Genomic DNA, 288,358 nt, shown 5'->3' on the forward strand with positions numbered 1-288,358 from the left:
CCCATTGCAGGGATTCAAACCGATCAGCAAGCCCTAGGTTCTGTGGTTTAGACCTCAGTGCCACCAGCATCCCAAAGGTAAAGGAACCCTGACAGTTAAGTCCAGTCACAGATGACTCTGGAATTGCAGTGCTCATCTCGCTTTATAGGCCAAGGGAGCAGGCGTTTGTCCGCAGTCCGTTTTTCTGGGTCATGTGGCCAGCATCACTAACCCGCTTTTGATGCAACGGAACACAGAAACCAGAGCAGCACATGGAAATGCCATTTGCCTTCCCGCTGGAGCGGAACCTATTTATCTACTTGCACTTTTTTTGGCGTGCTTTCAAACTGCTAGGTTGGCAGGAACTGGGATTTGAACCACCAGACTTCTGATTGGCAAGCCCAAGAGGCTCAGTGGTTTAGACAACAGCGCCATCTCCCCTATAGGGCAACTTGCCCCTTGTGGTTGTCCACATTACTCCTGTGGGTGAGTCCATCTCTCCTCTTTGTGCAGGGGAGGAGGGTGTGGCAAATGTGTCCCTTCCCTGTCTTCCTTATACAGGGAAGGAACTGAATTCTTCTGCTACGTTTGCCATTTCAATGAAGCTACCTAAGCCACATGATGAAATATGATCCAAAAGAACTTTGATTGCATTTCACTGAATGAAAACACAACTGAGATAATAACACTTATTAATTGCAGATGTTTAATAAAGTAGATTAAAAACAACAGCTTGGATATTACTGGAAAACAGAGATGAAAAATAAATTAATCATTCTTATTAGTTTTATTAAACACAGAAAGGCCTGTTCAAGCATTTAATTGACTTTTTAAGGAGACATCTTTAAGCAAATTCATTAGGTGACAGTTAATTACGATGCACACTAATTAGCACTTAGCTATAATGACTCCATTTATTTATCAGGAGTATTTTGGACATAGTTTATTGCAAGCATACATTCAAGGATGTCTTATAAATAAGTCTTATATGTCGGTAGATGGAGGCAGAAAGCTGAGTCCATATACTGTATGTGGGATAGTCATGTATGTTTATTGGGTTTTCTGCAGAGACCCAAAAGAAATCATGGTTAAGATAACAAGCTATTTTTGAAAATGAAAGAAGGAATACAAAGGAGTTGACAATTCAATTTGAGCAATGTTGAGAGTGTGGCTGTATCAAAAATTATTATGGAAAAAAAGGCTTTCCTTGTGAATACAGCCCTATTCAACTCTGTTGCTTGGGACAGCTGTGGAACTGCAGCTATAAGTTGAAATTCTCAACATCTTATGTTCCTGAATAATGAAAATTATAGGTGTGCTATGGTTTCATGATTGCAATTTATTATCATCATTACAAACCACCAAATATAATTAAACCTAAGGAGAAACATCAAAACGGACTTCAGCATGTCAGAGGACAGTATCACACATCCATTTTATTGTATTGCACAAAACTCACTTTCAATCAAGTCATTTTCATAGAGAAAACTCACATCAGCCCAAGGCAACATGGCCATGGTCAGGGGTAAGGCTATGTGGTTATAGTCCAGTAATGTCTAGGGGGCCACAGATTCTCTAGCCCTTATTTATATGAAGATTTGTCTTTTATCTTTATTCCAAATTATGAGATCCAATTCAAACTAGCAATCAAGTCATTGAGATCAAAGTATTGTGGAGTGATTATTGAATTTTTTGAATGCTTATAGCTCTTTGGCTTCCTGCCACAATAATACCACTGAGATGTGCAATAATCACACAGGAACTGCCATGTCCTTCATATTTTATTGGTTTAAAATCTCTTGTTGCTATTACTTGGTCCCAATTAACCATGGCAGGTGGATGGCTAATAATTTTTTTTTAATGTTTAATCATAACTATTCAGTTTTTAACATTTTGGGGGAAAATAGTCTCTGCAGAAATGATTGTCTGAATTGATACTGGAGAGCAATACTTGTCATTGATTTCAGGGGACTGGAATAAGATGGAAAATAAATCTGGAGCAGACAACATAAGACATGAAAGCAGAGAAATGGTAGAAGAGCACTTTTGGATGATGATTTACATCAGAAATTGCTTTGTTATTCTTTGGGCTATAGCTGGTCCTCTTGCCCAGTGATCTTTGCATTATCATATATGCAGTTGTCCAATGGTTGCTGGTGCCCATTGGGAATGGTAAGGTGGAAGACAAGGGGATCAAAAGTGGGTGGGTCTAGCACCAATGATTAGTAGAGGCAACTCAGTCTCATTTTGTCCCTATCCTCCTCCTCTGCTAAGTTCTACAAGGGCATCACTGAGTCTAAATAATAGGAAGCTGCCACAGGCAGTGACACACCCTGAATTGATTGAAAGGCAGACAAGTGGGGACTGGCTGAAGGCTGAGACTTCCTGGTGGAGGGTTGTTGCACACTCACCCACTTCCCATAATATCTCCCCTCCCCTCTCTAGTGAGGTAGCATAGAACCCCAAGAGACTTTTAGCCTTCCAGAGCTCAAATCTTATTATAGGATTAGAGGCCAATTACTGTATTTGGGAAACCATATAAAATGGGGGATTTTTGAGACAATGGCCTTCAAGTAGCTGGTGGGCTTCCACACAGACGGTAAAGCAGATATGTTCTCATTTGCTGCAAAGAAGCAGGACTAGAACTAAGGGGTAGAAATTCCAGGGAAGCAATTTTTAGGCTAAGCATTAAAAGAAACTCCCTAACAGTAAAAGCTGCTCAGCAATATTCTTTTAGACTGCCTTGAGACTCCCTTTTATCGAGAAGTCTTAAGGAGTGGTTGCGAAGGATGCATTGCTGATTCTTCGCTGATCAGTCCATAAGAAGAGTGCCTTCAATATTCACTTTTAGGTGCCAGGCGAAATTGTTCCTCTTCAACCTGGCCTTTGGCTGATTAACATCCTATACTCTTTTAAATGTGTTTGGGGGAGGGGGGTTATTGATTTTTATTTGTTCTTGTTTTGATTATATTGTTTGTATTTTTATCTTGTGAACCGCTCTGTTATCTGTGGATGAAGTGTGGTATACAAATTTAATAAATAGTAGTAGTAGTAATATAATAACAAAGAGTTTGCTGGTTTAGACCAGTGACCCATCTAGTCCAGAATCCTGTCTTTGCAGTGGTCACCTTGGGAAGGACTTGTAACTGAGTGGTAGAACATATGCTTTGCGTGCCAAAGGTTCCTTGAATCTCCTGGTAGAACTGGAAGAGATGCCTGTCATAGAGAGCTACTGAAGTCAATGAAGACAAAAAGGAACTAAATGGACCAATGATCTGGCTTGGCATAAGGCAGCTTCCTATCTCTATAGCCTTGGAGAAGCCCAAGAGCAGTCCCTGTGTGCTACAGCACTCTCCCTTCCTGTGATTTTCAGCAACCCATCTTCTAACTGTGGAGGTAGATGACTAGATGAGGTTGGACTAGATCAGTGTTTCCCAACCTTGTGCCTCCAGCTGTTTTTGGACTACAATTCCCATCATCCCTTGCCACTGGTCTTGCTAGTCAGGGATGATGGGAGTTGTAGTTCAAAAACAGCTGGAGGCACAAGGTTGGGAAACACTGGACTAGATGACTTCTAAGGTCCCTTCAAACTAGGATTTCTTTGAGTAGGTTTAGAGAAAGAGCCGCTGGGGAAATTATTAAGCAGCCCTTCACCTAATGCTCCGGTTGAAATCCCTCCTCTAGCTGCTCTTTTTTATCATTAGAAAATGGCACTGGGCTCCATTGTATATGCATATGAATAGCATGTAGTTAGATCCCCTTTCTCTGATACGTGGCCTGCCTACATATTTTATAGCAGTTCTAATCCTTCACTGTCAATATTAACTCTAGGCTACAGTCCACCTGCAGAGAACCATGTGGCTAAATCCACACGCCTAGAGGGGCTTTTGACAAGCTTTTCCAAGCAGCAGCAGCATCTCCCTATGAAAAATGCCTTTGAACCTCAGCGGAGTTACAAAAAATCCCTCTCATTTACAAGGAAGTATGAGACTGTCGTTCAAAGCAAGGTGGAAATGCCAATATTCTCACTGGGCATGTCCAATCCTTGGAGTGTGCCTAAAGAAACTTCTGGGTTGTAGTCAACATGACTTAGCATGCTATAGGGGAAACAGTGGAAATTAAAAAGAAGGTATTAAGCATATGTTCAGCACTATCTGTTACAGGCATACTTAGAGAGTTAACACAGATTAGCATGGGATGAAAAGGAAAAAGATGTTTCAAAGAACAGATGGCTGATGAAACAGCTGCAGGTAACAAAAGAAATAGGCACAAAAACAAAAACAAAGATGTTTCCCAAAAAGGCAAAAGCACTACTCCATTTACAAACATTATGCATATCTGTTGCATGTATTGTGGTCTTCTGGGAGCAGATAAAAGGGTGTGACAACTCAAATGTGGATTTTAAAGGTCTGAAATATGCATATGTAACCTGGAAACAATGAAAAGTACAAATTTGCTTGCTTTAAAGTCTTCTCAGTTTCTGAAAAGCAATTAAGAAAATCACACCAGTTTCAGTGCTCTCGTTTTATCATTTTTCTGCAATCTGTTGACTGAAGTGCATACAATAGCCCTGTTTGTGTAGCCAGATTGTAATGTATGGAGGGGGGGTAGTTTGTGGTAGCAAACTTCTGCCCTCACAACCCTAGTCCAGAGCTGCCATCTACACTCAACTGTATAAGAACATCCAAACGTGCAGAAGTTGTCTGTGCATCTTTGTTTTTTTTGGAACAGGGGCTCTTGACCAGGCATGATTTTAATATTTCTGACCTTTTCACCAGGCCATATTCATTTAAAGGGAGCATGGCTGCAAGTGATTAACAAGCAATTTACAAAGTACACTAAAAAGGAAAAAAACCCCTGCAAGGATTAGAATCTGTTGCTGTGTTACTATAATGAAAATTATCATGATTATGTTTTCATCTTAAAAGATAGCCTCATTTTGGGATCTTTCGAGTCTCATACTTAGTTATAGTTAAATATTGTCTTTGCAGTGGTGCAGTTCTAAGCATATTTCTGTGGAAAGAAGTCTTCCTATGGTAAACAGGACTTATATACAACTGAACACAGCCACCACTAACCCATAATATTCAGAGCTAGAGTGTTTATTTCCCTAAGCTACTTGCCAGGCCTGTGTATTCTGTCAAAAGTAAGTATTTTTAGTGGTGTCATTATTATTTCTATACCATTTCTGATTGTATACATCTGCCAGACTGTATATAGGCATTGTCAGATCACTTGACCAGTTCAAATGGCTGACTGAAGGATAAAAACATGGGAGAGGATTTTCCAGTAAAGAGGATCTTCCATAGCTTCAGAATTGCGTGTCCTTGATTTTTCAGTAACAGATTGAGAGAAAGCATTTTGGGGACTCTTGTGCTTTTCATGGCCTCACATTGGCTTCATATTGAAAACACAGAGAAACATTCTTCAATGCAAAGTTCTTCCCTCTGAATCCTTCTGGAGGCATTGTTTTGACGAATGAAAGGCAAAACAGAGAACAGAGCATGGATAGGGATATAAGAAGCTCCATAGCCATGTTTTTATAAGGTTAGTGTGGGAGGTAATATGAATATTGTAAAACTCTTTGCTCATTGTAAACTGCTACAGAAATGTGTATTATGAATGTGTAAGAAGGTAACAAACTTTTGTTTGTTTTTAATTTATAATAATAATAATAATAATAATAATAATAATAATAATAATAATAATAATATATAATAAAAAAAATCCGGAGTGTTGCTTTATATAAACTCAATGCATTTGTTCTCACAGTGCAACTGAAGTTCAAACTTTCTGTCAAGCAAGAAAAAGGAGAAGTCATAGTAAATACTGAGCCTTCAAACCTACAAGCTCGGGTAGCATGATACCGAAATGTCACTGACAGCAGGATATATGGGAACAAGAGGTAGTTCTCAGTGGGATTTACCACTTCTTATCAAGAGAAGAAAGGAGAACTGAAACTATCCATGTTGTGACACAACAGATGGAGGATTCATGGAATGCCTTATTCGCTCTAGGAGCAATTTTAACTGTCCAGCATTGACAGTCTCTTGAATTTCAATTCCTTTAAAGGGAAATAGCATTATTTCTACTATACTGCTTATGAACCTAAAAAGGCTAATTCGTGAGAAAGATTGGTTTAATGTCAATGGATTTCTTTTTCTATTTTACTCACATAAACTTGGCAGAGCGATGATTATTTCCCTGTGTCTTTAAGTGCATTGAATTATACTATGTACATTCTGCTCGAGTTTTAAAACAAGAACAGCGCACACCCCAGAAACTGCTGCTGATATTGAGACTATTTATTCTTTTAGGTTCAACATGGTGTAATTTATCTTCTTCCTTTCTGACACTTAGCAATGTCACAAAGTATTTAATTCCACTTCCCTGGCATGTCTTAGCTTAGAGTGCTATTGTCGGTGAAAACACATCCTCATTTACATGCATTACCTCCTATATAAGAGTATACATACAAGCCTACAATAAATAATTTTCCCAATATGCTTCAATCAACAAAGTGACATATGCAATTTGACATGACACGAGTAAAATGAAAACTGCTGCCTTATTGACATGTACACAGAACAGAACTGGGGAAATGGCACGCTGCAGTTTTATATTATCCTGAATAAAACCAACTAAGGGGCTTCTAGCTTTGGGGATGCTTTTCATAAATTTATGAACTCATTTCTCACAATTGTCAGCATGGGCATGTCACAGTGTATATCTTTAATGGCTTTCTATTTACATACCTCTAGTGGGGATATCTTGCTTACCTTGTGACAGATATCATGCAGCTGAAACACTTTTCTGCCCTTTAAAGAATATTTAAAGTAGTTTTATGGAAGATCATTGAAAGAAGTTAGAATTGGATGGGATGCTATTAACTCAAGTGCATATCTTATTCAGTCTTATTGAAAAAGAGGGAAACAAAAAGATCACCTAAAACCCCAGGGTACCAAATTTGGAGTTGGAATGGCATAAGCTTTGAGTAAGTATGCATTAGGCACCACTTCTGGAAGGTGAACACTTGTTGTGTTTGTCCTGAGCTACCAGCCCCACCCTTTCTTCTGACTTTCATCTATACTGAACCTTCCTCTATAATTTAAATTTAGTTTGCTCTTTTCCCTGCTTGTCCTTCTGTGTATAGCTCTTAACAATTGCTGATTTTGGCAGCCGTTCAAGACAATTTATGTAGCTTATTTCCTATAAATATACTAGAATTTATTTACAGATGACACTGTTTGCTTATGTTAATCCTGCTAAAGGCAACTCAAATGAACAGCATCATGCTGTTAACACATTCATTTGTACATTAGCATTCCCCAAAAACTTGCTAGGCAAAAATAAATTAATTTCCAGTATGTTTTAAACCTTAAGGGGCCCTCAGAGTCCCATGCCATATTCTATGTACCTTGACCTAATCAGGAGTTCCTTGCTACTAAGCATCACAAATCCCATGGAAACATCTTGGAGGGTTTGGTCAGATCAGGACAAAGGGTGAGAGGAGCTTGAGGAGTTGGAGACTGATGATTCCAGGGAGAGACACAGAGAGCTGGGCCCTGCAAGTCTTCAGAGTTGTTAGGAGAGGACACAGTGGGAGTGAGCTGGATCATGGGGAGGGGACCAGTCAGCTGTCACTTACACAATATTCATCAAGTCAGCCTGAAGCCCCCACTTTGCTTCCCATGCTGCCAGATCTTCTCCTCCTGCCAGCTGCTGCTGGCGAGTCTCTGCCGACAGAGCAAGTATCAGATGCTAGATTTGATCCTGATGCTGCCTCATCCTGCATCGTTTGGGAAATGGAGATGCCCATGCAGATAGCTTAGGTTAAATTCTCTAAAAGGAGTTCCTGTTTGCTTCTCTAGTCCAAAAATGCACCCAGCTTGCTGTGCTAAAGCCATACCCTCCTCACTCCTTTATAATAGTAATCCAGGAGGCTTATTGATTGTTGAATCAATGTCGTAGCTTGCCTAGCCATGCCTTACACCTGCCTTGCCTTTGATCTCTCCCTTGCTTATGTACCATAAAGTAGAAATTGCGACCAAAGTTTGAGTTCTTCAGCTAGCAGGAGCCAGGACATTCACCTAAGTTATCCCATTGGCAATTTTCCTTGCAGAAAGTAAAATGGTGTCAGTTTTTGCTAGTGCATATCTTTTTGGAGAGATCTTCTGAGCATTGGTCCCAAAGGGATCCAAAGTGTTGAGCCATTCAAAAGCAAGGGCAGTGCTGAGACAGGAAACATTGTATTCACTGTTGTTTGGGTTACTCTGCTGTCAGTGACATTGTTACATAGTACAGTCATACCTCCGGTTGCGAACGTGATCCGTGCGGGAGGCACATTCGCCAGCCGTAGCGTTTGTAGCCTGAAGCGCCCGCCTGTGCATGTGCGTAACGCAATTCGGCACTTCTGCACATGCGTGTGATATCATTTTTTGATTTGGCGCATGCGCAAGCACCAAAACCCGGAAGTAACCCATGCCGGTACTTCTGGGTTCGGCGCGGTCTGCAACCCAAAAACGCGCAACCCGAGGTATGACTGTAAACTCATGTTACCAGTATGGAGTCAGGGCATCAGTCACGACAGGAACTCTGGCTAGAATCAGCCATGTGTCGGGAATAACGACACCTAAACGATAGCTTATACATTTCCCAGATGGGCGGCAGTTGTGGCCCCTCGCATTCGTCCACCATCCCTAGCAGCCTGAGCATGTGAGTTTGTCAGACTGTTAGGAATTTCCCCAGCAGGGTGGGAATGCCTGCCAAAAAAGTTATTTTAAAATGGGCCAATCAGAGATAGTTAAGGCATTGGGTGGAATCCTAGTCTTCCAGTTTTTGGATAAGTGGTGCATCACCTCGTCCTGAATACCTGTGGCATATTCAGGGTACCCCATTAGAGGGGTCTTGGTGTAAGTCTCTGCCAGAAGCAAGTTTGGAGCTGACAGGCCATTGAGCTTCCAGTGGCAGCCTTAGGATGGCCACCTAAGTTGATCGGCATCTTTGGGAAGACATAATCCTTAGCATGGCCCTGAAACAGTTTCAGCCCTCTGGCAGATATACACCCAATGCCTGAGCCAAAATACCACTTACATCTGTAATCAATAAAATTGTGACCATTTTTAATCCAGATCATCATCTGCTTGAGTTTGTTACTCCTTACTTTAGTCACAGCCTAGGGGAGTGGGGAGCTGTGACTGGGAACACAATGCAGATAGGCAACAATCTATGGAATTGCCCTGTCTTTTCTGAACATTGTAACTGAGACCAGGATATACCAACACTTGAAGTGGCAGAAACTTCCATCTCATCAGTAGAAGAGTGAGAGAGCTTTGCATTCCTCCATCCTTCAAAACAACTTCACAAAGCCATCTCTCATTGGCTTTTTACTGCCCTGGGGATGGTGCCCTGCAACCTCTGTTACCAGGCTTTGCTGAAATATTGTATTATAATAAATCAATTTGTTTTACACATCAAAGAAAAGCCAAAGCTTATTTGTGTCTCCTCAGACAATATATATCCTCTTACTTAAGAGAACATGAATTAATGCAACACATCAGGTTCACAACAATGTAGAAACTTTCCTAACTGTGTGAATCTTCACAGAGAAAAACTGCCTGGATAAGTGACAAAAAGGAACATTCTTTACATGTCAGTTCAGGAAAAAGAAAGAGGCAAGTTCCAGCATATGAGGCAGATGTCACAAACATTTAAACAGCTGTCAGAACCAGTTCAGTCTGTCATTAGCTTTGACCTTAAATCCAGTTTAGCTTTTAAATGTTAGAAGGGGAGAAGAAATGAAAAAAGCAATGCAGTGAAGTTACACAGCTGCCGAAAATATTAAATGAAAGGGATAAACATCTGTTATCTTGCTCTTCAAACTTTAATGGTTTGGAGAGATATTCTGTTGTCTTAGATCTTTAAGAGCATCTGAGACCCATACAGCTTCAGCACCTGTGAAGATTCTCTCTCCAAACATGGATGCACTTCAAAGCTTGCTGTTCTGTTCTTTGCCAACCATATGTCACTGAGGAACACAACAAATTATTGATCATATTTAGAAGGTCTTAGACTTTGGTTTGGTAAATGTTCTGAGGGATAACCAAAGCAGTGTTCAAGCCTTGGCAAATCTGGAATTCAATTCGTTCACTTCAAAGAAAGATAAATTAATTAAAGTAGGCCAATAAAAGGGGAAGGTTATTTTTATTCTGAAGTTTTAGAGAAACTCTCAGTCTGCTACAAAATATATTATCCACATACATTTTTTTCATGCCAGTTATCAAGATTAGGTGCAAGTGAAGTGAAACAGGAATCAACAGGATTAGTGGAATATATTTCTGTTTTCATTTCCAATGGGTTTCTGCCAAAGTCATTCATTACAGCTTGCAGGGTTTCCAATTCCCCTTATATTTCTAAACTGAGCATCCTGTGAGAGATCAGCAAGTAGAAATTTCTTACCTGCCTCCTAATAGTAAAAGGTGCAGCTATTAAGATCCTAAAATAACATGCTAAAACACTTGCCCTTGAAAGGCATTGGCTTTCTTGTGACACACTGGAAACATCTCATCAAAAAGGACACATGCATATTTTCAATACAATACCTAAGCTGAAATCCTATATACCCTTACCTGAGAGTGTTTGAACTCAGTGGGGCTTACATCTGAGGTAAAGGTAAGGGACCCCTGGATGGTTAAGTCCAGTCAAAGGTGACTATGGGGTGTGGCACTCCGCTTCACTTTCAGGCTGAGGGAGCCAGAGTTCGTCTGCAGACAGCTTTCTGGATCATGTGGCCAGCATAACTAAATTGCTTCTGGTGCAACGGGACACCGTGTCAAATTCCAGAGTGCACGGAAGAGCCATTTACCTTCCCACCACAGTGGTACCTATTTATCTACTCACACTGGTATGCTTTTGAACTGCTAGGTTGGCAGGAGCTGGGAAAGAGAAACGGAATCTCACTTCATCGTGCGGATTCAAACTACCAAACTTCTGCTCGACAAGCCCAAGAGGCTTGGTGGTTTAGACCACAGAGCCACCAGCGTACATCTGAGTAGAAATGCATAGAATTATGCTGTCAGGCTACAATCCTATACCCCACAGTAATTAATGCCATACCCTTCAGATGTCACTGGACTAGAGTGCCTATCATCTTTGATCACTGCCCATACTGTCTGGGGCTGATGACGAACTGTTCCATATTTAAGTCATAATGCTAATTGAATAAAAAAGCATGCATGGTCCCTGCAAAAATAAAAAAGAAAGAAAAAAGTTGCAGTGGGAAGTGATTCTACTCAGACTTTTAACTCCCCATCACCATTTCCCCTCTCATACTGAATCAACATTCTGTTCCCACTGACCAATCTTAGTCATCATTGAACTGTGTTGAGGTTTGATTGTGCTCTGAGTTTCGTCTCCTTCCTATTTTGGGTTTGGACACACCTTCAGATACCCTAGAATCTTGGTTTCTCTATTGATGACTGGGCAGCTCTGTCTCGCAGGGACATTTTAAAATAATTTCTCAGTATAAACCAGAAATGGGCTGTCCAGACAATGAGATAGCTCATTTTACTTTTTTATATCTATACCTCAGTTCCCTGCTCCACTTGTTCAAGGAGTTGGATTCCACCATCAATCCCTCGCCTAGTTAACCATATCTCCCCAACTCAAGCTTCATTCATGTTTCTTTCTCCCCCTGTGCAAACACAGAGGGAGCCTCCTCTACTCCTCTACTCATGTAGAATCAGGATGTAAAATTGTGTAGGGAGCTTCCATAAGAAGAGGAAGCTTCCCACTTCAGACTATCAGCATTATACTCTTTTATAACTCTAAACTATATACAGATTACATGATGGCAGTTTCCTCTGCTTTCTCTCATTTTTTTCCCCTGCGTGTGTGTCTGCAAGGAGATTGAAGTCTGAATAGGGATTCTGCCGCTCAATATTCTTTTCCAATGTGTAATTATGCGCTGGATTTTTTAAAGGGCTTTTCTAAATCATTTTTGGTATTACTCCAAGTCTACCAAATGCCTCTCTTGCTCATGGTTGATGTGGTTTTGGCTACATAAGCACACACAAAACTCAAAATGGCCTGGGCATGTATTGAAGAGAATAATGTATCATAAGCTAATACAAAATCAGAGCCAAGACTTCATAATGTCAAATATTGACACTAAGGTGGGTTAAATTTTAAATATGTGAAATATATATGCTGTGCTCCTGGATGTACACAAAGCCTGAGGTTGCAGGCTACACACTTTGATTATAAGCACAAGCTTTGCAGTGACCATTTATTGAGCTGTGTAGTTTAAAATGGCATTCCACTTTTAACAGCTCTGATGGAAGACCTGCATGATATTCATTCCAGAACCGACACCCTCAAGTCATATTTCTTCCCCTGTCACAAAGTATTTATTTTTATCAGCAGCTTGTCATTCAACTGTATTAAAAATGGAGAAATGGACAGTTTGGAGATCTCAATGTCGCCTGTGAACATAATGGCCATCAATTTAGTGCTGCTATTTGGTTATTAGACATTCATAAATAATCAAATCTCAATCCACAAAACTTCAGGAATCAAAACACAGAGGGGGGATTGATATAATAGGTGGTTTTGAATTTTCACTTGTGAAATAAACCATCTTGTTAATAACCTGGCTCTCATTCCTAGTCAGACATAACATTCTAAAGCAGCCTACTCTATTACCGTGAAAATCAGCTATGCTGTATGCAGTAATGGGGGGAGAAAAGCTAAGTGGACAAACTTGAAAAGGTGAGCATTTTTTGGCTACAACAGTACAAAGACAAGCAGTACCCTGCAAATTAAAAAGGTATCCTATATATTGGAATTAAAAGAGCAATACATTTGAAAAAGCTTAATTTTTGCTCATGTGATTTTTGATTAAAGACCTTCAGATCTTTCTGAAGATCTAACCTGTGGAATTCCTTCACTACAGAGTGTGTCTTTGCCAGGAGCTGGTTGGCAATAAATCACAGTGTCAGTGAATTCTTTATTCAAGGGAATACTGTTGACTGTAGGCCATGCGTAGTGTGCACAGCAACTCATCCCGGTAGATCTTGCTCCTAGGAGGTAGTTGTGGGGACTGAAGGTCCCTGTCTTCCACCTTCCCACAGTTGCCTAAGTCTCTTCCCCTCCCCCGCCTGGGGGGGGAGGGGAGCTGGTTGCAGGAGGTTGGGGAGATCCCCTGACTTCTTCACCAGCCTGATTCACCTCTGCCCCCCTCCTCTCCAGCCTCTGCTTCTGCCTCTGATTCAGGAGTGCTCTCTGCCACAGACTCTTCCTGTCTACTAAAACCTATTATCCCTTCAGCTCCCGACATCTCCTTCTCCCAGTCTTCTCCCTCTAATCACTTATCATCATCCCACCACCAATTCCTGGTGTCTTCTTCCCTTGGTGGGGGGAGGAGTGTCCCCAAGGGGTGTCTCCCACCACTCATCGGCATCTCGCCAGTCCATGACAGTCTGGCACCTTCATTGTACAACTTTCAGCATATGCTGAAGACATACCTCTTTGTATTGAGAAGTATTTTAGGACCCAAGCTATTCTTTTGATTATAAATTGCTTCCAATTATTTTAATATTGAATTTTTAAACTGTTATTAGCCACCCTGGGACATTATAATGAGGGTCAAGTAAGAAAAATACAACAATTGTAGCAGCAGTAGTAACTATTTCCTACCTGGCTTGCAAGAATTAGAAACCCAGAATCCAGTTCAGGTGGCCTGATTTAGTTTGGGATCTAGGATTTGGCCGGAACAGGTGCATAGTTCAAATAAAAATACAATCAAACACAGCATAAATGGCCTAAAAGAAAAAGAAAATTGTATGGGGCTGAGAAGTTAATCTTGTAGACACCAGACAAGACTCTGACAGTGTTCCAGAGAGAGGCACCCCAATCAATCATGCCCATTCCCTGATTGCCACATAGCCCACGTCAGGTGGCGGAAGCACTTGGAGGGCATCTGTTAGCAATGGCAACAACCCACTGGCAGGTTGGCAGAAGTACAGGTAGTGCTTTGAGTATTTTATAGTGTTACACGCCACCACAGTCTTCCAGTAGTGCAAAATGCCAGATGTTCCAGGTGCTTACACAGGGTTTGTGTAAATGGTTTATTTACGCATATATACAACCTGTCTATTATAGAGGGATTCACAGCATTAACACCCCAAAAGAGTCTTGTTTCTCCCATAGCCTCAGAAACACATTCAAACAGAAATCAACCACCATTCTCTGACCCTCACTCCAGCTTCTTGCCTTTACCAGCCTGCAACCTTTTTCTTCTAGGTCAAAACACAGCCAACTCTGCCCTAAACTATGGCTTTTGTTCTGTTAACGATCTAAGAGCTCAAGGAGGGTCCCCACCCATCTGCCATCTGACACAGAGTCCGCTCTCATTTTGCTTTCTTAATGGCTCATCACCTTTTCACTTTGTTCTCTCTTAATGGCTCCTCTCCCATGTGATTACCAAATCCACACCGTGATCAACTCCCACCCAGAAACCAATGTCTCCACTGTGGAAGGACACGTGGATCCAGAATTGGCCTCCACAGTCACTTACAGATTCATTGTTAAAACCATGTTTATGGAAGACAATCTTACTCAGCTACACGTGATCGCCAAAGAAGAAGACCACATGAGGAAGCTAGTCTGTCTTATATTTTAACCCTTGCTGGACCCAGGAATTCAGGATGCTTGATTAAATTGTAACACTTACTAGGGAATTTAGGGGAGTTTGGCTCCTCCAAACTCATAACAATATGTTGATTGGCTGCTGTTGTTTTGAGGTTTAAATGGTTTGGAGTAAGTGGCTGGGGAATAGTAGATAACTATATTCAGTTCTCAATTCCTGCTAATGATCACCTGGATTCCTTTCGTTTCCAACATTAGCACTGACCTGGTGCCACAAACACCCACTTTCCCTCACACAATGTAGCAGCAATGAGGAGAGAGCGAGGGAGAGGGAATGAGAATGAGAATGCTAAGAACCTCAGCCCTCTACATCAGCAATATCCAAATACTGAAATGATGTGTGTATATATGTATGTGTTGTATGTACAAATATTGAAATGCTGTCTTGTTATATGTGGTGTGCATGTGTGCGTGTAGTAATACATGTGTATAGCAAATCTTTCCCATTGAAGGACAGAGGGGGGAAATAGGAATGTGTGTGTTTCCCAATGCATGAGTGCAGATGTGCGTGCATACACGCACACACACCACTAACAAAGAGTTTATGCAGCACTGTTAAATAGTGCTGGAGCCCTTGGGGAGCCTTCAACATTCATTACAGAGAGGAGTAAAGGCTTCATTAAATGCAAATCCTGCAGGTGTATCTATGCTATCTGATTGGCCTCCGGAGTTCCCCCAGGCTAAGTTCTATAGGTTTCTTTCATCTGACATTTTGCTTTGTCTTGAAGTGATTATCATTTTTATCATTGACAATATGTAAAAGCATTCCTATGTGCATTTCATGTTCATTATCCCTCGTTCTCTGAGGATGACACACTGAGGGATCTTTTTTTAAGTATTGTAATTGTGTATTTTAAATTCCTGCCTCCCAGCGTTCTCTCTGCATTTCTGAATGTGAAGTCAAATTATATTGTGTTTCTTTACAAAGGAAACTTCTTGGCCTCTTGTCTTCTAATGGAAATTTATGAAAGGAGTGGAGAACTGGCTCTGCCATATCATTCTTATGGCTCTTTCTTTAACAGTGATTTCAATGGTGAGAACCCATGTTTCAAAGCAGATGTGCTTCTAACAAAATGAATGCAGGTCTTCCTGCATGTTACTGGCAATTGTATTATGTTAGAAATGTTGGTTGAAAATTACTGGTCTTTTGTGGTATGAGGAAGTACCTTTAGCCCTGATGTATACCAGACTAGAGTGCTCTAGATAACAGTCCTTGTTTCATCTCCCTCTGGGTACCATACCCAGACTGAAAACCACACAGACAAGTGATCTAGAATCCCAACAGTCTTCAGTTATTTTTGGAGTATTTGAGTATTTGAGAATGTAAGATGAGCCTGCTGTATCAGGCCAATGGCCCACCTAGTCTGGTTTTCACAGTGACTGACTAGATACCTGTGGGAAGTCTGCAAGGGGGACATGAGGTCAATAGCATTCTTCTCCCTTGTGAGTCCCATCAACTGGTATTCAGTGAAGGTAGAATGTAGTCATTGTGGGTAGTAGCCACTGAGAGCCTTGTTCTCCATGAATTTTTCTAATTCTCTTTTAAAGCCATCAAAGTTGGTGGCAATCACTGCCTCCTGTTCCCTAGTTTTAACTATGCTCTGCATGAAGTACTTTCTCACCTATCTTGCTTACCAAATGAAGATGGAGATATGATTATACTTGATGGGTAAAATCTGTATTCAGATTATATTTCTTCGGTCATATCTAAACTAAGACCCACCTCTGGGGAAGGCTCTTCGATCTGGCGTGCCTTAAGTTTCAGGTATCACATTATGCTTGAATTCTCCTCCCCTACTCCCAAGCAATTTGCTGACCCCCAGAAATCCATTTATAAATATATCATGTCACACGGGAGGCTGCAATGGAAGGGGATTGTCAAAAAGTGCTTTCTACCTGTGCAACTTTGAAGGCAAGCTATTAGTTTGAGCCATCTCAAATTTTGATATTACATAGTGGATATGATGTATTGGGCCTTTTCTCCAAATGCCTAGGCAACATTTCATTTACCCTAACTGATATCTTATTTGTCGTACTAGCTTCTTTTATTGTGATGACCTTTGATTATATTTAATAAATGAAACTGAGCAGAGTTGCTCATTGAAGCTTCTCAGCATTTTCATTGTGAATATAAGATCAGTCAACATAACAAACCAACACATTGAAGATTGCATTATCCGCAAATCTATAGCAAAATGCAAGTAATGTTACCGAAAAATGCTGTCACTGTGAAAGTACGTTTTTGATTGCTTGATTCCATCACTTTAATGGGACAAACCACAATCACCCAGGAAATGCAATTATTGTAAAAGGGTAAAAGGCATAACAAATCTGAAAGTAATAGGTGCAGACATTTAGTACAACAGCTGAGACCAAACATGCAGAGAAACAGTGATTTATGAACAATGCAACTGTTACTCTGTTTGAAATACTCACAAGGGGCAACTGGTGACAGGAAAAGAATTGCTTGTCTTCTTGCATGCATTTTAAAAGGGGGCACAACAATTTTTATATGTTGATGCAATTCAGAAGTGATGAGATATATGTGTGTTTTGTACTTGAGTAGCTAAACCCCACATCTAAAGCCATGTTGGGAGCACTTTGGAGATCATTAAGGAGCAGGTAGGCTATTAGATTTGCTTGATCCAAACCAATATGGTGGACATTATCAAGGTATCATTTAGAGAAGACTGATGTGGGGATGAATTCACTGAGCTACACCAAGTTTCAGGATGTATATGTCATTGTTTTTCAGTAGCGCAGCCACCTATGTATCTGGTTATTCTAGGCTGCTACTAATAAAGTAACTGCAATAAATGCCTTTTTAAAATTCTATCTTTATTTATGCCCAGAATATTGATTGATTGATTGAGAGAGAGGGAGGGAGGAATCTTACCCAACCTCAATGAAATATCCTTTTTTCGTTCCATGTGAACACTAAAATAAGGAAACTAGTAGTGATGAAGGAAATTTTCATTTGGTTCACATTTTCAAGTAAATTGACTCAACTCACTTGTCTCAGAATAATACATGGGTCAGAAAATAATTCTGATTTCTCAGATCAAATCGTTCTCAGATCAGAAAATATATACAAAAGTGCAAAAAAAGATATGTATTTTAGGATAAAGTACACTTAGACATGTATTGCAGTAAAACTGTATTTTAATATATTTTTGTCTTGAATATTTCTATGTGTATTTATTTTCTCTATGTAATATACAATCATATGGACTTTTTAAAGATCCCAAAGCAATATGGCAATGATTTATGAATGAATGCATCTAAAATTGGCATGGATCTGAAATAGCCTAATCTGCCTATCCCTACAAACTAGCAGATTATTTGTGCTTAGAAGATAACAGGCATGACTATAGAACAGAAGAACTTTAAGAAGAGCCTGGCCCATTTGGAGCACCAAAGATTTTTTTTATCAATAGTCTTCTCTGTGGAAGACCTTTTATTTTGGCTGGCTTTCTGCTCCAAACAGTTACTTCAAGGAAGAGGCACAGACATTCTCTCCGTTTGGCTTCTAAGCATTACTGACATTTAGAACTCTACATCTCTTATGAACGTCATAAAACTCTTTGGAGAGAAGTGCATTAGCTAATATAAGAAACATTAATTCACTTTAATCCCTTTTTCCATTGCTTGATAGACTCTTTTGTGAGACAGCCAGAAAACAATCCAAAGCTTTTAAAAACCAGTGGGAATTTGACTATTGACTGCAGTGAGTTATGAACTGCACCCATCTAGTCCAGTCAACAAGCCTGTTAAATGGAAGTACTTGGAATCAAGCCAGTTGAACCCCAATGACATTAGTTAATCAAATAGATCTGTACAGCTATGATGATATATAGGGAGCTTCATGCAAATGTTGCTGCAGGAGCATCCTGGGGGACGAAAGTCAGTTGCAATCCTATTTAAACTACCTAGGACAATAATATTTCATAGCTGTTATTACATAGCTGGTTGTTGGCTTTGCTAGAAGCAGGAAGTTCCTTAGAACGAGAAAGTAGTTTCATACCCTGTTCAAAATATGCAGATATTGTGTTTTTAAAAAATCCTTCGGGGGCTTCATCAGGCATCAGAGCCTCTTTTCTAGACAGACTGGAAAGAAATAAGGAGAGACTGAAATGTGTTATGTACAAGATCACAAGCACACATGCATGCACATTTCTAATGCAACCCAATTTGTGCAAAGGCCATATTGGGGGGAAAGTTGCAATAGCTCAAGAAACTGCTGTAACTATATTAGCAGAAGTCACTATGCATTATCACAGCTACACAAATATATTGGAATACTGTTCCACTCTATCACCCAGCCTTACATTACAGACAATACACCTTCAATTTCCTATATATCTTTTGAAGCATATAGCATTGCCTTTTGAACTATTCTTTTCTTTCGATGGTGACTACTGCTCCACTCAGTAAAGGAAATATATTCTGTAGAGTAATATATATTTATGAACAAGTACATTTAAACTGAATCTATTGGAACATATATATTTATGAGCATATATGTTTACATAGACAATAAGCATACACAACATTCAGTAACAGTGGATGTAAGTCTGTAGGGGTATGTTTTGAAAATCCCCACCCCACCCAATCTCTTGGATACTGCCTGTTGGATCTTTTTGTCTTTGAAGTCCCCATAATAAGATCAATACTAGGATAGAGTCTGTTTAAAAGAATATCATTACAGTATTGTCTGATGAAGGGGAGGGAAACACAACCAAGACTTTTGAAAAGGGTATCATTAATATGTAAATTTCAGGTATCACTTGTAAAATTGCCTACATTTCGATCTGTAGCCCTGAGAATGACTTTCTCTGATGCGTTTATTATTAAAAACTCAATTTTCACTTGTCAATGCATATTCCTGTTACTATGCTCTGTTATCCCATCTACATTTAATTGGTTATGGGGAAATTGTCGCCTTGTTGTCAATGCAGCTTGTTCAAACAAAAGGAGAGAAAATGTGGTGGTGAACAACGTAACAGAATTTATGGATACAGGAGGTGAGAGTGGCTGAATATGTTCTCTAGAACAGAATGGAAACAATATCTCCATCATAGCTACTACATTTGATATTTAAGGCATTATATCTCAGCCCATATTTTTTTTACGTATTCACAGAGAATGAGGTCACACAATTACATTTTCAAATGGTGACAGTAATTATCACAACAAACCCTAATCACTTGAAATGTGTCTCACATGGTGATTTTCACTTTCTACAGAAAACCTCTATTTCCCCATTACATCTTAAACAAGGTGTGGCAGAGAATGCACTGAACCAGTAGGTGACTATGGTAAAGGACTGGATGAGAGCAAATAAATTGAATCCCAATACAGATAAGATAGTGACTAGTTAGTGGAAAGTGGATAGTTCCTTAGACTGGATGGATAGAATGAAACCTGTTCTTGATTGAGTTGCTCTTCCATTGAAGGAGCAGATATACAGTTTAGAGGTATACTGGATCTATCGTTGTCACTGGAAGCACAAATGTCTTCTGTGAGATGGAGTGCCTTTTATCACTTTCAGCTGGGGGCCCGGCTGTGATTTGAACTGGATGACCTACTCTTGGAGGTTATCTTTTCATTGTTCAGAGAATGATATTTTCCTTGTTACTGATTGTTTGTGAATGAATGCATCAAGCACTATGCATGGTTTTACTGTTTAGGCCCTTTTGCTGTACAGTGGTACCTTGGTTCTCAAACACCTTGGTACTCAAATAACTTGGAACCCAAACACTGCAAACCTGGAAGTAAGTGTTCCAGTTTGCGTACTTTTTTCAGGAGCTGAACGTGCTCTGTTTTGAGTGTTACACTTCTGATTTGAGTGTGACACTGAGGTCTGTCTCTTTTTGCTATTTATTTTGCGTTTTTATTTTTGTGGCTCCTTTTGTTTTGTTTTTGTGACTGTATGGAACCCAGTTCAGCTACTGATTGATTGATTCTGTGACTGCAGTACATTGTTTATTGCTTTCATTTTATGGATCAGTGGTCTCATTAGACAGTAAAATCCGTGTTAAATTGTTGTTTTCGGGGTTGTTTTTAAAAGTCTGGAATGGATTAATCCATTTTGCATTACTTTCTATGGGAAAGCGCACCTTGGTTTTGAAATGCTTTGGTTTTGGAATGGACTTCTGCAATGGATCAATTTTAAGAACCAAGGTACCACTGCATTATTTATTTTCACTAAGTCACTTTGGGCCTATTTTTGTTTTAAAAGGGGGGGGGGATGATATATGTAAATAACATGAAAGCCCTAGGTTTTTTTTGCCTATAATAACATTATCACCAAGGGAATGGTGCATTGATTGTACATTTGAAGCTATCAACCCCTCAGCATGATAAGTTATCATTGCCAATGGAATCAAATGGCTACATAACTTTAGTTTGCTAGATAAATGCTCTAGGCCTAAGTACACTCCTCTCTCCAGCACAAACACCCTTTTAAGGGAAACTTTTTTTGCCAACCCTTATAAAAATATTTTGGTCCCCTTGAAATTTCTCAGTTGCTTTGCCAAGGAAGGAACCATCAACTTCATTTTCATGACTTCTCTGCGCTTGGCAAAAATAGTCTCTTCAACATATTAGTATTGAAGGCACAGCTGACATGTACTTCTTTGCAACCTGGTAATTAGTTACTGGAAATTAAATTTAACCACAGAAGACGTTTTTGAGGCAGCACTTGGAAAAGTATTATGCAGTAGCTCAGCACATATTCTTTAGTTTTGACAACAACAGCTTGGGGAAGACACAGAATAAATAAACTGACACGTTGTAAACTAAATCGCACAACAACTGGAAAAACAGTAACAAATGGCATGAAAGTGACAGGAAAAATATTGGATGCAATAGGTCAAAATCAACAAGAAAAGAAAGACATGCAAGAATTGTGTAGAATTTCTGAGTCAAGGTCTGGGCGGTTCTCATGCTATCCTTTGCACCAAATTGGCTTTCTCAGTTGTATTCAACAAAATTGTAAAACCATTATCTTGTCATTGTCTTGATCACACCACCGAGTCAGAGAAGATGGCCAGGGTGGACAAGAAACTAGAAAAAAAAATATAATCCCACTCTACTCAGAGAATAGTATCTGAGCAAATAGTATCTCACATTAGCTGAGGCCAGATCTTACAGATGTCAAGGAGACAAAAGCAAAGTACAGATGAGTGAATCTTCAGTGGATAATCCTAAACCGCAGCAGAAGCACAGTTATACCAAGGATGCAAAAGAGAGAGCTTGAATCTTGTTGGGAAAATGTAAAATTACATAGGTAAAATCTTTTGGAGTGTATCACGTACGTATCTCAAATGGAAGTACAGTCATACCTCATGTTGTGTCCGCTTCAGGTTGCATTTTTTCGGGTTGTGGACTGCTGAAACCCGGAAGTACCGGAATGGGTTACTTCCGGGTTTCAGCAGTCGCACATGCGCAGAAGCACTAAATCGCGCTTTCTGCATGCGCAAAAGCGCCGAATCGCAACCCACGGGTCCACTGTATGGGATAACCCTGTTGCATGATGAATTGAAAGACCCATCTAGTCCTCCATTCTATTCTTACAGTGGCCAACCAGATGCCTATGAGAAGCACAGAGCTCACTTGTGCTCACAAATAGTTATTAGAGGTATTGTTACTGATATTATCTTTATTAGTCACTTTACACAAGTGTCTTAGAGAACCAATAATAATATAATAAGATGACATATGAAAAATAAAATAATTTAAAGCAAAGGGAAATATAAAGTAATCAAGCAACTCATATTCAGATGCATATTGCACATAGTAGTTAGTATTCAGTCATATTGCCTCTGATACTGACGTTATTTTTGATAAGAATTATCTTCAGATAATTGTTTTGATCTTCTTTTAAAGCCATCCAAGTTGGTGGCCATCACTACATCTTGTGGCAGCGAATCCCACAGTTTAACTATGTTCTCTGCAAAAAAAGATTTCTTTTTGCTCTTTCTGAATTTTAAAACAGCTGGGATATATTAAGGAAGATGGAATGCTTTTATGTGAACAGTTATTGATTTATAATGAATAAATTTACAACATAATAACATTGCTTCCAGGCAGTTGCTTTGTGAGAAGTCAGCAATTCAGACTTTTTTTTTAAATTTAGAAAATATGAGGTGGTGGGGAGAGAGAGTAACTTTGTAAATTCAGAACTTACTTATCTAGCTTAAAATAAACTCCTTCATGGAAGCTCCTTCATGACTGACAGCACTAGCTTGTAATCAAAAGAAGTAATTTTACCAGTGTCCTCCAATCACAGTGCTTTTTTTGGATGCGGGGAGCAGCTTTTCAAGCGCAAAACACAAAATAGTTTAAAGAAGATACAGGATGGGAAGGAGGCAGCAGCAGGAAATCTCTGTTGTGACTCACAGGTAAAAGCTTGTATGTGCCTGTCACAAAAGTTCATGGACCTATTTGTCTGCAACTTTGTTTCTTACCCAGGGAAACCTCTCTCATACCTGCCATTTTCTAACTGATTGCCTTGAAAACACCAATGAAGGTTGAATTGTCCCTATTATATCCACTCCTAAACTGGTTACAGATCAGGAGGAGAAACCTTAAATCACGGGTGTCAGACACAAGGCCCGCGGGCCAAATCCGGCCCGCGAGACCTCGTCATGTGGCCCGTGTAGTCTGGTCTATATATATCTGAGAGGGAAGCTTGGGCTGTGGCGCACGCGCAGGGCACCTCGGGTCCCTTCTGCGCAGGCGCAGGCCTCCCCCTCCTCCAGCTACCTAGCCGAGACTTATTTGACACGGCGAGGGCGGGGTTGGATATGGGAGGCTGCCGCCGCTGCTCTCAACTTCTTTTCGGGCTCGCCGGGGTGAAATAAGTCCCGGCGGGAGCGCAGCGCGCCTGCGCGAGGTGGAACACGGAGAAGGGCAGAGCCGGCTTCGCGCGCGTTGGAGAGAGGGAGACTGAGAGCGCGCTTGTGTTTCAGGAGCGCACCCTGTGAATACTCGGGGCAGCGTGCTTTTGCTTTGCTTTTCTTTATTTATTTCTTTAGGCGCGTTTCCACGCTGCCCAATGAACAGCATCCTCTGCCTCTGGGGATTCGCGATTCAAAAGCAAATTCGATACGTAAATAATGTCAGGCGCGGCTTCCGCAGGGTGCGTGTTGCAAAAATTTATATATGGAAAAAAAGCTGATAATGAATTGGTTTATATTGGTTTATATATGGGGGAAAAGCTGATAAGGAATTGGTTTATTTCATGCAATTTTTTCCTCAATGTTATTACTGGGTCCGGCCATCAGTTCCCGCCCTCCTCAAAGGTTTAGGGTAGGTAGCAAAGGGGAAAAAATCCAAACAAATGCTCGATTAAAATTTGGGGAATGAGAAAAATTAAAACCTGCACATCTTGTGTAACTTAAACACCAAGCCAAACAGGAAACAATTTTTATATTCATATATGTATTCAAATGAAATCAAGGTGTAGTGTTCCATGAGCCAGAAGCTCTGCATTACTTAATCCAGCTGTTAAAGGTGTCATGGGCTTTGAAGACACTCGAACTCGAACCGGCCCTTTGAGGGTGACCAAACTGCTGATGCGGCCCCCGATGAATTTGAATTTGACACCCCTGCCTTAAATGCAATCCCAGATTCAAATGAGACTTCGAGACAAACCTTGCTTTAGCTGCCATCCCACACTGACCTTAAAAACCTGGGAAGAGCAAAGTGGTTGTGAGCAGCTTGCTGGGAACTCGTATGTTCCTGTGATCACAGTAAGCCACACTCTGGTTTGACATGAAATGTGAACCAGACCAGTGAATAATTACTGAAGGTGATAGGTTTATTTTAGAACAGGTGTGGGTTTTTTTTTTTTTTTTTTGTCATTTAGCAATCACCAGTTTTCACTGATTGCTGCATAGTTTAACTTATGGTCCCTTGGGTGCCACTGGCTTATTATACGCAAGGCAATGCATATGAGAATGTGCATATATATAAGCAAAACACAGTATGTCATGGCAAAATAAATTGGCAATTGGTTGAGACATGGTGCAGCCCATAAAAGCAGGCCAGTATTATGAGCTGATGATAACTTTTCTATTGTGAGACTGATTCTCTTTCATTACATTTCTGGTTGAGTGCAGGTGTGCAGAATAATTGCCGATGGCAGTGAAAAGGAAGATGAAACTCAATAAAAAAAATTCTGGGGATGAAAAAGAAAATTCATTTATACTTTGTGTGGGTTTGTCGCTGCTGTGAACACAATGCCACACTTTTGTCATGGGAAAATAAAAGAAAGTTGGCTTTTAATGATTGTTTGTTTTAACTCTCTGTTTCAGCTATGAAGGGAAAGCTTTGATGTTGTGTGTGTGTCTGTTATATATCCAACTAAGATACTTGATCTATTGAAATCAACAGGTTTAAGTTAGTGAGGGCTACTGATGTACGAAAGCCTCGTTCTCTATTCTGCTCTGTATTCATCAGGGGCAGCATTGTCTTCTTTCCAGTACAGTAAGTCTTCTGCCCAAACCTATGTTGTGTAATTTCTCCACAATGAACAGAAAAACATAACTGTTTTAATTAGGTAACTAATTATGTATATCACATAAATTGCTTAAATTACTCTATTACCAGATGACTATTACTATATTACTAAATAACTATATTTATTAAAATACTGTAAATTATTTGAATTACTTTGTCATTTTGCTGTGCAACATTATGTGGGTGCAACATTATGTTGTTGCACCCAAAAGAAAGGCAGTGTAAGTGGGGAGAATGTGGTCAATTATTTATTGGTTGCTAACTGAATCAACAACAACAGTGAATACTGATCATATACACTGGATTGATTTCCATTCCAGAGATGGGATGACTAATCAAGCACCAGCCATTTCTGCTCCTATTTCCATTTCCACTGGAATATTCTGACATGCCTGATATTGACTACCTTATCTATTGATTTCAATAGGCCTCATGGGTACATTGGGGCAGCCATCTTTTTCTCCATAGGGAAAGGGACTGCAGATCATGATTACAGTTGCAAACTAATAGCATTTTAAAATAGCTGTTTTACAGTACAGACCCAAGTGCAAATTGGTTCATTGATTATTCAGCTTAACCCACAGATCTACATTCTGATGCATGAAAGTGTGTGAGAAGCTTCCCTCAAAATTCAGTGAATAGGATTTTCTCTGTCTCTAATGTCCACTCAGGATGAAAATCTGTGCTTTAAACCTAAACAAAGGTCTTTTGGTTGCTGTGACATAGTTTGCAAGGGTTGGTAGCATGTTGTTGTATTAAATATTGGCTGAAAGATTCTCTCTTCCTTTCATCATTTGATCTGCATTTTGAACTTTGTCAAAGAGGTTTTAAAAAGAATGATGTTTAAATATGTCAACAAATTGTTATTAATATTTACTTAAATAATTTTTATTTATACCTTTCATTTCAAGAAGAAATATCAATGCAGTTCACAAACAAATAAAAAACAAACAGCAATATAAGAAGAATGAAACCAATTATAAAATACAGCTATTCATAATTAAAACGCACAGTAAAACAACTATATGAAAGCAGATGTCATTAATATTTAAATATAGGCTTGGATTCAACTAACTTTACTCAGAGTAGATCTATTGAAATGGACTTCAGATAGCCATGCCCATTAATTTCAATATATCTACGCAGCGGAATACAACCATTAGAATTGTATGCAACTAAGTGCTATTTGGAGTAGAAACATTAAAATTAAGAAGCCTAAATCAGTCCCATTAATTGACCTGCACTGGATACAACCCAATAAAAACCAGCTCATTAAAACTGCATAACAATCAAACCAGCAAACAAAGCAGGAGATTCAAGCCAGGCACTGAAGAAAATGCTTGGCTAAAGAGGCATGTCTACAAGAGCCAGTGGAATGCCAGTCCTGATGAAGCCTCCATTTTTCAGTGGGGAGAGCTTTCCACAACACTGCTGCCACCACTGAAAAAAAGCCTGTCTCCATGTTGCCATAAGCTGATAATCATCAGGCCACAGTGAAATGAACCAGGTTCCATTTGCTAATTTTAATTCACTTACTGGCCAGTGGATGCAAAGATGGTATTTCAAGTAACCTAGTCCTGATTTGCTTGAGCCTTTGTAGATATTCCATTTGTAGCTGTTGTCTCTGATGATTCTGAAGAAGAAAATATAACGATAAAGAAATATTAGATGTAATATTCCTGATTTCAAAGTCATCACTATCTGTTTAAACCTCACCAGACTGAAAACTTCTGAGATTATCCATCTGCTTTCTAATGAATTAGTCAGACATAATCTAATAAGATTATGGTGATTACTGCAAATAAAATTAATATTCATTTTTGTTATATCAACAGAAACTGATGGGGCCTATCCATAAGTGTTAATTAATTCAGATTGCATCTTCCTGTGATAAGTTTTTATCTCATGTTAAGGGAGACAAGATTCAAACGAACAATTCAAGTACTGAAGATGTGGCAATCAGCCATTAACACCCTCCAGCTCATCTGAATTTTTATGGCTGGCTTTTAAGTTTCTGTATACAAAGAAATTCTGCAGATAAAGATTTCAGACACTGGGAGGAATTTTAGATTCAGAGATCAAATTTCCATTGTTGAAGTGCAACTCTCATATCTGCTCTCTTTCAACCTTAAATCCCATGCAAATTCATTCTTCATTTCCATTACATCAGCTCCATTGATATGAAACAGGCTGCAGGATTAAGAAATTCATTTCATCCAGCTCTTCAAACTGGAACTGAGACTTCACTCTTATGTGAGCTTCAAAGATTATGCACAGTAATGAAGTAGCTTTGCCCAATAACTTGAGAAGATATCACCAAATATTCCTCAGTTCCATCCACCTGGAAATAACTTTCCATAAAACATTCCAAATGGAAAATTCAATGAAAGATGATGCTACTATTTGCAGTTTATAAAGCACTTCTGTCTCTAAAGGGCCCTTGTTACCTAAACCATTTGTTCCTACAGCAGACACTCAGATTTCATGTCTCTGTGTGCCACTGCAACCTCCCGCAACCTGCTGAGATGCCCCATGATGTTAATTTTTGGCTGCTACTTGTAACATAGCTATATACAAGGGTTAGTTTCTACAGTACACTGAATTCATTCTTATCTGGCTAGCAGCTGGGGCAGGAAATTAGACTCGACAAAGCCTAAGAATATAGCACACAACCTAAAGGTAAAGGTAAAGGGACCATTAGGTCCAGTCGTGGCCGACTCTGGGGTTGCGGCGCTCATCTTGCTTTATTGGCCGAGGGAGCCGGCGTACAGCTTCCAGGTCATGTGACCAGCATGACTAAGCCACTTCTGGTGAACCAGAGCAGCACACGGAAACGCCGTTTACCTTCCCCCCGGAGCGGTACCTATTTATCTACTTGTACTTTGATGTGCTTTCAAACTGCTTGGTTGGCTGGAGCATGGACCGAGCAACGGGAGCTCACCCCATCGTGGGGATTCGAACCACTGACCTTCTGATCAGCAAGTCTTAGGCTCTGTGGTTTAATCCACAGTGCCACCCGTGTCCCAGCACACAACCTAGCCGGTGTTAAATACTTTACAGCTTCAGTTGAAAAACAGGAGAGATTTGAACACATAAAAACATAAGAAAGCCAAAGGCCCTGCCCTATTCTCACAGTAGTCATGTTTCAGGCACTTAGATTTGAACTGTGTCTTTCTCTAAACAGAAGCCAGAGACATGGGGAATTGGGGTGGGCGGGCTGCTCAATACATGGCCCAAATACTTAATGCAATTTCACCTATTTTTCCAAATTACATCAACACCCCTTCTCTTGTGCTATTGTCTTGTGTTGTTCTTCTTTGGAACTCTTATATGTATCTTCTGGCGCAAAATCAGTTCAAATGTCATGATATGGGTTGATGAACTGATCTAGTGTTAATACCCAACAGCATCAGCAAAGTACAGGACACAAACCATTCTTTGGTAATACACAAAATTAAAGGCATTATGGTAACATCTGAGATCAGGAACACAATCCCATTGAAGTTGTTGTTGTTAGAGAGAAGGTTATATGTGCAATACTTATCTCCAGAAGGTATTCTTCATGTGAGGGGATGTGTTTGCAAAAGAAAAGCCCTGTTAGGCCTTACAAATAATCTAGAAATTATCTTGGTAAATGGAATCAACTCAGTTCAAGTATACATTACTTGAAGCATTTGGTGCTTTGTTCTTTCTGAACAAAGTTTTCTTGCTCAAGGACCTGAAAGCCATAACAAATGAGTTGCATGCCTATTATTCATACATATTAACTCTCAAAATTGTGATATCTCTGTTCAAGAAGATAGCATAGAACAAATAGTTACGCCATGATTACCAAACAATAATGTTGGCTAAGCAAGAAATAAACGAATCAATACAATTATGAAGGCACCCTCTGTATGCCTGATGTTAAATGGCTTCTTCCCTTTCATGAAATCTGATGCCATTGTACAGCAGAGGACAAAGGGATTCAGCTTGTGCTGTCCTCACATGCTTCTCAAAAAATGCATGGCAAAACCGAAACAAAAATGAAAACTTGGGCAGGTGTTTTTACTATTCTGTGATAATAAGCTCAGATGTGTGCAGAGCTGAATCAAAATATTCAGAGAATTTTATTGACCCCGATTGCGCCTAAAAAAAGATAAAGGAAATTCAAAATTGAGTCATTTTTCAATCAAAGTTAGCATTGTGGGGGAAAGAGGCTGCATGAGAAATTAAGGCCTCTACAAACCAAGGAGTAATGGCAACCTGTCCTTACCTGTCCTTGAAATCTCAAATTATAGTGTTTTGAGCTGATCTGTGCATGGCCTGCTTGGCTACAAATGAAAAATCTAAGAGACACTAATCTACATCAGGGATATGGCTTCCAAAAAGGAAAAGCAGAAAGGCTTTTTCCCTAGAGGGATGGAGAAAAAGAGGGTTGATTTTACAACTTTTCAGTGTAGCAAGGGATGCAGTCCTATGAGCAGAAGCAAGCCTCATTGAACACAGCCAGACTCTTGCCCTGAGTAAACCTGGATAGGATTAGAAATGTACCACCCAAGGTGACATCTGTTAGTGTTGTTCTAGCATATGAAAGTAGAATTGCAACACTGTGATATTTCCCCTAACAAAGCCATGTCCCTAGTCTGTCGCTAAGCTGCTTTAGCAATTAACACTTTGGATTTTGCTCTGCAGGATTCCAGTGCTTTGTAATGTTTAGGCCACTCCAAACTAACCTGGGTGATTGTTCATCTAAGTGGAATGCATTCTTTAAGATTGGAATATCTGTTGTTGTGTGGTGTTTTAGAATAGGTATAGACAATCATAAGAAAACAAAGAATGAACTTTCTTCTATCTCATAGTCGTAAACCTCTAGAATTTGTACTTTTGTACTCAAGACACCAAACCTTATATTCAGTTATATACCAGTTAAAAGCAGATTAAAACAGTAGCTCATTGACTGATACAAATAATTTGCTTGACACAGGATCCAAATTTTAAATCACAAAAAGGGGATTTCAACTGAGTTACTCTTCATGTTTAAAAAGTAACAGGGTCTGGGAAATGAATTGTATCACCTTAGACAATGAAATCTCAAATCATCTCCCAATCTATTACTCTATAATGATCCAAAACAAATTTTAGAGAACAAAGGATATAGGTGCTGACAAACTCCCAATTACTATTTCATTGGATTTTCTTTTGGAGGGGAGTGTATGTGCAGACTCCTAGAAGGCTTTGAGTCTACTGTTCTCCTCTCAGCCCAAGGCAAGTCAACCCTGCCATCCCACTTGTCAAGGACTGGGCAGAGGAGGAATGGTGGAGACCACACGACTAAACGACTAAACAACAACATTTGTATTTGTGGGGTGGAGGATTCTTAGGGGCTTTTGTTGAGTTTGTATATATTAGTACTGTTAATTCTTTTAATTCTTTTAATTATTTATTTTGTCCTTTTATATTGTAATTTTGTGTTGTGAACCACGCTGAGACCCATGGCTATAGGGTGGTATTAACAGCAACACAATTGGGCATGCCCTAAGAATAGAGGACTCTGAGCCAGTGGAATAACCCACAATTAACCAAGTTTTCCAAATGGGTATTGAATGTGTCGGAGATGAAATAACATTGTTAAGCTTTCAGGAGCTCACTTTGGTTCAGAGACAATCCAAAAATAACTTTCCTTTTTCCTAATTCTGAGAACTCCCCCCCCCCTTTTACATACATAATGATGCCCATCATAAACCACCATGAGGTAAATGGCATATACTACAATAATTCTCCCAATGATTTAAATAAACAATCATTTATTTATTTTTGCCTACAAAAATCCTTATTATTATACATTATCATACCTTTAGTATTAACTAGATATAATTGAATATAACTCTTTTGTTAATTTTCATGGGCATTCACCTGTCACAAAGAGATTCTGCCACATATTTTCAAAGTCTGTGAAATGTTTGAGTCTTTTCCCCTCATAAATAAATGCAAGGACCAAATATTTTCTCTAGTGTCCAAGTCTCAGCACCTTTGTTGGGAGTAGAGATTTTAATATATTACAGCAACAGTTTGCTAAGCCACCTGTGAGTTCACATAAGCTTTTTATCTGATATTTTCAGTAAGTGAAAGTCATAGTTAGGGCACCATAAAAATCTCATTTATGCAAGCTTAATAAGTCTCATTGCAAGTTATATCCCAGATTGTCATGGTCTGTCTACTTTAAAATGCATGTAGGAAAGAGGAGAAATGCAGTAACTTTTCAAGCACGGCAACGAACAAAAACTAATCAGCCATTTCCTTTGCAGTGAAGGCAGTGGCGTGTTACATTTTGCTGATGGAAGTCTACATGAGGAAGAACAACCTTACTCTCTCTCAAGACATACTCTCATATGCATATGCAATTTTGCCTAAAGCTAAACTTCAGGACACATTAAGGGACTTTAGGTTATTTTTAAAAGTTAACAAAAATATGGGGTTTAAGTGTCCATAGTTCCAATGGATATCCTCAAGCCTGTGGGTATCCCTAAAATGGCTTTGTTTGGAACCCAGTCTATAATTTATAAACAAATACAATTTTCAAGGTCTTGATATAAATAATCATACCAGCAACAAAGATTTTCAGAAACCTTCCGTTCAATCACACAAGGGAAACAGAGCTCAGGGAATGTAAGTTTTATTTATATATTTAATTTTTCCATATAGAATTCCATTGTTATTAAGAACATTAAGAAAAAATGTGTGGTGCTTCTGCTTTTGCCCAGGTCCTGGTGCTGATATTGTTAGGAAACACTTTTCAATGTTCTGTTTCTGTTTTCATGTCACTTTTCAATAATTTATATTGTAGGGTAAAGGTAAAGGACCCCTGGACAGTTAAGTCCAGTCAAAGGAGACTACAGTGGTACCTCTGGTTACGAACTTAATTTGTTCCTGAGGTCCGTTCTTAACCTGAAACCATTCTTAACCTGAGGTACCACTTTAGCTAATGGGGCCTCCCGCTGCCACCATGCGATTTTTGTTGTCATCCTGAGGTAAAGTTCTTAACCTGAGGTACTACTTCCCTGTTAGCTGAATCTGTAACCCGAAGCGTTTGTAACCCGAGGTACCACTGTATGGGGTTGCAGTGCACATCTTGCTTCCAGGCTGAGGGAGCCAGCATTTGTCTGCAGACAGCTTTCTGGGTCATGTGGCCAGCATGACAAAACCACTTCTGGTGCAACAAAACATTGTGATGGAAACCAGAGCTCACGTAAACCGTTGTAGTGGTACCTATTTATCTACTTGCACTGGCATGCTTTCAAACTGCTAGGTTGGCAGGAGCTGGGACAGAGAAACAGGAGCTCATCCCGTCACGGGGATTTGAGCCACCAACCTTCCAATCGACAAGCCCAAGAGGCTCAGTGGTTTAGACCACAAAACGGGAAGGTGCTGCGCACACTGCTCTCACCATCACGGCTTTGCTTATCGGGGTTGTATAGTGGCTTAAAGGAAGTTCTCAGAAATTCAATTACTGTGTTGAATTTCTTACATTAATTATTTGGTTTTGTAAAATAAGGCATTACTTACTGACTATTTGTGATATTGAAATTTCTGTTACAGAAATGACTTAAGAAGTAGAATTAATACACTGAAGCAAGTGGCTGAACAATGATCCTGCGCAAGTGTAACTCTGAGGCGTCAAGGGTGTTTAACATGGTGCACAGAAGAGCATGTGCTATGATATGTGGTATGTTTGATCACAAATGAAAGAATGCAAATCAGAATCTGTGTTGCTTCCATGCTTTCTGTATTGTTAATTAGTTCCGTATCAACTTCAGACTATTTTTTTCAGAAAACTAATTCAATCTTATTGAGCTCATATAGCTAGAATGTGTCGTGATAATTTTTCGTGGCCTGTAGTTTGCAGCCAGTCATTTATTCATTCATTCATTTAAAAGGTCTCCCATGTGTATATTAGGCAATTTTCATTTAAATATTTTGAAAACTTTTGCCATACATTTCTTGATATCAAAACATGATTTTATTTCATGCTACATTAATTCCTATTACACATTTTGTACTATATTATTACTAACACACATTCATTATCTCAATGAATAAAATTAAAGGTAGTGCTTGCTGTTTAGTTCATGCTTCAGTAATCCCAACCACTGACCTTAGAACAATAAAATAAATGACTGCAACATTCCATATTTTAATAATATTTATTGATTCAGGGGTATAGAAATCCTTGGGGTTTACGTAGTTTTGTTCAACAGTAAGGTATGTCCATGAATGGTAATATTCATCATGCAATAACAGAATCTGCAGCTGTCCAAAAAGTGAGTTTATTACACAAATTAGCTAAATTACAAATGCCAAATACATCACATTCCCCATTTGATAAAAGAACTTGCTTGCCAATAAGTCTTTTTATCATTAACTGTTCTCAAGAGTTGTACAGTTGGTAATAGCAGAAGTCACTTCAAACAAGATCACAAAATGCAGTTGAAAATTAGACTGTGACCCATGTTTTGTGGCTCTAGTTCAAATACGCTCAAAATCTTCCTATGTTATTCTACTTAGCAAGGAATTTAATAATCATTTATGCTAAATGGTTATATGGAAATACTATTCTACAATGCATTGCAGTGGACAACATATTTAAATTAACTACAGAGTCACAAAGTCAGCTCTGTAATTATAGTGTGCTGGAAAGATGGCAGTTCTGGAGATGGGGGGGGGGGGAACGGACCCTAATCATCACCCAAGTACTTCCCATCATTTCCTGTCAAAGATGGAAACATTTAGTCAAGGCATGTTACACACTGTTGAAAAACAAATACCCACTTATAAAAGCAAGACATATGTTATCAATAATAATAATAATAATGATGATGATGATGATAATAATAATAATAATAATAATAATAATAATAATAATAATAATTTTTATTTCTACCCCGCCCTCCCCAGCCAAGGCCGGGATCAGGGCGGCTAACAAGCAATAATAAAAACAAGTTATGAAGTTTTACTTTAGCAATTCCATATACAGTGGTATCTTGGGTTAAGAACTTAATTCATTCTGGAGGTCCGTTCTTAACCTGAAACTGTTCATAACCTGAGGTACCACTTTAGCTAATGGGGCCTCCCGCTGCAGCCGCATGATTTCTGTTCTCATCCTGAAGCAAATTTCTTAACCCGAGGTACTATGTCTGGGTTAGCGGAGTCTGTAACCTGAAGCGTCTGTAACCTGAGGTACCACTGTACACAGCTTTCCAAATTTAGAAGAAATGTGAAGAAAGATTGGGGGAGGTGGCACCTGTTGTTTTCTCTGCAGCTGCTGGCCTCAGTCCAATTTGAAAGAACAAGTCATTCTTAGGAATGGACCATGGTGGGGAAGGAGTTGTGACAACAAAAAATTCCCTGGCAATTTTGATATACTCCCTTGGTGCACCTTTGAGCTACAATGGTGGCAATATTAACTATATGGAGCTGTGGTTCCACTGGTTTCAGTCTAATGCATTCCAAAAGTCAGTTGGAAAGCCAGGCTATTGCTATGGAAAGGCTGCAAGAGTCTGGCATCATGTAAAGGATCCCATGAAATTTGGATAACCCGAATGACTAGTGCATACCATAGGTTTAATGTGTTCCAGTGGATTTAACCATTTGGGTTTGCTTCCTAAGGTCACAGTGTAAACAAGTATGTTGATTTGAATATAGTTGCTGTAATCATCCAAAAATACTCCCAGTGTTGTTTCTTGTGGCATTGCAATGACCGCTTTGTTTTTAATACATCCCGACGATGACTGGCTTAAACCAACTTTAGGTGTTATAAATCTGGTTTTCTAATTGCTACGGTAACCACCAATGTTTTGTTTATTTGTTCTAGACTGAAAAAAGTCTAGGCTACTACAGCAGGGGGGAAATGAGATGGCAACCATTTTTTATTATCCATTAGCCATGCAGTTTCTACAGTAAATATGTTCCGTCTCTATATAGTATTTATTCTATGAATCCAGACTTTAAGGCCCACTCCTCTTTCTCTGGAGGTTGAAGGAAACATTGAAGCTGTCGTTGATGCTATACCTATTTTTAATATGTATGTGGGCACATAATGAATTAATGATGCTTAGAATATGTATTGGTTTTATAATTTTATGGCCACTAAATTGCTTCTACGTATTTCAATATGCATCCACAGTATGAATGCATTCTGACTTTCAGTGAAGGAAACACACACATTATTTTCCTTCTGCTTTTCATAAAATGTTCATTAGTTCATTTATATGTAGACAGACATTTTAAATTTATCTAAACTATGTAAAACAGAATAAATGTAAGCCCATATTATCTTCTAATCTCATAAGGAATGTCTGGCAAAACCTGTGTTTGATGAAACCATGCACAAATGTTTAAATTATGTCCATCAAATAGTATTGAAATTGTTTGTTTGAAATAATCATCCTGGAATTTCTAACTTCTTATGCCTAATAACATTGATTGAAACTGTGAAATGTGCATAAAACAACTGACTTCAAAGTTATTTTTCAAATTATTCCCTAATGCTATTATGGTTGAGAAGTTTGACTGCCTGGTATGACTTCTGTCATTGTCGTCTAGTCACTTTCTCTCAATTGGTTCATTTGGAGAATAAAGGGAATGATTTTTTCATATAGGTAAAGGAGTTATTGTTCATAATCCACCTTTTCTCCACATCATTCACCCGCAACTGCAAGCATCAGTGAAGCTTCCATGAAGCTCATGGACATGTGTTCTTCACTTTCCTCATGATGCATGTTCATTATGAGTCTCTTTGGTATATCTTGAAACCTGACCCACTATATCTTGTCAGTAGTAAATGTCAGCCCAAATATTTCTCCCACCTACCTCATATCTGAAGGGGATTGTTCAAAAGGTTGGGGTGAAGAGGGAAAGATACTAATTTGGTGGAAAGCAAGTATCTCTTCATCTCCCAATTTTTACCCCAGAAGTTACCTTCACTGTTTAAAATTGAGGCCCTCCTTAAGGGAACTGATAACCAGATCTTGCCAACACACACAAGAAGACTTGAGACATGAAAGATGGGTAACGGGTCATATTTATTAAAATATAACAACCATAGAATCTGCAATCAGAATAATTCCACCAGGTTATCCAAAATCAATGAGGTCCAGGCAATGAAGTGGATTGATGGGAGGATTTCAACTCTCCTGCCATGAAGCAAGGCCTGAGGACATGCTTCCCCCCTCACTGTGTGCTCCTTGGGTATATGAGCCTGACATGTCACCCTGATGTGCCTGACAGGCCCAAACACCACTCTGGCTCCAACAGTACTCGGATATTTTTCAAAATCCACTCAGCCACCAAATGCCAATTAGACAATTCTAACAAAACACAACTCAAGTCACGCAGACAACACCAAAGAGTGTGAAGTAGGCAAAAAAGATGAGACCTGGGCCAATTAGTGTCAACCCAAAAATCCTACTCAGTCCCCTTAAAGAAGGCAACTTGCCGAGCCAACAATGGGAAAAGGGTGGAAGGGTTGGTGTGTCAATGAGAAGAGGAGAATGTGGTGTGGAGTGGGCTTAAATCTGATCTCTACTTCTCCGCTATAGGGCAAATCTCCCCATGTGGTTGCTCAGATTACTCCTGAGGGAGAGTCTCTCTCTCATTTTTTTGAAGAGGATGAGAGTGTGGCAATTGTGTCCGCCCCCACCTTATGAGGAAGGAACAGAATTATTGTCAAATATTGAGATTAAGGGTTTGAGCTTTTCTGCTGTTGTCAGGAGTTGGAATTCAGTTGCTCTCATATGTCGTGAACAGGATATAAGCTGCACTATGGTCATAGGTCATGCTTATATTAAAATACACCAGGTTGTGTTGATGCCCTGTTCCATATAAATGAATCAGGTAAAAAAAGTCCAAAGTAGCACCCCTTCTTACAATAGGAATAAGACCAAGCTGATATGATGAGTGCCAATGAAGTATCCTTATTTTTTAATCCAATCTTTGTTTCCCAATGTTAATATCTCTAAGCTTTGCTTGAAACAACAGTAGACTCACTGCAATTACAAAATATTCACAATAGAGTAAATGCTGAATCATTAGAGAAAAAGGATTTAATTTAGATTTTAATTTAGATAATATTGTGTGTGCGTTTTTAACACACTGAGTCATTGTTATCATTTGGGAACAAAATTCTTGAACCATTGAAAATTCTATTAAACAAACTGTGCAAAAATCCAGAATACTTTAAACACTTTTCTTGAGCCAACTACTGAATGAATTTGGCACTAAAAGGGACTTTCATTGGGGCTGAAATTTCCACAGAGTCTCACCACCTCCCAAAGCATCAGCTTTTTCAGACCTGCTAATTGGTGTTTGATACCCTAATTAAATGTAGTTTTTATTGTTGTTTCAAGTTGCCCTTCTCAACATTGAAGTTGTCACCTAGACAACCCAGTTTGACTATGTGACAGCTTCAGTGAAGGAAAATGCTAAATAAATTGTTTTTCCCAAAATGTCTCCTTGGTCAATCATAATACAAAATAGTTCATAATAGGTATAGTCTCAATCTGAACAAAAGAAGAACCTCCTGGATCATGCCAATGGCCCATTTAGTCCAGCATCCTGTTCTTACAGTGACCAACCAGATTCAGTCTACAAATACAGTGGTACCTCGGGTTAAGTACTTAATTCATTCCGGAGGTCTGTTCTTAACCTGAAACTGTTCTTAACCTGAAGCACCATTTTAGCTAATGGGGCCTCATGCTGCTGCTGCACCGCCGCTGCCCAATTTCTGTTCTCATCCTGAAGCAAAGTTCTTAAACTGAGGTAATATTTCTGGGTCTGTAACCTGAAGCGTATGTAACCTGAAGCATATGTAACCCGAGGTACCACTGTACAAATCTGTTTGTACCTGCCACCCATGGCAGAAGGCATATCCTGCACATTTGAAAAGAATAAAACATACTATGCAAGAAGAATAACAATGCCAAATTCTCAAAATATCTAGATATTTGATGTCCCCCCCCCCAAAAAAAAGACAGTACCACTGAGTTAATTTAAATAGTTGAAAAACCTTCATATCTTCTCCAGGTTGACCATCATATGTCCTGCCCATCAGTCCTTTTTTTAAAATAAACCTTGATGATCCTAAAATACTTCACACATAATGAGCCTATTTATTTTATATGTATTATCAAAGATAGTTATTACTTGCTCTTGTGCTGCTTCCAGTTAATTTAAACAGATTTTCACAGGAAAATACCCTCCCATATTGTTTGGTTGGCATGTCCTTAATTTCAGTACAAATAAAATATTTATACTATTATAATTTCAAATGATGCTCCCCCCCTTTAAAGTGTTATATTTTCCTTTTGCCAAATAGAAAGGGGGGGAAATGTACCGGTATATCTTGAAAACAGATTCCTGAAAATTACCACAGTTCTCTAATTGGAATAAAGTATCTATGAAGATTTAACTTTCTTTTGTAAGTAAATATGGGTTGCCTATGGGTTTCTAAGCAGTAACATTTGCTGATAAAGGATAGGTATTTACCTTATCCTACTTATGAAGTGAAGTAGAAAAAAAATGCCCTAAAGATGTCTCTGAAGCTCCACATGATGTCTAGCCTGGGGTTTTGCAATCTGTTCTCCTGTTTAATATTTCAGTAAATATCACTATGTTTCACCTAAAGCAAGACAAATTCTAGTCTCCACTGCAATTGATGGTTGCCTGGGGCTGCAGCCAAAGCATCAGGTGTGAGAGAGTGCTATATCACAAGCCTATGGAATTAACGTCAATATCCAACTTCTTCACAGATGGAAAACGTTGCAATAAGGCTTCTAATGATTTCCTTTCCTTAAAGGTTCAGCCTCTTAATAGAATGTAAAGCTGCTGGAAAGCCTGGAAGAGTTTCTTTTTAAACGTATACACTCATTATGTATATATTATGTTTTCTTTCTGTATATTCTCCCTTCTGGAGAGATGAAGGTATCTATATCTATATAGGAATGGACCAGCTTTATTTATAAGTTGAGGGTAAGTAAGGATACTTGAGGAACTCAGTCTTTGCAAAATTCGAACATGAACTTGCCTGATCTTCTGCACTGGGGGCAGTATCCAATAGAGTACTTCCACTAATGCAAGGACTTTGGGTTGTGAAACAGATGTATGTATGTATGTCTCTCTCCCTATATGTCCCCTGCATGTCCCTAATTCTGTTCTGGGATTCCCACCACCACTAGGAGCAGTTTGGGGGAGGGCATAGAAGGTGTGTGGAGGAGAGGGAGGGATTGGGAAGCTCTGAAGCTCATAGCCCGCTATTTGAAAGGGACTTTGCACTACAGGCTGAGGTTCACCAGTCAGAGGACTGGAGGTCTTGAAATCTTTGTAGATGCTAGTTTTGGAAGTGACACCACAGATGTTACAAGCACTTCTGGAGTATGCTACATGTACAACCACTGTCTGTTTGACTGGCTGTGCAAAAAGCAGACGACAGTAAGCCTAAGTTCCTGTGAAGCAGAACTGAATGCACTGTCATTTTCACTCATGGATTGTGAATGGTTGATGCAACTGTTTAAGGACATCAGAGTTTCTGTGAAATGTCCTGTACAAGTGTATCAAGACAATAGATCCTGTTTGGCTTTGCTGAACTCAGAGAGTTGCAAGCAAAGAACCAAGTACTTGCAGATTAAGCTACATTGTGCAAGAGAGTGTATTCAGAAAGGACTCATTCAGGTGTCGTACATGCCAGGAAAAGAAATTCCTGCTGATCTGTTGTCTAAGGTTGTTAACAGAGAACAACTTAAGTTTTATGTACAGTGGTTGCAATTGGGTTGAACCACAGGTACTACAGGTTACACGGAAAGGGGGAGGATGTTAGGATATTTCCGTTCCACCTTAAAAAGGGGACAGGCGTTGTGAGTCACAGCCTGCGTATTTCCTGCTCACAGGAGGTTTCTGTTCTGTATATGGCTTTTGTTCTCTCTCTCTGTTGCCTCCACACGCAGGCAGGCAGTCATGTTTTTCCTTTGTTCTGACCAACGCTGGATAACGCTGAATAGATCTGTAAGATATGCTCTGCTGGGTGAATCTTTCGTTGTGGAAGCTCTGCAAAAAGGGCGTGCATGAATCCTGGAATGTGGACAGCTATTTCTGAGGCTCGTGTCGCTAATTGACTGATACTGTTTCCATGGGAGACCGGGAGATGACATGGAGGCACGATGGCCTTTGTCTCCCTGGCAGTATCCCAACAAGTTACATTGTGATAGTGGAAATCCTTGCTCCAGCAGAAATAATCCACTGGTTAATGCCCTAAGTGCTGATTTCAACATGGTTATCCATTTAGTTTTGCATTTCACAAATGTCCCAGTGCAGATCTCTTTTTTTTTAAAAAAATAAAAAGATCAAGATTTGTTTTTTTAAAAAATTGTGTTTTTGAAAATAAGTTTAGATATGCATATTTTGAGAGAATATGTAATGGCTAATGTTTTTGAAATGTTTTTATATTAAAATTTCTACAAATATGTAAAAACAATTTGCAAATTAAGATGGAAGTCGGGCAAAACAGACTTATAAATGACATGGAACAGAAATATGCTGAATCATTGCCCCTTACAGTATGGTGGACCAGAAACAAATAACTCGTAAACTGTTGTGTAGTAAAATGATTCTGGGCAGGATTGTATAACAGAAGGCCCTGTGTGGACTGAAATAATATTAAAAATAAAATGTGTGTGTTTGTGAGACAAACTCTTACTGACATAAAAGGGCTCTGCTTGTTCACACCCAAACATATCCAATACTTATTTGCAAGACATTTGCCCAATTAGCTCAACAGCCAAATGAAAATATATGCTGACAGTACTCTGTTTGCTCCAAGCCTTCATTTGATAAATGTTCTCATTTAGCACCTTGCTGACAGTTAAGTTATTGGTGAAACATACCTAAGTGTCCGTCTTCATTTTGCTATGGAGAGCAATCCATCAATTTAGGTTGCAAGTTTGCCTTGCAGTTGTGGGCGTGCCAGACCCATTGAAATCTCTGTGATTCAAATGTGATTATCCGGGTGCAGGATTGTACTAAGAGTTACTCTGCTCAGATCATGACCATGATTTGGGATTGTCTCATAGAGCCTAACTATGGTAATCGCTGAAGGTTGTTGGCGTGGGGAGGAGGCCTCAATAGATTTTATACCACTTCCGTCCTGAATGTGTACTGTAGTATTTATTTAGCCACACACCCCGGCCGACCAGATTGGTCGACCCAAGGAGTGACGCAGCTGGGGACTCCCTAAAGGCGTGGGGGCTAGCCACGCCTCCCACACAGAGGGGAGAGCTTGTGACGAGCCCACAAAAAGGAAATGGCTTTGGTGGGTAGGTGCTCGGGGGCCGCAAGAGATTGCTTTTTCAAAATTGCCTGGGGGGCCATTTGAAACCAGCCTGGCTTAATGACTATGGCGGCAATCATATACTCACTGGGAGTATGTTCCATTGAACTTTTTTGGGCTTTTTTCTGAGTAATGATGCGCAGCACTTTGTTACTGCACTAGCTTTAGAGATGATGCGTAACAGATGCTTAACCTGCGGCTATCAGCTCAGTCTTTTCTGATGAGGAGCCAACCACCCAAAGCTACTAAGTCTCCTAGGACTCCCTGTTAGGCACAATCTAAAGTCAACAGGGTACAGTCAGTTTGGAGGCAAACACAGTCAGGGGTCTTGTAGCACATTAAAGACAAACAACTTCATTAAGTGCTATACTCAGCACACACACACACACTTGTGGTAGAGGAATAATGCAAAAGGTGGAAATACTTGAAGTGAAATAAAAATGTACTCTGTGACAATTCAGTTAGAGCTCAAAGGCAGGCAAAATACCTATGCATAGTATTAATCCACAAGAGCAGTGATAGGTGAAAACACAGTCATCTTAGCATGTCTGAGTAAATTACACACTGTAATAAGCCTAGAAACCACTGTCTCTATTCATGCCCAAACAAATGGAATCAAACTCAGTTATAATTCAGCTATCTCATATTCGTATATCCCTTTGAAAATCCATTGTTGTGTGCCACAACTGCAGCTAGAATTTTGTTGGCCAAAAATTGGAAATCACAAGAAGTACCAACAGTGGAGTAATGGCAGATGAAGATGATGAACTTTTGGGAGCTAGCCGACCTGACCGGAAGTGTCTGTGACCAGAAGGAGGAGGAGTACCAAGAGGAATGGAAGAAATTTAAAGACTACTTAGCTAAATATGTTAAGATAACTTAAATAGAATTACTTGTGAGTATCAGATAGGCCTAGGATTTAAATATGTGATGTTGTAGAATACTAGGTTAAAAGTTAAAATGAAAAGAAAGAAAGATGTTAATTGACTAAGTAAATTTTAGTGAAAATAGTTTTGGAAAACTGCTACAATGATTGATATGGAAACTCAGCCAGGGGGATTCGAGGAAGTCACCCAACAATGTTAACAAAAGTGGAACTACTACAGTTAGATTAAATGTTTGTTTGTTTGTTTGTTTGTTTGTTTGTTTTTTGATGTTCTTTTTTCTATTTGTTTGTTATAAATTTGGAAAACTAATTAAAAAAATTAAAAGAAAAATAAAATAAAATAAAATCCATTGTTGGAGATTAGCAACTGTCAGGTCAACAGCAGAATGTCCTGGGAAACCAAATAGATTTAAGCTTCAATTGAATTTGTCAGTCTGCCTCCCCCCCCCCCCATTACATTGCCATTACTTCCTATTTTTACCCACTTTAAATTGGTCTACATATACTCACCACGTGAGGATATCACTTCATGTACCTGATGAATGGGTTCTAGTCCACCAACCAGATTCAGACCTGCTTAACTTCAGGAAGGTGGTGATATGTACCTAGGAACTCCCAAGTGTGTGTGCTTCACAAAATCACAGAATTGTGGAGTTGGAAGAGATACCAAGGGTCATCTAGGGTTGCCATATTTCAAAAAGTGAACATCTGTACACAAAAATTATTGAGTTTTCCCCCTCTTTTTTTGGGGGGGAAAGCTTTTTTCCGGTTTTGCCCAAAAACGACATTTCCAACATGGATTGCCATACACCCGGATTTTCCCAGACATTTCAGCAAATTCCACCTGGAATCCACCTAGCCTCTGTTTAAAAATGCCCCTTGAAAGGTTTAAAATGAATCGACACCTGTGTGTGACTTTTTTAAAGATTGGGAAAGTGAGACTCTGGGAAAGGCTACTAAACCCTCTTAGTTGCCCTTACCCCCTTCTAATTCACCCCACTCCTCCCAATTTATATTACCTCTGCATGTAGAGAAAAAGCACAATTTATGTATGTCTACACACAGAGATACAATTAATCCAGATCCATCAGGGAAAGTTGCTTCACAGTAGTCTTCATAAGGTTATGTGTTTTGTTTTGCTGCTTTTTTTTTGTTGTTGTTCTAAAAAGAGGAGATTCTAATTGTTTATCCTTTGCTTCCATCTAGTTTGGTTATCTTTGGAAATCAAATTTCATTCAGATCTGTGCAGTTAATTAGCCGATCTGAATGTTCAGCTAACAAATAAGAGTGTATCTTTTAATAACTAGGGAAACAGCATGTTTGGGACAAATTGGAACTAAGCCTTTCCAGCATGTTTTGTCTTGTGCAGGTTTCTATGTACTTTTCTCATGTTCTTCCTTTCCTGCACTAGCCTTATCAGTATAAATTATGTGTTTAGTTTATCTGTTTATTCCAGATTGAATTGGTGGAGAGTTATAAGCTTTATCGGGGTGTTATTGTTCCCATGTTGATGAATCTGCCTGGGATTTTGTGGTATGTTGGTATTAATTGCTGGTAAGTGTTATGGGGGCTGGGGGAAGTTTCTGTGGTTGGATTTTTAATGGGTGTGTTTGCTTCACCTGCTCTTTTCTTTGAATTGTTTTCTATTTCACCTTTACTATAATTTAATGTGGTGGTTTTTTTGGAGGGAGGGGATACGTAATTAAGAAGAAAGGAGAGACGCTATGCTGTATCCAATGTCACAGACACTTTCTCCAGTGTCTATAATTATAGCTGTACATGTGAAATCTTCTGTGGAAGCTTTCACATGTATAACTATAGGCATACAGACATTCATGTGGTATGTATGGGAAATGAGAGTGCAACATTAGGAGTTGAGCTACCCACTTTTGCCCTCTTCCTTGTTCCCATGTTCATCAACATGCAAGTGATAATGTCTGCACAGTGCTACAGTTGATTACTGTTACACTTCACCCCAATCTCTGAGCAATAAGATACAATTACAATTATAATTATTCAGGGGTAACAGTGCTTACTCAAGGCTCTGTTTGCTTGGAACAAAGGTCAGCAGAGACTGTGGTGGCTTTAGGATATATGGTTTTATTTACACATATATACAACCTGAGAATAAGATGCAGGGGCTCACAGCATTAACAGCCCAACAGATCTTGCTTCTCCATTAGTCACCACTTTGGATCCAGCACAGATCAAGCATGTCTTGTCTCCAGCTTCCAGACTGCTTCCAGCTTGGCTCTCTCACACAACCACTGGTTGTTTTTCTCCTACATAGCTCCTATGAGGTTGGTGGAGGGAAGACCCACACATTGGCCTGGATGGTATACCATCGCTTAGCTATATCTCTTGCAACTTAGCTCATTCTTTTGGAATGCTGATGAGGACACATAAGAAACTTATCCAAGCAGTTCAGCAGAATCCTCTATTAGATTCTAACCCTGATTGGGCATGGGACCCCAGGAATTGGAGGAGACTCAGCTCATCATCCAGACTGCTCCCCCAACTCACAACATCATGCTTCCTGTCTGTGTTGACTGACATGCCTCATTTTCATACAGTTGTAACCAAGTTAATAAACATATTACTTAGATGTCTCATTAAAACTCATTGCTTTTCATTATGTAGTAATAAGTAATAATACTTTTCATGTTCTGTATCTGTAAACAGATAGCAAGAGATTTCAACCTAGAGCTCTGCTAATATTCCTTGAATTATGCTGATAAATTTGACAAACACCTGGCCTTTTAATCTCATGAATAGTTAAATACAATCATACTTCTCAGTAACAGTCTTGCTTGAACTATCTTGCTTAATTATTAGTCCAGATTAGTTACATATTACATCTTTGCCCTTGTGATGAAATATGACAGCTACAAAATGAAGAATGGAATGGAAATCTCCCTCTGCTACCCTAGGATATAAGTTTTGAAAACAATATTAACATTCTCCGACCACCAAGATGCCCTTAAAGCCAGAACACTGTCAGTCTTCTTCATTGGATTATGTTTTCCTACAGCTCATATCCAAAGGGAATTTATACTGAACTGCTGAACTATGTAGCAGACTATGAATAGGGAAGCCATCAGAGAAGTAATTGGCCTCATAAAGAGGAGAAACCACAGAAATGTCCCCAAACCAGTTTTTGAAGACTACTGACCAAGCCTAATACCATCATTTATGTAGTCAAACACTCTTAAACCACTTACCATAGAAGTGTTCACATGTTTCATTCAGCGAGTGAGCTATGTCTGTATCTGCATATACAAATAGTTGAGCTGTGCACTCATACAGTTATTCACATGTAACAGTCAACACAGGTACAGTCTCTGTACATGTGTACAAAATAGCTGAGCTATACAAATGAACAAGTACATTCTCTTTCACGCAAACACTTTTACAAATACCTTTAGATGTTTTAACACTCCTCTGTTTGCCATCCTGAGCTCCTTGGGGAGGAAGGGTGGGATAGCAATTTGTTTAATTATTTGTTTGTTTGTTATGTGTAATAGCAGAGATACTTTCTACCCATGTTCACATTACCCAAGCCTCATTACAGGGAAGTGGGGGAATCTACTGTGGCAATCTGTGTTTTGATCCTAGTCCCAGAAGTGATGTGACTCATGGATAAGTTTTTCTACAAATATGCCTTTCAGGAAGATCATCAAGGCCGGGTAGAGACCGGTAGAACCCATCATTGGCTAGAGGGGGAGCAGCTGCAGCGAGCTTGCTACTCTAGTTTCTGTCATAAAGAATAGTTTGCTGCAATTACAGAGCTGATGGGAGGAACATTCTGGCCTCTGCCATGAAGTGGAGAATGCTAGGGGGCTGTGAAGGGGTAGCTGTTCTGTTAGGCAGTGAAGGGGTAGCTGTTCTGATGGTTGCTTTTCTCTTCCTTCCCCATTACCTTTTACTTTTTGTGTTTAGTATATGGTGAACCTGTGGACACGAATTGTCTTAGAAAATTAAAGGCACTAGGTATATATTCAATAATGTATGTATAAGTTTCACTCACTTTTAAACCACAAACCTCTTGTTTAACTACTAATCTCTTGTTGAATAACTGCTTATCTCAGAATAATAAAATATAGTTTTACATAATTTTATATAAATATAGTTTTATATTTCTATTGGAACTATAGTTCCATTATATAAAGTTCAACTGGGTCTTGGACATTCTGTGCTACAACCCTAAAAGACAGATCTTAAATTAACAAGAGACAGCAGTGCCTGAATATTTTTTAGAAGTATTTTTCCCCACTCAAACTTAAAATGTTCCCCACCTGTGCTAATCCTGTGGAGACTTTTAGACTGCTTGCATTTCATAAGGCTTGTTGCCAATTTCAGAAATGCTAGCAGTGTTCTGAGAGTTACATTCAAACTTGGCAAAAAAGCGAAGTATTAAATGGCTTGGATATTACCGAAGTGACTGATGGCAAAAGCAATAATGAAATTTGTAATGTGGAATGTAAGTTGCTTGAATGCTACATCCACATAAAAATAGTTGGAAAGAGAAAAATGCTGATCTCATCTTTTAAAAAAAGAAACTCACTTAAGGGAACAAGATGGTATCAGTGCAAAATCACCTTGGGTAGGAAGGAGTCAGCAAAATGGTTATACATAGTGGAGAGATATTTTTTAAAGTATGTCAGGGATCTGATAATGTACACAGGATACAAGAATTTTCTCCTGTGCTGCCATTGTGAATATGGAAAAATAATAATACAATAGAGGTTAAAACATTACATGGGCTTTATTTCAGTCTGTATTTGCTCTGCATTGCATCTTGCAGTTTTCCTAACTAGTCACTTAAGATAATACAAAAACCACACACATCCGAGCTAGCAGACCAGTGGTTTGATTTGAAATAATACAATTTCCTATGTGTTTCTCCTCCTCTTGTTCCTGCACTCTCCTCTCCCATCGTGTGCCGTCTCCATCACAAGATTCTAGCATGCATGGAGACACACTTACCAATCACAACTGAACTGGGTAACTGTGGTTTAATGTTGATTAACGAACCAGGAAAATGAGCCAGGACAGATCAACTGCTGCTGTTGTTCTTGAAAAAAGTGGATTTGAACAACCATGATTGAAGTTTATTATTGGTATGCACAGTGTGGTGAACACATGGTGTAGTGATATAGAATACTTAATATTTGTGAAAGTTTGATATTTTGTCAACTATGTGACAAGATCAAAAATAAAAATAGCAAATAAATTTAAGATTATTATTATGCATTATTTCTCTTTCACAGTTTGGGCTTAGAATAAATTACTTTTGAATTATAAGAGCGATGTGCATAAGAAATGTAATTTATCATTTAATTAACATCCTCAGCTTCAGAATTATTAGCAGATTTGACTATTTCTCTTCGTTAATATGGATTGCTGTAATGTTGTTCCATGCCCAATAAGTATGGGACGCCTTTGCCTGGTGTGGCAGGGTTTTGCCCAGTATCTTGCTTGTGTGGTGGGCTCATGGGGAAAAGGCTGTCCCATGAGTCCTTACAAAGGGGAGGGAAGGCTGCTTCTCCTGGAGCTCAGGGCCATTTCACCTTGAGAGCTTCCCACCCTCAGGTTAGAGTCTTCACTGGGTAATTGGGGTCACTGGTTGATGGGGCCTGAAAGGAATTTTTTCTCTCAACCTGATTGATCCTTGGTTGGGGTTTCTTTGCCTTTTCCTCAGTGAAATTATGGCCTTCCTTTGTTAAGTGAAGAGCATTGTTCGTATGAGGGCGGAAATGACATTAGGCAGGATCAACATTGTATAGGGAGGCACCCCATAAGGGGCCTGAGGGGAGGATTTACCATGGCACCTCCAAGCTTGGGTTGGGATATCTGCTTGATTGGAATCTGCACCCTGGTCCCTCAATGAGACATGGTTGCTTGCTTGGCTTGGCTTGCACCCCGGCAAGGTTCAACACTTTCCAAGTCCCATGGAACAGATTTGGGTCAGTCCAAACCCGGAGGGTGCTTCCATCAAGATGACACTTGTGGAATGATGAACTGATCCTGGGACACAATGCCATGCCAACTCTTACCTTGCCTGCTGCTGTCAATAGAGATTTGGCCTGATTTTATCCCATAACCATTGTACAGTTGGGTTATTTTGCTGCTCTCGTGGTTCGCATAATGCATCTGCCTGGGCAAAACATCTGTCCCTCCATGCTTTAATAGCATTGAGTGAGCCCGTGTAGAAAATTAGACAACTTTAAGCAAAGCTGTCTTTCCCATTTTGTGCATAAATAATGTACCAAATAGCTTCCTACAAATTATTTCATAAATATAGGCTCTGCAATTGTGCCCTTGTCAGATGTTATTTGCAGACATCACTTAGTAGCTATCCATCATGGAAGTGTCTCTGTTTTTGAACTGTATTGATAATGTATTGGAAAAATAAATCAGAAAAGAACTTCAGGATGTGCTACTCCTACCAAAATCTTTTATACCTATTTATATATTTTAAAAAATATTGAATTAGGAGGAATGTGTTGCTGCTTAAAATTAGTACTGCACCTAGTTAGCTAGGCTGTATAGAATTGTTATTCTCCCCATCAGAAACTAATAATTTCTTATAGAGCAAGCCATATACAGCACTATGTGTAGATTCTGAATGTTGGGACCAAAATTATTGTTGAGGTAGATTATTCTTACATAAGACGTCTCTGATAGGTACAAGCCTTCTCTGCCTTGGTGCTATGTACGATGCTATAGCAGAAGTAATATAGATAAGAGCGCTCAATTTCACTGTGAGAGGGAATAATTCACTGGTCTGCTACATAATGATACTGATCTATCCCAATGTATGTCCTACAGAATTCAGCGAAGCTTGTTCCCAGCAAACTGGGTAGGGTTTACCATATGTCCTCATTTTCAAGGACACATCTTATTTTTCATGGGTATGTAAAATGAAAGTCGTCATAGTGATCCATAGTTAAAAATAGAAGTGGGCAAATGTGTCCTCTTTTTTGCTCTTCAAAATATGGCAACCCTATTAAGGATTTCAGTCTTAAAAGCCTTTTACTAGCTAAAAATATGCCCCAATAATACAGACAGCTATATCTGTCTATCTATCTATCTATCTATCTATCTATCTATCTATCATCTATCTATCATCATCTATCTACATCTATCTTTCTATATCTATCTATCTATCTATCTATCTATCATCTATATCTAATCTATCTCTATCTATCTATCTATCTATATCTATCTATCTATCTATCTATCTATCTATCTACACAAACACACACATATAAGTTGCAGGTGGGAAGGACCATCTTAAAGAGAACAAAGAATGCCTCTTCTAATATTAGATCTTCTGTGGAACAACAAAGTCATGCTTTCTGCCTCAAGTGTATTTATTGTTAGAAGCATAAAAATGAAACACACAAGAGACAAAAACCACCATTCATTCAAATCATTTGGATAAAGCCTCAATTCTCTCTCTCTCTCTCTCTCTCTCTCTCTCTCTCTCTCTCTCCCTCTCCCCCCCCCCCCCCATCTCTCTGCATAGCTAATGTTCTGGTGTGATGGGTATTTGCTGTTAGATTATATTCGGACCAACTTGCTCTTTGTTTGATGCAGATGAACTTACACCAACATTTACCCTTTCCGAGCCTTAAACAAAACAGCAGGACTCATGAGGGCAGAAACATAAACTTTGCAAATGTTAAAGGAAGGAAGCATCTGGCATAAGTTTTTTAATATGATGCAATAAAAAATGTCCTTTTAGATTTTTTTTAAAATGTGAGGAAAATGTTCATATATTTTTTCCATGTGGATATGTGTTTAGTATAATGAACCAAAGCAGGACACATTGGTTTTTCAAGGAAAACCAAAACAGCTATATTTTAAAATAAATCCTTATTGGGCCACATGAGTCCTACATTGCTCACATGCGTGGCAAGGCCCCCAAACCAGCCCCTTGTTAGATTAAATTCACACTGATACAGAATTTTGGTTTAAGGTTATTGGGCAAAATTTTAGGCCACAACTTTATTGATTACAGAAATGTGAGCAGTATTGGCTTAGGCATTGGCAAAGGACTATATCAGATTTCTGCCCCCTTTGCAGGAAGTCAGTAAGGGTAAACCACCCAAAGAGGAAGCCACATTGGGGGAACCAACCTGCAGCTTTCCTCGGTGTCCCCAGAGGCCTGGCATGGCCCTAGCCCCTCAAGCGGACTTCAGACAGGACCCAGGACCCGGATTCCTTTAACGGAATACCCTTGGTCAATGGAGGGGCAGGCGATGACTGATCTCCCCTCCCTCACAAATCAATGAGCCAATGCCTGGCAGCCAAACCTTACAAAGTTGTGACAATTGCTAAAAGGTAGGCAAAAACCAAGTGGCCAGTGCCAATCCACCAAATGGAAAAATTCCTACCAGTCCCAAGACAGGTGACCAACCAAAGTCCAAAGCAAGGCCAGAGGACACATAAAATAAAGGGCGAGTGGCTAGGTGTTTGGCAGCATGAAGCAGGTGCCTGACACATGTCACACTGCTGCTTTTATATCCCCCCACGATCACCCCACACAAAAGTGATTGGCCAAGAAGCTGGGATGATTGCGGTGCCACCCTGGCATGACGTCGTTACTTAGCCCATGCTGGGGGGAGGAACCAGGTTGGGGGCCTGCCTGCAACCAGGACCATCTTTAAAGATGATCCCACTTATAATTATCGCTTCATACCTTCCATCATTGATAGATATACACGCACTTACTGGAATCTCTTGCACATCATGTCAATTCATCATACCCCCAGTTTTACAGAATTCAGAGAAGACCAAAGAGCCACACAATGTTTTCTTTAGTCTCACAAGGACACATGGTTTCAGATTGCAAGGAGAAGTCCATTCCCGCTAGTCTCTCACAACTCTGGAGCTGGGTGCATTGCTGATTCCAGTCTAGGATGGGAGGAGGTCAGGCTGCTTGGCATGTTCGTGCATGCACACTGTATGTGTGGGGTGGCCACCACAGCTTTATATGGCTTGACTGCACCCCCAAACAGTCCCTTTCTCTGTTCTCTCCCATGCTCAAGGGTGGAATGTGTGAATCGAGGGAGGAACCTCAGCTCTTGTGCTTGGGTTTGTAGGCCCACTATAATCAAACTTGTGAATTAAGACCAGGGCCGTCTTTGGCATATGTGGCGCCGGGGTGCAAAGATCAGCTTTTTTTAGGAAGGGAACCCCAAAGTTGTTGAGCTTTTTATAGGGAGTCTTGCACTGCTAAAAACATACCACCGATCGCACACCAGGGAAAGCAGCATGCCAGGGAAAACAGCATCACCGGATGGAAGGGGTAACACCTGCAGGAAGGGGTGCCAACTTTTGCCCCTTCCCGAAGAGAAATCAGGAGTGCACCATTCCTTCTTAAAAGGAAAGGAAAAGAGAAGTGGGAAGAGAGGAAGAGACAGAGAAAGAAAGAAAATGCATTTAAATTCCAAAGCAGACTGGCATTTCTTCGCAGACAAACCCACCTCTTTATTACTCCTTATTAAGAGGCATGCGTAATAAAATTAAGCCTACCGACAAACCGCCGCAGGCAGCGGCAAAACGAACGCCCAACTGACACAGACTCAGCCAATCAACAACAGCCCTTGCCGCATTCAGAACACTAATGCCCAATCGCAGCATAGAATCTCCAGCTTCCTCTTGGACAGCAAGAGCAAAGCAGAGCAGGGAAGGGGACGTGCTGGCGGCTTGTGCCATTCCTCCCCACAGCTGGGGAGCATGGCGGCTTCAGCGGCAGGCAGCTGGCGCCCCTAACAATGCAGCGCCTTTCTGCTGAGGGCGGCTCAGTGTGAGTTCGGGGGCGAACTTGGCTCTTCCCCGGACTCCCTGGCGCCATGCACCACTAGAGCCAATGGTTAAAACAGCCCTGATTCAGACAGTTGACCCATCTATCCTTCTGCCACATAGGCTGGGGACACTGTTGCAGCTGTGTTGGAGTTTCTCTACCCCATAAAGAATAGACACGTGCACTTTTGCCTGGGATTGCCACTTGGGGACATGCAATGATCAGGTTGTGATTGGCTACTTATCTTGTCCTGCAATCAGTAGTTGGGTTGCAGTTCCTGCTTTGGACGGCATTCCTTTTGACTGTTAGGGACTTACAGTGAGCCCCCCAGTAGTTTGTTTTCAGAATCCTGTCATCTGCCTCCCTTTCCCCTCCCATTCGGGCAAGTGACCAGTATTTCAACACACCCTGGTTGATCTATATTATTTTAGTCAATTTCACACTCTGTGGCTGATCAATGTTGTATTAGTCAGTTTCACACTCCTGTTGCTCTATATTGTACTATACATTTATTTTTATATAGACAAGTTCACTCTTCCCCTTCTGTGACCAGTTATTTTTAAAATATCATTTGCCCTCACCCCCACCCCACACCTTGATTCCTTGCAGGCTTTATTTGCATTGTACATCAGTAAATCTCCCCTTTTGGAGGGAGATGTTGAATGAGTCCACAAATTGATCAATTTTATACAGTTGCTTGGGTGTCAGATTTCTTTATACATGGATAAATTTTGATTCCACTGAATGATATACCTCTTTTAATGATTTTATTCATCTCTTGATCAGATATATATAGAGAGAGAGAATTATTTAGCTATATTGGGAATACCAGCTGGCATCATTATGGTGCCAGTCTCAGAGGTGTGTCTTCCCATATACCCAGGCAATAATATACCCAGGCAGTAATGTGAAATTCAGGAGAATAACCACCCAAATATAATTCAGTTTTCCTATATAATTCAGGACTTCTACTTATCTTTATCACTAGAGGCAAAGGGCCCCAAATCTTAAGACGAAAAGATCCTCAAATGAGAGGTTTCTCTGTTGTGCAATAAGTATGTTCAGATTTACACCGGAAGCTTGAAAACATTAACATCTCTCTTTCACTGACATAAATCACTGTGGAAGATGTTTGGAATAGAAAAGTCTCCTGCCTTTCAAGGCTTGGCAAGTTCTGAAAGGTGACAGCGGGTTTTCTTTGCACTTCTCTGCCAAAGTGACTTCGGAATATATTAGCAACAGATCTGAGGAGGCTTTTGTAATGCACAAGAGTAGAATAGGAAATGAACTGTAAATATCTCTATTGTTGTTAACCGGGCCACAAAGAAAACCTACGAGTCCCCTTTGAAAGCCTTACAGATAACATCTACAATGCTTCTGGAGGCTGACAGCTGAAATGTTTTGTCATTTGGGGGCACAGATTAATACTGTATGAGCTAAGCAACCTGGGTTCATTTTACAGAATCAGCCAACTCCATACACATCATCTCACCCACTAGAAATCATCCAGTCTCCAGGTGAAAACAAACAGTATTTAGAGTCTTGCTGGAAGCATATACATTGATTCTGACACATGCACAAGAAAATAAAGGTGTCTGCACAAAGCAAAATCTTTTTTAGGGACAGAGTGAAATGGAATACAAGGGAAAGCTTTGGCAGAGTTCAAAAGGCTGGGGGTGAACTTTAGAGGCCTTAAAAACTTGAGACCATCTGTCTAAAGGAATGTCTCCACCTGGAAACCCAGCCAGACGGGCAGGGTATAAATAAATTATAATTATATTATAAATTATAAAATTATAAAATAATTATAAAATTATTATTATTATTACATGACCATGCCCATTTAATAAGAAGCTTTTCCTGGGCATGGTGCCCTTAGTTAGTAGGATGTTTTTAGTTTTTACTGTGATTATATTGTGCATTCAGTGTATGAACCACTTTAGTTTATGTATGTGTGTGTGTGTTTCTCTCTGTGTGTATGTACATGGAGGTTTACTAGATTCCAGTGTATTTTATAGGCACAAATTCAAAATGCTACCTTCAAATCACATATGTTTTAGGTCACTATTTAGGTGACTAGGCATAAATAATAAAAGCACAGCTTGGGTACCTGAAGAATCACCTGTTCTGAACACTTCAATCATCTCTGACAGCGGTAGGTAACCTTTTTCATCTGGACAGAGAGGTCAAGGGGGCACATTTGGTCTCTGTGCCTGTGGTTCCTCAACCTTGATCCAGGTGGCTGTGCTATCTGAAGCAAGGCAGGCACAGTGTTTGTGGGAAATGCCTTCTTGAATGTGATGCCCCATTTGTGGAATGTTCTCCACAACAAAGCTCATTATCTTTTTTGACCATGGCAAATATTTCTTTCCCTCCGTCTTTCAATCTGTGATGTAATTACTGTTTTACTGTTTTTGTTTTATGTCTGTCCACCTTGGGAATCTTTTTTCTCCCTTTCTTTTCTTTTCTTTTCTTTCTTTTTTTGTATACTGAAGTGTCAGGTATAAATGGTTGAAAAATAATAAGGGGGAGGGGAGAATATGCAAAGTGCATTCTTAGATCAGAATGTAACAAGACTGGTGAGGTATGAGATGGATACCCATCCAAAGAACTGGCACACACCAGAGACAAAGTGAAACTTTGCATCAATTTTTAAGTTTAATTTTTTAAAAAGTAAATATAATTTTAAAATTTGAATGCCAGTGTTGGAATGTTGAACATTTTGAAATGTTGCTTCTGAAATTCGACTTTACCTTTGACAGTAATGCTAAAAACACAACACTTTGGTTGAAGAGAATAGTTTCGGCACTTAAAAATTTAGTCATGATGCCCAAAGCATATAAATTGTAATCTGAACCACCTGCCTTAACATCTACCCCATGTAAGTAGTAAACAAACACATTCTTCAGTCTCTGTGCTAATTCCCAATATATCTTCTAATGCTTCCATTTTCATTCAGACTTCAGCCTAGCCTGCTTCCCCTTAAGTTTGGGAGCAACACTGATGCTCAAGGTATTATGGGGCAATGGATCTAAAGTAGTATATTGACCCTGTGTTTTCCATATATGCTGTTATTTAGGACAGGAGATTGATACACATACTGATTTAAGTAATTTCTGAAACCTGTGCAAGCCTGTAAATTATTTTAAATCAGAGTTTCCAATTGGAAAGGCACCTTTTAAATAAATAAATAAAAAGCCATAAACTAGGTCAATCCATTGACACCACTCTTTTCTGCTCTTGAGCAAGTGATGAAAAGAACAATCATTCCCAGAGGTCATATCTATATCAAAGTGTAGCATTTGGCACCTGCCTTTATTGAAAAGTGTCAGAACAGACTAACACAGAGTGGTGTTAACCATCTGCTCCACGTATTAATGTGGAATTGAAGTTATGTTTGTGAAGAAGAATTAATAATGGGAAAAGCAACCTCAAGTTGTCCCTTCATTCTCTGATTCTTTCAAAACCAGAATATAGTGCTAGAGCGGGGTAAATATGCCAACCTTAGATTTTAGGCTTATTTCTTATTTTCCTTTTAACAAAAATGGCACCCGGAGTGCTATTGCACTCATTTCTGCTTATTGTGCTTTCTATGGGGATCTGCTCAGCCATTATGAGAACGAAACTAGATGGGCCTAGCAGGGCATTTCTCATATTCTTGTATTTACAGTAGCTGAAGACAGACTTCTAATGTTCACTTGTGACATCTTTATGACAAAAGATGTCATAAGCAAGCATTCAAAGTAGTACCTTCTTTAATGAAGCTACTTCTTGCTTTCTCCATCAGAAGGTGTCTGTAAGATCAAATAGTCTTTAGCAAGTGCATTTAAATAATCCCATGTGAAGAAATGTAAAACAAACAAGTCAAAGGGTTTTGGTTGAAATGTCATCATTTCCAAATTGCAACACAACTTTTTTGGTGGGTGATGAAGAGCACTTTACACTGAACTGGGCGTCACTGAGCAAGACATGATACATTCTACTCCCATGCCAACACATTTTTGCAGGGAAGTGAAAAAACCAGTTTTCTGTTGCTGTTGTTCTCACTCTGAAATCATTATCATAGTTTCCCTGAATAGAGCACTAAAAGATGTCTATCCTCTTCTCTGATTGTATAACCTGGCAGATTCTGTAATTCCACAGGTTTTCTCAGTTGTTACTAAAAGAAATGCTCACAGTTCTGTTATGGGCTCTTTCTTCCAAAAAGTAGTGATCTCTGTGTAGAGCTCTTCCCCCATCCTAGTTCTACAGCAACTGCAAACACTTAGCAGGGGAGATTCATCAATCAATTACACACCTTTAAACAGCAGAGTTAATGGAATTGATCAGAGATAATGGAAGGCAGTGTGTAATTCAGCGTCTTTTTGTGTGGCACACCAATGATAACTTGTCAGCAACACATCTCCAAGTGCTAAGAAAACATATGCTTTGACACTTTAAAGACTTTCAGTTAGGTCAATCAAGGCACTTCTCATAGCATAAAAAGAGCTTGCTGTATGTTACTGGCCCAGTATAGGGTGTTGATATAAATATGTTGATGTAAAAAGTCCTAAATGACTTCGGACCCAAGTGTCTTGCCTTTTCCTTTACCAGCTGACCCAAGCATTGAGACTGGCAGAGAAGGACCTTCTGGTTATTCCATCACCAAGGATTGCTTGCTGTATCGTGACATGGGATAGCACCTTTTCTGTGGTGATGCCCGAAGTATGAAATTCATTGTCCCTAGAGATGCAATTAAGCCTCTCCACTGATGGGCTTTGGGCACCAAGTACTAAAACACAGTTGCTCACCCAGGCTTTTGGTGGAACTGATGAAAACATGTCTCAGTGATCTAAAGTGGGTCTTTCTTTTGAGTAGAAACACCTTTGAGGTGTAATGGATCAGAGCAACATACATATTTTTATTGCCAGATAAATATTGTAATAACTTTATATGTTTCTTTGCTGCTACAAATGTGCAAAATCTTAGAGGATTTGGGTTCTTTTTTCTTCCCAAAGGCTGCATACCCTCAGAGGCAACCTTCCGGTGTGTGGGGCCAGATGAAGTGGTGGGTCAGCTGGTACTGACCTTTGCAGTAGGGTACATTCCAACTACACAGAAGTCAGATGTTGATACACTCACATACATACTACTGATCTCCTCACAACCCGTGCAGGTAAACAAGAGGCAGGTAAACAGACACATTCCAGCCAGGGAAAAGCCCTTGAGGATGACACAGCTGAGAGATGTTGAGAGATGTAGCCTGTGGATAGGGACCATGCACTAGAAAGGAGCTTGCCTTGGGAAGAGTCCTGAGGGCAATCAAGAGAGGTCTGGGGCCCTTTATAGGGTGCTACCTCCCACCTCAGTGGGATGAATAGGATTTGAGGTGGTATCCTATGATTGGCCATTGGAACACTTCTTGTTTAGCCCATAGCTGTCAACCTTCCCTTTTTTTGCAGGAAATTCCCTTATTCCAGTGCCATTTCCCACTGCTTCCCACTGCTATCCCAGATTGTTAGATATCCTGTAGACTGTCCCCGGGACAGGTGAGGCTGCTGATCCCTTATTTTCAAATCTGAAAGTTGACAGCTATGGTTTAGCCTCCAGACTTCTCTCCTTTTTAATGGTGACATATAGTGTGGGCAGAGAGGTAAATGAAATTTCAGACCCCTGGTGAGCACTTGGAGGCACCCTTGGTGAAAGGCACTCAACCAACCACCTCCAATTGCCAAATAGCTCCTTGGGACTGCGTTGATCAGATGCTCTTGAGTCTTGGAGGCTTCACCCTTCTAAACACTAACTAGTGGTAGCAGGATGGGTGAACAGGTGTTACGCTGTGGCCTAAACCACTGAGCCTCTTGGGAAGGTCAGCGGTTTGATTCTGTGCAATGGGGTGAGCTCCTGTTGCTCTGTCCCAGCTTCTGCCAACCTAGCAGTTCGAAAGCACACAAGTGCAAGTAGTTAAATAAGTACTGCTGCGGTGGGAAGCTAAATCATAGAATCATAGATTTGGAATAGACCACAAGGGCCATCAAGTCCAACCCCCTGCCAAGCAGGAAACACCATCAGAGCACTCCTGACATATGGTTGTCAAGCCTCTGCTTAAATGGCATTTCCATGCACTCTGGTTTCCATCATGGTGTTCCGTTGCACAAGAAGTGGTTTAGTCATGCTGGCCACATGACCTGAAAGCTGTCTGTGGGCAAACACTGGTTTCCTTGGCCTAAAGCAAGATGAGCACCGCAACCCCATAGTCACCTTTGACTGGGCTTAACTGTCCAGAATACCTTTACCCCTTTTACCCTGTTATGAAAGACATGTATTAGTCAAACGGCAGGTGCTGTGACTCAAGTCAGCATGGTTTCACTCATCTGAGGAGACAGGGAGTTTACATTCACACCCCTCTCATCTCCTGGAGTTAATTATACCTGATTGTAGGAATTTAAATTATCAATGAAATGGCTGCAGATGCTGAATCAGGTTAAAACAATGTGGCCTTGCACCATATCTCTTATCTCATGTCTTCATTGTGGAGGCAATAGAGAACATATAGCTCACACTAGTTCACCACTGTTGCATGTATGTGTCTTATTATACATACCATCCAAAGACTATCCAGCTGTGATCCACCTGGACAGGGTTTATACAGTTGTCCATGAAGCTGTAAAGATTTGCATGTGAAGTTTTGAAAATCACAACAGTATGTGATCATGGTTTGCTGGGTTATCATAGCCTATGTCTACATTTCATACAAAAAGGGGGGAAATGGAGCTGCTTGTTTCCAATCCTTTCACTTGAGAACTGCTAGTATTTTAGATCTCGAAAGGGATTTTTAAAAGACCTCATTTGTATTTCACTAAGGTATATTAACAAGCCTAGTGCTATTTTATAACCATCAACTCCAAGGATGTTTAAAAAAGTCTTCCCACTGCTTTACCCTTTATACTGTGAATCCACAGGGAGATAGTTGAACTTTTGATTTTGTAAAAGTTCTATGCTAATTCACGCCTATAAAAATAATGGCATCCTTGGAAAGATAAGATGTCACAAAAAATCAGGGGCAAAATGGTGACAAAAATCCCTGAAGGAAGCATACAATGTGTTTTTATTTTGTGTAAAGCAGATATGGTCTCTTTTTATAAAAGATTCAAGATTAAATGTCAAAATAAATGCCAAAGGAGATCAAACCACCAAGGAATGTTAAGAAGGACGAAAAGCTTGTTCAATATTTCTTATTCTTGGATGCTCCAAATAGCTGTGTTGTGTATCGTTAGCTATTCTTTATTTAATATGTGTAACAGTCAGTGACCTTTATGCTTTTTCCTATGTTCTATTTCATTTGCACAATATATACAGTATTTACATATGATTGACTTATTGTATAGGATTCCATAAAGAAGAATTGACATTGTCTGGGTCACAGTGTTTGCTAGGTAGCATGCCATGATAAGGCAAACCATGGCTTACTAGAACAATGCAAATGTGTGGACTTCTGGGGTGATATGCAGCTAACAGTTCTGCTAGTGCATGTACTTTTGGCTGTGCATTGGAACTTTCCCTTTTTCTCCTCTCCTCTCCTCTCCTCTCCTCTCCTCTCCTCCCCATCCCTCACATCCCCCTAAATTAGCTCTAGAGGAATGGGGGAATCTCCAGAACATATTTCAAGGCAGCATGGGGAAGAGAAGTAAAGTTCCATTATGAAGACAAAAGGGCTTGCAGTTAGTGGAACTGGATAGATACCATCCTTGGCTACAGCTCCTAGGAGGAGGGAGGAGAAGAGTTAACTAGGAGCCTGGGTTTGGATGGAATGTTAAGCCAAACCTTGGTTTAGGTCAGTGCAGCATGGGAGTGAAAAAAAATCAAGAGATGAGCAAAGCATCTGTGGCCTCTTCTTCAGGAACCGCAAATTCTCACTGTCCAAGTAAACCATGGTTTGGATTACCATGACATGTGAACCTAGGCCATTACCTCTCTTGTCCTTTTTCTTGCAATCTATTTAATTGGCAACAAGCATCTGATAAAACAATGTCTAGGGATATGCAAATTTCACTGTTCCTATTTATTGACCAGATATATTAACTAGATCTAACTAGATATATTTATTATATCTAGATATCCAGGCATGGGCAACACGGGTGGCACTGTGGGTTAAACCACAGAGCCCAGGACTTGCGGATCAGAAGGTCGGCGGTTTGAATCCCCGCAACGGGGTGAGCTCCCATTGCTTGGTCCCTGCTCCTGCCAACCTAGCAGTTCGAAAGCACGAAGCGCAAGTAGATAAATAGGTACCACTCCAGCGGAAAGGTAAACGGCATTTCCGTGCGCTGCTCTGGTTTGCCAGAAGCGGCTTAGTCATGCTGGCCACATGACTTGGAAGCTGTACACCGGCTCCCTCGGCCAATAAAGCGAGATGAGCGCCGCAACCCCAGAGTCGGCCACGACTGGACCTAATGGTCAGAGGTCCCTTTACCTTTACTTTTACTATCCAGGTATGCCATTTGTTAGATCAACATCTTAGTTCACGCTTAGTCATGCATTTAACCACTTGTGTACCTGCTCATTCCTGTAACCTGTAACTTGCCTTTCGTACTTAAAGCCTTTGGTAGAACAATTCAAATTCTTCAGCTGATTTGAAGAGGCATCCAGTACTGTGTATTGTTTCATATATTTCTTAATATTTAGCCAGTACTATAATATATTGCATTGCATTGTGTATTTCACACTATCTATTTGATCTGATGTTAGCTTTCAATTTCACATCATTATTTGTGCTGAAATAAACTTCCATTTGTTGGAGCAGATGCCACTTTAACTAAATATGTCCCCAAATCATTATCATGTAGCTGAAGAATTTGGTTCTGATGGCAACCAGAAAATCTCATGCACAGTAATCAAGAGGCTCTAAATCTGACCTTGGATGCACTTCGATTGGATCACTGTTCCAGTTATGGATACTACCAGTCTATTGCTTTCCTTTTTCTTTTGCCTCTAAATCACTTGTTTAACTTGTGTGCCATTTTACCTCCCCAAGAGTGTGATTGTTTTATGTTGACCGTTAATCTCTGATGTGGCACTTTGTCAAATGTGTTATGGAAAATGTAAGAACATTAAATCTATACATTTTCACTGATATGTCATGGCTGTAATACTCCATAAAAAATCTCAACAGATGAGTCAGGGTTGACAACTTTCAAATGAGGACTTGGAATGGTTTGACCATGTTCTTACCATGGCTTCCAAGAATGATTTCAAAAGTGGCTTAAAAACTCCCAGGGCACTGCTTTGGTGAATTTTGACCTATAGCTCTACTAAAAATTGCACTCATGAAAACTGATAAAACGTATATGCATTCCTTACATATATTTTGGTTAATTGTATCATTCTACATAGACAATGGGCAGTGTCTATCATGCACAATTAAAGCCTGGCCTCATTCCTTTTGATTATGGCTTGTGGGTGAGGGCTATTGAAGTGCTTGGTGGACGGTGCCCAATCCATGTAACAGTCTATACATAGGAAATAGGGAAATGTAAGAAATGATAATAGGAGAAAATTAGTCAAAAGGAAGACGTATGCCAAACATATTGCTTGGTATAAGGCTTGCACTTCCTGTATAAGTTTTTCCCTATCAGTCAGGCCTGCTTTCTCATTTGAATGGCTAGATCAGGCATGGGCAACCTTCACCCCTCCAGATTTTTTGGACTACAATTCCCATCATCCCTGACCACTGGTCCTGTTAGCTAGGGATCATGGGAGTTGTAGGCCAAAACATATGGAGGGCCAAAGGTTGCCTATGCCTGGCCTAGATAATTTGTCGAGCAGTGCTGATAGAATGCAATGACAAGCGGTTTTCTAAAGTGACTGCCTCTCTGTATATTCACACACACAAATTGTAATCACACTTATTCTGGCTCTGTACCAATGCTGACATTTCATTCACAGAAAGCAGAAATTGGAACATATGCCAGTTCATAGAAACAAGAGGTGAAGACAAGCAAACTTATTGCAAACTTTGATAGCAATATCAAACCAAGGCAGTGTGTTGAATGCTGGTGATCTGTCCCATGTTAGATGTATGTACATCATAAGCATACACAACAAAGTGATATAACATGCAATGGATACTAAAGTAATTACCTGCGTAATATCCAGACTTGAACTCTGGGAGGGAGAAAATTAGGTGGATGAACCACCTTTGCCCTGCCAGCTGTGTTTCAGCTTTGTTCCTTTTATCATTGGTCTTTTATGTCCATTTGTCTTGCTGAAATCTTGCTAACCCAATAAGACACCATTATTACCTTACAATACTAAAATTATCATATGTTCGATCTATGTTGGTACAGTTACCCTTGAAATATGCCATAAATATCAACTGGTCCAGAATGCAGTAGCTTGGTTGTTTGGTACAGGATATCTGAATAACTGTCTTCCCCTGCATAAACCTGCTTACTTAACTGAAGTGCCTCTTAAATGTTCCCTCAACCTCTTTGCTTCATTAGTCAAAACCAGAAAAGGGCCTTCTTAGTCATCATGCCTAGTCCCTGAAACTCCTTCCAAAGAGAGGCAGGTGACGTCTTTCCTGTTTAGATGAACTTCTGGAAAGACATTCGCTACTCTTGTCTTCTATTTTTGTTACCTTTGTAATTTTTTATTGGTAGTGTTTGCTTGTTTGTTACTGACTTTTGAATATATTAACTGTCTTCCACTTTTAGGAGAGATGGGTAAAATAATCCTGTAGATAAATAAATAAGGCATATAATGTACCTACCTGCACTGAAAAGTATGTCATCATGTTATGACTCTGACACTAAATCATGTCTAGTTTTTCACATTTAATAATAGACAATTTTCATTGCGACCTTAATATGTGGGGAAGAGAAGTTTAACTCTTTCCTTTAAAGCCAATATCCTTAACAAAAATGTCCTCTCACACTGCTGTTGGCTTGGGTGGGGGGAACCTTCCTGTTATTAAATAAGAGTTCATAAACTTGATGCAATTTCAAAAGATGTTTTTAATGTCAGGAGCAACCTGGCCTAGATTATATCATTACTTCAACTTTTCCTATGTGCACTCTATCAATAATACATGTTCCAAAGGAAAAGCCCAGCTGTGTTCGGTCACATAAAATATTTGCTGAAGATAAATGATGGTTAATTATTAAGAGAATTGACATTAGTAATTATACATTAAGGCAAAGAATTCTTTGCTGACAATAAAGCAAGTTGAAGTTCCTTGTTAGGTTATGTTTTTAATCAATTATTTAATAAAGAGGTGGCTAAGCTAATAATTTGTAATTGTTATATTAAAAGTAAATGACTATGCAAATCTGAAAGAATGCCACGATCGGCAAATGTTTATAGACACATTTCATGTTACTATCGGCCATCCTAACAAACAGTGTGCTGCGCATGACAACATGTAAGGTGGAATGCTTAAGCATATATAAAACCCTAAGGCTGCAAGTCTCTCTATCTCCTATAACAGTAAATGGGATTCTAGCAGGAGTTGGGAACCTGTGACCATTCCAATGTGTTGGACTCTAATTCGCATTAGCCCCAGCCAGTTATTGGTCAGGGGTGATGGGAGTTGTAGTCCGCCAACAGGTAGAGGTAGATTAGTTGTCTGCTGAATTTCATGAATGGAAGACAACATAAATCAGGAGTTTGTACACCATATGGATGTTTTCTGATTAATCAGAAAGAAATCCATATGCTCCAGTGAGGCTATAGAGTCTATTTATGTTCACACATTGCATTAATTACTGGAGCTTACTCACTGTGTCTGACAAGGAGCAAAACAATTACTCAATGGTATGTTAAGGATTTTAAACCATTTAGCTTAAAGGACGCACAAAACAATGGTATGTTCTGCCTGCAAGATCTAATGTTGTTTTGGGACTAGAATGGTGACTTTATTATGCCGCCATAGAAATAAGGAGACAGAGCAAATTAGTTAATGATTAGTACATAGCAAGACTCTTTGGGCTAGTTCATATTGCTCAATTTCTCCATGTGATGGTCTACTAGGGATCTGCAAGGGAAAAATAAGTGAAAGTGAATGGCAAATGAATGCATTTTTTTGGTCTTCTTTTGTTACATTTAAATTTTTTAACATTACATTCATTTCAGTAATTAATTCCTTGCAATTCTATTGGTTGCGTGGCAGGTCCCCTCCCCCATGTGAAATAAAGACACGGGGCACATTATTTAAGGTTAATGGGCATAAAAAGGCCACAACTTTATTGATTACAGAATAGAAAGGTATTGGCCTCAGGCATTGGCTCCTATCGACTACCCGGCATGGAGACCGGGAAGGGTTAACCACAAGCCGTGGGGGGGGGGGTTCCTGTTGAAGTACGCCAACTAGGATCCCCATGGGTGCCACCACTCGGGGGTGTGCCGGAGGCCCTTACCTCCCTAGGTTTCGGACAAGGCAACGCCCCCCGGAGTCCTCTACCGGACTACCCATTTTCATTGGGGGAAGGTGATGGCGCTTCCTTCCCCCCCTCATTTGCATAACAATTACCCCTGCCAATGCCTAACCGCCAATATCGAGGAAGTTGTGACGTTTGCTACGAGGTAGGCGAAAAATCCAAAAGGCTGGAAGTGCGCCAAGATGGAAAAATTCCTACCAGGCCCCTTGCGGCGACCAACCGAAGTCCATAGCAAGGTCATACCTAGCTAAGCCTAAAGGGTGGGTGGGATGGGAAAACCGATCAGCTGGCACGGGGCAAAGAGGGTGGTCCCCGGTCGTGCCTGGCCTTAAATGGGCTAGGCCACGCCTCCCCGGCCACACCGATTGGCGGGCCGGGTTGCAGGCACGCCCGGGGATTCCCCTGTTCTCGCGGGGGCAAAAGGCCAGCCCCCGCGAGTGGAGTGTGGGAGGGGTTAGCCCGCAAGCCCCTCTCCTCTCTAGCTCGGAAATGGCTTTGCGTGGCAAGTCCCCTCCCCCATGTGAAATAAAGACACGGGACACATTATTTAAGGTTAATGGGCATAAAAAGGCCACAACTTTATTGATTATAGAATAGAAAGGTATTGGCCTTAGGCATTGGCTCCTATCAACTACCCGGCATGGAGACCGGGAAGGGTTAACCACAAGCCGTGGGGGGGGTCCTGTTGAAGTACGCCAACTAGGATCCCCACGGGTGTCACCGCTCGGGGGCGTGCCGGAGGCCCTTACCTCCCTAGGTTTCGGACAAGGCAACGCCCCCCAGAGTCCTCTACCGGACTACCCATTTTCATTGGGGGAAGGTGATGGCACTTCCTTCCCCCCCTCATTTGCATAACAATTACCCCTGCCAATGCCTAACCGCCAATCGAGCAAAGCTCGCCACCAATACCTTCAAGCCTGTAACCAATCCCTAATCCCTGCTATAATGTCCCCCAACCAACTATCATTTCCAGCATCTGACAGATGCACGCCATCCCATCTGTAGAGGGCCTCGTTGCTGTACTGGATGCCTGGGTGCCTAAAGACACACCCGTCCAGAGCTGCCACTCTACATTCCACAGCCCGTTCCAAGACCTTTCTTGTCTTGTTGATTCCAACCGGGCTCACACAATCCCTCCATGTCCTCCTCTCAAGCAATGAGGACCACAAGATCGTAATGTTTGGGTAAGTCATGTATGATCTCATTATGGAAGGGGCAACTGCACCGAATACTCCCTTCATCACTTCCTGCTCCCAAGGCTCCAGAGATGCTCCGGGAAAGGCATTGATGATTGTTCCGCTTCCGGCGCTAATGAGCGGAAGCGCTCCATCTGAAAACGAGACAGGGCATCCGCGATGTCATTATTAATGCCAGGTACGAATTTGGCTGAAAAATATATATTCTGCTCCAAACACAGGAGGACGAAGGACCGTAACAAGTTACCCACCCTGGTGGAGCGCGCGGACTGTCTAGAAAGAACTGCTACCACTGCCTGGTTATCTGTGTTGAAACAAACCCTATGGTTGCGGAACTGCTCCGCCCAAAGATGTACTGCCACCACGATAGGGGAAAATTCCAGGAATGTAAGGTCCCGAGTAATGGGCTGGCCCTGCCAGTCTGCAGGCCACTTTTTGGCACACCACTGGCCCCTGAAGTAAACCCCAAAACCCAAGGAACCTGCTGCATCAGACTGAACTTGGAAATCAGCATTGAGCGCCATGGAGTCTTGCCACAAGGATATACCGTTGTACTTGTCGAGGAATTGTAACCAAACCCCCAGATCTGCTTTAACTTCTTTGGAGAAGCGCACCCTATGCTGCGGTGCCCTGAGACCTGCGGCCAATCTGGCCAGGCGGCCGCAAAAGGGGCGCCCTGGATCAGCAGTTACGATGCAGCGCTTGCCGCTCACAAGCAAGGAGGATGGGGCACAGCAGAAAAGGGGGCAGAAGCCAAATCCCCCCCCCAAGTGGCAGGAAGCCCTGGCCCCGACGGCGGGAAAGAGGAAAACCTGTGCTGGTCAAGAGGGTCCCGCAGCGCCTACGTTACCCTTCCCGGTCCTGTCGCTGGTGCGATCCTGCCGATGGTGTGAAGAAGCTGCAGCCCCTTGTAACTCAGATCAGCGCGAACTCAACTAATCCCAAAAAGCTGTGAAAAATTCCAGGCAAAGGGAACAAAGTCTCCGTGTTTTTGCCCCAGGAGGAAAAATGCTGGCCACAAGAAAAAGGCTAGCCACAAGAAGAGGTAAGTACCGAGCAAAAACCGATCAGCTGGCACGGGGCAAAGAGGGCGGTCCCCAGTCGTGCCTGGCCTTAAATGGGCTAGGCCATGCCTCCCCGGCCACGCCGATTGGCGGGCCGGGTTGCAGGCACACCCGGGGATTCCCCTGTTCTCGCGGGGGCAAAAGGCCAGCCCCCGCGAGTGGAGTGTGGGAGGCGTTAGCCCGCAACCCCCTCTCCTCTCTAGCTCGGAAATGGCTTTGTGTTACATTCATTTTATTTCTTCCTCTTTCCTCTTTCCTGTTTGTTTTGCCACTGCCTATAGCAGTTGCAGTAATTGAGGTAATCTGGGTTGCCATTTTAAATAGTCTTGTCTTCTTCCAAAGAATCTTGGGAACTGTACTGAGAGTTGTTAGGAGACACATATTCCCCTCACAGACCTGCAGTTCCCTGGGACGAGGGATTGATTGTTAAACCCCTCTAGGACTGTACCTTTCTGAGGAGAATAGGAGTCCCCTAACAATTCTCAAAAAGTAGAGACATCACCTTGCCAACAAAGGTCCGTATAGTAAAAGCTATGGTTTTCCCAGTAGTGATGTATGGAAGTGAGAGCTGGACCATAAAGAGGGCTGATCGCCGAAGAATGAATGCTTTTGAATTATGGTGCTGGAGGAGACACTTGAGAGTGCCATGGACTGCAAGAAGATCAAACCTATCCATTCTTAAGGAAATCAGCCCTGAGTGCTCACTGGAAGGACAGATCCTGAAGCTGAGGCTCCAATACTTTGGCCATCTCATGAGAAGAGAAGACTCCCTGGAAAAGACCCTGATGCTGGGGAAGATGGAGGGCACAAGGAGAAGGCGACGGCAGAGGATGAGATGGTTGGATGGTGTTCTTAAAGCTACCAGCATGAGTTTGACCAAACTGCGGGAGGCAGTGGAGGACAGAAGTGCCTGGTGTGCTCTGGTCCATGGGGTCACGAAGAGTCGGACATGACTAAATGACTAAACAACAACAACAATTCTCAGCATCCTTAACCAACTACAGCTCCCAGGATTCTTTGAGGGAAGCCATAACTGTTAAAAGTGACATGATACTGCTTTAAATTTGCAGTGCAGATGGGGCCAGAATTGACCTTTCATCATCATCATCATCATCATCATCATCATCATCATCATCATCATCATAATTTCATCCCCTTTATGTCATAAATATAGTTTCAAAGGTGGATGTACACAACTTAAGAATGCCATTGACAAAGTGGTTTATAAATTCTTCTAAATACATGTATGTCTGTGTATTGTGTATTGTCTGTTCTTATTTTTTGTGTTTGGAAAACCAATAAAAATTTATACAAAAAAAATAATATATAAATTCTTCTAAATAAATAAATCATTTGTGCCGCCTGATCCTACACATCTAGATTAGAACTAAACCCTACTGAAAATTTCAGTAGGATTTTCTCACAGGGCACAATGCACAGGGGACCATCACCTTTTGCACTTTGGAAGTGTGTTCTTCACCTGCCGAGAAGACTGACGCAGCCATTAGAATTAGCAGGCAGAATAAATGTGTTGAGAGAGGTGATGCCTGAGTAAATAACTGCCTTTAAAACATGCTGACACTTGCATTTATTTTCTCCCCATTGTATCCACATTCTGTTCCTGCCCTCATAATAATTGCTTTCATTTATTTGGCTGCTGCTGCTAGCACATCAGAAGGTTGCACCATCAAAAGTCTCAAGATTTCTTCCTGGATAATGTGGTGTCCCTCCTTTCCCCTCCAACTTAAAGAACAGAGCAGCAGTTGACTGAGAATTATATCAGGATATAAACCTGTAGACAATACTTTGGCAAAGGGGCATTGACAGCACCGGGGAATGACATTTTCTGCTGCACTTATTGATGTTCAAACTGAAACACACAGACAGTTCGTTCTTGAGAAAACACTGAATTTTTTGGTATCACCTATAAAGGCTGGTGATTGGTAAAACACTTCATTTTTTCAGTGACGAATATAATAAGAAAATTAACAACTATTGTCTTTTGTTTTGCTTTGTTTTGCTTGTTTGTGCTGCTTGTTTTACTATTTTAATAAGAACATGTTTTATTCTTTGAGCTTTTTCACAGGCTATAATTTTACTATCAGTAGAGGAAGGAATGCCTGGGGAGTCTTTGTTAATGGAATCAGACTTATCCCACACTAGGATACTTATAGATCCAGGGTAGCCAATTTGGTGCCTTTCAGATGTTATTGGACTCCAACTCCCATCAGTCCCAGCCAGCACAGCCTATGGCAAGGGATGGTGGTAGTTGTAGTCCAGCAACAGGTAGAGGAGACCCCCTGTTCTATATGCCTTTGCTTGCATTAAGTTCACTTAAAACTACATTTAAAGACAAAGAAGACAACTGTGAGCATAAAGGGGGCCTGGGCAAAGTGTAGATGGGGCTGGAGATTCTTAGAAGCTCGGATCTTGCTTCACTCCTGGCTCAGCTGAGTTTTGGAACCAGTTTGGATGTGCATAACAAGCAAGGAAATTGGGAGCATGAATGATGCGTGCTTCTGCTTTTTCTGCTGTACTGTTCAGAGTAGGACAGAGATTTCAGCACTGGCAAAATGCATAGAAAACCAGTGTGTGTGCCACTTTGGGTAAACACAGGAAAGCTGAGTATTTCATAGTCCTTTTGGTTCTAGGGGAAAAGACTGAACACAGATTGCTACATCTAAAATAGGACAGCAGCCCAAACACTAATGAGAAATGAAGGATGTGATGATGAGCAACAGCAGTGATCACAGGTAAATGCTATGTGATAGTCAAACATCCCAATTCAGTAGATGATGATAGGTAGTTTTATCCTGTCATACAAAATAAGTCTTTATTTACAGTAAAGGTCTGATTGGTAAACTCAGTTTGCATTTAACATACTTCCAACATCATAGCCAGGAACAAGGTGCAGCGTTGTGTAAAAGTGTTAACTTATCTTGCTGGCTCCACGTTTCATAGATCACTGGCATGTGGAAGAAGCATCCACACATACAAATTACAACATTTTCATTGTTGGAGCAATAATAAGAAATAACACCCAATATAGGGCACACGTGTGAACACATTATTAGAATGTCATTTTAGAGAGCAGCCAAGATTTTGTGCATATGCAGCAGTTAGCAGTACCACTCAATTTTACTTATAATAGGGAATTATTTCTAGATGGTATTATCATTATCATTCTGTAAAGAAAAAAACCCCTTTGGTTTAAGATGGGAGTTAAGGCACTTAAAACATTAACTTCTCCTAAAAGGCATGAAATATATAACTTAAGCAGCATACTTTAACTTCTACACCATGTAAGCATCAACGACTGCAGTCTCTCTTATTATACTCCCAAATTAGGTTCCATGCACACATATTGTGCCTTGATCTCCAAGCTTGACACTGAGCTGGGACAATACTTATAGATTGTAAAGGTAAAGACACCTTCTCCTCCTTAAATAGAGTCAAAAATTTTGATATCATAAATCCTTCTTGTCAAGATGCAGCAGAGAGCAGTCTACCTGCCAATCTGTTGGTTTGGGCTACAGTTGCTTGATGGGGTGATGATTTGTGCATTGTCAAAAAAGAGGTTAACAGAGGACAGATTTGCATAACATCTGCCTGTGCTAATTATGTTACAAGTGCTATCTGTCATAAACCAGCAGGGCCACAAGAAGGAGGAAGAGCATCCCAGTGATGGGTGTAGCTGGGACTGGGACACACTGGGGCAAGCTGGGGGTAAGGAAGGAGAGGTTTGTGTAGGAAGTGTTCATAGGGTGATGGAGGATGACAAGGGGATGGGGGTCAGTGCACATGAACCAGAGCAGCAGGACCCATCACTGGAGGAGCCCCTTGTTGGGATGCATCTGGGTAGATGGGGGCATTTGGCAGGCCCCCAGCTGGTGTTAAGTTGTGGGCGAACATATCAGACGACACAGTGATTCTTCAAACAGCTCTTGTTTATTCAGAGGCCAGAATGGAACTGAACTGAAGAGCTCAGTCAGCCTGCTTATATAGAGCTCCAGAACAACGTAACTGTAGCAACTTTCTAAAACTATCCAATCACTGAACGTCACTTTCGATCCTTCATTTGCATAACTATCTACAGTATCCCCCTGCTGGCCCAGGGTGAGAACTTCAGTACATAACAGCTGGCGAACTCCAGTTCTTGGAACAGCATCAATCAGCGACTCAAGCCTCAGAAGCCTTCAGAGACTGAGCACGCTCTAATCAGCAGAGTGAATGACTTTTCACAACAGAAGTGGCAGACAGAAGCATATGTAAGTATATTTACAGGCTAGCTGTAAATTCAGCATCAGGAACAAAGGAAAAAACATGTCTGCTTCCCTTCATGTCCAAGCAAAACAGCAGCATAGCAAAAGCAATATACAACGGAAGTTCCCAGCAGACTGTGCTGGAAGTAAACAGACATGTGACATACAACAATCCACACATCTGTTCTAAAGGTGGAATGGAACTATATCCTAACACCCCTGTCTCCATGAACAGAGCAGGCTCTGAGGTGTCGGGAGCAGTGGGAGGGGCACTCTAGGAGGCTACAGCATGCAAGGGCCCACAGCCCAGCTCACTAGCTGGCCAGGTGAGGCTTATTAGCTCTGGGACGAGCTGTGTGATTCCTCAGCCAGAGTGGGCTTGGAACAGGTATGGGGCACATGTCTCGTCAAGCCCAGATGCTGCAATCATCATACAAGGGATTAAAGGGCAGCAAAGCGGAGGGGTTGTGTCTGCTTAACTGCTCATGTTGATGAACCTTGACTTGGATGCTCATGGATCTCCACAGGACTGTGCTTTGGGTTTGACTCTGGACTGTATCCTGACTGTGAGACTGGACTTGGTTACTTGTATTGCAGACCCCTACTGTATTTTCCGTGGACGTCCCTGACTTAGAGAAGCCGTCCTGGTTTCTGATTTGATTCTAGAATGTCCCACTTTTCCTTAGGATGTCCATATTTTCATTAGAGAAATGGAAGGTATGGTAGGATATTCCTATTTTCACTGGAGAAAAGTTGGAGGGTATGGAGGGTATGGAGTTATCTGACCCCTGAGCCATGTGAAGGCACTCCTGTATAAGGAAGTTTTAAAATGTTTTATTATCTTGTTGTATACGTTGGAAGCTGCCCAGAGTGGCTTGGGCAACCCAGTAAGTTGTGTTGGATATAAATAGTAAAATTATCATTATGGAATGGAACATCCCTATTTTCATTGGAGAAATGTTGGAGGGTATGGTATTGACCCTGAACCTTGTTTCCTGATCTTTGGACTTTGCTTGTGTGGATCTATCCTCAGATTTTGAACTTTGGATATGGCATGCTGTCTTGCTGCCAGGTAAGCCAGGAGTTCAGGACACTATCATTTAAATAGAAATATGGTACACCTCACCAGATTGGTGAGGTTTGATCATGGGATCTGTGTGTGCTCAGTGTGTTGTTCAGGTGCTAATGTTTTATGGGCAATTCCAGGGTAATTTCAAGCTCTCCCTTTTAATGGTTCCTTAACTTTCAACTAGACTTGGACCAGAAGGCCCTTCAAATAGAAAACTGCTCGCCCAGCTACCCTAGGTGGTCCACCACATGTGGAAAAGTAGCTGCCAAGTAGGCCTGAAGTCATGACATTCTAGCTAGGATGATGTTGCCCATGAGAATGAGACAAGGGGGAATTAACCCCTCACTATATTTTCAAATTAGGAAGCCCAGTGCAGCAGTTTAATTTGCTTTGCTGCATGCCTGTGTTACAGAATAGTTCAAAAAGTTGAAACATTTTCACCATACTTCTGTGTCATGTGCCTTCATTCTGGACATTTGGGTAATGAGGGATGGATGGCTGCTCTGAAAAACCTTAGTGGAAGGTTAGATGAGGTTGGCCACTTACCAAGCATTCATTCTGATTTGTTTGCAGGGTAATTTTACAGTGTTGCCTCAAATCTTATCCCACACTTTCCAGTGTATTTTCCTGCCACTTTGATCAAAAACAATGTTTGGCTGGGGGTGAGGGAGAATGGGTTTGTTGCACACACAACAGCACCAAATCAACTGTAATTATAAAACCTGAATTCGCTGGTGCATTATTGCATTCTACCTGAAGACAGTGACATTCTGGAAGTGAACTTAGACATTAACCCTGCTTTCCATAAATAAGAAGTGCTTTCCTTATAGTGGAAATTGGATACTTTCCTCCCAGCTGTGTGGTAGCAGTCATCTGTCTGTGAACAAGCGGCCCCAAGCAACATTGCTTTTCTTGTGTAGAACACCAGAGAGCAGCCATTACTTAAATGCAGTTGCTCTAGCATTCTTATATATCAGTGAATCACAATATCAACCTTCTCTCCAGGAAATGGGATTTCTCCCCGCCCCCATAATATTTATAGTAAATATCAGAGAAAATTGGCAAAAGCCGTTTCCATAACATTTATCTAATTCTGTTGTGAATGTTATGGTTGTTTACACATCTGCATGTTCCTTTCTTGAGTGATGCTACTCCAGTGTAAACAGCTAGCACTGTGTGGGCTGTGTCCCTTGGCAGTCAGGAGGCAAGTAGGACTTCCATTTGCACCTGAGTAAATGGGAAAGAGCAAGCTGATTATTTCTGACAGTCTCAGAAGTGAAGAATAGACAAGCTGACAGATACACACAAATTTCATGTGCAGCTCCAAGCGAGCTGAGAAAAGTAACTGACACCTGTGTTGACTGTGTGTTAAAAAGATCTGTATCTTTAGATTGCTTTAGCTATATGATGACCAGAATGTAAAATGAAGAAAAAAGTCATGTATGTTATTATTATTTATTGCAGCATAAACATGGTGCTCCTTTATGAAGCCATTTTGTTTTGGAATATATGTAAATGCATCTTTCCAATAACCAATATGTGGGGTTTTTGTGTGTGTGTGTTTTACAACAGCAGCAATGTCACCCTTCTTTCACTATCACCCAAGGGTGCTTACAAATCAACTTCATACATCTAGAGCTGCTGAAATGTTCACTTCCTGCTTGCAAAATTTCCAAAGCTGGGTATTTAAAATCCCTTGGAAATTATATTAAAACCCATATCAGGGTAGAGAGCTACTAAGTTCTGGATATACTTTCCTCAGAGAACTTATAATGTATTTTAACTGCAGGAATCTTCTCATCATACATTAATTATGGTCTACAGATACAATCATTACCATTAAGCAATAACAATGCAAGTAAATTACTTTTATAATCATGTACATCAGAGTTTGCTGACAAAAGTCATGCAATTTTTATATCCGCCTTTTATGCTTATCAGATTTGCTTCACCCTGCTGGGGGGAGATGTGTTTTTCATCTTTCCCTTGAACAAGGAAAACAACAACCATGTTTGAGGTCTGTCTTAATTGTTATTCAGAGCAGCTACATTTTGGGATGGACTAATTACAAATGGAGCCAACTTCTGGATGAGCAGTTAGTGAGTTTATAGTTATTCTTCCTTCCTCTGTGGTACTAGACTTCTATCTTTCATACTCATAACCACTAAGGTGATAAAACAGGAATGGCCAAATCTGCCAATTTTGGTTTCTCTGTTTCGTTTTCCTACCTTAAATTCAGTTTGCTCCCAAAGCTACTCACACTACACCCAGTCTCTTCATCTCTCCTCCTCTTCCTCCCAGCATGCAACAGCAACCCATCTTCCAAGAAGCTAGCTTGACAGCTCCACCCCACCAAGTGAGTCACATCTGCTTTGCCACATTTCTGCATCAATGCGTATTTTTGTGCAATTTGGTATTTTTCTTTTCAATAAAAAAGGTCTACGTGACAACTCAGGTGCAGTTTTATTCTTATATACAGTGGTACCTCGAGTTAAGAACTTAATTCGTTCTGGAGGTCCATTCTTAACCTGAAATTGTTCTTAACCTGAGGTACCACTTTAGCTAATGGGGCCTCCCGCTGCCGCCATGCCACCAGCGCGCAATTTCTGTTCTCATCCTGAAGCAAAGTTCTTAACCCAAGGTACTATTTCTGGGTTAGTGAAGTCTGTAACCTGAAGCATCTGTAACCCAAGGTACCACTGTAGACATTTTTGATGTAATTTTGTCTAATATATGCAATTTTCCATAATGCAATTGGTTACAATGATTTCACTAATATATGCACATTTGTACACATATGTGTGTGTTGGAGAACTTCATCACAAGATTTGGAGAAGTGTGATTTTAAATGGATAACTTTGCTTCACTTATTGGTTCAGATTGTATGAATTAGGTTAAAATCCAAACAAAATAAATTTCTCTCTGATCTCTGCAATAAAATACTTGGAATGCTGAGAAGACATGTAGTTCTAGATTTCCCTCTCCAGTATCCTATTTCTTTGCGTACTTGCAGAAACATCCCAGACCCCATATACTGTAATTTTTCATCAGATGTATCAGAAATGTATCAATCATTAAAAAGAAGAAATTCCATCATACCCTCCAACATTCCACCAAGTGAAATAGGGACATTTCCCACTCTCACTCCCCAATTGACCCACCTCAACAGAGCATTTCCTATCAGAAGAGGGGCAAGTGCCTACACCAATGGGACACAGCACACACACCCTCCACCGTCCTTAGAACGCCCCTTATTCTAACATCATGTTAGAATATTTACAACTAGCAAAACAGACGGGAAGCGTTAGAGGAGTGTTGAACCAGAAAATATTTGGAGAATGGAGAATATTTAAGGATTATATAAGATCATATTGTACCAACCACATCATACTAGCAGAACTTGAGTGATACTTGTAAACACAACAAATACCATTTGTGGAGTAGACGGAAACAATATTAAAGAATATAAAACTGTGCGGGGGAAACGACAGTATAAGCAGTACAATGAGAATGATTGGAAGACTTGTTTTGTCAGAAGTCTTTTTTACTTATTTAAGTATTAATTAGGAAGATTATTTTTTTTATGCACATAAATCTGCTTTTTCTTCTTTCTTTTTTTCTGTATTTTCTTATCTTTTTTCTTAATTGCTTTTTCTTTAATTTTCTTTTTGTAGTATACAAATTCTTTGTATATGTGTGTAATTTAAATGAATAAAGATTATTTAAAAGAGAGAGAGAGAGAACGCCCCTTATTCCTGATTTTATTTCCTTCTTTTGTAGATTTACAAAAACAAAAGCACACATCAATAAACAAATTTTAGAAAGGGGAAAGGTTGCATGTGGACACACAAAGCATTTTTAAAAAACAACCAAGACTCATTCCGCTTCACTCTGCTCCCCCTTTCTTTCTGCCCAGGGTGGCCCTGTCCTCAGAACCGTTGCATCACCCAGGGCTGGGCCTTGGAGGTGGTGGCATCTGCTCCTCCTCGCTTGCTCTCCAACAGATGCTGCGAGCTGCCCAAGGGAGGAGGTTGGCAACAGCAGCCATGGAGAGGCAATGGGATGCTCCCTTTCCACCTGCACATCCACTGCCACCTGGGACAAGTGCCGGCTCATCCTCCTCCCCGATTTCAGTGGCAGTGATGGCGGGGGAAGTAGGGACATTCCAGGATCAAATCAGAAATTGGGATAGCTATCATAATTCCTGGACTGTCCCTGGAAAAATCAGGACACTTGGGGGGTGGTGTGCTATATCAGTTGTTAGTGACACAGAAAATGTTTGTCTTATTGAGTAGCAAATATAACAGAGCCTGTATAAATTACATTCTGCTAGGAACTAATTTCACTAGATGAATTTATGCCTTAATAAGGATATATCCACTTATTCAGAAGCAGTTGTAATCAGAATGCTGATGTAATTTTTTATGAAAAGTGTGTGTTTGTGCGCATGGACATCTAATTTATGTAACAGCGTGTATTGGAAGACTGAATTAAATGACCCAGTCACAAAGCAATAATTAATCAAGAATGATTAGCAAAGATTACTTTATCATCCTCTGTAGGTAACTATCATATTAGAATAGCATCACATCAAATTACTTAGATGTGGCTTCTTGAATCAAATAGGTATGCTGCCTACTCACAAAACATAGTTAACATAACATAGATCCATTACTTCTATTCCTTTGAAACTTCCTGAGTTGTATAACACACACATGCTTAGACTTTGGCAGGCCTTCAGAAATTGAAAGAGAAGGTGAAAGGGAGGAATTCTAGGATTGACAATCCTTTTCTGTTTACTCTTATGGTTCATATTTGATGTGTTGAAGTAGTCTCCTCATCTGTGTTTATAATGTTACCAAAGCATAAGGTTTGCAGTTCCTGTGTTTGATTGTACCAATTCTGGGCTTAAACCTATCAGACAAAAGCTAGAATTTATTTTGATTGATTGATTTTTAGCAAAGGAAATAAAATATCAAATTATCTCAGGTGGCATTAACAGCCAACATTTTTCAATATTTAATTTTCTGTTTTCCCTCAAGTATGGGATGGAAAACAAACATATTAATATCTTTTTTATTTTATTTTTTTAAAAAGAAGCAATTACAATGTAACCCCTACTAACATAACATAATACAGGAGGCACTAGTGTGTGTGTGTGTGTGTGTGTGTGTGTGTGTGTGTTTGTGTGTGTGTGTGTGCTAATTATGTGCTATTTTTTATCTGCTAAGTATTCTAGTGCTGTTTTTCAGGAAAGGGTAGATAAGCATAGTAAAGAAATAAAACATAAATATAGATGGCTAAATAAGTGGCTCAATTTCTGCTGCCACTAAATTGTTTTTCTGGTTCCCATGGACTCGTGCACAGTTCCTCTGCCCATTTTTGGAATTAGTCCCTCTCACAACATAGCCTGCCTTGTTCAGGACCATCCCCTGACCATCAAGAGAGGTTGTTGGGAAGCTGCAGCGGCAGGAGGGGACGGGAAAGATCAGGAGGCTGCCCATGCAAATTTTGGATGCTGCCCCATATTGTTTAAATGGTTCATTTCTATATAACTACTGTCAGTCAGTCTGCCAGCTTTTATTGCTTTTGGCCAACGATCTGAGGAAACGGAAAGCCCTGGTGACCACCTGTCAAAATTTAACTGAGAAGTGACTGATCCAAGGAAATCTTGCATGTGCAGAAGTATGAGAACTGAATTTCTATAAGTAGAGGGAATTCCTTATGAAGTGTGGCATCAGGAACCTCTCCACACACTGCATTGTCCCAACCTTTCAGTGAAGGGGGAAGTCCATGCTTGCTGGGAGCTCCCTATGTACCGTACCCTGCAGAAGAGGAGTGGGGCATTGGTGGCACTGCTGTTGCTGGACCACAACTCCCATCACCCCTGACCAACAACCATTCTGGCTGGAGCTGATGGGACCAATCATATCCAGAAGGCCATGGGTTCCTTATCCCTGAATCCTATTTGATGAGGAAGTGCCAAAGTGACTAGTCAAATACTCAAAGCTGTTTTCCTGTGTTAAGAGTAGGCAGGCTTCATAACAGAATCAAATGCAATACTTAACACATGGGCTTTTTTTCCTTCTTATTTAAATATGATTTAAAGCTTTAGTAGATTCTCGGCAACTGTTTTCAAAGACTTTTCCCATTTAAATAATGGATTTATTTTATTCTCCGATAATTCAAAGTAATCCCTTGCTTTGCAGTTTACAGTTGCTGTAGCCAAGGTTAATTAATTAGAAATATTAAAGCTGGGATTAACACTTGCAACTGCTTCACAAATCATTTGCTTGCCAGAACTGGGAGCTGCCCAGTGATTTTTATTTTTTTCATATTTCTAGAAGTTTGAATTTATGTTTTAAAAACTACATCCAGCTCTAATACTAATATGGAGGCATTCTCTTAAAGGCGTACAATTTTCCATAGAGACTGAAGAGATGGAAATAAAGATTAACAGCATTACTCTCCTACCTGCTCTACCCAGATGAGGTTAGAAGATATGGAGAGTGGACATCCAGGGCCTCATTCTGTTAAAGGGGAAATGGTACTTCACACCTGATTTCACTTTCTCTCAGCAGTCCTCTGCATTGCAGCATCCCACCCACCTTTGGTGGCAGTGCAGGCACTGTTGTAACTGTTCAGGGGAAGAACCAAATACAATTTTGAGGAGCCACTTCTCAATTGGCTGGCATAGCTAGGTTTTAGTTCACCTTCTTTGCATTGCACAGAATTAGACTGCTAAATTCAGCCACACCCCTAAGATTGCAATGTAGAATCCCTCCAGGCAGGATCAGTGTGGATGGTGCATATAAAATAAATTGGGTATTTTGGCACTCTGAGGCTGCATTCACGCAGTAGTTTATTGTGTGGCAATTTCCGCCTCCCATCAGTTGGCATAAATAGAGACACAGGACACCAATATTTTAGGTTAATGGGCAAAAATTGGCCACAACTTTATTGATTACAGGCAAGAGTGGTATTGGCTTTAGGCATTGGTCCTATCAGACTATCCGGCTTCAGCCTGTTAGCATGAAAACTGGAAAGGGTTAACACCGGCAGGGGGAGCCCTGAGATGCACATCCCTAGGAACTCCCCGAGGGGTCACCGCTTGGGGGCGTGCTTTAGGCCCTGGCCTCCATAGGTTTCGGACAAGGCAACGCCCCCTGGAATCCTTTACCAGACTACCCTTAAATATTTGGGGGAGGTGATGGTGCTCCCCCCAACTCATCTACATAATAATACCCCTACCAATGCCTAACCGCCAGCACCAAGAGGCGCTGTGACAATTTGCTATGAGGTAGGTGAAAAACCAAATGGCCAGAGCCAATTCACCAAGTGGAAAAAATTCCTACCAGGCCCCTTACGGTGACCAACCGAAGTCCATAGCAAAATCAGTGAGAACCTAGAGGGAGGGTGGGTGGGAAACCGAATCCGCTGTGAGGAGGAAAACGGGAGATCCCAGGGCCGCACCGGCCTTAAATGACCCAGGCCATGCCCCTGGAGCCAGCCGATTGGCTGGCACTGGGGCTGACACAGCCCGAGGATTCCCCTGAATCCAGTCCCGCACGATTGTTGGGGGCGTGAGCCCGCAACACCACCTCCTCCTTATGTCGGAAGTGGCTTTCTGTTTCCATGATGTTCCCCCAAGACACTTCTGGAAAACTAATGGAACACAGAGCATGTCGTACCCTCCAACATATCACAGCCCAAAACAGGGCCACACGTCTTCTAGGCAGCCCTCCTGGGTGAGTCACTTGGCCTGTGTGAGAGCACAGTTCTCCCAAACACACATTTTGGAGCTATGCAATCTCACACATTTTGGGGTGCTGTGCTGATAGATGGTTAATAACCCTAGGGCACGCAGGAGGTTTCATGGCTGAGTAGAGATTTGAACCCTAGTCTCCTAGGTACGAGTCCAACAATTTAACCACTCAAGCACACTGGTTCTCAAATTATGGCATGCCATGTTTTCTTTCTTCTAAAAATGTTCTCTTTTTTCCATTCATGATCCAACCAGCTATGCTTACATGCCACAATATTTGTTTCTACATATTTTATTTCCCATTGTTTTTGTTTAAGGAGAATGAGTTTGCATCAAGAACGATTACAGGGTTCTGAACTATTAGCAATCTAATTGGATGCAATTGTTAATTCTTCAGTATATTTTCCCTAGAGAGTTCATACAGAGGCAGTTCAAGATCCCATCTCTCCCCAGTGAATTAGTTTAAAGCCTTCTATTTCTGAGCACACATATGGAAGAAATTATTGTGTTTTGTTTGTTTGGTGATGCTAGTGATGTTTCCAGGACAATAGTAATTTTGAATATGAAGAGTCTTGCCTACGAATTAAAACCATGTGTGACTTAATAAGCTTATGAATAGTGAGCAATATCAGGTGACAGGCATTTTCTAAACTAGAGAAAGCAGCTCAATTAAGAAGAAGAAAAGCTCAGTAAGTTTTCCTATGTATAAATGATTATGCTTATATCTGGAAAGACGTGAAATTTCACAGTATAACTACAGAAAAGAGCATGGTTATTAAAGGAAATATAAAATTTGAACCTTTTCGTTTTTGACACTTGCTGAAATCTCCCTGATTTTAAGCCTGTGAAATATGGTGAAACTGAAGTCATTTCAGCCTTCATTTTATAACAGCACTGGTGCATATAATCAAATAATGGATACACTCTTCTTGAGCTAGGACTGGAGAAATTGGTTGATGGGTGAAAGCGGAAGATATAAGTACTCTGTCAGTAAAAGGCGTTTCTTCCTGGATGCTTTACACTAGTCACTTTCTCTTGCTTTTAACATGTCAGATACACAGTATTGTAGAAACATTAAGGACATCCATATTAAGGGGCTCTTTACAAGGATATCCAAGCAGCCAAACACTGCTCAAGATTACTCAAAATTAAATGCCACTCTGCACAGTGGGGCTTGCTACCTCCAGCATTCTGCCTCCTCTGACCATATGGCCCCACATCCTGGGAGCACCATTTAGGCAAGGGAGGGAGGGATGTGACATGCAGTGGTGTCAGGAATGAAAGCATCTGTGTCATGGGACATGGCCACAGGGTTTAAAAGTCCCTGCCCAGACCACCCTCAGTTCCAGTGCAGGATTTATAGTTGCTGTGGCGTTGAGTAGGATTTTTATTTTTATTTTTATTTTGCCTGTCCAAAATTTGGCTGAAATGGCCAGGAGTTTGTTTCCTACTCCATACTGGAGGCTGTATTTAATGTAAGGGTGGTTGTTGTTAGTAGGATAATCTGGTCACATTGTGGCATGGTATTGCTTTGATGAACTTACTGTGTGGAGGAAGGATGGGTATTAGCAATTTCAGGAAGTCCTACACTGAAATATAGAGATGGTGAGGACACTCCTTTGCCCATTTCAATGGACTGTTTCTGTGAGAAACTCTCAGGTACACATTATGCTGAAATTCTAAATCCTTTCAAGATCAGCTGGCCTTTTCATGGGGGGGGGGGACCCATAGCATTATGAGGAGACAAACAAAAAGGTGGTGGAACATTGATTATCTCCATTGGGTTGATGCCATGTGGATCAGAGAAATTTTCCCCAGTCACTACAAATATTCCCCTCCCCGCCCACACACCAATGTATTTAGTGGCATGCTGAAAAATTCCCAATGGGCTTGGTTTGCAATTGCCCATGAACAGCTTGCTGCAATGACACTGCTACAATAAGAGTGACACAAAGCACATTTAATGTGGCAGCTACTCATGTGCGTGAGCCCATAGAAGGATAATATGGGCACAATTATTAAATTTTATGAATTTTGCATATAATGATGAGCAAAACATGCCATTTTATGTGCAAGTCCATGTTACAGCTAGCCTTCTACTGACTAATCAATTTTGCTCTGATAGGCACTTACTGTTATCCTTCGCATGCAACTATAAGGTTAAGATGGCTAGCTGGGTTGAGAAATGACTGCTGTCATAGCGCTGGGGTGCAGAATCAATTTTAAAATGAAAAAGAATTACTATGTGAATTACCACTTTAGAGGAAGCACTTTACCTTTAGGTTTTCTTTAGCTATTCTTAAAATATAGTCATCAGCCTCACTATAAACATTATCTTTCTTACTCATGAGTGTAACCTATGACAGGTTTCAATATAACTTGCCAGAGTGTATTTCTCAGAAAATCTTCAACTCAACAAGAGTGAATTTATGCAGGTATCAGATACTCGCAAGGAGTTAAAGGGGTGAGAAAGATGTGGAGAATGGTGACATACATTTTCCTGACTTCTTGAATTACTGTCTGGATTTTGCTTAATACGGTAGTTATTCCACTTCCAAATGTACTTGTATTGCTTACTCTGTCTGATCATTTGGACTGAGGGCCTTGGAATTTTGGACTCCCTATGGCGGCAAAGAATATGTTTTCATGAGGTAGGGGAAAGATTCATGGGCACTCATTCAAAGCATCCAGTTCCTGCAAGATGCCAAGCATCCAAACTCAGTCTATGTGCAGTCTCTCTTCATTGTAGAAAGAAGCGATGGTAGGACCAGTAACTGTGGTGCACCATCTGCACAAATACGGATGTGATAACAGGTGTGATGTCCAAAATCCATTATAACAACAGATACAATGTGACCTTTGTTCACTTTTACACCCACTACTTGATGTTTGCATTACTTTCAGAATTTTGCAATGCCTTATTTTCTTTGAGCAATGGCTGTAAGAAGCAGAATATTCATGTTACTGGCTAGCATTTCGCAGAACCTTCACACATGCTTTGTGGACCAAGAGGAGGGCAGTGTAACCTTTTTCTGTTGAACTAGGCTGTACTGAGTCCTGATGGGACATCATTTGCCTCATCCCCCAAGAACAATGCAGCCTCTTCAGGGTGAGGGTTTAATGAAAGAGAACAACAAACTAAAGCATTGCTTGTCTGATGAATTAACCCTTTGAGATTTGTGTGGGAAAACTCCCAGTTCCCCCTGTATAAAATGAAAAAAAAATGTTGGCTTTGCACACCAACATCTCCAGGGTGAGAAATTTACTTAAGAAATATTAGATGTATGGAACCTTCAGGCTAGATGGGTTTTCAAGATAAATAGAATTGGAGGCGGGAGAGTGGAATAGTCCTTTATCAAGTGCCAATCCCAGTGCTTCTAAACTTTCATGGACTCATTTAAAATATAATTAATTTGTGCATAGAATTCTTCTGCACAATTTGATCCCAGAGAAAATGGAAAACTAGTCTATTTATCATAGCCTTGCATTTCCATTTCATATATAAATAAATATGGATTGCTAATGCTATAATTATTTTCAGATTTCAAATAGCTTCAGGGTGTGGCATCATAGTCAAATGAAGAAATGAAGAGAGAATTGACTCTCTCTCTCTCTGTATGTTTTTCAGGTGAATGCCTGAGTTCATAATTTTTTAGACTGGTCTTTCTCATTACATTTTGTACTTTATAATTCCCATTCTTAGACTATCAAATAAAAATATGTGGTGTGCAGACTATTAATATTCAGACGGAACAGTAGGCAATTGTGAAGTTTTAGTGAGAATAATGCTTCAGTGTTCATACAATTGAAAAGTGATAGACAGCTCTGTTATCAAATTCAGTAGTCATTCTGGATAGCTGAAGGCAAGGAATACTACATACAATAGTAATTTACTTATTAAGCCTTAATTAATACATTGTACAAAGAGCTACTGCTTCATGAACACTGTTTCATAAATGCACTGTTGCAAAATAGCACATTTGAGCTATCAAATAGGTCCGGGAAAGTGATGGGCAGAGTATTTCTACACTTGCACTATGCAGGGACTGAGGATACCATGGTTCTGTGCCAGTGGAATAACTAGTATTTCTTTTACATGCTTATCCCAGGTGGAAGGGGGAAACCCACCCAGTATAAAATGCAAAAAAACATGCCAGATATGCCCATAGCATGTCTGATAACATTTCCAGCACCAACCTATCTGAGACTTTGCCACTATCCACACAGAGAGGCAGCCAATGAGTTCATGATGATGGGGACACATACTTAGCGCACACCAACATGGAACCATCCTCCCAATTAACTTCTCATGTTTCACATAGCATCATAGCCACATGAAAATGGTACAATGATGAAGTCACTCTGTGACATTGTGACCTCAAAAAACATTTCCATGAAGCCAAAAAGAGGAAGGAGAGAAGCTGACTAGTTTTAAAAGTAATGGCTAGAATCTTTTATCTAGGGGGATGAGAGGAATCTAGCAAATGGAATTAAGAAGGTATTCTAAATAACATCACTCCAGGATTGCAGTTCTGGAAAGCAACATACGTATTAACAGATAACTGTGCTGATTTTTTTTTTTGGGGGGGGGAAGATGTTGACAGATTTTAAAGCAGTTTTAACAGCTGACCATAAAATCAATTAGGATATAAAAACTATGTGGAGATATGCAGTGATTTAGAAGGAAATCTATATTTGTACAACCCTATGTGCATAGAGCTCTTCAGGATAAGAAATCACTTGGAGTAACCAGAGCTGGAATTCACATCTGTATGCAGAGGGATCCTCCTTCATTTTACTGCTGAAAGCACAGTTACCAGAGGGCATGACCTATTGGCACATGGGGGGCTGCCACTAGTGGCCATGACTCCTCTCATAACATGGGGAGCAGGGAGGCATATGCACATCTCTTACACTACGTGTTGGAAAATAATACACTTTTTTGTGTGGGAGGGAAGTTCCTGAAAAATTGTTTACTGGAGAACTTTCTGCAAGTAAAGTTCAAATTAAAATGATATCTGAAAACGTAAAACTCTATCCTTGTCAGAATGTATCACTACCTGAAGTTTTCTTATAACAAATTTTATAAATTCTTTGTTAAATCATATTAGTGCAGACTTTTGTTTACATAAAAATGTAATTGTCTTGTTCCAGCAAGGCATTTTTCTTTGTAAGTTGATGGAAAATGAAAGTTATATTTCATTTTTGCTAGCTTTTCAATATGATTGATGTAAACCTTTAATGTGTTAATTTTACAAAATGAATTCATATTCAAATAGATGGTTTTGTTAAGCAAGAGGAACAGTACCAAAGATGTCATAGTGGAACATGAAAAGGGAGGGGGGGTGGCAGGCTATTTGAATTGCTGGTCCGTAGAATATTTGATTGCTCCAGCAAATTCTTTTCTTTAAAAAGTTATAAACCGAAGAAGCCTTTTGCCAAACAAACTGCAAAGAGAATAATTATTTAATAGCAAAGGAACTAATTTGATCGTAGTAGATGATTAATAAATAAATTACCATGTTTGGTCCTCTTCTTCTTTCAAGGAATTCACAGCAACTTCCCCAATACTTCTCCCCATTCCTCCTCCTTCTCTCTGTTGTGAAAACAGGATGCTTCACTAGATGGACTGATCCAGGAAGGCTCTTTTAAAATACCTATGAGAAAGTGGTCCAAGGTCACCCAGTGAGCAGGTGAGGGAAACAAGCAGAACATCTAGGCCAGTGCTCTCAATGCTGTTGGGGAGAAGCACCGCCTTGTGCATATTGAGCCTCATTTTTTCCATTGGTGTGAATAAATAAGTTTGAGTATGTACCTTATCAGACCATGATTCCTCATCAGTTCACCATTTAAACACCCCAACACCCACTTTTAAAGTAGCGTGATCATAAAAGGACATGTCCAAATGGTATGAAGCAACATGGGCCCTTCCTCAGTTCCCAATTAACAGTTTCAAGTTGGAGTGGTCAGCCATTTAATATACCACATATTTAAAAACTCTAAATTATTGGAGCAAAATATCATAGATCTCAGAATTGTCAAGCATTGCAGGTTTGTCATATCATAGTAATGACCAAATTGCAACTACAGAAAGAAATTATACTGAATTAGCCCTTTTCTTGACATGCTCTAAAGATTGTAATTTCATGGTGTTTGGATGCCATTCTCAGGACCTTCTGGTTTTCTCCAATTTTGCAGTCATGCTTCCTGTTGTTGTCAGGCGAATATAATTGTTTCTGGGAAATTAGAAAGGAGGCAAAAGGGGATATGGCAGTATTCATCAACACATTATTTTGCATGGCAAATTATCCCTGTATCTATAAAACTCTGGATTTCCTTGGATAACCATTTTGGGTTTTTTGGTTTGTTTTTTATAATCATAACAATACTTAAATACATTGATCACCATGTCAAAGCGAAATCTTTTGGCCAGAAGGTGGGTTAACTTGTTTCTGGAATACCTGGGAATGAGAGCCAGTCATGCCTTCCTTTACAGACTTTTAAAAGAGTCTGCTTTGCTGCTGGCACCTCCCAGATAAAGAGCAACCCAAATCCTGGCCCAGGAGCAGCGGAAAAGTTGATACACCACCATATCTGAAGCTCTGCCACTGATAGTGTCAGAGTGGAAGGTGGGGGTAGTTTTTCTCACAGACCCCCCCCCCCCACATTACCCCTGGTTAACAAGGGCTGACTTTGGTCTTTCAAATTTCAGCAGTACCTGCTGTTCTGCCTTATTCTGTTATTCTGTTAACACAGGTTTATGTTTCTGAAAAGAAGATACATTGAAGCGATCAAATTGGACAGTAAAGCATGCAAAAATGTATTTTATGCCATGTTATCATTGGTGTTTAGTAATGGGCCAATCTGTCAGTTTTTGTTTCTCTGTCCTGACAGAAGATTTTCCCAGTCTTCAGTTGACCACAATTCCACATCAGTTTGTGATTTTTATTTTATTTTTAAGAAATAGTCCCTTATCGGGATTTTAGTGTGAATTTATCCTATTAGACGCAATGCATTTTGGGGTGTTATTTTCCCTACCATATGCATTTTTATGCACACTTTACCCTAATATATACTTTTTATACACGTTGCTTGACAGGAGAACTGCATTGCAAAATTCAGAGAAGTATGAATTTTGAAGGATGGCTTTGTGTGTTGTCACAGAGAAGACAAATTTGGTTTGCTTACCTTTAAACGCAAACCAAACTTCTCCCGCATTCCTAATGCTGTGTCATTTGGTTTGTTACAAATGTGTGTGGAGCAAACACATCTGGCCTATCTAAAGTGTGGGAACATCCAGGAGTCACTTGTTACAATTAAGTAAAAGTTGTCGTACTTTCATCCTAAAAGTTGAAACATTCCTTGTGAGTGCAAATCCATGTCCTGGGGGTGTGATTATCTCCTGATAACCATGGCTCCCTCTTCTGCCTTATTGCTAATTAATTTAATTAATTAAGGAAACTTTTCCCCAAGTGGACTTGATTTAATATGCAGCATGTAATTAGCATCTCTTAGAAATGTAGATGAGATTATTTTCTTTACAGTTACACACAGAGACATAATGTGTAACTAACATTCACAGACATTGTTCATGACCATTTACTGCTTTATGGAACATAAAAAATGTGGGAGGCCTTGGTGGAATCATTTAGAGAAAGATCAAGCTTATCCAGATAGGTTTCTTCTTCTTCTTCTAATTCCCGTCTCACTTCTTAATGTTGACAAGAAGTAAGCCTTATTTCCCCAATTCTGCTACAAATATGAACAATTCTCACATAGTACATGCACTATTATACTTGTCACACTTCTACATACCAGGTTTCCTAACAAAACCAGAACATTAACAGATAAAGACAAGAATGTGTATAAATGCATGATAATATAATTAGAAATATGTAAAATAAAGCCACAGAAATATAATACACCACAAAGATTGTCTCTTTCATTCATTCTATACACATACTACTTGTATTTTTTGCATATAATTTTGCATAAAATTAGTTGAGCTTTAAAACAAAAAAACATGGAGATGTTTGATGCAAATGGTGGTCTGATGAGAGCAAAGCTTGATTGGGTCTTAACCACCCAAATCCATGTATAATTCTGTTGGAAATAGATTTGAATATAGTATAAATTCATTATGGCACAACGTCTGCCCCTAGTTGTGCAGTACTGAAATTTTAGATGAACACCCAAAGTACTCCAAGCACCACATCTTAATGGAAAGCAAAGTGTAGGTATAATAGCTATTTCTTACTTTCTGGGAAAGTTTTCCAGGGTGCTTTGAATTGCATCCCTTGGCACTTCTTGTCCTTAAAATTCAAAACTGCAGCAGTAACCAGAAGCACTTCTCATTGTCTTCATGCAATGAAAACACTACACCTTTCTCTCAGACAGAGGCTAAGAGAAAATTGTTTGCCATTCATGTCTATGTAATCTTGAGGCTATATTGCTGTAATGCAAAGTATGGAGAAACTGCCCTTCATGACTTTTGAACATCTTCGCTTGTTGCAAAATATTGTAGCAGCATATCTGCTAATGAGTTGGTAATAGGGACAAATGAACTTCACTATGTCTCCAGGTTGCCTTGGATTAGCTCAGAATAAGCATTATCCCCCACTCCTAATTTAAAAATAGCTGTGTATTCCAAGCCAATCTGACCAAAATTGGACCCCTGCAGACCTCTGATTAGAGGAATGTTGGGATTTGTTTCTCCCCTTTCTGCTGTTGATAGTCTTAGAAAACCTTGTCACTTGCCCAGCCACAAGTCTGCCTTTCATTCACCAACTTCCATAACTCACCCTGCTTGTGTCTCTTCTGGTTCCTGTGTATCTTCAGCAATAACAGCAAGAAGGGAAGTTTTTCTCCCCCAGTACTGATGCTGCTCCTCTCCTCATGCTGCTGCTTGAGTCATGGCCATTACAAAGTATGGCAGGTCCATCAGGTTCAGTATTATCTACACTGACTGGTTCAGCTTTCCAGGGTTTCTGATAAGGACTTTTCCAGCCTTACCTCCAGATTGAATTTGGGACCTTCTGTATATAAAGCAGGTGCTTCACCACTGAGTCATAGTCCTTCACTAGGTAGATTCTGTGAGAAGGAGAGGAGTTGGAGGTGAGAGAGAAAGGCTGGTGATTTTCTCTTGACAATGTGAACTCTAGTACTATTTGTGTTTCCTCCTATTTTCTGTCTTTCATACTCCTTGTTAGTTTTGGCTTACAAAATACTTTCAGGGCAGTTTTATTTGTTTGTTTTTTTATGACACATTTAAAAGGCCATAGATTGTTTAATCAGCCAAAAGCCTGGTTGGAGAGGAATAATTTTGCCCAGGTGCCTAAAGGTATGTAATGAAGGTGCCAGGTGAGCCTCTCTAGAGAGAGCATTCCACAAACAAGGAACCACTGTAGAAAAGGCCTGTTCTCATGTTACCACCCTTCCAACCTCTTGTGGAGGGGGCAAATGAAGATGTCAGATGATGAGCACAGGGAGAGGAGGTCCTTGAGGTGTTGAGTTTCTGATCCATTTATGGCTTTGTAGGTCAAAAGCAGCACTTTGAACTAGGCCTGGAAACTCATTGGCAGCCAGAGCAGTCAAGCCAGGACGGGTGTTATATGCTCAAACCTTATTTCCCTGGTGAACAACCTGACTGCTGAAGTTTCTGAACAGTCTTCAGAAGCAGCCCTACATACAATGCATTGCAGTAGTCTAACCTAGAGGTTACCAGACCTATTGGCGCAGTGATCAGTCACCCTCATACCTATTACTATGCCATTACACTTCTCTGTTCTTTTATAGATACAACTTTATGTATTTTCTTTTATATTTGTTTTCCTTGCAATAATTTTGAAAGCAATTAGAATAATTTTATCTACATGCAACCAAACTTGCATATTAACTGCTATCATTCATTTCACTGTTTCTTTCTAAATTGGACTCTCAGTATTGAACCAACTCCATGCCTCTGTTACTCAAATAATCAGTTAGATGCTTTAAAATGTATTTTGCTACTTAGGATCCAATCATTCTCTGGAAAAAAGTATACTGAATGTTAATACGTAAAGGTATAGATTGGCAGGGGGTGGGATTAGGCAAAAGTTTAATGTTCACCATATGCTCTCAGGGAGTAGAATATTGTATTCAGGTGCATATTGGGCATTCGTTATGAGAATGCTGAGATTTGGGATGAAAGCAAATGACAGATGTTAGTATTATGGGAAAGAAAATTGGAACATGTTTCTTTATGTTGTGGCAAAATATAGTAGTGCTTCTTTGCAGAAAATGAAAAGTGGAGAAATGAATCTGATTATGGACAGTGACATTCTTTTTGATCCAGAAATATTTGTGGTAGGTGACCTGATCAGTTCCTTGAATTTAAATGAAGCACAAAAGGAATTCCTATTAAAGGCAAATTTGATAGTTATAGGAATGAGGTTATAGAAAGGAAGATTTGCACTGGTATTAAGCATAGCTCCTTCAAGTAAGTGACCAGATAACTTTATAGATCATCACTTTTTGCAGAACAAAGGCAAGGAAGAAATGTGGCAGGCTTTTACAACAATATATATCTTCCTCTCGATAGATGATTTAATAATTGCAGTGAATGATACTATAAAATCAAAATAATATTTTTATCTAACATTAAAATAGTAATAAAATGACCCTATCCTACAATATATCCTTTCAGACCAAGGGCACTGATTCCCAGGTGTTTAAAGTGATATTTAAGCTAGAACTGATTAGTTTCCTAAACATGCTGTACTGCAATTTGCCACTAAAACCGATTCCTTTGGTATGCATTGCAGGACTCCATATCCTAGTTCAAGGATAATTGGAAGTTGAACATCTACCTGTGACTGAGCTCTGTAATGAAAACTTCTAGACGGAAATCTCACTGGCATGCTCCGCTAAGGATTTGCCTACACAACATTTGACGCCATGAGATAACACACAGCTCACCACCATGCAGAGTGGCCTGCCAGGCACTTGACAACTCCTTTCCCGCCACACCTTTGCTGTCCCAGATAGGAAGCAAATGCAGAAAACATATCAAGCCATTGAACAGATCTGAGTTCAGAAAAAAGACAGGAACAGCTTAAATTTGTACTGTCTGTTAGGGAGGGGAAGCATATATATGTTTTTCTTCACATTGCATTTTAAAATAAGATTGGTGAGATCACTGTGACTCAGATCATAACGTGGTCTGCATTGAGAATGGCCAAATGTTTTCTTGTTGACTGTTCTAAATCTATTCAAATTGCTTTTATTTATGGCCATCACCTACCCATCCAGAAATAGGGTATTCCAGTAAAGGAACTGGAGGGTCCTGGATCTTGTCTGAAGTCCGCTTGATGGGCTAGGGCCATGCCAGGACTACAGGAACCCCGGGGTGAGCTTCAATCTATCTTCACCGATGTTGCTCCCTTGTTTGATGTTTACCCTTTCAGACTACCAGCCAGAGAGGCAGGAGTCAGTTATAGTTTCTGACCAATGCCTAGGCCAATACCACTTAATTTGTTTTGTAATCAATAAAGTTGTGGCCAAAATTTTGCCCAAAAATTAAAATTATGCGTCCGTTGGAATTTATTTACTGGGGAAGGGCTTGGGGGCCTCGGGGCACAAGTCTATATTCTACACAAACTCTGATAAACAGTAGTAAAAGTGACATAACTATTTCACATACAACTGCAGCTCAACTCCTCCACCTTTTTTTTCTTCTTTTTTCTTTTTTAGTGAATAGGCATTGCACACATGAAGTCATTGCACAGTCAGGATACTGATACTGATTTCAATGTATCTTCTCCTCTGAGGATACTATATTGATTTAAATGTATCTCCTGCCCAGTTGTGTGTGTTGGGGATGTACAGTAGTTGAATGCTTTCATGACAATTAAAAAGTGTGTGTGTGTGTGTAGCAATGTACAGAATCACAAGAAATTCAGAGGAACTGCATAGTAACGAGAAGGAAACAAGATGATAGTAAGGGCTAAATCTTCATTGATGCATGTACCTCAGAAACACTTTGAGGTTTCTTACAGTAGTAATGGATATGACAAAGAAGCAAACCAAAGTATCTGTAAGTCTTGAAAATGAGAACCCTTGAGCAGGTGTGGGGAACGTTTGGCTCTCCAGATGTTGAAGAATCCCAACCCCTACCATCCCTAGCAAGCATGCTTAATGGCTGTGGATTATGGAAATTATAGTTCAGCAATATCCAGAGGGCCACATCTGTTACATAATGTTCAACTGATGGGCCCAGTTTCAGTGCCCCATTTCCCCCCTTTCTTTTCTTTAATGTTTTTTCTCAACAAAGCTAGAGTAATATTTCCTTTAAACCAAACATGTTGTAGTGAACCCTGGCATTCACTCTTACTTTACGTTTGGAATTTGGCTTTATCACCACCACCACCCCACACACCATACAGTCTATCATTGTCCTTCACTTTCCATAACTCTGTACAGTAATTTAGAATTCAGTTGATTTCTGCCATTGAAATAACTGACAACTCTTTTAAGAATAGTCAGAACAAAGTAGCCACCAGAGGGCACTAGAGAATGAGACATTGTGCCAAGAACCTGAAAGGAAATAGCCATTTTTTAAAAACCCGTTTGTCATTTCAGGCCCACTAGCTGTATTTTAAAGAAAAGAAAAGCTTGGCTTCCAAACAAAAAAACCAAAACCTTTGTATATACAATTTCCTTTATTTTCAAAAGTGAACATATCTGTAGAGGCAATGTCCTTTCCTTTTTGGGAGTTGCAGGAAGAAGCAAGTTGTCTTTAATTATGGTGGGACCAGACTTTAGCTATTTATATGTCAAAAACAACTATTCTCAGATTTTTGTATCAGAAAGCTTTGGAATCAGCATAATAAACAAGACATTCCAAACCTAAATGGGTGGGTTTTGTCCATCTCTGTTTGCTTGTAAGAAAAGTTCCCTCTCTGTTTTGGATCAAATTAGCTTCTGTAGAAATCAATGGTTCTGAATTACTGATCTTCTTGAATTCCTGGTGACAATATCCAAGCACCCACCCACACCCAAATCCTTTCCATTGTTCTAATCGGCAGTGATGGGCGCAAGTTGCTTTGTGTGGAACTGTACTTAATTAGCTGAAGGCCCAATTAGCTCTGACACTAAATACACCACTGGCAACCACATCAGTTGAAAAAGAAAACTTTAGCAGGCAGAGACCCCCAATTTTCCTTGAGACCTTGGCATACAGGGAAGAGAGATTTAATACAATGTATATCCGCCGCTACTATGCCTGCTACTAGTCCGGGGGGCTGGGGGGAGCCCACTTTCCTTGACATCTTCTCTTCCAGGGCTTGCAGTTTATTTAATTTATACATTGTTTCAGCAGAACACTCTAAACTGTTTGCAAAGCTCAAAAAAGAAAAGAAAAAAAGGAATTGATATAAGAAAGGTGCTTTAAATCCCACATTCAAAACCAAGCAATACTACCACTGCTACTAATAATAACTCCACATTTTAAGTGTCATCAATAAATAAATGTTTCTAAAGAATGTGCATAATCAGAAGAACTAAGAGCCACAAAATCCTGTTCAAAAACATAAAAATCCAACATAATTGCAATACAATATATCACTACATAACATAAATATCACCTCAAACCCCACATTTTGTAATCACCAAAAAACTTACTCCACATCACACTACAAAAAACAATGGAAATTAATAAAAGCTATGAAGGAGATTTTAGTCAGAACTAGAAGGGGGAAAGGAAAAGGTTAGTCTTATCCTCCCTGATCACTGAAGTACCAGTGGAAATGTTCCTGAGTCCACACACTTCCTATTAAATGCCTCTTTTTCAACTGATGTATTTGACAGTGACATCCCTAATTTTGCCGTAAGAAGGGGGTCTTGTGATAATTTGTTTCAAGAAGAGCTCTCAGTTTTTATGTCATTAATACAGCAATATAAGTTAACTGACATCTAGAAATGTCCATTTTCATCCATATGGCAGGTTTTATTAATATCATTAGCTTTTGGACAATGACTGAAGAAGGAATGGCGGGCAAGTGATGATTACATGTCAAGGGGCTTGTGTATGTGAAATGAGATATTGAACTAGTAAACGATAAAGTTTTTACTTAAAGGTGTTTTTCTTCAGCAGAAGAACACAGGGGAAATTTAAGATTCTGAGCTTGTAATAAAAGTACATCTAGACTGGAGCTCCAGGAGATCATACTGATTTATCCTTTAGAAAGCTCTCCCATGTGAAACAGCAATGTATCTCTCAATTAACAGGAGCATTTTAGCTCAAATGGTCAGTATCACTTGTGTTCACTTGCTGAGCATCATCTTTCCAGACACAAAACGTAGACAGATTCCCATGGACAAGATAGCATGTGATACAGTAATTAAAAACAGCATCCTATTGAAGGCAGACAAGGGAACGACTTAAAACTGCCATCTTTGGCAGAGCCCAATTGTTTGCCATTTGGTGTAATTTCTAAGAATGGCACCAGTTGCTCCAATGGCTTACTGATTTTAATATGCGATTGCTGCACTTCTTGGTGCAGAAACACCATGAGATCTGTGAACAACTGGTGGTTCATAAAATCTATAAGTAAATAAATAAATTTGTATAGGGTGTGGCAGAAGCACACTTGGTTGCTGTTCCCTGAGCTTCTTTCTAATTTTCAGCATGGAAGTTCACATCTCACCAACCAGTTATTCTAGTGACTGATCAGATAGAATTACAGAATTGTAGAATTGGAAGGGAACCCATCTATCCATGGCAGATTGCCCTGCAACCTTTGCTTAAAAACCTCCAATGAAGGAGAGTCCACCACCTTCTGAGGTAGCCCATTCCACTGTCAAACAGCTCTTACTGTCAGAACGTTCTCTTCGTCAATCAGAATGGCGGGAACAATATCTAGGAAGAGGTACAATGTGATACTTGAGTACCGTGTGGCTTGTGGAGTCAGATGGTGATACAGTTTGCACCAGGCTCTCTAAAAACCTTATATGGACAGATTATTAAGAAGTTTCAATCTCTCTCCCTCTCCCTCCCTCCAGCCCCCTTCTCCTCCCCTCCCCACCTGCACTCTTATTAAATATCTATGCAGTACAGTGAAGTCTGGTCCATTTGACCAAATGAAGGAGTACCCCACAGACCTAAGTTTGATTTTATCCAGCCTCCCTCGGCATGTCCTTACTTACAGTCAGTCCAGGGGTAGAACTGTCCAATACCTTCCTTGCCCTTAGTCTTAGTTTTGCCCTTGCAGAACTCAGAAGGCTGGAGAATGGGGACAAAATCACATTTACATGGATCTGCTTGATATTGGCTCTGGCCCATCTACTGTTGGTCTTCCTGCCTTCTGCCCTATCAGTTTTGATGAGCGCTGGCCATCACTAACACAGTGCACTAGGTGAGGAAAGAAGGCGTTACTTTAGATATTAATCATGAGTCATTTGCACAGGCTCTCTTAATACTTTCTGTAAGATATGAAAATGCAGCCAGTAAATAGTCATCCCTCCAAATCCTAGGAATGCAAGGGCCAGTCGTAGCTTTGCTCCATATATGCTTCCATGCAGGGCAATTATGCCCAGTGGTGCAGGGGCTCAGGTGAGTGCAGAGAAGGCAAGATCTCTTCATTCCCTATGCTGCCCTCATGGGATCTTGCAGGACTGGGAACATCCTACAGTATATTGTGAGAGGGTTCAGGGTCATTTCCCATTGTAAGGTTTAGCCCATCTGCCCTCAGTGTTAGACCATACTGGCCAGTGGTTGAGAGGGCCAGAAATATTATTTTCTCTCTTAAGCACAATTCATGCTTTGTTGTTGTTGTTCTCCGAGCTTCCCCTCAGTGAACTTATTATTTAGGTAAAGGTAAAGGGACCTCTGACCATTAGGTCGAGTCGTGACCGACTCTGAGGTTGCGGCGCTCATCTCACTTTATTGGCCGAGGGAGCCAGCGTACAGCTTCCGGGTCATGTGGCCAGCATGACTAAGCCACTTCTGGTGAACCAGAGCAGCACACAGAAATGCCATTTACCTTCCCACTGGAGCGGTACCTATTTATCTACTTGCACTTTGACATGCTTTTGAACTGCTAGGTTGGCAGGAGCAGGGACCGAGCAATGGGAGCTCACCCCGTCGCGGGGATTCAAACCGCCAACCTTCTGATCGGCAAGTCCTAGGCTCTGTGGTTTAACCCACAGCGCCACCCACATCCCAAACTTTATGTTATTATTTGTGCTAGGCAATTGAAAACAATTATCACAACTTTGGGGTGGAAATGAGGGACCTAGAGGAATAATTGACTCAAAGCCTGCCCTAGGCTTAGGTAGGGCCCCTGACTGGCTGGTTTATCTCTCCCTTTCCATTACTCAGTTGCATCCTGGATGCTTGGCTTGCACCATGCCAGATTCAACACTGGCCATCTCCGGGTTGTGGGTAGGGGGAATGTGCTTTCCAGCCCCAAGCAAAATGCTATTCCATTAGCAAGAGGATAGCTGGAATAAGAAACTGATCCTTATTCTACTGTCGTGCCAACCCTGCTTGCCTACTGTTTAACCAATACAAGTTGTGGCCTGAATTTATGCAACACTGGTTTCCATTATCAGTTGTTTCCATCACACTCATGAGCCACGATCAGCCTGCCTGGGCAATTGTGGGAGTTATCCTGAAAGAAGTAGGTGTGATTCTTTTCTCGACCTTTAAGACAACCTCGCAGAAGGGAGAAAACATGGTCTCTTGAGGCTACAAAGCTTATGAAAATTTAATCTACCTATGAGCCAGAGAGTGTCAAACAGCATTTTGTGCTTACATCCAAAAGAAAGAAGTTCAATAAGGTGAAAATTCATAGATCTTCACTTGAGCTTGTGAAGTGAGTTAATTTCGAACCAAACTGAATCCTCATGGCAAAGTTCATATCCATCAAATCTGTCTCTTATCTTATACTTTTGTTGTATCTGTCAAATTCAATAGAAATATGCCAATTACTAGGCACTTCCCATGTATCTAAGGGCTAATTAAGATAAATGCTGACTGCTTGTCAGTGTTGACTTGACAGAAGTAACTTGGATTTGGTCCCTTTTTATCAAGTAAGTTGAGCAAGACAACAATATCTGACAAATAAGCTTGCATCACGCAATTTTGCACTGGAAATGGGAAAAAATAGGATTTAATGTATCACAAAACAATGATACAAAACAAAGATTTCATATGAAGAACTGATAAAAATATTTTTTCTGTTATAATTTTCAGGATGTTGACATGTTTCTTCAATTGATGCATTCATATCTACAGTAAGACTCCTAGACTACATCTGCTTTAGGGGATTCAATATGGCTGGTTTTGAATCATGGCACGAGTCTGTTACATGCCACATTGCTCATCTTTAACCATCTTCTTGCAACTGTCTGAAGTTAGTAGAACAAATTGAATTCTGATTCCTAAGTCTGGTGTTTTGAAGATATATGTACTTTTTTGCAGAAAGTGGCAGGTGTGGAATGTGAAGAGCTAACAGAAAGACATGTGAAACCCCACAAACAAATAGGAATGAATGTTCAATATAGACCAAACATAATCTAAACTCTGTGTAAACTTTGTGCAAGCAAATCAAGGTGTATTCTCAATAAATAAATAACTAGGTCACCTGGAGGATGCTAGAAGTGTTTTGTTTTGTTTGCTTTATATATATATCTAAATGTAAACATTATTTAACTTATATGCAGAATTCATCATGCGAAAGGCTGGACTGGATGAATCCCAAGCAGGAATTAAGATTGCCGGAAGAAATATCAACAACCTCAGATATGCAGATGTTACAACTTTGATGGCAGAAAGTGAGGAGGAATTAAAGAACCTTTTAACGAGGGTAAAAGAGGAGAGTGCAAAATATGGTCTGAAGCTCAACATAAAAAAAACGAAGATCATGGCCACTGGGCCCATCACCTCCTGGCAAATAGAAGGGGAAGAAATGGACACAGTGAGAGGTATTTACTTTCTTGGGCTCCATGATCACTGCAGATGGTGACAGTCCCCACAAAATTAAAAGACGCCTGCTCCTTGGGAGAAAAGCAATGACAAACCGAGACAGCATCTTAAAAAGCAGAGACATCACCTTGCCAACAAAGGTCTGTATAGTTAAAGCTATGGTTTTCCCAGTAGTGATGTATGGAAGTGAGAGCTGGACCATAAAGAAGGCTGATCGCAGAAGAATTGATGCTTTTGAATTATGGTGCTGGAGGAGACTCCCATGGACTGCAAGAAGATCGAAGCTATCCATTCTTAAGGAAATCAGCCCTGAGTGCTCACTGGAAGCACAGATCCTGAAACTGAGGCTCCAATACTTTGGCCACCTCATGAGAAGAGAAGACTCCCTGGAAAAGACCCTGATGTTGGGAAAGATTGAGAGCACAAGAAGGGGATGACGGAGGACAAGATGGTTGGACAGTGTTCTCGAAGCTACCAGCATGAGTTTGACCAAACTGCAGGAGACAGTGGAAGACAGGAGTGCCTGGCGTGCTCTGGTCCATGGGGTCATGAAGAGTTGGACACGACTAAACAACAATAAAAATGTATGTTGCTGCTTTTTGTATACCTAAAGATGTTTCACCCCCTAATGTTACTATTGATTTCTTAAGAGTAAGCCATTTCATAATTATAATGCAGGTGTGATAGTTAAAGCCATCCACAATAACCCAAAGAACTTGAATTGATGTCATAAAGCAAGTACATTAGCACAAATGAGATGTGGATTGAGCTTCTAAAGAGTTTCAGAAATTATCATGGAGATTTTATAAAAACAAAACAAAAAACAAACCTCAGCTATCTCCATGGTTTTAGAAACGCATTTCATCATTGATCCACTTTTCGCAGAAGGTAGATAAAGCCACAGTCATAAAGTTTCATGTTAATTTGCTTAATAATTCTTATGCCATTAGTATCAATTTGTAGGACAGGCCCATCTCAGTTCTGCACAAAGCTATCATTCATACCTAAAAGCCATTTGAAATGATTTATAGTTGGTGAAAGGAATAGGAAAAAATACATTACATCTTTTAACATTAATTTTACATGTTTTGACTTTTTATGACTAATTCATCATGCATGTTTTATAACAAAACTTCTTTTAAAAAATAATATCTTACCAAATGTATTTCACTGAAGCACAGATTGTCACCTTTTTTTTTTTTTTTTTTTTGATTACAGACTACAATTTTATTAACTTTATACAAACTGAAGTGGAGTTTTAGACAGAGGACTGCACAATAATTGATTAATCAGTGCAATGTACTGATCACTGAGATATCTGCAGCTTAATAAATGGAGTTTTTATTAGTCAGAGCCATTTACTGGTTTTGTGTGTGCGTGTGTGCCTTGCCTAAACTAGGGTACAATCTAGCCCTCAATAACATCACTTACGGTACAAGTCTTTACCTGTCCACTCAGAAATAATCTCCATGGAAGTCAGTGGGATTTGCTGTTGGATATAGGGTTGCAACCTTAATATTTAGAGGTGCATCAATTTCAGTCCCAAAACTAGCTTCAGAAAGGCATTTCTCTGATGACATGTCCTGGGAGTGAAATTGGCTTAAAAGGTGACATAGACCGGACATTGACCAGACCTTCAAACTCAGGTCTTGCTTGTGTAGGTGGGTCAGCTATTGATTTCTTGGAAATAGAATCCTGGACTTGGTAAAACTTTGGCTCGGTCCAGCAGTGCTGTTCTTGTGGCATTAGAAACAACTAAGAGTCCTGTGATACTTTAAAAAGTAACAGCTTTATGGAACAATAAGACTATATGGACCAGAGCCCACTTCATAAGATGTAATGTGTGTTTTTTAAAAATAATAATCAAAAAAGGGATCTGCATTATGTCAATTCACTGTATTATATTATCCATATATCAATTTTCTATATAGTGCCTCTACAAGCAGCCAGTCCTCCTGGCTGCGACTAAGAGAGAGGTGGTGGATCAAAGCTCCATTCATCCATTTATCTGATACCAGCTGCCATTTGCTTCTCTCAGAATTTTCTCCACCGGCACCCATTCCACCTGCTTTTAACTAAGAGAGAGGTGAGAATGAGAGTCTGCCCCCCTCCATTGGCTTCGCTGGACCAACTACCATTTGGCTGTCACCCTTGCAACTTTGTCTCCTCTAGTGACCATTCCACAGGGTCATTACATAACTTCTTTATGTAACAGTATGATACTTGATACATTTGATACTTCTTTGTCCCCTCTCCCCACCTTTCTTTTTATACTACAAGCCTTACATTGCAAGCTATCATCGTTAAATGTAAGCTGTTCTGAGTGACTTGGGGTAAAAAAGCTATACAAATACAAGTTAAAGTAGCTGTGCAACCCAAATCACCCACTTCAGCCCAATTCACTGGACCAGAAGGGGGTTTGAATACAATAAAACAACCCAGAATAGGGGAGCTCATTCACGCAGCCTAGGGGGGATGTTCTGTTTATTGGCAATCTGTTTGGTGGAGCACCCAAGTTGGAGCAGGGAATGAGCATAATGAGAGAGAACCCCTTCCACCAGATGAAGATCATGTCCTCTCAACTGGGCAGATTCCCCATCCTTTGGATTGCTCTGCCAGTAAATAAGTTATATGCACTGTTATATTGGATGGGTATTTCAAATTGCCTTTCATTGCTCAAATTTGCAGTATTTACATTACTCTTTCTCTGTTTCATTTTGATAATTATCTTCCTTAATTCATCCTTCTCTTCAGTTAATTTTGTTTTAGGTGATTTTCAGCATGGTATAATAATTCAACTCACTCAACATTAGCACAGTCCCAAACTTCAGTAATATACATATTCATAGCAATATAATCTATATTCCCTTTATGGTTTGCTGTCAGGCTGTATGTATTTCCTGCCTGTGCAGGGAAGAAAAGAATGTCATTCTGTCAAGATCCATTATGCACCCTTTAATGATTGTGGCATATTCTGGTAATACATTTTTCCAATGGTATATACAGGTCCTATGATGTTGAACTCATTTATTTCAATTTGCAGGAGTGCATATGAGGATTTCCCACTGCTTCAAATGTTACTTTTGCAATGTGTCTCTCCCCTCCCTCCTCCCCAGTCAGTGCCAAGGTCACTCTGGTAATGCCAGAAGTTTCTCTGTGTTGTTATAGAATTAGAATCCATAGAAGAATTGCCACTTGTTTTTCTATAAGGCCCCAGACTAGCATGTCACAACAGTCTTATGGATATCATCGGTTCTTCTGTGTCATCTAATGTTAACATCCAGCTCTGCTCATATAAGGACTGTCACATGTTTCTCTTCTTCTACTCTGTACCTTACAAGAGGCCTGTGAATTCCAATTATACCAGAGATGGATTCAAATAACTGTTGGCATCTGTATTGTCAAAGGGAGAGTGCCCATTCTTCATCCTAGAATGCAAACTGATCTTTTCTACACCAGGAATTTTGTAATCTTATTAACCATAGGGCTTATTTCTGAGTAGAGATGTACACAATGTGCCAAAAATTGGGATGGAGATTCTGTTGTTTTCAGATCCTCTTAGTTTCTCATTTTTCCCCAATGTTAAATTCAGTTCTCCACCTTTCCACATCCGTTTCTTATTTAAGAAGAACCCTTAAAAAAATCACCAGCATTTTAGGGTGCATGTCTTCTAATAGGCACTTGTCTGAATGCAATTCTGTCTAATTGCGTAACCTACCTTTCTTTTGTGATGGTAATAATAATAATAATAATAATAATAATAATAATAATAATAATAATATATTTATACCCCGCACATCTGGCTGGGTTTCCCCAGCCTCTCTGGGCGGCTTTCAACAAAGATTAAAAATACATTAAAATGTCACACATTAAAACTTCCCTAAACAGGGCTGCCTTCAGATGTCGTCTAAACGTCCGATAGTTGTTTATCTCTTTGACATCTGATGGGAGGGCGTTCCACAGGGCGGGCACCACTGCTGAAAAGGCCCTCTGCCTGGTTCCCTGTAACTTTGCTTCTCGCACTGAGGGAACCGCCAGAAGGCTCTCAGCACTGGATCTCAGTGATCCAGCAGAGTGATGGGGGTGGAGACATTCTTTCAGGTACACTGGGCCGAGGCCGTTTAGGGCTTTAAAGGTCAACACCAACACTTTGAACTATGCTCGGAAGCATACTGGAGCCAATGTAGGTCTTTCAAGACCGGTGCTATGTGGTCTCGGTGGCCACTCCCTGTCACCAATCTAGCTGCCGCATTCAGGATTAGTTGTAGTTTCCAGGTCACCTTCAAAAGTAAGTTGTTTTAAACTGTTTTCAATGTGTTTTAATGTTGTAACCCACCCTGTGACCTTCACATACATTTCTGTAAAGTACATTTCCACGATAGAATGCAATTTAATGTGCTATTTTTGCTAATATATGGATTTTATGCTCACTTACCCCAGTTTACACATTTCTTGGCTTTACAAAATTTGGAGAAGTGAGAATTTCAAAGGACTGCTGTGTTTTGGTTCTCACATTGTTTCATAAAGTCAAAAATAGATCAGTTCACCTTGAAATGCCAAACTTAATCAAGTTTCTCCCCAAAACTTAACTTTGAGTCTCTGAAATGCCTTTTCCAATGTATTATAAATCTGTTACTGAGGCTGCCATCATGCATAGCAATATCTGTTTCCTGAACCACCTTTCATTGGCCCTAATAAAAGCATTTTTTACTATCTCTTGGGAATGGGAGATGTGACTCTTGTGTGGTGGCTGACTGGCTTGGCTCACTTGTCAGTTAAAAGCAGCACAATGCCTCTGTGAGGGCTCTTGGAAGGCAATAATAATAAATTAGGACAGTGGTGCCATTTGTCATTTTTCATGTGTTTATTTAATCTCTGGAAATGGTTTTGAAATGAGATGTGGGCAGACTTAGGGCACCAGATGATTGTCTTTTACACAGGGGCCAATAAATGTCACTTTCACCTAATAAAGAGATGCACTAAGTGAAATTCATATTTTATTTATGACAGAAGTTCTGTTCTTTTTGTCATTCAGTGCTATTGACAGCTTTTAGTATTGTGATTTATTTCTTTTTTATTAATTGATTTATTGGATTGTTTTGATATTGTAGCTATTTTAAAGTTTTGGAGAAATGGCCAATAAATTTTCAAACTGCAGCCAAACTGGGAAAGAGACTAATGGACAGACTTCTATCCTTGCTTTCACAGAAAGCCCACATGCTTCCTTTATTCCTTAAGCACCATTTTTAGACACTTTGGTGAGTCATGACATATGATCATGTTAATTAACTGCCTTATACTGAGTCAGATTATTGGTGTCACTAGCTGTGACTAGTAGCACCCCTGCAGTTTCAGGTAGACCCCACCCCCCAGTCCTTCCTGGACAAACCAGAGCTTGAGCTTGAGACCTTCTATATGCAAAAGAGATGCTCTATCACTGAGCTACAGTCCTCTCCTCAAATATTCCGTACTTAGATATGAGGATAGGATACCCACATAACTAAGAGACAGAGAGCTGTTTCACTTTCTTAAACCCATTAATGTGCCTTTGAGGAGCACATATTGCCTATAGATCAAATAACATGAAAACCACTGGACAACATAACATACTATTTCCCATCGATATGGCTAAAAACTGTCTCTTGGGTGTCAAGAATCAGTTTATAACATATGGAAACGTATAAAACCTAATTGCGTAATAGCCAATTCTAACACTACATCTTTTCTGATGTTACAGGCTATCCATTTGCTGACTCAAATTTTTTTAAAGTGTGATCTAGAAGCATTACAACACTGAAACAGGGCTTAGAAATGGAAACATCACAGAGGACAGACTCATATGCTTGAAATATATCTATACGCCCCCCACCTACTTAACAGCATTAGAGAGTATGTTTTGTCCTATGTAAATCATGAACTAACAACATACTTTCATTCTGTACTTTCTAGTCACAGAGGACAAGACTCAATTTATGGGAGACACTTAAATTGTGATTACAAATGTGCTGACATTCTAAGAACCTTGCTTCATGTTCTGTTTTATGCTAGACTCTCATGAGACTTCTCCAAATTGCAACAGGACACCATGTCGGATAAACTCGGTATCTGAGGATGTATTTTTTTATGATCCCAGATCTCATTTTGATGTGGATGTCCTTCTAACCCATAAAACATACTGGAAGGTAAAGCACCCAAATATTTATTTTGGGTTTTTTAAATAGCATATGTCACCTCTGATGCATGCTCTATTTTACAAAATGCCTAGATAACTTACAAATTTCCTTAAGTAAGAGCTCTTTCAGAGAATCAGGATATGCATAGAGTCTCTGAAATATAGTTGCCTATAAGCATGTGAGCCAGTGGTGGCTCAGTGCCAATGCTGTGCTCATCAGGAAAAGGTGGTGGAAGCAACAGCAGCAAGGTTGAGGGACACAAGGACACTGGCACTTGCAGAGTCACTGCTGCCTGGTGTTCTCCCAACTTCACTGCTGCTTCTCCTGCCCCATCTCCATCTTGATGAGTACTGTGCCATCACTGAGAAGATGTCATTGCCTCTACCAGCACCTACTCTGAGTCACAGTTGGCTCTAAGGAATAAAATGGAGCTGGCCTTGAGTCCTTTTGGCTTTCTTTCTTTTCTCAGCTGAGTGTCCCAGGAGAGACAAGCAGGGAAGGGCTGTGCTTGGTGCCTTGGACTGTTCTCTGCTGCCCTAGACCCGCTGCAGCTGTGGCTCCATCTCTGCTGAGCTGCCGCCAAGCCAACCAAAGGGTTACAGCCACCACTCCCGCCAGGATCTCACTGAGCTGAGAGGGTGAACATGGCAACTGGCTGGTGACCTTTGTGAGCAGCAGCTGCCACAGAGGTGCAGCAAGCAAATACCACCTGTTGCCTCCCATGTGATGTCCACAATGAGTTTGGGGGGCTCCATCCTTGCCTTGTCCCGGGTGCTGGCAACATATGCTATGCCACTGGTGCCCTCCAATATGCAATAGACTCAGACAGCATGGCCAATGATGGGAGTTGCTGTGGTCCAACAAAATCTGGAGGGCTTCATATTGCCTCTCCAGCAGTTGGCATTTATGAGCATGACAGACTGCACCAGAAAACAAACTGGTGCCCAGTTTAGCTTCTTTGGTCTTGAATAATACCAATTGAGTGGCAGCTTTCTGAACCAGTTGCAATGTTAAAACAATTTTCATGTATTGCCCCACATGAAATGCATTACATTTTTTTGTTTTTGAGGTAAACACATACTATTCTTGTGTGATGACTGCACCAAATGGTAATATAAAAAACACTTAAGAATTGGTCTTCATATCTCATTGAGAGCTGCTTCAGACAAGTTTTATTTTCAGAGACCATATATTTCTTTCAGGATAAAATTGGTCTTTTTCTCAAGTTACTGTTAATGGAAGATACCAGATTAGTTGCCCTCATTCTACTATTATTACCAAAATGTTATAGCCTGTGTAGCCACCCTGCCTGTCTTTATTATATTCCTTTTACTTTCTTCTGAAAGTAGTCTCTGGTAGCTAAAGTGGCATTCAATTTGCTGTTCCTGTAGTGTAAAATTTGCTCCTCTGAGGAAGTATCTCAATACTTCGCTGCATAGGTCCTCATTTTGAATTTAGGAATAAGTTTTCTTTAGTATAGCCTTTTGCTGACTCTGCACAGTATGTGAATTTCATCTAGAGTCATTATTTTAAATTTTATATGATTCCCTGTGGGATTGAAGCAACTATTTTATTGCTCACTGCAAGGTAATTTCCTACTCCTCACCCCAGTCAACTTGCCATAAGATCTACATGAAGTGAGTTGCTAGAAGTCTAAACATGTGGGAATCTTAGCGCAAAAAAGTAGGAGATAGGGGATAACCCTGGACAACACGTTGAACTAAGAATGGAGGACACTTTTTAGGGGAGCATAAACTTGCTATTTATTTACTTACTTACATGTTTGACTCTTTATATCACCATTCATTACAAGTTATCTCAAGCTTTGTAACCATAAGTTAAAATGCAATTAAGGAACCCTGACCATTAGGTCCAGTCGTGATCAACTCTGGGGTTGCGGCACTCATCTCGCTTTATTGGCCGAGGGAGCCAGTGTACAGCTTCCGGGTCATGTGGCCAGCATGACTAAGCTGCTTCTGGCAAACCAGAGCAGCACACGGAAACGCCGTTTACCTCCCCCCCCCCCCCGGAGCGGTACCTATTTATCTGCTTGCACTTTGACGTGCTTTCGAACTGCTAAGTGGGCAGGAGCTGGGACCGAGCAACGGGAGCTCACCCCATCGCAGGGATTTGGACTGCCGAACTTCTGATTGGCAAGCCCTAGGTTCTGTGGTTTAACCCACAGCAGCACCCGTGTCCCATAAAATGCTATTAACCAACAGCAATAAGCATTGAAAGCTTGTGAAAGGAGATAACAGCCAACCCTCCAGGAGGTGGTGGTGGATGGGTCCATAACTGGGATGCAGTTGCTGAGAAGGCCCTTTGATGAGTGACCACTCTTAACAGTAGTACTGCCAAAGGGGCCTCCCCTGCTGAAATGAAAACAGGTAGGGATTGCACAGTAAGTAGAGCATGAGACTCTTAATCTCAGGGTTGTGTGTTCAAGGAGAAGAAGAAGAAGAAGAGTTTGGATTTGATATCCTGCTTTATCACTACCCTAAAGAGTTTCAAAGTAGCTAACAATCTCCTTTTCCCTTCCTCCCCCACAACAAACACTCTGTGAGGTGAGTGAGGCTGAGAGACTTCAGAGAAGTGTGACTAGCCCAAGGTCACCCAGCAGCTGCATGTGGAGGAGCAGGGAATTGAATTCGGTTCACCAGATTATGAGTCCACTGCTCTTAACCAATACACCACACTGGCTCTCGAGTGCAAACAGATTCCAGCATTGCAGTGGGTTGGACTCCATGACCATTGTGGTTCCTTCACACTCTACAGTTCTATGATTCTATTATTCCAAGCATAGAGAGAAGTGTTTTCTTGGGCAATTGACCCTAAGTCCTTCAGGGTTTTATAGGTCAAGTTATTAGTGCATGAATCACTGTACCCACACTTTCCCTGTCCAGGAATGGGTGAAGCAGCCAGAGATGGAAAAAGGCACTCCTTGCCACTGAAGCCACCTGGGCTTCCAGTGACCTGGTCCTTTGATCCCTACCTACAACAGGCTGCCTTCCTAGTTAAGAGATTTGAGAACCACAAATCTACATCTCCTCCATGTTGTCAGGATTCAGTTTCAATTTATCAGCTAAAACTGCCTTGATCAGATACTGATCAAGCATTTGTAGATTCACCTGACTCAGATGGTAAAGAGAAGTACAGTATGGTGCCATCCGTGCATGAAGGACACATTGTCACTGATCTCCTAATGGGTTCATACAGAATTGAACCTTGTGAAATGCCACAGTCCAGCTAAGCAAGTGCCGGCAAAGCATATGTCAAAGTCCAAAAGGCAAACATGCAACTAGAATGGCACCTTGGACAGCTCCAATTGGAGTCTAGGTTGAGTGTGAGACAAAGCAGGCTTGAATGTTGCTCCAACAACAAGTAAAACAATACTGAACCCTAGGACTTCAGTTTCCTTTGAGCAGCTAGCCACACACATCAGGAGGAGGTTACCATGGTTCTACTATGGCTTCATATTCAGGCAGGAAAGGCTCTCTGGTGCTGGAACTTCTAAGAAGGTGTCACAATTTGGTTCAAGAGGCACATTCTCTTTCTAGCCAGATGTAACCTCTGAATCCATAGCCTCTTACCTTGAGAATAGGGAGGCAGAGCCCTGCATCATGATACTCTTGCAGACCAACTCAGTAAATGAATGAAAAACAGTCAGTGGCTGTGTGAAGAGACATTATGCACATACCAACATAGATTGTTCCAGAATTCCCCTTCATTTTTGAGATACTGTAGACTAGGCGTAGTCATTTCCATTAAATTATTGTACATAAACGTTTAAGAAACATTGTAAACATGTGTCCATATCTACTATAACAATCAACATGAATCTTGTATCTCCTCTCTTTTTGTTTTTACATTATTTTCCCTCTCATAATTCTTGCCTGACTGCATAAGACGCAACAAGTTTTAAGAAATTATCCTTTCTATCAAGTTCAAATATAAAAAGGACAAAAGGAGGTGTGAAGCTGTGGGTGTGTGCGCATAGGAACTAGTTCCCCCTGTCATCAAAGATTATATAGATTGAGATGATTATAGTTCAACATCACTCAACACATCATCAGACATCTTATGTCTGAACAATTCACTCTGTGCTATATTACTTATATAATGTCTGAAAAGACTAGCACGGAAGTGTGAGTTTATTAATAGCAGTTAAAATGTACATTGCATATAATTGGGGAAAGTATTTTTCATCACTTATTTCAGAACAGTTATGCAAATTTAGGGATCCTGCCATTGCCCCCATTGCTCAGAATGAGGAAAGAATACAGATGAAAGGTCACAACACCATTGATTAATCTGTAAAGAACCTGCAGCATCTAAGCCTAAGCTAAAGTAGTTAACGGAGGGCTGCTCTAGATTGAGGAGACTGAAGTACAATCCCTGTATCTTCTCATAAGGGTAACATCACCCTGGCTCAATCCTCCATACCATTATAGCCAGAAGGGGATGTTTCATTGCCAACTCACTGTGAAGGTGAGCAGAAGGGGCTCTTGTTATCCACCCTACACATGCTGGTTAGCATTCAGCACAGTAAAGGTTACAGTGCCCCAGAGCATCTGTCAATATGAGCTGAGTGGTACGGGGAAGTTGATTGCTCAAATGCTGTTCACTTGAAAGGTGCCTTCAGGCATTTACCATGGCAATCACACAACTAACTTTCCTACGCACACTACGCGCTCTAAGTTAGGACAGTAAGCCAAACAGCTGCATCAAATCCACCCAAGCCAAATCAATATTTGTATGGAGTAGGTGAAAAAGGAGCACCCCCAAAATTTCTTCTCAGTCAACACTGACAGCCCTTTAATTCCATGCCACTAAATGAGGCCCATGTGTGGGCTGCTATGTCTGAAGGAAAGAGGCCAATGTGATGGTATGACATGTCCCAAATATGGTCACACATGCCTCCTTTTCATTGGCAGCCAAATACACCCCCCACAGGAGCTGGAAGGTCTCATGGGCTTCATCCCAGCAGTGAAATTTGGACAAAATGTTCCCATCTGAGTGACAGAGGCATGGATTTGTGAAAATTAATATTTTAAATGCAAGTTCAGGAAGGAGTTATTCAAACTATTATAAGCAATGAGCAATGTTCACAATGTTCTGGAATGAATATAGAATATTTCAAGAATATAGCAGGCCATGTGTCACTTTTTCCTAATGTGAACATTTAGTTTTTATATGTTTATTTTTGTAGCTTAAAAAAATAAATTTAATAAAATATTTATCTTACGTTTCACTTGAAAAAAATGATGAGGAAAGATTTTGCCTTGCAATAACTACCATTTTGTTCGACTCGAGGGGATATGGCTGAATTGGGTCTGGTAGAGCTATGTATACCAAACTTCTCATACCTAATTCAGATTTATTAAAATTGCTGGCACATGCCATTTCTGCACACCTTTCAACCAAACAGTTCTGCTCTTCAAGAATGAATAACAATTACCAAGGGAAGCCAAGATTGTTTGTGTTTTGCATTTGTTCATGTTCCCACTCTGTCTCCTGGTTGGTGGGGTGCAAATAGAGATTTCTTTTTGTTCCACTTGAAACAAAGGTCCAGTGTATATGTTCCTACCATGCATTAGCTAGCATGTCAAGGGTCGAACAGGGTGGTGTCTCCTTGAGCCAGCCTCAACATTGTGCAGCATGCTGGTCCCACCCCAACATCTGCAGGGAGAGCTCAGGTATTTGGAGTCCCTTCTGACTGCCTTTTTAATTTGTCCCAGTATTGATGCCCCCCCCCTGCACCCGATTTCCTTGCAGGTACAACAGATAAAAATGTAGCAATAGTGATGTAGAAATCTGAAGATCTCCAACTTAAAAAATAATAATTATCCCTTTGTTAAATAAGAAGTCTTAGAAGAACTGGGATATTATTGTTTAGATAGGTTGCACATCCAGCCCCCATCCCCACTATTGAAAGACTTTGTGAGCGCTAAGGCTGCACATACAATTCAAATTTATGTGCATTTGTCTATTTTAACATATTTATGTGTTACATTACATCTTTGCCTGGCTATAGAACTGTTTGTCTTCTAAAAAGTAGAAATACTCACTCATAGAGATGGGGAATTCTGTTATAAATTTTGCATAGCTTTTAAAATCACATAATTAAAAAAAATGGAAGAAACCCTCAACTTAATTAGGGAGAAGGATCACATTTCAGGTTCCCTAGTTTCACCGTGAAGTAGACTTCTTGCTACCACAGTAGCATGACATTCATTATTCATACAAATTAATATCCTGACTGTGCTATGCTAGAGTCCCATTATGCACAGCAAGTCTGCTTACACTGCTCCTAGTAAATAATACCTTATTGTGGAGCTCCACCAAGATGCTTGTAAATATTTACTGCCCCTTTGTACTTGACCTGCTCAATAGCAAATGCAGCAAGAGATTGGCTGGGGTTTTTCCTCACTTCCCCTCCAGGTTTTTCTTCAAGTTGCTGCACATATACTGATTATTGAGCAGTGTGAGACAATTTAATCCTCTTTCCCTATAGAATTCCTAAAGTTGCCTTCAATATAAACATAATTAAGGTAATGTGTAATATGCCCTCAGTGAAGGTTCTGCTCTTTGAAGCACTAGCAGAAGCATTCTGAAAAAAGCAAAAGCAATATATTAACTTTGAGGACCACACATGTTATTATTCTAGTGTGTTGTGAGGGCATCTTCTGCTCTGAGCCACCACAAAACTCTGGTAGCACAATGCATTTTTGAGGTCTGCTCAGGTGAACATAATCCAGTAGAGGTGAATCCAGCAGAGGTGAATTGTAATAATTAATATTTTCACTCTAGATGTATTGGAAGTAGAATGTCTATGAAACTCCCCACATAATGACCACTCCACACATTAAATGGGGGGCGCCCTTTGCGTGGTTGCGTGCAGCCCCCTGGACCCTAGGTGGGATACCTGGAGGTCTCCACCTACCTCAGCCAGTTGTCTAATCCCGCCTGGGGAGGTGTTGCCAGGTGATCAGGATAGGTAGGGGGAGAGACCACCCTGCCCACACCATATGGGGAGGATCTTACCTGGGAATCGTCAGTTGGCTCCAGAGTTGTTTGTGGTAGTGACTCCTCTTTATCAGTGTGTGATCAGTATCACAGTTTCTGGCCCTGTCCTTCTGTGTTCATGGAGTCTTGTGAACAGAGCAGACATGCACACAAACTCGACTTGTGCAATTATGTTGTTGTTTAGTTGTTTAGTCGTGTCCACCTCTTCATGACCCCATGGACCAGAGCACGCCAGGCACTTCTGTCTTCCACTGCCTCCCACAGTTTGGTCAAACTCATGCTGGTAGCTTCAAGAACACTGTGCTACCATCTCGTCCTCTGTCGTCCCCTTCTCCTTGTGCCCTCCATCTTTCCCAACATCAGGGTCTTTTCAAGGGAGTCTTCTCTTCTCATGAAGTGGCTAAAGTATTGGAGTCTCAGCTTCAGGATCTGTCCTTCCAGTGAGCACTCAGGGCTGATTTCCTTAAGAATGGATATTGTGCAATTATATATCCAGCAAAAATGTTGGGTGTACATGGCGGAGACACCTCCTCCCGCCGCCTGGCTTCGGAAGGCTGCTCCGAAGCCTGGCGGGGGGGGGGCGGAGAGACCTTCTCCCCGCGCCAGCCTTCGGATGGCTGTCCTGAAGACTTGGGGTGGGAGAAGGGTTTTCCTTCCCACCGCCAACATTCAGAATGCTGTTCTGAATGTTGGCGGTGGGGAGGAAAAACCCTCCTCCCACGCAAGCCCCGGGAACAGAGGAAAAGCGCTGCACGCCTTCCCCTCTGTTCCTGTACCTGTCCTGAAGGCTTGCGGTGGGGAGAAAAGCCCTTCTCCCCACCGCCAGCCTGGCAAGCGGTTTCCATAGGAACACATTAATTGATTTTCAATGCATTCCTATGGGAAACCGTGCTTCGCAAGACGAAAAACTCGCAAGAAGAAAAAACTTGCGGAACGAATTAATTTCGTCTTGCGAGGCACCACTGTATGCCACTTTCCCACAACACCGTGCTCAAAGTGGCTCACAACATATCAAATGGAAGTATAACAATTCAAAAACATTATAAACCATAATTATAAATCACAATATCAGTAGGTACAGCAAAAATCAATCTGTTCCATTGTAAAAACAAAACAAATACAATACGAATATCAACGCAACACTAATTTAACATCTTAAACCAAACAACATTCTATAAAGCACTAGGATTAGGCTAGCCTAAATACCTAAGTGAAGCTAAACAGTAGCAAAAACAACACCAGAATAGTAGCATACAAAACATTGTCATCATCACCACTGCTTGTGCTTGTGATAGATATTCTGTTTGACGGGAAAAGGAAAGGAATATCAAGGAAGCCCATAACATTACAACACCATTCACATGTGTCCATGAGGAATCCCAAATCTGTCACAAATAATTTGAAAACAACCATTCAATGATGATTTAAAAGCTCAGGTTGCAAAGAGATCAGTACCAAACCTTTTTCAAAACTGCAGTGCATACTTCCAATTTAGGGTTTTTGAAAGCTATGCTTTCACAGAACCATGGAGTTGGAGGGATCTTTGTATGGCGCTGTTCAGTAGAGGAAAGCTGGAGCTTGTGCATCTGCCAACAGATGGCTGTCCAGCCTCTGCTTTAAACACCCTGGAACTGGATGTATTTAGCCCCATCTGCTAAAGCACACCAAAAAAAGAAGTCTTAAATTGGGATTTGAATATGGAAAACAAAATGTAAGGTACCTAGAAGATTAGGAAGCTCTGTTTCACACATGCTTTCCCCTGGCATTGGTTTCTCTGAGGTTGGCAAGCACTTACTGCCATTTAATGAGATTGTAAAGTATCCCTCAGCATTTTTGTGATACAATTTCTTGCTTGCTTTCCTCCTTGGACTTGGAATTGTTTTTTTCTCATGCTCACCTTCTCCCTGTTGTGAAATAGTAAAATAGGCCAATTGCATCCATTTTATAAAACAACAACAATGCACACAAAATAAAGCTACAATTTGGAATAAAGTGACCTCATTGCATTACTTGTATGTGAAGTAAGCCTGGGGAATCTGAAAAAAATATATGAGACTAAGGAGAGTGGGGAAGGGGAAACCATTAAAGCCTGGAAACACTTGCAGTGTGCCACTTATCGCACACTGTGACAGTGATAAATTCCCTCAGTGAATCTCAGGTGCCCTGTTGTTATCTTTAACTGTCTTCTGGCTTGTCAATCTTCTGCTTCCAGATGGTATCAGTCATTCGCACAGGCGAAACCTTGCTTAGAGGGACTTACACTCTGTGCTGGTAATAGGTGCTTTATCTTCCACAGGATTATTTGCACACTGTCCGTGTAGATTTTGACTAGAGAAGCATCTTTGATTATCTGGCCATTTATCTTTCAAACGCATCATGTTGGAGACTGAATTACCAGACAACGGTGGTTCTTTCAGAGCTCCTTCTGTTCCTCTGGCTTTTGTAGGAGGGTAATAAGCTTGTGTTTTGGATCAGAGAAGGTGAAGGGTGGGCATAGGAAAAAGGTTCGTAGCTCAAATCCTTGAAATTCCAGCAGTTCTACACAATAAATTATGCCCTCTTTTTGCAGTTTTGCAAGTTGACAAAAAAAAAAGTTCATTGTCAGATGGTATGTTGCCACCTAATCATCATAAATTGCTAGAGGAAGTTCCTTCTCTCAGTCTCTTTCAAGCTGGGGCCCTAAGGATCACCCCCCCCCCCCCAAGTGCAGGAATATGCAGCTCTTCCTTACGGGAACTGAACCTGTAATGTAATGTAATGTAATAGCTGCTGGATTTTGGAATGTAGTTACTCTATTTTGTGATGTCCTGATAGCAGGAAAAACACCTAATAATTGGGATAACAACAGTAAGACAGCATGGGACATCAGGTGTTAACAATATGAGTTACTGAAGGAACTGTGAACAGATCACTATCCACAGTGAAGATGTCTCATTTTGGATCCATTCTAAAGTGTAGCCCTCATCGATGATGGCTAGAAACATTATTTTAATATAAGGGTGGAAAGAGAGAAATTGTGATTCTGAAGCAGCCGTTCTACAATTTTTATAAAGTAAATAATTTGTGGCGGTGGCAGACATAAAGATGAAAGACACCCTGAGGATGTTATTGGTGACCACCCATATGAATTTAATAATAATATGCATGGAGCTCAGGAAAGTGAATCAGTTGTACTTTCTGTCCCCATCCCTCGTGTTAATCCAAGGCAAACTAGGTGACGGCAGAACAGGCAAAATTGGAAGCTCGTCTCAGGCTATTTTATGCATATCTATTTTCAAGTGTGAACTTGTCCCCTCTTCCCCCTTTGCTCTAAGGGAAAATGCAGGTGTCCAAGTAACCCATGGGAAATTGCCTGAAACCTTACTCCAGGATAAACGCCAGTACTTTACCAGACATTAGAAAATGTGGCAGAAAAACACATACGTCTGCTACATTTTCAATAATACAGGTGACCAAGCAAGTCCATGTTAGAAAATTTGGTTTGAGGTGGGGGGTACATTTGCCACACCCTGCTCCCTTTTAAAAGAGAAGTCATCTCTCTCATGAGGAGGCACATATGTTTGGGATCTTCAAGAAAATGTTACAGTATATAATGTTTGTGTTCAGGGTTGATGCTAAACAGCTACACATAACTCTCTCTGACGGGACTTCATTCTGTTCTCTCCCCTTCCCCAGCACCTTGACACTCAGCATTCTGTGGCTTTACCACTAATTTCCCCCCTAAAGATGTACTTCTGCAAACCTTTGAGTTCCTATAAACATGTTTATACTTTCTTCTTGCTTTTCAATAATCCTGTTTTGGCTGGCACACACTAGCTGAGCTTGCTATGAGTATATATGATCCTATTAAAACAGCCATACTCACTTTGAGGTCTGTGTGTTCTGGGTAGGCATACATGGGGTTATATTGTTAACCCCTAACATTTTATGTGCTATAAAGTACAGCACTAAGGTAAGGCATGCAGATCTTTACAGTGCATAAGTTATGTGTTCAAATCCCCTCCTTTCAGATTGTTAAACACTTTAATATTTTATGTTATCTGCCTCTTTTAAAAAAATAAATAAAAGCCAGCTGAACTGAATTTTGAGTTCCTCAACCTTTGGCTTTCAACAGAACAGGCAAGAACAGCACCCAAGATTGTCATTCCTGGAATTTGTTTTACAGTGATTGCAATTCTATTTTTCTCTTAAATGCATTGACAGAAGTGAGAGGGGGAAACCACAGGAGAACATATAGCAGATTTCTTATAATGACTTGAGGGGGAGAGAAATAACTGAAAGTTGTTTTTCATGTCCTCACTAAAGAAAGAAGATTCAAAGAATCACAGAAGTAAACAGCAAAAATAACCATGGTTAAGTTTTGCTTTGCTTAAATTGATCTTAAATTTAAATTTAAATTGATCTTAAATTTTCTGCTTACACGCAATAATGCAATAAAATGTTTAATTTTTTGGTCATTGTGATCATGATCTGTATTGTGTCATTTCTTGGTTGCTGATCCTTCATTAAAAACCTTCAAGGCAGCTACCAAATTAATTGCAAGCACCCAACAGCTGGCTTCTGATTTTGTCGGACTTTCTGTTACATTTCAGTGTGCTTTCTGGATTATGTCGTCTTGCACTGAATGTGTGTAATCCATGTCTGCATTAAAGGGATACTTGACCGCATTTGGTGTAAATAACAGCAGTTTAGTCTCATGAAGGCAACTGGCAAATCAGCTTACAATTAGTTTGCTTCATTTTACCAGACTATTGGTAATCCACATCATGCTAAGGATCACAGCCTTTTATTAAAAGCAACATTGCTATTAGGCCAGTCTTCAATTCTGGGCTCTTGATATTTACAGAATGTAAAATGTGCAGAAATTGCAGCAGTTTTCACATGATCAACTTACCAAAGAATGAATGGTTGGGAAAGCCAATTCCTGAGAAAACTAAGCATAAACTCATAGATTTGCATCATTGTGGCTTATCAGCAGTCTTAATCTGATAGAAAATGAGTTCCAGATGGGCACAAACACATTAACCACTACCAGAGAAACTTATAATCAAAACAAAATAAATCCCTCTTAAGATTTTGTCACCACCAGTATTGTTCTTGTCAACAGCCCTGTTCTATCACAAGAAGCATGGGAGTGATGATGTGTTCCTTAGCGTTTTCTAGAGCTGGGGGAGAAATTCAGTTCAGTTTACATTTAAAGGTGAACCCATCAACTTTTCACTTTCTGAAACAGTATGAGAACCAAAACATAGCCTGTTTTCAAAATTCACACTTATCTGAATGTTGCAATGCAATATTTGAATCAATGATTTTAAAAATGCTCTTTATTAATAAAAAGTGAATATACTAGTGAAGATAACATATACAAATGCATCTGGCCAGCAGAAATGCTTGAACTGATGGAAAGATCAAAAGAATGTGATGTTGAATTTCTCTCAGTGGGTCTAATTTGAGTAGGACTTGGTTGATTACAACCCTTGAACTGCTGCAATATTAGGGGGACAACACCCATCATATTGAACTCAGAGGACTCTTCCTCATTTTACAAGTTATCATCTTGACTCTAAAGGAAACTCAAGGATTTACTTCATGAGGAAAGTTAAACATTTCTTCTTCTAAGAACCAATGACTCATATATCCCAGAACATATGTCTGTTCCAGCTATCAGTGGCTCCCCAAAGTCTCTGTGAAGGCCTTTCCTAGTCCTGCTTTCTGTGATTTTTCAACTAGAGATGCTCAAGACTGAACCCAGCCTTTATGCACAAAGCTGTATCTGATGGGTCCTCCCTTAAAGTTGTGTCTCCCTTTCTTACACGTAACAAGCTTTTTGAGGGCCCTCAAGTGTAAAAGTGCCCTTTCTAAGGAGATAAAAGGTGGCTAAGAGCAGGTGTGAGAGTCTTTAATGTGCTAGCTTTTTCCCTCATAAGTGTATTATGCAAACTTGACCTTACTTTGAAATGCTTTATAGTATAATCCAATCCTATTTGTTCAGAAATACTTGTTCCATTGAATTCAATGGAACTTGCTTCTAGGTTGGGATTGCAGCCTAAAGCCATTCCATTTCATAATTTGTATGTACAAACATTAAAGCCTGACAGTGTCTTAGAAATTATCCCTTGACCACTTAGATGCAACTTCCCAAACTCTGTCCTCTCTCTGTTCGTTTTTAAACTTTCTTTCTTAATATATGTCTGCATGAGAAGCTTCATTTCATCACTTTCATGTTAAGTTTTTAAGCGCAGAGGGATTTGTCTTCAGGGTATACTTTTAGTCCCTTATACTACATAAAGGAGTCATAACATTAAGCAGATGCTGACCTTATGTGTTTGTTTCGCTGGAAAATACACAAGAAATAATCTGAAGTAGATAAGCTGTTCTTGAACTTTCCCACAAAAAAGAAAGATACATTCTTATGAACATCCTGAACCCAGGTGCAAAAGTAGTCTGCTTGCAGTACTGTATAAATCAAACACATCTGAGTGCTGGTATAAAATATCAAGTAAATAAGAGATATATTATTTGCTAGTAGAATATTCTAACTTTGGCTGGCACTGAAAGAACACAGTAACTTTCTTGACCTGAAAATAAGACTTGTATGTATATGTGAGGGGGGAGTGGAATCATACAGGGTGAGTCCTTTAAAATAGGCCCTGTGGATACAGAGTACACATGTTCCACGGGGCCTCTTTTAAAAGACTTGCCCTGTACTTAAAAATGACGACCCCTGCACACGGACATGCACACAGTAGTCACAACTCCACAGCAGCTGTGTGTTTCAGTGTGAAGTACAGGTGTACAGGTGTCCACAAGTAACAACAACAGTTTATTTGGATTCCACTCATCTGACTGGGTTTCCCCAGCCACTCTGGTGATTCCCAGCCTTACAAAGGAGCCTTACAAAGACACACGCGATGCTCTTTCACACTGATAGCAGAAATGTGGTTTCCATGAGTGTGTTCAGTGCATGTGCATGTAAACTCCCTCCTATGTCAGTAGAATACATGAAAAGCATTACTATATTACCTGCTGGATCCCCATAATTCTATCACTTGCCTCTTGAGTGCCCTACCCAGGCTTTGTCTCTGTTCATCCGAGAAAGCAAGTTGATCAGATAACAAATAATCTCTCCCACTAGGGTTATAGTCCAAAAATACAGGTGGGAACATGGTCTTCTAACTTATTTTTTTTGCCTTGGATTGGAAATTTAGTATACTGTTCTATGGAAACAAAGCTATCGGTTTGGAGTTTGGACAAATTCACTGTACAATCAGTGACAATTGGAGGTAGCGTGCTTGCGAAGCAGAGTCAGGTGATCTGAATGTGACAAACAGCATGCTAATCCTTAACACATGGTGGCTCATCTTGTTGGCATTCTTCCTAATACTCTTGTAGCCTTAAAGATATAATATAAATTCGTCTGTATTGCTGGTAGGTTTTAATACCTTGAAAGGCGCCATCGAGTAGTTAATGGAGTTCCATGGATTTAAGACGGAGTTATTCATTATACCCAGACAATTTAGGTTGGTCTTAATGACACTGCCTGGAAAGTCACCTAATTCTTGACCTACTGCTAAAGTTACATTACTCTTGTCTGGGGTGGGGGGATATTTATTGTGTTTAAGTGTGGGCTAGAGTGCAAAGAGGGAATCAAAGAACTGCTGGCTTATGAAAAGGAAATACTGGATGTTAATTGGAAACGCTGGGTGGAGATTCACACTCAAAAAGATTCTTCCTTTTCAAATGTAATTTTGCTTTATAAACCACCACTGTGAAGTTGTGTAGTGTGCTTCTGTTTCTGATGGTAAGCTTTTCACTCCCTTTATTGATATAGTTCTCAGGGGAATTCCTGTGGTCTACATTATATTAAACATTGATGAGTAAACATTTACTATTCATCATCAGATGTCTATATTACCAAACATTCAGCCAATTCAGATGTGGATAGCATGGGCAGGTTTCTAATTTAATTCCTGTTCTAAGGGTGTCAGACAGGGCTGTATTTGAGCCTCCTTTCTTTTTTAATTTATTTATACATTATTTGGCCCCTTGTCTTCATAATGTTGATGCTCATGCCCCTCAATTGTCTGACAGAATTCCTCTGCTCTGCTCCCGTATGCTGATGACTCTGTGCTGCTATCACTGTCCAGAATAAGCTTACATTCTTTATTATGTACATTTGGGACATACTACTCTGAAAATAGTCTACCAGGGTTTTTTTCAGCCGGAACTCACCAGAACTCAGTTCCAGCCCCTCTCAGGTGGGTGCCATTGCCATTCTAAGAGAATGAGGGAGGTGTGCATGGTGAATTGTGGCACCTCTTTCTCTAGAAAAATAGCACTTGGGTTTACTAAAGCACTGAAGCAATACAAATGGACTAAATGGTGATATATAGAGCAAACTTCCCATATAGATATTTTGGCATACAAATGCAGCGCTCCTCCTTTGGGTACAGACAGTTGATTCAGCAAATTCCAGCAAGCAGCTTCTTTCAAGATTCTTCTTTATGCAAGGTAGCCATTTTATTGCTTCTCCCATTCAAGCCTTGGTCCAACTTACTTATGGAATCTGCATTTGAATCTTAATAATTTGTTTGTTTGTTTTGTAGGAAGATACTGGGTTATCTGATGGTTACTGTATCCATAATGTGAATTGGGTTTTTGTATGCTTGTTTGTTACTGTCAGGGCCGCTCCAGGTCCCAGCTCACAAGAGACCAACGCCAAGTCCACTTTATTTACAAAAGTCTTTATTGAAGTACATTGCTTGCTCCACAGCCGAGGCGCGCAGCCCCACGTCTGTTACGCTTAGACCGCCGAAGTCCCCTCTGAATCAGTCCCGCCTCTACACCAGTTTAAGAGGCTTGTGCTGGTCCACCTCTTCCTGTCCTTTCTTTTCCGCAGGGTCTTTCTGCCCCCCTGGGTTCCTTCCCTCCTGGATTCCCCTGACACTGAATCCCCAGACGCCTGCTCTCCCCTCCTTCGTGCTTTGGGACCAGGCTCCTCCTCCGGGCTCTCCTCATTTCCGCGCGCCTCCACATTTGAACTTGGCGCGCGTTCGCTACCCCTGACCTTCCTCTTGACAGTTACACTGCTCTCTGTGCTACTCTCCGCCCCCTCCGGCAGGACGGCTTGTCCCGATCTCCTTCCTCTCTCTGCTTCCTGCTCTGCTCCGTCTGTCCCACTGGGAACTCCACCCTCTTCACTCTGTTCCGGCGGGGAAGCCGACCCCGATCTCCAACTCCCACTCGGGGTTCCCCTACTGCTCCCCTGTTCCTGACTGGTCCCCCCTGTGGCTCCCCTTGGCCTGACCAGAGGCGCTCCCTTTTGGGAATCCTCCGAGTCACTTGAAAGACTCATGGAAAACCTCAAGTCATTGTCATCCTCCTCCTTCTCACTCCGGGATCCTTCCCCCTCGCTCTCAGTCTCCTCCCTCATCTGTGCCTCTCTCCCTGAACCCCTGACAGTTACTATTAGAATTCTTCATATATCGTAGAATTTGCAAAGAATTATAATATTTTTTAAAAATTAAAACATTGTGTGTGCTTGGTATGAAACCTAAGGAGACAATTCCTTTTTGCTTTAAGAAGTGTCAAAGGAATAGGCAGATAATAACACTGCTGTCATTATTTTGAAATATTTTGCAAGCAATCACCATAAAAGTGCTTAAAATGCATTTTTCAAAAGTTTATTGAGATTTGGAATGAAATGACATTGGTATGCTGATGACACTCAGATCTAGTTCTCCTGTTCATCCAGGTCAAAATGGGTGGTGACATCTTGAGAGGATTTGATGTACTTCTAGTTTACAGAGATCGCAACCCTATCTAGCACAGAAACTCCTACTCAGTTGAGGAAGCTCCTAATCAACATCACTTGCATTTTCTCTAGATTATGTATCAGTTTCTTACCCATTCTCACTCAACTAACTATTACAAAGATCTAGATCTTTCTAAGTTAGTCTGTGTCACGTGGTATTGTCATGTCAGGTATCTGGTAGGTAGTGGCATCATTGGCTATTTTATTTATTTTAATATGCTTTATATTCCATTTAATCATTAAAACCTCTAAATGGTTTACATAAAATATACATTGAAATTAGTGATGAAAATCGGGTGTTAAAAACAAGTTAACCTAAAAGAATCAAAATATAAATCAGCGTATTTTAAAATCAGCTAAAGACTAGAGAGAAATATTGACAATATATCTGTTCACAAGCCATGCATTAATTCCCTCAGTGATATTCAGGCATTTGCTTGCATGCAGGCAAATTGAACATAGGAGGGGTAAGGAAGTACACTCATTCCTCTCCTCCAGTGTCCTTGCATGTGCTGACTTCATTGCCAGCTCATTAAGCACCAGTTCATTAAGAGAGAAAGTCTGAAAAGAATTATGTGTGTTCAGCTAAACTTGCGTATAATCCTCCCTGCTATCATGAACACTGTGTTATCAGGGTTCTCAGCCATGAAGAAGTTTCTAAGCACAGTCATGTCAATATGCTTTGAATCCACCATCTGAACTTTCATCAGTGTGGAAGGGTGGACTTTGTAAGAAGGCCAATGTGTGAATGTGGATTCAGCACACATGAGGATATTAGGGGAAGGCTTGTGTGCATGTCCCCATCCATTGCCTTCCCTAAACCCACAAGCCTTTGCCCAAAACATCCGAAGAGGGTTTATGTTTACATGAATTCTAATTACAGTGAAAGACAGAGCCCTTTCCACCGTGATTTACTTTTCTTATTGAAATAAGGAGGTGGAGAAACATCTTCTGCACCTCATTTAGCAGCAGAATCTCACTTCTTAGTGATTTCCCTCAATGTAATGTACGGAAACCTCTCATTTAAATGAATGAATGGCTTTGTTTCCGGGAATGAATGATAAATGAGCCTACCTGATACGCCATACTAACTAATGAAATTTCAAACCTTGTTTTGAGAGCTACAGATTGTTTATTTCCCTGGCTCTGATTACTAGAAGAAGAAGAAAACGGGGAAACACATTTGAAACTGGTGCGACAAAATGAAAAACCTCATTGATATTTAATACACAATGTCTTAAAATAACATTTTTGGAGTATAACTTTTAAAATCTACAGCTGCTAGGTTAAAAACAGATGCACAGAACTGTATTTTATACTTGAATTATACATCCAGATTCAAAGATGTGTATCTCCAGTGGCAGATGGTATTCCGGGCTGTCAAAAAAATTGAAAACTTGTAGTGTTGGTGATGGAAGCCAGTTCTTATTCTTAATACTATGAATCAACATTTTGATTACTTATGAATATAAACATGTAGTGGCATATTACAGCCAGTTCAGATTGTTAAACTGCTCCAAGCATTCATGCATAAGGATTGCCAATGTTCTCAGTATGACCATACACATATGTCAAAGGTCCTGAGTCAGGATTAGGTATGGTTTGGCAGGTTCAAACTGAGCAGACGAAGCAGCAAAGGGGACAAATTGTTGGAACTAGAGATGGAGGTTCTTGCCCTTTTATCCCTCCTAAGCAGTGGAGAGCCTTATGGGGGGGCAGTAAGGAGGTGGCTGTGCTGGAGATGGCCAAGCCAGAAGCAGGACAGGCTGAACAGTAATAAGAAAAGCAGGGTGTGGCTTTGGTACCAAGGACCAGGTGTCATAAGAACAGACTCACCCATCTAAGACAGTGTACTTTATGCACTTGCTGTTTTTGCAAGGCTAGAGAGATTTGCAAGGAAGCTCACCACACTTCATATTAAAAAGCTTGGCAAGAAGGGAATGGAAACTTATTGGGAAATCGATGTTGCAGACAAATTGTGTATGTATGTGCCCATCCCTTTAGATCCCTAACAATAATATGCCATTCATTTGTCATTTATAAATTATTTTTAGTTACAGTGGTGCCCCGCAAGACGAATGCCTCGCAAGACGAAAAACTCGCTAGACGAAAGGGTTTTCCGTTTTTTGAGTCGTTCCGCAAGACGAATTTCCCTATGGGCTTGCTTCGCAAGACAAAACATCTTGCGAGTTCTTGCGAGTTTGTTTCCTTTTCCTTAAAGCCGCTAAGCCGCTAATAGCCGTGCTTCGCAAGATGAAAAAACCGCAAGACGAAGAGACTCGTGGAACGGATTAATTTTGTCTTGCGAGGCACCACTGTATCAGCCTTACCATCTCAAATTCTATGATTCTATTATTCTGTGTTTTCTGTCCTGACAATCTTAGGCTACCTGCTATCGTTATTCCATCTGTACATAAAGGAAAACAAAATTCATATTGTACTGGTTCATACTGGAGAACATGAATTTGGAGAGAAGCCTCCATGTGACTATAGCAGTTCTAAGGGACTCTAACTCCCACCCACTTTCCCTTTCAGTCCCTTGTATTTATTTGTTCACCCTGCCTCCACCCCAATCTGCAGCATATTTTCTTGGAAGATGGATTTCAAAGTTTCCTTTGTAGAAACAGCAGTAGGTGTCTCAATAGTTTCTGCACTCTGGTGACTAAAGATGGTGTGTGTACCAAATACACCATACCAGACTGTAATGCTAAACCAATATGGTGCTCTCCAGATATTATAGACCACAGTTACCACCTCCCCTGACAAGCAAAGGTTGATGGAAGCTAGAGTCCACAACATCTAGACTGCACCTCATTGGCTACCTCTGAGCTGAACCTCTGAGCTGATTTCGTTTCCCATTTTACATCCAACCTTTTAACCCCATCAGACTTTTGTTTATTGTGAACATCACAATAGTTATGGAGATGAGATCTTGCTTGGGAGTGTGTGTTTATACTTGTGTGTGGTTCCATTCTGTTCTGTGATGTTAGTCTTTTAACCAATTGAGTCAAACGGAAATGAATGATTAACGATAGGTGGAATGACAACCAACAATGATTTCTATGCCACTTTGTCAACCAGATGGGTTGCATTTTCTTAAAGAAGGAATTAGGGAGCAGAAGGGAGAACACACTATATAAATATGCAGAAGAAACTGCCGTCCAGAAAGCAGCTGCTTTGCATTTGTTTTAGAAGGGGATAATGATCCAGTATGGATTTTATCCACTGGAAAAGTATAGAAGGCATTATGAAAGTTAGTAGAGTCTAGACAGTGAATTAAGATACGTAGTTGCCCTCAAAAGCCCTTGACCCCAACCTTAAGATGTTAATATCTCCTTTGAAATACAGAATTAAGCTGTTGTTACTTTATATGTGCTACCTTTAATATATTATTAGTTGAAGGAAGTGGCACAGACCTTATTCTATATAATTAGGTCCATATGCAGACATTGAATCACAATGTTTCTTTGCTTGTATAGTAATCGCTCTTGAACAGCCATGAGTAACATAAACTCTTCACAAAATCAAGGCTTTAAAAATGGAGGGGGAAACTCCATTGGTTGTAGGTTTTATTTTGTTATCTTTAGGGGCTTCTACCTTGTTCTTAATTTCTTTGATAGAAACTTAGCTCTCCCCCCCCCCACTACCTCACACTGTTTATTCATGTTAAGATTGTGGTCCACTAAGACCCTAAATCCTTTTCATGTGTACTAGTAGTAAGGCAGGTGCCCCCCATCTTATTTTTTGTGTGCAGCTGGTTCTTCCTGCCTACGTGTAGAATCATACATTTGCCCCTATTTAAATTTATTTTGATAATTTGGGCATAAGTCTCCAATCTGTAAGGTCATTTGAATCCCAATTTTACCTTCTGTGGCATTAGCTACCCCTCCCAGTTTGGTGTCATCTGCAAATCTGATAAGCATCCCCTCAATTTCTTCATCCAAGTCATTTATAAAGATGTTGAACAACAATGGGCCCAGAACAGAACCCTGCAGCCCCCCGCTTGTCACTTTCTCCCAGGATGACAAGGAACCATTAATGAGTAGTCTTCGGGTTTGGTCAATCAGCTACAAATCCAACAGTTACCTAATTCCACTCACATTTTACCAGTTTTCTCGCAAGAATATCATGGGGGACTTTGTCAAAAACCTTACTGAAATTATTGGAAAATTTCACTGGAAAACGGCATTGGAAAATTCAGAGAAAGTTGACTTTCAAAGGATGTCTGTGTTTCCCAGTTTCTATACCATTAAAGCTTTTAATATTATGCATTTTTCTTTGCCATTTAAATGCAGAGGATTACTTTCAAACTTTGAGAGATGCAGAGAAGTTTGTGCTCTGTAATGTTGTTTGCAACCACTTCTTTGCTAAAGAGGCAATCCATTTGTATAATTAATCAGTCAAAATAACCCCAAGGATTATTTCTTTTCCCCACCCCAGAAGATACCTTTTGTTGTTCACAAAGTAATGAAAACATTTCATCAAGGTTTTCTGTTGTGATTGATGGCCTTTGTTGAATTTGGTTGAAGGTATTATTGTCTAAGCGGTGCCTTGAGCACTTTATTCACTTTCATGGGGATATGAAACATCACTTTAATTCTTTACTAGTAACAGGTGTTTCCTCTATAGGAATCCATTAGCTCCATGTTTTTAAACAATACAAATCTGATTTTTATTTTAGGCAGGAATTAAAACAAAAAAAAATTGAAACATTTAATAATTTACAAGCAAACCTCAGAAGCTATGGAAGACAAGTATTCAAAGACTAAAGGGTAAGTTCATAAACTGATTTTTCCCTGGCACTATCAGGTTTTTAATGATTGTGTGAAGCACAACAATGAGCTTGATGCACATAAACCGCAGATTTTAATGATCTATTGAATAGTTCTTTCTAGCAAAGGCAGGTGGTGAAAAATTAGTGATTGTTCCTACAGCAGGTTTAGATGTGTAAAGGCACTAAGATAAAAGCTTCCTTTTGCATGAGAATGATCAGTCTAATCCAGTGCTTTTTTATTTTAAAGAAAAAGAAGGTGACAGTATTCACCATGAAGTTGTCACAGTAAGTGCCACACTATTAACACTTGGTGTTTTTTTTACAAAGTACCCTTGAGTAGCCCCAGAAAAAAAGCACCAGAAATCTAAAGCAATTAAAAAGGTGGAATGAAACATGGGTTCTTTATGAATGGTTTGAACATTTTTTCAGGAGAAGGTATGTATAAACAAACAAACAAACAAACAAACAAATAAAGCCAGTCAGACCTGCACTGGGTAACAATATATACAAAGCTCAGAAGTAAAATTAGCAGTTGTTGGGGGGAGCAGTTAGAAGAACAGGAAGCAGGAGAGAGGGAAATGGAGATGGATAGAGAGGCGAGTTGAGAACAGTAGGTCCTGTAACTGCCTGTCTGAAACATTGCTAATAACAAGTTATGAGTTGCTCCTTTTATTATACAGACAGGGTCATATGAAACAGATTGAACCAGAAGATCAGAAAGTATGCAGTGTAGCTGATCCAAGTAGTTTCAGCACAATGCTCAGCACTGATTCCAAGCCCTGCTTTCCACAGGGATCAGCTTTGCATGGGAGCTCTGACTGAGAGCTTCCAAAGTGAAATAAAGCCCAGCAGAGCATTTGGAATTTGGCACAAAATCTAAAAGGAGCTCGATTAAAGGCCCACTTGCCAAGAAACAATCGAGAGTATATTTTAAGGCTCCTGTTTACTCCTCTATAGTCACATAAGTACCTATCCCACATAAGGCATCATGCATAATGTTAGATGTGTGGCGAGTGGGCATAAATAAGGAAAATAGCTTTATGGTCCCATTTGGGGCCCTTGCCAAGCTTAATTAGCCATCTGCTGAAAAGGCTGTGTGGACGTATCAAACATTTCACCCTTTCTCCATCACAAAGGGGGCTTGCTTCATCCTAAAACTCAGTTTATACATCTGTAAAACCCTGGTGCTAAAAGGTCCACTTATTATCAGTTAACAATTACAATTCCATATATACTTATATATGTTAAGGAGTATATGTTAAGGAGGTGCTGAAATATAGTCAAATATGGTGTCTGCCTAAGTTCCAAAGGAAGATGACTCCACATAAAGGGTAATAATAATAATAATAATAATAATAATAATAATAATAATAATAAATAAATAAATAATTTTATTTATACCCTGCCGTCCCCAGCCAAGGGTGGCTAACACCAAATATAAAAACAATTGATTGAAATACAACTTAAAAACAAGATTAAAATACAACATTAAAATGCAGCCTCATTTCAGTAGGAACTCAAATCAAAAACTTTTTTGGGGATGAAAACGTCAAGTCTTCACCAAGGCCAACTATCCAGCGAAGTCCCTAAATAGGAGTTCCATCAGGGTACATCCTAGTAGGCATTGATTACACCTCGATTGATTATGGCAACATAGGAGACTATCAGGGCAAACAAAGTAAATTCTGTACTGAAACCTGGCCTTAAGCTAGACTAAAATTGGTCTAGGTAATCAATTTCTTCGTACTATGCCTAAAGTTGGTACACCACCAGCTTGTTGATCACCTTGCTAAAAAAAAAGTAGGTATTTGTGTCTGGACAGTAGTTATTAGTACTTCAGGGTTCAGAGTGGGTTTCTTTTTCTTTCACTTGTCTCTTTCAAAGAGGTGTGTACTGCTACCCCCCTCATTATGAGGCATTCAGTGCACCCAGGAATCATTAGCTGTCAGCGACCTTGTATCAGCCACAATGGTCAAGGTTCAATAACACCACAAAATCTGACGAGGTGGTATACTGGATGCCTCTTCCAGACCTGTCAAAACAACTGTGTCCGGGACACTATGAGGTTAAATGACATTATCCTCAAAGTGCAAAGCAAATTTGCCACAGCTTACTGCTTCACCTAAATAGGGATAGTTGGAAGTTATGTAGTAGAAAGCACTGGGAAACAATTCTCAGTCCTAACCTAGTTCACTTAGAAGTAGGTTCAACTGATGTCAATGGGATTTATTTCCAGGTGAGCATGCTTATGATTGCAACCTAAGTGTGTTAGGATTAGGACGCCACCAAACGGTAGTCCACAAAGAATTATGTGTAGCTGCTTGAATTTAAGCTGCTTTTCACTTCAGTCATAAATATATTTCCTTGGAGTGTATCCCATTGATTTCAACTTAATTCAGACTGATGTGACTGTGGTTTGGCCTCTAAAGTTTTGAGAAGGTAAATAACAAAATTGTGAACTACAAACTGATAAAGAAAAGGGGTAAACAAATGAAGATGCTTCCTGAAAGGAGCAATTTGGGATTATGCATTTGATTAATGACATGAGCACCCTTGACTTCTCTGCTAAAGTAAAGAATAATATGCAATTTGTGAGCCAGGTTTGTTCCCCAATAGGATCTACTTTATTTCTTTTGTCCAGAACGGCTACTAAGTTAAATAAATTCCTTGACAGCTCCAGAAACTTAATGTTCAATTAAGAGTTCAATATGAGTTACAGCAATGAATCACAATGCATTAAATTTTTTATGGCTATGAATACCATCAGCCTTTTAACATCAGAGTTACCTGTAGGCAAAGCTCATAAAGACATATGCTTGCCTTGTACTCTCATTTTCCCATTGATGTTAACGTTGCTGCAAAGCATGACCTTTCAAAAACAGTTAAATGGAGACTTTGTGCATTTAGTCCTTTCATCTATTTCCAGTTCTTTCTGAACCAAGTGCATTAGCAGTTATTTAGGCACGCTGGGAGGAAATTTAGACCAAAATTAAATTCTTTGTTTATATGCCATTATAATACTTTAAAGATGCAGCTGTTGAGGTTGTTTCCTCTTCAGACTTTTATAAAAAGGATTGAGTGTATCCTCAATACCGGGTTTTTCTTTTCTTTTCAGAATTTCAGTGATAAGCATATGTATGATTAATTTTAGTATCTTTGCCATGCTATAAGATGTACCCAATTGGCTTTTAAAAAGACATGGAGCATTGCTTTTTATTAACTAAATGGACATATTTTACAAGATGTCATTACATGAATCAAATGAACAAATTCCTAGGAAAATTGCCACAGTTTATTAATGGTAGAAAGAATAAGTCTGAATAAAAGTACAATGGTACGTGTTCATTTTAGTGATGTAAATGCAATTCTCTCTCATGAATTTCCAACCCTCTGTTAACATATGTACATAGAACATATGCACACTTTTTTCCAGCTACCGTACTCATGGGTGGATGGCGACAAAAAAAATATCTACCATATTTTTTGGGAGGGGATGATAACCAAATATTTCATGAGGAAATTGCTGCTTACCGCATCATATCACACGGCATTGCTCCCAAGAAAATCTGGGGAAAGTTGCTAGAAGAAAGTAGTGCATGGGGCAGAAGAAAATACTAGTGATATGTAAAAACAAAAAAATTTCCTTCCAGTAGCACCTTAAAGACCAACTAATGTTCTACTGGAACATTTCATACCAACTAAGGTGCTATATTTCAGCTCACATATTGTTTCGAGAAATGCATATTTGATAGAGTTGGCTTTAAATGTCTACTGAATTAAATTCCTACTCCATCCCTATGGTTTATGATTCTGGGTCCACCTACCTCCAGAAAATTGTAGTTAAAAATTACCAGAGTTCCCAATTCAGACACAATAACAAACTCCAGTTAGTTTAAACCAGGAGAATGGGGGAGCACTTCAACCCAAGGCTCCATACTGTCTCTTCATGTAACACCACGTAAAGCATGTAGATAATGGTTTAGCATCATGCCTGAAATTGGCCACAGCATAATAATGACTGTTGGAATCCTACCTGAGTTAAAGCTAATGACTCAGGTTTTAGAAAACTAATTTTAGAGCCTAGCTGTCACATTATTTTGTAAGGACACAACTGAAAATGGGAGTAAGGAAGACAATGATTTTTCGAGAAATTAATACATTATGTATTACAATGTGAGAGCTGGTGTTAATGAGATACAACTGTTGTGATACTGAGAATGAACATTTAGGCTTCCTAAATGTGACTTACTTCTCAAGCTTGCTGAAGTGTATAATTATCAACTGGATGATCACACATTTGACCGAGAGGTCATAGCTACTACAGTGCAGATGGCAAATCCAGTATTGCACTGTAGTAATAAGCAAATAGTAACATGACAGCACAAGAGCAGAGGTTATAATGAACTAAGCAGCAGTTGTACTCTAGAGATCTTAATAATGCTCCTGGTTTTGTGTATGTTTTGAAGACAAGAGACAGGAGATGTAACAGATGGTGTTATCATGTAAGTAGTTCCTTCCGAATCATTATAGTCTTCCCTGTTCCATGCCGTATGACCCTTTTTGTCCATCTGCTCTGCTTACTTCAGTACTATACTATTCTGAAATGTGCAAGTAAGAATTCAGAAGGGGGAAAGTTAGCAATTTGCCACACTCTTTTCCATACAAACCCAAATGGTTCTTGTTAGTTTTGGTAGAATTCTGGATTGATACCCTTTGCTACATTGGGATTCACTTGGCACTGAAAATTTGGTTAGTTACCAATTACTGTTCCTGCTACACAGTAAACAAAAGACCCTTTCCTCCTTTCCTTTCCTTTCCTTTCCTTTCCTTTCCTTTCCTTTCCTTTCCTTTCCTTTCCTTTCCTTTCCTTTCCTTTCCTTCCCTTCCCTTCCCTTCCCTTCCCTTCCCTTCCCTTCCCTTCCCCTTCCCCTTCCCCTTCCCCTTCCCCTTCCCCTCCCCTCCCCCTTCCCCTTCCCCTCCCCCTTCCCCTCCCCCTCCCCCTCCCTTCCCTTCCCTTCCCTCTTTAACAACTATTATGGGTGAGTCATCTTCCCCATCAGTTAATAAGAAAAGAAATTTATTGAAAATTGTCAATGGAGAGAAAAAATTGCAGTAACATCCTCATAGGTGAGGTGTAGAGGATTTGATGAGCATTACCTTCTTTTGTGCTGTCTGAGGCTTTTGTCCTCAAAGTGGCTATAAATCCATATTGCTTGACAGATAAAGAACGTATTCTGGACATAACCAGTGGATAGTTTGCAGGTGCTTGGTTGGCCTTCATGGCTCTGTGGGATCTCCTTCCTTAATACATTTGTGATTTCCTGTGCTATGCTTTTATCTTTCTGTGCTTGCACAGGTGACGGGGAAACCAGGTGAAAGTGACAAAGAATTGCTACTAACTACTATGCTAGAGCCCTCTGCGCTCTGTTCCAGATGCCATATTTAGTTATATATGAGTGCATGGAGTGTGCACCTGTATCATACTGGCAGCACATTAGGCTACAACAATGAAGCTTTTCAATTTCAACGTCAATCTATTTCTGAGTCTCTCTCCTACTTAGCAAGAAGCTCAAATGTTTTCATCAGAAGCTTATTTTGCTTCATAATTGTATCTGCGGGATCATTTTTTAAACACTTTTACATCAATTCAACAATTTTTCTGACTACATAGTCATGATTTGCTATTGGTTTCCCCCCATCAGCTTAGGGCAGAAATAAGATATCTAACTTTATATATATATAAAATGCATTTGCTTATAAAGATCTGGGCACTTGTTTCCTCTTTAAGTAGAATACAGTAACCTATAGATAAATGCATTCATGCTTTTGTGATATCTGGGCTAGTTTACTGCATTAAGGGTGTCATCAAAGAGATGCAAACAACAACTGGTTCTCAATATCTTAAGTATTTATTTAGTTCTTGCATTTGTATCTAAATTATGGAACTATCTCCCTAGGCATGTTTACTTGGGACCTTTGTTACTACCTTTTAGGCAACAGGCAAAGTCCATCTTGCTCTCCCAGGCTTTTAAGAAATTTTGATGGCCTTTTGGGAAATTTGTTTTAAAGACTTTCAATCAGCTTGCTCATTGTTCTTCTTGTTTCTATTTTTTTACTGCATTATTTCATCACATTCTGATTTTGTAAGCTGCCTTGAAACATACACAGGGTATAAGCAGGGTACAGAACCCTGAAATAAGTACATTTAGCTTTAGAACTATTCATAAACAAAGCAACACAGCAATTGTTGTGCTATTACTGTGTCTTTGGCGCATGATAAGCCACTTCCCACTGTGCTAATAGCTGACCACAGCAACATGACTTGATATGAGTTACAGATCCATTTCGAGTCTTGGCAGTGTTCTCTTTCACCATTCTAAAATGCCTATTTTAATGAACTTTGATTCACAGTGGAAATTGGGAAAGCGAAGTGCTCATCAGTGTACCTGAACTACACTATGAGCTCAGGATATATTTGAAAAGCATTTTGTTCAAAGAGTTAGATACACTCTTGATATCTTGTTGTGTGCATGCCTGCACACAATTCCTGCTACTTGACTACCATTTGTTTCAAAGAGGAAAAAAATATAGTTTGGGATATATTTACAGAAAATTTGGTTCAAAGAGCTATGCATTCTTGATGTTTTGTTGTGTGCATGAATACTTGATAATCATGTGCTTCTAAGGGAAAAAAATTACAACCTTATCAATAATATGATGATCTACCAACAACTAGAGACATGGTTAGGGCTAAACCAACATAATTGATTTCCTACAAGCGCCTTTGGAATCCACAATAGCAGCTGTTAAGGCAGCTCACCAGTGGAAACAGTCATCACTGTGTATATGCTAAGGGGAAGAAAATTCCAGGAGGTGATGGTGGAGAAAGGGTGCTTCTCTCACAGCACTATGGAGGTATTTGTTTTCTACCTGCACAAACACCTCTGCCAGTGCCCCAGTTCCAGATTGCTGTCTTCAGGCAAATGTACCTGTTGCTATCTGATTTTTGAGGCATCAGAGATCTTCAGATTTGGGAGAGAAAATGTGGGACAGCAGTAGTTGGAGGAGTATGCTGCATGGCTAAAGGGTGATTACAGGAAGCAGGAGGTGTCCACGATCCACATTAAGCTAAGGTATGGACAGGCCTCCATCTTGAGGCAGACACAATGGTCCATCTAGTTGAGCATATCTCCAGGATTTCAGGCAGGGATTTCTCCAAGCCAGGGATTGAACCTGGGACATTCTGCATGCAAGGCAGATGCTCTTCCACTATGCTATGACCCTTCCAATTGATTTTACTTGCTTGAAATTTATATTATTGCTGTTAAGTCGCTTTCAGACTGGTTTTTTTGTAGAAAGTGGCAAACAAATGCAATAAATAACAACGGTAATAAAAACAGTAAACAAACTTTGGAAATTGTTAACTATGAACCTTATCATTTCAGGAAGACATACTTGGTGAAATGTCTTTCAAATCCTATTGTTTGTTAAATATGTGGGAAAGTTATTAGCACAGCTATGGCCAGCACCATTTTCCCCAGGTATAAAGGCAAGCAATACATCCATCCCTTCTCGTAAGTGCAGCTGTAGATGTTGTATATGCACCCCATGGTTCCCACAAAGTGATTCTTGTTTGAATTCATATTAAATGCAAAACTAATTAGTCAGCTCACTGAATTCTCTCTGCAGCATTAAATGTATTTTCATGCAAGTGTTTACAAAATGTTTATCTAGCTCCCATGGAGGCTTGTGACCTGCATGAGAAAATGTGAATCTTATACTTCTATTTAAAAAACCATCACCAAATGTAATTTAAAAATATCTTGAGTGATCTGTTTTACTCGAAAGATAAATAGTGAAATATTCAGAACCTTCTTTTGCTCCTTCACTTCTACATCTTACAGTACATTGAACATTGAAATTAATCTATTTCGATCATCCGTTTGAGAAAAAGCATCCTTTTCCATCTGTTTTCTGTGAACCGTGCAGGCAGTCTTTTCTCCCTCCCTCTGAGCATCACATCCTGCTTTTGCTTTCTTCGCTTTTTGAAGGTTAGTGGCCCTGATTAGGAAAGTATTATCAGATGAATAGTTAGGGTTGTAGCAGATATCAGGGGCAGGGTGGAGAAATGAATGGGGGACTGACTTTAACTGGGGTCTCAATAACAGGAAATAAAATAGTTTGATTTCAGTTAGTGAAAAAAGTGGTCACGGTATTAAATTCTGTACGGTGAGTTTAATAGTGTTGGATGCTAAGGCTAATAGTGGAATATGAATAGGATATAGGCCTATGGGGCCATCCCTACCATTATGTCAGAGTGAGGCAACTGCCACAAGCAACCATTGCTGGAGGGTGAGAGGAATAGCAGCTCCATGTTCTCCCCGCTGAACTCTCCCAGGATCCCGAGGCTGCTGGGGAAGGAACCAGGGGAGGAGCCTTAGACAGTGGTGGGAAGGCGAATACCTTCTGTCCTTGCAAATGTCACAAGAAGGCAATACCTACTGGGAAGAGTTGCTGTAACTAGGTCTGCACTATTTTGGTTTCTTTGAACAAAGAGTTAACTTCTCTGACACCAGGTCTGCATCTACACAGCTATAAAAAAACGTTCTTAAAATGCTCTGGGGGGGAAAACATTTTAAAGCTCACAATGGAAAATTCCATAGAGTTCCATTTTCAGCTCTACAGCACCATCTGGTGTCAGAGTGTTATAGAGCATTTATAACGTTTTATTTTTACTAAAGTAGCCGAGTCCCAGATGTTTTATTGCTGACCTGCCCCTGGCTCTATCTCCTGACAATAGGTACACCGATTGTACATTCGTTGATAGCACACTCCTATGAAATCCAGCCTCCACCATCTCACAGACTTGGGCCAGTCACTGTCTCTTAGTTCAACCTTCCTCACAGGATTCTTGTGTGGATGAAATGAGGACCTTTGAAAGCAGGTATGCCACCTTGAGCTCCTTGGAAGAAAGGGGGGGGGTAAATAAAATAAATAAACAAATATGGGATAGATGGAAAGAAATCATATTTTTAAAAAGGGTAAAGAAGACCTATCTCAAATAGAAAAGTTGCTTGTCCACCAAAACAAATTGTGACTTGGATAATCTGGTTTCCAGTAGCCTATGAAAGTTTCATTGAGAATAAAGTGATGATGTTCAATGATTTCCTGTGCAGGGCTAGTGGCTTTGGGTTTCTTGTCTACCAAACAACATATCTGTAGAATCTCACTTTACGGTACACCCCATGCCAGAGAAAAACTGGCACAATTTATTATACATCTAAATCCTATGAGCCAGTCAGATTCATATATTCTGAACCAAGTCATTATGAATTTCAAGCCCTTCTTTAGCTACCCATTTTAAAGAGCTGTGGCACAAACTTCCCATCACAATATTGTCTCTTGAGTTGCATGTATTCAAGGTCCTGGTAATATGCTGGTGTCAGTCTTTGTGTTGAGAAAAGCATTTCTCTAATCTCAGTGGTGCAAAATATGACATATTTTGTTCTGCTTTAGCCTGGGTTCTAGAAGTCTCTGAGCTTTAGTGATTGCCACAATGTGCTGTGAAGACCAAGTGCATATTTTCCAGCAGCCTTTCTGAAAGTGTGAATTTGAAAAGTTGAGCAAGTGAAAAGTGTAAGGTGATGAACAAAAACTTTTCCTTACTGACTGTTTTTGATGTGTGATGCCAATGCCACTTCTGATCTCCCAGACATACATCATTTCCCCCTTGCACTTAGTAGCTTGAACCTGTGAAGTTAAGAGAGCAGAAGTGGATGCCTGAGTCACGGAGCACAATTTACCACTGGCAAATAATAAGAAGTCTTTCTTTTTTCCAGACTTTAACCTTAAAAGATAAAACTATATCATTACATAAAATAAAGAATGGATCACATCTCAAAACCTGGCAAGTAAATGTTTGATCTTCTGAATAGGAATTGTGCAGTTGCTGCCATTACTCATTCTTACAGTATTCTCAGTTATACAACTGTGGGTTCACCCAGAAGTCTGCATTCAGAATAGAGATTTACAGATCTGTCACTTTAGGTTTCTCTATTTCTTTTCCAGACCTAAGTCCAGTTTGCTGCATCAGTTTGTGATTTTTAAAAACATTTACATGAAATCTCAATGCATTTTATGTGCATTTTCCATAATACACATTTATGAATGTCATTTTCCCAAATGCACAGATGTTTCCAAGCGTTTCTGTACATTATTTTTACAAATGCCCCCCTTTTGCTGCTCTGTTCTCCTAACATATACTGCATACATTTTGGGGTCAAAAACTGCATCACAAAATTCAGAGAAGTGTGAATTGCAAAGTATAGCTGCATTTTAGTTCATGTATTGGCTTGGAAAGTGTGACTCAGATAGGTTCACATTAATATATATGATTGATTTTGGCCATCACATTCTACACCTGCTGGAGATTCTCTACCAGATCCAAGGGCAGTCCCGCATAGCACAATACAGTAATCTAGACTTAAGGCTAACACAGTGGCCAAGCTCTTCCTCTTCAGGAACAGTTGTAGCTGGCAAACCAGACAAAGCTGGTAAAAGGCACTTCTAGCTACAGAGGACTGTTGCTGTTTTAGGTGCTGAAAGCAGCATGAATGTGAAGACTGAACATAGGGATGGCAAGTAAGTATTTAATGTTCATAATATGGCACTGGAAAGATTAATTAGTTAATAAAAATGTAAATTGCTAGATAAATGTTATTAATATTAGCCCTTGGTAGCAATAAAGAACACCAGAGAAAAAGAACAGAGCAATAATATCCTGCTATTCTAGCACTGCTGATCTTGACTGATGGCAAAAGTTTTCACCCTGGTGAGTTTGGGACCATGATTTAATGGAAGATTTTGGAGTTCATTTGGCACCTATATTGACTTGAGATATTGATCTAGGAACATGAACCTGGTGGAGAGGAAAAAATCAAATCCTTATCTGCCATTCCCATCTACTTATTTGAGAGATTATTCACAATATATGAAGTCTGGGGATCACATCTTCAGTGGAGCATAGAAACACACACCACTTTGGGCAATCATAGAGATAAATGGAAAAGATAGGCAAAAGTGAGCCAATTAGGATGGTTTATCTCTTCTGAGAACTAGGAACATATGGGCATGCAAATACAGATGAGTTGTGCTGCATGGAGAAATTGACACTGCATGCTGAAGCACTAGCCTCTTAGCAAACAGATAGAGAAACTGAGATTTGGAGAATGTGAAGGCTTGGCCCAAGAATACTGTCAGAGAGCAAGGCAAGACAATGTAGATGGTCACAGAAGTCAAAGTGTGACTGTTTTTTATATGTCAACAGGGTAGCACTGAACAGCCCAATCCTATGACTTTGTGCTTGAAGCTGAACCTGTATCCAGCACTGGTAGAGCATTGAGGAGCATTATATGGAGTAACTGTGCCCCTGAAGGACCAGGTATGCAGCCTGGGAGCCATTTTGGACTCACAGCTGTCCATGGAGGTACAGGTCAATTCTGTTTCTAGGGCTATCAGTTCCATCTGGTATGCAGACTGAGACCCTACCTGCCCGCAGACTGTCTCACTAGAGTGGTGCATGCTCTGGTTATCTCCCACTTGGACTACTGCAATGCGCTCTGCGTGGGGCTGCCTTTGAAGGTGACCCAGAAACTACAACTAATCCTGAATGCGACAGCTAGACTGGTGACTGGGAGCGGCTGCCAAGACCACATAACACTGGTCTTGAAAGACCTACATTGACTCCCAGTACATTTCTGAGCACAATTCAAAGTGTTGGTGATGACCTTTAAAGCCTTAAATGGCCTCGACCCAGTATACCTGAAAGAGTGTCTCCACCCCCATCATTCAGCCCGGACACTGAGGTACAGCTCTGAGGGCCTTCTGGCGGTTCTCTCACTGCAAGAAGTGAAGTTACAGGGGACCAGACAGAGGGCCTTCTTGGTAGTGGCACCCTTCCATCAGATGTCAAGGAAATAAACAACTATCTGACTTTCAGAAGACATCTGAAGGCAACCCTGTTTAAGGAAGTTTTTAATGTCTGATGTTTTATTGTATATTTAATATCTTGTTGGAAGCCGCCCAGAGTGGCTGGGGAAACTCAGCCAGATGGGTGGGGTAATAATAATAATAATAATAATAATAATAATAATAATAATAATAATCCAAGAGGCCTTTCCAGTGTAGAGAATGTTGTGGTACTGTCTGGCAGCTTGCACAAGCATGCTGAACATTATTAGAGACTTCCTCGCTTGCTTAGTACTGGAGGAATTCTATTCCAGCAAAATGGAAGTGTGACAGTTTGTTTTCCCCAGGAGTTTTAAAGGCAAGGGGAAGACAAGTGCATGACATATTCTAGTAGGCCCTTGAATATCTGCATGATTTATCAGGTAAGCCAACAGGAGGATTACACTTGCATGGAAAAATTAAGGCACTGTAAGCTGACCAGGAGGCATTCTCAGTTAGCATCCCCACGACCCTCTAAGTAACTGGGGAGGAGCTGCTAGTAGGTCAGATTGCATATTGCTGCCCACAGTGACTGTGCATGGGGGTTTAGGAACCTCTGATATTTCACCCTTCACTGAAGAAAAAGCTGAATGTGCACTGTGATGAACAAGCCATGATGAGATAATGGCCATAGAAGAATGGTCATACGTGGCTTACAATAACACATACTAGATGCTATCTACAGTATCTTTACTTGAGCAAAAGATTTGTTTTTTATGACTGTAAAAGACCTGAGCAATCTCTGCACCTCAATCTTCACAAACTCATAGTTCATTGGATAGTTACCTGCTTAAATTAATGGCCAGATTCCCTATGTATTTGTGTGACTATATAAATATCTCATTAGCATTTTTTTCTGTCTCCAACCAATATCTGAACAAAGGAGAACGTACATTAATATAGATCCTCTCTTGGCAGATTAAGGCGCATACATAAACCTGTTTATAACCCTGTTTTCCAGGTGTAAAATAAAGTTATTGATGTGCCTTTTTCCTCGATCAGGTGTAATGGCTGATAATTCTTTACAGTTATTTGCTAACTGTTAAAACAGACTTCTAATGAACCACTAAGAGTATTCCCGGGTATTTAGCCAAGTGTTTAACCTCTTTTAAGTGAGCCTGTACAAATAGATACATGGTAAATATTTAAAATCTCATGAATAAGCTTTGCTCTAATCCCTATCAACAGACCTTGGATGTGAAGATGGGAGTATTATGCACTACGTTTTCCTAAGTGTTGCCCTTCTAATCCTAGCAATGATGATGTGGAAAAAAAGGTGGTAAGGTCTTTGCTAAATCAGTAGTGGTTTACTGTATCCAAAGCTGATGTGAATTTCTGTCCCCCCCCCCAAAAAAAAGTGATTACTTAACTCTGAATAGGGTTTATTATGCATATTCTCCTGCATACAAAATCTGTTCTTGACTATAAGGGGAAATGTTCTGTAAAAATATAGTCACTACTATATTTTATAATAGTTAATGCTATGTTTTAACTATCCAATATGTGTGCTCTTTTTTTCTTTCTTGAATTTATTGTAAGTCAGCTTCACTAGGTGACCTTGAAAGTTTTCTAGTTATTTGGGAAGAGGGAGAAATTTTCTCCTTCCTCCATTCTGTTCATATTATTCATAATATTAGAAACCTCTATCATGCCCTTACTAGAATCCATTCCATTATAAGTGTTACCCTGACCTGACTGAAGAACTTTGACAAGGGTGGAAAAATGCACGCCATGATCATGTCAGAACACAGCATAAGTGACTAAATATATTTCTGGAGAAAGGAAAGAACTCAGCATACATTTTCATGGCAGCCATATGTTTGGCATATTTTGTATAGTTTCATCCAAGACACACAGTATAGACAGTTTGGGACCTGTAAAATATTACCTCTTTGAATGATAGCTTTTGATGTGGATTTTTTAAAATGTAGTTTCTAATATTGATGTGCAGTAGTTGCGTTCACCTTCCTGAAAATGTTAGGTAAGGCAAATATAATGTGTGTGTGTGTGTGTGTGTGTAACAACCAAGACTTAGGAACTGAAAAAGTAGCTCAGGAAGTATTGCTGAAGTGATTAAAACATGCACAGATAGATATCCCATTAAGGTAGACTTAAGACTTGTTCAAAGTCCCCCAGTATTGAATTATTCTCATCAGAATGCAAATGGTTCCAATGAAGAGCAATAGATCTGAGGTGTTGCCCCATCTGCAGTGTTTGTGATGGCTCATTCATGTAGGTCATATATTACAGTTATCAAGAGCAAAGTGTGAACATCTGATCTAGCCATTTGATTCTGCTTCATTCCAGGCTCTATGAGCAAACTTCAGAATGAAAAGCAAGACACAAGTTCTGGACTGAAATGGGCTATAACTATAACTGTCAGGATCTTCAATATAATGTTTAAATACTGTATTCATACATCCAGTGTGGGTGTATCATGAGGGATATATATTGGTGGTGATCAGTCACCTGCTGCTTTGTCTCACTATATGGGTGACTCCACCTTAGTTATGAACTCTCCATCCAAAGTTGCAGGGAGAGAGGAAAGTTTGAATTACCATTACCACCACGAGTCAATAAGCCTTGGGTAGATGAGGCAGGCAGGCAGGCCTATCTTCAAAGGATTCACATTCCTATAGTCTCTCTGAGAAACTGGTCCTTCACTGTCCAAAGATTTTCTCAGTTTGCTAGTAGAATATTATATAACCCATATCCAGCACTGTCTCTGATAATTAAGAGCTATTTCTGATTTCTATGCATATCTTGGACACATCAGGTGACCTGATCTCACAGTGCATGGCCAGTGTGGATCAAAATGTTTCTACTCATCCTCTGCAAAGGCAACTGGCCATACCTGCATGATGAAGGGAGGAAGACAGTGGTTCAGTGTTAGGTACCAAGTGTGCTGGGGATGCTGGTATTTTAAATAGTGTTTGCCTGCATTCTTTTGGATGACTTGCATGAGGCAAAAGCCAACACATCCTTTGTGCTTTTTCTTCTTAAACATATTTTCAGGTATCCTGCAAAGCTACTGTCACCCTGGCTAAGTAATGCTTTTGTAATCAAAGTTGTTTATAACTTGTTAATTCTTGAGAAGCTAGTGTCATTTTTTGGATTGAGCAGTACAGCAATGGAATACCTTGGTAACTGACATTAGCACTAGATATCACCTTGGGAAGGTGTGGAGCCACAGGGTGTTCCTGAAGAGAGAATGTTAACTTTAAGCACTAGAGTCATATAGGTGTTGATTTCTTTGTGATGGTGTTGCTGTCTGGTGACAATTTCACCTTCAAGCAGTACTTATTTGTGGGTGTGGGAGCAAGCATACACCTGTTTTGTTTTTAAGGACTTTGTTAAGGTGGAGTCTTCATTCTTCTTTCTCCCACAATTCAGCCCTTGAAATAACTGATTCAAAATCAACAAAGTTTGTCAATGTAAAGAACTGCAAACTACTTTGATCTGATTGAACAAATTGATCTCTGTGGGTGCTCATTGGAGTTGGCAATAAATCTTTGCCATTGCAACTCTCCTGTTCACCTCTTGTTACTATATAACAGCCGAAGTGAAAATGTGTAGCTCTTACCTTTCCCCTCATTTGAAACAAAAGAGGTTCTAAACGATGAGGGAGGTCAAGAGTTCATAAGCAGCAAGCGGGATCGTGAAATGAGATAATGGGTGTGGGCGAAAGTCAGTTGAATTTATAGGTACTTAACGTGTGTCAGTGTTCAGATTTCACATCTGAACTAATTTTACCTGAAAGGGGGGGGGGGGGGGAAACCCAAGGCAAATGGCTGCAGAAAAAGGTGTTATTCCAAAGCTGTCTTCCTTTTGTGATACATATGTCATCCTTTCTGGGTCAGTGGAGAGGACCTCTCCTTTGACCCAAAAGTGACTGGCTTTTCTTTGTCTAACACAGTTTCCAACTGGCAGCCAGCCTGTTAAATAGGTTCCCTTATGGGGTTTTATTTCAGTGCCTTGCCTGTCAATGTTCTTTCTTCCTCACTGGTGATGTGTCCCAGCCATGTCAAACTTCGTTTCCTTTCCATGTGTTAGACCACACACGCCCTCCACGGTTCTTCACCCAGCAATAACTGAAGTTATTCTTTATCTATCCTATCTGTCAAACCATTTTATTGTTTCATCTTTCAATGGTTACAAGAATTTTCCCTTGGTTTAAGAATTGCTCTTGCTGTTACACATCTTAACTTTGATTACAAGTCTTAATTTAAGTATACTGTATAGTGCTTTCTTATAGATGACATAAAGTTAATGGCTCTGAAATATTGTTCATTTCAGTGCTGATATTAATATTCATGTGTACAGCCCATTTCGGTGTACACTGCTTTTTCTTATTTCAATTTTTTGTCACAGAAAGTGCCTAAGGCAGAGTTGCTTGCAATAGTTTGGCTTGATTTCCCCCCATATACTAATGGTGCAATCTTATGTACATGTACTCAGAAGAAGACATGGTAAGTGGGTACAGGATTGTAGCCTTGATTTGTTATCTATATGAAGCCTTTCCAACTTTAATTATATCCAGACACAAACAAAGATGGTAGCTTTCAAGCTATTTCTCATAAATGGTTCATTCTGTACACAGCAAATAATCACAGTATTAGCATGCTATTGTATTTTCCACTATACTTAGAAGTCTATGCAAACTCATTTAGGGATTTGTAGTTGTTAAAATATCAATAATAATAATCTGCTATACAAGTGCTTTTCCTTCTTTTGGTACTCAAAATACAACTGAGTCATTTACTATTGCATAATAACAATGAGTTTTTTCCAATTAAGTCATACTCTGAGTAGTGCTATTCAAATAAATGGACAAGTAATTTTAGATTTATTTCAGTGCATCTGCCCTGAGTACAACTAACACAATATCACCTGCTATATTTCCATTATGTATCAAACTAAAGTATGAAGATAAGGAAGTTTATCATTCCAATGGAAACTCAGTGTACACTCAAACAACTAGTATTCTGATGCTACAGGCTGTACATACATGTCTAATTTTTAGATCAGAAAGGTTATGGCCAAGGCTATGAATCTGATGAGCTCTGTTATGAACACATAGTTTCAGTTCAGTCCTATCACAGTAAGTAGTTTTCTCAGTCCAGATGCTTTTCCAGTTTTCCAGGAACTATAACAGGTTTCCTCAAACTCGGCCCTCCAGATGCTTTGAGACTACAATTCTCGTCATCCCTAACCACTGGTCCTGCTAGCTAGGGATCATGGGAGTTGTAGGCCAAAACATCTGGAGGGCCGAATATGAGGAAGCCTGAACTATAGCATCAGCAGGGATAGGCATCAACCAAGCAGTATTTAATCAGAGTCGTGTGACTGTGTCTCAACATACAGTATCTTAAGCAGTATAATTACAGGATTTGTGGATAAACTGTTTCTCTATAACTTTTTAATTTTTTTCTGGAATTGCAACCAGCCCACGTTCATCACTAGTTGTTATAAACAGTCTGACTATACAGCCCAATGCATTCTCAGCCTAGATTTCCTTCAGCACTAGTAGTTCAGATTTAAAGGAGTGTCCAGTCTACCAAGACCAGTGCTTGATTCAATAGTAAACTTAATCAGTATCAACTGAGCTGATTTTATTTCCGTCTTAATGAAAACCTAAGTGTAGTTCTGTCTCCTGTTCTGTTTAACAATCGTTGACAGCTACTGAACCTGAAGATGGATCAAAGCCGACATTTTAGTAGAGCACTGAACCAAACCAATAAATGGCTGCAGCTGGGACACATCTTGTGGTTGTGATGCAGGAAACATCTGTGTGGTTTCTGTGGCAAATAACTTTAGATAGCTAGTTTTTGCTTTAAATTGTGTGCAGGTGACATGGCATAAACCATTTGAAAGAGCTGCCTACTGTTGTCAAAAGGAGATTTTGAGTAATTGTTTCGAGATACGGTTGTTAGATCCAGGGCAGCTGGGAGATTAAGTTCACCAAGCAATCTCCCCAAGGCCCTGACAGGTAGTATTCTTTACATGTCACTTACCTGCTATGTGTATCAACTCTCCAGATGAGCATCTGAAGCTCTGTGCTAAATGATATGAAGAAAATGCTACCCATGGTGACTGCTTTGCCTTGGGTTTAGCAAAGGATAGGATATTGTTAGGGTTGAATGACTTGTTCAATTTGAAGTGGAAAATGGGCTGCAGTTAATTAAAAAAATTGTATTGGCAAGATCCCATCTAGAAATGTTGCCAAGTAAATGGCAAATCATATAATAAATTTTCCCTTTGAACAATAAACCAGGATACTTCCCTTTAGGGGTACGAAAATGTGTTTTATGCATATACCCTCATAGGCACCCTAGAGAGCTAAAATGTTATAAGAAGTGAAATGAGTAAAAAGAAGTTCTAATAGGGAGATGAACCAAGAGCCAGGGTGAATGTATGAATCTATGAGGAGAATTTACTATGTTATGCCTACCTGAGCATTGTACTTAGAATCATAAAGATGATGCCAACCCTTCTAATTTAAGCTTATTTATTCTCTTAGACTAGAAAGAATGATCTCCAGAGAAAATAAATGTTCAGCATGAGAATGTGCATTTTGCAAATTAAATAGAAAAGCACTGCATATTGTGAAATATTTTGGTCCAAACACACTTTTAAATGTAGCATCATATTGTTTTCCATATGAGACATTTTTCAAATATGATCTCCTGCTGAGAGAGATCATTGTATCTGAAAAAGCAGTGGAAACCTGTCAATAATACCCATATGTCCTATAAAATGTTTTTATTTCTTTCATGGTATGTTATGCTTCATCAGTTCTCTTAATCCTAGCTTCAATTCACGTTGCCATTCTGAAACAGCTCACTGAGCAGTAATTTATCTCTTGGCTGGGCATAGCAACCGCAACTACAGGTTATTTTGGGAGCAGGGATTTGCATTGCATAAACTGTATTTTGAAAATCATTTCCAAATGAGATTAATTTGTGATAGGGAAGGTAGTCCTCTATTTTTAGAAAGCAGCCTCTAAGCCACTTGAGGCCGACACTTGAATGCTTTCTCAGGTATCAGGCGGAATCTTCATTTGAGGATTAGAGGAGGGATGCCACAGGAGAAAGGAAAAGACGTCTCTCCCTATTTGTTTTAATACGTATTTAAAATTGGCAATGGAAAGATAATGACAGATTGCGTCCTAGCCAAATATTTCAGTTGTGCTCCAGATGACTTGTATTTCTTTTCAATTAGGCTGACTGCTTTAGCATAGGAAGAGATTACTGTTCCTGCATGCTGAAAAGATATTAACAATTAAAATAGCAGGAGAATGGGGGGCTGGGTCGTGTACTAGAGGATTATTGTTGTTTTCTGTGCAAAATGACTGGGGATTCTCTTTCTATCATTTTAATGTTTGTCATTAAGCAAAGATGGTTACATGTCAAACAGCTACAGTTACTATGCATTTTTTATATAAAAAGGGGGGGGGGAAGCAGAAATATTTGCATATTTGCTATGGAAGCAGAACAAAATTAGGATGCCTTTACCAGTCAAATAAAGTGCATTCATTAGTGGCTACGCTGATGGCTACAGCTTGGGCAAAGCAGACTAGCCCAACACTTTCACCAAGCTCTTGAGTGCTATTTCCTGCAGCATTGTCTGAGCATCAGTGAAATGGCCCACACAAAGAGGTAGCATGGATTCCAACTCTATGGGGGGCTGGCTATATCTGCCAAGTGGCACTGGAGAAGCACAATAGGAATTCAACCCAGAGCAGCAGACTGGGTTCTGACTCCAACTCAGAGGTACAAGTCCAGTCCATTAGCACAGCAGCACCAGAAGACAACCCAAGCCCCACCACCATGGCTAGGCCTGACACAGCAAGCCTAAAAGATAGCGGGCTCTTGTGTTCAAAACTGCCAAGGCAGGACCTCCAAAATCCATATTCACAGGGCCTGCACAACCTAAGAAACTGCCACCCTTGATACCAGGAACCTGCCTCCCCATGTCAACTTGTCAACACAGACAGTGCACCCAGAGAGAATGGTCTGAATGTAGATGTGCTATGCTCCAAGGCAAGACCTTCTCCTTTAGGCTTTTCATTCTTTGAGAGACGGGGTGGACCTTTGTTGGGTGGATGAGAGGCAGAAGTTCACAACCTCATTTCTCTTTCAGCCTTTGTCAGAGACAGTTGCTGATGTGGAACTCTTTGCTGTGTTATACACCATATATCAAAAACAAGACAGGTGGTGCTTTGACTGACAACATTAAAACTCCCTCACTTTGGAGGTTCAAGCTATACCTTTAAGACAACAAACAGTCTAGGGTAATTGGTGTATTGACCTGCTTCCCTCACAGTTAGAGCCTCATAATTGCTCTTCATTTAAGGGGTCTTTAGAGAGCCCCCTTTAGACCAGGGTTGTCAGTGTGGTGACCACCTGACAGGGGTGCCAACTTAGCCCCGTGACCATGGGTGCCGTGCAGCGTGCATAGCCCTGGCACCAAAATTTGTGGGTTCCTGGCCCCTTCATGAGGAATTGTGTGGGTGCTCGGGCACCCAGGGCCCCAGAGATTTGGCACCTATGCCTCCTGATGTGGTTGAAATGTCCCACATCATCTCTCACCATTGACCATGTTGGTTAAGACTAATGAAAGTTGGTCCCACAACTTCTAGAGGGCTAAACATTGGCTTTTCCTGCCTTAAATGTAGTGAGGTAGATAAAGGAGCCATTGAAATTCATTTAGCCTTTTTACAAATGTCTAGCTCATTGAAAGAGGAGTCACTCTTAAGGAGACTTCAAGCTGAGAGAATTCAAAGTGTTAAATGTTGTGCTCCTAATTCTGAGTCAAGGTCAAGCTCTATTTGGGCTTGATTACAACTGCTTCACCCATCATTCCCAGCCTGTGTCATCTTTTCCCCTAAGCCAAAAAGAATAAATAAATAAAACTTTGGAAGACCTTGTGGGAGGAAGAGGTGATAGGCAATGAAGAAGGCTCACTTCCACAGCCATGAAAGGTCACAAATTGTCTACATTTCCTGTCATGGATTGTGGGGACTTACTGACAGAAAACTAGCATTCAGCAAAAGACTTCTGACAGAAAATTGCACACGATCTGTAGGCATTACCAATAATATGTGGGATATGTATCACAACAGGGGGAATGCCCATAAAAAGAGAGAGGTTAGTATGGAAGTGGATAGAGAAGGGGGGGGGCTGGGGAAATCTCTTATACATGATTAATGCATTCTAGTGTTCAAAAACATTTGGTGCTACAGTTATATCCTATTCTGAAACGGAATTAACTTCAGCATCTCAGTGTATCAGCTATTATGATATGTCCTCAGGCAATGTCCTGAGACTACTTACTCAGGGAAGATAAAGCTATCTTCCAGCAAATCGTCTGTGTTGCCTACTTCCTCACATCATGTTCTATGACAAGTATCTTGTTAGGAAATCTCTTCATGGTTAGCATGTATTGAATAATGCAGTCAAAGAAATGAAGCTGAGCCTCAAAGCATTGGCTCCTCAGTTTACATTCATTAGTGTGGCTGCAAGGTAGGAGTTTTCAGTGGACTTGCAGTATTTCATGCCTGCTGAGATTCAAACACCCAGAGATTATTAAGAGCCTCAACTCACAGCAAGTGTGCGGCTTCAGAAATTCAAGATATATACTGTTTAATATCTGGTTTTCCACCAAAAATGGAACCCAAGCACTGGGGTACACAGACCATGGGCTGAAACAAAGGATATGAAGCAAACAATGAATAAGCAACGTCATTCAATCTCTTAGAAGAAACTTTGGGACAAGCATCCTAGCTTGTGAATTAGGTATATATTAACATAATATATTTTGACATTGCATAATTGAATTCCAAAAACTTCAGGAGATAGACCACTTTTGTGCAGTTCTGAAGCCCAAAGCCCCTGTTCTGTCATGGGCTTTGGAAAAGAAGATTAAAGAAATGAAACACAATGAAATGTATTTGACAGAAATAAAACCTACAGAATAATGTTTGATAGCAAGTCATTTATATTTTGAATATGAAACTATTTTTGCATTCCTAGTGGAAAATGCAAAGCTCTGTAGTGATGTCACAGCTTCTTGCTGTTGGCATCCATCTGCTTCAGGAGACAGTGGAGGAGTGTGCCTTTGGAGGTGAAGTCAAACTATTGGAGAGTTACTGAGATTGCTGTGGCTGTAGAGACTGATATGGGAGAGACATGTTTTGTTGCAGCTGGGGCAGATGAAGGTAGCCAGTTGTGATGTTGCAGATGCACCATGGTGTTTCTTCTCTCTATGCTCCTCCCAGTGGTCATTCCTCCTCTGGTCACTACTGTGGATACACAACGTGACTGACTGTCTCCAGGCAGTGTGGTCGTCTGCAAGGGATTCCCACATAGTGAGGCTGACATTGCCAACCTACATGTCTCATTTGCAGATATATTTGTAAAAACATATGAGGAGAAGGCGTTGAGGAAAAAATGAAATACTTATAGTTTTATACAGCATAGATTTTTATGCAGTTTATAAATCTAAGAGTATTTGTATTTCATTTGTACTTTGTGTTATACTTTGTTACACATATGCATGTGTATTTTCCTCTAATAGCAAACTGAGCTGTTGTATGCTGTGACAGGAGTGTAGCCCAAAAAGCAGAGGCACTGAGAAGTGAGAGAGAAGAATACAGATGCTTGAGAAAGTTCAACACTGGAAGAAAGACAAAAATATTTAAGTTAGAACCCTGCAACAGTCCACTGAAGAATGAGTGTGGCCAGTTGCCACAGAACACCAACTGCCTGTTGGGGATGGCGAACAGAAAACTGAGAATAGGAATGAGGTGTCTTAGACGAGAGCACAGCTGGTTGGCTGGCTAGCAAAATGAAGAACAGCACTGCAATCTGTTGTAGCTGATGTGACAATGCCACGTGTATTTAAAACAATTCTTTTTGGTCCACAATGTCTATGGGTCTATCTATAACTTTTATATCTTTATTGACTGTGACAAAATCCCTGAAATAAAGTCATGCAGAGACACACATTTTGTGGATACTCCTCAGCTATAGGACTTGCTTCCAGAGAGATCTAAGCTTAATGAGGTTTTGGAAGTTCATTGTGAACTGAATGGTATTGTGGTAGTGAAGAACTCCCTTTGTGAAATGGCCATTCATGGCTACCACCCGCAGCAGCTGGGAAATTGTTTTCACACTGCAATTTAGTGTACCACTGCAATAGAAATGGTTACCTGCTACTACTGCTACTACTGCAGCTACTACTACTACTACTACTACTACTACTACTACTACTAATTTATTATTTATACCCCGCCCATCTGGCTGGGCTTCTCCAGCCACTCCGGGCGGCTTCCAAAAAAATATTAAAATACTATAATACATCAAACATTAAAAGCTTCCCGAAACAGGGCTGCCTTCAGATGTCTTCTAAAAGCCTGGTAGTTGTTGTTCTCTTTGACATCTGGTGGGAGGGTGTTCCACAGGGAAGGCGCCACTACCGAGAAGGCCCTCTGCCTGGTTCCCTGTAACTTGGCTTCTCGCAGTGAGGGAACCGCCAGAAGGCCCTCGGTGCTGGACCTCAGTGTCCGGGTAGAACGATGGGGGTGGAGACGCTCCTTCAGGTATACTGGACCAAGGCCGTTTAGGGCTTTAAAGGTCAGCACCAACACTTTGAATTGTGCTCGGAAACGTACTGGGAGCCAATGTAGGTCTTTCAAGACCGGTGTTATGTGGTCTCTGCGGCCGCTCCCAGTCACCAGTCTAGCTGCCGCGTTCTGGATTAGTTGTAGTTTCCGGGTCACCTTCAAAGGTAGCCTCACATAGAGCGCATTGCAGTAATCCAAGCGGGAGATAACCAGAGCATGCACCACTCTGGCGAGGCAGTCCGCAGGCAGATAGGGTCTCAGCCTGCGTACCAGATGGAGCTGGTAAACAGCTGCCCTGGACACAGATTTGACCTGTGCCTCCATGGACAGCTGTGAGTCCAAAATGACTCCCAGGCTGCGCACCTGGTCCTTCAGGGGCACAGTTACCCCATTCAGGACCAGGGAATCCTCCACACCTGCCCGCCTCCTGTCCCCCAAAAACAGTACTTCTGTCTTGTCAGGATTCAACCTCAATCTGCTAGCCGCCATCCAACCTCCAACCACCTCCAGGCACTCACACAGGACCTTCACTGCCCTCTACATACTGTAGTCTACATACTGTATATGCCTATAGATATTATAACCTCCAGACTAGTTCCTAGAGGTTACATAGTGGACTGGTTACCTGAGTGAAAGTTCCATTGAACTCAAGATGATGTGATTATATTGTAAGTGAGCAGAAATGTCTCATGATATAAGTTTATGGCCTTTTTAACCCTCCCTACCCCAACTCTTCTAAAACTGTTGCAATTTATCAATTCTTCCCAGGAGAATATTTGACAAAATGTTCTCAATTTCACCCACAAATAGAGGGTTTGGAAGTCATGTTTTGCTCAGCTGCAGTCTATTATGAACAGTCATTTAAGCTATGGGAAGTGAGTAGAACCAGTGGCGTAGCGCCCCCAACCTGTGGATTTTAGCACTCAGAGAGCTGTGAGTGCGAGCGCCCCCCCAGATGTTGCGCCCGGTGCGGCCGGCCCCCCCTGCACCCCCACGCTACGCCACTGAGTAGAGCTAGGACGATCTCTTTCCTTCCACCTGCTAATCCAGGTTTTTTATCACAGCAGTGTTGATGTCACCTTTTGCTCCTGACACACTACTAGCTTCTAAGCCAGGTATGGAGAATCTCAAGCCCAGGTGCCAAATGCAGTCCTCCAGGACTCCTGAGCACCAGATATGCACACACCCCCAGCCACATACCTTCACAAGCCCTGCATGGCACCCTCCTTGGGTGTTTCTGCATGGCTAGAATGTACCTTGAAATCTAATAATGCTTATTGCTTGCCTGGATAGAGATGGACATGCGAGTGCATGGAAACTAGCTTAGTGTGCAAATGTAAAATTGGGAACGGGCTGTAGCTCAGTAGTGTGCATCTGTCCCAGGTTCAATCTCCAGCATCTCCAAGTAGGCTAGGAAATAACCCTATCTGGAAGCCTCGAGCTGCTGCTACCAATCAGTGTAGACAATACCGAGTTAGATGGACCAATTGAAGTTTCCGATGTTCTGAAGCATTTACTGCCAAACTTATTTTGCAAAACTAATGGCTACTGAAAAGGATTCTATGGGTAATATAATATTTAGGAAATAGCCCTGTGGGTTTTCTTGTTGGTTTGTTCTATCTGAATAGATTTTGTTTTTTGTCCAGCTTTGCTTTAAAAATCACATTGTATGCTGATAGCTAAAGAGACAAAATGTGAAAAGTACACATTCAGAATGGCTTTCTCAGGCAAAGCTATTAAATGCTAATTTGAAACAAAAATGAACTGAAGGAAATGTTCTCTGAAAAGGCTTGAGAACTACTTGTGGAAATAGGTTAAGAAATAAACTATCTCACCTTCCTATCATCACAGAAACAAGTGCCAAAACATATGTTTAGTATGTAAAAAGCAAAAGTAACTGTCAGTAAACTGAAATGGAGGAACGTGGAAATCGTTGCCTGAATTAGAATGTTGTCGATACCAGCTTAATATCCATTTTCATGTGTTTTTGAGATAAAGGGGGGGGGGGAATAACAGTGGTCCATCACCCACTAGAACAATTCCACTTACAAGATTTTAGAGTGGGTGTTGGGAACCTAAGACTGGTTGTGGGGGAATCAGGGTCCTCAGGACATCTCTATCTGGTCCTCAGCAGTCACCTCAAACCACATCCCTTCCCCAGCCACACCCACTTTCCCCAGGCCACTCCCCTCACTTGCCCCACTTTGCCACCTTCCTGTGTGCTTTTGCTTTTCTGGAATGTGTAAAAAATAATCACCTACATTACTTACTTGAGATTCCTTCAGGTTACTTCAGGTACTTTCTCTCTTCATGTGGACTGTTTAAAAACACACATTTTTACATTTTACAGGGCAATTCTGTACATGTTTACTTTGAAGCACGTTCCACTGAATTCAATGGGGCTTGCTCCTACATAAGTAGGCATGGGATTGCAGCTGTGATCTATATAAACTCTTTCTATTCCTAGCCCCATGGAGTGAGTTAAGAGGAGCAGCTCATAAAGCAAGATGACTAATAAATGTCACTTGAGATCCATTTCCACACAAATCATCCCTACAGGAGGAAATTGTATACAATGATACTTGGAAGATTTGCTTGTCTTTTTTATTCAGAATAGGGGAATAAAAACATGTGAGGTTCTTTTTTTAAAGAAAATGCAGATTTGAGGAGTCTTACCTTGCAGTTGCAGAAAGGCAGTCAAGGTAATCATGGGAAGAATTCAAGGTCATGCTGTGTCAATCATTCTGTCAGGGTAAGCTTTTCAGCTTGCCAGATGAAGCGAATGCCCCCTCCTTCTACTTCATGCTCCTCTGGGGGTTCTCCTGACCCTCCTGAGTGATTTTTTTCAGGGGTGCAAAAAGAGGAGGGGGAGGTCCCATTGCTCAAGCAGAAGTCCTTGTACAGGGTTTCCACTGACAAGACTGGTTAAGGGAATCACGCACCAAATTTTTAAAGCCTTGACAGAATTTATAGTCCGTGGTCAGAACCCAACTAGATGTAAACACAGGAGGTAAAGCAACCAGGGTGGGATGTTTAATGAGATTACTGCCATAGCACTAGAGTGTCATGGGCCAGGAGTCAGCTTTGCCTACTGAACAGCAGCAAGAAGGGGGGAGAAGGTGGAGTGACTCCACCTGCAGCCTTCAAGGACTCAGAGAAGAAGGTTCTGATGAGAACCAGCTGGCTTCAGCCTTCTTAAGCAGAGCTTCCAGCAGCAGTTAGATGCTGGTAACATTGTTTGTAGTTCCTGGTCCTACCTTGCGGCTTCCCGCTCGTCTTGACCCTTGACTTCTGTGACCATCAGATTCCCTAAGCCCTGGACCATCTGACCATTGCTGATTGCTGCTTACCTGACTGGACTGGACTGGACATGTCTTTGGATGCTGATTCTGCCTTCAGGCAAGCATACCTCAGAGACTTTTCTTGCTGTATGGTCTCCCACTCCACTGAGCTCAGCAACGACATTACGACATAGGGTAAGTACGTGGGCACATTGCAGAGAATACCTCTATCTGAAGGCTGGTCAGAAAGCAGTTCTATTTGAAGTGCTGTGCAAACCGTATCTAGTTTATAGATAAAGAACCATGAGAAGGAAGAGCAGGGGGGTCTTAAAGTTGCCCATAAATAGTTAGCATTTGAAATAAGAACACAAGTCACCAGGTCACAGCTGTCTCCACTGTGGTGAGATGTATTCCATTTCTAATTATACTGTGTTTCTAAATATTCATCTAGCCATATGCAAATTGTATACAAAATCATGTCTTTCTTGGTACCCTTTCTGGCAATGTGTAAGTGACCAGCCTACATGGGGCAGGGGAGATCAGACATTTTCTGTCTGTTTTTCTAAATTTTCCACACGCCATTTTCCTGATATTAATGTTAGCAAATCACCTCAAACTGCCCTGTAGGGAAAACATGTGAGTATATTTTCCACTGTAAAATAGATACAGTAACTGTCTCAGTGGACAGGATAAAGCAATGGATAGGCAATACTGACCCAGGGGGATACTGGCCTAGGGAGGGAAAGGTTAACCCATCCTCATGCTACTTCGTTAGTTTGAAACTGCTTTTTCTTCTGCATGGGTATCTTTTTCTATAAAAGGAGGTGTGTACAGTAGTACCTTGGGTTAAGTACTTAATTCGTTCTGGAGGTCCATTCTTAACATGAAACTGTTCTTAACCTGAAACACCACTTTAGCTAATGGGGCCTCCTGCTGCCGCCGCGCCGCCGGAGCACGATTTCTGTTCTCATCCTGAAGCAAAGTTCTTAACCTGAAGCACTATTTCTGGGTTAGCAGAGTCTGTAACCTGAAGCATATGTAACCTGAAGCATATGTAACCCGAGGTACCACTGTATGTGTGTGAGAGAGAAACTAGTGATTAAAGCCCCACAGAACAGGAGTTAATGAAGAAGTAATTGATCTGTAAGGACACAGCTTTTAATTAAAGGCACAGGTTTTTTAAAACTTTAATTATATTGTGCCCAAATAGTCTCAACCTTGGTGCTGACTTGACCCCCCTTCTTTCCCAGTAAGTGGCAGCGTCAACTGCTGCTGGGAAGCTAGCCCAAGTGGGAAAGCCCCTTCTGTCCTGTGGGATGTACTACTAGTCAAGTACAACATTTTCCTGTTGCCTAGAATGGACACACAGGGGAATGTGGCTCCAGACAAGGAGGACTTCCTGTCATACCTGCTCTGGAGCTTCCTTCCCATGTGTGTGACCAAGTAGATGGGCATGAGCCTAGCTGACCAGATAAAAGGGCTGGCCATGCAACCATCTCTCTTGGACTCTTACTCTTGGATTCTTGCTCTCCTGATTCTTAGCTAGTGCATGCAGCGGCGTAGCGTGGGTTGTCAGCACCCAGGGCAAGGCAAGTAATTTGCGCCCCCTAACCCGTGGATTTGCGCCCTTAACCCGTGGATTTGCCCTAACCCCAGATGTTGCGGCCGGTGTGGCCGGCCCCCCCTGCACCCCCCACGCTACGCCACTGAGTGCATGGCTCAACCTTCACATAGGATGGAGCCCACAAGCAGAAAGTCTGAGATGTAGCTCAGACTTCTTTTCACTGTAAGCACAATATAAAGCCTGCCTTTAGATTACTGCTTTCAACTGAATGTGAGTAAATCTTTATTCTTACTTTTAAAGACTGTGTTGTGTTATTATTTTAAGAGGGAAATAAATGGGAAACTTACCTAAAACAATCCAGACAGGACAAGCCAGACTGAATTGCGTAATTAAAGGATTGTAATGAATCCTCAACTTGCTTCCAATAAGCTCAAAGGGAATGTGCTCTGCTGTTTACTCACTAGCATGAGTGAGGAGGGGTAATATCAAAACAATATATCTTTTCCTACCTTCCTTCTACCTGCTGCCACCAATTAGGTCTCAAGAAGCACAAGAAAATGGAATAGAAAGCATCAGTATTTCCTAGATTCTCCATAAAAATATGAGTGAATAAAGTACGGGTGGTTAGCTCCATAGAAAATGGCTACTATGGAAGCAACCAGGAAACTATACCAGCATATGGGATGTCAGAAGTTGGTTGTAATGGTTTGGAATTATTTTATGGGGTGATTGTGTAGTTTTCCAGTTCCCTAACTGATTATACAACTCTGGATACATGATTTCAGTGTTGTCAAAAATAGATATAATAGTCCAGATCTATAGAAGTAGCTTATGTGAAAAGGACAATTATGAAACATCAACCACATACAGAATTTTACCAAGCAAGAAATCATTTTAGTAGACATTTTTGGATCTAACACCCATTGTTGACCTTTTCCATTGTGCTAATCCCTAAAGTCTTAGAATTACCCTACCAGGTAATTGCACATGCTATAGTTCAAGTAACTCCACTTACCTTCAGGTACAGTGTTTATAATGGAGCTTTGCTGTCAATACTACAGTGTGGTGTTAAGCAAACACAGAAATCCCCATGAGGCAGAAACTGCCAGTGGAGAGCCTTTTATAAGCAAACAGTTGGAGAAAAACAGAAATGTTACAGCCGCTGTCTCAAGAGCTTCACCTAGGGCTGTTCTTGTAAGTCTTTATTTTTGACATCTCCAGATCATTGGTTCCAAAGTAACTAACACAACCAACTTAAAGAGCTGCTTCACGGTAGAAGGTTGTGCAATGGATTGTATCATCTTGCTGCTTCAGCACAATGGTATTTGTAGCAATGTGGCTAATGGAAGCATCCATGCAAATATTTGGCACTGAGATGTAAAACACAGTGGAAAGCATTCACATCTGTCAGCTCTTGAATTAATGCATCACCTATTGCAGGGGGGCTGTTTGGCAAAACTTGATTAGGTTAGGCTTTGGGAGCCCATTGTTATAATTCACATTTATATTGGCAAAAACCTTTGCCTGGCAAAAGACTATAAAGACTACAAACCCCAGTCAACTTAATGAGTTCATAGACAAAAAGAGAGAGAAATCACAGTAACACTTTTCAGGAGAGGCTCAGCAGGACACAGAGATCCTGTATATTCAACAATTTTAGTGATATTGGAAGTAATAAAAGGTTTTACAATAAATCAGTGTGCAGAAGCATGTGGTTTCAGCTCTATGTTTTGTTAGATATGGCTCTGGCTCATACAATCACTCCTACCTACTCTACCCATATAAATACATACAAGCTAAATTCACTCTCCTTTTATCCCCAAACCATGACAAACAGCAATGCTGACCCCACTCTATTCCACTAACTTTGCCACCAGTCAAACACTCCCCCACACCCAACTCCAACTATCTCCCACCAGTATTGTTGCCAACTGCTCATGAGAAGTAGAGATGTCTGCTGAGCCAAAGATTATTTGGCTTCTTTTCTTCCTTCTCCAGTCAATTAATAGGAAAGTTGTAAAACATCTGCTTGAATCTAGACCATCAAATACTACTCTCTCTGATGTATCCTTACTCCTGCCCTGCGCCCATGCTTGGTATGGGCAATACAGGTTGTGCTGTGCCCTAATGGAAGGACCCATACACCTGATTCAGGGCAGCAATACATACGACTGGGTTATAAGGTTCTGGTCTTGGCCATCAACACTTTCTTAATAGAGGCAATCAGGGAGGCATTGAGCATAATTATTTCAATTAGCAGCACCAATGACATGTTTTAGAGCAGCAAGAGCTCTAAAGACTGTAAAGAGAGCTAAGATACATTTAAGCTTCAGCTATTTACTTTGATTCCTAAGGAAGATAGAGGGGAAAGTACTTTCATGATTTGCTAGATGTATGGTTGCCCTTTACATATGGAGTGCAACGTTTTGAGTTAACTCTGGAAACCTAAGGCTTTGAGAACTTGGGGAAGACCTTTCAGTTGACTTTGCTGTACAGCAACGATCTATACAGACCCTGGTTGGAAGGGTAGCAGCAGTAAAAATAGGACCCAAGGGGAAAATGAAATCCAAAGACAGCAATATACATCATGCAGTGAGCTGTTTTATCCGTTGAGAGAAAATAAATCCAACCCACTGTTAGCCTCACAGTTATCTGGCATTGGTTTTTATTATCTATTTGATCTGAGAATGAATGATTAATTAATTAATTAATTAATTAATTAATAGAAAGAGGCACTGCTTTTGTGCAGGGAGCAAAATACTGGTCTTTTTGACATCTGATGTGCAAATCAAATGCTTCTCATAAACTAGCAATATAAAAATATATAGTGTTTATTAGCATAAGAATGCAGAGTGTGAATCTAAGACAATTATATATCATGGTTTAATCAAAAAGGTTTTAAATTCCTTTTCAAAGTACCTTTATAAAATACCGGCACATTTCTGAACAGACTTATACATTATTAAATCCCATTGTAATCAACAAGATATGCATCTGTAGAACTATGTTTGCACACTTTATTTTTTACATTAGCATCAGGAAATTGTGCATAAACAACCACATATTGTTGGGGAAATGTTTGAAACGTGATTTTGCTATGCAGCTGGAATATGAAAGATTGGTTTGGGTCACAAAGCAAGATATTCAAAATACTGTGAAGTGCAGTGTGGAATTTTATTCAGAGATTTGTTTGCATAGGTTTTAGCACAAATGCCAACAAGGTTATTAGCATCTATTGACTATAACATTGTTTAGTGTGTAAGCAGGAAGTTTTCTTGCTTCTAACATTTTCCAGCCTTAGAAAATAAACGGAGAAAAAAGAAAACAAACGAAGGAGACAATATGGCCAAAACAAACAGAAAAGTATGAATTAGGCTGGAAATCTAGGTCTGGTTATCAGAAGCAGCAGATTAGATGTCTAAAATGTGCTTCAAATTGCTGGCAGGAAATCACATGACTGGAATGCGCCTCCATGTAAAAATTGCACATAGAAAATTAGATGACAGGAAAAAAGGCTTCTCGCAGCTTAGTTAACTATGAAGTCATGTGGGGCAATTTTGCTGGTTGTATTTGAAACACATGGCAGCTTGCTTACAACTTTCCATATATTTCAAGAGAATTGTAAAAGGCAGAAGCTATAATATTGTTACATCTGCTGGCAAACCATGCTTTGTTGGGTGAATTTCTAGTTAATAGTGCAGAATTGTTGACTTTTGAAAACCAATGGTTAGAAAAAGTTAGATAGCAGGGGATGGGTGTGAATGACGACCAGCATATCTCCTTATATGTGCCCATCAGTGCAGGCACATACAAAACCCCAAATGAACACAAACTAGACATAGTGTGATCAACTCTAGCCTGGGGGGTAGGGAAGTCTTTAACTCTGTGCTAACTATGTGGTCCTGGTCTGGATTGCCCTCATCACCAGCAACTGTTTACGTAGCCCAGGGGGTGGCAGCTCCCATTGATGAATGTTTCTCTTTCTATGTAAATTGCTGGGGGCATGGAGAATCTGGGGGCAGGCAAAGGGACTGTGGTTCTTCTCCTTCACATTAGGGTTCCAATCTAGATTGAGGAAGAGCATTCTGGCCATTTATCTTTTATAAAATGTACACTTAAGGACATAGGGAGCTAACATATAATCCAATTTAGGGGTGCCAACATGAATAAAATATTGGGTGGGCAGGTAAGCCCCACCCCTCATAATCAATCACATGATGCAATGCCTATCAACTTTGGGGGACATCCCTTCAAATAAGTTATTGGGGAGGGTGAAAGGATCTCAGCCCTAAGAGTTGGTTCCTATGATCCAGTTTGTTTCTGATTGCCGGCTGGGTTTTATTGGTAAGGCAACGGTTTGTTAGTATATTTCATTTTCCATTGCTGGATCATATGATCCTATGCTTACTTTTCTATACTGTTGTTGTATGGGAATGGAAGTCAGTCTGAGATACTTCCACTCTTTGTTTTCTATCTCTCTTCTGAGGGAAGTGTCTGTGTGAGAAGCTGTGTGATGCAGCTCACTGGTCATGATGCTTTTGTTTTCTTTGCTGTAAATGAAGACTCTGACGGTACATATCTGACACAATCTTGCTTTCGTTGAACTCTGCTACACGTGCTCACATCTACGGATGTGGGTTGAAGTGTTTTGTGGGATTGGCCCAGAGGAATGTCCCGATACGGTTGTTTTAGTTGTGTGTGTTGTCTAGAAAAATGTTTTTATTAGGCAACTAAGAAATCAAATAAAAAAGTGAAATGAAGTAAATTACAGCCATAATACACAAATGCAGTGACAACTATGACTGACAGTTGCTATTTCCCCCCAGAATATGATGCACAGAATATGCATTTTGAAGGGAAAGACGACGGTTACAAATTCAACAATGTTGCAAAGGAACACAAGTATCTTTCCTCACTCCAAAAATCTCTAGGTTTCCTTATGCCAACATGCAAATGGGAGAAGAGTGTCTCATCTCCTCACTGACCTGAATTTCTAAAGATTTGGTAGTAACAGCCTAGCTGTGATACATATTACTCTTCCAGTGATTCACTTTCATTACTCTCTAGGCATAGTATGGGCTCTTGAGAATCTTTCAAATCAAATATAACATACAGTCCTTTTTCATCCAATGTTTTCAGGATTATGCAGAAAACACATATCAGAATTGCAAGTGGTTGAAGAGGGCTTCATTATTTTATTTTATTTACTTTTCAGGATGATTACTCAACCCCTCTCAGTTATTTAATCTCCTTTTGAAAGGCTGGTTGTGTGTGATTACTATGCATACATGACATTCTTTCTGGCTCAATATTGGCCTGATCTTAATAATGAATTCTAAGGCCACACAGCTTTCATAGGTACCTAGCTCTGCAGCATCACAATACATGCTAAGCAATGAATTTAAAAGGAAAGTCTGGATGTCTTTTTGTGACAGAGGAACATTGAAAGAGTAAATGATGTAACAAATGGTACTAGGCAAATCATAACCCTCTCCATTAGAGTAGCATGTGGCAGCTCTTCACTGAACCATTAAGCTTCCAGAAATAACAGTATTCTAGCAGTTGTGTTTGAATCCCCATAAAGATAACATATATCTAGGCAGGCCAAGTCTGCTTCACCTCTCTCAAGAGCTCAGGGGAAGCAAATGTAATGGTAAGAAAAATGGTAACCTGCTGGTGATGATTTGACTCTGAAATCATTATTAAAACTGACTGCAGGTTGGAGGGATTTTGTTATGTTGTAAATGTTTGATGGGTTCTCACGGCAAAAAAAAAAAAAGTAGTAGCTGAAATATCAGCTAGTTAAAGCATTAATTTGTTAAGTCTTTGTCTTTCTAAATACATGCAGAATTAAATATTGAATGGTAACCTTTAGAAATATGCCTATGGATACAAGCAGACAAATAAGAATGAAGCTGTTGAATCATATGTATATACAAACACACACACACACACACAGAGAGAGAGAGAGAGAGAGAGAGAGAGCGCAAATATAATGCCATACTCTATAATGCATCGTATTGTGGTGAATGCAAGATATAGTTACAAGAAATTCAGACACTGATTATTTTTGGTTGTTGTTGTTTATTTCCTCTGTGTGAGTGTGACAACATTTCTGAGGTGGCACAAAGACTGGGTTAAGACTTTTTGCTGCCTGAAGCAAAGGAATAGATGACACCCCCGTACCATACACACAACCCAACTGGCATTTTTCTACAACAGTGGCAATGGGACAAGGTCTTCCACCACATTTGGGAGCAGCAGGCTAGCTTAAAGGTTGCAAAGCAGTCCATGTGGCACATACATCCTTGCCGTAACAATAACACATGTCATTTATGTGTGCATTGCCAGCTCAGTTTTGTATATTTTTGTTTATAGCATTAGTTGCAACAGGTATCATACCACCTTGATATAACTTCATATCATTGTTCTTTTATAGCCTGGTATAATTATAATTTGTGAGCTCTTTTCCACAGTATTCCCCAGGTTTCCATAGGAATATTACCATCAATTTTCTGTGCCCATGTTATCACTGAATCTTTAACTTGTTTTCTCTGTCTTTTTTATTAAGTAGTAACTAGTTCCATGTCAAACAATGGTGTGAAATAATTATGGATTGTCTCTAATTAAATTCTACTCAGAGTAAAGCCACTGAAAGTTATCTGTGTTTACAGCTAGTGTGACTAGCATTGGATGACTAGAATTAGATACAACCCAGTAATGATAATGGCATGCATCTTCATCCTAAACTCAGATGTAGCACAGAGTAGAAGACCTAAAAGCACTGACGCCTCACTCCCACCCTTTCACATCTCAGTTTATTTACTGGAACTTTGATATGAGGTGAATTTTGTAGATATTGATTTGTTTTTAATTTTGTGGGACTAAATATTGATGTTAATGTAAGTTTCAGGCAAAATGCAATCAAGTCATAATGAAATAAATCATAAAATCAATAACTTCTGAAATAAAATCATCATATCATAAATCATGATTCCATGAAATGATACTACATGTAATGAAGCACTGAATGTGCTTATTTGATGATGTGAAACTTATGATTGCTTGTTTATCATAGCACATGCTACAGGGCATATTGCTTAATTGGGTGAGTGATCATTTTTAAAACTCCTGGGCTTTTATGAGTTGATTTTTCAATATCATGTTTGAAAGTCCAAATGGAATAAGGTAATAAAACACACTAAAGTAAATGAAGCTTAGTAATGAAATAGAGTTAGCATTCAAATGAACAAATCAATTAATGCAAGAAATCAAGATTTATGCTAACCACTTTTGGAATTGATGGCCATGATCCAAAGAACAGGGCAACTAGTTCCATATACCCAAGTTGTCTTGGAGCATTTCCAAGCATCAGTCCTATGGAGAACTATTTTTCAGACTGAGGACACTCCAAATGCAGTTGTGTTAGCCAGAAATAGTTTCCAAATGGACTGAAGAGGAATAGCTATTAAAAGCCTCAAATGGGCACAGTTATGGGTATACAGTGATTACAATATTCTTCTTTTATCTGTAGTGGTTTGGAAGATGACTAATCTGTTTCAGATCCACTCTGTACCATTTGTGTCTGATTTCTTATCCTCTTATCTAATCTGTCATATTAAATCTGAAGCTCTGACTATAATGGGGAATCTACAAAACTGCTACCTATTTTTCTTTTCTTTTCACATAAGTGGATGGAATTTGCAGACAAAAGATTCCCCACTTGCTGCCACAATTACATTAAGCCTGTTAAATTTCAGGCAGATTCATCTGTGGGTAGGAGTGAAGGGGGGGTGAACTTTTAAAATTTGATGTCTGTTTTGGATGTAAATAGCAGACATAATCACATATTTTTAGGTTGGGGGTGCAAAATTTCAGGAAGATAGGTGCAGTGGTTCTCCTTTAAGGGCAGAGATTACCATTTTGAGTGGGAAAATTCAAATCGTATTCCCTCTCACAGGGCTTTTTGTTAATGGGGGTGGGGGCTAAAACTGGGGAAATAAGGGGGAGTACTTCTGGGAAACAAAGCTGCAAAATTGCAGACACTTCCCACCACCTCCTACCTTACCTCTTTTTAGGAGTAACCTCCATGGAGAAAGAGAGAAACAGAGTTCCAGTGTTAGTGGTTTTTAAGGGGGGGGGGGGCAAGGAAGTAGCAGGTGAACCCAATAGCCAATTTCTGCTGCTTGCATGCTGTTGTTGCAGTCAAATCTCAGAGGAGCAGGATGACCCCCATGAAGAACAGTATTGCTTATTTACTTGAAAATCCCTCTCCCAAGCTACTGTGATTGGAGTGAACTGGGGAAATAGTGCACTGGATTTTAAGTCAAATTACAAACAAAAACAAAACACCATTTCTACCCACCTAAGCTCTGGACATATCCCTGGTCACTGGTTTCATTTGCTAGAAAATAAAAGGTATTTAAAAGTTTCCACATTTAACTTGGAGTGAAGCAGTAGAACTAGACAGAAGGTTGAGAACTCCCCATTTCACATCAACCCTCCTTAGTAATGATGTGATTAAACTCAGGAATGTGGGAGTTTGCCTCAAATCACCTCAGTTTCTCTCATAATTCAGATCTGCACACAGCTGAAACACATCACTAATACATACTGCTAGACTAATAAAGCTTATGTATTGAAAACTGTTCCCTGGAAATATCTACATTGTCTCCCAGGTGTCTTCTCAGCTCAAACAGTAGGGGAGCTGACCTGAAGATATCCCTGACTCCCAAATCAGCTTTACAGTATCTAATGAATAAACATGATAACTTGCACCTCCACTAACATCTATATTAGAGACTTGGGTAAGATGTAGACTCTGTAAGCTCAGAGCTCACATGCTGTTTCAGTACAGTCATCTTCAGGCACCAGCCTGCTTTAACTGTCATCAGCTGTGAGGGAATGAGGAAGATTGTGGTTCCACTGTGGATTCCAAGTTGGATTAATCTGAGTCAGAGGAGCGCATTATGACCACACACTGGCACAATGGGTTTCCTTTGATCTCCTGTTTCCAGGTGAGTTGGGATACCTAGAGCTGTCCCTGAGGGCAATTTCCTCTCCCATTCTGTGTGTCTAGCCTTCTAATCTTCCAAGGACAGAGAGTGGAACCCAAGGCCATGATAGCAACCCAGTCTGTACCTCCCAGATTAATGTGTGGATCTGAATTCCGTTATCTACCAGTTTTTCTGTTTCCTGAATGTTCCAGGGCAATTCTTGACTGGAAAAGGGACAAAACAAATGTATGTGGTAAAAAACAACAACAACCCACCAAGTTTTTCAACACAAGCTTAATTAATATTTAAAGGCAATTTGTGCAGTTTTAAAAATATAAAAGATAGCAGATCAATTGCAGAACCATGATAGAATAGACTTAAGGGTGAACACAATGCATAAGTGACATGCACTGGCAATGGACTGTTTTGCATAAGAGAAGAGTCGGGTTCTCTTCATAATTACAACAACAATAAAGTAAACAATCGAACCAAAATAAGCTACTTTAATACACCTGCTTCTCCCTGCCTCATGATATTCCAGCCCTGCCACATGTTTTAGGATTTAAGCTTTCATTTCAAATTTCAGTAGTTAATACATGTAGGTTGTTTGTTCTTCTTTTAATAGTTGTGCTTCAATTTACTGCTTACATCTTACACTGTTATCCCAATTGGGAGATAACACACAAGATGCTTAGAATCAATTTACACTTTGTAACATAAGCAATTTATTTTATTTTGATTCTCCCTTTTATGAGTTCTATCCATTCACTGAAATGAGCAAAAGCGGCAATTGACTTTAATGCTTGTTTTTAGGTGCTTAGCTAGCTGATCAATGAATTCCTTAGCACAGTGTTCAAGGTCCCTTGTCAACACAACTCCTATTATTTTACTTCAATGGGGGTTAAGCAAGTAAGGGATTAGTAAGTGGAGTGCTGGATTCCTCGTTGGTTTTTCTGTCACATTGAGGTTCCCCACTCCGTAATGTAGATGTATATCCCTCTGCAGGTATCTTTTCTCACTGCTCTGTATCTATATTGCTCTGATTTCATATCTATAACATTGTAGGGGACACAATAAAGCAGGGGTCGGCAACCTAAGGCCCATGGGCCTCAAGTGGCCCATGGGGGTCGTTTAACTGGCCCATGGACCCCTGCCACCTGCTCGGGGACCCCCCCCCCCCACTTTCGGGGCTGGAGAGTGCAAATTTTTTATTGGGACCACAGTAGATGAGGGATAGGGCTAAACTCCCTATTTTCCACAGTTATACTATTCCTTCCATGTGGTGACTGTTGTTAATTTATATCCCACTCTTCCTGCCATCTAAAAACTTCTTTGAAATAATTCCAATACAGAGGCAGACTGGGAAGGATTTTGACTTAAAAGGCTTCTTGAAAGAGGAAGGTCTTTGATAGGTATCAAAAAGACAAGAGATGGCACATGTCTAATACTTAATGAGTTCCCTGGATGCATGCGACAACAATAAAGACACAATTCCTGTAATGTATGGAAGAGGCCCCTGATAAGATGGTATCTGCATGTGGCCCTAATCTGCAAAGCACAGTGATTAATAGGGTGATACAAGAGTTTACGGGGGGGGTGTTTTGTTTTGATTTTTTCTTCTGTTTTTTAATGCTGCTGTGAATGCCATTCACCCAACTGATTTCACATCTAGTTTGGACTGAAGGAGCAATGATCATTTCAAAAGTATATCAATCTGTTCTTTTTCTGAGTTTGAAAGGGTTGTGAATTACCTTGTACGTCATGTTCAGGACTGAGAGTCATTGTGGTACATTGCTGCATCATGGTACTTGGACTGAGGAGACTTCGGTCCACATCAAAATTCAATCCTGAATTCACTGTTCAGGTCTCTGGATCTGAGCAATGAATTGCCGATCAATAAAATGGAAATATTAAGAAACAGCCTCAGAACATAGTGGGAAGGAAAGATTTGGCTAGAATCCAGAACAGATGATAGGTGCATGAATCGGGTTTCTGCACCCTGAAATTCCACCTGCCTTTCAGTTCTGTCAGTGCTGATAACCAGTGGAGTGTAAAACCTTTGAGCCCAACAACCTTTCATCATCTGCATACTGATGACAGTGCTGATCATCTGTTTGGCAAGGAATGATCAGATGCCCCTTTGTGCAGCCAAGTAGCTTCAGTGGCCACAGATTTTTATATAATGGTTTAAGGATGCAATTGAGATAAATTTGTCTTTGCGCCCATGCCCCATTGACATATTTATTAATCACATTTATTTCAATGGGATTTTGACATGTTATTTACTCTGGATTGTGCCATATGCACACTAAGTAAGTGCTATAAGAAGTATTCATTATCATAATTTGACACATATTAAAAAGCTTGAAAGCATTTGTAAACAACCTCTGCATTTAACCTTTGTAGCTTAGAAGCAGAAACGATAAAGCAGATGTTTGAAATACTGATTAACTGTTGATGATAAGCACCAATACTGATGATAAGTTTCCTACTGAATTATTATTTAGGGTACAGGGACTAGAATGTTTAAAACACTATCATTTACTCTGTTCAGGCTTGAATTGCCATCCCAACATTAAAATTTTTGGATGAGGGTTGGTAGGCCCAATATCCTTCGTCAATGATAAATTTTGACTATGTTCAGTACATGAAGTTTTGTGATGGCGGAAATGGCAGGAGGGAATTCCGCAGCTTATAAATTCAGTTTTCCCTTGTCATGTGATTTCATTATATCTACTATTAGAAAATTTAATTTGAGCTATAACAACCCAGAGCAAATGTAACTTTTGCTCTCAACTATATAAGCAGGATGTTCTGACAGCTGTAAGGGATGTGTCCTCAGCCATTTTTGACAATATACAACTTAAATTACCGTATGTACCTTACAGCCACCATGCCGGAAGCTGCCTTATACTGAATTTAATCACTGGTCAATCTAGCTTAACATTCTCTATACTAAAATCTCAGCAGCTCTTTGGTATTTTAGGTGGAATTCTATTCTCTCGGCTGGCCTGGAGATTTCAGGCATTGAATCTGGAGTGGTGGTGGTGTGGAGCTACTGTGTACAAGAATGGTGGGGGGGCTGGTCATGGCAGGAGTGAGCTGGGGGAGATTGGCTCTGCTAGTGAATCCAAGTTGCCCTGCCCTTGCCACTGCCCTGCCCTACTCCCACACTATCTTGATATTCAATAGCAAAACCACTGCCAGGAGGCCAGATCTGTAGTGCCTTCCTTTAACCACCTGCTGCTCCTTCCTGGGACCTACCATTTAACTTAAAAAAAAAAAAAGCTGGAGGTTCAATGCAACAAAAATAAAGCACACATTTTTGAGCTTCCCCTTTCCCCCCAACACCACCATTATAACTACCAGAAAATAGATACTAACCGGGGTGGGGGGTGAAGATTGTGATAGGATAAACACTAGATACTTTAGGCTTCTCCAATAAAGCCATCTATAAGCCTGAAGTCCCCTCAGCTGAGATCTGTATACAGGGCCAAATGTAAATCTGGGGATAAAATACCAGTACTTTTTACTTGTCCCCACAAGCAGACTTTGAATGATGTACCTCTACCACAATGCTAGATGTAATATCACATAGTGAAAGAATCATACTTATTCAATAAAGCAATAACAATATAATCATTCTCATTGTGAAAGCACCAACTGCCAAGCCAATTCCCCTATCACTGACAGTATACAGTTGGAAGGACTTCACCATACACCATATAATTTATTACTGCTCAAAAGAATTGCTTCTAAGTTTGGTCTTGTAAATTTCCTGGCTGAGGATCAATATCACTTGTGTAAAGCTACAGTTATTCTGTATAACTACAGTGCAAGTCCTGTCAGAAAATGTTGCGTGTATACAGCCCTAGGGATATCTTTGAGTAGCACTTTTCATTTGGAAAGCCATTTTTGTTGTGTGTATGACTTTTGGAGTGGCTATCCAAATCATTTCTGTGATGCTGGGTATACTGTGAAAACATGCAGTGAAAGCCATTTTAAAACACAATGAATATTTTCCGTCCCTTCGTTCAGTTGTGTTGTTATGAATAATAGAATCATAGAATTGGAATTCCAGTCCAACCCCCAGCAATACAGGCACCACAACTAAAGAATCCCTGACAAATGACAATCCCACCACTGCTTAAAAATGTCCAATGAAAGAGAGACCACCACTTTCTGAGGCAGATTGCCTTTAGAACAGGACATTGTGCAGTAGATCTTCTCTTTACCTTTCTGTATTACATGCATGAAACTGAAATTCAAATAAATCCATTGTCCAGCTAAGAGATGGAGAACCTGTGGTCCTCCAGGATGTTGTTGAAGTCATCCACTTTACTTTTCAGAAAAGAAATCATTGTTTACTCCCTAATATGCATACTTTTTGTCACTTCACGTCTAACATACCACACATATGAGGAATATTCAGAGGAATGGTCAGACACATGTGGATATCCCATAGAACAAAATAACAATTATTACCACTTTCCTCAATGTCAGTGCAGTATGTGTTTTTTTTACCAAAGCTCCTCACATCAAATGCTCTGTTGCAAATGAATGCCTTGTTCTGTGGTTGAGATGGAGAATGATATTCATAGTGGACAAGCATAGCCATGAAATCAATTGTTGGAGGATAAGCTCACTTATCAGTGACCCTATTTCATTCTGCCTATCAAACTGCTTGCATTATCCTCTGTCTGAGTTTTTCATGCATTTTGGTATAGCTATTATAGAGGAATGAACTAGTTATGGCTTATGGTAATATGGCTGTCTTAGTTCAAGCAAGTGAAAAAGATACTTTATCTTTCTAAAATGGAAGGCAGAAGGAAATCTTTATTCCCCTTCACCGTGAACAGATGTGGCAGGCGCTGGTCTGGAATAAATTTCCTTTCTCTTTTGTATTGTCTTATCAACCTTGAATTGGTTTCTAGCAGATGATCTGGCTGTCACTCTGGAGCACATCTTTTTATTGATGAAAAGGAGAGAAAGTCATTAGTAGTAATGCTGGTGAAGGAGCATGTAATAGAAGAAGCACAGAATGAAAAACACAAATAGAATATTAAATCCAACAACTTGTAAAAATTCATGTGTCACTGAAAATGAGGTTGCCACACAGAGCAGTCAAGATACTGGCTTAAAAATCTGGCTTCAGAAAGAGTTATGGTAGATCCAGTCAAGTTGAGGAACATTTCCAGACTTTTCACTAGTATTGTATTCTCCTGTGTCATTATGTAGTCTTCTGCAGAAAGCCTATCCTACTGAACCACATTTCATTCACTGTTTATTTCCATTGTTCTGTGCAAGTAGGGGCAACCTGTAGCCTTCCAGATATTATTGGACTCCAACTCTGATCAGCCCCAGCCAGCATGGTCAATGATTATAGGTGATGGGAGTTGTAATCCGGCAAGATCTTCTCATCCTTGCTCCATAGTGAACAGTGGGAGGAAAGAGGAACTTGGCGAGTTTCATAGCATCTGCAAAAATTAGAAATGGGCATGGCTTCTGAGAAGGTGGTACACCAGCCCATTGATTTGTGTTGACTAGTAAGATGCTCATGAATTACCGTACATATTCCACAGGGGTGGCACTGACAACTTTTAGGGTATGAATGTACAAGCTTAAGGCCAAGTGGGTGTCTTTTCCTTAGAATTCATTTTTTGGAGGTAAAGTCCCATCATCTGCAGAAGCTGCTAGCTATTTTGCTGCATGCATTTGTGAGTATGTACCTTGACATGTCATGTTATCCTTCTATTTCTGTACTGGGGATTATTATTTATTATAATCAATTCTTTTTATGACCTGTTTCTGGTGTCTGGTGGTCATTGACCTAACTGGCAATTCAACAACTCTATGAGCCCAGCCTCGTGGAACAGTTGAAAGAGCTTTCTGCAGGCCTTTGTTATAAATCAGATTTAAGGTTAATCCTTAAATTAAATCCTTGCAGATATAATGTGGAAATTTAGATTTTAGATTACCTGATTTCTCCCTTTAAAAAAGACATGGAGGTGTCAGTTTTTTAAATCAAGTAGTGTTACTGCTTGAGCAGGGGGCTGATACTTATCTCTGCTATATTTTACTGGTCTAAATAGTCCCTTGAAGCTGCTATTCTCTTTTGAAAATAGTAAAAACTTTATTATTATAATGATGATGTCTTAGTGCTTTTGGTAGGTGGTTAAGATGGGGGGTGGGATGGATAAAGGGTAAAACCCCATCACCATCTTTCTGATAAAAAATAGAGCTCCCAATGGCTGCTTAGGGGAGAAATGGAGATCCAGTCCCTGATTTCTCAGATCACTGATCTGCCATGGTCCTTAGAAGTTTATAGAAGTGAGTCAAAGAAAGCTATGGAAGTAGACAAGGCTCCTATAGTCCCTGAGACACATATAAAGGCAGAATAGCCTCCTTGGTTGAAATAAAGCCTTTTAAAAAAAACCCTCTTCAAAATGTGGATTTTGGAGAGCATAGTCTAACATAGAATATTTTAAGTGCAAAACCTAAAAAGTTATTCCTTAGATTTAATTTGCTGGTTACCTTTAAAGAGCTGTAGTAGGGAAGGAGCTATAGTTTTGCTTGTGACCACCAAATGGTCTCCTTGAATTTGGTACCTGTGATATTCACCCTCCTGTGCATTTCTTGTGGGGAAATTTAACAAAGATTAACGACAGGTTGGGAAGGGGAGGGGAGGTGGTGATGAGTCACCTGTCTCCAACAGATGAAGAAGCAAGTAGCCTGATCCTTAACTGGTTTGTTCAGAAGTAAATACTGCAAAGCTCCTTGCAACTAAGACTTTGGCAAATGTGTTGAGGACTGAAGCACCTGTTACTTTTGGACTATGTGTTCAAATCAGTCCTCTCACACATTTAGTAAATAAACACGAGATGAGAGCTGGATCATGTCCTCAACCCATGCCCCTACAATGCTTATGCATTCACTGGCAACCATGTCTATGGGGCTAAATGCAAACAGATATGAGAAAGTAAGGCACCCCCATTTAAGAGGCAACTCTGGTCAATAAGAGTTCCTGCTCCCTTAAAAGAGAAGTATCTGTGTACATCTGTATGAGAGTATGCCTCTATGCTTTCTATTCTATTCTATTCTATTCTATTCTATTCTATTCTATTCTATTCTATTCTATTCTATTCTATTCTATTCTATTCTATTCTTACTAACAACAAATGTCTGCCGCCTGGGAAGGGGCATAACTAGTGGACTCTTCAGCATTAGAGATGTGACTTGCAAATGCAATTCCTCTCCCTTTCCACATGAGAGCAATTCATCTGAATTGTGGGCAATTCTGTGTGAGGGCAATTCATCTGACTTTTATAATCTGTAAACACTACATGGCTGAGAGGTCTTCGGCTTATTGAAACCAGTGAGGCTTCCCAGGAGTCCAATGATGCTAAGATACCAATGGAATCTAAAGATAGATAAATGGATATGAACTGCTGCATAATCCATGAATCAAGTTTTGTGCTTAATCACAGAAATCACTTAATATTATTTATCCCATTCTCTCCATTCTCTCTCTCTCTTTCCTCTATATTTCTAAGCAATAAATCAAATAACATTACAAGTAAAACCCAGTGTAGCTGAGCACATTGAACAGCAATCAAAATCCTTATATAAATAAATGTGCCATAAAAGGAACCTAAGAGAATATTGCTAATTGAAAGCAAATCATTCTTTTCTTTTTTTTAGATTAGACATCTGAGATTGTATGTAACACTGTGATGTGACATTTAGTTTAGGATTATAAATGATATTGAATTCTTTCATGGGGTCACAGGCACCACATTATTTTTTTTCAATTTCTAATCTACGAGCTACCCATTTTCTCTGAGATTGGACAGGTCCAGTCCTATTAAGATTTTTGACACAGAAGGTCAGGAACTTCATCCATATTTTTTTGTTATTTTTATTGTGCTTTTGTCAAAAGTTTCTCAGTCATACAGGAAAACTGAAATATCCAATAATAACAACGTTAATGGTTTTCTGCTCATGAGGCATGTTACACTTCTCTTCATTTTTGACTCGCTCTGTGAATAAACAATGGTCTTTTAACCTCTTCTCCTCTAGCATAACTAGGCAGGGTATGGAAGGGGAAGCTTTGTACATGAGAATATTTCACACACTTGCATCATGTGTGCTTATTGAGTGCTTATTAGGAATAACAGTTTATGCAGGACATACATTGACCTAATTCAGCAGGGAAAATAACCTCCCATGATTGTTCAAATCCAGCAGGGAGGATACAATACATACAGTAACCCCTACACACACACACACACACACACACACACACACACAGAAAAATAAATATTGTTCCCATTTTGTCCCATCACTCAGAAATGGCAATGTGTAAATAGGCAAAGAACTTTAAATGTGTGTGACAGTGAAAACTTAACCATGGCTTCAAGATAAATATTCACAAGAGGGAGAATGTGTGAATGAAATCAAGGACAAGAATTTAATCTTGGCTGCCTTCGATGGTTTCCATCAGTAGGGTTTTCATTCGCCATAAAATATGGTTTGCCCTACTCCTGTTCCATTAACAGAGTTTTGAAACTTGTCATGGCATAGCTAGAAATATAGGAGGCTGACATATACTGAGTCAGACCATAGGTCTATTTAGCACTGTATTGTCTACAGCAGGCATGGCCAAACTTGGCCCTCCAGCTGTTTTGGGACTACAATTCCCACCATCCCTGACCTGTTAGCTAGGGATGGTTGGAGTTGTAGCCCCAAAACAGCTGGAGGGCCAGGTTTGGCCATGCCTGGTCTACAGTAACTGGGGGCACCTCTCCACAGTTTCAGGCTTAAGCCTTTCCAGGAAATACCTTGAGATATGGAGCTTTAACATGGAAATTTTTGCATGCAAAGCATATACTCTACCACTCAGCAATAGCCCTTCCCTTTATTATAGCTAAATATTAGCAACTGATTACAGCAGCAGTCAAAACTTCCAAACACTGCTAAGGAGGGCTGCTTAGAAGTTGGAAACTCACTGCAGAGGGTATGGGCAGGACAGGACAGGACCTGTACACCAGTTCCAGATTGGACCAGATGCCATTCTGTGACAGCAGTGGGACAAGATTGAGATTCAGCAGACCATGGGCTGCCTCAACTCCACCCTGGCCTCATCCCTTTGCGAGGCTTTCTTCAACCCTTGCTGGCAAAGATGCTCCCCACCTATTCAATGGCTGGTGGGAGGCTGACTCAACCAGTGGACCTCCATGCAATCCAACCTCCCACAGCATAAGGGGGAGTCTATCTTCAGTGCAATACAGAATCCTTGCCCTTGTGTACTATGGAATCTCCACAGCTGCACATCCAGGTCTACTGGTTTCCATTCTTATCAAATTTCCTATCCTGTTGAGTGATTTGTGGCTGCTTAGAGTCCTGAAAATATAGCCTCTCTCGTTAGTGTTCAAGTGACTGGAGAAGCTGCAGTTGAAGAACTTCTTAAAGAAGGGGGAGGAATGGGTCTGGAAACCTTACCTGATTCTTCCTGAGTGCCACCCTGCTTTCAAAATCTTGCTAACAGGCAGGGAAATATCAGTTTGGTTCTTTACGCAGAGAGACGAAGGAAAAGATACACTATGACTTCTCTCTCTGCTTATAGTGTTGTGTGATTGCCACACAATCAGAACAACCCACACAGCTGGAATATTGATTAATAAATGAGTGGCACTGGGAGGAATATATTCCAATCACTCCGCAGAGTTAGCAAAACGAGAGGAAATTGATGGAATAACTTTAAACAACAGGGAAATTTGAGGAAATTACAATTTGCTTATGGATATCCTACCAGCACACACAAAAAGGGCAAAACTTGTCCAATAAATAATTCATGGCGGAATATTTGCTCAACCCTAACTGATTTCCCCCCCTTTTATTTCCGTCATGAAAATAGAAGCACTTCTTATTAGCATAGAATTGAAAATGTGCTTTAAATTAAATTACCTCACATTATGCATTCTGCAGTTGACCGTCTCCCTAGGATGGACACAACACCGTTTTCCTTGTTCTGCAGCTGTCCTTCCTGCACCACATTGTTACTATTGAAATATACTTTTGTTTTGCATCTGCATATGAGGAGGCAATCAAAAACTATTCTTTGACCTGGGTGCCCTGTCAGTTGGAGGTGGGGGTGGAATATCATTTCTTCTGCAAGCACTGTGCAAGCCTTTCTCTGGTTTTGCTTGCTAAATCTTAGTGCGTAGTAGTAGTCACAGAATAAGTAAGTAAAAACTAAAGGACCCCTGGATGGTTAAGTCCAGTGAAAGGTGATTATGGGATACGGCACTCATCTCGCTTTAGGCCGAGGGAGCAGGCATTTGTCCACAGACAGCTTTCTGGGTCATGTGGCCAGCATGACTAAACTGCTTCTGGTGCAACAGAACACTGTGACAGAAGCAAGAGTGCATGGAAACACCATTTACCTTCCCACTGCAGTGGTACCTATTTATCTACTTGTACCGGTGTGCTTTTGAACTGCTAGGTTGGCAGAAGCTGGGACAGAGCAACGGGAGTTGACCCTGTTGCACAGATTTGAACCTCTGACCTTCCAATCAGCAAGCCCAAGAGGCCCAGTAGTTTAGACCACAGCGCCACCCACTCCACTAGTTACAGAATAGGCTGGTGCTGATTCCCCTTTCTTTTGATTGCAGAGTATGCATCTGTACTTAAGTGAATGCTTTATTACGGGAATGTAGATGAACCTCTGATTTAGAAAGACCCCAAAGCCAAACAGGAAACTTTTATATCCCTTTGTGCTAAGGAGAGCCAGTGGCCATTCTGGTTGAAGTTTTAATGTCGAGGGAAATGATCTAACCTTAATTCTATTGGTTACCACATAGGACGGTTGTGCTCAGAATTTTGGAGAGCTGATTCTTGATCCAGGAGGTCCTCACAATGTTTAAAGACAGAATAAATTTGTGTTTTTGTGTGTTCATACAATGTTCTTGAAAGGTATTGATCCAAAATGACCAAAATAACCAAATAAATGAATTATTGGTGTACTCATGTTAAAGTTTTGAGCACGGTAACTTTCTGCAATAAAGCATTTCAACATAAAGTCCATTTCCTTTCTGTTCTTCAGTTGTCCTTGTAGTTTTGTTCTTAACACAAAGCTAGCTGGTTCTCCCTATAATTATACTTGTTAAGAAAAGAAACCTATTTTTATCCAAACACAGGCTAAGCTTAGAGCTGTGCAATTTCACGTTTCAAAGCAGAACTTTAGGTTAGTTTGGCATAGTTGTTGGTATACATAATTAGCACCTGAGCACAAAAATTGGAGCTAATTGAAAATGCCACATTGAAGCTTATTATGCTTTTCATGGATGAGATTACCATATGCTCTAGAACTGATCTGTTGATGGAAATAAAGATAGCTAAAAGTGGAGATTTCTGATAAATTATAAATCTTTCCATTGATGCATATTCTCCTATGAATGTGATAAATCTAATCTGGTGGGATATTAGGAATAGTACTGCATTGGCTGACAAAACACATTGCTGGGAATTGCACCACAATACTAAACAAGCAATTACTCATAGATGCTCTGAGAAGCTAGTTGTCTGCCAGAAATGGTGCAGGTAGAGAGATGTGTGCTATTTTTGTAATCTATGGCCTACTACGTTACCCACAACAGAGACTAATGGCCTGAAAAAAGATGAGCTCACTAGACAGCAATACACTATAGTATGCAACTTTTTGTCAATATGGCCACCCACTTAAAGCAGCAAATAGTAACACAGGGGATAATCAATGACCCATCTACTGCAATGTGATCTTCCAAACATTAGGACGATTACCAAAGAGATTCAGGAAGGAGGGACAGTGGTAATATTGCTACAGTTAGCTGTAATATATATTGTAATAAAGTTTTGGGGGGTGATCGACTGAGCTTCCCATGGAACATAGGAAGCTGCCTACCGTGCCAGACTATTTAACATTTATCCCAGTATTGTATACTCTGACAGCATTGGATCAGAGTCTGGCATTGGGGAACTGTGGCAGCGCATCTGCCTTACATGCAGGTTCCATCCCCAGCACCTCCAGGTTGGTGTCAGCTACATTCCTTCACTGACGAGGAATGAGAACACTGGCATAGAGAAAGAGCAGAAGAATGGAATGCAGAAGGGAGGGAGAAGGGGCAAGGAGCAGCCATAACTTGATCTCTGGGCCACAGGGATAAGGGAAGGGAGAGCCAGAGTGAAAGAATGCAGCTTGTCAGCCCAGACAGTGAATCAGACCCAGGAATACCAGCAGTGCCCTCTCCCAAATCTTGTAAGATCATGAGACTTTACGAGAAGCGTGAAAAGGAAAGGAAGAGAAGGTGGGGGTTTTCCGGGGGGGGGGGAGGGGGCGGGGCTTAGTTCCAGCAACTGTGCTATCTGAGGATAATGGTGATTAACTGAGTTCCGACCTGGTTTGTTTGTTTGAACAATAAATCTGAAATAATTGACTGCCGGAGTGGTCTTGCATTTGTGGGAGAGACCCAGGCCATTACAGTTGGGCAGTGAATGACCCCTGTCTGAAACCATAGAAAACTACTATCAATGCAAAGAATGATAAGCTTAATGGACCAATCACCCAATCAGCTTCTTATGTCTCAGATCTGGGACTTTCACATAACCTGCTACCTGATCCCAGAACTTGTTGCATGTGAAGCATGTGCTCAGCAGCCCTGATATCATAGAGGCATAGTGCAGAGAAAGCACAAGAGTAAAGAAAGAGCCAATAGAAGATGCAGGGGACTGAAACATTTGGCATTGCAAATGTGGATTTGGTCTTCAGAACATGCCCAGATGGAAGTTTTGAAGAGAGGCTAAGTGTACAGATCTCTCTCCTGCAACCTGTGTAGGCTGGCATCGCCAGTCCATGTGAGAGGTTGCTCGCCCACCTCTATCTGCAGCACAGATTGAAGGGGTAGAGGATCCTCACTGGCAATCTGCATTGAGTAGAGCAGCTATGTAAGAGCTCAAAAGGAAGTATGTCACAGTTTACAGAGGCAAGTTTTGGTGCTTCACACACAGAGTTTGGAATAGAAGACTGAAATAGAAAGCTGTCATACAGCATTTAATATTTTAACATGGAAAGGCTGGAATATGCCTGATAAAATAGCAGCAGCAACAACAAAAACATGGTAGTATGCTGTTCAAGGGGTGGGGAAGCATATCTAAAGTTGGGCATATCTAAAGTTGCACATTGGATCTCAGCCATTTTCTTTATTAAATTTGTCATTATGGAATATTAAAGTTCACTGAGAAATTTCTGCACTCAGCTTATACCTGACCTTTCCCTTTGTCCTAAGCTATGTGTTAATTATTGGATTGTCCTTTACTTAATAAAGGACTTCATCCTATCTACTCAAAACATATCCAGAATCCTCTTTTAGGGTCTAGGAACCTAGATAAGAAGACTGCTAACTGCAAGGCAATATAGGATATTAAATTTCATTGGTGCATTCATCCCTCTGTCCTTAATATATTTTTTTGCTTTAGGATATTAGATATTGTTGGTCATTGAGATATAGCTGTACATTTTATTATTGACTCTTTCCAGTTTTATTTAAATCCTAATCTCTTAATCCCAGCTTCATGGGTGCACGACATGAAGCTCCACCTCAGCCTTTGACAGCCTGGTGCCTTCAAGATGGGACTGATGTGATTTGCAGTCCAGAACATCTGCATGGCACTGAGCTGGCTAACGAAAGCTGTTCTGCTTTGTGCACCTGACTCACCAAAGTCAGTAGGACATAATATGGCACTTTTGAATTTACGTGGGGATACACACATGAAATACAAAGGTCCATAACTAAAACAAATTTGGGGGAAAATCCTATGTGGATTAAATAATCTGATGATTAGAGTTTACTCACTGATATTTTGCAGGTTTGTTATTGTTGCTGTTTTAACTATGCCACAAGTAGACAATGAAATTATGAAGTGTCATAGACTCTACAACCTTTCTCTGGAAAAGGACACCCTGTGTCTAAATTCAAGCAGCTTTCTCTTATTGTCATTTCTGATCAGCTTCTTGAGAGCCTCTGTATTCTGCAAGAATCAACAGTAAAATGTTAAGTGTTCAGTCATTAAAAAATCATTTGATATTCATTGAAACACTATTAATCATCACACATTCATTTGGCATTCATGGGGCTGTCACACGGACTTCTCTTAGAGTTCAGTTATAATATGCATTAGCTAATGAGCATATAAAGCATTCCTGAATCAACATAGCAGCACAACATTTTTCTTATTTGCATTATTCATGTTCGGTAGATTTTAGGGTTGCAATAGCTGAGGCATACTTTTGGCTTTTCTGGGGGGGAAATTGAGGCAGCTGCTATCAATATATTTACTTATGAGAGCCCAACGATTTGTGTGTTAGCTAACAGCTGCCCTGCATGCCTGGAACTTTGCCATTTCAATGTGTTTCTGTCGTCAGAATTGAAGCAGAATGTACAATGCAGTATAGGTCTTTAGATCCATGAGTGCCTCTTTGTGGGCAGTCTGCTGTACATCATCAAGCTACTGATGCAATTTGCTTCTAAGTAAGAGGCACTTGCTTTCACAGTGCTAAAGAAATCTTTCAATATTTATGAATGTAGCAATCTGGCTTAATTGTGAAGAAGAATGCTTGTGTTTGCCCCCAGTTCTCTGATAATATAAGAAGCCTGATGTCCTTCGTTATGAAAAACACATTCTGGATTCAGGCACATGACCCTTCCTGCTTGGATGTATCAACTGAATGTTTAGTGGTGACCTTTAGAAGCTGCCATTAATCCTTCATCTATGAATGTGGGGGTGGGGGGTGGGAATAAAGGCTATTGTGCTTTCGCTAACATTTTCTGTAACATTTTCTCCTCTTTGTCTCATAGTGTGGCCGTGTTCCAGGAAAGTGTGCAAGTATGGGTGTTTCCAGACTGTCAATATTTTGGGGTGGAATTCAGACATATACCAGCAAAGTCAGGTTCCATAATTAAAAGTTGATTTAGAGCTCCTGTACAACAGAACTACTTCCCTGCACCCCCTCCCCGCAACCCTGTCCAGGCAAAAATAATTCCACACTTCTTGCAGTAAGGAAAGTGATAAGTAAACACCCTGGAGAGTATAGGATAATATTTTTTTAACACAACATCTCTGAATATATATATATATATATATATGCTTTCGTAGATTTTCACGGGTACAGGAATGCAGGTTTTGGTGTCCTCGGGTATCTTCCCGTGTAAAAGTTGGGGTGTCTAGGCGACGTTTCGACGAGGTCTCACTCGTCATCTTCAGGCTGGTGCTTTCGGCTTCTTGTTACTGGAACAGAGCAGGATCTCAGTGTTTGAGTTCCTATAAATACTGTAGAGGAGGTATGGTGTATAGCCTCCAATGTTCTGGTCAGAGAGGAAGTTCCCAGGCTAGTGTGCCTTTTCTCCTTTTGTTCCTTAATTGCTTGAGGGATATCTTGAGTGATTTCTTGAGTGATATCCTGAGTACCACTTAGGTGGGTCATTAGGTGTGGATTAGTTGCTAAAGCCTTTGTGTCTTGACCTCTTGAACTTTGTGAAGAGTTTTTCTGAGAAGATGGGTGTACTACATTTAGTTGTGCTCTGGCTTGGCTTCGTGTATAGGGGCGAGCTGTGGTTTTGTGGCCTGTGCCAGCCAGATCTGTGTAGGGATTGCAGGGGGGTGCAGCATCCGGAGGTGCCATCATGGTTTGGCTACTGGATGGTGTCTGTAATTTATCTGTGGAGAGGGTCTGGGTTTGGGTCTGGTGTGGTTGATTGGTGATGGCGTTCTGTGTGCCTCTGGATCTGGTGTCAGTTTTTGTGGGGAGGGCTAATTTCCAGATGTCTGGCAAGCGGGATGTGTCGTCACGCTTGTTCATGTTGTGAGGGTGTTTCTCTATCTCGATGGCTTCCATGATTATTCTCTTGTGGTGATGTTCCATGTTAGAGAGCAATTTGGAATCTGCAAAATTAATTTCGTGTCCTGTTTCTTTCATGTGTTGGAAGAGAGAGGAAGTTTTTTCTTCTTTTTTGACGGCATTCTTGTGTTCTGCGATACGTGCATTTATTCGTCTGTTTGTTTGTCCAATGTACGTGGCTGGGCAGACTTTGCAGGGTATTTCATAGACCCCTTGGTTTTCCAACTGGATTTTATCCTTGGGGTTTCTGAGGATATTGGCTATTTTTTGGTTGGCGCAAAAGGCTGTTTTGATATTGTGTTTATGGAGGATTTTGCTAATTTTATCTGTAGTGCCCTTGATATAAGGAAGGAGGGCCATGCCATTGTTTTCTTCTGTGTCTTGGTTTTTGGGGGGTGTTTCTTTTTGGATTAGCTTCGTAACCCTGTTTTGCTGGTATCCATTGGCAATTAACACATTTGAGAGATTCTGTAACTCAGTTGTCAAGTGGTCTTTGTCAGCCAGGCGTTTGGTTCTGGAGATGAGAGTCTTGGCTACGGAGTTTATTTGTGCAGGGTGGTGGTGTGATTGTGCATGTAAGTAGCGGTTGGTGTGTGTTTTTTTCCGGTAGATAGTGTGTCCTAGGGAGCCATCAGGTTTTTTGTAGATTAGGACGTCAAGAAAGGGAAGTTGGTTGTTGGCTTCTATTTCCATAGTGAATTGTATTTTGGGGTGTAGGCTGTTGAGATGTGTGAGGAAGCTGTCCAGTTTTTCCTTCCCGTGTGGCCAAATTACAAAGGTGTCGTCAACATATCTGAGCCGTAGAGTTTGGGGCATCTGGATGATTTTTCTCTGGGGATGATTCTTAGCTGGATTTCTTCACTGATAGGAGAGGCTTTTATTTTGGATTTGGTGGTTTTTTCCAGGTAGGTGGTGGGATCTGTTTTTATAGGTTGGTAGGTAGGGTCTTGGAGTAGATTTGATACCAAGATTTGGAGTAGATTTGATACCAAGCAAAACTATCAAATCATCCAGATGCCCCAAACTCTACGGCCTCCCCAAGATACACAAAGAAGGAACACCACTCAGACCAATAGTCAGCTCCATAGGCTCACCTCTACAAAATCTCGCTAAATTTCTCGCCAAGCAACTCCAGCCCTATGCAGAATCCATCTCTTCACACGTTCCAAACTCCTTCCAGTTCATAGAAACAATAAAGAAGCAAAACCTACATCCCAATGACCTACTTGTGAGCTTCGATGTTGTATCTCTCTTCACACAAGTGCCCATTAATGAAGCCTTGACAGCCATTCAAAACAAATACAATCCCCCCGAATACATCTTGGACCTGACCAACCACTGCCTAACCAACACGTACTTCATCCACAATGGACAAAGATACAAACAGATAGAAGGAGCACCTATGGGATCACCCCTCTCACCGGTCATCGCAAACCTGTACATGGAACACTTTGAAACCAATGCTTTAGACAAGTCAGAACACAAACCCAAACTTTGGCTCAGATATGTTGACGACACCTTTGTAATTTGGCCACACGGGAAGGAAAAACTGGATAGCTTCCTCACACATCTCAACAGCCTACACCCCAAAATACAATTCACTATGGAAATAGAAGCCAACAACCAACTTCCCTTTCTTGACGTCCTAATCTACAAAAAACCTGATGGCTCCCTAGGACACACTATCTACCGGAAAAAAACACACACCAACCGCTACTTACATGCACAATCACACCACCACCCTGCACAAATAAACTCCGTAGCCAAGACTCTCATCTCCAGAACCAAACGCCTGGCTGACAAAAACCACTTGACAACTGAGTTACAGAATCTCTCAAATGTGTTAATTGCCAATGGATACCAGCAAAACAGGGTTACGAAGCTAATCCAAAAAGAAACACCCCCCAAAAACCAAGACACAGAAGAAAACAATGGCATGGCCCTCCTTCCTTATATCAAGGGCACTACAGATAAAATTAGCAAAATCCTCCATAAACACAATATCAAAACAGCCTTTTGCACCAACCAAAAAATAGCCAATATCCTCAGAAACCCCAAGGATAAAATCCAGTTGGAAAACCAAGGGGTCTATGAAATACCCTGCAAAGTCTGCCCAGCCACGTACATTGGACAAACAAACAGACGAATAAATGCACGTATCGCAGAACACAAGAATGCCGTCAAAAAAGAAGAAAAAACTTCCTCTCTCTTCCAACACATGAAAGAAACAGGACACGAAATTAATTTTGCAGATTCCAAATTGCTCTCTAACATGGAACATCACCACAAGAGAATAATCATGGAAGCCATCGAGATAGAGAAACACCCTCACAACATGAACAAGCGTGACGACACATCCCGCTTGCCAGACATCTGGAAATTAGCCCTCCCCACAAAAACTGACACCAGATCCAGAGGCACACAGAACGCCATCACCAATCAACCACACCAGACCCAAACCCAGACCCTCTCCACAGATAAATTACAGACACCATCCAGTAGCCAAACCATGGTGGCACCTTCGGATGCTGCACCCCCCTGCAATCCCTACACAGATCTGGCTGGCACAGGCCACAAAACCACAGCTCGCCCCTATACACGAAGCCAAGCCAGAGCACAACTAAATGTAGTACACCCATCTTCTCAGAAAAACTCTTCACAAAGTTCAAGAGGTCAAGACACAAAGGCTTTAGCAACTAATCCACACCTAATGACCCACCTAAGTGGTACTCAGGATATCACTCAAGAAATCACTCAAGATATCCCTCAAGCAATTAAGGAACAAAAGGAGAAAAGGCACACTAGCCTGGGAACTTCCTCTCTGACCAGAACATTGGAGGCTATACACCATACCTCCTCTACAGTATTTATAGGAACTCAAACACTGAGATCCTGCTCTGTTCCAGTAACAAGAAGCCGAAAGCACCAGCCTGAAGATGACGAGTGAGACCTCGTCGAAACGTCGCCTAGACACCCCAACTTTTACACGGGAAGATACCCGAGGACACCAAAACCTACATATATATATATATATATATATATATATATATATATCTCAGAATGAACACCCAATAAATAGCACATTTTGTCTAAATCCCAACTTTTTGCAACCAAATCAGGAAGAATGCTCAGTTAAATAAGCCATCCGGAACCAGCCTAATTCTACCTAGCTAGTAGGGCTCAGTATTTGGTTCTCATAATGCCTAATGAACAGAAAGCATTGTCATTTTCTCCAGGTTGTAAAACCTTTGCAGCCCATGCATCAATCAAAAGAAGCCAGGACAATCTGGTTCAAAATAATTTTAATCACTACTTACAGAATGAGCTGGTGCCCATTACCTTTCAGCTCTGCCTATCTTAGAAGCTGCAAAATAAATAAATAAATAAATAAATAAATAAATCCTTCCAGTAGCACTTTAGAGACCAACTAAGTTTGTTATTGGTATGAACTTTCGTGTGCATGCACACTTCTTCAGATATGCACACGAAAGCTCATACCAATAATAAACATAGTTGGTCTCTAAGCTGCTACTGGAAGGAATTTTTTTATTTTGTTTCGACTACGGCAGACCAAGATGGCTACCTACCTGTAACTAGAACTATGGAAGGCACTACAAGGGAAGGCACTTCAAGGGAAGTAATAGTGCCACTGTATTCTGCTCTGGTCAGACCTCACCTGGAGTACTGTGTCCAGTTCTGGGCACCACAGTTCAAGAAGGACACTGACAAACTGGAACATGTCCAGAGGAGGGCAACCAAAATGGTCAAAGGCCTGGAAACGATGCCTTATGAGGAACGGCTAAGGGAGCTGGGCATGTTTAGCCTGGAGAAGAGGAGGTTAAGGGGTGATATGATAGCCATGTTCAAATATATAAAAGGATGTCACATAGAGGAGGGAGAAAGGTTGTTTTCTGCTGCTCCAGAGAAGCGGACACGGAGCAATGGATCCAAACTACAAGAAAGAAGATTCCACCTAAACATTAGGAAGAACTTCCTGACAGTAAGAGCTGTTCGACAGTGGAATTTGCTGCCAAGGAGTGTGGTGGAGTCTCCTTCTTTGGAGGTCTTTAAGCAGAGGCTTGACAACCATATGTCAGGAGTGCTCTGATGGTGTTTCCTGCTTCGCAGGGGGTTGGACTCGATGGCCCTTGTGGTCTCTTCCAACTCTATGATTCTATACATTGAGCCGCATGAAATGGAAGTCCATTTCCAATACCAATAACAAACTTAGTTGGTCTCTAAGGTGCTACTGGAAGGATTTTTTTATTTTGTTAGAACCTGCAGACACGATGAATCTTATTTTAGCAGAGACAGCATTATGTTTGACTGTCAAGAACCTGGCTTGAATTGTTAATGGGAAACCTACTTAACCTATACAAAATATTATTCTGCCTACTCAAAATAGTCATGATGTATTTGACATCAAGAAAACCATACTCGCCAACTTGGAACACCCCACAAAAACTCTCTGCCCACTCTAAGATTGTTGCTAGTGCCTGGACTACATTAAATCAATCTTTCTTTCTTTCTTTTTTAAAGCTTTTGAAATAACAATCTGACAGAATATTGTATGGAGGTTATTAAAGATAAAACCTCAGAAAGATGACTTTGGAAATATTTATTATTACTTTGAAAATACACATTCATAGAGGCAAAGGGTAAAAATATAATTAAAGTGTGCAGGCTTATCTGTGTGACCTGGGCATGCTTATTTTCTTGTCTCGTTTTAAGCATCACAAAGACGCCAGGAACTGATCCTCTGCTCTTTCTTGTTCACAGGCAGCATTTTGTATTGTTAACAACTCTATTTGGAAATGGCTCTTGATCTCAAAACAAAATGTTAGCATAGGAAAATAAGAGAAATTAATAATAATTAAAACAACAACAACAACTGCCATATGGCTGCATTTTTTGGCATGCAGAATAAAAAATAAGACATTTCTAAATCTTTATTTGCCTGAAGAGATTCAGACTGGGTAAACCTTCTAAACATCTGGGCATTGTCTAAATTGGGGGTGGGGAACCTGTGGCTCTCCTAGTCTTCCTGAGCTATATGTCCCATCATCCCTCATGACTGACAATGCTGGACGGGGGTGATGGGAACTGGAGGCCAACAACATCTCAGGAGTCAGATTTCCTGCTCCTGATTGAAATTGTTCCAGCCCTCAGACACGTTAGTGAGTACTCCTTTTCACAGCTTTGGGGACTGTGTGAAGGGAAGGAACTGAGATAGTACCTGCTATCGTGACTCCCGAAAGCAACATTTCAGAAGTTTTATGGAACATCTGAATAGACCCTATGTGCATGTCGCCTGCGCAGAAAACCTATACACATTCCATTTTATGCATATAGCTCTAGTCAGAACATCAGATGTGCAATCTCAATTTACACCCCACCTCCGTGCATTTGTTGGAAGTGCAAAAAGTGCTGCTGCAGTTTTATTTATTATTTGGAAGATTTCTATGCCACCCTTCGGTTAAAAACTCCCAGGGAAAGCGTACCAAAAAAGAATAAAAACAGCAACTATATAAATACTCCAAGAATAAAACAGCAGAAGCAGCAATTAAAACAGAGGCATAAAAAATTCAGCAGAACAAACACAGCCATAATCTAAGCAAATTTAGATTATATAATGAGATGTCCAGTGAGATTTTTTAAAAAGTTGGCCTCAAAATAGCACCAGAGCTCATGCTACGTGTAACTCTCTGAAGAAGGTATTCCAATAATATTCTCTTCAGGGCACAGTATCCAGAATGTCCCTCTTCCCAGTTACCTATCACCATCATTTTGTAGTCAGACAAAAGAGAGGTCAATGAAGAGTTTAGGCAAGCTCATTGGGTTAGGGGTTTCATTTTCTTTGTGTGTGATAAAGCTTAGGTTTCCAATTGAACACAGTTCTAAGAAAAATCAATACATGCACTTTGACAGACACAGGGGAGCTATTGCAGCAACATATTTTCAAGGTATTGATATGGGAAGGTAGCACAGTGCAGGTAGTTTAGGCTTGCACAAATGTGTGACCCACCAGCCATGGAGGACAGATGTGACAGATCATCACTGTATGGTTATGTAACCCAAGTTGGGAAAAGCAAATAAGAGGTGACATGATAGGGTTGTCATATGTCCGGAATTTCCTCGACATACTAGGAATATTGCACTCAAAAACAGTGTCTGGGCAGAAATTGGTAAAATGTCCAGGAAAATCTAGATGTATGTCAGCAGTGGGTTTTTTGCTGGTTTTCTTTAAAAACAGCTAAAAAACGATTTTGCCAAAAAAAGTTCAACAACTTTGGGCAAAACTAGAAAAAGCTCAGCAATTTTTCACTTTTTGAAATATGGAAACTCTCATGAAAGAAGTATATAAAACATGGCAAGGAGAAAGTAGAAACTTTGTCCCCCTCTCATAACACTGTGTCAGGTTTCAGTGAATTCCAATCCTCTCCCCTCTCATGGCAAACAGCCAAGGAAGTAGACAAGGAAGCTCTTACCGAGTCTATATTCAATCTTCCCCCACAACAAACACACTGTGAGGTGAGTGAAGCTGTGAGACTTCAGAGAAGTATGACTAGCCCAAGGTCACCCAGCAGCTGCATGTGGAGGAGTAGGGAAGTGAACCCGGTTCACCAGATTACGAGTCCACCGCTCTTAACCACTACACCATGCTGGCTCTTCCCCCCTCCCTTCCTAGCAACAACACGTCCCCTTAAGGTGGCTGCCAGGGGCTAATTGTCTCTGAGTCCTTTACTTTTCCACTTTCAATGCATGCCGGGTTCTGGGAGAAGGGGGTTAAGAAATGCTCTCCAGTGATAACGTGTCAGCTGGCTCCGTGAGCCAGTGTGGTGTAGTGGTTAAGAGCGGTAGTCTTGTAATCTGGGGAACTGGGTTCGCGTCTCCGCTCCTCCACATGCAGCTGCTGGGTGACCTTGGGCCAGTCACACTTCTCTGAAGTCTCTCAGCCCCACTCACCTCACAGAGTGTTTGTTGTGGGGGAGGAAGGGAAAGGAGAATGTTAGCCGCTTTGAGACTCCTGAAGGGGAGTGAAAGGCGGGATATCAAATCCAAACTCTTCTTCTTCTTCTTCTCTGGCTCTGTCTCCCCCTTCTCTTCTCCCAACACCTCCCAACTCTTCTGTTCACCTGTATCTGTGCTGTGACCTTCCTCAAACCACTGCTGTAATTCAATACTGCCTTCCTCTTTTCTGGAAGGTTCAGGAGGAGGGGGGACGGTCTCCACCATTCCTCCTCAGTCTCGCCCCCCTCAGTCCAGTCCCTGACACACTAGAATGCTGAACATCCAATGAAGGTGCATGTTGGAAGGTTGAGGATGTAGTTAAACTATGGAATACCTTCCCACAGGACTATGATGGCCACTAACATGGAGGCGTGCATTATACAAATGCATAGAAGACTATCAATGGCCACTAGCCATGATGGCTATGCTCTCCCTCCATGGTCAGAGGCCGTATTCTTCTGATTACTACTTGCTGGAAAACATAGGAGGGGGAGTTCTCTTGTGCTCAGTTCTTGCTTGTGGGCTTCTCACAGGCATCTGGTTGCACTTTGAGAATAGAATGCTGGACCAGATTGGTCTGATCCAACAAGCTGTTTATGTTTGTCTCTTTGGAGTATTCCAGGGTAGCAACATGCTGAGGCACAAAGCCTAGAGATCATGATATGTAGTTATCCTAAGAGTTGCTGGATCCCACTTCCCATAAATCTACCTTAGCATAGCTGAAAATAATGGTTACCACCAGAACATCCTGCTGCAATCCTGCTACCCCGGTCTGCTCTCGACAAATACTTTGTATGCTGCTCATGCCATGGATTGGAAAAAAGGTATATATTTTGTGAAATCACAGCAGCATCCTGGAAATGTGGTTTTTCTTGAGCCCATGCTCAGATCTCTCTGGAGAGAGGTGACAATCTGCCTCATGCCTGCCACCCAAACTAATCCAAGCAAGAGACAGCCAATGGCAGCCCAAGCAAGGGGCAACTGGGTATATGGGGCTGACAGTAGGAATGCCAATTAATACATTTCAAAATGTTCCAGTCCTTTCAGAAGGTGCTGAGCAGTTTAGGAAAGTGGACCATAGAGGTAGAGCTCCAGGAGAGCTGAGCAACTGAGGCAGACTGGCATTGATGAAACCTTAGCTCCAGCCAAGGTAAACTCAGACTTCATGGGGCCTTTGGTGAAGTGCTGACAATGCCCCCCACCCCAAAGCAGTCTCACCTACTGGGGCAGGCCTATGGAGGAAAGGGAGAGGCCAAGGGGTTAGAGATATCCTGTTCCCAAAAGCCACCAAACCCTGAAGCCAGACCTGTTGAATAGGAAAAGTTCTCTAAATCAGGGAAAGCCAATGTGGTGCCAACTTCCACCAGTCCCAGCCAGCATGACATTTGGCCAGGAATGATGGAACTCCAAAACATCTACCATACTGCTTACCCCTGCTTTAGATTGTGCCTTCTGCACAAGTGTGGTACAACAGTGGAATAGCTGGAAAAGCTATCGACTTGAATCCAAAACCACATCTGCTTGCTCAAGTCAATCCTGCTGAATTCTTTCAATTTCCCCATCTCACTGAAGCCATCATCCCGCCCTGCCCCGTCCCCTTGTCCCAGCCTACTTCATTCCACAGGGTCAGGAGTAGTTTCATGGGGGCATAGGCACTGTAAGGGAAGGAAAAAATAGAAAAGTCTCACTGACCAAACAAAATTTCACTCAGTCTTCTACGGATCTAACCCATATAATGCTGATTATAACATTATAATGTGACATCTCATGTTTAGGCATAGAACTCTTAATATTACCAAATGTAACTTTACAAAAATCAAAATGCATTGTTTAATATCCCAAATTTTGCATAATTTATATCAAAACCAGTGTGTGATAAAATGATAGTCTATTGGAGATAGTGACTGAATCATTATCTTGGGTTTCCCCCCCCCCCTTTAAACAAAATCAGAAGAGGGATATATTTGAAAAAGTGTTGTGTATGACTACCATCTAGCTGCTGGCATTTAAAATGTATTCTATTAATCTTATAATCATGAATCGCTCAGACACAATCAAATGAATCTTCAAATTCTCAGTCTCCTGTGCAGTTTATGCATCACTTTAGCAGATTTCCCTTGCTTTCGCCCTAACCTTATGATTTCTTGTTTCCCCACCGTTACAGAATCAATTAACACTTTGTGTGCCCTTTCTACTTCTCTAATGCACTGCAGGCAGTTTAGAAAGAGTTAAGTACAGAACTGACACTCTTCTATAATACGCTATTGTCTAAAGTTGATATAATTCATTTTTACTCAGAGGGAGGATTATAGAGCCACATTTTTTATATAGTGGAATTATATCTTTTAATAATACAAGCAGATGCAAAAGAAGAAAAGAAAGAAATCCCACACACTTCTGTTGTTGTTTTCTTAGTGTACCTTACTTTCTATTTTTTTTGTTAATTAAACGTGCATTCTGTACCTTAGCTATACATGAAGTGAATACATTTAAAATGAATTTGCCTCTTGGATAAAACACAAACTCTTTCCAAATGAAACATTTCAAGGTAGATTTGTGGGTGTAATTTTCTTATGTGGAAATCTTCTTGCCTAGAATTATTTTGTATATAATTTTCTTTTTGAGTCTTTTGTTTCACAATCTCTGGGGCTGCCATCTATAGACATAAATGTTCCAGTACCCAACTTAAATTTTCCTAGAGAGATCTGTGGAAAAAAGGAGAAATGCAGTATGAGTTGGAGAGTTGAGATAAATTAGACTAGAGGGAGATGTAAGGTATTAAAAAATGCTCTGACTGCAAAAAAGAAAAAGAAAAAAAAAAGTTCACAGCACTCCAAGTCCACCTTCAAACCTGACTCAGGAGGATATTCTTTTGTATAATCCTATCTCAGCACTGAAATCACCTTAGGCAAGCCACTAGTTTGCAGCTTCAGTTTAGTTTTAGCCTTTCTCCTTACATAAACTGAATATGCAGGACTACCTTACAAGGATGGTGTAAACACAGTGGCGTAGCGTGGGGGGTGCAGGGGGGGCTGGCCGCACCGGGCGCAACATCTGGGGGGGGGGCACGCTCACACTCACAGCTCTCTGCCCCTGCTAAAATCCACGGGTTAGGGGGTGCAAATTACTTGCCTTGCCCCGGGTGCTGACAACCCACGCTACGCCACTGTGTAAACATTACTGATATATTGGACATGAACCATTTTAATATAGGGTATATAACTGATTGGTTTAATCCATGAGCAGCTACATAAGATCAATAACAAACACAGACTTACTGGTTAAAAGACAACACAAACAGGGAAAGGGGTGATAAGGGAAGAGTCAAGCAAGCAAACTCAGGCAGCAGTTCCTGAATGGACCCAGTTGCTGAGCAGAGCTGATGGGACAGGCCTCATCCCCATCTCTTCCTCTGCTGCAACCAAACAAAATGGCTAAGACTAAGTGACAGTTGAAAGATGGGAAAAACCAAATAGAGCTGGTTTCTCAGCAGAGCCAAAATACCCATAATGAACCATCACATTCATTTCTTCAACTCTCAGCTCATCTCTTCTGTGAAGCCGTTGCCTTGGTGTCATGCAGAACAATCTTGAAAGGTTCTGGGGTTCATCAGGGAAGAAAAACCACTGCTGCATCTGAAGCCCTGCCAGCTCCTAACAGTCCAGACAGACCCAAGTGGGCAGGTTTGCATTTCCTGCTACTATTCAGCAAATGGATGGGCAGATGATCCAGGGATCTTCCCAGAATAAGGCCCCAAAATAGGACATTTCAGGGATGGGGCATAGCAGGATTGGCATGGGGTCCAGCCTTTGTCTGCTTTGGTACACCCCTCTCCTAAAATGCACTATTTCAGGGACTTCTGCTGACAGGATTCCTTCTGTTGAGTATTTAACAATCATCCCATGCCTTTGGTAGGTACACTGTGGCCTTCTGAGGTGGAAGATCTGTCCCCTGGGTGGTGGAGCCTGGTGGTAGGGAAAAACCAGCAGTGTAGATTGGGTGTTAGGATTGTGCCTTTAGTCCAGCTCCTTAACTCAAACAAATGTGACGTACATGCAGCTGCCTTCATCCGTTGTCAACGTCGACCCACACTTTCCTACTCTTCTGCAGTTTGTTTTCTCCTTGTTCCTTCCATTTCTTTCCTTATTGTCTTTAACAGCGCACTGTCTAAACTGAGATTGTAAACTCATCAGTGACACGCCTTTTGTTTATGCTGCTCCATAAAGTGCCATTTACACTGATGGTGGTATATAAAAAGTTAAGCATGCCTGTTCTTCTCTACTGCCTCTTCTTCCAATCCCACTAGGGGAATTTAGTTCATAGCTGTATGTAGTGTGTCCAGGCCTCTAGGAGCTGAAATGGGAAGTGCGCCCTAGTCAATCATCTTCCTACTCCACCACATTGGCATCAGGTTGTTGACATTTTTAAAGGGGCAGCGGGTAGAACAGCTGCATAAATACTGGCCACTGTGTCAGTCTGCCATCCCAATCAGATTGCACAATCAGTGTAACACCACAAAACATAATGTTGCAGTGGGGTTTCCGCTATTTTGTCTCTTCTCAATGCATTGGTTTGAGCTGCAGGATCAAGTGTTCTGGATTTATTTGCATTTCATTTAATAATGATTTATAGCAGCATGTGGCAGCCTTAGTGATTCCTTTGTCCTTTTTTTTTCCCTTCCCTGAAAAAAATAAATGTCTATTTCTTCTGTCAATGCTTCAAATTGCTAAGTGGTCTAAAAGGCAAAGAGCATATTTGATTTTCAGTAAGGTATTTTTCTTTCCCATTCCCATAGCAAATTGCTAATGACAATTTCCAGAAAATGTATTCCTTACTCACTAACCTATTGTTACTTGTGTCTTGATCTTGTGCCTTTGTCAGACAGAATTCATCAATAGCCAACATTCTTAAGAGGATGATTGTAATGGATGAATATTGCAACTGCCCAGTGCTGTTTTGTATTTATTCTATTTCAGAGAAACTGTCTGTACCATCTTCTAGAACTCGTATTATGCCAACAATCCAATATTCTTTATGTCCGTAAGTCCAATTGAAGATACCAATTCATATGCATATAACTTCGTTTGTTTGTGAGGGATGGGATTTCATTTTACATTACTAAAAAGCTAGGCTTGATGTGGAAGATTCATGATGAGGAACTCCTGCAGTGTCTTGAAGTTTTGTTTTATTTTACTCATCAAAAGATCCACTTTGTGCCCTTCCTATCTGCATTTCCGCCCATTGTTTCTTTCCCATTGTCTTCTTATGTGTAGGGTTATGCTTACCTTACTTTTGAGGTGGCCAAGCGGTGTCTGTGAGTGTCTTTTATTTCATTATGTATATCATCTCACCTGTTGCCTGCACCCTGTAGCCTTCCTGAAGAAGAGTTTGGATTTGATATCCCGCTTTATCACTACCCTAAGGAGTCTCAAAGCGGCTAACATTCTCCTTTCCCTTCCTCCCCCACAACAAACACTCTGTGAGGTGAGTGGGGCTGAGAGACTTTAAAGAAGTGTGACTAGTCCAAGATCACCCAGCAGCTGCATGTGGAGGAGCGGAGACGCGAACCCGGTTCACCAGATTACGAGTCTACCGCTCTTAACCACTACACCACACTGGCTCTCCCCTGGGTGCCCATGCTTCAGTTAAAGCCTGGGAAAATACATCAGGAAACATCTCCTCTTATCAACGGCAAAGGAAGCTGCTTGGGCGCCTGGGGCGGTGCACCCAGGAGCGGGGCAAGCCACCCATAAGGATGGGACGCACTGCGAAGCCTCCAGAGTCTGCCTGCCTCCTCCCACTCAGCCACCCTACAGCAGGGGGGGAGGCAGTGGGCAGATCGTTTGGGCAGCGCAGAGCCTGTACACGCCCAAGCCTCCATGTCTCTCCCAGGAGAGCTCGGGCGTGCTGCAGGCCCAGCCGTGAGTGCCGCCCGGCATTCTGTCACCCCATCAGTGGTGACACCCGGGGCGACCCATCCCCACCACACCCCCTTTCCTCCGCCCCTGCCTCTTATTGGGCTTTTTCTGATCAGGAAGTGTGTACAGTCAGAGCAGCTCTACACAGGGAAAAATACATCTACTTCTCTTGGCCACCTTCCAACAATAAGATATACTAAAATTCCACCAAACTGCTAAATAAATTCTGTGGTGCTTGTTCCTCCTACTCTTCTTTATATATTTATCTTTTGATATCAAAAGAAGCTTAATAAAAAACCATATGGTATTTTGAGAAGCATTAAATACAGAAGGATCTATTTAATACAATTCTTCAAAACAGCTGTATGATGCTGCTAATTACCGTATAGAAAATGAAAGCTAACCATGGCAGAGCCTGCTCCCTGGTCTCCTGTGTTGAATTGATTCATGTCTTTTGTGCCCATCCCCAGAACAGTCAAGTGTTGAAAAGCAAAAGTTTTATTTTTAAGAAATCACTTTTGCCAACATCTATACCGAAGTGAAAAATTAATACTCAGAAATTCAGTGTAATCTAGTCACAAACACTTCTTTATGTAGCATGGGTCATGAAGAGTCGGACACGACTAAATGACTAAAAAACAACAAAATACCTTTATGAACTGGCTCCCTGCGATTGCTACTGACACTGCAAGGGACCTTGTCAATTTTACTTTCAGTTGGCATGCAAACATAAATTGGGTGCAAAACTCATCTGTTGTCTGGCCTAACATGATCAAATTTTAGCACAGAGAAATATGCAGCAATACAGCACATTGTTACATGACAAAAGACAATTAACATCTCAGTCCTAAGATTCCAAGGAAATGTGTTGATAATCTCAGTCTTGGACCATGAAAGAGCATTTAAGATCTACATGTATATTGCAAAGCTTTTGTTCCTTTAGCCGAAAGAATACCTTGAGCTATATCTGTCAGGCTGCTTTTGAAACTTAATAGGTGTTGTTTTTGTTTTGTTTTTAAAAAAAGAGTTTGCAATGTTGTACATGCATGTAAAGGCTCATCAGATTATGCCTATATATATATATGTGAAGGGACTCCAGTCACAAGCAGCACTTACATTCATCCAGCAGCTGACAAATGACTTTTACAGACACTGCAGCAAATGCATGGGCATTGTGTGCTGCACCAGCAGGAGTGTGGGTTGTGGTTTGGCTCCCCACTGCCTCATGTGTGCATTATACATATAGATAACATGAGAAATGGACCACTGTGACTGATATTTGGACCACTGTTAGTAAAAAAAATAATGTCTATTTCTTTCCCTTTTATTAACAATTTGTCTTTCTCTTTCTTTCCTTTTTATGTGGTGTCCTGAATATTTCAATCCCTTGAAATCAAAATTGTTTCTCAAAAAATAACAACAAAATATTAAGCAGGGGTAGGCAACCTAAGGCCCGGGGGCCGGATGCGGCCCATTCGCCTTCTCAATCTGGTCTGCGGATGGTCCGGGAATCAGCGTGTTTTTACATGAGTAGAATGTGTCCTTTTATTTAAAATGCATCTCTGGGTTATTTGTGGGGCATAGGAATTCGTTCATCCCCCCCCCCCAAAAAAAAAAATATAGTCCTGCCCACCACATGGTCTTAGGGATGGTGGACTGGCCCATGGCTGAAAAAGGTTGCTGACCCCTGATATTAAGCTTTAAATGCTGAATTGCAAGAGCACTAGGATGTTCTGGAGCTCTCTGCTGGCTATGGCTAACAGGAGAACTGCTCTTTGTTGGCTGTCCCAAGAAAAAGCCATTTTCTATTCCCACCACATGGGAATAACTTGTGCTCCAGAGTCCTGAGTGTACATGTTCTAAGATACAACATAAAAAATCCTAGGCTAAGAATAATTAAACCAAAACCAAATACCTCATATTTCCTTTCTTATCCACAGAGTCATTCTTATCCATATGCCTTCTAGTTACAGATAGGTAGCCGTGTTGGTCTGCCATAGTCAAAACAAAAAACAAAAAAAAAATAATTCCTTCCAGTAGCACCTTAAAGACCAACTAAGTTAGTTCTTGGTATGAGCTTTCGTGTGCATGCACACTTCTTCAGATAAGAAGTATCTGAAGAAGTATAAGAAGTATCTGAAAAAGTATCTGAAGAAGTGTGCATGCACACGAAAGCTCATACCAAGAACTACCGGTAACTTAGTTGGTCTTTAAGGTGCTACTGGAAGGAATATTTTTTTTTCATATGCCTTCTAGTGATTTCATTGGTTTACGGGGCTGTTAAAATCCAGCACAAATTGGTATTTCAAAATGTATCATGTGGAGCACCAGTTTTGATCAATCTATTTAAAGTGTTATAAATCTATACCTAACATGGCAAAAGATTTTGCTGTTTAGGTTGCACTCTGTGTGGATGAACACTTCTAAAACAAGAGATGCAAATTTAATCAATGGATTTAAAACTTTACGCCACTTGAGGCCTTGATGAGCTTTTAATCAGCCTAGCAAAGTGAATGCATCATCTAATTGTTTTTCATCTCCCACCCTCTAAATGAAAGACAAACAGATATTGAGGGGGGAATTTAGGTGCTATTCACATTTTTTTTATAATTTCTCCTACTCTGTGCCTTCTGCTTTTTAGTAGCATACTGTTTAAAATAGGGTGGGGGGGGGATATCCTTCCAAAGTCTTCTTTCAAATTCAAGTAGTCAAGTGCTGTATTGACACTTCTGAGTCATGTCAAGGGACACCTTTTTGTACCCCTAGGTTAACGCAGTTGTGCTGTCTATGAAAGAGGCTTCTATTTTTCTGACACATTCTCAGGGCACTTCAGAATTTATTCAGATTATTGGTGGGTACAGAGTATAGCTTGCTTTATTGTAAGCTGGCAATAGGTTAAACTCCATTCTAGCATCCTGCATTCTCCCTGGCTGCCTATTCCTCTTGTCCTGGAAAACCCCCATCAGATGAGTTACCTTATAATGCATTATAATGTCTTTCCCTGAACTTTAATTGACAGGTAGGAAGCCTGCGAAGCTGCTTACAGAATGTCTGGAATTAGTGTGCTCAATGATGTTATTTTTAAGGGAAGTCTTTCTCTTACCTTTTATTGTTAATAATTGCTGATTTCTTTAAAAGTACGATGACCTAAAACAATAGGTAACAATGAACAGCTGTTAGGAGCACATTAAGCGGTCTTCCCATTTTCCTGTGCTTACAGGTAAATCCATTGGGGATGTCATGGAATTTTCAGGCAAAGAGAGCACCCAGGAAGACTGCAGGGTACCGAATGGGAAGAAATGACACTCACAAAACATTGCTCAATGACCTTAAAAGTAAGCTTCACATAACAAAGTCTTGCACCTCACCCATAATTAAATTTCACTGTTTAATCTCTTCTTTTCTATTTCTTTCCTCATTAATTGATGGAGGATAGTTGGAAAAAACATGTGGCAGAAAGTTTAGGTTCATCAGCAGCTAGAACAGACTCCGTTGGCTATAAGGACTGGTAGGGGCCACTGCATATTGAAGTCTGGATTTCTTCTGGACTATGGGTACTGAAATAGATGAGCAATTGTGCCTGATTGGGCCATACTAAGGCTGCAATCCTAGGCACACTTACTTGGGAGGAAGCCTCACTGAACACAATGAAGCTTAATTCTAAGTAAGCATACATAGGCTTGCACTGTAAGCCTTTTGAATCATCTGAAGTGCAAAAGACTAAGACCCACTTGTCCTCCCCACAGCTTCCCCCTCCCATACCTGTTTCTTCAATATAAGGTAAACTTCCTCATCTTCAGCTAACAGGGGTTGGCACTGGATATCGCTATTGTGCGCAGGCTTGTTATCATCTTGAAAGTGCTTCTCAACTCCTGCTGCTTCCAGTACTGGCTAGCAAAGAGCTTTAACTGAACATTTTGTCTAAAATTTAAGTTCTGGATCTTGCAGTTTGACCCCCACCATCCCCTTGACCCACAAGTCTTCAGATCTCAACATTTCCAGGATTGAAAATTTCCATACATCCTATGCATGTTACTGAGTAGCAAGTCCCACTGTATAAATTGGGGTTTACTTGTAGGTAAGTGGGTGTAGGATTCTGGCAATAGTGATACATTTTTAAATAAAAATGGGACAGGGCGCTTTTAGTAATCCTTTTACACTAATAAGGCTTTCTCTTGGGGGTGGGATATACTTAGATCTCTTATTGCTTAGACTGGAAAAAATAGCAGTGAGATGGAAATTCTGCATAGCATTTCAAATAAGCCACTTTAGCCTTCAAATGTGCATGTTGTTAATTACATTTTGTTTTTGTTTTGTTTTGGTTTTTTTAAAAAAACTTATTACCTTCCTATTTGTTATAGTAATGTATTCATGATCTTTTAATGCTGACCCCATGTTGAATACCACATACTTTTGCTTGAATGTTCCATTAACATAATTCATTCTGTAGGCAGCACATTTTCCTTTGTTATATTGAAGATGCTCTGTTGAAACATGATGCTTTGCCAGTGTTCCAGTCCCCACACTGTTCTTAATTATTGTGCAATATTGTTTGAGTATTTGAACACTATTCAGACCCTGTGACCTGTGTAATTCATTCCATGGATATGCTGGAGACTAAAGTGTCAGCTATTTATTTCCTTTCATTGCTTGTATATGAAGTATTGGTTATCCTTTGGCCTTAGTTCCCTGAAGTACTTCCCATCTGTCAGGTGTTTCTGTAGTTACATTTGTTTCTTCTTTACATCCATTTTAAAAAGCAGGCATAAACCCAGTCTTTCTGATACATAAATAAAAAAGGAGAAGTGGCGGCAATTCAAGTTGGCAACTACACTCTAGTATTCTTTCAGTGCAATTCTATGCTTATCTGCTCCAAAATAAGTTTCATTAAGTTCAAAGGAATTACTCCCAGGTGTGTGTAGGATTGAATGTAGTGAGTAGTTTTTCCCATTTTGACTGTGTACTGCACTCAATGTTGAAAATATATATCAAACAGCAGGCAAATCGGTCATATCTAACTTCACTGTATTTTGGGCTGATTGCAAAAATTGAATTGCACAGAAGCCAGATACATATCATTGATAGGTGTATCAAACATTTTCTCCATAGTTCCCCTCCCATCTTCATTTTGTCAATAGTAAATAATGAAGATAATATATTAAGCCATTATAAGATCATTTGAGTTTCCAACATAGTTTATTATTATTTATTTAGATAGAATTTTCTGCTTCTGTTTGTGGCCAGTGCTCTTCATCCTGTGGTACGCATAACTGCCTGGCATTCTGTGAGTTACCATTGGCTGAAAAGCACCATTTGGTACATGTGTTTGCTGCAGTTAATAAATGGTGGGCCAGTCAATCAGTGAATAACAAGCTGATATAAAGGGAACTGATGACACTAGCACATGGCTTGCAGAACTTGAAGGTCTGACTTAGTGTGAATTGAATATTATGTGAAGACCAGTTTCACATGTGCTTTCTTAAGCACATTTAGGAGGTAAAAAGAAGAAGCAATTCATAAGAAATCAAAATAAATCATGGTAGCCTTGTTGAGAATCTTAATATATCTCTGCACTGATTATGAAGCTCTTGTCCAAAGCTATACTCCCAGACCATTAAGTACACAAGACAGCTATGAAATACCATCTCATCCTTTGTGTTTTATTGTATCGCAAATGTGAGTCATTGATTTTACAGCTACTTTGCACTGAATTGTTTATGTTCCCAGTCAAGCCTGTAAGCACTCCATTTACATGCCTGAGGAGCTGGTTAAGAACAGAAGTGTTGCCATAGAGACAACTGAGTGGTGATATTCTTTCAGGAGGGCTAAGACTCCCCTCACCTCCCCTGGCAGAATCCTGCATCATCCAAGGGATAAGAGGACAACAGGCCAAGGACTGGTCTTTGTTTTAAGTCTGGTCTGAAGCTGGGAGCTTGTTCTCTGTGAGGAATCCGAAGCTGTGACTTTGGGGACCTTACTTGAACCTTAATGGACAAGCAAGTGTTAATGCTGTTGGTCAGACTCACAGCATTAACACTCCATCTTATGCTTAGGTTGTATATATGTGTAAATAAAACCATATGCACTAAAGACACTACAATGTCTTATGACCTTCTTTACAAGGAAACTGAACCCTGGATAAGTGCTGGCACCCCTGGAGTCTCTCACCACTCAGATATTGAGATGCATCACAGCCTCCATTCTGATAAATGGTGATGAAGTAACTAGGGCTAACCCACATATGAGGCAAGGTGCCAGGATCCACAGAGGTAGCAGATCCAGACTCCAAGGAATGCAGCTGGTATGAAGGTGTATGAGATTGACGGCAATTCACTCACTACCAAAGGTGAGCCAAACCACAGTTTGGTGAGCTTGATGTTGATACCAGGAAAGGTCTTAGAACAGTTAATAAAACATCCAGTCTGTGAACACTTAGAAAAGGATGCTGTGATTACTAAGACCCAGTATGGCTTACTCAAAAACTAGTCATACCAGATGAATCTTATTTTTTTATTTTGATGCAAGCTTATTGGATCGCTTGGTGGATTAGGAGAATGCTGTGGATGTAGTGTTTGCAGCAAGGCTTTTGACAAAGTACCCCAGGAGCTTCTTGCAGAGAAGCTGGTAAAATGTGGGCTAGATGAGGTAACTGTTAGATGGATTTGTGGCTGGTTGATTGACTGAACTCAAAGAATGCTCACTAATGGTTCCTTGTCATCCTGGAAAAAAGTGACAAGTTGGGTGCCTCAGGGTTCTGTCCTGGACAAGTTGTTCTTCAAGGGCTTTATGAATGACTTGGCTGAAGGAACTGAGTGGATGCACATCCAAGTTGCAAAGTGAGAGGGGGGCTAATGCCACAGAAGACGGAATCAGGATTCAATATGACCTTAACAGATTGGAGAACTGGGCCCAATAAAGGAAATGAATGTCAATAGGGACAAATGTAAGGTTCTGCACTGACAGCAATAACGAGCTGTACAAATATAAGGTGGGGGATATCTGGCTTGTTAGTGGAACATGTGAAAAGTATATAGGGGTCTTAACAGACCACAAGCTAAACATGGGGAGGATTTTGTGGTTGACCTCAGGTGCTAAAATGTCTTGGGCTGGTCCTGGACGTAGCCACTCCTAAAATTATGGCAATGTTTTTAGGTATTTCATGGAGAAATGTATTTAGCCTAGAAGTTATACAAATATCTATATTCATGCAGGAAAACTAATGATAAAAATAATTTTAAACTGCTGGAAATTGCATGCACACACACACATTTTTGTAATGTAGCAACATAAAAATACTCACATTTTGCTCCTCACTGAATATTTAATTTGCCACAACATGCCAGCATAGCCTAAGACCCTTTTGTCAATCAATGTAATTGCCTGAAACAATCAGGATCCCATGTTACCTCACTCCACATGTTATAAATTAGTTTATAATGGATCAAATTACTTGATGAGACATTGACAGTATATGGTTATGCGTTTAAAGAAATGATAGACTGTCCAAAGAGAGATGTTCAAATCCAAATCTACAGCCACTGTAATCCCAAGTTATTATTCTTATAGAAAGAAAAATGTTTTTTTTTATGAAAATCATTTTCTCCGTCATATTAAATGAGAATATGGATTTGCGACAAAATTCTTATTGCAGAGAAGGACAGACGTGAAGGGGGGGGTATCACTATTTATGCAAGAATTATTCAAATTGTACCAAAGAGAGTCTGAATAACTATCTTTTCAGTCTTAAATTAAATATTCTATTATATGCTCTGCTTCCTTGTTCATTGTCTAATTTACCGATGTGTTTTAAATCAGGGAAGATCTCTATCTTTGCTTCAGTTGACTGGCACCCCTAGTTTTGATTATTTGTATTGCTGAGCTGTTGTGTGGGGAATGTAGTGGATTTCTGTCGTAGGTAAATGTATGAATTGTTGGCTTGTTTAGATGAAACTTACTTGTTTCTCAGTAGGTAGACTCTGTTGTGGTTCATGTCATTTCACATATTGTCAACAACACTAGACAACCCTCATGTTCACTGCAATTAACAATTCAGGAGGTTTTTAATTGTTGTTCAATTCTTTATTTATTTAATTATTTATTTATGCATTTTACATACCGTAGTACATCAGTTATACAACAGTCATTGTTTATCTTACACTCTTTGACTTCCACACTCATCCCTCCATGGGACCTTATTTTGTCCTTGTTAAGCTGCATCTCCGTAATTACCAGCCCACTTCTGCTTATTTTAACTGCGGCTCATATATCTAACCACAGTTGGAAGTTTATCTGATTGTTATATTTCTTTAAATATTCACCAAAGTATTCCCACTCTTCTCTTATATCAGACTCATCTTGATTTCTTATCTTTGCAATCAACATTGCTAGCTCTGCTTACTCTATTAGCTTATTCTGCCAGTCTACTTTTGTCCTTCCACCATTGGGCATAAATTATTCTGGCGGCTGGTATTTCCCCCTCTGCTATACTCAGTAAGAACATCTCTGGTTTCTTGGGAAATGAGACCCTTAACATCTTTTTTAGTTCTGAGTATATCATTTCCCAATACTCTTTGGCTTTCTTGCAACCCCACCACATGTGTATAAATGTCCCTTCAATCTCTTCACATTTCCAACATAAATTGGTTCCCTTTTTATACATTTTTACAAGTTTTCTAGGGTCAAGTACCATCTATATACAGTGGTGCCCCGCAAGACGAATGCCTCGCAAGACGAAAAACTCGCTAGACGAAAGGGTTTTCCGTTTTTTGAGTCGTTCCGCAAGACGAATTTCCCTATGGGCTTGCTTCGCAAGATGAAACATCTTGCGAGTTCTTGCGAGTTTGTTTCCTTTTTCTTAAAGCCGCTAAGCCGCTAAGCCGTTAATAGCCGCTAAGCCGCTAAGCCGTTAAGCCGTTAATAGCCGCTAAGCCGCTAATAGCCGCTAAGCTGCTAATAGCCGTGCTTCGCAAGACGAAAAAACCGCAAGACAAAGAGACTCGCGGAACGGATTAATTTCGTCTTGCGAGGCACCACTGTATCATCTTTTGTAGATTCTCTTTTAGAGCCTAGCATGCCAAGAAATGTATTTTTCTTTTCCACAGTTTCTTCCAAGAGGCCATATCTATGTTGTGTCCTAGGTCAATTGCCCATTGAATCATAGAGGCCTTTGTCGTTTATTTTTAAAAATAACAACCTCAGCCCAATCTCAAACATATTTACTCTGAATAAAATAGTGGTCCTTACTCTGGAATGTGTTCAATATCAGTGAATGTGCCTTAAATTCATGGGCATCATAGCCACGGTTGATTGCTGGAGATGCAATTTGCCACAAGCAGCCATACAGAAATAGAAATTTATCCAAACAATATCAGAAGCATCAGAAATAAGTGTGCTTTAAGGTTGTTGTTTGTTAAAAAATAAAATAGGGGGAGGGAGGAGAGCTGGGAGTGGGGAAATAAGGAAAAATACTGCTTTATTGTAGTAATGTGAAAACTCTAATAAACTATAGATTTTTTTAAAGTATACTGTGTAGTTCAGTACTATAAAACTACATATAAAGGGGATGTAGAATTATATTGTAAAGAACCAAGAAAAAGTTTTCATCAAAGCTTAGCTTTGTATCTTTAATCAGAAAGGAGTGATAGCTACTGAGTTGCATTTTTTTGCTTACTAAGCTAAATCTAGCCTTACCAGCAGCCGTTACCCCTTAGTATTTTCATCCACCTCATTGACAAGAAACATGGTGTAACTCATTTGATCTATCAGTAATGGAGAAACAGCTTGAAAGACATTCCTTCATTCCTGTCAGAATGAATCAACCTTGTAATATCTCAGAAGATAAGACCATTGATTCATGACTATAATAAATATGCCAATTTCTATTGTTTTCTGTTAGCTATGAATGCATTGATTGTTTAAGCTCCAGTGGTAATCTCAATCCCAAATAATGTCCAAGAGATATTTTCAGTGCTTTATTTATTTCTCCAACTGCTTTGCATCTCATTTTCCTACTCCCCCCCCTAATGAATCATTTTACTACTTCTAGCATAAACATGGAAAAGAGGAGAAATCTCTTGATTCCTTTCAGTAGTCTCAATTGCTGTGTGCCATTTATGGCAACATCTGCTTAGATTAGACTTCACTCCCCCCTCCCCATTCATCCCCTGTCATAATAAAATATTGACAGAAACAATTTCTACAGGGAAAATGGAAAGTTAATAGATAAGATGAAGCTCTACATGGTTTTTCATTAAAGTTCTGGTGTACTCCCACAACTTCTCTTGTATTTGTTTAGATGATAATTTTTCAAGTATGAAACTGAACTCTATAGTCTTCTACCCACACCACCCAATTCAAAGGATTCTAACTTCCCTATCACTGAACCACCTCTTCCCATGTTAGCACCAGTTATCCAGGAGCCTTCACTAATGTGGCTGCATGTTTTATGGTCTTCCTGTGGGGTTTTAAAGCTGAGAGTTTGCTAGCAGTGAGAGACTTCCCTACCTTAAGTATCAGCTTGGCTACATATGAACTCAATCCTACATTCTTGAACTATGGAGCAGGTCTCCTGAGGGAAAAGGATGAAGGAAACCTGAACATGTGAGGGAAATATTGTGTATATATCTGTTTATGTTTTATACTTTGAAATGGACTTCTGTGGCTTTTGGTGATGTCAGAGTGTAACTTTCAGAGTCCAAGGCCTTGCGCTGCTACTGTGCTGCAGGACTTTTTAGCATTAGCTGATTGGTCACAGCTTCTAAAAGAGAGAGGGGAAAGCCTCTCGCGTTAGAATTTATAGGCAGGGCCTGGATCAGTAAAATGCATTCTGATTGGTCTGGTAAAAAAATGGACCCTAACTGTTTGGAGATTCTAGCCAGTGAAGAATGGACAGTTAATGGTCAGCCTGGACTTCACTGGCCACTGTGAATTTCAGTTAAGACACAATAAGGAACTTTGATGGTAAAGCTAGACATATGTCTTGGCATGCTTTGCTTGAAGAGAGGGGTCTTTCAAGGCTCAGGAGGCACCTGTAGCCAACAACATAGACCATGGGGAAGTGCTTGGACAGGATTTGCTCTTAGCCTAACTATATGCCCAAGCACAGAGCTTTATCATAGGCAGAATGCTCATGCATGAGTAGACTGGCCCGAGGAGTAGCACAGAGAGCCAGGCTAGTTCCTTTGGTGGAGAATACAGACAGATTGATACTTCTGCAAAGTAATGCATGTTTGGGTGTAAAATCTTAATTTCACATATGCATTCATGCGTTCTGAACTGTTGATGACAAACCAGGAATGAGACTTTGGAGTCATAGTAGATAACTTAGTGGAGATGTCAACCCAGTGTGCAGCGGGTATGAAAGCGGCAAAATCTATGTTAGGGATCATTAGGAAAGGCATTGAAAATAAAATGGTACAGTTCTGGTCACCTCACCACAAAATGGATATTTAGAGTTGGAAAAGGTTACGAAAAAAGGGCAACCAAAATGATCAAGGGGATGGAGCAACTCCCCTATGTAGAAAGGTTGCAGTGTTGTGAACTTTTTAGTTTAGAGAAAAGGGGAAACGATAGATGTTTATACAATTATGCATGGCTTGGAGAAAGTGGGTGAAGAAAAGTGGTTTTCCTTTTCTCATAACACTAGAACTCATGGACATCTGATGAAGCTGAAGGTTGGAAGATTCAAGAGAGAGATAAAAGAAAGTACTTCTTCAGGCAGCACATAGTTAAATTATGGTAATCACTCTTGCAAGGGACGTGGGTGGCGCTGTGGGTTAAACCACAGAGCCTAGGGCTTGCTGATCAGAAGGTTGGCAGTTTGAATCCCCGCAATGGGGTGAGCTCCCGTTGTTTGGTCCCGGCTCCTGCCAACCTAGCAGTTCAGAAGCATGCAGTGCAAGTAGATAAATAGGTACCACTCTGGCGGGGAGGTAAACAGCATTCCTGTGTGCTGCTCTGGTTCGCCAGAAGTGGCTTAGTCATGCTGGTCGCATGACCCAGAAGCTGTACGCCAGCTCCCTCGGCCAATAAAGCGAGATGAGTTCCGTAACCCCAGAGTCGTCTGCGACTGGACCTAATGGTCAGGGGTCCCTTTACCTTTACCTTTTACTCACTCCTGCAGGAGGTAGTGGATGGCCACCAACTCTTTTTTTTTAATAAAATTTTTATTGATTTTCCAATATAAAATAAACACAATACACTTCACAATACATCAACAAACAAAAAACATATAAACACGTATAATTTCATAACCTCCTTTTCTTAAGCTTGTTTCGCCGACTTCCCCATGCCTCCCTTTTCTGCATCCCTTTTTTAAAAATTTTCTCAACAACCCCTCACTTCATTAACATATTTGTTCGCTTTCTTTAATCTTACCTCTCTTACCCAATCATTTACAGCTGTAATTCTATTTTTTCCAATACCCTTGACATTTTAACACTCATTAATTTTATAACAATTCTTAAGATAATCTTTGTACTTCTTCCAATCTTCTTCCACCGTCTCTTTTCCTTGGTCACGGATTCTGCCGCTCATCTCAGCCAGTCCCATGTAGTCAATCACCACCAACTCTTTAGAAGTGGATTGTACAAATGCACAGAGGATAAGGCTATGAATGGCTACTAGCCATGATGGCTGGGCTTTGCCTTCATGGGCAGTATTATTTTACTGCTATAAAACAAAGGAGGGGCGAGTGTTCTTGTACTCCAAACCTGCTTAATGGTTTCCCACAGGCATCTGGTCAGCCACTGTGATAACATGATGCTGAACTAGATGAGCCATTGCCCTGATCCAGCAAGCTCTTCTTATGTTCTCTGCCCTCGAATATTCTTTGATTTGGGGTAAATGACTTGTTCATTGACAGAAAAACTCCATGGTGTCAGAGAGTCTATGTGACATCCAGCAATGGCTGCATCCACTCAAGAGCAGTCATAACTAAGCAAATGAGCTGTGAGGTTTTTTCCTGGAATTTTGAGTCTAGGTATAAAAGTGTGGGCATGGGGAGCTGTTCTTATTATAGTTAGTTGGTGGGATATTAATGGACCTATTGACAAACTTTATGCTCACCTTTCTTTTATATATTTTAAATGATTTTTTAAAAAAACTTGTTGACCTGTTAGTGCTGTAGTGATATTGTATTTTTTATTCCAAATTTTGTATTTACATCTGTTTTGCTTTTTTTTTTTTTTGTAAATCACTGTGGGAAATGTGGTATATAAATAAACTTAAAGTAAAAAGATGTAGTCCAGGGTTACAGAATTTGGAGAGCTCCAACTGAGCAATTTACCTGGACAATGTCTAGAGCCCAAATTAAGCTTTTTCTCTCTTCCTTCAACACAAAATGTCTTTCTCAGGTTTCACCTCTTTACTGGAGAGTGGTGTATTTAGAAGGGTGTGTTTCTGGCCTGGAGCTTTTGTGTCTTCTCAATTATCACCATACAGTGGAACCATGGGTTACGTACCATCCTCTTTACAAACGCTTCAGGTAACGAGCTCCCCTAACCCAAAAGTAGATGTCCCAGTTGTGAACTTTGCCCCAGGATGTGAGTGGAAGTCACATGTTGGTGGTGCGGTGGCAGCGGGAGGCCCCATTAGCGAAAGCGCGCCTCAGGTTAAGAACAGTTTCAGGTTAAGAACGGACCTCCAGAACAAATTAAGTTCGTAACCGGAGGTACCACTGTATTAGTTTTATGTCTACACTGGTGATACAGCAGTGGAATTTTACTCCAGACTGAATGTCCACCTCTTTCTTGTAGCCACAAAATGTGAACCTTAGAACCAGGGCCTGATTGTGTTCTTGAGCACACAGTTTGAAAAGTGGAGTTCCAACAAGTTATTTAGTTATGCTATTAAATTACCCTAGAATTTCAAGAGGAAATGACAACTTTAACAATATGAACTGTCTGCCATCATCTCACTTCATTGCTATTTTTTGTCATAAAATAAATTAATTTTGTATTTTTTCTGTTCTCATTACCTTGGCTGTCAATGAGGAAGCTATGCAAGTTCTAATAACACCTGATGTACTTTGATAATTATTGTTCTGTGCTCCACAACTTTTGACATTTTCAATTTTGCTCTTGATCTGCTGAATGGTTTTCTCTTTTCTATATGATTTTAAAGCATGTAAATATGAAATCAGCTCCTTGGCTTATATAAAAAGGGCCATTTTCTCATTAGTCTCCTCCCAAGCAAAACTAGGGCATACGAAAAAGGCAACAGAAAAATCAACATATTGGCTACAGCAAATGTTTTTGCAAGCTTCATTGTTACTTGTTATCATACCAGCTTTAATCATAAAATTAGGTTGATATCAAACACTATGGGTGGTATTCCACACTAGTCCTACTCAGGGTAGACCCATTAGAGTTAATGGACATGACTAACCTAGGTTCATTAGTTTCAGAGGGTCTTCTCTAAGTAAAAGTTATTTCAATGCCATCCTCCATTTGTATCATGTTCAGTACAGAAATCAAATATTATGTTTACACACATGTACAATTCTGTCCCTGTATCTTTAAAATAGCCAGTGGCAGATGTAAATGTATGATCTTGTTGAGATTCCTGCATTGCAGGGGGTTGGATTTAGATGGCCATCAGGTCCCTTCCAACTCTACAATTTTATGACTCTATGCCTAGGCTTCCAATTTCAAGTATTATAAATGAACTCATAGTTAATAAAGTGCACATGTGTTCCTCCCTGAGTACAGACTTTAGAGTGTTAAGTAGAGCTGTACAAATCCTCCATAGCATGCTGAGGTTGGGTGCCTTGAATTCTACAAGGTAGGCATGAGTCAAGGCAGAAAGCCCTTGAAGTGCTGTGTCTTCCTCAGGAATCCAGACACTAAATAAAAAGATGAAATCAAGTGTCCTCAAAAATTTAATGTCAGGATGTGAGAAGATGGAGTAGCTTTGTAAAATCAAAATTTACATCCCATCCCTAGGAAAATGTCAGGAGTTAGGAGGAACTCCTTCATGACTGACAGGTCTACTTTGCAATCAAAGGGGATTATTTTATCAGTGCACTCCAATCCCAATGCTTTGGAGGAGGAAGCAGCATGGTGGGAGAGCTGTGCTGTGATTGACAGGCCATGTCTGTGAGTACATAGCACAAAATGCTCTGGACCTATTATTCTGCAATTTGGCAGGCTTCTTACCCAATAACACCTCAGTCATGTCTGCATTTTTCAGATCAATTGGTCATGCAACACCAACGAAAGATAATTTTTTTTTTTAACTATCCCAAAATGTTGACAGTCTTCTTGCAGGAAAACTACTGCAGCTATTCTTCTGAAATTTGCCAGGATTCTTTCCCCAAAAAAAGAATAGACTTGCCTGCAAATTTCTTCCAATTTTTCTCAAACAGTTTAAAAATTGTAAGTATTGATTTTATAAACTACATATCAAAATTTAGATGTATCAAACACAAAAAACCCTGAGGCTGCTGCCTGCAATCCAGCAGGCTTTATCTATTCTGGGGGAGCTACAGTTCCTAAAAAAAATATCAATCTACTTTTGCCAAAAGGGTGGGTTATGTAATTTTTTTTATAAAAAAGAATATTAACAGTGAAGTTGAAGGAGGGAAGCAACATGGACTTGGACTGATGAGTTGAACTGGGCAACCTATGAAGCATCTCAGATCGAGACAGTCTGTTTTACAATACAATGAATCCAGATCTAAACAAAATCTGCTCATGAGTGCAACTCATAGTGTTAAGCTTCTCTTCTGTCATAATTGAAGAGTTATTATATTACACTGACTTTTTAAAATGAAAACCCTACATCACATACTTTATTTTATGCTGAACCAATATTGCATTCTTCATTTCTAAATACTTAAGGTAAATTAAAAAACCTTCATGAATCAATGAGACGAAGCAAGAGTAACTTGTGAAGGGCTAATGTCATAATTTGCCTTCGTCTAGTAGAGTATGGATGCACTGTATGGCACCAGAAAGATAAATTCCCAGATTGTCCCTTAATTCTCTGTTCTGCTCCTCTTGCCGGTACAAATCAGCAGACAGTGTGTCTGCTCCTTTGTAAACAGTATAAATTCCCTGTTCCTTAGTGAATCATTAGGTCATGGAGTACATATCCACAAGGTTGTATGAGTAACATGATTGGCTATCTGGAGCACTCAATAAGCTGTTTTGTTTTTTTAGTCTTGTTTTTATTTTTTATTAAAAAAAACAAATCAATTATCTTTATTTTAAAGCCTTATTGTATCTGAGACAGCCATTACTGTAACTTTTCAACTGCCAAGGCACATCAAATATATCATTTAAAATTCTAATGGCTGCCAAATACCTTGGCAGAGATCCAGAATCTCTCGACATACTTAACTATTTTACAGGAGCCAGGGGGGTGGGGAATGGTTAAAATAAACCTATTAAAAACACAGATTGCTTTCAAAAAATGTTGAGCCTATTCCCCCCCCCACACACACACTTTTTGTTATCGCAGCTCAGTTTTTTTTATTGATGTGGTGGTTTTTCTTACATGGATTACAATGGTTTTTTGGCTGCCATTTCAAAATTCCAAATGCAGCCTTATACACTATGATATACAGGAAAAGTAGCTTTTTTCATACTTCAACTTAGGATGGGCAGAATTCACACTAAGAATCCTCCTCTCCTTGTGCTGCTGTCTCGATGAAAACCACTTCCCCACACCCATTATTTATTTTAAATCCCTGATGCATTTAGCATCCCATCTAGCGTGACCCTTGTTTTCAAATGTTGCAAGTATCTCTGCTTTCCCATAATTATCATATCACATGAGGATGTTGGCACAGACTTACTTCACTAACTTGATAAGCATCTAGTAGGACTCTTTGCAAACATCCTGGAATAGCATCTGTCAGTTCAGTGGCAGCTCAGATCATGTTCTGGCATGCAGCAAGCTGGGCCTTTAGTAATTTTATGTGCAGTCAAGAACAATTAGGTGCAACTGTGAGATTTGCCAGTGCCTTCAATTCAACTGGTAAATAAAAGAGCTATTTAAAAGACGGCTCTGAATATAAAATTCGTTCTTAAATTTGGTTAAGTGGCCATTATAATGGCCAACCCAAGTAAATATTTCCTTTTTGTAAGTTTTTCTAGCAAGGGTTAACAGCATCAGGGGACATGGTGAACTTTATACGCCCCGTAATAGGCTGAAAAAAAAATGATATATAGGTAGAAATCAACCAAGTATGAAAAGTGTGTAAGAAAGAAAAATGAAACGTAGGAGGTTGAGCCACAGCCCCATGTTTACCACCTGGGACGCGGGTGGCGCTGTGGGTTAAACCACAGAGCCTTGGACTTGCTGATCAGAAGGTCGGCGGTTCGAATCCCCATGACGGGGTGAGCTCCCGTTGCTCGGTCCCAGCTCCTGCCAACCTAGCAGTTCGAAAGCACAAAGTGCAAGTAGATAAATAGGTACCACTCCAGCGGGAAGGTAAACGGCGTTTCCATGCGCTGCTCTGGTTCACCAGAAGCAGCTTAGTCATGCTGGCCACATGACCCGGAAGCTGTATGCCGGCTCCCTCGGCCAATAAAGCGAGATGAGTGCCACAACCCCAGAGTTGGGCATGACTGGACCTAACGGTCAGGGGTCCCTTTACCTTTCTAACATGGAGGCAGTCTTGTTCACTGGTGGCACTAGTGTTGTGGAGCGCTTTCTTTGCTTGCATCTGTTAAAATGAGCATTTTCCTCATCTCTTGTTTTTATTCTTTTAACCGCTGCTTTAATCGCTGTGCTGTTTTAATGGCCTTGTTTATTGCACATTTTAATTATGTGTGTTTATTCCAATGCTTTGATGGAACTGTTTTATAGTGTATTTGAATTATGCGCAGCCCTTATTTTAAAGTGGTTTTATTCTTGCAAACCACCTATTAGCAATTTTGGCAGGTAAGCAGCATATAAATTAATACAGTAGAACCTCCACTTACAACCACCTCCACTTGCAGATGTTCCAAGTTGCGACCACAGCAAACACGGAAGTAACCAGCGGGTTTGCTGCCATTCGCGCACGTGCAGGAGTGGCAATTGCCTGCACTTGCGCACAACGGCGCCTCTCCCAGTGACCCATTTTGCCATAAGGACGGGTCTCCGGAACGGATTGTGGTCGTGAGTAGAGGTTCCACTGTAAATACTTTTCCTGCAGAGTTGACTTTTCTGAGAAAAACCCAAGTTTTTTATCTCTCACATTACCCTTTTCCAGACTTTTTGCCAAATAGACTTGACTATCTTACTTGGTGCCGCCACCCCAACATACGCCCGCACAGTGATCTGGAATGATGCTTGATTATAAAGGATGCAAAATGGTGGCTCTTCTGCTAACATAGTTACAACTTCTGAACCATCTTCAGGGGAAGTCCCATTGAGAGGTTACCATGGCATGGATCATGGTTGCCAATTCCTTCTCCAGGAAGTTCTATAGCTGGTGCTGGACATAGGCATGCCTCGCCAATGGGACCTCTTGGACGTCAAGTGATGGAGACAGATCAATGAGTATCCCAAAGTGTTGATATCCTCTTTACCCTCTATGACTTGGAGGCAAAGGTCTGAAGTGGGGATCCTCCTCTACTAATGGAGTTTCCCTGTGTGATTTATAACCCTGGAAATCGGGGGTTCTAAATCATGCCAGGCAGGGAACATCTGCAAATAGAGGAGGCTTCCTGCTTCATATTTCCTGCTCCAACTCATGGAGACAGACAAGTATAATGATACTGGGGTGTAGCCTTTACTCATGAGCAGCACACCCCCAACAAGATTTATGTTAAAATGAAGGAACTGGATTAGCAACCAAAAATTTGCTTTGTTGGTAACTCTGACATTTTTGGACAGGTTTAAAGTAATAAAAGGTGCACTTTATGCTTGTCTAAACAAATCCAATCCAAATAACTGAAGCGATAAACCTGAAACATCCATTTGGGGTGTGGGGAAGAGCAATGTTCATCTTTTAAACTTAGCTACAGGCCTGTGTACAAATGCAATGCAACCAAAACCAAAAGACTTATGTTTCTTCCTAAATGTCATTGACACCATGCTGAATTTCACAAAGCACATCACTTCTCTTATTATTAATCTTGCATAAGCTACACATTTGAAAATCTTCCTTTCTTTAATTGTTTCTTGGAGCACTAGTGCCAACTAATGCTGTATTAACTTAATGCTCTTTGCTGTTCATGGGGGCGGGGTAATCTGTAGGCCACAATCTGTTTGTTTTATTCCATAGTGTATATTTTGCTTCAGGTGAAATCACCAGATGGTTATTTCAAACATTCCTATTTGATTTACTGTATTTGGTAGTAATTAACTTTGCACTCTTTGTCAAATGTCACGAAGAAAAGGACATCTTAGCAATATTTTCTGTGAAGGTTTGCAAAAAAAAAAAAGTACTTTTGTATAGCTCCGTTTTGGTTCTGAAAAGTTGTAGATGAGGATTTCTCTTTCTGGGCTAATTCATTGTCACAAAGATGTTACTCTCTATGTAAGAGACAGTTAAAACATAATAGGAAGAAGCAGAAACAGGTGGGGAAAAGAAGGACAATGGGTTGACTTGTGGGGTTTTCTTTTGTTTCTTTTGTTTCCTCACCCTGAGCGCAAGTTATTGCGGATGCATCTGTTGGTTAAAGGTGGGGAACCTGATTCCCAGGGGCCAAATGTCGTTCTCCAACCCCTTTCTACCTGGCCACAACCACTTTCCCAATGCCATCCCCTCACTAGCCTTGTTTCACATCCTCCTGTCATATTTTTGGTCAGGCTAGAATCTGTCATTAAACTCCAATGAAGTTGCTTTCTTCAGTGGAGGGTAAAGAGGGTTGGTGTAGAAATGAGCCTACGGTATACAAAAGTATTTGCATTAGTTGCTTCACCCACCCCACCCACCAGATGGTTCCCCAAATCGCAATCCAGCTGTCAATCTGAAAAAGGTTCCCTTCCCCTGCTCTGGAACTTTCTTCTATTGTTCTTTACCCAAAGACCAATAGGCATGGTAGAATGATGCTCAGAACACCAATTAGATTAGTCCCTGCTCAGTAAATACCAGCGTCATTCATTTTTAGTGCTGTTGACTTCCAGAGGTGCTGCTTTCTACAGTAACTGTTACCACAGTTTCTGCTAGCAGCCGAGACCCCTTATGCTGTGACCTTCACAGGGGTCTGAGGCCTAATCTATCCCAATACAGTTTTTCCTTCATGTTTCATTTCATGCTGGGGTATCTAACCACAATCCAAAACTTGTTATATATCATAACTCTAAACACATGATAATTTTACATTAAAATAGTACTAAAATGCGCTCCCCTCACCACAGGGTCATTACCTCCTAGTGGTGCAGCAATAAAACCTGCTAGCACATTTGCAAAGCTAAGCAGGGTCTGGTATGGTTTGAAATTGTATGGGGGAGGTCGAAATTGTATGTATGTTGAGATGTGTTCCTGCATTGCAGGGGTTAGACTAGATCATGGGTAGGCAAACTAAGGGGACGCTGGTGGCGCTGTGGGTAAAAGCCTCAGCACCTAGGGCTTGCCAATCGAAAGGTCGGCGGTTCGAATCCCCGCAGCGGGGTGCGCTCCCGTTGTTCGGTTCCAGCGCCTGCCAACCTAGCAGTATACCTGAAGGAGCGTCTCCACCCCCATCATTCTGCCCGGACGCTGAGGTCCAGCGCCGAGGGCCTTCTGGCGGTTCCCTCATTGCGAGAAGCAAAGCTACAGGGAACCAGGCAGAGGGCCTTCTCGGTAGTGGCGCCCACCCTGTGGAACGCCCTTCCAGCAGATGTCAAAGTGATAAATAACTACCTGACATTCAAGAGACATCTTAAGGCAGCCCTGTTCAGGGAAGTTTTTAACATGTGATATTTCATTGTATTTTTGGTTTTTATGGAAGCCGCCCAGAGTGGCTGGGGAGGCCCAGCCAGATGGGCGGGGTATAAATAATAAATTATTATTATTATTATTATTAGCAGTCCGAAAGCACCCCCGGGTGCAAGTAGATAAATAGGGACCGCTTACTAGCGGGAAGGTAAACGGCGTTCCGTGTGCGGCTCTGGCTTGCCAGAGCAGCGATGTCACGCTGGCCATGTGACCCGGAAGTGTCTCCGGACAGCACTGGCCCCCGGCCTCTTGAGTGAGATGGGCGCACAACCCTAGAGTCTGTCAAGACTGGCCCGTACGGGCAGGGGTACCTTTACCTTTTAGGCAAACTAAGGCCCGGGGGCCAGATCCGACCCAATAGCCTTCTAAATATGGCCTGTGGACGGTCCGGGAATCAGCATGTTTTTACACGAGTAGAATGTGTGCTTTTATTTAAAATGCATCTCTGGCTTATTTGCGGGGCATAGGAATTTGTTCAACCCCCCCCCCCCCCAAAAAATATATATATATATAGTCAGGCCCCCCCACAAGTTCTGAGGGACAGTGGACCGGCCCCCTGCTGAAAAAGTTGGCTGACCTATGAACTAGATGATGCCCGGGTCCCTTCCAGCTCTACAATTTAATGATTATAGGATTCAAAACTGTGCTTCTCCCACCTGCAATTTGGTGTGATACATCCCAGCATACCACCTCTAAGAGTTCGTTCTGCTGCATGTATAGATCAGGTCACAGACTGCGCCATTTGTGGGCAGCAGCTCACCATGCAAACTAGAAGATATTACTACTACAAATGTGTATTTTTACAAATAAGATGACTATACCTAAGTTTGCATCAAATGCCTCATTAAAAACAGCTTTACATTCAGTTGCATTTGGTTGTGCTACAGTGAGATGGAGAGGAAACACCCCTTTCTCTTGTTTGGAACTGGCACTGCTAATGTTTGCTTTTGTACCTTCTTAATACTTATTTGACATGTACGCATATTTTTTAATGAGCAGATAGTGACAAACATTACATAAATATCCAGCAATTTCCTCCATAAAGAAAACTGAATACCTGACTGCCTTGAATATTTCTAAACTCTACTTGATATTCTTGCTGAGTTTTTTTCTGTCCTTGCTCAGATGATTCAGAGACTGTAATATGCATATCCTCTCCAGAAAGATGTGCTCACTGAATCCGAGCTGCCATTCATTTGTATCTTCTCCCCTTTTTTCCTACATTTTTTCCCATTCCAAAGCTCCAGGCATGATCATGTTTGTGGTAGAAACCTGGTCTCAGTTGGAGAACTGGAAACTGCAATTAAAGCAACAAATATCCACCATCACCATCCGTGATCAGCTGGAAACACAACATGCAAAAGGCTCTGCCCTAGGGCAGTAGCAATGTTTTCATAATGCAAATCTGGCAGAGATGGGTAAGAAAATCTGATCCAGATTGCCAGTGATGTTTCAGAGATTTAAATAAAAGTAACACCATGCTTAGCACTGGAACATGTTTGTGTTAAGAAAAAAAAACCAAAGGAAACAATTACCTTTTAGCAATCTTTTAGCATTTTTAAGTCAGTATAAAAATTACCCATAACATTATTTATTTTCTTCATCTGCCTTTATAATGACTGACAATAGTGAATTTTCAATAAGGGTGTTTCAAATTATTCTTAAAAAATTATAATGTGACTGTTGAGCTGGACAAGTTCAGAAAATCTGCAAGGGGGAAAAACAAATGCAGCACATCCCATATCATAGTATTTCCACATGTTAGATCCACAGTTTAGCAATTCAAACTATAGGAATACAGCTGGAGTAAATAATGGCAATGTAATGTACCACTATTCCAAACTCGGTTCAGGAGGGGGGTTACTACCACATAAGCAAGCCCAAGCCTAGCAGAGAAAGAAGAAGCATTTAAAATAGAGTTTGATTTGCACCAGCCTTTTTTCTAGTGTAATGTCCAGTGGGTCATGTGTGACTGAACAGAATAGAGTTTGGAAAAGGGATAGGTTCCCCTCTCTTCCAACTCCAGAACACCCTTTCTGCAGGACACATACCAGCCTCATCTTGGTGGGCTCTGGCTGAGCTGCAAAGGAGGATTTGCACCACAGTATCTACTCTCTCACTCTCTCTCTCTCTCTCTCTCTCTCTCTCTCTCTCTCTCTCCCTCTCTCCTGGAACCCAGGGTCGGTCAATAAAGCTAAATGGTAGAAGATTTAGCACACATAAAATGAAGTCCTTCTTCACTTAGTGCATATTTAAACTGTAGAGTTCACTTCCTCACTATGTGGTGACAGTCCCAAAATTGAAGGAAAATTAGGCAAGTTCATGGACAAGAATGCTACCAGTGGCTACTAGTCTTAACTGCTGTATACTACCTCCTGGATCAGAGGCACGTTTTTGTTGGCATCTGTCCATCTCAAGAGACAATGGAGTGCCCCTCTAGGGATGAAGTCAAACTGCTGTGTTGGCAGCACCAAAATGACATCCCCAGGACGCAAGCCTGGGCAGTGTGTATGGAGGTCCTGGGCTGCCCAGATAACAAGACCTTCCTCTTGGCTTCACTGATGTAGACCAAATGAAAGCAGAGCAATACATTAAACACCAATTGGGCTGCAGGAATTGCTGAAAGGAGACATACAAGGTACCATCCAACCATCTTAGGGACTCCTTTCTGGATTTTTTTGTAGGATTTATTTATTAGCCTTTTCTTCTCCCTAAGACATCCCACAGGGCAGTGGAAGTTTAGGGTCAAAATTTTCCTTCTTCTAGATGAGCTAGCTTTCCAGGTTTACAAGCCCTACCTGCTCCTCACTTCCCTCTAGAGCACATGCAGAAACTGCCTTCTTGACTATTGGACCCAGTATTGGTCTTGTCTGCTTAATTTGCCTGTCTTCGCATTAAGGGGGAGTCCCTAACTCACTGGTTTACCCTCACCTAATATACTCACCCGTGACCCTCACCTAATTTAGCCAGCCAATCAAAGCCACTGCCCCATGCTTACATCTAGGAGTTACAAGTGAGAGCTGAGTGCAGGGTGGAGGACCAAAGGTGGACAGACTATCCCAGAAGGAGCGTGGCGTGTCCTCCCCTAATACACCTGACATCCCATTAGAGGTATCATTCCACTGAATATCAGTTACTGGAGAACAGCAGCAAGAGAGAGATGCTATCCTCACCCCCTGCTTATGAACATCTCACATGTCATCTGGTTGGCTACTAGGGAAACAGGAATTTGGCCTACAAAAGTCTCTAATATGATCCAGCAGCGCTATTGTTTATGTTCTTAGGATTGGTGCTGTTAACCCTGTAAATAAATGCCTATTCAATAGGAAGAGAGGACTAAAGGCATAACAATATTATCTTACACATTAAGACTTGGTACCAATGAAACATGTATAGGATTTTAGTCTTGAGTAATGATCTAGCCAGGTTAAGCACTTTTAAGGTCCATTCAATTCGCTACAATTTGAGAAATGTATGCATATGCCTAATCTTCCCCCATTAAATTCAATGAGATGTAAAAATTCTGAATTTGAGCTCAATTGTGCCTCAAACAGTTCATTCCCTTTACAATAAATTATTCATGGGTAGAAAAATGAAACTGTGTCTTTTGTGAGGTTTATTTTTATCTTTAGCAAACAAACCTTCAATTAATTCTTCGTCTTCAAGGCTGTGAAGGCTTGACAATGGCATTAGGGGATTATTTTTTATTAACCTCCATTAATTTGGTATTCCATAAACTTCTGAGAACATAGGAATGCTAGAAAGGAAGCACAAAATGGGAGTTCAAACTGCACTAGGGGAAAGTGAGGGCCATATGTCTCTCTCACACTTTTTGCATGCCTGGAAAAGCAGCCAGTCATTCTCAGTGGCAAAACAAGATGGAAATCCTGGAACTCACAGAGCAGTTCTCTAACCATCCCAGCAGTAGACATGAGTCAGGCACATTAGAGAACATAATGGGGTCTTCCTGTCTCAAGACCCAGACATAGATGTCTGTAGCACAAAGGCTTCAGGAGGAGCTCTAGCCTAGTTTACATGCACAGGGCCCCAGCTTTACAGTAAATCTAGGGTATAAATGCCCATTAGACATGGTGGTGGGCTGGGCCAATCAAGAGGAGCACCACATGGACAAATAGCCTGGTTCCTTTGTGGGCTAACCAACCCTTTTGGACCACCTTTCTCTTGGCAACTCTTGTGATCAATCATTCCTGCTATTTGGCCTACTAAACATGTTAAAGATATAAAAGTATATAAAGATATAATATCCATAAAATGATATGGTTTGAGTGCATTGCATTTAAAATGCTAATAAGAAAAGTTCTCATTAGGAAGGAGGTTTCAATCTGACAAAAGCGGCAAAGAAAGGCTGGGCATTTTTCCATTTCAGTCTTTAGGCTAATTGATGACTCATCACCAGAAACCCGAGCTGCAGATTTCTCACAGCAGGAAGGTGAAACCTGAGAATTCAGTCTCTTTGCCATGGATGGAGCCAGCAGCAACAGTAGTAGTAGCAAGTAAGCTCAACGATGATGATACAAGCGAGTTGCTTAGGATCTCTCTTTGGGACCAGAGAAAGGAAAGTATATTGAACTGCATTAAGGAATAAAAAAGAAGATGGGGCTACATCTTGTAATGTTTATTTGTAACAGATTTAACACTGTAAAGCTTTGTGGTGGAGAACATTTATTTCTTCTCTGCACAAGGTCCTAATCACGGATTCCATTGCAACGACTCTAACATGCCAGGGAGCATCACAAAAGTACTTCCTCGTCACATTGCCACTTCCTCGTCATTCCTTCCCTTCAACAGTCTTGCCCTCAGGGAAACTGAAGCCAAATTAAATCACGGTGGGGCAGGAGCATCTCTATCTACAACTCCATGTAACCATGATCAGCATTTTGAGATGGAGTAGCTCCTGAAAATGTTACATGCATGGGGTTGTAAACTGCACACCCCACCAAGGCTCCTTTGGCTTGGACAGTTGTTCTATAGGCAGCAGGGTAGCATCTGTTGCATGTCATAAATCATGTGTAGAAATGGGTCTAGGTCGATAGGTGAACCACCGGCAGTAGCCTAGTCACAGTTCCTGATCGTAGGGTGGGCTGCCCATATATCTGATGGATAGTACAGCAGCCTGTGGGGTATGAGACCCACAGAGAGAGTGATGAGCCTATAGTCCTTCAACTTGGTCCCATTCCCTCCAATGAATAATCCTCTGTGATCTGTGCACTTGGTAGAAGATAGATGGCATGCTAAGTTTTTAACATAATCCATCCATACTGGCACAAACACATATTTGTTTCCATGCACAACTTTTGATTGCTATTATTTTAATGTATCAGCTATCTTTTGGTTTCAAACCATGCTAGCTTTTAATTCTGAGCAACTATTTTCATCTTCAGTGTTGCCAGCAGGAGATGAATAGCATTTAGGTGTTGCAGTAAACTCACAGTCAAATGAAATAGCATAAACTGACAATAGCATTCAAATTGCCTAGCTGGCTGGAATGTTGCAACTTGCTTAAATCACTTCCTTAATTCTTCTTAATGGCCCATCTAAAAATCTATTGCAAAGCAACTGAACTATTCAGCGTCAAACTTCATTAAACAAATACGCTAAAAAATTAAGCAATGACAAAAGTTCTCAGTGACGTTCTCAAAGGGATACTAAGCTTAACACATAAATTGCTAATCTACCAAGCAGAAGAAAAACATCTGTCCGTATGGAAGTTACTCCTTGTTAGTCAGTAGGTCATATTTTCAGGTTCAATTAAGTGGATGAAGCAGAAGACAATGCTGTCAATTTTAAACAAAGCACAGCTTGTTACATTGTCAGCCATTGGCAGGGTCTCATTATAGCTTTTGTTTATTTTCCTTGTACAGTACCTAGCACAAAATTCAATTCTGTAATAATAACCAAGTCAAGGTGCAAACCTAATATAATATGGCCCACATAATTTGTTTCACTACATGAGCAGCACAGGAAAAGATGTTCAACTTTGACAATTACAATGCTTTCATTATTTCAGGGGTATTGCTGAGAAGGTTCGTAATGCAGCCAGGAAATTATTTAAAAATGATCAAAGGTATGATCAGATACATCTGTTGTGGATCTGTGTGTGGCAATTTGCACTGGTGTTTTGCGTTCCAGTCATGCTAATCCATAATCTGTTGTTAGTGTACAAATATTTCCACACTTTACAGCATAAGGAGTTGACTGAGAAAAATATTCTTTATTCTCAGAATATTGTGCAGGGCTTCTAAAAAACCCAAGAGACCTTGATAAATAATAACTGGGTTAGGAGAACAGACCATCTGTTATTTTGGGTTATCAAAGAATGGAATTCAGATGAGACTCATTTTTGCTCAATAATAGTTTAAAGTTAGCATTGGGTTGGGGGGGGAGTGGCTTGAGAAAGCAGTAAAATTCACAGACTTACCTCTTAATGAAGTGTGAATGATGACATTTGTAACAAGATATTTTTTTAAAAAAAAAGAAAACAAAACATATTTATATCACATAATGGCACTATTTATCAACTGTTATTTCCAACAACAGATTCATCCCATGGATGCCCAAGGCTGGAATCTGGGGGTCATCACATGCAACTGGTTAGCAGCAGATTCAGCACAGACAAGAAGAGGTATCCTCCTTCATACAGCACATAGTTAATTTATAGAATCTGCTGTTATGAGATGCGGTGATGGTTACTAGCTTCAATGGCTTAAAGGGGGATTAAAATCGATGCTATACACTGAGTTGATGAGCCCACCTGTGCCAGTAACTGACCAGACCCAGACCTGCTGAACTTTAGCAAAGGTGCTGCATTTTACACCTTCAGACCATTCTCTGGGGCCAATGTGTTCTCTCCCACTGTTGACTGTAGCAAAAGAAAAGGGCTTATGGAATGTACTCCATCGGCCACAGGCAGCAATGGCAACATAGCATGAGTGGGGTTCTGATAGCATCCTTCACTACGTCATCTTTGTTTTGCAAACAAAACAAATAAATCACTTTCTTTCCCCATTTTGGCTTTGCTTAGCATATCAAAGTTCAATGTGTGCATTTCTTTAGACAGTCCAGTGACAAATCCCACTCAGTAAATTACATTATTCTTCCAGTGATCAGGTGGTGCCATGTTTAATGTTTTCTGTTAACTATTCCATTACTGGATACTTGGAAGTGATCATCATATAGACAATGCCTGTTGCAGCATTTAAAAAGTCTCGTTGAAGTTCTGCAAAATGGAAAGATTGTTTTGTTTCCAGTTAAACAAGATAATTCTGTTGAGAGAAATAAGTAATAACGTGTTACAAAATGAGACCTCTCATGGCCTAAATTAAAAATATAAAGGCTGAACGATGCCTAAGTATTCTTACATAACCCGATGAGGAAGCAGAATTCTATACAATTAAGTATACATGCAATTTATAAACAACAGCATCTCTTCTCATAAATCTGCAAGTGCAAGAACATAAGGCCTGAAACTATTTCAGTACCAGTGTTAATTGGTCTAATGTTTACTGCAATATTTTTAAAAATGACCTTTTAAAAAAATGGTAGAGGTGTTCAGCGCCATACATTTTTATTACACACACTCCATTAGAACAGATGGGGTTCTTGCTATTTCAGAAGTCTTTTTGATTATGAATTTCATTTTGGTAAACTAAGTTAACAAATTATCAGGGGAGGGGATGGATAATGTTTAGAGAAAGTGACTGAATTATGGGAAAACAGGGGCATGGGTGAGAAAGTCATGAGCTCAGTTTATAGCTCAGTAATATATCATAAGAAAGGTACAATGCTGGGGTGCAACGCTATTTTTAAAAAATAATAATAGAGTAAAATGGATTAAACTACATTTGACAATTTGACATGGACTTGTTCAAAAAAGAAAGAAAGCTTTGTTGCTAAGGAACTACAAATCGGTAAGTTTACTAAACAAATTTGCTCAATTTTCATTCTATTTACAAAAAGAAGAAGTATATAACTACTTTGTATCATCAGGTCCTCTTTTTGAATGACATTTCTGTTGCTGAAGACAGCTACAATAACATATTAGTGGTTTTTGTTGTTGTTAGAATCCATCTATTTCTGGAGACAATGGAAGAATGCGCCTTGGGGGGTAAAGTCAAACTGTTGAAGAGTTACAGCACCTGCTGTGGCTGTAGAGACTGATATAAGAGAGACATGTTTTATTGCAGGTGGAGCAGATGAAGGCAACTGGTTTTGCTATATTGGGTGCATCATGACATTTCTTCAGTGTGGTGTAGTGGTTAAGAGCGGTAGTCTTGTAATCTGGGGAACCGGGTTCGCGTCTCCGCTCCTCCACATGCAGCTGCTGGGTGACCTTGGGCTAGTCACACTTCTTTGAAGTCTCTCAGCCCCACTCACCTCACAGAGTGTTTGTTGTGGGGGAGGAAGGGAAAGGAGAATGTTAGCCGCTTTGAGAATACTTAGGGTAGTGATAAAGCAGGATATCAAATCCAAACTCCTCCTCCTCCTCCTCCTCCTCTTCTTCTTCTTCTTTTTAAATAATATTTATTAAGAGTTTCAAAATTACAAAACAGAAGAAAAAAGAAGAAACAACACCACAATACATAAAAAAGAGGGGGGGATACATAAAAACCAATACAACAATACAACAACAAAAAGAAAAAGACACAAATCCCATATTGCATATCTTTATCTTTCATTTGCTTGTTTCATTGACCTCCTCACACCTCCCTTTTTGTATTCTAGTTTAATTAGTTGTTTCAGCAAATTCTTTCAATCTTTCTCAATTTTTATTGAATAATTTATCTTAACAGTCTAACCTATTAATTAACTTAGCAGATCCTTTCCATCTTTCACCATATTCTGTTATTCAATTTGCCTTGATTTATTTAACCTTATCTTACCATAAAATACCTTAGAGCTTAAAACTTAATACTTATTTATGCATAACTCCTTATACTATTTCTACTAAGGCCAGATAGTTTCATTCCAACATTTTCCTTAATATTCATTAATTTTACACTAATTCCCAAAATAAAAAAAATTCTTTATAAACTTTCTTCCAATCTTCATCCAACGTCTCTTTTTCCTGGTCTCAGGTTATGTCAGTCCTTACTGTCCATTCCATCTAGTCCATCAACCTGGTAATCTTATGTCCGAGGCTCTTAAGTCTCTTCCATGTCCCTTCTGCAGATCTTCTTCTTCTTGTTTATACCTGCACTTTTCCTTGTCTTTTGTTGGTCTCTTTCTTAATTTCTTTCCTTTCTCATTGAGGAGTAGGTCTCTGGAAGATTCCAGCCCAAAATTATCTCCATCTCCCCTCATCAAACCAACCCATTCCCCACAGTCCCACTCCCCACAGTCATCAGTGTAATCCAGAAAATATTTAAAAGCATGTTTCAAAGTCCCTCCAAAGTTAAGAGCCTCCTCAGCTCCAGACTCCCCCTGGCCCACTCCAAATTCAATCTTCAAAAACAGCGGCTTATGCTCCTGCAGGGCCTCAGATCTCTCCATTTGTATTACTTGAGGTGCAACTGCAACCTCCTCCATTATCTTCTGCACTTGCACTTGCCCAGTCAAAACAGGTTCCTGAGTTGGTCCCTGGATGATTTCTGTATCAGTATTCCCTGTTTGTCCGCAGTTACTGACTACAACAGTCATCAAATCCATCTTCTCAGTCATCAAATCCATCTTCTCATGCATCTGCTCCAACAAAGTACTTGTCTTGCATAAAGCAAGCACCAAAACTTCCTCCCAACACATTTTTATTCAAGGTCAGAAGACTGGTCCCACGATCCTGCTTCCAAGGGGGTTTTAGTGGTTATAAATGAAGGAAATTTAGACCTTTGTAAACGACTTTCCAGGCTTTAGCTTACAAGGTTTTTACTTCAGTCTATTTACAAAAGCGGAAGGCGGACTTCCTGTTTTGAACCTTCCCGCTTCGGTGCCTAATTAGAATATTTCTTGATCCAATTTTCCGTTTCTACTCACGGGTACTTGTTTAGAGTCCAATTGTCCACAGGAAAAAGTCAGCGCTCTCCGGCAATGGCTGTGCGGCTTCACTCCGTGAAAGTAGCAGTCAGTTCGCAGCACTGCGCCGCTCACCCCACTTCGCTCCGGAGCCCCAAAATGGGGTTCCCCGCGAGTAGGGGAGGTGCTCCTGGTGCCCTGCCGAACCCTACGTTCCCAGGCTTCCTCCACCTGGGATTTCTAGCGGGTCCCCACCTTCGCCGCAGCGGGAAGACCCAGTTTCCACGGAGCCAGTTCCTCCGGTCAGAGGAACTCCGCCATTCGCCGATGGGGCTAACCCGGAAGCTGCTGCTGCTGCTGCTGCTGCTGCTGCTGCTGCTTCTTCTTCTTCTTCTTCTTCTTCTTCTTCTTCTTCTTCTTCTTTTTCTCTTTCTTCTTCTCTGCGCTCTTCCCAGTGGTCATTCCTCCTCTGGTCACTGCTATGGATACACAACCTGACTGTATTGCACATATATCACTTCATTTTCCTCCACTTGAATTTTGTACATTTGATGACTGATAGCAGAATATGTGGCATGACTCATAGTATTATGCTAAGATGATATGAAAATTATCCAGTTTTGTATTTGTGGTGTCCCACTCCCACTCACTCCATCTAAGGGTAAAATATATATTTTCCATTTAAGGAAAATGTCAGCAGGGAGAGAGAACAGCCTTGCAAAATTGAATCTTATGTATCTAGCTTAAGTAAAACACAAGAATTGTGAAGTGGAGGGGGAGCTCTTTCATGACTTGTAGGTCCAGCTTGTAATGAGAAGAATTTTCCTTACACCACCTTTTTGCCAGCTTAGTTCTGTCAGGTCAGTAGGTGACATGATAGAGCTGAAAGGGTTTGGAATATGTATAGTCACAATGGAGCTTCTTAGGGACAAGATATTGGGGCATAGTTAAAACTGTCCTAAGTGAGAATCAGGGTGCCTTACAACCCTTTTTACAATACTGCTCCTTGTGATTGATGTTGGCTCCTCATCTGAATCGTTCCAGCCATGCTCATGTCTTGTAAATTTCTTTTCAATAAAAGGGAGAAAAAGGCTATTTCCTCGCTGGCAACACTTAACTATTATCCACTACCATTTGTTTTCCTTCTATCCCATCCTTATTGTCAACCCCTGACTTCTGCTGAGAGTGACCATAGCTTACCAGTATTGTGTGTGCTTTGCATACAGAAGATCCTATGTTCCCTCCTGAAGCCTAATTTAAAAGGTTCAGGGAAACCTCTGCTGGCATTCCTGGAAAACTGCTGCCAGTCGGAGTATATTATACTAGGCTAAACTGACAAATAATTTGATCCACTATAAGCCAGCCTCTTATGTTCCTCTTCTCCACCTAATATACATTGTAAAGGCTCTGGTTTGACATCTGTGTTCTTTAAAGTGCCTAGCATCCTGTTGAAACTCAACAAATATTAAATATTATTTGTCCTGTTAAATAATCAGCTGTAATTACTTTACAGTTGTAGTCTGCAGGATTTGCCAGAAGAAACCTGGATCAGAGTCACATTAGGCTTATTAAAATGTAAAGGTTCTACAGCAAAGATATTAACATTATGTATGGAAGGAATTAGTGGCTAGACTTCATTTATTGTAGTTAGTTGGGTGTTGGCTAGAAGAGCTGCGGGTGTTAATTTTATCTTAATGGATGTGAAATGTTTGGATAACCACCAGCAGCTACTAATAGCTGAAACCATAATGCTGTGAACATTTCTCACAGCCGCACCCTTTTGAAAATGTTAGTAAAGAACTTGGTGAAATCCTTGAAGTATGTGGGAGTTTCCAGTTTGTTGTCATCCAAGGAATGAAGCCTCCTTCATGTTAGCTGCCATGAGACTGTATTTAACAATACGGTTCTCTATCACTAATATAAAGAGAAAATTTTCAATGAAGCCAGTGCAGATTCTAACTGGAGGGGAAGTGGTATCTATGATGGTTTGTTTTATTATTCTGGTGGAATAATTCTATGATGCTAAATTCTTTGACAGTGCAATTTTATTATGGGCAGCTGGTGTAAATGGCCATACCTTCATGCCCATTTACTGCAGCTGAGGACCTTATCCGGCATGTTATGCACATTAGGAGGGAAAGATTTGCAATTCCATTCCTGAATATTGCTGGTTATTTGAAAACTCTTTTTTAAAGTGTATGTTTTATAGCATATATTTTCTCCTTTGACTCAAAATTGCTGCACTGATCATTCTTCACTATTTCTGCCTATCCTGTTGACACACTATTAAGGATACACCCATCCATCATACAGAGATACACCCAAGCACTTCTCATGTGGTATGTCTGGTGCTTTAGTACTAAACCCGGAGTATGAAAATACACACCGTAAGGAAAAATAAGGTACCCTGTTAAGTAGTTTTGTGCAACATATTCCCTGAATATATTAATTCCTGAAGGGTAAAGTGTGCTGTTGTAGTCAAAACGTCATCAGAATCCTATGGCACCTTTAAGACCAACAAATTCATGCACCAACAAATTCATGCACTACTACATAAAAAGATTAGAGAGAACATTGCATCTAAAAGGATGGGAAGAAAACCAGTTTTACCCAGTAGGACTGAAAAACAAAGTGGAAGAGTCAGCAATACATGTTTCCTCACAATCCTATACAGACTCAAGATAAATGGGAGAGTCAAGAGTAGACCTGTTCCACTCCTACAATAATCAGATAATACAGTTTACCCCCAACTAGTGACTATACTAGAGGTACAAATTGGATTTGGATGAATTCTACATCCTGAGCCAAAGCAAGATACTTTGCAGATACTTTATCAGAAGCAAATTGGAATCTGCACGAGTACAAGGAAGGGCCCCTGAACTGTTTCGTGGCACCTTGACAGACCAGACTTTTAAAAAATAAAGTGGAAGTAAGTGTCTGCTGAAAATGAAAGTAATATCGCTAAACTTACCATAAAGTTGGGAAGGGATGAAGCAAACACCAGAATAGGAAGGGGGCATGGAGAAAGAGCTCCACTGTAAGTCTAATTTGTAATCAGAGAGAAAGATATTGCCAGCACTCTCTAGCACTGATCTAAAATGACCAACTTCCAGAACTCTTAGAATAAGTGGAACAGATATTTGGTGAATTCTTGATATTTCAGTCATAAGAAAGATATACAAATCACCTGGAAACTTTCTACTTATTAATAGCACATAATGCACTCTTTTTCCTTTGAGATGCCAGCCTGTATTCTCAATACAACCCCCCCTTAAAGTGTTTGCTCCTCCTTCACTCCATTTTTGTTTTGTAGCATTCCAGTGACAACATCATCCATCTAGAATGTCCATGCCAGATCTTGTATGGCAAGATAAGCACAATCAGATTTATTGCTTAGGCATAATGACTGTCATAAAGCAACATTTTATTTACCCAAGATAAAGTGTGGTGAAACAAGCAGTTAGGTTTGATTTCAATAGAACAGTCAAGATTTTCAGGAAGCACGAGTGTGCTGTTATGATGTCATTGATAAATATCAGTAGATATATTAATGTCACTTTGAAGCTACATTTTGCAAGTGCTGATGTTGAGGAGAAACAGCTTCCTGCATTCGGAAGTTTAATAAAGTTGTGGCCTAATTTTAATTCCATATACGTTGTCAGAGTCTTTATTCCTTCCTTATGATCCCTGGGGGCTGGGGCTGTCACCGCCTGGTCACGCAAAAGTATTTCTACAGAGCAGCAAAGAAAACACAAGCTTAGCTGCCAAATGTCCTTATAGGCAAAAACTATATTCATTAATACCTAGAACGAACTAAGACTGCTTGAGCTGTGCTTGCATCATGAACATGTTCTTTTCTACTAAGACAAAACTCCCAGTGTCCTGGAGACATCCAAGGTCAGACCACTGGCACTAGCTGGACTTGATTGTCACCAGGCAATCAGCACTTAACTGTATTTGTGTCACATGGACCTACCACAGTGCCAACTGCAACACAGATCACTCCCTGGTGGCAAGAAAGAGCCATCTCCAGTCAGAGAGGGTGCATAGCAAATAGCAGAAAGTACAGACTTGAATCAATACTGTGACAACTGTCATACTTGAACTCTGTTAATGCTCCTCTGATTCTGCCAAACAAGCCCTACTGAACTGCCCCAGATATAGCGTCAACGTAAGGTTGAACCTCAAAAAAGAGGGAATCTACAACACAGCTCTGTCTGCCTTTGGCCAAAAAGAGCAGCAGATCCCTGACTGGTTTGAGGCTGGAAAAAGGAACATTGATGCAAAGCGCAAGGCTCTTGTGAACTACAAGCATGCGCCCTGCAAAAATACATTTGCTACACTGAGAAAGCCCAGTGGGTTGCCAGATGATGTGCCAATGACTACTGGCTAAAGCTGTGTGAGAACACGCAACTCGCTGCTGATGCTGGCAATACTCACAAAATGTACAAAGGCATGAAGAAAGCCTTTGGACCAACAGTCAGAAAAACTGCACCCCTGAAAACATGAAAGCTGGCTTCAATTCCTTTCTCATGACATGCCTCCATGGCCTACTCTTGTTGTGTTGGGAAGAAGGATCTTTGCCACAAGACATGCACAACTCCAGCATTGTGACCCTCTGAAAGAACAAAGGTAACTGCCATGATTGTAACAACTACTGTGGAATCTCCCTGCTGAGTACTGTGGGTAAAGCCTTTGCCCATGTATTTTTCAAGAGATTCCAGTTGCTCACTGACAGGATCTATCCTGAGTCACAATGCAGCTTTAGATCTCTGAGGTCAACAGTCTACATGATTTTCTTGCTGCGCCAGCTGCAGGAGAAATGCCAACAGCAGAGCTGTCCCTTATAGACCTGATCAAGTACTTTGACCTCATCAGCCATAAAGGACTCTTCACGCTGCTCAACAAGACAGGATGCCCACCTAAACTTCACAATATTACTGTGTCCTTCCACAAGAACATGTGTGGCACCATCCAGTAGGTCAGCTCATCCTCTAAAACCTTCGCTATAAAGGTGTGGAACAGGGCTGGGTTCTTGTCCCAGCTCTCTTTGTCATATTCTTTTTCCTGCTGCTCTCATATGCCTTCAGCTCAACTGAAGACTGTGTGTCCATCCATTCAAGGAGTGACGGGGGTCTGTTCAACCTGGCATGTCTCCGTGTCAAAACAAAAGTGAGAGATGCAAATAGAACCTGCTCATTTTAGTAGATGTAAACTATTATTCTAGCAGAGAAGTGAAACTTGTGAAAGCAGATGCTGCAACAGAGGTTGCACAAGTTTGCAGCAATTTGAATTAAATCTCTGGAGGAGGGTTTCTACACTCTGGTATATCAAGGCTCTGTTCCTTTCCCCCACTACTTTGTTGAGCATATGGTCTTTTTGCCTGGGGCTTATTGTCAGTACTGTCACCAGGGGAATGGAATTCTGCTGTATGGCTAGGTAACAAATACTGGATTATCTCCAGAAGTATTTAAAGAGTGGAGAAGTCTTTAGGGAGGCCAGATACAATAATGGTTACAATCCTTGTGAAACATTTTACTACCATACTTGGATGCCACAACTATTTTAACCATGGCTGGATTGAAACATCTGGAGGCCCATACAATATCTTGTAATATAACAAGACATGGTATAGTGTTTCCCTTTTCACATGACTCAGAGCAGCAATCAGTTGATGTGAACTCAAAATGTTGATGGAATACCCTTTGTATGGCTGCTATTCAGATTAGACTGTGCTCTGAGCTATGAAGAGCTTTGAGAATAGTTGTGTGGCCAAGCTCCCTCTATGCAGACATGCCCTCTGATAATTTCACTACAGCCAGGGACACTGCAAATCTGGGGACATAAATCTCTAAAACATACTCAGGCTGCCTGTCTCTTACTTAGAGCCAGTGTGGTGTAGTGGTTAAGAGCGGTAGTCTCGTAATCTGGGGAACCGGGTTCGCGTCTCCGCTCCTCCACATGCAGCTGCTGGGTGACCTTGGGCCAGTCACACTTCTTTGAAGTTTCTCAGCCCCACTCACCTCACAGAGTGTTTGTTGTGGGGGAGGAAGGGAAAGGAGAATGTTAGCCGCTTTGAGACTCCTTAAAGGGAGTGAAAGGCAGGATATCAAATCCAAACTCCTCCTCCTCTTCTTCTTCTTCTTAAGTAGCATTTTTCATTTTGGGGATTGTATCCAGGGTTAGCCATACACAGAGCAGACCCATTGAAATTCATGACTAACAAGTAAATTGATTTCATTGGGGCGGAGTAGAACTTCAGAGGCAGTATGGTTCTGAATACCAATTATTGGGAATCACTGGTAGGGAGATTTCTGTTGCAGTCAGGTCTTGCTTTTGGGCTTCCCATAGGCACCTAGTTGGCAACTGTGAGACTGTGATGCTGGACAAAATGGGCCATTGGCCTGACCCAGCAGGTCCTATTTATGTTCTTAATTTAGTTGGATACAACCCTTACATTCTTAATTTAGTTGGATACAAATTTATCTTTTCTTAATGAATATTGTTCCAGAAAAATATTGACATGCACAAAGATATCTAAGTGCCCTGTTAAACCCCATTCAGTTCCCCAGATCACCTTGATGCTTGTGCTCTGCTTGAGATATGTTTTTGTAGAGGAAGGATGAACCGAGCCTTTTTCATCCATTCACTTTTAATGGTAAAGGTAATTTTCTCAGGTGGTCACCAAGTAGCTGCAATTACAGCTTCTTGTGCTGGAGAAATTTTTCTAAGACACTAATGGTAAAAGACATGGGAAGAGCAATAGAAACTCAGCATGCTTCTCAAACTGGCTACTAGGTACACAGTAGCAGACCTAGAAATATGAAGTCTATGCCAATTCCCCCCACCCCCTTTTGCAATATAAAACTGCTGACTGGGGTTATAGGAAAAATGTGAAAGCCTTTCAACCTGTGGACACTGAGATGACAACCATTTTCATCAGAAAAAAATGAAAAGAAAAGGATGAAGAAGCACTAGTATGCCACTTATGGGTTAGAAACCATGCTGTGAAAGAAATTCCAGTAAGAAAATCATTATACAGCAATGCACGCAACATGCCGATTTGGAAATCCACAGTGGTGGAAGATTTTGTAATTATTTGAAGCTGAATTTGTGAAGAGAACCTGATTCCCTTCCTCTGTCTATCTTGGAAAGAAGGTAGGACCTATAAAAAGTAGTGTGTACACACAGAGGACAATCAAGTAATGAAAATTAATCACTCTTAGCCCGCAATATTAAACTCCCCTGACCACACATTAAAAAACCTTTTCTCCCTCTCTTGTTTATTTTTTAGTGGGGGAGGGCGCTGGAGGGGCTCTTGAGGCTACCAGCATGAGTTTGACCAAGCTGTGGGAGGCGGTGGAGGACAGGGGTGCCTGGCGTGCTCTGGTCCATGGGGTCACGAAGAGTCGGACACGACTAAATGACTAAACAACAACAAAAGTTCTCCTGTGTTCAGTGGGGCTTAATCCCAAGAAATTGTGCTAAGGATCACAGCTAAACTGTACAATCCTATGCATGTTTACTGAGTTGTAAGGCTCATCTTATTCAACTGATCCTTATTCACAGATAAGTGTGCAGATGACTGCATTCAGCTTCTGTCAACTTTGGGTCTTTAGGAAAGGCAAGAAGACCTCAAATTTGCTTCAAACTGTTTTGGTAAAATAGATCAAGAAACAATATATTCCATGAATAATTGTACCATATAAAACAAAAGAAACTTCTTACACTTGTCTATTTCAATATGTGTTCCACTGAAGAAATGGCACTTACTTCAGAGAAAATTTGCATAGGATTGTATATTGTCATGTAAGACTTGCACATGTTTAAGAACAGAACTTTATTTCATGATTTAGTCAACAATGTGCATAAGACAACTAATTTACAGCAGCAAATATTGCTTTAGACAAGTGTTCATTAGCTACCACTATAATGTGGACTATCTCTTCTTTAAATGTTAATTTGTTCATTTACCCTTTTATGTCTCCTGAGTGGTGTGGCATTTTTTAATGGTGGTCACCTGACTTGTCCCATATGCTTTGTTGTTGTTGTTGTTTAGTCGTTTAGTCGTGACCGACTCTTCGTGACCCCATGGACTAGAGCACGCCAGGCACTCCTGTCTTCCACTGCCTCCCGCAGTTTGGTCAGACTCATGTTTGTAGCTTCGAGAATGATGTCCAACCATCTCGTCCTCTGTTGTCCTCTTCTTCTTGTGCCCTCAATCTTTCCCAACATCAGGGTCTTTTCCAGGGAGTCTTCTCTTCTCATGAGGTGGCCAAAGTATTGGAGCCTCAGCTTCACGATCTGTCCTTCCAGTGAGCACTCAGGGCTGATTTCCTTAAGAATGGATACGTCCCATATGCTAGCACAGCCAATAAAATCCCACTGAACACCACTGGGTTTACTGATGAGTAAAAATGTCAGACTATGAAAATAAGATTTTGGAGCATGATTGATAGAAAAAAGTTAACAAGAGTTAATAGAGATTCAGATGTACAGTTAAAAAGTAAATATAGCTTCCAGAATGGTGCTGATTAATAACAAATATTGACTGAATGTTTACTTATTGTGAACTGTTTCCTAGACAGTGCCTGAGATATACAGAAATTCAAACATAGATTCCATAGATTGAGTTGCATTGCCCTGCCCACCTCAGAGATTTGTAGTTTAAGGATATAAATTACACAACCACATCATAGTTTTTATCCCTGAGGCAGGGATAACTGGATATCATTTTGTGTCATTCAACTATGCATTAACTGGTCTTTGGGCACATTTCTCCTTTCTGCATTAATACAGCAGATCCCTCGAAAGGGACATCAGAGATTTTAGTGCATGGAAATTATAATGGCATTTAATACAAAATGAAATCATCTCTCTATCACCTGATCTTCTACAACTCACCTAATTATCCTACTTGGCACTAAACTCTCTGATAATATCAAGTGTCATTCTTAGAAACCTTTAATAGAATAAAGAATTGATATCTCTCATTCTCCCACTTCCAAAAAACGCCCCATCCACATCTGGTGCCATTGTTAAGATTAGTTTTATAAAAACTATTTTCAATCACTTCTAACTTTTCTCAACTACAGAAGCATCACAGGAGCTAAATATATACATTTGCTAACTGTGATGGCTTCAGTTTCAAAAGCAATGAGCACCAAGAAACTCTGCTAATGTCAACAGGAGCTGAAGACCTTGATCGTTTGAAAAATACGACCAATATATAGCTTCTAATGCCTGCAGTTTTCAAATATGAGCAAGCGTATTATCTGTGACTGTCATTTCCCCAAAGCCTTAACCATTGTCTTGTTCTGAAGAGATTATTGGCACCATGTTCTAGGTCTGGTGCAGAGATTGCAACATGTGAAAGGTACAAAAGCATAAATGTTCTGGAGTATCTATAGATTGCCATCTGTAGACACAGATTAAAACCTCAAAGTGGTATTCTACAGTAGTTACAGACACACACCTGTGAGAAATTTCTTTATATGCTTTCTTCAAAGTAAGGACATCATTCTTTACAGGCCTACACTTTGAAGGCAAAACTTTGCTGATTTCATGAGGACTGAGCCTGGTGCTCCATCAGCAACTTGTAAAAGATGGATTGCACATTTTTAAAAGGACACCCCAAAATAAGACAGCATTTTTGTTCTAATGAGTACATTGGCACTTATGTTTCTCTATGGGAAATAAGAATTTGATGTAAAGCAAATTAAAGGTATGGAAGAAAGTGATCTATAACTGAGACTTCTGTGCTGTGAGGTTTCTGGTCTCATTTTCTTCCTGCCATTTAGTAAAAAGAAAATCTGACAGTTTTAACACATTTTGAGATCCCAAACTAAAATCAAAAGTAGCACATGCTCCATTTAAGAATATCATGGTTTGAAAAATGATGCTGCAAGGGCATTCAATAAAGAAATCAATGGCTATATTGTGAAATTTAACCTGCCTATATAGGACTTGAAAAAATTGGTGCTTAGGATTTTGTGGACCTGTTAACTGAGAGGTTAGAATCTGTCTATAGCTTTGAATAAGGTTGCTTGAATTGGGCTTGCAGAAGGTGCTGATTCACAACAGAAAGAGGGCTGAAAGCAAACTGATGTGGTATGAAGTATAATTTCCCTGTATCTTTAAACAAACAAAAAAACCAACCAACCAACCAACCAACCAACCACCACCCTCTTCCTCAACCTACATATTTTTCTATAGAAATATGTCTATATCAGCCCCATCAGTTTAGGAAAAAGATCGTAGCTCGGTAATAGAACTGCTAATGTCCCAGGTTTAGTCCCCATCATCTCCAGGCAAGGTTGGGAGAAAACTCTTTCTGAAATCCTGGAGAGCCATTGTTAGTCATTGTAGACAATACTGGCCTAGACAGACTAGTAGTCTGATTTAGAGTGAGACAGCGACCTTTGTTCCTATGTTTTCCCATTGGCCAGAATGGAGTCAATTAAGGATACTAGGTCTATAGAACCTATTAAGAGGTTAATTTGCCCTGTCTTGATCACCATACATCTTGTCCTCCTGTTTTCTGATGAGCCTGTCCTATGGCAAATGAAAACTTGAGGCAAAATCCTCTCCTGGGGAAACAGAAAAATAGTGAGGTCTTTCTAAGTCCCATTTTATTGCTTTTTGGAACAAAAGCGCTTTGCTCATTTGCCTTCTTATGTGCCTGACATTTTGAGCTCGGTAGTTTGCCAGCCATTGGAACCAATGGAAAACACAGAAGAGTGAATATTTTCTGTGAATTAGGGATGGGAGATAAACTCATTCCATTCACACTTCCGTTGCATTGCCTAAACCACTATTATGAACCATAACCCAGTTGTCCTTATACATTTGCAACTTTTGTAAATTTTGTGGTGAAGTTCTCCAAACAAACAACCAAGCTTATATATTCATGCACACAAAAATGTGTATCTTAGTAAAAACTGTACAAAAAATGGGATTATGCTAAGGAAAATTGCTTGCAAAAATATGCATATTAGAAGAAATATGCATTAAAACAAGAACAACATTTTGTGTGGACTTTTGGGGAGGGAAGGGTGATCGTGAACTAATGCAGAAATGAGGCAGATTGAACATAAGGTTGTAAAAACGGTAAACAGAGAATAGGGTTGCCGTACAACTGCCATACATTTCCTGAACATATCCAGAATACAGTGTCTTGGCAAAAATTGGTAAAAATAAAAATAAAAAGTCCGGGGAAATTAAAACACTTTCCCCCAAAATGCTAAACAACAAACTTGCAACTGCAGCGGCAAGAATGTTACTTGCCCAAAAATGGAAAGATGAAGAAGTTGCTGGAAACCAGTTGCTGGAAACCACAGGAGGGAAGAGTGCTCTGTTGCTTGAATCCTGCTTGAGAGTTGCCCACAGACATTTGGTTGGCCACTGTGAGAACCTATACAGTGGTACATCAGGTTAAGTACTTAATTCGTTCCGGAGGTCCGTTCTTAACCTGAAACTGTTCTTAACCTGAAGCACCACTTTAGCTAATGGGGCCTCCTGCTGCTGCCGCGCCACCGGAGCACGATTTCTGTTCTCATCCTGAAGCAAAGTTCTTAACCTGAAGCACTATTTCTGGGTTAGCGAAGTCTGTAACCTGAAGCGTATGTAACCTGAAGCATATGTAACCCGAGGTACCACTGTACAACATAGGTGACTGGCCCTGGTCTAGCAGGCTCTTGTTTACATTATTATGCTCTTAGCGGCAGTGATACTACACTACCATTTGGGTCACAGGGGCAATGAGAGCAGGGACGGGGGGGTTTAAGGGGGGCTTTGATTGCCCCCTGCTACTCTGGCACCATCATTGTTCCCACAATACCAAAACTAGTGTCTCACTGGCAGAGCTCACTGCCACTTTTGCACTAAGGTTAGCTACAATCATACCTCATGTAATGTCCGCTTCATGTAACGTTCTTTCGGGTTATGCCAGAAGTACTGGAAATTGTTACTTCTGGGTTTTGCCACTCGCGCATGCGCAGAAGCGCAAAATGACATCGTGCGCATGCACAGAAGCGGCGAATCGCAACCTGCGTGTGCACAGATGCACCGCTGCGCGTTGCGCTCTTTTCATGTTGCGAACGGGCCTCCGGAACGGATCCCGTTCGCAACCAGGGGTACCACTGTATTCTTAAAATGAGTATGAGGAGCAGCTGGAACCTCAGAGGAGCTGACTGGGACAGCAATTTGCTTTGCAGTGCACACCAGCCAGAAGCTTTGCTCACATGTTCCAGCTTCCCTACCTGCCACCCAACTAGCCAGCCATCAAGGGAGAGAGGGAATAGTTTGGGCACTGTAAATTACAACAACCACAAAGGTAAAAAAAGAAGAAGTCAATGATAGTGGGAAACAAGAAAAGAGTACAAAAGTCTGTCATCTCATCCCCCTCAAGCCTAGAAGCACCCCTGATAAAAAGAAACTGAAATTGACCAATTCAGTCATCCCTACTGTGGATTTTCTCCTTACAGTCTATCAGTAAGGCCTCTTTTCTTTGGCATAGCCAATTTAATTTAGGTCTGCGCAATCACAATAGATTGTGCCCAGCATAACACTAGTCAAAACTCATTAACTTCAACTGAATTTGTAACAAAAGCTACATGGAAAATAATGTTTATGGAGTAGCAATAATTCTTAGCAGCTACTTAGGTTAGCCACTGTATAACAACTTCTTTATGCAAGTAATTGTGATAGACATTAAGGATATCTGATTTTGGATTTGCTGGTGGTCATTTACGGGGCATTCAATTTTTAAAAATCAAGAAAATTGTGAGAAACCATCAAAAAAATATAATGTTTTTATATTGAAATACAAGTACCAAATTGAAAACAACAATGATTCTCAACTGCAGTTGCATTTCCAACAAAACATCTCAGGGTGTGATTTACAATTAGCAACATCTTGAAAATGAGCCTTCCTTTTACATTTAAAACTGCAACCACTCAATCCATCAAGTCTTAAAATCTTGCTCTTGATTAATTGCATTCTCTTATGCCATTTCTCTCAAGAAGGCTTCATAAAATCAAGGCCACATTATTCAAAGCATTCTTCAAATGAGATGCATCCCCAGCTAGCCAATTCAATCACTACAGAGCTCGCAAACAGTAGGTGGTTTGTGTTTTTGCAAATTTGGGATTCATTACAGAGGCATTAGGATATAATTTACTATGACTTGGGCATGCTTTTCTACCTTCGCATCAGGATTCAGCTGCCTCACTCTGTGGACTAGCTGAGGGGATCTGGGGGTGTTGTGAACTAAGCACATCACACTAGAGAGAAAGAAGCTGTTTCACAGCAAATCACTCAAATTGATTAATAAGCTGCATTGATTGGCTCCTGAGCAGAGATGTCCAGTTGCTCTCCAGTGAGAAGATTAGGGTTTCTCAAAACAAAGTACAGTGTGGAGAGAAGCCTCTACAGCCCTCAGTCAGTGTTGCTGGTAGAAACTGATTTTCCTACAAAGAGAAACAGCATTTCAAATACTGAGGTACCATCTGCATGTCATCAATGCAAAAACTGGAAACAGGAGCTATGAGCTGAACCATATCTGAACATTATATTGAGCAGGTGACGTATTATTCTTTAAGATATATAAATAGATGCTGGCATTAGGAATGCAACAATTTGAAAGGAAAATCCAATTTTAATAATAAAATCTTGACTTAGGTAAGCATGGTAAGCATCAGAACTGAAGCCTTTTTATGAAAATTGACAGAATTCTGCAGCACATAAGAGCATCTGTGCTTAAATATATTACAGAATATAAATGGTTTTTTAGAATGCTACTCTCTTTGTAGAAAACAGAACAGCTTTAGAATATAGCTAGGTAGGACTTTTTCCTCCTGGAAATGTTCATAATGTTGCTTCAACTGCCCTAAGTGAATTACTGAGATATGCTGTGGGCACAAATATCACTTTCAAATGAAAAGCTCAAATGCTTGATATTTGGAGACAGAAAGGACACATTTAGTGCCTATTAAACCAAGATAAATGACTGGTTCAAAGAACATTCGTTGTCATTCTCCATTTTCCTTGCAGGTCTTATCCGAATTCAAGGAGGACTGGAAATTCAAGGTGAAGCTTAAAAGTTCTCCTTTCTGTGTGAAGAAATGGTTTGAGGTTTGATGCCTAATGGTACTGAATATTTTAGAGAATTATTTTGGATGCAGGACTGTTCTCAGCACTCTTGATCTCTTGTATGTGATCAATCCAAATATATTCCTTGAAGTTCTCTATGTCTCCTCGTATCAGCTCGGCCTACAAGACTTTTGGTCTACAAGTTGAACACAGCCTAGTTACCATCCATAATATTCATGGGACTCAATAAAGCTACTAGTTTTTACTTCCTATCTGGGACTGCAAAAAATAGGAGGGTTGCCAAATATCTAGCAGGCCATGATAGATTAAGCTTCAGGGTTATGCAATTCTGTCTTTTTCAGTTTTCAGACTATGCCACCTCAGGGCCAGAGGCACTATGTAAACATCATAGGCCCCAATTCTAGGGGGCAGAGTCCATTTGCCCTCCCAATACTTTTCTTCTGGGGGCACAGCCCCCTCAATATTTTTTATCCCCCCACCTGCCTGCCTGCCTCCCTTGCTTCCTACAAACATGCAGACAGGTGAGCCAGTGGATGTGGTGCTCTCCCGTGGCAGGGAAAAGCAACCTCCTCAGGGGACTTCACCCCTGAAACTACTGCAATGGTGGAGGGAAGGAGGGAAGAAGGCAGAATGAGTGCCCCAACCGTGCTGTCGATGCTTGCCATGCCTGTCTGGGTGCATGACAGGCTAACCCCCCCACCCCACCCCCCGACTGGAAAGGAGAATGGCACTGGCTCCCCTCAATGTTTTGCTCGAGTTGGTGCCACTGGTAAACATACTTTTCCAGACTCTGCTTATTGTTAAGTGTTTGCTGGTGGGACATCCCAGGAGCAAAAAACTGAAGTTCAGGCAAGAGGAACATAAGATATGAAACTGTCAGACCCATGGTCCAATGAGGTCATTATTGTCTACATTGTTTGACAGTGAATCCAGGTTTCAGATAAGAGTCTTTTGCATCCCTGCCTAGATATGCCAGGGGTTGAACTTGGCACCTTCTGCATGTTCTACCACTGTTAAGCCTTTCCCAGCTTTTCTGATGTATTATCAGAGTTCAAGGACACATTCCAGAAATAGTCAAGGAGGATGCCAAGCAGGTGAGGTGTGTTGCATGGGCAAAGGGTGCATAGCTGAGGAATGGGGTGTGGTATAGGTAATAATAATGATGCTATATTTGTTGCCTGCCCTTAACTAGGTGGTTCCAAGGTGGGTCATCCTCAGCATACAATGAGAGATGAGGATTAAACAGAGGCTTGGAGGATTGCATTTGGTTCCTGAGATCCCCTACCCCTGCACTAGTCCAAGTAGCAAATAATAATAATAATAATAATAATAATAATAATAATAATAATAATAATAATAAATTCATTTCTTATACCCTAACCAATCTGGGTGACTTCCAACAAGATACAGAGAGTTTGGGTGGAGAGACACATCAGACATTAAAAGTTTCCTGAAACAGGCCTGCTTTTAGATGTTGTTTAATTCTTTGACATCTGACAGAAGGGCATTCCACAGAGTGGGTGCAACTACGAAGAAGGCCCTCTGTCTGGTTCTCTGCAGCTTCACTTCTTACAATGAGGGAACAGGACCTCAGTATCCAGGCTGAACAGTGGGGGAAGAGACACACTTTCAGATATACAGGTCCGAAGCCATGTAGAGCTATAAAGGTTGACACGAACACTTTGAATTGTGCTTGGAAATGTACTGGGAGCCAATGTAGTTCTTTTAGGACTCATGCTATATATTCCCAGCAGCTGCTCCCAGTCACCAGTCTGACAGCTGCATTCTGGATTAATTGTAGTTTCTGAGTCACCTTCAAAGATATCCCCATGTAGAGTGCATTTCTCTGGTCCAATCAGGAGATAACCAGAGCATGTACCATCCTGGCAAGAAAGTGGGCAGGAAGGTAGAGTCTCAGCCAACAAGCAAGAATGGTCCATTGTCTGAAACAAGCAGTTCCTCTTCTTGAGAAGCTTGTCTTCTGATTCAAGGACCTCCCTAGATTTCCCAGAAGCAGGAACAGCAAAGGGTCAAGATGCTGTTTTTCTGATATTTATTTGCCTCAGTATCACAGCTTTGAACATTTGAGAGGAAGGAAAATGTTGTGTTCCGTATTGGCCATTCCTAATGGCTGCCATTCAGTCTTGCCTGTAGGATAAAGGTTTGCTTCCACATCTCCTAACATGATTATCGCTTTGTACTGCTTTACAATGACATCTAGAACAGCCTCTAGCATTGCTTTCTAGTACTCGGTTAACTTTTATTCACCAACATTTAATCTTTTGGAAAGAAAGAAGGAAAAAAATATTGCCTCTTTTCTCAAAAGATGTATGCACATCTAAATTACAAAGTAAAACTTTTACTCTTCACTTTTTCCTGGTCTCTTTTTGTTTGAAAAACTTATCCAGAGGGATAATACACAGGGCTCCTTCTGCATTTTAGCCATTGCCTGATGATTCTGTGAGTTCCAACTGAAAAACAATGGCACAAAATGCAATCCACATCTGACTGCATTTTTGCATCAGCCTCACTGCAAATAGGAGATTCTGTGTGCAATTGAACGTGTACAGCACACAGAGGAAGCAAAGGCAGATTTAAGGGGGGGGGTGCTTAGTTCAGTCATCATGGGGAAAAAGTTACAAGTGAGGTGCCACAAGTTTCTGTCCTGAGCCTGATTTATGTTTATAAATGACTTGGATGAAGGACTTGAGTGTTTGCTATCAAATTTTCAGATGACACCAAACTGGAAGGGGTAGCTAATGCGGCAGAAGACACAATTGGGATTTAAACTGACCTTAACAGAATGGAGAATTGGGCCAAACTAACAAAATGAATTTCAATAGGGACAAATGTAAGGTTCTACACTTAGGCAGGATGAACCAGCTGCACAAATATAACATGGGGGGACAGCTGGCTTACTAGCAGTACATGTGAAAAGGAGCTAGGGAATCTACTGATTTCAGTGGGACTACTCAAAATATGACTTTGTTGGATGTAGCCTAGTATTCTTGCCATTGGTATTTTCTTTAAAACCATTGATTCATTTCAATTAAACTTCTATCAAGGTGGTTGACAATCAAGTGGGTACCCATAAACAGATTGGTTTCCATTTGTTAGAAACTATTTGTAGATCACTGTCTAGCCTGAGAGCAAAAGACAAATGAATCATGAATTTGAAAAATATGCATGCAAGCAGGGACAAGCTAGTGTGTCTGGTATGCAGAGAGTTTTGTTCTCTGTATTCAGAAAACCAGATAGAATTTTGCAGTTGAAATGGAAGAGGTGTGGTTCTATATGAAATACAAGTGGATTTTTTTAAAAAATAAAAATCTGCAATACCTTCAAGAGCAGTAATGACAACTGATACCCTAGAAAAGAAGGAAGTTACAGGAAGGAGTCAACAATAGAATTACTTTTTTTTTAAGGGGAAAAAAAGAACCAATTACATAAAAACCTTCCACATAGTGAGCACGTAATTAGAACTGATGTCAGGCTTCCACGAAAGATTGTCAGAGAGATTTAACGATCTTCCTGAATGTAAGAATAATGATTAAAAGAAAGAAAGAACAAGGAACACGAATTAACATGTTCCATTGGATATTTTTTTTATAGAAAAGACAAAAGAATCAAGCCTCTACCTCAGTTATGCCATAAGTTGATGATCACTGGTTAAAAATAGAAATAAAAATGCTTATAACATCCTGATTTGCATTCCCTTCTGTCTGCTGAAAGAATATGAAAAAATAATAATAGAGCAACTGTTTTTATATAACGTATGCAGCAAGGGCATGATATAACTCCTGGTGGAAAGACAACTATTGATTTCAGCAGGTTTGGAATGAGGCAAGTGTTAATCATCTTATATAACTGTGTCCACCCAGAGGAGAGACTTACTATTCTTCCTACAACATTTGAAATATTTCAGAAGACACTCCTCTATGTAATTCAAGTTGTCAGTATAAAAGTATCTAGCAACTTTGTAAAAAGGCTGAACTTTGAGACAATGATGTGGCTTGTAATTACACACACACACACCAACAGGTGTTTGTGTGGTGATGTGATGTGAGAGTGGAAAGTTTAATTAGAGACAGGATCATTCCATTCAAACATGTGAAAAGAAATGATCCTAGTTGTGAAATGAAATGATTGAAATATTCTGAAGTGAATTTTTATTTTCCCCCGTAGCAATGTAACCTTGATCCCACGTTAAGTGTTTCCTTCATTTCCTGCCATTGACATGGAAAGTTCTTTGGAAACAACTATGCATGCTTAGCGGAATAGAAACTTTCAGAAAATAAAATAATTTCTCCATCTCCTAATGGCTTGACAAGGTTGGATCAGCTAAAGGAGTTATAGAGAAGGTTTAATTATGTAGGTGTGATAACAGTCCAGTTAAAACTGACTAGCAAAATTAACTGATCAGCCAGCTTTGTTCAGATTGCCTTACATTAAAAAAAAATAATGAGACTAATCCATATAGAAGATTCACATATGGTTACCTCTGCCACAATGTAGTCTTATGAAGCTTAGCCATGCAGTTTTGATGACTGATCATCACAGACATACAATGTGTAATCACAGATTCATCACATGCACTCTTCACTCCCAAATACAGTCCATACTACATAAAATTATATATACCCTGTTACCTTTCTGAATTTTCTTTGGCCCTATTTATACATTATCCCAACCATCAGGTTGCTGACCTGCACAGCTAAGCACTTGTGTTAAAAAATGCCCATATAACCAGAGGCACCAGGTTGCCCCCAAGCTCAGGGGGTGCCTGGCGTGAATCACATGCATGTGATGTTGCACACAGTGGAGGAGTCTGAGCTGCTCTGGAGGAGCTGGCCACTGGACTTGTGATGCACGACATGTGCAGGGCTGCCTCAAGAATGAGCCTCATGGTTACAATGAGCTTCAGTTTCATACAAGCCACTTCACACAAGCAGCCAGTTAATGTTTGCTATTTGAACAGGCCAGATACCATCCCACTGGGATAACAAGTACATGTGGCCTTTAACATGTAGGATTACAGAAATTCACATTCCATGACCATAGGTTCCTTCTACTACTGCACTGGAAAATTCTTCTGTATCTTTCTAGGCTGTTCTCCATCAGTTAAGAAAAGAAAAGAAACTTTAAAAAGAGAGGGAGAAATGGTGGTGAAACATCCAAAGGAGTGGGTTTTTTGTTGCTTAAGATGACTGGGCAGTTTTGTGAGTGTACTTTCATTCTACAAATCATCTCTCCAGTGGTCTGCTTTCTGCAGCCGTCCCAGGTATCTGCATTTCCTAAAAATCACATTACATCCTCAGCTGGGCTTTCCTGTAATCAGAGTTCTCCCATCCAACTGACCGCTGTTCATTGCTTGCTTTTGTTTTGTTTTAAGAAAAGTCTTTTTAGGGTTTTTTAAAGGGAAGTAAGAACTTCACTTAAAAACAAAACCAGTAAGTACAAGGATATCAGGTGCTAAGTAGTCGGCCCCAATAACCTCCCACATTTCAATTAAAGCCTGTGGGGAAGCATCATGAGGTAATTTCTCTCATGGGGCTTTTTCCAATCAGGAAATGAGGGCAGCCAGGGAGGCTGCAGAGTGCTGGATAAATGTTTAATGGAAAGAAAAACCTACACACTGCCCTTGGCTATCTCAGGATGATAAAGTTAAACTCAATGCTAAAAACATTCTAAATGTGCCCTGTGAATGGAACATAGACAAAGAGAAGTCTCTTTCATGGGAGAACAAAGCTTTTTTTATAAATTGGAAGACAGGTTTCAGCCCAACCCCTTCAATGAAGTCCTGTAAAAAATGTTCATGTGCTTTAAAGTATTTTAAACTTCTGGTTCTCTTTTCAACAGGCCTTGTTTGCTTTCCTTCTAGTATGATGGGCTATTTACCCTTTTAAATCACCCCAAATATATGCTGCATTGCATATTTAGAAGCAATCATTGCTTTAAAGACAAATGTCTGGCTATGGAGAACAAGCCTGTGCTAGTTACCAGATATTAACTAACTGGAGCTGCCTGGAAAATAGACCCTTTAGAAGCTATGATTTTATGTACCCTGCAGGAAATTGCTTTACAGAAGCTCGTATTTTTAGAAATCCCTCCAGATTATTTTCTTTAATGGCAGCCACTACATTCACATTTATTAGCACATTCTAAATCAAATCTAGAGCCGAAGTTTATTTGTGAGACTTTTTCCTGCTGTTTGCAATTACCTCTCTGAGCTAAAGTCAATGTTATATCAGCAAGCATCTGTAGATTTTAAAATAAATGCCATCAATTGTTTCTTGCACTTCTGTCGTTTTCTTTTTTTTTGTAATCCATCCAACCAATCAAGCACCCAAAAGTGGAGAGCTGTTTAAATATGCACTGAAGATGCCATTGCATACTCAGCCATAAATGCTTAAAGAGAAAATGATGCTAACCAGCGAAACACAGGAATAGCTGTACAGAATGTGAATACCAATAATGACTAGACAACTGAAATGTGATGAATTAGAATTATGAGATAATTCTTCCTATATTGCTCTCTTCCCTGTATGCTAGTACAACATGACCCTAATTGTTTGGACTAGAAGAAATAGGCGAGTTTAATATCCATGTTCTACCTTTATTATCACAGGCAGTAAGCCTATGGACTACCAGTTACAGTGGTACCTCGGGTTAAGTTACCTTCGGGTAACGTAATTTCGAGTTACAAACATGGCAAGAGTTTGCCACAAATGCATGCACAGAAGTGCTCAATCACACCGCAAATGTGCACAGAAGCGGCACCTCCGGATAATGACTTTTCAGGGGAAGTACGGACCCCTGAAACAAATTAAGTTCATATCTGGAGGGTCCAGTGTACTGGGAATCACAAGTGGGGGGGGGGGGTTGCTGTTATACTCAGGTCTCATTTGCAGGTTTCTCATGGGCCACTGTGAGAACAGAATGCTAGATGATGGTTATGATTATAGATTTATATAAAGCCTTTAATCACAAGATCTCAGAGTACTTCACAAGATAAAAATAAAAGGTAAAAGCACAAATAAATAGTTAAAACAAAAACAACAAAACAATGACCCCCTTCCCACAAACACATTTATTAGGCTGTGGGATATTAATCAGCCCAAAGAAGAACGTTTTCACTTGACACCTAAAGATATATAATGAAGGTGCCAGGAGAACATTCCTAGGGAGAGCATTCCGAAAATGGGCTGCTCTGCAGAAAGATGCTGTTCTTGTGTTGCCACCCTCCAGACCTCACTTGGAGGAGGCACACGAAAAACAGCCTCAGATGATGAACGCAGAGTCCAGGTCAGATCATATGGGGAGAAGTGGTCCTTGAGGACTAGATGCAGCAGGTCTCTTATGTTCTTATGAAATAAAATCACCCCCATGTCCTCTCCCAACCCCAACCCCTGCAAATTAAAGTATCCCTTTCCCTTTTTTCCACTTCTAGCACATCTTGGAATTGGCCTTGGATTGGCTTTCTGCCTTCCCCTTTGCCTCATTTCTCAATCTCAGTTTGGCTTTCTTGTTTGGGAAGATTCATCTAGATACTATTATTAATTTATGTATCATTATTATTATTATTATTATTATTATTATTATTATTATTATTATTTATTATTATTATTATTATTATTATTATTATTATTATTATTATTATTATTAATTTATACCCCACCCATCTGGCTGGGTTTCCCCAGCCACTCTGGGCAACTCCCAACAGAATGTTAAAAATGTGATAAAATATCAAACATTAAAAACTTTCCTAAACAGGGCTGCCTTCAGGTGCCTTCTAAAAGTCAGATAGTTGTTTATTTCCTTGACATCTGTTGGGAGGGCGTTCCACAGGGCAGGCACCACTATCAAGAAGGCCTTTTGCCTGGTATAACCAGAACCAAGATTCTCTGGATGGTTTACAAAAACCTCCCCCACCCTTCAATAAAAATAAAAAAGTTTTTTCCAAACTGTAAGCATCAGAGAACAAAATCAAACAATACAAGACTCACAAGCAGATCTCAACACTTTTGAAAGCCATTAATAACCTCTAAAATGCCCTGTAATCTCCTCCCCTTTAAAATAAAAAATAAAGTTTTTCTGACACTGAAAATAGTACAAAGTGGGTTCCATATGAGCCTCTCTTGAAAGGTCATCCCATAGCTTGGCTGCTACTGTGACTGCTGTAATTCACTTGGTATAAATCAGGCATGTCCAACAGGTCTAATGTAATCTACTGGTTGATTGCGGGATGTCCCTGGTTGAGCCTGGTTGATCTTTTGATCAATGACTCTGGCTCCCTAAAAAAAGCTCAACAACTCTGACAATGGGTAGATCACTACCATTCTTTATACTGTGAGTAGATCGCAGTGTCTTGGGAGTTTGACGTCCCTGGTATCAATAATCTGGCCAATAGCCATTTAGAGCTTTACATCAGGAGTGGCTAATCTTTGACCCTCCAGAAGTTCCTAGTCCTCAATTCCCATGAGCCCCCGTCAGCATGGTCAATGGGCAGAGAATATGGAAGTTGTAGTTCAGTGACCTCTGGAGGACCACAGGTTAACTACCCCTGCTTTACAGCCTAAAATCAACTATCAGCTATGGACTAATTTGGAGGTGTTGCTTTTCAGATGGTGATACAACAAAGAATTACTGCCTGAAAGTAGAATGTTTGTTAATTAATTCAAGTGTTGCAAAACAGCTGCAAAGGTACATGAATTTAGTAGAACCAGGATAAAGCAGTACCACATGAGCGGAGGAGAGAGAATGTCCAATTAGTCTGTTGCTGCCTGGTTCTTGTTGGGTCCAGTCTCTTTGATCATTTCTTCTCTTCTTTGTTCTGGAATAAGGCCCTAGGCAAGGCTTGCTTTGATAAGTTAGATGAACAGAGAACATCTCTTTTTGTTGTTGATTTCAAAAGGCATCAGAGACTCTGGTCTAAGATGGGCATCAACAAGAGTATACACTTTGCAGAACAGATTATCTCCAGCCATGACTTCTCCCTGTTTTAAAGTGTATAAGACCTCTTATTATTAACCTCTCTGGTCACAATTTTTGTACAATTCATCTTTCCAGGTCTTCATCTTGACAATCCCTTTGCAGCACTGGGAGCATTGACCTTCATAATCAAGTCTCCAGTTCGCATCTCTTTCAGGCCTGGGGAAAGCAGGAAAGCAAGCAAAGTCCACCCCATCACATTTTGCAAAATAAAGGGTTTGCATACATTTCCCAACATTATCTATTTATGGGGACAGCTTCTCTATAATGTAAGAAAAGCTTCATTAGCTTACATTGAAGTCACCAAGATATGCAGTTGACTTGACAGAGAGAGCAGCAGGACATTTATGGGGCATTGCAAAAAAAAAAAAAAAAAAGGCTTATCTTTTATTTTAGATGGATCAAATCAGACATGACTAGCAAGTATTGTCTGAATGTGATCCCTGTTTTTGGGGATTTTTTAAAATGGAGATAGAGTGGCTACATTAAAGATGCACACTCATTCACTGTCACAGTCAAACTGTAAGCACTAACAAACAGAAATGAATTCTTCAAGTGGAGAGTCATTTGTTTTGTCTTTTATGCTAGTCAGTTATATATTAAAATAAAGCATAGGGATTGATGACTCATGCACACAATGATTTATGTCACAGTTCTTTATCTTCTGGTGGCTTTGTGTATGTGTGTTGTTTGCTTTTTGGCAGTGCTGTGAGTACTTTGAAGCTATCACTGCAAAATGAAATGGCTGATTTCTGGTTCCATCTGAGCTGTACTCAGGGGGTTCACTGGTGTGCAAGAATGGGCTGCAACAAGAGAATGAGAGCTTTATCTTTAAATATGCCAGTGATGTGGCAGACAAAGTAATCACTGCTACCCCCACCAATCCTTCTCTGGTGCTTTTGTCTCCTTGGTCCTCTGCTTTCAACAGCTTTTCTCCACCCTATCGGAGGAGGAGAAGTTGGTGAAAAACAACAGAGTTAGGAATGGGCAGGAACATCTGCTACTACTTTGTCTCCAGTTTGATTGGTGAGGTTAAAGCTACCCGCTTTTTCTCCAGATTATCACCTGGAAACCCTGCCTAAATGAAAGTAAAGATAGGACAGCAGCACAGAAAACACTGGAATATAGGGCAGAAACTTATGGATTTTTCATAAAAAGTGATTCAGCAAAATGGTGGAAATTTCAAAGAAACTGCTAGGGTGGAAATAGCACTCTCTGATTTAGTTGATGGTAGGGATGGCCACATCTATAAATTTCAGTTTCTCTTATCCCCTCCTCAATCTTAAGTTCAGGCCTCTAATGTTCCATGCATTTAAAAAAATGTTTTCATGCAAATTCATCAGCAGATTCTTCCTAAGTTCACATGAAATTTTCCGTCATATTTTTATATTGTTTTATTGCTTGCTGTCTCGGGCTCCTTTGGGAAGAAAGACAGGATATAAATTAAACTGTTTTTAGCAGTGTTTCCCAAACTTGGGTCTCCAGCTCTTTTTGGGCTACAACTCCCATCATCCCTAGCTAGCAGGACCAGTGCTTAGGAATGATGGGAATTGTAATCCAAAAACAGCTGGAGACCCAAATTTGGGAAACATTGACCTAAAGGATATCGCCTGCTCTGCTGTTATTTCTCTCCCCATCTCTGTATCCCTGAATGAATTTAGTGTGCCATTGCACAATTCTTGTTCATTTCAATGGGCAACTTGCAAAGGACAGCTCCCTAATGGCTTGATCTCAATAGTCCACAGTGCAAACTTTGAATGCTGCATATATTTCTCATTTGGAATAAGTATGCTACCACCAAGATCATAGGCAGTATGCTTCCAAATACTAGTAGCTAGTCAGCTGCAAGAGAGAGCTGTTGCCCTGATGTTCTGTTTCAGGTCTTGCCAGAGGCATCTGGTTGGTCACTGTGAACACAGGATGCTAGACTACACAGGGCTTTGGTTTGATCCAGAAATGGTCTTTCCTATGCCACTGATACATGTCGCTTCTTCATATATATATATATATATTTGGTAACATTTATAGGTATCATATCTCTTGACATTTTGATTTTTAGGTTCTTCATTGTAAAAGCAGCCAATGAAGTGAGGTCAAGGTGCCATCACTTTGAAAACCATGCCAATTCACCTCATGTTTGCTTGAGTTAAACATAATGGGGGAGATTTTAGAAGGTCTGCAGCAGCTACATGTTCTTTCTAATCTGTCACTGGAGTCTTACTGGATTTTTAATATGTTGGCACTATTACTAAATATGTGTATATCTATCTATCATCTATCTATCATCTATCATCATCATCATCTATCTATCTATTTATCTATCATCTATCTATCTATCTATCATCTATCTATCTATCTATCATCTATCATCTATCTATCATCTATCTATCATCTATCTATCTATCTATCTATCTATCTATCTATCTATCTATCTATCATCTATCTATCTGTAAATTTATCTATGTGGATTTGCAAGCCATTCTATGATCTCAACACTTATAGACTCACTTCTGACTCTTATCATACATAAATTACATACTGTACTGAGAGAGTATGAATGGCTCTTTTTAGAATATAAGGATTTTCCAAAGCAGAGTGTAGCTTGGTTAAGTGCACAGTGTAAGACAAATTACTGGCCATAAGGTGTGAAGAAGATTACTGAAGTTAGCTTCAGCTGGAGTGGTGTTAAAAGAAAGATAATTTACAGTGCACACATGCCAATTATCTGTGGAGAGAAGGCAGGCAATTTACTTGCATGTATAGTTGAGATAGATGCCAGTGACATCAACTCTCACAATTGACTAATGTCTTCAACCTTCGGTGGTATGCTAGAGACATTTGATTCTGAAAGGATGGATGGCCTTGAAATAACGTGGGTTATCTTTAGGAAAGTATCTTTTATTTCATTTGCAGGCTTCAAAGTCATCTTTCCATTTTTCATCAGAAGTAAAAAAAAAAGAAATGAAAGAGATGAAATCTGGAATGTAGAGGCTGCTTTCAGATCACACACTCTTATAAGCCTTCTTCAGGCACTCTACTTGCACCTACAAGCAATACACAAGCTGGACAAATGTGCACACTTCTGCCCTATTTAGAATTCACATCATCCTCCATAAATTACTGAAGTGGGGAGCCTCCTGTGTTCCTGGAGGCTCTTTGTGTGATCTAGAACTCTGGAAGATTACCTTATACATTGCTTATGACAGTGATTTGCAAATCAACCTTCAACTTAGGAATCTGTGCAGACAATTTTCTATCCTATCTCTTGGATAAAATAACTGATATTCATTGTAATTCATCTCACCTTTATCCTATTCATTCTCCAGAAAGCTCAAGGCAGCATATATGGTTCACTCTCTCTACTTTATCCTCAAAACATGTTAAGTAGGTTAGTCTGTCCCAATGACATCAAAGGAGCTTCATGACAGCGTAGAAACCTGATCCTGAGTCTCTCTGGTCTTAGTCTGACAGTTGGGTTCTCTGTCTATCTCAGCTGATGAGTGGAGATTAAATCCCAGTGCCTAAGCTGCATGATTATGTTTCCTGCTAGGAACAGGGTGGCACTGCCAATGCAGGATAAAAACCTGACCTTTTGCCCATCAGTGACATCAGCTGATAGGTGTATGCACTTGGTTTGGGAAAAATGGCCTGGCAGGCCAAGATTGGTCTCTAAGTCATTCCCCACCTCTGTACCTAAGGTGTATGCACTCTGTAAAGTGTGCATAAAAATGTATCTATTTCTGAAAATAACATACAGGAATGTATTATGTTACAGGAAAATGATTTGCAAACTGTGTTATTATTACTAATAACGAATGCTTTTTCCAGGGGATACTCAAGGATACACAGTGCCCTTTTTTGTTGTTCAAAAGTGTGGCACTTACTATAACAACTTCATGGTGAGTACCAGCACCTATTTTTCTAGGTGAAAAAAGCACTGGACTTACCGTATCTATTAAAAACTTTTCCTTTTGTCTCTTAAAATAATGGTGCTGACCATTTGAAATAACATCACAGCGTTTGCTTCTTTGCAAGCAAATTTTATTCATCGCACATTGCAGCACCCCGCCTCCAACCAATGAGACAATTAGGCCATTGTCTCCTATTATGAGTCCTCTTCCTCCCTGAGAACAACTTTGCTTTCTTGCTGTATCAAGATTGCAAGGCACAATTAAAAGGACATACAAACTGTGGTTTGTCTAAGCACTTTGACTTCATGTGATAATAAGTACCTGCTGCTGTGGATGTTGCAGATGCTGACATTTCCCCATACTTCTTTCCCTGTAGTGTTGAATGCACAGCAAACAATAGATCACACTCTTTTCTCGTTGACTCCAGCTTTCTCTTCCAAAATAACAGTGCCATCTGCCTATGAAAATGTTGGTTTTCTTTACCACAAAAATTAATGAATCGCTTGAGCAGCTTACACATCATAACTCATGAAAGATTAATCTATCTTAGGCGTGTGCTCATAAAATGGTTTTTAAAGCATGCCCTATCATTTGTGTGGAAGTCACTGTGTATCTAAGGCTGCATTCACACTGCAGTTTATTCTGTTTTCTCTAACATTCCCCTAACTCTTCATTTTGGCATTATATTTCACACGATGTAAATGCCACTTCCAGAAATATAGCAGAATATTGCAGAATTTCGGTGTTCATTTATGTGTTATTTACAAAGGTATTTTTCCCCCTAAAAGCAAATAACACAGAAATGAGTGCTAAACTTAGCTCAAATGTAATGCTGAAATTAACTGTTAGGAAAACAGAATAAAACTGTTCTGTGAAGGCAGCCTAAGTTTATATATAAGGCTATGTGTACCAACAAATATTATATACACACAAGGATATATCCTCAAATTTGGATTGTTGTTGCTTTTATCTAACAAGAAGCTATTTGTGAGGAAGTGGTGAAGATAAGTTTCTAAAAGGTAAACTAAACTTAGTGTTATTAAAGTTATAGAACATTTTTCTTCCCAGGTGCTGTATTCCCTTCTAGGCAAGTTCCCAGGGCCCACATGCCAGTAGTGAGTGGAACCAAAATCAAATGTGGGTAGAGTAATAATTGTTAAGTTATTCAAACATTCCTCTCTAACCTTCATCCAAGCAAATTCTAGCCAGGTAAAAGCACTCAAGTGGGGTACAAAGCAGGGCTGGTGAGGGGTGTGAGAAGGTCCGAAAAGAGTCATTAGGGCTCAATATTTACAAATATTGAACCCCTAATTGCACTAGATGTTTAGTTTCACAATCGAAATGCACTTTTATTTCCATTTACTTTCAAATTCAATAATTCTGAGAGTTAAAATAATCATATTTAAATGTGTGTGTTTCTTGAGTGACTCATGCATTATATTTGCTTTGTCACAGATTCAAGAATTTTCAGTTTTCTTGCACTTTTGAACATATATAGAATAGAGTCAAACACAGACTTCCTCTTCATCTACACTGATACATGGTAGACTAGGCTGCTCACTTATCACATTATTTCACAACTGTTTTGAGAGACAGTATATAAGCTATTTCATCTCTTGGCATGAAAGATCTCCAGTGATATAGCCCTAAACAATTACTACTCAGTACATTAATTTCTTTCAACATACAGCTGCCTGGCCAAAAGCCAGATAGTTAACTTGCCATATGCACACAAAACACCTGATTTGCATACATGCATATTTTGCCTAATTTTGAAAATCTGGTTCTGCACTTCTTTAGCACAAGCCAAAGCCATAATATACAGTCATGTGTTTTCCTGTAGAGAAAGAATTCCCTTTAAAGCTTAGAGGGATCCCATTCTATTCAATCCAGATCTTCAATAAGACTGGCAAATGCTCCCTCCCAAGCTGAACTATAAGTCTCATTGCAACAATGCAATGTGTACAAAAATAAATGTCAGAATTTTTATAGATTTCCCAATGGTTCATAAAAATTGTAAGCATTGCCAATAAATGTCAACATTTACCAGGTTTCTAATGTTCACTGTAATACACATGATACAATAAGGCCCTGTGTTAATTGTAAGCTTCGTACGCACAATATTTGGATAAACTCAGTTCTGAATGAATGGGAATTGTTTTCATTTTGTGTTCTCATGCCATTGGAGGAGGAATTTATGAGGAACGGCTAAGGGAGCTGGGCATGTTTAGCCTGGAGAAGAGGAGGTTAAGGGGTGATATGATAGCCATGTTCAAATATATAAAAGGATGTCATATAGAGGAAGGAGAAAGGTTGTTTTCTGCTGCTCCAGAGAAGCGGACACGGAGCAATGGATCCAAACTACAAGAAAGAAGATTCCACCTAAACATTAGGAAGAACTTCCTGAAAATAAGAGCTGTTCGACAGTGGAATTTGCTGCCAAGGAGTGTGGTGGAGTCTCCTTCTTTGGAGGTCTTTAAGCAGAGGCTTGACAACCATATGTCAGGAGTGCTCTGATGGTGTTTCCTGCTTGGCAGGGGGTTGGACTCGATGGCCCTTGTGGTCTATTCCAACTCTATGATTCTATGATTCTATGGATTCTAGTCCATTTCTCAAAGCAGTCCAAACCAATCTGAGATTGAAACTTGCTTTCAGAATAAAACACACAGTCAGATTATGCATGTTTCCAGATATCAAAATGCAATTTCACTGTACAAACAGTACACACAAAAATGAGGCAGATGTATTGGGAAAACACTGGGGAAAGTGTATTTATGTATAGCTGCATATTTTATGTAAAAAGTGTAAAAAAAACTATACAAAATCCACACAAAAATGCCTAGTTTGAATGCATATGTTTCATGGGTTTTAATAATAATAATAATTAATACCAAATGAAATAGGTGGAACAGATTTATGACTGAGTTCCAATTAAATTGAAATACGGTGGTACCTCAGGTTAAGAACTTAATTCGTTCTGGGGGTCCGTTCTTAACCTAAAACTGTTCTTAACCTGTGGTACCACTTTAGCTAATGAGGCCTCCTGCTGCTGCCGCGCTGCCGGAGCACGATTTCTGTTCTCATCCTGAAGCAAAGTTCTTAACCCGAGGTACTATTTCTGGGTTAGCGGAATCTGTAACCTAAAGCGTCTGTAACCTGAAGCGACTGTAACCCGAGGTACCACTGTAGAATGGAATTTGGCTTCTCAGTCCATCCATACATGACACATGGAGGCAATCAACATTTAGATAACCTTAATAATTTTATTTTATTTTTTTACTGAGAGTCAAGACACGTTTAATAGTAGCAATGGGGGATATTTGTTTGGATTGTCTCCACGTTGCTTGAAAACAATTTATTTTTGAACATAACATTCACAAGTGCTTATTGTGTGATGACCTCAACATTCATGTGCATGCACACACAAACTGCAAAAGATTGCTAAGGCATGAACATTCATGACATGATACAAGTGTTCTATAGTGGGTACACGCAAAAATTACTACAGAAAGGTGATGCACACTGTAATCTAGTATCTAATAAATATCCATTGTGTAAATTATTATAAATACACCCAGTGTATTTAGTTACGGCTGCCCTGGTGTCAATCTTCTTTGAATTTCTATTATGTTCTGGATTCACTATATGCAGTGGCGTAGCGTGGGTTGTCAGCACCCGGGGCAAGGCAAGTAATTTGTGCCCCCTAACCCGTGGATTTGCGCCCCCTAACCCTAACCCCCAGATGTTGCGCCCGGTGCGGCCAGCCCCCCCTGCACCCCCCATGCTACACCACTGACTATATGCTTCAGTTAAATAATTATTAATATTATAGTGATAGATTTGATGAATTCTAGGACAGAGTGTAAATGTTCAGTTTTGTTTGGTAAAGTGTGGGGTTCCAGATTTGTGTTGCAGTGAGGCAGAACATGAAGTACGGTAATTATAAAGGGTTCTCCACCACCATCAAAGAGAGAGACATATTAATTGTTATGAAAAGAGGTGCAATGTTGTGACAACATTGTATCTTAATTTGTGTTCTGATTAGGTCTGAACCAATTAACTAATAGCTTAATTATGGAGGCCAAAGGCAGCACTAATGTTCACAATGCATTGTGATATAGTAACAGAAGAACAGAGAGTAATATCTCTTGAATCAAATGAGTAATTTTGTACTATCTGGAAGAGTGAAAGAGGGACAAACTTTTATGCAATTATGAGTAATGGGTCTTAAAATAAACAGTCTAATGGGCAACTCTGAACTAGTTTGTCGAAATGATGGAAGGCAGGCCTGATTTTGATGCAATTAAGCATAAATTATTTTCATTGGGATTGCAGTTGGAGATGAATCAGTTTGATAGATTTTTTTTCCCCTTTAGGAAAGAAATGTCTAGATTGAGGGGGCTGTAACTCAAATAGTGCTGAACCATAAACCCATAAACCTGTCATCAGTAGACTGTATATATGCATGATGTAAGACTGCAGTGGATAATAAGTTTTCAAATACATAAGAAGAGCCTGCTGGATCAGGCCGATGGCCCATCTAGTCCAGCATCCTGTTCTCAGAGTGGCCAACCAGCTGCCTATAGGAAGCCTACAAGCAAAACCTGAGTACAGCAGCAGTTTTCTGAAATGCTTAGGATAGATAAACATACTTGTGGGGGAGTCCAATTATGGCAACCTTTAGGTGGTACTGGCAGGAAGATAAGTGGTATTTACACAAATGTATTGCCATGTATACATTTGTGTAAATACCACTTATCGGTGCAAGTAGATAAATAGGGACCGCTTACTGGCGGGAAGGTAAACGGCGTTTCCGTGTGCGGCTCTGGCTCGCCAGATGCAGCTTTGTCACGCTGGCCACGTGACCCGGAAGTGTCTCCGGACAGCGCTGGCCCCCGGCCTCTTGAGTGAGATGGGCGCACAACCCTAGAGTCTGTCAAGACTGGCCCGTACGGGCAGGGGTAACTTTACCTTTACTTTTATTGCCATGTATACATGTATACATGGCAGTTTGCCTGACAGCAGGCAACTATGCACATTCTTGATGGGAATTCTAATTCAAGATATCAGTTCACCTCCATGATGAGCATACTTTCTTGAGGTACAGGTAAGAAGTGTGCATGCACACAAAAATTCATACCAATTACAAATTTAGTTGGTCTCTAAGGCGCTACTAGAAAGAATTTTTTTTATTTTCTTGAGGTAAATATTGTGTCATTGGCTTTGAATTTGTGAACAGGTGTGAGTCAAAGTTCTAGTTTTGACCTCAAAAACCCTAAGATAAATAATTGCTAATCTTTTAATGATTGTTGATGTATGAATCCTAGCTATTAGAAATAAGTTTAACAAACCTAGAATGAACTACAGATGCCCACACATGAGGTACTCTTCAATATAATTCTGCGATTTATATAAAAGTGTAGGTGTGTTGCCTTGGCCCTGTGACAACGGATGCCCAGCGCGTGCTGTGGCTCACTGTGGCATACATGAGTTATGTCAGCACAACCTGCGGCATACCTGAGAGGATTTGGGGGGGTAGCCCCTTCATTTAAAATTCGTGGGTGCTCGGGCACCCAGGGCCTCGGAGGGTCAGCACCCCTGTAAAAGTGTCTGTATATTTGTGCAGGTTCCAATAATCACTTGCCACTCAGGCTGGACTGGGACTGAGTTGGAACTTCCAAGAGCAGGAGCTGCTATTTAAAGATGGGCTTGAACACTCACACCCCTTTCTTTTGAACAATAACTATTAGGGCCATTCAAATAAAAAATTGATTCTTGACATAGACTGAGGACTAAACAATTATATTTTAATGCACATATTATTCAATCCACTATTTCTCGGAAATGTTGTGCATCTGAACATGTGATTATTGCTGTAAAACCACATACAGTTCAAATTACTGCCAAGTCCATCTCCCTCTTGTCATAGATTAGCAACCTTTGGGATGCTGCCTAGACCAAAACAAAGAAACTGCATATGTCATTGTCTGCAGGGGGGAAACTGGCAGCAATGATATATACTGATGGCTCTGGAGGAAGCGGATAGCTACAGGCCTTGCTTGTGCAGAAGCCCCAAATAATGCAGTCCCCAAAGCTGTGACAATCTATGAGTCTATTAAGTATCCCTAAACCGAGAAAATTAACCAGCTTTATTCAATGCCTCTGCTCGTATCTTAATCTCAAACACATCCACAATATTCCATCACTACATGTGCACATGGCATTCCCAGACACACATAAACCATATTTCACAATTAACCTCTGTGCCGGGGACAGCTCCAGCCATTCAGTGAGAATGCTTTCACTGTGCTCTCTGTGACATGGGAGTCCGTGGCTGTTTGTCATGAAGAACGTCCATGTTCAGAGGCACTATGGTTGCTGAGAAGCAGCAGCCAGAGAGCGCTACTGAGCCCTGCATGAGGATGGAAAAAGAAAAGTGATTTCTATTTCCCCAGTGTATTTAGTGCACCACCACCCTCCCCACAACCACACTGCAAAGAGCAGGAGAATCAACTCTGCTGCGTTCTGCAGGGAGTGCACTGGGGAAATAGGCTGGATTTTTTCTCTCTTCTGCTGGCAAGTGGAGGACTCAGTCCTTCTGGCTGCAGGGGACTGCTTCACCTGTGCATTCCCTGCACCGTGTTCCTCTGCAGTGCAGTCACACGGAGAAGGAAACACCGTGTTTCCTCCCCTCTCCCACATTAAACATTAGCCTTTCCCGCAAATTGATTTGAGGCTGGACCCAGGTTGGCACAACCTGGATTGGGTCACTGGAGCTTCGGCAGCTCTATTGTCCACTATAAACTGTTCTGTATGCATACCACTGTATACACAGAACAGGGCTAGGTCAGCCATTGCTAAACTCCCACTCCCATCATCACTGTCCATTAGTCATTTGCTGGGGCTTATGGGAATTGGAATCAACAATATCTGGTGGACCACAAGGTACAGCAACACAGGCATAGAAGAACTGTGAATACATACATAGGTTATGACTTTAGTGCTGCTTTGGAAAGAAATGCAATCATATATGCTTGCAATATTCTGTTGATATTAGGTTTATGGCATGGAATTTGGTGTCATTGAACTACTTTGAAGCAGCACATTTTGATGTTTACCCATTTATAATTTTAAATCACATGGCAAATCCAGGTATCAAAGCTTTGCAATCACAAGGTGTTAGAATGCCACTGAAGCGGGAAGATTACTTTTGCCATCTTTGAAGTAGCAGCAGAAGATGGACATCGCAGCAGTGCTGAAAGTGAGAAAATTGAGAAGCACGTGTAGTGTTTATCAGTCTAGCATCTCAAGCTGTGGTTGACTTTGGTTGCATTTAACAGACAAGTGCTGACAAGCTTTATCAGAGAGACCCTTTGTGTCAGAATTGCTGCTTATCAAAAGGTTTTGTAGCTCCTGGTTGTGATTAAGTGATCTCACATGTTGCTATGGTTCAACCATATATACACATAATATGCCTAACAATGAAAAGAGAGGCTATCATTCACTATCCTAGCTTTCTAGAGAATGTTATGATAGAAGGGCTATCAGGAGAGGTTTCTGCTACAGTTCACTAGGTGAAACTGCCAGTAGTAGCTGTGTGTCAGTCAAGGAGGAAAATAGAATTCTTAACTTCACATTTAGTGAAGGATGGAGGTGACTCCAGCACCGTTCAATAAATGGTTGCTAACTGAATGGTCCTGAATGATACCAGGAACGGCTATCCAGTTAACAGTGAAGCACTTACTAACACCAAGATCTCCCTTTACCAGTGTAAAAAAAGTATAAGGATAATAGTTCTCCCTTTGCAACATAATGGCTGTTTACAGTTTTGCTCAGCAAAACCACTGAAGGTTACTCAAACTTTACCAAGACTCAGCTTTTTCAATGTTATATTTTGAAAAGGCTATGAGTCATTCTAGAATTTACTTGTTTCTTTTTGGTGTGGATAAAGAGAAATGGAAGAATAATTAACATACAATTGCTACAGTTTTCATTACTTTTTGATTAACCATCTCTACTCTCTTTGTCACCATAATTCATGGTTTCGGTTAATTACAATTTAATTGTTTTTCTTTTAACAAAGCTTTTGGGTTTGTGTGTTTGTTTTTTTACTGCAAACAAGACATATGTTTCCTTAGTGAAAGTACTTTAAAAAGTAGTGTAATGCATATTTTATATTTTAAAAATTGCAAAACATCTCCCTAAAAAGGTTTCTTTTATTAACTTTATAATTTCTCCTTAAAGGCATAGCTTTCTGCAAACTGCTGTGTTAGATTCTGCAGTAAACTTGTGAGCATCAAGTTACTTACAAATTCAAATTTCAGTTCCAACAGACCAACTAAAGTGAAATAGCGAGCAAGGATGGTTCATATAGACATTGCCCTTCTAGATCCAGTCTCACATATCCTAACGGTACTGCATGGTGTTTACCACCCACATGTCACAATTCCATAGAGAGATCAGGACCCAGTGCTATTTTTCTAGAAAAAGAGGTGCCAGTACTCACCATGAACTGCTCCCTCTTTCTTTTAAAATTGCAATTGGCACCTGCCTGAGAAATGCCGGAACTCACCTGAGAGCAGCTGGAACTGAATTCTGGTGAGTTCCCCCTTTAAAAAACACAAACCCTGCCAGGACCTCAACAAGATAGCCTGTTTTATTCACTAGAAAATCCTTCAATTCAGGAATCTGTTGGAATCTATATGTCTCTAAAAGGTAAAGGGACCCTTGACCATTAGGTCCAGTAGTGACCGACTCTGGGGTTGCGGCGCTCATCTCACTTTATTGGCCAAGGGAGCCGGCGTACAGCTTCCAGGTCATGTGGCCAGCATAACTAAGCCGCTTCTGGCGAACAAGAGCAGCGCACAGAAACACTGTTTACCTTCCCGCTGGAGTGGTACCTATTTATCTACTTTCACTTTGTGTTTTTGAACTGCTAGGTTGGCAGGAGCAGGGACCAAGCGATGGGAGCTCACCCGGTCACGGGGATTCGAACTGCCGACCTTCTGATCAGGAAGTCCTAGGCTCTGTGGTTTAACCCACAGCACCACCCGCATCCCTATATGTCTCTAGGAGAGGACAATTTTAATGTGTCCCCCATTCCTGCTATGAGCAAATGATGTTGTAAAGCCAAAACGCACCAAGAAGTGGCAATTCCATTTTGAGAACCCCTGCTAAACTACAGTATTAAGGCATGAGATTAAAAATAGCTGCCAGATTTTCCAACTTTTTTCCTAGCAGGGCTCTTCTGCTTTTATAACAGCTATATATCAAAACAATCAAAAAGCAGGGATCTTTTTTTCTCAGTCAGCAAATCTCTATGCCAGAAAAGAAAAAGTCATCTGCTTATATTTGCCACCTCTGAAGCTGTTAAAGACATGGGAGCCCTACTGGGATGTGGGGCAGCTGGATATCCCCAGAAACCATTTATTATTTAGACCCTTCACAGATGATTAAATAAAATAATGGTCTAATTTGTTTTCAGTGCTACATCTCCCCCGGTGCTAATTACATGGATTTCAGCTGAATTAAATATTATTATTTTATATATAAACAGATTTCTCATGGTATGTTTACACATTGCTCCAGCCCACTGTAACAGCCTTCGGACGCCTAGATGCAGAAGCCCATTTTCAGAATTCCTCTTCTGAGCCTGCTTCACGCTCAGCAGTGAAATAAAAGTCTCTATAATCAATTTATGTTTCCTTCAAGCAAATCTTAAAATGCTGGTCTCAAGAGGGTTGTCTTTTAAGTGTTGCATTGTGTTGCGCTGTCCTATTAGTCAAATGCTCCCTTTAGATTTGGCATGGCTTTGCCACTAATGATTGCTAGTTAATGGGCAATCACAATAACTGATCACTTGGGCCATTTGGATGGTCTGTTCAGGCTCATCTCCACTATGGGAAAAGATTGTTTGAGCAGTCACAATATGAGCTAAAGGTCAACATACCTGGAATCGAAGGCTGAGTTTGGATCTAGATGGTGAAACAGAAATAATTTATTTAAAGCCTGACGCTGTGGAAAATTGTTCCTTTGGTTTTGGGGTTTATGGGTCTGCCTATCTATGTATTGCTACCTGCATATTTGTAATGTTCAATGTGTATACATTCGTACCTTGGAAGTCAAATGGAATATGTTCAGGAAGTCTGTTTGACTTCCAAAATGTTAAAAAACCAAATTGCGGCTTCTGAATGGCTGCAGGAAAGCTCCTGCAGCCAATCAGAAGCCGTGGAAGCCCTGTTCAACATTTAGGTTCCAAAAGAACGTTTGCAAACTGGAACAAGCACTTCTGGGTTTGTGGCGTTTGGGACTGTATTTATTTTTAAAACCATTATGGAAAGCCATACTGGAACTTCCTATTTCTTGAGTCACTAAGAAGTAGGAAGCAAATAGATTTGAGCTGAATTTTTACCTTGGAATTTTTTCAGGATTACTTTGGAGATAGGACTCTAAAATATTCCTCTAAACCCCCAAAAGCACCATGCAGCTGAAAGCAATCCACAGTTCTTTCATTCCTATTTGATACTGTCATTTTGTTTCCCAAATGATCCCAGCCAGTCAGGGAACACAAAATGATAACATTATCAAGGAACTATACCGCCGATCATGTTTGGGCACATGCAGTCACAGTAGTTCTACTGAGTTGCTTTCAGTCTCTGGGAGCTTGTGGCCAGGACTTGTAAACAGGAGCACTTGTGAGGGATTGATGAAGGAGACTGAAGAGAGTGAGTTTGTATCTTTCGGATTAAGACTAGTTGCTTGTCTGAGCTGTTTAAAGGCTTGATTGTGAATTTGTTTGTGGGTGTGGCTGTATGCTCTGTTAGACCTCCCTTTAAATTGGGCAGGGAAGGTGAGGGACTGCCAAGCTGTACTGGCAACATAGGAAATCATGTCCTCCCTTAAAGAGGGCACGTGTTGCGGAGAGACCAAACCCTTATGTTGTGGGTGGGTAAGATTGGTCAGCCACAACACCCGATTGGTAGGTCCCTCGATGCTGGATTCAATCTGGCCAATGGGGCGCAGTCCAAATGGCTCAAGGGACCTTTATATACCCATGCACGTGACCCAGAGCTTCCTCTTTTGGTGCGTGCATTCGGAATAGCAACAGCGTGTCCTCTGCATAGCCGAGAAAGAGCAATTTACCTGCATGCAGGAGGACTTGGAAGAGTTGAAGGCAGCTCTTCCTGGACTCAAAATATTCTGGTCACAGCTGCAGCAGCGATATGTGTGGTGAGGTAGCTGATGCCCAGCTGCCACTAAGAGGGCCAGGAGGCGCGTCCAGAGTGCAGTGGCCAAGAAGGTTCTGGCTTTGGGCGGGGCAGTAATCCATCACCCGGGCATTACCTTCCATGACACATCCCTTTACAGGCTTGATGGGGTTCATCTGTCTGTAATTGGGAATGATATGTGGCTGACCTCCATGTCAGCGTGGTTAAGCGATTGGTTTCAGGTGTAAGTGGTTGGTCGCGAGCACGGGTGCTTGTGTGGCGGATAGGCTCTGGTTCAGGTGATAGGAATGAGAGAACACTCTCGCCATCCCCATGTGAAGGGTATTCCGTTAAAGGAATGCAGGGACTCAAATGGTTTGGTCAACCCTTGAGAGGGGGTTGTGCCCTTGCCTGAGTCCAGGAGGACATCTGGGTGGGGGACATACAGTGGTACCTCGGGTTACATACACTTCAGGTTACAGACTCTGCTAAGCCAGAAATAGTTCCTCAGGTTGAGAACTTTGCTTCAGGATGAGAACAGTTTCAGGTTAAGAACGGACCTCCAGAACGAATTAAGTACTTAACCTGCGGTACCACTGTAGTCTGTTCCCGACTTTCTGCCTATCCAGGTGTTCAGCCTTGGCTGACCTATGCTGGAACCCTGAGAGAGCGCTACCTGCATGGCAGGGAGCTAGTCGAACGAGAGCCTATGCAACCACTCACTGTAATCAATAAAGTTGTGGCCTAAATTCTGCCAAAAACCAAACTAAAATTTGAATCAAGTGTGAATTTATTTAGGGGGGAGGTTTCTGGGTCTGAACACGCAAGTGCCAGTCCAGTTAACTCTGCAGTGGGATCATAATCAGCACCTAAGCATTTCCATTTTTTATTTTTTATTTTAGTTCCCCAGAATTGCCAGTGGTTATTCACAAAAAGTGTGTGTCCACATACACCACTTTGGCTTAGCCCTAGAAACAATTTAAAAGAAGTTTTGGGAAAGTAAAAAAAAGTTGGGATCTTGCAAATGGGATGGAAATGAAAAGGAAACATGGGCAAAGTTTTGCTCTTCCTTGCTTTTTCTATATGTTTGTGAATCTTGAAACCAGCAGGGTCCTCCCTCCATATTCCATGGCAATAAAATGATAAAAATATAACTGGTACTTTGCACTGTTGGAAGAAAGATGCAGGCCTGCAAGCACCAGTTGCAAAGTGGAAACTGTAGGCCTACAGCTGTTTTGATGTAGTGAAGTTAAAGGGTCAGTCTCTAAAAGGCATTCTGCAGAGGTGGGACTTCATATAAATACAGATATCGATATAGAACCTACTATTTCCACCTTGATTCAGGTTGGTCGCTGAGTTCAGGTTCACAGCTAAAATGCGTTTCCATCTATAAATAAACAGATGTTACAAAACTTCACAGTTCTACAATGCTGCCATCCAAAACTATGATAGTAGAGGAGTATACAGTGATAACAGAAGCAGTAGCTTCAGAGGGATCTGTGAATATGCTTGTTTTGTTTTATTTATTTCACACAAATGATATACCATTTATTGTAAAAACAACAACAACCAGCAACCTCAAAGTGATTTACAAAAAGAAAAAAAACAATAAAATTATCAGAACACCCCTCCCCCCAGATAAAAACAACTTGTTCTGTTGTCTTCATGATTTATTTATTTATTTATTTTTTAAAAAAATGATGGACTAACTTTTGAAATAAAATGAATGTTTCTAATCTGTGTTTATCTCTTGTGGAAGAGGAGAGACAGTGAGTAAAAACATTAAAGTAGATTCAGTTATTTCACAAGGATGCAGTAGGATTTGCTGATGAACGCGGGTGTTGACACCCAAAGATTGAAGATAAGGCTTGGGTGTTTACCTGCATATGAAAGACAATGATCTTACTAAGTGACAATGGTAATTTAAAGACTGTTCAGGTATATCATGCCAATGCTTAAGCAGAAACATTCCCATAATGCACAAATGACAAGACACACCACTAACATGCTGTATTCCAAAGCTGTCTATTGATGCTATCTTCTGGGATAAATGGGATAGAGAAAACAATGATACCATAATACCATGTCCAGATAAAAATGGTTATAGGAGCAATGGTGGTCAGTAATTATATATTTAAAAGGGATGTCCCGGCTCATCACAGTAGCAGCTACCAATAGCAGGAATTCTGCCCCCAAGCTGGTGGGTGGTTGTTGTTGTTTTTTGGGGGGGGACCCCTTACCAAAGCTCTCTGTCTCTTTTTCACTTGATTCAGGTGACACAGTGGATGTTCTGAAATCCATAATGGGATGAATCAGGGTCAATAAACTTAAACTCAGTCCCAGCAAGATAGAGGTTCTGTCAGAGATGGTATTCTATCAATGATAGTGTTCAATATTTTCCAGATGAAACTGCGCTCCCCCTAAAGGATTACCATTGTTGTTGGGGGTGGGGAGTATGTATGCAGATGCTCCTTGATTCAGCCTTGTCATTGGAAAATGAGATACTCTTCATGTGCCTTACATCAGCTTAGGCAGGTATTCCAACTTCAACCTCTGCTGTACATCAATATCCTCTGGAACCATGTAGGACTGGCTACTGTAATGTCCTTTTTGTGGAACTGCCTTTGAAGACTCCTTTGAAACATTAGTTAGTTCAAAATACAGCCATCAAGCAATTGACTGAGAACAATTGGTGGGTACATAGCTCACTGGTACTGACAGGACTTCAATGGCTTCTGGTTGATTTCTGAGCACAATTCAAACCATTTCTATGTATTAGGACACACAGGTACTTAAAGGAATGCCTACTCTCATATCAACCTGCTCATGCTTCGAGGTGTCCCTCCAGGTGTCCCTGGCATCTATGGTAACCAGAAAGATGTATGGAAACCAAAGAATGTTTGCTTGCTCAGTAGGGTCTTCTCTTTGTAGGATTTTTCTTTCTAGAAAGGCCCTCCAGGTGCCAACCTTGTTCAGCTTTTGATGCTAGCCAAAGATTATCCAGGTTTCTTATGTTTATTTTTATTTTTGAAAACGTATTGTTGCTTCTGCATTTTATGTTGCACTTTCTAATCAGCTTGAGAAGTATATCAATGCATTAAGAGAGTACCGAAATAGAAACTTCATTAAAATATTAATATTTGTTTTTTTAAAATATGAGAATTAATTTTATACTTTTTTAAAAAGTAGTTTTGAAATCATCTTTTTAAGCAATGCCACCTTTCTTTGATTAAATTTCCTTTTAAAAAGGCTTCCTTGCTGTAAATATTGAATAATGCACTCAACGAAGAAACAAACATTATAAAAGTGGAAGTTCCTTTATATACTGAAGCATAATTAATATCCTGAACCAAAAAGCCTTGCCTAGACAAGGAAGCACCCATTCATAACACTAAAGATTTCACGAATGAACTCTCTATGCCTGAGAGAAAGGTTATACATGCACATGTCATGCCCTCCGGTACTTTTCTGCAATGTAAATGAAGCAAATGCTTCAAGAGGTATGCAGAACTCAGAACCCACACAAGTAGAAACAGAGCTGACAACTGCTAGGTGTGATATAAGATTATGAACTCTTGATTAGGAAATGCAGATGATAATAGCTCAAGATAATTGGCTTTTAAAAAAAGTGACACCTGCCGCTGCCGCCAAAGACCCAGGTGTATTGCCTTATTAATTTAAACTTTCCTATTGTAATTTTTAGTCCCATCCTATTTTTCTAATTGTAAATTGTTATTAATTTGCATTTATTTTTATTGTGGTACCCCACCCTAGGATCTAATGGGATCTGTTGTTGTCTTTACAGATTTCATTGTGCCATCATTATCAATTGAATCACATCCGGTATTAATCATATTGCTTATATTTAATTGAACTTAATATTATAAAGTAAGGCTGTGTAGACACCACAAATTTAAAACACATTTAAAACACACAACTTCCCACAAAGAATCCTGGGAAATGTAGTTTGCCCCTCACAGAGGTACAATTCCCAGTACCCTTAACAAATTACATATGCAGCCTAAGAATTTTTTGTCACCTTAGCCTTGTGATTCAGGTCTGTGCCTAAGCAAGTATAATAATGTAGTTCTGTGGAATCAGGAAAGTGGATGTGGGTGTGGGTGTGAAAGTGGCATCTGATCTTCCTACATATTCGGTGATACACAGTTTTAATCATTCTCACAGCAAATTCATTGACATCAATGGAATTAGCTCTACTGATGTCAATGGATCTACTGTGAGTATGAGCTACTTGGAAATACACATACAGAAATGTTCAACTTGCAGCCTTCCAGAAAGAAATCTGAGTGTGTCTAATACTACACACGAGTGTAACCAGAGTGTTTCATTTGTTTTTAGTGACCTCAGATGTTGCATTTTGATGAAATTATGTAAAGCTAATGTTCTCTACAGGGAACAAATGAATGTACAATCCATTTCTGTGATAATGAAATACAGCAAGACAAACAGAGAGAGAAAATATGTGATCTCGTTTGGGGAACTTCTCTATTGTGCACAATGGTACATCTCCTGCCAAAGAAAAAGCTAGTGCTGTCAAATCTGTTTACCTTATGAGAAATGGGAAACTTTACAGGCTGCTAACAGGATTTCCTAGGCCTTCATTTGACTTTGCAAAATAATTTTGGGGGGTGTATTCAAGGCCTCGTGACTGTCCCTCTGAGCTCCTCAGCTAGCAAAATTATTCTAATTCTACCTCATGCCTGTGGCCCCAAGTTTGTTTATTTCTTCAGTGTATTTGCATCCTCCCTTTCCATTGTAAACAATGCATATGGAAGCTCACATAGTATGAAACAATAAGAAAGCAAAGACCTGAAGCAGGTGGTGGAACTTACAGGAGGCTGGGGGAGAGGACCTGCCCAGCATTTCTCCTTTGCTTTTGTCATCTTCTGAAGGTGAGAGTGGGCACAGCTCACTGTGGAAAGGCAGCACCTGAACTCACTCTATCCATAATAATAATAGTAAATCACAGAGACAAAACAGATTAAAGCAACCTTAGGGGCAACTCAAAACAAGCCATCAGAAAGAAACATCTTGGCCAGGGAGAGGACACTTCACTAGACAGAAGTTCCATAGCCTGCGCATGTCAAAAGCTAAGGGTTGCTCCCATATTCCAGGTAGTTGCATTTCTACTTTTGATGAAAACTTCAGCAGCACTAATTAAAATACCATAGGGAAAGAGGCAGACCCTTAGGTCTCCTGGTCGCAAACCATTTAGGGCTTTAAAAGCAGTAAACAGTTTGAAGCAAACTGGAAGTCAGTCACATGCTCCTAGGAACTAGCCGTTGTCAATATCCTTGCTGGTGAATTCTGGGCCAGCTTGTGTTTGCAAAGACTCTTCAAAGGCAGCCCCTTTTAAAATACATCACAGTTATCCAGAGTGTGTGTAACTAAAGCATGTCAACTTTGATCCAACCCACACAGAAATGGCCCCAGCTGGCACACTAGCTTAAGATGAAGAAAGATACTCACACACCGGGGCACAGCCACCACTTGGGCAACAAGCAGTAAGGTTGTGTTGAGGATACCACTAGACCTGATCTTTCAAGGGGATTGCTACCTCATTCCAACACAGGTTGATCCCATATTCCCAGATTAGTCATTTCAGTCTGTGCCTGGAATCAGCATCCCTCCTCCAAAGACATCATCACATGTGCTCCCCAGGTTCTGAGATGTTGACTTGTTCTTACTCCCAGGCATTACCTACTGCAGATCTAGAACATGCCTTAAAGTCTAGTTTCATATGCACCATCCTCACCCTTGCTTGATCTGGGTGCATTCAAAGACATAGTCCTGTCGCTTCCATTGACAGCCCAATCTGCAAATCAGTTAAACAGAAATGAACTAAGTTTTGTATCTAATAAATTCTTGGGGCAGGAATATAAAACACATGCTTAGCCTTCTAGCAAAAAATGAGAGTCAGAGTCCAAAGGCTTTCCCCCATCTTCTGCATTTAGTTTAATTAAATAGTCAATTAAAGCAATTGTAAGTTTCTCTTGCACAGGATCACATTGTTTCAGGGGAAATTATTTCAGACTAATGGTGCAATGTAAGCAGCTCAAATTTAGATGACTGAACTGGATAGGAAATAATTGCTTTATGGGTGGCAACAAATAATATGCCTTAACATGCCATTTAAAATTTCACAGGAATGCTAGCAGATCCTGGCAGTGATGTGTGTACTATTGAGCAATTAAAACTAAACACAAAACCTTGTTTATAAGCAAAAGTGCTATTTCACAATGCTAGCATTTCTGGTGGTTACACCCATCGCTGCGTGTGTTCTCTCTTCAGAGAAATCATGCAGAACAATCCTAAGCATCTTTTACTCACAATTAAGTCCCATTAAGTTTTATGAAATTGCTCCATAGCATGTTAAGGAATGTGTCCTAATTATCCCATATATGCCATTCATATCTGCAGTCACAATGCTGTAATAGTTTTCTGAATACATTCACTTAACACTAACTTGTTCGCTAATCTATACTACCTTTGCAAGATACGTAAACTTGAAATTGGATTGTTAAAGATGCTTCTGTGCTGTTATAACTTCCCATTGCTGCCTTGTGAAATTCTTCATGCTGTCTTGATTTGACTAAAGGCATTTCTTTCCAACCCCAGTTCAACCATAATATAGATGCAGGGCCAGAGTACAAAGGGCTCCCAGCATAGTGCTGCCAAAGGGCCTCACACCTGGGCTGATCTTTCATATGTAGATCCATAAAATCTATAGACTGAGCCTACTTAGCTTTCGGTAACATGGTGGATGCCTTCCCAATGCTGAAATGGGCCCAGAGGTCCAGCAGCCAGTGTTGAGTGGCAATGAGTCCCTTCTGTTTGGGGTTTGCAACCCAAATTACAGGTGCATATTCTGTTAGACAAGCACAGGGCTAGTATACAGAGAGTTCTTGAACTTCCTAGAGATGACACTCTGTGTGTGGTCACTTCCTTTGCCTCCTCTGGGCAGGAACTCGGCAACAAAGGAGATGATCCATCAAATTTCCTTCTGCCTGTGAGGAGACTCTCTCTTTCTACCATGCCTCCAAGCTGACCAGACATGCATGACTAAAGCTCCTTGTAACTTAGAAGTATTTATTGTAACTTTAAAAGTATTTTTTTCTTCATACTACTTTTGTTGTATATGTTGCTTGCATTGAAATGTAAGTAAACTAAAAATGTGTGGTTTGTTCTCTGAAACTGGAGTGCAGAGGGGAGGTCAGCAGACCACAAATGTAAGGGATAAAAAAGTAACTGCCTTTAATAAGTTGTAAAATTTATAAGTGTTTTACTCTGCTGGAAAGGCTTCACAGTCAGATTACCTTTTGTATTTCCCCCACACATGAGGGATAAGAGGTTTAAGATCTAAATCTACATATTTAATCCTCAATCAATTTCTCACATATTCTGAGCCCCAGGGACCCTTGGTCAGTATCTGGCCTGGCCAACCTCTGATGCTAGTCCTGTGTGGATGCTCTACCCTAACCATAATTCAAATTACCTGTTACCATAACCCCTTATGTGTTGAAAGAGTATGTGACAGAGGTTGTGACTTTATGGGCTAGCCCTGTCACTGCACCACTTCCACACATACAGCCTACAGAACCCATACATTTGGATGAGATATTAAGGAGCACTGTGCTGCTACCCTCCACTCAAGGGAGAACCCTCTATTTGCACAGAATCCCTTTACATGCCAGATGGCTATGTGGGGGTGGGGGGACAGCATGGTCATTGGACACATCACAAATAGGGCACAGGTCTAGCTTGCAGAGCCCCCAAGCGCCCTTCTTGTGCTCTACCCTTTCGACATGTGATGGAGAGGTCACCTGAAGCTTCATATTTGTATAAACAATTACATCAATTTATGTACTAAGCATGACCAAGAGGTACCTGCAGCAAAATGTTGTGGTGTGGAAAGCTCATCCTAAGTATGCCAGCCGGCCCTGCCCTTTTCTAAGATACCCCATCCTACTCCTCTTTCACCTTCTTTTCATTTCCTCCCTCCAATAGTAAGTCAGCATTCCATGGGCACTGAGCATGCTTAGTCCTCATCCAGCTGCTCTCTGTTCATATTTTTATTCCTCCTGTCAACGATTTTGTTGTACTTCTGCAAGCCTTCAGGTTCCCCCAGGTCTGCCAGTACCTACCTTCAAGTGTATGGATGGTGCACATAAAATGAGCTTGCTAGTTACGTGTAGAATGCCAAAGGAAGCTAAACAGATCAGACTCTGATTAGTACCATTATGGGAGATTGCCCTAGAACCCTCTGTGCTCTACACAGCCATTATGACATTATGAGAACGACTTGTTACAACTAATTCAACCAATTACCTAATTTCTATGTAAAAGAATAGTTGGAGGAGTATGTACTAGAGATATGTACTTTTTAATTAATGTGATAGTTGTAAGTAAAGTAAAGTTGTAATGTGGTCTGAAGAAAAACTAGTTTGTGAGCTGAAGGACAAGGTGTGGCAAGAAATATGTTCTTTAAGCTGTGACATGTTTAGATAATAGGAAATGCAAGAACATCAAGGGTGCGTCACCAGTGGGAAAAGACTCACTGATAAATGCATTGTGCACTGCACAAAAAAGTTGTTAGCAGCACGAACATGATTGCATATTCGAAAGACATTTAATTAATCAATATTTATTGCTTCTATGCCACTATGTGCTGTGGAACGAGTGACAGCAATGATGTCCAACCATTTTGGCATGGAAGTCTGCTTCTGCAATGTTGTTGTTGTTGTTTAGTCGTTTAGTCATGTCCGACTCTTCGTGACCCCATGGACCAGAGCACGCCAGGCACCTCTGTCCTCCACTACCTCCCGCAGTTTGGTCAAACTCATGCTGGTAACCTCGAAAACACTATCCAACCATCTCGTCCTCTGTCGCCCCCTTCTCCTTGTGCCCTCCATCTTTCCCAGCATCAGGGTCTTCTCCAGGGAGTCTTCTCTTCTCATGAGGTGGCCAAAGTACTGGAGCCTCAGCTTCACGATCTGTCCTTCCAGTGAGCACTCAGGGCTGATTTCCTTAAGAATGGATGTGTTTGATCTTCTTGCAGTCCGTAGGACTCTCAAGAGTCTTCTCCAGCACCATAATTCAAAAACATCAATTCTTCGGCGATCAGCCTTCTTTATGGTCCAGCTCTCACTTCCATACATCACTACTGGGAAAACCATGGCTTTAACTATGCGGACCTTTGTTGGCAAGGTGACGTCTCTACTTCTCAAGATGCTGTCTAGGCCTGTCATTGCTTTTCTCCCAAGAAGCAGGCGTCTTTTAATTTCGTGGCTGCTGTCACCATCTGCAGTGATCATGGAGCCCAAGAAAGTAAAATCTCTCACTGCCTCCATTTCTTCCCCTTCTATTTGCCAGGAGGTGATGGGCCCAGTGGCCATGATCTTCGTTTTTTTGATGTTGAGCTTCAGACCATATTTTGCGCTCTCCTCTTTCACCCTCATTAAAAGGTTCTTTAATTCCTCCTCACTTTCTGCCATCAAGGTTGTGTCATCTGCATATCTGAGGTTGTTGATATTTCTTCTGCAATAGGACTCCCCATTTTATTTTATTTTATTTTATTTTATTGTCTCTCCCTCTCTCCAGCCCCCCTGTGTGCCCCCAAAATCTGATAGGCCCCCAACCCTCTACAACAGAATTTTGAGTTGCACATGGGCTCTAGGGGCAAAAAAAGGAAGAAGCAGTCCCATTGCATGCATGAACATCCAACTTTGCTACAATGGATCTCAGCCAATGGACCCAATCCATTTTAGCTTGTGCACGGCGGACATGTATAGGAGGGTAAACACAGGACTCAATAGTTCTCGTTCCAAACTCCACACTTTGGTGCTGGAACACAGCACATATAGAGCCATTAAGGGGGTCATGAGGTCTGTATACCTTCTGTTTTATTTGTTTCTCTTTAGTAACATGCTCAGAGTTTGAATGACTTGCACCAGGCTGAAGAAAGTCAGTCCCCAGTCAAGTGTTTCTCAGGAATGATGCATACTCAAGATCACTTTCACTGTTAAGTGATACCGTGATGTTAAGCGATGCCAAGGTTGCTCTCTTGTTTTGTAAATTTGAAACTCATTGGTGTACCTCAAGGCTCCTTGTAGGCTAAAAGAAAACACAGCAGATCATGCAAGAATTAGCACATTCATGGCCTATGAACTGTGTCTACTGTAGAACTGGATTCTGTCCTATTGGGTCTGTAAGTTATTCTTCCATTCCTTGAATGGACTAGAAGGCGAAGGCTGTAGCTGTGGGGTAGAAGCTTTGCATGCAGAAGGTCCCAGGTTTAATCCCTGGGATGCCCAGGTAGGTCTGGAAGAAATCCCTGTATGAAAACCTTAAGAATTGCTGCCAGCCAGAATTGACAATGCTGAGCTAGATGGACCAATGGTCTGGCTCAGTAGAAGGCAGCTTCTTATATTCCCATGTTGTAGTTCACACTGCAATGTGTCTTGCCTCTTCAGCATGCATTAGAAATTCCCATAGCACTATGACAGTTCACCATTTCCTTCTATCATTTTAATCATGGAAGCAGCAGAAGTCACCAAAGGTCCCATAACTATCATCTGCCTTAGGGATGCTTGTCAAGCATTGGAGTCATGTCATGACTCAAAAGGTAACTTCCCATTGGGATGCCAGAATTCTGTAATAAGCAGTTTGAAAATAGGCCCAAAACGACTTCAGACATCTGTGTGTGTCCTTTCTCACCGCCACCAAGAAAGTGTTAAGTACTTTATTATAATAGAGCCTCTCTGCAACAGCAAATAAAGAGAAAATAATAGGGGCGTAGCCAGTCTGACATGAAAATGATCATCTGAGAAGCATGTATTGCTTAAACTCATCTTTTGATGTCTTCCTTTTCTCCTGGATTCGTGAGATAAGCTGACAGCCTCAATTACCTTCCTCACAGATCATTGGCAAAGCTTTTGTGAGATAAACACAGAAAAAACATGGAACTCAAGAGAAACTTCAGTATTATGAGATAATTTTAGTAGTAGGGATGGTAAATTGGCAGAGCAAAAGGTGGACTAAGTCTTTCAACACAGGGAATCTTTGTAAAAAGAATTCCTTTGTAAGGCTGGGTTCCACCCCATCCCTTGCCACACACACACACACTTTCTTTTCTCTGTGTTACCATTTTGGGATTTTGTTTCTGAATAAGAAGAAATGTTAGTTTACCACCAGTAACATAAAATAAAAAATGTTGCAGCTACAAGGAAACATCTTAACATCTTATTTCACTAGATTTCAATTACATTAGTTTAAAAAAGTACAGAGCAAGTTTTTAAATAACTTCATAGAGCAGCTATGTTCTAGTGCTGAAGGTTTGAGCTTCAAGTCAACCATGCTGTTGTGTTATTTCAGCAGAGGTGAAAAATGACTTCCTATTATAGCCTGTTTTATTTTCCTCCCTCTGTGCATTTATTTAGATGCCAATTAGGACCACATGCTATGGCTTCTCAAATATTCATTCCTGTTTACAGAATTCTGTTGGGTCACTATTAATCTCTACAATTCCCCATGACAAGAGGTACAAGCCAAGATTTAAGTAAGAATTGGCCCTTCCTAAGAGCAAGATGTAATCTGCTGTTACATTTCTACCCATGGTGAATTAAAATGCATTCTCAGATAGACAGCCATGATGTTCCCCAAATAACTCTGAGAGCTGTACTTTGTTAAGGATGCCGAGAGTTGTTAGTAGGCCTTATTTCTCTCACAGAACTACAATTCCCTAGTACCTTGGAAATAGGTCTTGCCTGTAAACCACTGAGAAAATGTGGGCTGCATCACAGTCTTTCCTGTTATAGTAGGGTTGCCATATTTCCAGAGGTAAAAATCTGGACAAAGTAAGTTGTTGAGGCCCCTCCGGCCGGCCATTACCACTGAGACCAAACACGTGACAAAGCCCAAAACAGAGCCAGAGCTGCCCGAACAGAACCCGAAACAGAACCAGAGCTGCCTGTGCCAGAGTCAGAGCCTGAACCCGAACCGCCTGCATGCACACACAAACATTTTAAACTCCCCCCCCCCCCCAAATCCAGACATTTGCTTACAATTGCAACCCTCCCCCCCGATGGGCATGTAGGCCCCCCTAAAGAAGACATGTCTGGGATTTCCTGGGTGTATAGTAACCCTATGTTATAGTGACTTGTATTGTACTTCAATTTAAATTGTAGGGTATGCCTCTGTACCTATAAATCAGCATATGCAGATTTTATGCAGATCTGTATCCTCTTTTGATCCATTTTTTTATGATGCATTTCCTCTCTTTGGACAGCCCAGTTCAAAATTACCAAAGAAGTACCCCAGAAATAAGAATAATAAAAAAGCTCAAGGAAATACTAAGAAAGCTTCAGGAAAGTGGTAAAATTGACATCTGTACAGGGTATAGAAATTAGCATGCTAGCCCTGGTGCTGTAGAACAACGATCTTTCACCAATGGGAAATTGCACTGGGAGTTTTTTTATAGCATTTTTATAGCTTTTTCCAGATCAGTGTAGATCCAGCCCTGATCACACATCCCTGTCATCCTCAATGAGTTGGTGGGTAACTGTGTGAAACAGGGAACCCGATTCTCCTTTTGCAGGCTTGCCATATGATGTAAAAGCCCAAATAAACATGCATCCAAGATCTGGCTTCTCAGGAAAGCCTATTTAGAGTAGGCTAAGGAACTTATTTTTGCTATTGCAGCTTTAGCTAAAATGATGTTAAAGTGGTTTTCTTTAAAAAGGGGAGGGGTTAAACTCTTTAATTTTAAGCCACCCTGAACATTGTACAAAAAGGTAAAAATATTTTTTTAAAAAATCAAACAATTAAATAAACACATGTGTATGTGTGTTACTTCTGTTCAGAGCTTCAGCACCATATAGCAAGTCTCTCACTGTGATGAGAATTCTTCCCTTTTGTGGCTTTAGCATAAGCAAATATAGAGCCTTGAGTTATGTCATTCAAGCTCATAGGAAACAAGCAAATATGATCCGGAACACAGCACATTCATCACGCTGTTCATTACAAAACCTCTTTCTAGATAATTATATATTCACCAAAAGGGCAAGGTAATTTGAGCATAACTTTTTATTGGTTGTTCCTTTTAAACTTCTGCCATTCATATTCCAAGTAACAGTGTGTAGTAACATGAGGTGTCCTTGGAAATCTTTAAGGAGGTTTACAAATAATCATTAATTTTTTTGTGCCCATGTTCTGCCTCCTGTTTCAGTGATAGATAGACATGTCATTACCTTTCTAAAATATATTCATGATTTTTAACTGCAAAGGTCATTGCTTTTCTCCTCTCCTGATTTGCAAAGTATTTGCAGTTTGTGCAGCAGCAGATTCACCTTCGCCAAACTTTCATATTTCAGGGATCTCAAACGAAGTGTACTAATGAATGGACTTTTAAATCCAGATAAATTTGCTTCCCTTGAATGGCTCTCCCCCCCCCCCCCCCATAATACTCTAGCTGAGGGCACACAAGTATTTACAGAGGCATTCCATGGCACCATCAAGGCACACTCTGCTGCCCCCTTCTGCCACTGAACCAAGGCTTGAAAGAAGCATTCTGTTGTAGTCACTCAAATAGTCTGCAGTGAGTGCTTTGTTGTGGTTTGCGTAAGGTGTCTACAACTTCAGTTTGCAAATGGACTCAAAAGGTTTGGCCATTTCTGCTCTAGGTGTTCAAAGAAGGTGCATAGGAACAAAATGTGGAGAAAGCAGGGAGGTGCCCATACATTATCCCCATTCCCAACATCTCATGTTGACCTCTGTAGACTGAGACTGAAGGCATGAAGTGGAATTATTTACTCATTTGGCTGAACATGCTTAGAATTGCCCCCATGACTGGGAACCTTGATTGTACAGGCTTCCCAGTTTTAGGGAGGATTCCTAATATATTTAGTCAAATGTGTGGCAAATCCCATTTTGACCTCAATGTGGTGAGATCTGGAATGGAGCGTGGCTATTTAGGATAGTGTGCGGTGCCATGGTCTCTCCACACTTTGTTCCGACATTTTTTTAATTTTCTTTTTCAGCGCCTGTGGAAGGCTTCTCTCCATCTCTCTTTCAGCTAACAGTTTTTCACCTCTGTCCTCCTGGCTGGCTGCCACATAGCTTCTACTACTGGCCTTGCAAGTAGCATGGGATGAGCTAACCTGTCTGGGAGATCAGAAAGGGGGATTGTGCTGAAGCAAGAGAAGTACTTGCTATACCTATGGGGCTTCACTACCCTTCTGTCATTCTGCATATCAAAAGCTCTAAGCCATGAAGCCACTTTATGTTGACAGATTACTGCCATGTAATGATGTTTCACCCCTTCTCCTCTTCCCTTCACCTTCCATCCCAAATAAGTATTGTTCTGCCCTTTGCGGTAAGTGCAAATAGCATTCAAGATTTTGTCCATTACATGTCGTTCAACCTGATCTATCCTTCATCTAGGTAGGTCATTGACATGCTCTTGTTCTGTGGTGAAACTGAAGTGCTTTATGAGAGAAATGACCCTCACAGTCTGCAGTTGCTTGTTGCTTTAAGCTTCCATGAACCTTAAAGGTTCATCTTTCAAAATGTGAAATGAGAGCAATGTGGTACCTACTCTCTATCGCTGGAAACTTATTGAGGAAACCCTTATTCTTCTATTGCACTAGCGGTCACAGACCCTATTATTCTCATATAGTGGCAGAAAATCATTGAAACAAAACTCTTCATTGCCCTGCAATGATAAAGAAAAGTGCAATTCATCCCTGAGCCAGTGTATCAATTGTCACAGAGCACTGGCGGTATATGAAATGCTCGCCTGCTGAGCCCTGAGTCATCAGTCTGAACTTTTGCCATCCTCTTACTACAGGCACTTTCCTGGTATTCAGTCATTTGCCATCTTAGTGAGAAATGAGAATCTCAGTCAGTTTCCATTGGGGGGGTCATCAAAACATACAAAAGACACACAAAACAAAGGTGGATAGAAGGCAACAGACATGTACAAAGAATAAAAATATCACTGGAAATAAAATTGCATGTACATTTCTGCATTGTATATTTTCAGGGAGTTATTTGAAGGAATTCCTTGCCCAGTTTTATTCATTGATAAAAGGGAAATAGGCATAAATCCAAAGAGATTCAGATCACTGGCAGTATAAACATTGACGTTTCCCTACCATAAAAACTGGTAGTGAATAAAATGAGGCTGAAAGCATGGAATTACTGCCTTATATGGAATCATACCAATGGTCTCTCTAGCAGAGGCATGTACAAAATTTGGATAGATATCAAATCCTGAACCAAATTGGGATGATTTGAAAATATTTGGAGCTATTGCCAATTTAAATGAGATACCTCTGAATTTCTCTAAACTCAATTGGAAGCCTCCAAAGCATTCTGGAGTGCTGTAGGAGGCATATCTGGGCCAAACAGAAATATTTCTCTCAAAGCTTGACTTATAAGTAAAATGCCAGAATGGAAAGATGGTGGAGAACTAATGTAATAATGCCATTTTCATATGAAAATCATAGCTCACAAACTCACAATGAGGGAAGTGATTTCTTTTTAGTTCTCCCCCTCCACTCCCCAGTTTTAAATGTGCCCAGCATGAAAACCCCTGGATTTCATATTTTTATGTAATACCAGAGATTTCTTACTTAGGGATAATCTTTATGAAGTAAGCATTCCCATACAAATTGTGAACAGAATAATATTCTTTCATAATCAATCCTTTTATAACCAACCAAAAACCATAAAGATAACGCTTGCAAATAAAAAGAAGAAAAGAAATAAAACCAAAACTTTGCAGACATCCTTTTGAAATATGGCAGGATTCATCCCTACAGAAGGAGCTACTATGTTGGCAAATTTCATTCAATTCTGCCAAAAGGTTGTTGATAGTTTCATTTAAAACACCCACACACCCACACCCACACAAAAATGTCAACGAATTCTACCCCACCCCGCAATGCAATCTGCTCCGTATCCTTGGGGACAGACTTAGGGGGGCTGATTTATGGAGTCCTGTAACCTACAATCACCCTTTTGTAACTGCGTTTACAGTGCACAGCAACCAGTCTGAGGCAGAATGAATTAAAAGGAATAAATTTCATTCCTTATTAGCATGAAAATGAATGCCGCATTTTAATACTAAATAAGTACCATTTATTTGAAATAAGGAATATGTGGCAAGCCTGGTCCACTAACACATCTATTCCAGCGGACAGGTTTTAGAAAGACTGATTACCAAGCTCCTTGGATTCAAGTTTATAATTATTGCTTATTGTCCTTATTTATTTTTGCTCTTTTTTTCCTGCTAAGAAAAGCTTCAAAAATGTATTTTAAAAGAAAGAAGCATAGGATTATAGTCAGCTCAGTTCTGCTGAGAGTAGACCCATGGAAAATAATAGGCATAAGTTAATTATATGTATCTATTTCAATTGGCCTGCTCTAAGTAGGACTACTATTGGATACATTGGAGACAAAAAATGGCAGAAGTCCGTTTGGCTTCCGAAATGTTCAAAAACCAAGGCGCAGCTTCTGATTTGTGCAGGCGCCCTGGAAACAATAGCCGACAGCCACATTGGATGTTCAGCTTCCAAAAATCTTTCGAAAACCAGACACTTATTTCCAGGTTTTCAGCATTTGAGAACCAAGGCGTTTGAGAACCAAGGCACCACTGTATTAAACAATCCAAGGTCTTCAGTAGCAGCACACAAACAGTTCCAAGCCAGGACACCAAACTTTTAAATCTGATGAAATGATGAGATGCCTTCTCATTCACCACCTTCTGGTTCTTTTCAGATGCACCAACACTGTAGAATCAATGCACAATGAAGAACCTGGATGATGTTCTAGCTTATGCAGATTGATTGGTTTTTTTATTTTTTGAGTCTATGTGTACCCATGTTTTATGCACAGAGGCTTCTATGTGTGTGCAAATGGGGTTTTGTATGTGTGCAAACGTCTTGCATTTCAGCAAGATACCAGAATATGATCTACTGCCATGTTCTTAATTTCCCTTTCAGTTACAGCTTTAGAACAGCTGAACTTATTGTTGAAGGATGGTTTGGCTATGAACCTTTGAACCTCTACTACAAGAACTTCTACAGAGTCCATAATAAGCAGTCCTATCCTGATGGACTATATATCTCACATTTCGAAATGTTTTCCCCTCCCCATTCTGATTAATTCTGTTTTCTTAGAGTTTTTGAAGGACTAATAAAAGAAAATGGAAAATATATGGGAACTGTTTTTAAGAGACTGCCAACTGGTTGTTTGTATGTCACTGAAAAATATGCTGTATTAACGATGTGCTCAGTATCGACACCAAAGTATCCATGAATCATTCAGCCACAAAAGCAGAACTTTTAAAAATTAGATGTTGTAACATTATTCCAGTATGAAAGGCAACAAAGATTTAGGAAGACACTAAAGAGTCGATTGCATAAAAGTGAGACATTACTGAAAGCCATTCTGCTTTTTTAAAAGCTTTGTGTATAAAAGTGCAGATGTCTTCCAATAACTCAGAGGAAGGGAGAAAATGGTTCTTGTATAATAGGAATGAGCAAAAGGCTGGCATTTAAGATGTTGCTTGATGTGCTGGAAATCAAGCTGAGACACAGTTCAGTTCTCAGCTTGAAAGAATGAGGATACCAAAGTCCCTCACATGCAGATCCTGTGATCTAGCATAGATTCTGACAAAGGAGAAAGGTGTTCATTTGTTAACCCTAAACTTCAAATAAAGTTTTTTGACAATGAAGTTCTCCTTCTGTGCACTAAACTAAACATGAGAATATACATCTAGTCTTCCTTCTGACATCAATGTATGAACCCCATGTTCCCCCTTTGGGCTCATTGGACCGTCTAGCTCAGTGTTGCTCTCCAGGTTTTCAGGTGGGGTCTCTCCAAGACCCACCTGGAGATGCCAGGAGTTAAGCCTGGGACCTTCATGCTCTACTATGAAGTTATGGTGTTCCTTCATCAAATTGGTTGCTTCTGGTAGCAGAAGTTGGAGAATGTGGTGACATCCGGACACATATTAGGACAGCTCCATGTCTGAGTGCACTTTTTTTTTTTTTGCTCCAGAGCTCCCCCCCCCCCTCTTTAAAGCTGAATTAGAGGAAATGGCTATTCGGGTTTTATGTCGATTGCTGTTTGCTCTGATTCAGCTTTAAAGAGTGGGTTTTCATGGGGAAAGCTCTGAAGGAAAACAAACAAACAGGCACTCTGAACTGGAGGTTTAAAGTGTGGACAGTACCAGGAAAGCACATAGGACAGGTAAGTGTGGCTAAGTTTTAAGTTCTACCAAACATTGCAGAGGTAATCTAGATAGGTGGCTGCTGTTTCTGGAAGTGACCACGCATTTACATCCAGATATTAGCATCTGCCAAGAATATATGAAGGCAAGACATGGCCAAACATCTATTAACATTGTTTTAACAGTTGGATATGAACACACAAGGATTTCTTTAGGGATATCATTTATCAAAATTCCAGGAGGTTCTCTGCCTACACACAGAGCCAAAAGGCTATGGGCAGCCTGCTCAATACCCCCAGCTAAGTAGTGTACTTCTATTTCTTAATGTGAATAAGATTAAAAACTGGTTCAAGAAGTACAAATTGCTGGCTCACAGAAGTCCCAACTGCAGCTACTTGGAGAGGGACACATTGTCTGACATTACACATGTTGGTAGACCTGTAACTGACCTGATGGTTAAGTTATCTTAACAAACTCTAACCTACCTCACTGTAACAAGACTGTAGACTGGAGATGTACTTTATTCCAGCTTCCCTCATTTAATCAAACCTTCTAATATCTGCATCTGTAGGGAGAAGTTCCCAACAGAGTCCAGTTGTTGTTTGTTTCTGATGCTGCCTGGTCTTAAAACAAAATAATCTCTCCCCAGTCTTCAACAATATTACTAAATAATTGCAAATGAACAATAACGCTGTCAGTATTCAGGGAGATAAGACAAATGTTAAGTAAATTACACAGAGTAAATGAAAAGCAAGAATAAATACAGTCTCCCTCAGTTGACAGTATCTTGACTTAGTCTACAGTTCGATTGCAATTTAGAGGGAAAGGGCAGGATACATTATTTGGGTATGAGAAATGCTATTTTAAAAAGAGGCAGATTATAGGACTGGTAAATCAAAGTAGCAGTGTTAGAATGAGAAATGGACACGTCCAGAGAGATAAATTAATCAAATTCTGGATAATGTTTATTCAATATTGAAACAACAAGACAACAGCAAGAACCCACTGATGGCATATGAATTGATCTGGCTTACTTGACCCAACAAGCTCCCCGCCCCCTCACAAATGTGAACAAACCTCACTGCAGCCAACCACAGACAACCAACCACACCCTGCCCCCAATACCTCTCACTGCCAAGGAAATGTAATAAGTGAATAGAAAGAGAACTAACCCAGTTGGCGCTGACACCAAACCCCACATGTACACTATATAAAAGAATATAAGTTTCACCACCCCATCCCTTCTCTTCCCCCACCTTATACTGTACTCAACACTAATGTCTCATAACAAATGTAACCGATCTGTAGAAAAGATTTTACAACCTGAAAAAGAGACAATGCACATAATTTTGTAAACCAAGAAATTTTTAAATAAAAAATATTTTTTTAAAAAATACTGGAACAACAAGAGTAACATCTTTTGATTGCAAAGGATGGTGAACGATACACATGGTAAGAAATGCTTGAAATGCATGTGTGGTTAATACGCACACAAGAGGGCAAAGCAAACTGTATTAGGGACATAAAGCACTGCAGCGTCCATCCACTTTGATCTTACGATTATTTTTATTTTCTTATCATGATGAGCACATCCATTTTAAATTGGATCTTAGTATGAGAAAAGAATTTAGGAAAGAGTTTGCCTAGCTGCACTTTCCTGTAAGTCCCCACTGTGTTGAATGAAACACCAGAAGATCAAGAGAGCCTGGGCAATTGGGTGGCTCCCTCCAGCACAATGAGAAAATTCAGAATGGATATGATTGCTGTAAGTGTGAATGTCTACTGAAGGAATGAAAATTAAGGTAAATTAAGGTAAATGGGTGGGGGATTTTTTGCCCCATAACCATCCAATTTCCCCTCTGAATTTCCTGCTCTACTTAGGTTCAAACCCAAACAGGGCAGCTTGTCAGATGCCCAGTGTCCAGCTCAGAGTGGTCCAACAAGGTCCTCAAGGCCTTTTTGGGTGGTCCTCAGCTACTGTACATTTGACCACCACCACCCAGCCCTTGCACTGCCTTCCCAAGCCAGCTAAGCAAGGCTCCCTGGTCTAGCTCCTACCTGTACTTACTCCAACAGAGAAGGTGCTTTCTTCCTTGACCTATCACTACAGGACTGTCTAGAAACCATCTTGCCCTGAGGCAATGAGGGAGCCCTCCAGTCATATAACTGAGGTGTAGTAAACAGCTTGGAAAGTAAAGACAAGAGTATCAGTTTAGGCCATTGGTTTGGCTGTGGCAATCATGAAAGGCAGCTACATCAAACAGAAATCTTTGGACCCTAGTGATATATGTATTCTTACCGCTTCTACTATACCTCAACTCAGAGACTTTGATTGGTGGAGAGTGAAGTGAAATAAACAAATGCCAAACACTTTTGCACAAGGCCCAGTGAAATGAATTGGAACCAGGCCTTAAACTGGTGCTTAATTCCCACAGATGTTTATAATTTTAACTCTGCCCTGGATTGCGAACTGAATTTTATTTTGTGCTCTGATTTCAACATTTGGCATGTACGTATTTATAAATGACTATACGCCACTGTGAAACAATGTAAAATGTGGACTAGAAATGCTCTAATTTCCCCACTAAGAAATGCTCAAGGGTGTGGCAAGTAGGTTTCAGCAGGGATGGCAAACTGATGGGCTGAAGTCAATTTTCACATTTCTGCCACCATGGTCATTACCTGTCAGATTAGTGGTGGCCTCTTCCATACTGCTGCTAACATGGGCAGTGTCAGCTGAATCCAGGCCCCATTCCCAGTACCCAAAAGTTGGCTATCCCTACTTTAAGCATGCATAAACCATGTGCTCCTCCCTCACACAAAGACACCTCAAAATTCAGTATTTCTGCAGGAGTCTCTGATATGGTTTCTGCTTCAGATATATTTATGTTTGATGCATTCCATTCATTTCCTGGCACGCATTAGTCATTTGAAAACCTGTTCAGAAAGGATACATAAAGTCTCACATTTGTATGTGGGTTGGTTTTTTTTTATAATTACAAACCTCTGAGTTCAATTATTTTCCCCTGATCCAATTTCTGTATGACAGCAACCCATACAATAAAAGCAAATTGCCACCATTCCTTTGTGCATTTAATTTTCTATTTCCTTTATTATGCTGTTCATAATTTCATATACATATATATGGGAAATAATACCTGTTTACCAAAATGCAGTGATGTAATATTGTGTGGCTGTTATAAGCACAGCAGCTTTCCATTTTGCTTAGTATTGTCAGGATTTCTGTCTAATCGCATAACAATCATTACACTAATTTCCTTTGATACCTGAAAAAAAAGACTTTAGGAAGCAAGGAAAAACGCCGAAACAAACAGGTGATATAAATGGACTTTTGCAGCATTAGAAACCAGCCATCTAGCAATTTCCTATCTGTAATTTCCTTACATGCAGAGTATTAAATAGGGACCTCATCTTGGTTCTACCCTTTGAAGAGCTAACAAGGAATCATAGAGTGCAATAAATTCCCCTTATGGAGAATATAAATACATTGGGATGTATTATGCTATGCATTGATTTTTTTCGAGACTTTGCTTTAGTGTGCTTATGGTAATTATGTCTGGCTCCAGATCACAAATCAATGGGAACAAAAGTAATTTGATTTCTCTCCCCCCCCCCCGCTTTTGTATAAAATTAAAGGGTTTCCCACCCCCAAACAAAATCTTCAGGAAATATAATTTTGTTTCCTTGGCAGCAAATACATGAAACTGTGAACCAATTTGTACTATCCATCCAGGGACAACCTAAGTCATTTTGCTGCCTAAGACTAAACTGCAAGTAGATTCACACACACAAGTAAATGCCTATGCTAGTCCAACTCACTCTTTGGTTAATAGACATGACTAAATTTGGTTCATTGAGCAGGATTCATCTAAATAGTCACACAAATGAGAGCCAAAACAAGTCCTGCTACTGCAACAGAGTTTTCCCCCCTCTGCTCCCTGCCCCCGTGCATGCCCAATGTGACCAAATCAGCTCTTGGGGTCAGGATAACCCCTCCCCCCCCCCCGAACAGCATCTTGTAGGAGAATAGGACCATCCATCCATCCAGCTCAGATTTGCCTACACTGACTGACAGTAGCTCTCCAGGATTTCAGTCAGCCGTTTCTCCTAGCCTTACCTCGAAATGGCAGGGACTGAGCCTGGGACCTTGTCCATGCATAGCAGAGGCTCTCCCACTGAGCTACGCCTTTCTCAAGTACTTTCTAAGGGTATATCCAGATTTGTCTGGCTTGTGGGAGGGATTCAAGCAAGCTGGAAAGTTGAGTTTCTGCAGCTAACTTGGATTAAAGGGTTCTGCATCCCTAGTGCAGCAAATCTGCTGTGAAAGAATTGGGCATTTTGCAGTTTGGAAAGTGACGAGAAAATGCATTGAAAAGTGTTGGTTGAATAAGAAACAGGAAGATGTCTAAACGCCCTTTGAAGCAAATTAGGAGGGATGCAGGGCAAATGCTCATTGTCCTATAATTGCCCTGCAAACAAACAGGAATGTATGCTTGATAAAGACCAGATAGAATCTCACCTACATGAAAGCTTTGTGAAAGCAAATCAGGACAATTCCTTAATAAACCAGTCAGGGGCCATGGGCTTATCTCCAAACTCCAGCTTTGGGGTTGTTCTCTGCTTTCCACTGTAGTTTACCAATTTGGTCAAAGGTCCATGTTTTATTTCCTACTTAAAGAAAAGTAACCTGCCATATATAAGTAGTTTAGCATAACCCTTTGATAGTCTTATATGTACAGGAATTTTGTCTTATCTGACCATGGAGAACATGAAAGATTAATACTTTTCTGATCACATAGAAAATGTTTGGGCATTCAGTAATAAATAGCCTATTTGGACATAATTTATGGCTGTTGGGTCACAATGTAGCATATGGTTTCAATGTAGTACAGAAATTGCACTCAAGTGACCTTTGATGTCTACCGTGCTCAGCTAAAGCCAGCTTGAAAGAAGTTTTTGTAATCTTATTAGAGAGGAACTGGTTTATAAATCTAGCAGCTGCTCTAAATCAGGAAACATAATTGATTTCTAAAGAGTTGGAGGAACACCACAATTAGTAGACAAAATAAAAGGAAAAGATCAGGTACTATGAAAGGAGTGGGCCATTATGTTCAGTGCAATAATGTTATAGTTATGCATTTGAAAAGTTAGCTGATTATAATCTTGAGAGCATGTATAATTTCCAAGTAAAGCAGATACTCACCACTGATGGGGATGTACAATGATAAATACAGCTGATGGTTCATGCACAGAATTTGGGTTGCATATTGCAAAACAAATGACAAAATCCATTATCACACTGGCATCAAATTTACCAACTGAAGGGGGAGGGCAAGCATCAGAAGCATTTTCCAGACTGGGGGTGGATGGGGGAGGCTTTGTGATCATTTGCTAGATAAGTAAGGGCAAGACTGTTTCTCCTCTAACAGCCATTTCTTAAAGGCTGTACACATCACATGACCATGTTAAAAATTGTTAAAAATTCCTAAGCTCAACCACCTGGAAATAATGCTGAGCCTGTTCTGCATTTCACCTCCTAATCAATACAGTGCAGCCCCTTTTCTATAGAGAATGATGAACCTGTATCCCTCCAAATGTTATAGGATGCCAGTTTTCATCAACAGTATGTTCAATGACCAGGCATGAAAGGAGTTGGATCCAACAACATCTGGTGGGCTACAGGTTCCCCATCGTGCTATAGAACCACCCCACCATGCCCTGTTCAGGTACGCTTTTTTAAAGAAAAAAATATTTCAAGTGTTAGCAGCACCAGCAGGAATTTAATTTACAGCACTTTCCCTTTCTGCAATGTTCTTGGCTAGGTTTGCACATACTGCAGTGTCATTACCTGCCACAGGTACATGCTTCCCATGTGCAGATCCAACCAGTGTGGTGTTCCTGATTTATCACTTGCATGTAAAAATAGGCTTCATCCTAGGACAACTGATAGAGCAGGTAAACAAACTTACTCACAGCCATTGGTGCTCTGAACTGCAAACATGGTCTGTACACTCTGAGGTGTTTGCTTCATAATTTTATAGAATTATTGTGCAGTGAATCAGAATATCAAGGAAGAGGAATATGAAGGAAGAGTTGTTCACCCATGTTGGAATTCTGTATTTGCCTAGCTAGCTGGCTCTTGCCCTGTGATAACAGCACTGCTAAGTCTTGCTTGTTCAAAGTACAGTGGTACCTTGGGTTAAGTACTTAATTCGTTCCGGAGGTCCGTTCTTAACCTGAAACTGTTCTTACCCTGAAGCACCACTTTAGCTAATGGGGCCTCCTGCTGCCACCATGCCGCCGGAGCACGATTTCTGTTCTCATCCTGAAGCAAAGTTCTTAACCTGAGGTACTATTTCTGGGTTAGCGGAGTCTGTAACCTGAAGCATATGTAACCTGAAGCGTATGTAACCCGAGGTACCACTGTATTCCTAAATCCCTGACCCTGCCAAAGATCATGTAGGGCAATGAGAGAGCTCCACAGAGCAAAATCTGTTGTGGACTTTTTGCAAAATAGCCAAATAACTAAGCTGAACATCACCATTCCCTCTGGGTAATGTTGGTTTTTCTCCTCCATTCCCAAAATTAGCACTTTCTTAGAGTTAGTGACAATGTGTTGATCAAAGTCAGTCTAAAACATATCCAGTAGCTTCTGCATTAGCAAATATTTTCAGTGCTTCCTCATGCTGAATTGCTGGTGCATTTTTTAAAAAATATATTCTCTGCAGTCTCTTCAAACCTAATGGGCTTATTCAGGCATGCAATGAAGAGTGACCCTATCAGGCAATTGGCTACAAGGTTACATGAGCAAGCACATGACTCTCCAAAACTTGTTTTCCCAGATTGCCTGAAATGGCTTACTGTAACAGGAACTCCAAACATTTTCTTTTCTTTCTTTTTTTTTAAAAAGACAGTGTTTTCCTTGATAGCACATTATTATTGGCTCTAAGGGATTTTCTTTATTTTTTTGCTAGAAAAAGAAAAAGAACAGCATATTATATTTTACATCAATTGCATGGAACACATGCATACAAAAGTATTCCATTTCAATGATACTCCACGTTTAAGCAGCAGTGGTGATTAAACAGATCTTCTTAAATTCAAATATTAAATTGAAATGAAGTAATTGCATTTTCACACCAAAAGTTCCCCATTTTGCAGGCATGTTGCTTTCTAATGCACATTAATCCATATAGCAATTTGCTTCTCAACATGTTGACACTAGAGTATACTATGCACAGACTTCAATACATGACACCATTTTCATAGATTCAGGTGAGGCAGTGGGGATGCTAGATTGATGTATTAGAACACCAATGGATTAGATAACTCAAACTCAACCCAAACAAGATAGGGGTTCTGTTGGTGGGTAGATCATCTGACCATTGAGCTGGTGTCCAACTTGTTCAGAAATGAAGTTGGACTATTCTGTGAATGTAATAAATAAATGTCAGATTCACAGATTATGGGGTGCTTTTAATTCCAGCCCTACCACTGGAGGCCCAAATCAAATCTCTGGTACTCAGCATCTTCTACCAACCAAAACTGGTGCACCAGTAGTGACCACTTCTGCACACAGATAGCCAGCCCACAATTTACCGTACCTATGTCTTGGCAACCTCCAGGTTAGACTACTGCAACATATGCAAGGTTGTCTTCAAAGACTTCTCATAAACTTCAGGTAGCTGCAGACTGCTAACTGGGACCTTTCACAGAATATATATTTCACCAGTTTTTAAACATTTGTACTGGCTGGTGATTCATTTCTCTGTTATTCAAAGTACTGGCAATTACCTTTAATTCCTTAAATGGCTTAGGGCTTTAGCTACCTAAAGGTCTATCTTCTTCAGAATCATGCTTGAACTTTATGATTATCATTGGAGGCTCTCCTTCAAGCCCTTTGAAGTTTGCCAGGCAGTGACTTGCAAGAGTACTTTCTCTTCATATGTGGTGCTTCATTCTCAGGGAGGTTTGCCTGGTTTCAAATCTGATATATTTCCACTGCCAGGCAATGACTTTTTTATTATTTGTGCAGGTTCTTCAGCATATCACTGTAGTTAAACTGAATGTGTATGCACTCAAGACTACAACTCTGGTTATCCCTGGTCATGGGCCACACTGACTGGGGCTAATAAGAGCTGGGGGACACAGTTCCTGCCATACTCCTGCCATAGATGGTTTAAATTTATAGCTTTATTGGTTCTGTTCTGTTTTATGCCTCAGCTGTGCTTCTGTTGATTTCTGTGGCATTTATTACTAGGTTTTATTTTGTATTTATTGTTTTAATGTGATTGTATGAGGTGCCCTGGAACTTTTTATCTGAAGAGTGACATGTACGCCCCTTAGATGAATCAACGGAGTCAATGCAACAAGAAAACTTTTCAGATAAACATCTTCTAGGAAGCCACATCCATCTCATAAGTCAATATGGTTTTGTCTTATAAGCATGGCTGCAGAGTCCATTCAATATTCAGATTTCTCTAATGATGCACAAATGAGGCTTCTTCTGTAGCATATGGGGTCATATCCTATGGATGTTCCACTATCATTTGTGATCTCTGCAAGTATAGTTAACTGGGTCAAATATGACATTGTTCAGATATGCCAATTTCCGTCAGATGATCCAATAGGTGGTTGGACATTTATTTAACAAGTGCTAAAAAATAAGTTAATAAGATGATCATGTAGCTCCTTGGTAAGCCTTTTGTATCATCTTGCCAAGTGAGAAGGACAACTGGTCATCTGCAGCCTATGTGTATCAGTCTTGAAAGACCGACATAGTGCCAAACATGGGGGTGCATTTTTTGGGGTTAGTTTAAGTTTCATGTTTTTTTTTTTATATATCAGACTTCAAATAAATTGTACGAGACTGGCTTGTATATGTCACAGAATAAAAGATGAAATACAAAAGGT

The sequence above is a fragment of the Podarcis muralis genome, chromosome 9 (assembly GCF_964188315.1).
Source record: "Podarcis muralis chromosome 9, rPodMur119.hap1.1, whole genome shotgun sequence".
Lineage (NCBI taxonomy): Eukaryota > Metazoa > Chordata > Lepidosauria > Squamata > Lacertidae > Podarcis > Podarcis muralis.